Below are 288,358 nucleotides of genomic sequence, written 5' to 3'. Positions count from 1 at the left end.
GGCCCTACAAAACCGACTGGGAAAACAGAGAAAAATTTTCTACAGCAACCAGTTCCTTTTGTGCTAGATGAACTAACGTCTCTCCATATGCTCAGTTCTGAGAGATAATTGTGTGTGAAAGCCGTACTTCACCTAGTTTGTTGGGAACACAAAGTTTCTTTTCAGTTACAAACTCCTTCCCAGAAATATATATGGGGAGGTACTAGCTCCTAATCGGTTTTACAGTTTAAACTGCAGGAACTTCACAACGGAACTAGGAAACAGACTGAGAAACCAGTGTAAAATTTTCTTCTGCAACCTGTTCCCTTTGTGCTAGATGAAAGACCGTCTCTCCACATGCTCAGTTCTGAAAGAAAAATGTGTGTGAATGTTGTCCTTCAACTAGCTTGTTGGGAACACAAAGTTTCTTTTAAGTTGCAAACTCCACTCAACACATATATATGGGAAGGTACTAGCTCCAACTCGGTTTTACAGTGAAAACTGCAGGAACTTCATACCGGCACTAGGAAACAGACTGAGAAACCAGAGTAAAAGTTTCTCCTGCATCCCGTTCCATTTATGCTAAATGAACGAAAGTGTCTCCACATGCTCAGTTCTGAGGGATAATTGTGTGTGAAAGCCGACCTTCACATAGCTTGTTGGGTACACAAAGATTCTTTTCAGTTGTAAACCCCAATCTATACATATATATAGGGAGGTACTAACTCCAAATCTATTTTACAGTGAAATATGCAGGAACTTCAAAACGGCACTTGGAAACAGACTTAGAAACAAGAGTGAAAGTTTCTCCTGCAACCCGTTCCTTTGTGCTAGATGAACGAACGTCTATCCACATGCTCAGTTTTAAGAGATTAGTGTGTGTGAAAGCCGTCCTTCACTTGCTTGTTGTGAACAAAAAGTTTCTTTCAGTTGCAAACCCCAATCCATACATATATATGTCTAGGTAATAGCTCTAAATCGATTTTACAGTGAAAATTGCAGGAACATCAAACCGGCACTAGGAAACAGACTGAGAACCCAGAGCAAAAGTTTCTCCTGCAACCCGTTCCATTTTTCTAGGTGAATGAAATTCTCTCCACATGCTCATTTGTGAGAGATAATTCAGTGTGAAAGCCGTCCTTCAGCTAGCTTGTTGGGATCACAAAGTTTCTTTTCAGTTGCCAACAAAACTCCTTATACTTATATGGTGAGGTACTAGCTGCAACTTGATTTTACACTGAAAAGTGTAGGAAATTCAAATCGGCACTAGGAAACAGACTGAGAAACAGACTAAAACATTCTCCTGCAAACCGTTCCCTTTGTGCTCGATGAACGTACGTCTCTCCACATACTCAGTTGTGAGAGATAATTGTGTGTGAAAGCCGTCCTTAATATAACTTGTTGTGAACACAAAGTTTCTTTTCAGTTGCAAACTCCACTCCATACATATATTTGGGGAGGTACTAGCTCCAACTCGGTTTTACAGTGAAAATTGCAAGAACTTGAAACCGGCACTAGGAAACAGACTGAGAAACGAGAGTAATTGTTTCTCTTACAAACCGTTTCCTTTGTGCTAGATAAACGAAAATCTCTCCACATGCTCAGATCTGAAATATAAGTGTGAGTGAATGCCGTTTTTCACATAGCTTGTTGGGAACACAAAGTTTCTTTTCAGTTGCAAACTCCAGACCATACATATATATAGGGATGTACAAGACCCAAATCCGTTTTATATTTAAAAGTGCAGGAATTTCAAACAGGCACTAGGAAACACACAAAGAAACCAGAGTAAAAGTTTCTCCTGAAACCCGTTCCGTTTTTGCTAGATGAACGAAAGTCTCTCCACATGCTCAGTTCTGAGAGATATTTGTGTGTGAAGACGTACTTCACGTAGCTTGTTGGGTACACAAAGATTCTTTTCAGTTGCTATCTCCACTCTATACATATATATGGGGATGTACTAGCTCCAACCCAATTTTACAGTGAAAACTGCAGGAAATTCTTACCGGCACAAGGAAAAAGACTGAGAAACCAGAGTAAAAGTTACTCCTGCAATCCGTTCCCTTTGTGCTAGATGAACGAACGTCTCTCCACATGCTCAGTTGTGAGAGATAAGCTTGTGTGAATGCCGTCCTTCATCTAGCTTGCTGGGAACACAAAATTTGTTTTAAGTTGCAAACTGCAATCTATACATATATATAGGAAGGTACTAGCTCCAAAATTATTTTACAGTGAAAAATGCAGGAACTTCAAACCGGCACTAGGAAACAGACTGAGAAACCAGAGTAAAAGTATCTCCTGCATCCAGTTCCCTTTGTGCTAGATGAACGAACGTCTCTCCACATGCTCAGTTCTAAGAGATAAGTGTGTGTGAAAGCCTTCCTTCACCTAGCTTGTTGGGAACAAAAAGTTTCTTTTAAGTTGCAAACATCAATCCATACATATATATGTCTAGGTAAAAGCTCCAAATCGATTTTACAGTGAAAACTGCAGGAACTTCAAACCGGCACTTGGAACCAGACTGAGAAACCAGAGTAAAAGTTTTCCTGCACACCGTTCCATTTTTGCTAGATGAACGATCGTTTCTCCACATGATCAGATGTGAGAGACAAGTGTGTGTTAAAGCCGTACTTCACCTAACTTGTTGGGAACACAAAGTCCCTTTTCAGTTGCAAAACCCATTCCATACATATATATGGGTATATACTAGCTCCAATCCGGTTTTACAGTGAAAACTGCAGGAAATTCAAACCGGCACTAGGAAACAGACTGAGAAACCAGAGTAAAAGTTTCTTCTGCAACCCGTTCCCATTGTGCTAGATGAACGAACATATCCCCACATGCTCAGTTCTAAGAGATAAATGTGTGTGAAAGCCGTCCTTCACCTAGCTTGTTGGGAACAAAAAGTTTCTTTAGAGTTGCAAACTCCAATCCATATATTTATATGTCTAGGTATTAGCTCCAAATCGATTTAACAGTGAAAAATGCAGGAACTTCAAACCAGCACTAGGAAACAGACTGAGAAACCAGAGAAAAAGTTTCCCCTGCAAACCATTCCCGTTGTGCTAGGCGAACGAACGTCTCTCCACATGCTCAGACGTGAGAGATAAGTGTGTGTGAAAGCCATTCTTCACATAGCTTGTTGGGAACACAAAGTTTCTTTTAAGTTGAAAATTCCACTCAATACTTATATATGGGGAGGTACAAGCTCCAACTCGGTTTTACAGTGAAAACTGCAGGAACTTCAAACCGGCATTATGAAACAGACTCACAAAAAAGAGTAAACGTTTTTCCGGGAAACCGTTCCCTTTGTGCTAGATGAACGAACGTCTCTCCACATGCTCAGTTCTGAGAGATAATTGTGTGTGAAAGCCGTCCTTCATCTAGCTTGTTGGGAATACAAAGTTTCTTTTCAGTTGCAAATTCCACTCCATACATATATATAGGGTGGTACTAGCTCCAACCAGGTTTTACAGTGAAAACTGCAGGAACATCAAATCGGCAGTAGGAAACAGACTGAGAAACCAGAGTAAAATTTTCTCATGCAACCCGTTCCCTTTGTGCTAGTTGAACGAACGTCTCTCCACATGCTCATTTGTGAGTGATAAGCGTGTGTGAAAGCCGTCCTTCATCTAGCTTGCTGGGAACACAAAGTTTCTTTTCAGTTGCAAACACCACTCCATACATACATAAGGGGAGGTACTACCTCCAACACAGTTTTACAGTTTAAACTGCAGGAACTTCAAACCGGCACCAGGACAGACTGAGAAACCAGAGTAAAAGTTTGGCCTGCAACCCGTTCCTTTTGTGCTATATGAACGAAAGTTTATCCACATACTCAGTTCTGAGAAATAAGTGTGTGTGAAAGCCTTACTTCATATAGCTTGTTGGGAACACAAAGTTTCTTTTCAGTTGAATTCTCCACTCCAAACATATATATGGGGAGGTACTAGCTCCAACTCTGTTTTATAGTGAAAACTGCAGGAAATTCCAACCCAAACTTGGAAACAGACTGAGAAACAAGAGTAAAATTTTCCCTAGCAACACGTTCCATTTTGCTAGATGAAAGACCGTCTATCCAAATGCTCATTTCTGACAGATAAATGTGTTTGAAAGCCGTACTTCCCCTATCTTGTTGTGAACACAATGTTTCTTATCAGTAGCAAACTCCGCACGATACATGTATATGGGGTGTTAAAAACTCCAACCCGGTTTGAGTGTGAAAACTGCAGGAACATCAAACCGGCACTAGGAAACAGACTGAGAAACGAGAGTAAAAGTTTCTACTGCAACCTGTTCCCTTTTTGCTAGGTGAACTAATGTCTCTCCACATGCTCAGTTCTGAGAGAAAAGTGTGTCTGAAAGCCATTCTTCACTTAGCTTGTTGGGAACACAAAGTTTATTTTCAGTTGCAAACTCCAATCCATATATATATTAGGGGAGTTACTAGCTCCAAACCAGTATTACATTGAAACTGTAGGAAATTCAAACCATCACTAGGAAACAGACTGAGAAACCAGAATAAAAGTTTCTCCTGCATCCAGTTCCCTTTGTGCTAGATGAACGAACGTCTCTCCACATGCTCAGTTCTAAGAGATAAGTGTGTGTGAAAGCCTTCCTTCACCTAGCTTGTTGGGAACAAAAAGTTTCTTTTCAGTTGCAAACATCAATCCATACATATATATGTCTAAGTAAAAGCTCCAAATCAATTTTACAGTGAAAATTGCAGGAACTTCAAACCGGCACTTGGAAACAGACTGAGAAACCAGAATAAAAGTTTCTCCTGCATCCAGTTCCCTTTGTGCTAGATGAACGAACGTCTCTCCACATGCTCAGTTCTGAGTGATAAGTGTGTGTGAAAGCCGTCCTTCACCTAGCTTGTTGGGAACACAAAGTTTCTTTTCAGTTGCAAAATCCACTCAATACATATATATGGGGAGGTACAAGCTCCAACTCGGTTTTACAGTGAAAACTGCAGGAACTTCAAACCGGCACTATGAAACAGACTCAGAAACAAGGGTAAATGTTTCTCCGGCAAACCATTCCCTTTGTGCTAGAAGAATGAACGTCTCTCCATATGCTCAGTTCTAAGAGATAATTGTGTGTGAAAGCCGTCCTTCACATAGTTTGTTGGGTACAAAAAGTTTCTTTTCAGTTGCTATCTCCACTCTATATATATATATAGGGATGTAATAGCTCCAACCAGGTTTTACAGTGAAAACTGCAGGAACTTCAAACCGGCACAAGGAAACAGACTGAGAAAACAGAGTAAAATTTCTTATGCAACCCGATCAATTTGTGCTACATGAATGAAAGTCTCTCCACATACTCAGTTCTGAGAGATAATTGTGTGTTAAAGCCGCCCTTCACTTAGGTTGTTGGGAACACAAAGTTTCTTTTCAGTTACAAATTCCACTCCATACATATATATAAGGGGAGTTACTAGCTCCAACTAGGATTTACAGTGAAAACTGCAGGAATTTCAAGCCAGCACTCGGAAACAGACTGAGAAACCAGAGTAAAAGTTAACCTGCAACGCGTTCCCTTTGTGCTAGATGAAAGAAAGTATCTCCACATGCTCAGTTGTGAGAGATAAGCGTGTGTGAAAGACGTCCTTCATCTATCTTGCTGGGAACACAAAGTTTCTTTTCAGTTGCAAACTCCAATCTCTACATATATATAGGGAGGGACTAGGTCCAAAACTATTTTACAGTGAAAAATGCAGGAACATCAAACCGGCACTAGGAAACAGACAGAGAAACCAGAGTAAAAGTATCTCCAGCAACCCGTTCCCTTTGTGCTAGATGAACGAAAGTCTCTCCACATGCTCAGTTCTGAGAGATAAGTGTGTTTGAAAGCCATTCTTCACATAGCTTTTGGGGAACACAAAGTTTCTTTTCAGTTGCAAACTCCACTCAATACATATATATGGGGAGGTAAAAGCTCCAACTCGGTTTTACAGTGATAACTGCAGGAAATTCAAACCGGCACTATGAAAGAGACTGAGAAACAAGAGTAAATCTTTCTCCAGCAAACCATTCCCTTTGTGCTAGATGAATGAACGTCTGTCCACATGCTCAGTTCTGAGAGATAATTGTGTGTGAAAGCCGTCCTTCACATAGCTTGTTGGGTACACAAAGTTTCTTTTCAGTTGCTATCTCCACTCTATACATATATATGGGGATGTACTAGTTCCAACTCGGTTTTACAGTGAAAACTGCAGGAACTTCAAACCGGCACAAGTATACAGACTGAGAAACCAGAGTAAAGTTTCTTATGCAACCCGATCCCTTTGTGCTATATGAATGAATGTCTCTCCACATGCTCAGTTCTGAGAGATATTTGTGTGTTAAAGCCGTCCTTCACCTAGGTTGTTGGGAACACAAAGTTTCTTTTCAGTTACTGATTCCACTCCATACATATATATAAGGGGATGTACTAGCTCCAACTAGGTTTTACAGTGAAAACTGCAGGAACTTCAAACCGGCACTAGGAAACAGACTGAGAAACCAGAGTAAAAGTTTTCCTGCAAACAGTTCCCTGTTTGCTAGGTGAACGAATGTCTCTCCATATGCTCAGTTCTGAGAGATAAGTTTGTCTGAAAGCCATTCTTCACCTAGCTTTTTGTGAACACATAGTTTCTTTTCAGTTGCAAACTCCAATCCATATATATATTAGGGGAGTTACTAGCTCCAAACCAGTATTACATTGAAACTGTAGGAAATTCAAACCGTCACTAGGAAACAGACTGAGAAACCAGAATAAATGTTTCTCCTGCAAACCGTTCCCTATTTGCTAGATGAACGAAAGTCTCTCCATATGCTCAGTTCTGAGAGATTAGTGTGTGTGAAAGCCGCACTTCAATTAGCTTGTTGGGAACACAAAGTTTCTTTTCAGTTGCAAACTTCACTCAATACATATATATGGGGATGTACAAGCTCCAGCTAGGTTTTACAGTGAAAATTGCAGGAACTACAAACAGGCACTAAGAAAAAGACTGAGAAACAAGAGTAAATGTTTCGCAGGCAAACCGTTCCTTTGTGTTAGATGAATGAACGTTTCTATACATGCTCAGTTGTGAGACATAATTGTGTTTGAAAGCCGTACTTCACATAGCTTGTTGGGTACACAAAGTTTCTTTTCAGTTGCTATCTCCACTCTATACATATATATGGGGATGTACTAGCTCCAACCCGGTTTTACAGTGAAAACTGCAGGAACTTCAAACCGGCACTAGGTAACAGACTGAAAAACCAGAGTAAAAGTTTCTCCTGTAATCCGTTCCCTTTGTGCTAGGCGAACGAACTTCTCTCCACATGCTCAGTTCTGAGAGATAAGTGTGTGTGAAAGCCGTACTTCACCTAGCTTGTTGTGAACACAAAGTTTCTTATCAGTAGCAAACTCCATTCCATACATATATAAGGGTAGTTACTAGCTCCAACCAGGTTTTACTGTGAAATCTGCAGGAACATCAAACCGGCACAAGGAAAAAAAACTGAGAAACCAGGGAAAATTTTCTCCTGCAACACGTTTCCTTTGCGCTGGATGAACGAAATTCTTTCCACATGCTCAATTCTAAGAGATAAGGGTGTGTGAAAGCCGTCCTTCACCTAGCTTGTTGGAAACACAAAGTTTCGTTTCAGTGGCAACCGGCAATCCATACATATACATGTCTAGGTATTAGCTCCAAATCGATTTTACAGTGAAAACTGCAGGAACTTCAAACCGGCACTGGAAACAGACTGAGAAACCAGAGTAACATTTTTCCTGGAATCCGTTCCACTTTTGCTAGATGAACGAACGTCCCTCCACATGCACATATGTGAGAGATAAGTGTGTGTGAAAGCCGAACTTCACCTAGCTTGTTGGGAACACAAATTTTTTTTTCAGTTGCAAACTCCACTCTATAGATATATATGGGGACGTAGTAACTCCTACCCGGTTATAAAGTTTAACTGCAGGACCTTCAAACCGGCACTAGGAAACACACTGAGAAAACAGAGTAAAAGTTTCTCCTGCAACCCGTTCCCTTTTTGCTAGGTGAACGAATGTCTCTCCAAATGCTCAGTTCTGAGAGATAAGTGTGTGTGAAAGCCGTCCTTCACAATGCTTGTTGGGAACACAAAGTTTCTTTTCAGTTGCAAACACCACTCCTTATATTTATATGGTGAGGTACTAGCTCCAAATTGGTTTTACACTGAAAAGTGAAGGAACTTCAAACCGGCACTAGGAAACAGAGTGAGAAAGCAGACTAAATCTTTCCCCTGCAACCCGTTCCCTTTGTGCTTGATGAATGAACGTCTCTCCACATGCTCAGTTGTGAGAGATATTTGTGTGTCAAAGCCGTCCTTCATCTAACTTGTTGTGAACACAAAGCTCCTTTTCAGTTGAAAATTCCACTCCATACATATATATGGGGAGGTACTAGCTCCAACCCTGTTTTACAGTGAAAAGTGCAAGAACTTGAAACCGGCACTAGGAAACAGACTGAGAAAAGAGAGTAAAAGTTTCTCCTGCAAACCGTTCCCTTTGTGCTAGATGAACGAACGTCTCTCCACATGCTCAGTTCTGAGAAATAAGTGTGAGTGAATGCCGTCCTTAATATAGCTTGTTGGGAACACAAAGTTTCTTTTCAGTTGCAAACTCCACTACATACATATATATAGGGATGTACTAGACCCAAATCGGTTTTATAGTGAAAAGTGCAGGAACTTCAAACACGCACTAGGAAACACACAGAGAAACCAGAGAAAAGTTTCCCCTGAAACCCGTTCCCTTTTTGCTAGATGAACGAAAATCTCAACAAATGCTCATTTGTGAGAGATAAGTGTGTGTGAAAGCCGTCCTTCACCTATCTTGTTGGGAACCTAAAGTTTCTTTTCAGTTGCAAACTCCACTCCATACATCTATATGCGGAGGTACTAGCTCGAAATCGGTTTTACAGTGAAAACTGCAGGATCATCAAACTGGCACTAGGAAACAGACTGACAAACCAGAGTAAAAGTTTCTCCTGCATCCCGTTCCATTTGTGCTTGATGAACGAATATTTCTCCACATGCTCAGTTCTGAGAGATTAGTGTCTGTGAAAGCCACCATTCAATTAGCTTGTTGGGAACGCAAATTTTATTTTCAGTTTCAAACTCCACTCCATACATATATATGGGGAGGTACTAAATCCAACTCGGTTTTACAGTGAAAAATGCAGGAACATCAAACCGGCACTACGAAACCGACTGGGAAAACAGAGAAAAATTTTCTACAGCAAACAGTTCCCTTTGTGCTAGATGAACTAACTTCTCTCCATATGCTCAGTTCTGAGAGATAAGTGTGTGTGAAAGCCGTACTTCACCTAGTTTGTTGGGAACACAAAGTTTCTTTTCAGTTACAAACTCCTTCCCAGAAATATATATGGGGAGGTAGTAGCTCCAAATCGGTTTTACAGTTTAAACTGCAGGAACTTCACAACGGAACTAGGAAACAGACTGAGAAACCAGAGTAAAAGTTTCTCCTGCATCCCGTTCCATTTATGCTACATGAACGAAAGTCCACATGCTCAGTTCTGAGGGATAATTGTGAGTGAATGCCATCCTTAATATAGTTGTTGGGAACACAAAGTTTCTTTTCAGTTGCAAACTCCACTACATACATATATATAGGGATGTACTAGACCCAAATCTGTTTTACAGTGAAAAGTGCAGGAACTTCAAACACGCCCTCGGAAACACACAGAGAAACCAGAGAAAAGTTTCCCCTGAAACCCGTTCCCTTTGTGCTAGATGAACGAAAATCTCAACAAATGCTCATTTGTGAGAGATAAGTGTCTGTGAAAGCCGTCCTTCACCTAGCTTGTTGGGAACCTAAAGTTTCTTTTCAGTTGCAAACTCCACTCCATACATCTATATGCGGAGGTACAAGCTCGAAATATGTTTTACAGTGAAAACTGCAGGATCATCAAACCGGCACTAGGAAACAGACTGACAAACCAGAGTAAAAGTTTCTCCTGCATCCCGTTCCATTTGTGCTTGATGAACGAATATTTCTCCACATGCTCAGTTCTGAGAGATTAGTGTCTGTGAAAGCCACCATTCAATTAGCTTGTTGGGAACACAAATTTTATTTTCAGTTGCAAACTCCACTCCATACATATATATGGGGAGGTACTAAATCCAACTCGGTTTTACAGTGAAAAATGCAGGAACATCAAAACTGCACTACGAAACCGACTGGGAAAACAGAAAAATTTTCTACAGCAAACAGTTCCCTGTGTGCTAGATGAACTAACGTCTCTCCATATGCTCAGTTCTGAGAGATAAGTGTGTGTGAAAGCCGTAATTCACCTAGTTTGTTGGGAACACAGTTTATTTTCAGTTACAAACTCCTTCCCAGAAATATATATGGGGAGGTACAAGCTCCAAATCGGTTTTACAGTTTAAACTGCAGGAACTTCACAATGGAACTAGGAAACAGACTGAGAAACCAGAGTAAAAGTTTCTCCTGCATCCCGTTCCATTTATGCTACATGAACGAAAGTCTCTCCACATGCTCAGTTCTGAGGGATACTTGTGTGTGAAAGCCGAACTTCACATAGCTTGTTGGGTACACAAAGATTCTTTTCAGTTGCAAACTCCAATCTATACATATATATAGGGAGGTACTAGCTCCAAATCTATTTCACAGTGAAATATGCAGGAACTTCAAAACGGCACTTGGAAAGAGACTGAGAAACCAGAGTGAAAGTTTCTCCTGCAACCCGTTCCATTGTGCTAGATGAACGAACGTCTACCCACATGCTCAGTTTTAAGAGATTAGTGTGTGTGAAAGCCGTCCTTCACCTAGCTTGTTGTGAACAAAAAGTTTCTTTTCAGTTGCAAACCCCAATCCATACATATATATGTCTAGGTAATAGCTCCAAATCGATTTTACAGTGAAAATTGCAGGAACTTCAAACCGGCACTAGGAAACAGACTGAGAACCCAGAGCAAAAGTTTCTCCTGCAACCCGTTCCCTTTTTACTAGGTGAATGAAATTCTCTCCACATGCTCATTTGTGAGAGATAATTCAGTGTGAAAGCCGTCCTTCAGCTAGCTTGTTGGGATCACAAAGTTTCTTTTCAGTTGCCAACACCACTCATACTTATATGGTGAGGTACTAGCTCCAACTTGGTTTTACACTGAAAAGTGAAGGAACATCAAATCGGCACTAGGAAACAGACTGAGAAACAGACTAAAACATTCTCCCGCAACCCGTTCCCTTTGTGCTCGATGAACGTACGTCTCTCCACATGCTCAGTTGTGAGAGATAATTGTGTGTGAAAGACGTCATTCATATAACTTGTTGTGAACACAAAGTTTCTTTTCAGTTGCAAACTCCACTCCGTACATATATTTGGGGAGGTACTAGCTCCAACTCGGTTTTACAGTGAAAATTGCAAGAACTTGAAACCGGCAATAGGAAACAGACTAAGAAACGAGAGTAATAGTTTCTCCTACAAACCGTTTCCTTTGTGCTAGATGAACGAAAATCTCTCCACATGCTCAGTTCTGAGATATAAGTGTGAGTGAATGCCGTTCTTCACATAGCTTGTTGGGAACACAAAGTTTGTTTTCAGTTGCAAACTCCACTCCATACATATATATAGGGATGTACTAGACCCAAATCGGTTTTATATTTAAAAGTGCAGGAACTTCAAACAGGCACTAGGAAACACACAGAGAAACCAGAGTAAAAGTTTCTCCTGAAACCCGTTCCGTTTGTGCTAGATGAACGAAAGTCTCGATACATGCTCAGTTCCGAGAGATATTTGTGTGTGAAAGCCGTACTTCACGTAGCTTGTTGGGTACACAAAGATTCTTTTCAGTTGCTATCTCCACTCTATACATATATATGGAATGTACTAGCTCCAACCCAATTTTACAGTGAAAACTGCAGGAAATTCATACCGGCACAAGGAAAAAGACTGAGAAACCAGAGTAAAAGTTACTCCTGCAATCCGTTCCCTTTGTGCTAGATGAACGAACGTCTCTCCACATGCTCAGTTGTGAGAGATAAGCGTGTGTGAAAGCCGTCCTTCATCTAGCTTGCTGGGAACACAAAATTTCTTTTCAGTTGCAAACTAGGATTTATACATATATATAGGAATGTACTAGCTCCAAATCTATTTTACAGTGAAAAATGCAGGAACTTCAAACCGGCACTAGGAAACAGACTGTGAAACCAGAGTAAAAGTTTCTCCTGCATCCAGTTCCCTTTGTGCTAGATGAACGAACGTCTCTCCACATGCTCTGTTCTAAGAGATAATTGTGTGTGAAAGCCTTCCTTCACCTAGCTTGTTGGGAACAAAAAGTTTCTTTTCAGTTGCAAACATCAATCCATACATATATATGCTTGGTAAAAGCTCCAAATCGATTTTACAGTGAAAACTGCAGGAACTTCTAACCGGCACTTGGAAACAGACTGAGAAACCAGAGTAAAAGTTTTCCTGCATACCGTTCCCATTTTGCTAGATGAACGATCGTCTCTCCACATGATCAGATGTGAGAGACAAGTGTGTGTTAAAGCCGTACTTCACCTAACTTGTTGGGAACACAAAGTCCCTTTTCAGTTGCAAAATCCATTCCATGCATATATATGGGGATATACTAGCTCCAAACCGGTTTTACAGTGAAAACTGCAGGAAATTCAAACCGGCACTAGGAAACAGACTGAGAAACCAGAGTAAAAGTTTCTCCTGCAACCCTTTCCCTTTGTGCTAGGCGAACGAACGTCTCTCCACATGCTCAGTTCTGAGAGATATGTCTGTGTGAAAGCCGTAATTCAACTATCTTGTTGGGAACACAAAGTCTCTTTTCAGTTGCAAACTCCACTTATTACATTTATATTTTGAGGTACTTGCTCCAACTCGGTTTTACATTGTAAACTGCAGGAACTTCATACCGGCACTAGGAAACAGACTGAAATACCAGAATAGTAGTTTCTCATGAAACACGTTCCCTTTGTGCTAGATGAACGAACGTCTATCAACAAGCTCAGTTCTGAGAGATAATTGTGTGTTAAAGCAGTCCATCACTTAGTTTGTTGGGAACACAAAGTTTCTATTCAGTTTGCAAACTCCACTCCATATATATATATGAGGAGGTACTAGTTCCAACCAGGTTTTACAGTGAAAACTGCAGGAACTTCAAACCGGCACTAGGAAACAGACTGAGAAACCAGTGTAAAAGTTACTCCTGCAACAAGTTCCCTTTGTGCTAGATGAACGAACGTCTCTCCACATTCTCAGTTGTGAGAGATATGCGTGTGTGAAAGCTGTCCTTCACATAGCTTGCTGGGAACACAAAGTTTTTTTTCAGTTGCAAACTCCACTCTATACATATATATAGGGAGGTACTAGCTCCAAATCTATTTTACAGTGAAAACTGCAGGAACATCTAACCGGCACTATGAAACAGACTGAGAAACCAGAGTAAAAGTTTCTCCTGCAACCCTTTCCCTTTGTGCTAGATGAACGAAAGTTTCTCCACATGCTCAGTTATGAGAGATAATTGTGTGTGAAAGCCATCCTTCACCTAGCTTGTTGGGAACACAAAGTTTCTTTTCAGTTGCAAACTCCACTCCATACATATATATGAGGAGGTACTACCTCAAAAACAGTTTTACAGTTTAAACTGCAGGAACTTCAAACCGGCATTTGGAAACGGACTGAGAAACCACAGTAAAAGTTTCTCATGCAATCCGTTCCCTTTTTGATAGGTGAACGAACTTCTCTCCACATGCTCAGTTCTGAGAGATAAGTGTGAGTGAATGCCGTCCTTCAACTATCTTGTTAAGAAAACAAAGTTTCTTTTCAGTTGCAAACTCCACTCCATACAACTATAACGGGAGGTACTAACTCCAACTCGGTTTTACAGTGAAAACTTCAGGAATTTCATACCGGCATTAGGAAACAGACTGAGAAACCAGAGTAAAAATTTCACCTGTAAACCGTTCCCATTTTGCCAGATGAACGAATCTCTCTCAACATTCTAAGTTCTGAGAGAAAAATATGTGTGAAAGTCGTACTTCATTTAGCTTGTTGGGAACACAAAGATTCTTTTCATTTGCAAACTCCATTCCATACATATATATGGGGAGGTACTAGCTCCAACAAGGTTTTACAGTGAAAACTGCAGGAACTTCAAACCGGCACTAGGAAACTGACTAAGAAACCAGAGAAAACGGTTCCCCTGCAACCCGTTCCCTTTGTGCTAGATGAACGAACGTCTCTCCACATGCTCAGTTGTGGGAGAAAAATGTTTGTGAAAGCCATTTTTCACCTATCTTGTTGGGAACAAAAAGTTTCTTTTCAGTTGCAAACTCCACTCCATAAATATATTTGGGGAGGTACTAGCTCCAACTCGGTTTTACAGTGAAAATTGCAAGAACTTGAAACCGGAACTAGGAAACAGACGGAGAAATGAGAGTAATAGTTTCTCCTACAAACCGTTTCCTTTGTGCTAGATGAACGAAAATCTCTCCACATGATCAGTTCTGAGATATAAGTGTGAGTGAATGCCGTTCTTCACATAGCTTGTTGGGAACACAAAGTTTTTTTCAGTTGCAAACTCCACTCAATATATATATTAGGGGAGATTCAAGCTCCAACCCATTATTACATTGAAACTGCAGGAACATCAAAAGGTCACTAGGAAACAGACTGTGAAACCAGAGTAAAATTTCTCCTGCAACAATTTCCCTTTGTGCTAGATGAACGAACGTCTCTCCACATGCTCAGTTGTGGGAGATAAATGTATGTGAAATCCATCCTTCACCTACCTTGTTGAGAACAAAAAGTTTCTTTTAAGTTGCCAACTCTACTCCATACAACTGAAATGGGAGTTACTAACTCCAACTCGGTTTTACAGTGAAAACTGCAGGAACTTCAAACCGGCATTAGGAAACATACTGAGAAACCAGAGTAAAAATTTCTCCTGCAACCCGATCTCATTGTGCTAGATGAACGAAATTCTCTCCACATGCTCATTTGTGAGATAAGTGTGTGTAAATGCCGCCCTTCATCTAGCTTGTTGGGAACCAAAGTTTCTTTTCAGTTGCAAACTCCAATCCATACATATATATGGGGAGGTAATAGCTCCAACTAGGTTTTACAGTGAAAACTGCAGGAACTTCAAATCAGCACTAGGGAACAGACTGAGAAACCAGAGTAAAAGTTTCTCCTGCAAACCGTTAACATTGTGCTAGATGAACGAACGTCTCTTCATATGCTCAGTTGTGAGAGATAAGTGTGTGTGAAAGCCGTCTTTAATATAGCTTGTTTGGAACACAAAGTTTCTTTTCAGTTGCAAACTCCAATCTATAAATATATATGGGGATGTACTAGCTCCAACTCGTTTTTACAGTGAAAACTGCAGGAACTTCAAACCGGCCTTTGGAAACAGACTGAGAAACCATAGAAAAATATTCCCCTGCAACCCGATCCCTTTGTGCTAGAAGAACGAACGTCTCTCCACATGCTAAATTCTGAGAGATAAGTGTGCGTGAAAGCCGTCCTTCAACTATCTTGTTGGGAACACAAAGTTTCTTTTCAGTTGCAAACTCCACTCCATACAACTATAACGGGAGCTACTAGCTCCAACTAGGTTTTAGAGTGAAAACTGCAGGAAATTCTTACCGGCACTAAGAAACAGGCTGAGAATCCAGAGTAAAAATTTCACCTGCAACCCGTTCCCATTGTGCTAGATGAACGAAAGTTTCTCCACATGCTCAGTTCTGAGAGAAAATTGTGTGTGAATGCCGTCCTTCATCTTGCTTGTTGGGAAAACAAAGTTTATTTTCAGTTGCAAACTCCATTCCATACATATATATGTGGAGGTACTAGCTCCAACAAGGTTTTACAGTGAAAACTGCAGGAACTTCAACCCGGCCGTTGGAAACAGACTGAGAAACCAGAGTAAAAGTTTCTCCTGCAACCAGTACCCTTTGTGCTAGATGAACGAACGTCTCTACACATGCTCAGTTCTGAGAGAAAATTGTGTGTGAAAGCCTTCCTTCATCTAGCTTGTTGGGAACACAAAGTTTCTTTTCAGTTGCAAACTCCACTTCATACATATATATGGGGAAGTACTAGCTCCAACACTTTTTTACAGTGAAAACTGCAGGAACTTCAAACCGGCACTAGGAAACAGACTGAGAAACCATAGAAAATATTCCACTGCAACCCGTTCCCTTTGTGCTAGATGAACGAACATCTCTACACATGCTTAGTTCTGTGAGATAAGTGTGTGTGAAAGCCGTCCTTCAACTATCTTGTTGGGAACACAAAGTTTCTTTTCAGTTGCAAACTCCACTCCATAAATATATATGGGGAGATACTAGCTCCAAACAATATTTACAGTGAAAACGGCAGGAACTTCAAACCGGCACTAGGAAACTGACTAAGAAACCAGAGAAAACGGTTCCCCTGCAACCCGTTCCCTTTGTGCTAGATTAACGAACGTCTCTCCACATGCTCAGTTCTGAGAGAAAAGTGTGTGTGAAGCCGTCATTCACCAAGCTTTTTGGGAACATAAAGTTTCTTTTCAGTTGCAAACTCCACTCCATATATATATTAGGGGAGTTTCAAGCTCCAACCCAGTATTACATTGAAACTGCAGGAACATCAAACGGTCACTAGGAAACAGACTGTGAAACCAGAGTAAAATTTCTCCTGCAAACCGTTCCCTTTGTGCTAGATGAACGAACGTCTCTCCACATGCTCAGTTGTGGGAGATAAATGTTTGTGAAAGCCATCCTTCACCTACCTTGTTGGGAACAAAAAGTTTCTTTTCAGTTGCAAACTCCACTCCATACATATATATGGTTAGGTACTAACTCCAAAACGTTTTTACAGTGAAAACTGCAGGAATTTCAAACCGGCCTTTGGAAACAGTCTGAGAAACCAGAGTAAAATTTCTCCTGCAACCAGCTCCCTTTGTGCTAGATGAACGAACGTCTCTCCACATGCTCAGTTCTGAGAGATTAGTGTGTGTGAATGCCGTCCTTAACATAGCTTGTTGGGAACACAAAGATGCTTTCCATTTGCAAACTCCACTCCAAACGTATATATGGTGAGTTTCTAGCTCCAACAAGGTTTTACAGTGAAAACTTCTAGTACTTCAAACCAGAACTTGGAAACAGACTGAGAAAACAGAGTAAAATTTTTCCAAAACCCGATCCCTTTGTGCTAGATGAACGAACGTCTCTCCACATGCTCAGTTGTGAGAGATAAGTGTGTGTGAAAGCGGTCCTTCAAATATCTTGTTGGCAACAGAACGTTTCTTTTAAGTTGCAAACTCCAATCCATATATATATATGGGGAGGTACTAGCTCCAACACGGTTATACAGAGAAAACTGTAGGAACTTGAAATCGGCACTAGGAAACAGACTGAGATTCCAGAGAAAATGTTTCTCCTGCAACCCGTTCCATTTTTGCTAGATGAACGAACGTCTCTACACATGCTCAGTTGTGAGAAATAACTGTGTGTGAAAGCCGTACTTCACCTAGCTTGTTGGGAACACAAAGATCCTTTTCAGTTGCAAACTCCACTCCAAAAATATATGTGGTGATTTTCTTGATCCAACCCGGTTTTACAGTGAAAACGGCAGGAAATTCCAACAAAAACTAGGAAAGAGGCTGAGAACCAGTGTAAAATTTTCTCCTGCAACCCATTCCCTTTGTGCTAGATGAACTAGCGTCTATCCACATGCTCACTTCTGAGAGATAAGTGTGTGTTAAAGCCGTCCTTCACGTAGCTTTTGGGAACAAAAGGTTTCTTTCAAGTTGCAATCTGCAATCTATATATTTATATGGGGATGTACAAGCTCCAACCCGGTTTTACAGTGACAACTGCAGGAACTTCAAACCGGCACTAGGAAACAGACTGAGAATACAGAGAAAATGTTTCTCCTGCAACTCGTTCCATTTGTGCTAGATGAACGAACGTCTGTACACATGCTCAGTTGTGAGAGATAATTGTGTGTTAAAGCCGTCCTTCACTTAGCTTGTTGGGAATACAAAGTTTATTTCAGTTGCAAACTCCACTCTGTACATATATATGGCGAGGTAATAGCTGCAACTCGATTTTACAGTGAAAACTGCAGGAAGTTCAAACCGGCACTAGGAAACAGACTGAGAAACCAGAGTAAAAGTTTACCCTTCAACTCGTTCCGATTTTGTTAGATGAATGAACGTCTCTTCACATGCTCAGTTCTGAATGATAACGGTGTGTGAAAGCCGTCCTTCACCTAGGTTGTTGGGAACACAAACTTTATTTTCAGTTGCAAACTCCAATCAATATATATATATGGGGAGGTACAAGCTCCAACACGGTTATACCGAGAAAACTGCAGAAACATCAAATCGGCAATAGGAAACAGACTGAGAAACAAGAGAAAATGTTTCTCCTGGAAACCGTTCCATTTTTGCTAGATGAACGAACGTGTCTACACATGCTCAGTTGTGAGAGATAATTGTGTGTGAAAGCCGCCCTTCACCTAGCTTGTTGGGAACACAAAGATTCTTTTCAGTTGCAAACTCCAATCCAAACATATATATGGTGAGTTTCTAGATCCAACCAGGTTTTACAGTGAAAAATGCAGGAAATTCCAACAAAATCTAGGAAAGAGCCTGAGAACCAGAGTAAAAGTTTCTCCTAAAACCCGTCCCCTTTGTGCTAGATGAACGAAAGTTTATCCTCATGCTCAGTTCTGAGAGATAAGTGTGTGTGAAAGCCGTCCTTTACCTAACTTGTTGTGAACACAAAGTTTCTTATAAGAGGCAAACTGCACACCATACATATATATGGTGAGTTACTACTTCCGACTCGGTTTTACAGTGAAAACTGCAGGAAATTCAAACCGGCACTAGGAAACAGACTGAGAGAGCAGAGTAAAAGTTTCTCCAACAACCCGTTCCCTTTGAGCCATATGAATGTACGTCTCTACATATGCTCATTTCTGAGAGGTAATTGTGTGTGAAAGCCGTCCTTCACCTAGATTTTTGGGAACACAAAGTCTCTTTTCAGTTGCAAAACCCACTCCATACATATATATGGGGAGGTACTAGATCCAACTCGGTTTTACAGTGAAAACTGCAGGAACTTCAAATCGGCACTAGGAAACAGACTGAAAAACCAGAGAAAATATTTCTCCTGCAACCCGTTCCATTTGTGCTAGATGAACGAACGTCTCTACACATGCTCAGTTGTGAGAGATAATTGTGTGTGAAAGCCGTACTTCACCTAGCTTTTTGGGAACACAAAGATACTTTTCAGTTGCAAACTCCACTCCAAACATATATATGGTGAGTTTCTATATCCAACCGGGTTTTATAGTGAAAACTGCAGGAAATTCCAACAAAAACTGGGAAAGAGTCTGAAAACCAGTGTAAAATTTTCCCTGCAACCCGTTCCCTTTGTGCTAGATGAACGAACGTCTATCCACATGCCCACTTCTGAGAGATAAGTGTGTGTGAAAGCCGGCCTTCAACTAGATTGTTGGGAACACAAAGTCTCCTTTCATTTGCAAAATCCAATCCATATATGTATATGGGGAGGTACTAGATCCAACTCGGTTTTACAGTGAAAACTGCAGGTACCTCAACCCGACACTAGGAAACAGACTGAGAATCCAGAGTAAAAGTTTCTCCTGCAACCCGTTCCATTTGTGCTAGATGAACGACCATCTCTCCACATTGTCAGTTCTGAGAGATAAGTGTGTGTGAAAGCCGTATTTCACCTAGCTTGTTGGGAACACAAAGATTCTTTTCAGTTGCAAACTCCACTCCATACATATATATGGGGAGGTACTAGCTCCAAATCTCTATTACAGTGAAAACTCCAGGAACTTCAAACCAGCACTAGGAAACAGACTGAGAAACCAGAGTAATAATTTCCCCTGCAACCCGTTCCCTTTGTGCTAGATGAACGAACGTCTCTCCACATGCTAAATTCTGAGAGGTAATTGTCTGTCAAAGCCGTCCTCCATCTAGCTTGTTTTGAATACAAAGTTTATTTCAGTTGAAAAGTCCACTACATACATATATATGGCGAGGTACTAGCTAAACTCGATTTTACAGTGAAAACCAGGAACTTCAAACCGGCACTTGGAAACGGACTGAGAAAACAGAGTAAAATTTTCCTGCAACCCGATTCCTTTGTGCTAGATGAACGAACGTCTCTCCACATGCTCAGTTGTGAGAGATTAGTTGTGTGAAAGCGGTCCTTCACATAGCTTTTTGGCAACAGATCGTTTCTTTTAAATTGCCAACTCCTATCCATATATATATATGAGGAGGTACAAGCTCCAACACGGTTATACAGAGAAAACTGCAGGAACTTCAAATCGGCACTGGGAAACAGACTGAGAAACCAGAGTAAATGTTTCCCCTGCAACCCGTTCCATTTGTGCTAGATGAACGAACGTTTCTACACATGCTCATTTGTGAGAGATAAGTGTGTGTGAAAGCCGTCCTGCACCTAGCTTGTTGGGAACACAAAGATTCTTTTCAGTTGCAAACTCCACACCAAACTTATATATGGTTAATTTCTAGCTCCAACACGATTTTACAGTGAAAACTGCAGGAACTTAAAACCGGCACTTGTAAACAGACTGAGAAAACAGAGTAAAATATTCCTGCATCCCTTTCCCTTTGTTCTAGATGAACGAACGTCACTCCACATGCTCAGTTTTGAGAGAAAAGTGTGTGAGAAATCCGTACTTCAAATAGCTTGTTGGGAACACAAAGTTTCTTTTCAGTTGCAAACTCCACTCCATACTTATATATGGGGAGGTACTAGCTCCAAATCGGTTTTACAGTGAAAATTGCAGGAACATCAAACCGGCACTAGGAAACAGACTGAGAAACCTGAGTAAAAGTTTCTCCTGCAACCCGTTACCTTGGTTCTAGATGAACGAACGTCTCTCCACATTCTCAGTTCTGAGAGATAAGTGAGTGTGAAAGCCGTCCTTCACCTAGCTTGTTGGGAACACAAAGTTTCTTTTCAGATGCAAACTCCAATCCATACATATACATGGGGAGGTACTAGCTCCAAATCGGTTTTACAGTGAAAACTGCAGGAACTTCAAACCGGCACTAGGAAACACACTGAGAAATCAGGGAAAACGTTTCTCCTGCAAACACTTCCCTTTGTGCTAGGTGAACCAAAGTCTCTCCACATGCTCAGTTCTGAGATATAAGTGTGTTTGAATGCTACCATTCAGCTATCTTGTTGGGAACACAAAGTTTCTTTTCAGTTGCTAATTCCACTCCATAGATATATATTGGGATGTACTAGCCCCAACTCGGTTTTACAGTGTAAACTGCAGGAACTTCAAACCAGCACTAGGAAACAGACTGAGAAACCAGAGTAAAAGTTTCTCCTGCAAAAAATTGCCTTTGTGCTACATGAACGAAAGTCTTTACACATGCTCATTAGTGAGAGATAAGTGTGTGGGAAAGCCGAATTTCACCTAGATTGTTGGGAACACAAAGATTCTTTTCAGTTGCAAACTCAACTCCAAACTTATATATGGTTAGTTTCTAGCTCCAACACGATTTTACAGTGAAAACTTCAGGGATTTAAAACCGGCACTTGTAAACAGACTGAGAAACCAGAGTAAAAGTTTCTCCTGAAACCAGTTAACATTGTGCTAGATGAACGAATGTCTCTCCAATTGCTCAATGTGAGAGATAAGTGTGTGTGAAAGCCGTCCTTCAATTAGCTTGTTGGGAACACAAAGTTTCTTCTCAGTTGCAAACTTCACTCCATACATTTATATGGTGAGGTACTAGCTCCAACTCGGTTTTACACTCAAAAGTGCAGGAACATCAAAACGGCACTTGTAAACAGACTGAGAAACCAGAGTAAAAGTTTCTCCTGCAAACCTTTCCCTTTGTGCTAGATGAACGAACGTCAATCCACATGCTCAGTTGTGAGAGAAGAGTGTGAGAGAAATCCGTACTTCACCTAGCTTGTTGGGAACACAAAGTATCTTCTCAGTTGCAAACTCCACTCCATATTTATATATGGGGAGGTACTAGCTCCAAATCGGTTTTACAGTGAAAACTGCAGGAACTTCAAACCGGCACTAGGAAACACATTGAGAAAAAAGAGAAAAAATTTCTCCTGCAAACAATTCCCTTTGTTCTAGGTGAACGAAAGTCTGTCCACATGCTCAGTTCTGAGAGATATTTGTGAGTGAATGCCGCCCATCACCTAGCTTGTTGGGAACACAAAGTTTCTTTTCAGTTGCAAAGTCCACTCCATACATATATATTGGGATGTACTAGCCCCAACTCGTTTTTACAGTGTAAACTGCAGGAACTTCAAACCGGCACTAGGAAACAGACTGAAAAACCAGAGAAAATATTTCTCCTGCAACCCGTTCCATTTGTGCTAGATGAACGAACGTCTCTACACATGCTCAGTTGTGAGAGATAATTGTGTGTGAAAGCCGTACTTCACCTAGCTTGTTGGGAACACAAAGATACTTTTCAGTTGCAAACTCCACTCCAAACATATATATGGTGAGTTTCTATATCCAACCGGGTTTTATAGTGAAAACTGCAGGAAATTCCAACAAAAACTGGGAAAGAGTCTGAAAACCAGTGTAAAATTTTCCCTGCAACCCGTTCCCTTTGTGCTAGATGAACGAACGTCTATCCACATGCCCACTTCTGAGAGATAAGTGTGTGTGAAAGCCGGCCTTCAACTAGATTGTTGGGAACACAAAGTCTCCTTTCATTTGCAAAATCCAATCCATATATGTATATGGGGAGGTACTAGATCCAACTCGGTTTTACAGTGAAAACTGCAGGTACCTCAACCCGACACTAGGAAACAGACTGAGAATCCAGAGTAAAAGTTTCTCCTGCAACCCGTTCCATTTGTGCTAGATGAACGACCATCTCTCCACATTGTCAGTTCTGAGAGATAAGTGTGTGTGAAAGCCGTATTTCACCTAGCTTGTTGGGAACACAAAGATTCTTTTCAGTTGCAAACTCCACTCCATACATATATATGGGGAGGTACTAGCTCCAAATCTCTATTACAGTGAAAACTCCAGGAACTTCAAACCGGCACTAGGAAACAGACTGAGAAACCAGAGTAATAATTTCCCCTGCAACCCGTTCCCTTTGTGCTAGATGAACGAACGTCTCTCCACATGCTAAATTCTGAGAGGTAATTGTCTGTCAAAGCCGTCCTCCATCTAGCTTGTTTTGAATACAAAGTTTATTTCAGTTGAAAAGTCCACTACATACATATATATGGCGAGGTACTAGCTAAACTCGATTTTACAGTGAAAACCAGGAACTTCAAACCGGCACTTGGAAACGGACTGAGAAAACAGAGTAAAATTTTCCTGCAACCCGATTCCTTTGTGCTAGATGAACGAACGTCTCTCCACATGCTCAGTTGTGAGAGATTAGTTGTGTGAAAGCGGTCCTTCACATAGCTTTTTGGCAACAGATCGTTTCTTTTAAATTGCCAACTCCTATCCATATATATATATGAGGAGGTACAAGCTCCAACACGGTTATACAGAGAAAACTGCAGGAACTTCAAATCGGCACTGGGAAACAGACTGAGAAACCAGAGTAAATGTTTCCCCTGCAACCCGTTCCATTTGTGCTAGATGAACGAACGTTTCTACACATGCTCATTTGTGAGAGATAAGTGTGTGTGAAAGCCGTCCTGCACCTAGCTTGTTGGGAACACAAAGATTCTTTTCAGTTGCAAACTCCACACCAAACTTATATATGGTTAATTTCTAGCTCCAACACGATTTTACAGTGAAAACTGCAGGAACTTAAAACCGGAACTTGTAAACAGACTGAGAAAACAGAGTAAAACATTCCTGCATCCCTTTCCCTTTGTTCTAGATGAACGAACGTCACTCCACATTCTCAGTTCTGAGAGATAAGTGAGTGTGAAAGCCGTCCTTCACCTAGCTTGTTGGGAACACAAAGTTTCTTTTCAGTTGCAAACTCCACTCCATACTTATATATGGGGAGGTACTAGCTCCAAATCGGTTTTACAGTGAAAATTGCAGGAACATCAAACCGGCACTAGGAAACAGACTGAGAAACCTGAGTAAAAGTTTCTCCTGCAACCCGTTACCTTGGTTCTAGATGAACGAACGTCTCTCCACATTCTCAGTTCTGAGAGATAAGTGAGTGTGAAAGCCGTCCTTCACCTAGCTTGTTGGGAACACAAAGTTTCTTTTCAGATGCAAACTCCAATCCATACATATACATGGGGAGGTACTAGCTCCAAATCGGTTTTACAGTGAAAACTGCAGGAACTTCAAACCGGCACTAGGAAACACACTGAGAAATCAGGGAAAACGTTTCTCCTGCAAACACTTCCCTTTGTGCTAGGTGAACCAAAGTCTCTCCACATGCTCAGTTCTGAGATATAAGTGTGTTTGAATGCTACCATTCAGCTATCTTGTTGGGAACACAAAGTTTCTTTTCAGTTGCTAATTCCACTCCATACATATATATTGGGATGTACTAGCCCCAACTCGGTTTTACAGTGTAAACTGCAGGAACTTCAAACCGGCACTAGGAAACAGACTGAGAAACCAGAGTAAAAGTTTCTCCTGCAAACAATTGCCTTTGTGCTACATGAACGAAAGTCTTTACACATGCTCATTAGTGAGAGATAAGTGTGTGGGAAAGACGAATTTCACATAGATTGTTGGGAACACAAAGATTCTTTTCAGTTGCAAACTCGACTCCAAACTTATATATGGTTAGTTTCTAGCTCCAACACGATTTTACAGTGAAAACTTCAGGGATTTAAAACCGGCACTTGTAAACAGACTGAGAAACCAGAGTAAAAGTTTCTCCTGAAACCCGTTAACATTGTGCTAGATGAACGAATGTCTCTCCAATTGCTCAATGTGAGAGATAAGTGTGTGTGAAAGCCGTCCTTCAATTAGCTTGTTGGGAACACAAAGTTTCTTCTCAGTTGCAAACTTCACTCCATACATTTATATGGTGAGGTACTAGCTCCAACTCGGTTTTACACTCAAAAGTGCAGGAACATCAAAACGGCACTTGTAAACAGACTGAGAAACCAGAGTAAAAGTTTCTCCTGCAAACCTTTCCCTTTGTGCTAGATGAACGAACGTCAATCCACATGCTCAGTTGTGAGAGAAGAGTGTGAGAGAAATCCGTACTTCACCTAGCTTGTTGGGAACACAAAGTATCTTCTCAGTTGCAAACTCCACTCCATATTTATATATGGGGAGGTACTAGCTCCAAATCGGTTTTACAGTGAAAACTGCAGGAACTTCAAACCGGCACTAGGAAACACATTGAGAAAAAAGAGAAAAAATTTCTCCTGCAAACAATTCCCTTTGTTCTAGGTGAACGAAAGTCTGTCCACATGCTCAGTTCTGAGAGATATTTGTGAGTGAATGCCGCCCATCACCTAGCTTGTTGGGAACACAAAGTTTCTTTTCAGTTGCAAAGTCCACTCCATACATATATATTGGGATGTACTAGCCCCAACTCGTTTTTACAGTGTAAACTGCAGGAACTTCAAACCGGCACTAGGAAACAGACTGAGAAACCAGAGTAAAAATTTCCCCTGAAAACCGTTCACTTTATGCTAGTTGAACGAGTTTCTATCCAAATGCTCATATATGAGAGATAAGTGTGTGTGAAAGCCGTCCTTCACCTAGCTTGTTGGGAACTCAAAGTTTATTTTCAGTTGCAAACTCCAAGCCTTACATTTATATGGTGAGGTACAAGATCCAACTCTGTTTTACACTCAAAAGTGCAGGAACATCAAAACAGCACTTGGAAACATTCTGAGAAACCGTAGCAAAGTTTCTCCTGCAACCCGTTCCCTTTGTGCTAGATGAACGAACTTCTCTCCACATGCTCATTTCTGAGAGGTAAGTGTGTCTGAAAGCCGTCCTTCACATAGATTTTTGGGAACACAAAGTCTCTTTTCAGTTGCAAAATCCACTCCATACATATATATGGGAAGGTAATAGATCCAACTCGGTTTTACAGTGAAAACTGCAGGAACCTCAACCCGGCCCTAGGAAACAGACTGAGAATCCAGAGTAAAAGTTTCTCCTACAACCCGTTCCATTTGTGCTAGATGAACGAACTTCTCTCCACATTCTCATTTCTGAGAGATAAGTGTGTGTGAAAGCCGTATTTCACCTAGCTTGTTGGGAACACAAAGATTCTTTTCAGTTGCAAGCTCCACTCCATACATATATATGGGGAGGTACAAGCTCCAAATCTCAATTACAGTGAAAACTCCACGAACTTTAAACCGGCACTAGGAAGCAGACTGAGAAACCAGAGTAATAATTTCCCCTGCAAACCGTTCCCTTTGTGCTAGATGAACGAACGTCTCTCCACATGCTAAATTCTGAGAGGTAAGTGTCTGTCAAAGCCGTCCTTCATCTAGCTTGTTTTGAATACAAAGTTTATTTCAGTTGAAAAGTCCACTACATACATATATATGGCGAGGTACTAGCTAAACTCGATTTTACAGTGAAAACTGCAGGAACTTCAAACCGGCACTTGGAAACGGACTGAGAAAACAGAGTAAAATTTTCCTGCAACCCGATCCCTTTGTGCTAGATGAACGAACGTCTCTCCACATGATCAGTTGTGAGAGATAAGTGTGTGTGAAAGCGGTCCTTCACAGAGCTTTTTGGCAACAGATCGTTTCTTTTAAATTGCCAACTCCAATCCTTATATATATATATGAGGAGGTACAAGCTCCAACACGGTTATACAGAGAAAACTGCAGGAACTTCAAATCGGCACTGGGAAACAGACTGAGAAACCAGAGTAAATGTTTCCCCTGCAACCCGTTCCATTTGTGCTAGATGAACGAACGTTTCTACACATGGTCATTTGTGAGAGATATGAGTTTGAAAGCCGTCCTGCACCTAGCTTGTTGGGAACACAAAGATCCTTTTCAGTTGCAAACTCCACTCCAAACATATATGTATAATTTCTAGCTCCAAAACGATTTTACAGTGAAAACTGCAGGGACTTAAAACTGGCACTTGGAAGCAGACTGAGAAAACAGTAAAATTTTCCTGCAAACTTTTCCCTTTGTGCTAGATGAACGAACGTCACTCCACATGCTCAGTTTTGAGAGAAAAGTGTGTGAGAAATCCGTACTTCACATAGCTTGTTGGGAACACAAAGATTCTTTTCAGTTGCAAACCCCACTCCATACTTATATATGGGGAGGTACTAGCTCCAAATCGGTTTTACAGTGAAAACTGCAGGAACTTCAAACCGGCATTAGGAAACACACTGAGAAATCAGAGAAAACGTTTCTCCTGCAAACACTTCCCTTTGTGCTAGGTGAACGAAAGTTTCTCCACATTCTCAGTTCTGAGAGATAAATGTGTGTGAATGCTGCCCTTCACCTATCTTGTTGGGAACACAAAGTTTCTTTTCAGTTGCAAATTGCACTCCATACATATATATTGGGATGTACTAGCCCCAACTCGGTTTTACAGTGTAAACTGCAGGAACTTCAAACCGGCACTAGGAAACGGACTGAGATACCAGTGTAAAAGTTTCTCCTGCAAACAGTTGCCTTTGTGCTACATGAACGAAAGTTTTTACGCATGCTCATTAGTGAGAGATAAGTGTGTGTGAAAGCCGTCTTTCACCTAGAATGTTGGGAATACAAAGATTCTTTTCAGTTGCAAACTCCACTCCAAACTTATATATGGTTACTTTCTAGCTCCAACACGATTTTACAGTGAAAACTTCAGGGACTTAAAACCGGGACTTGAAAACAGACTGAGAAACCAGAGTAAAAGTTTCTCCTGAAACCCGTTCCCATTGTGCTAGATGAACGAATATCTCTCCAGTTGCTCAATGTGAGAGATAAGTGTGTGTGAAAGCCGTCCTTCAATTAGCTTGTTGGGAACACAAAGTTTCTTTTCAGTTGCAAACTTCACTCCATAATTTTATATGGTAAGGTACTAGCTCCAACTCGGTTTTACAATCAAAAGTGCAGGAACATCAAAACGGCACTTGTAAACAGACTGAGAAACCAGAGTAAAAGTTCCTCCTGCAACCCTTTCCCTTTGTGCTAGATGAACGAACGTCAATCCACATGCTCAGTTGTGAGAGAAGATTGTGTGAGAAATCCGTATTTCACCTAGCATGTTGGGAACAGAAATTTTCTTTTCAGTTGCAAACTCCACTCCATACTTATATATGAGGAGGTACTAGCTCCAAATCGGTTTTACAGTGAAAACTGCAGGAACTTCAAACCGGCACTAGGAAACACACTGAGAAAACAGAGTAAAATTTGCTCCTGCAACCCGTTCCCTTTGTGCAAGATGAACGAACGTCACTCCACATGCTAATTTGTGAGAGGTAAGTGTGTGAGAAAGCCGTAATTCAACTAGCTTGTTGGGAACACAAAGTTTATTTTCAGTTGCAAACTCCACTCCATTCTTATATACCGGGAGGTACTAGCTCCAAATCGGTTTTACAGTGAAAACTGCAGGAAATTAAAACCGGCACTAGGAAACAGACTGAGAAAGCAGAGTAAAAGTTTCTCCACCAACCCGTTCCCTTTGAGCTAGATGAACGAACGTCTCTCCACATGCTCATTTCTGAGAGGTAAGTGTGTGTGAAATCCGTCCTTCACCTAGATTTTTGGGAACACAAAGTCTCTTTACAGTTGCAAAATCCACTCCATACATATATATGGGAAGGTACTAGATCCGACACGGTTTTACAGTGAAAACTGCAGGAACCTCAACCCGGCACTAGGAAACAGACTGAGAATCCAGAGTAAAATTTCTCCTGCAACCCGTTCCATTTGTGCTAGATGAACGAAATTCTCTCCACATGATCAGATGTGAGAGATAAGTGTGTGTGAAAGCCGTATTTCACCTAGCTTGTTGGGAACACAAAGATTCTTTTTAGTTGCAAACTCCACTCCATACATATATATGGGGAGGAAATAGCTCTAAATCTCTATTACAGTGAAAACTCCAGGAACTTTAAACCGGCACTAGGAAACAGACTGAGAAACCAAAGTAATAATTTCCCCTGCAAACCGTTCCCTTTGTGCTAGATGAACGAACGTCTCTCCACATGCTAAATTCTGAGAGGTAAGTGTCTGTCAAAGCCGTCCTTCATCTAGCTTGTTTTGAATACAAAGTTTATTTCAGTTGAAAAGTCCACTACATACATATATATGGCGAGGTACTAGCTAAACTCGATTTTACAGTGAAAACTGCAGGAACTTCAAACCGGCACTTGGAAACGGACTGAGAAAACAGAGTAAAATTTTCCTGCAACCCGATCCCTTTGTGCTAGATGAACGAACGTCTCTCCACATGATCAGTTGTGAGAGATAAGTGTGTGTGAAAGCGGTCCTTCACAGAGCTTTTTGGCAACAGATCGTTTCTTTTAAATTGCCAACTCCAATCCTTATATATATATATGAGGAGGTACAAGCTCCAACACGGTTATACAGAGAAAACAGCAGGAACTTCATATCGGCACTGGGAAACAGACTGAGAAACCAGAGTAAATGTTTCCCCTGCAACCCGTTCCATTTGTGCTAGATGAACGAACGTTTCTACACATGGTCATTTGTGAGAGATAAGTGTGTGTGAAAGCCGTACTGCACCTAGCTTGTTGGGAACACAAAGATACTTTTCAGTTGCAAACCCCACTCCAAACTTATATATGGTTAATTTCTAGCTCCAATACGATTTTACAGTGAAAACTGCAGGGACTTAAAACCGGGACTTGGAATCAGACTGAGAAAACAGTGTAAAATTTTCCTGCAACAATTTCCCTTTGTGCTAGATGAACGAACGTCACTCCACATGCTCAGTTTTGAGAGAAAAGTGTGTGAGAAATCCGTACTTCACATAGCTTGTTGGGAACACAAAGTTTCTTTTCAGTTGCATACTCCACTCCATACTTATATATGGGGAGGTACTAGCTCCAAATCGATTTTACAGTGAAAACTGCAGGAAATTCAAACCGGCACTAGGAAACACACTGAGAAATCAGAGAAAACGTTTCTCCTGCAAACACTTCCCTTTGTGCTAGGTGAACGAATGTCTCTCCACATGATCAGTTCTGAGAGATAAGTGTGTTTGAATGCTACACTTCACCTATCTTGTTAGGAACACAAAGTTTCTTTTCAGTTGCAAATTCCACTCCATACATATATATTGGGATGTACTAGCCCAAACTCGGTTTTACAGTGTAAACTGCAGGAACTTCAAACCGGCACTAGGAAACAGACTGAGAAACCAGAGTAAAAATTTCCTCTGAAAACCGTTCTCTTTATGCTAGATGAACGAGTGTCTATCCAAATGCTCATATGTGAGAGATAAGTGTGTGTGAAAGCCGTCCTTCACCTAGCTTGTTGGTAACTCAAAGTTTATTTTTAGTTGCAAGCTCCACTCCTTATATTTATATGGTGAGGTACAAGATCCAACTCTGTTTTACACTCAAAAGTGCAGGAACATCAAAATGGCACTTGGAAACATTCTGAGAAACCGTAGTAAAAGTTTCTCCTGCAACCCGTTCCCTTTGTGCTAGATGAACGAACGTCACTCCACATGCTCATTTTTGAGAGATAAGTGTGTGAGAAAGCCGTAATTCACCTAGCTTGTTGGGAACACAAAGTTTCTTTTCAGTTGCAAACTCCACTCCATACTTATATACCGGGAGGTACTAGCTCCAAATCGGTTTTACAGTGAAAACTGCAGGAAATTCAAACCGGCACTAAGAAACAGACTGAGAAAGCAGAGTAAAAGTTTCTCCACCAACCCGTTCCCTTTGAGCTAGATGAACGAACGTCTCTCCACACGCTCAGTTCTGAGAGGTAAGTGTGTGTGAAAGCCGTCCTTCACCTAGATTTTTGGGAACACAAAGTCTCTTTTCAGTTGCAAAATCCACTCCATACATATATATGGGAAGGTACTAGATCCAACTCGGTTTTACAGTGAAACCTGCAGGAAACTCAACCCGGCCCTAGGAAACAGACTGTGAATCCAGAGTAAAATTTTCTCCTGCAACCCGTTCAATTTGTGCTAGATGAACGAACTTCTCTCAACATTCTCAGTTCTGAGAGATATGTGTGTGTGAAAGCCGTATTTCACCTAGCTTGTTGGGAACACAAAGTTTCTTTTTAGTTGCAAACTCCACTGCATACATATATATGGGGAGGTACTAGCTACAAATCTCTATTACAGTGAAAATTCCAGGAACTTCAAACCGGCACTAGGAAACAGACTGAGAAACCAGAGTAATAATTTCCCCTACAACCCGTTCCCTTTGTTCTAGATGAAAGAACGTCTCTCCACATGCTAAATTCTGAGAGGTAAGTGTCTGTCAAAGCCGTCCTTCATCTAGCTTGTTTTGAATACAAAGTTTATTTCAGTTGAAAAGTCCACTACATATATATATATGGCGAGGTACAAGCTAAACTCGATTTTACAGTAAAAACTGCAGGAACTTCAAACCGGTATTTGGAAACGGACTGAGAAAACAGAGTAAAATTTTCCTGCAACTCGATCCCTTTGTGCTAGATGAACGAACGTCTCTCCACATGATCAGTTGTGAGAGATAAGTGTGTGTGAAAGCGGTACTTCACAGAGCTTTTTGGCAACAGATCGTTTCTTTTAAATTGCCAACTCCAATCCTTATATATATATATATGAGGAGGTACAAGCTCCAACACGGTTATACAGAGAAAACAGCAGGAACTTCATATCGGCACTGGGAAACGGACTGAGAAACCAGAGTAAATGTTTCCCCTGCAACCCGTTCCATTTGTGCTAGATGAACGAACGTTTCTACACATGGTCATTTGTGAGAGATATGTGTTTGAAAGCCGTCCTGCACCTAGCTTGTTGTGAACACAAAGATCCTTTTCAGTTGCAAACTCCACTCCAAACATATATGTTTAATTTCTAGCTCCAAAACGATTTTACAGTGAAAACTGCAGGGACTTAAAACTGGAACTTGGAAGCAGACTGAGAAAACAGTAAAATTTTCCTGCAAACTTTTCCCTTTGTGCTAGATGAACGAACGTCACTCCACATGCTCAGTTTTGAGAGAAAAGTGTGTGAGAAATCCGTACTTCACATAGCTTGTTGGGAACACAAAGATTCTTTTCAGTTGCAAACCCCACTCCATACTTATATATGGGGAGGTACTAGCTCCAAATCGGTTTTACAGTGAAAACTGCAGGAAATTCAAACCGGCACTAGGAAACACACTGAGAAATCAGAGAAAACGTTTCTCCTGCAAACACTTCCCTTTGTGCTAGGTGAACGAATGTCTCTCCACATGATCAGTTCTGAGAGATAAGTGTGTTTGAATGCTACACTTCACCTATCTTGTTAGGAACACAAAGTTTCTTTTCAGTTGCAAATTCCACTCCATACATATATATTGGGATGTACTAGCCCAAACTCGGTTTTACAGTGTAAACTGCAGGAACTTCAAACCGGCACTAGGAAACAGACTGAGAAACCAGAGTAAAAATTTCCTCTGAAAACCGTTCCCTTTATGCTAGATGAACGAGTGTCTATCCAAATGCTCATATGTGAGAGATAAGTGTGTGTGAAAGCCGTCCTTCACCTAGCTTGTTGGTAACTCAAAGTTTATTTTTAGTTGCAAGCTCCACTCCTTATATTTATATGGTGAGGTACAAGATCCAACTCTGTTTTACACTCAAAAGTGCAGGAACATCAAAATGGCACTTGGAAACATTCTGAGAAACCGTAGTAAAAGTTTCTCCTGCAACCCGTTCCCTTTGTGCTAGATGAACGAACGTCACTCCACATGCTAATTTGTGAGAGATAAGTGTGTGAGAAAGCCGTAATTCACCTAGCTTGTTGGGAACACAAAGTTTCTTTTCAGTTGCAAACTCCACTCCATACTTATATACCGGGAGGTACTAGCTCCAAATCGGTTTTACAGTGAAAACTGCAGGAAATTCAAACCGGCACTAAGAAACAGACTGAGAAAGCAGAGTAAAAGTTTCTCCACCAACCTGTTCCCTTTGAGCTAGATGAACGAACGTCTCTCCACACGCTCAGTTCTGAGAGGTAAGTGTGTGTGAAAGCCGTCCTTCACCTAGATTTTTGGGAACACAAAGTCTCTTTTCAGTTGCAAAATCCACTCCATACATATATATGGGAAGGTACTAGATCCAACTCGGTTTTACAGTGAAACCTGCAGGAAACTCAACCCGGCCCTAGGAAACAGACTGTGAATCCAGAGTAAAATTTTCTCCTGCAACCCGTTCCATTTGTGCTAGATGAACGAACTTCTCTCAACATTCTCAGTTCTGAGAGATATGTGTGTGTGAAAGCCGTATTTCACCTAGCTTGTTGGGAACACAAAGATTCTTTTTAGTTGCAAACTCCACTGCATACATATATATGGGGAGGTACTAGCTACAAATCTCTATTACAGTGAAAATTCCAGGAACTTCAAACCGGCACTAGGAAACAGACTGAGAAACCAGAGTAATAATTTCCCCTACAACCCGTTCCCTTTGTTCTAGATGAAAGAACGTCTCTCCACATGCTAAATTCTGAGAGGTAAGTGTCTGTCAAAGCCGTCCTTCATCTAGCTTGTTTTGAATACAAAGTTTATTTCAGTTGAAAAGTCCACTACATATATATATATGGCGAGGTACTAGCTAAACTCGATTTTACAGTAAAAACTGCAGGAACTTCAAACCGGTATTTGGAAACGGACTGAGAAAACAGAGTAAAATTTTCCTGCAACCCGATCCCTTTGTGCTAGATGAACGAACGTCTCTCCACATGATCAGTTGTGAGAGATAAGTGTGTGTGAAAGCGGTCCTTCACAGAGCTTTTTGGCAACAGATCGTTTCTTTTAAATTGCCAACTCCAATCCTTACATATATATATATGAGGAGGTACAAGCTCCAACACTGTTATACAGGGAAAACAGCAGGAACTTCATATCGGCACTGGGAAACGGACTGAGAAACCAGAGTAAATGTTTCCCCTGCAACCCGTTCCATTTGTGCTAGATGAACGAACGTTTCTACACATGGTCATTTGTGAGAGATATGTGTTTGAAGCCGTCATGCACCTAGCTTGTTGGGAACACAAAGATCCTTTTCAGTTGCAAACTCCACTCCAAACATATATGTTTAATTTCTAGCTCCAAAACGATTTTACAGTGAAAACTGCAGGGACTTAAAACTGGCACTTGGAAGCAGACTGAGAAAACAGTAAAATTTTCCTGCAAACTTTTCCCTTTGTGCTAGATGAACGAACGTCACTCCACATGCTCAGTTTTGAGAGAAAAGTGTGTGAGAAATCCGTACTTCACATAGCTTGTTGGGAACACAAAGATTCTTTTCAGTTGCAAACCCCACTCCATACTTATATATGGGGAGGTACTAGCTCCAAATCGGTTTTACAGTGAAAACTGCAGGAACTTCAAACCGGCATTAGGAAACACACTGAGAAATCAGAGAAAACGTTTCTCCTGCAAACACTTCCCTTTGTGCTAGGTGAACGAAAGTTTCTCCACATGCTCAGTTCTGAGAGATAAATGTGTGTGAATGCTGCCCTTCACCTATCTTGTTGGGAACACAAAGTTTCTTTTCAGTTGCAAATTCCACTCCATACATATATATAGGGATGTACTAGCCCCAACTCGGTTTTACAGTGTAAACTGCAGGAACTTCAAACCGGCACTAGGAAACGGACTGAGATACCAGTGTAAAAGTTTCTCCTGCAAACAGTTGCCTTTGTGCTACATGAACGAAAGTTTTTACGCATGCTCATTAGTGAGAGATAAGTGTGTGTGAAAGCCGTCTTTCACCTAGAATGTTGGGAATACAAAGATTCTTTTCAGTTGCAAACTCCACTCCAAACTTATATATGGTTACTTTCTAGCTCCAACACGATTTTACAGTGAAAACTTCAGGGACTTAAAACCGGGACTTGTAAACAGACTGAGAAACCAGAGTAAAAGTTTCTCCTGAAACCCATTCCCATTGTGCTAGATGAACGAATATCTCTCCAGTTGCTCAATGTGAGAGATAAGTGTGTGTGAAAGCCGTCCTTCAATTAGCTTGTTGGGAACACAAAGTTTCTTTTCAGTTGCAAACTTCACTCCATAATTTTATATGGTGAGGTACTAGCTCCAACTCGGTTTTACAATCAAAAGTGCAGGAACATCAAAACGGCACTTGTAAACAGACTGAGAAACCAGAGTAAAAGTTCCTCCTGCAACCCTTTCCCTTTGTGCTAGATGAACGAACGTCAATCCACATGCTCAGTTGTGAGAGAAGATTGTGTGAGAAATCCGTATTTCACCTAGCTTGTTGGGAACAGAAATTTTCTTTTCAGTTGCAAACTCCACTCCATACTTATATATGAGGAGGTACTAGCTCCAAATCGGTTTTACAGTGAAAACTGCAGGAACTTCAAACCGGCACTAGGAAACACACTGAGAAAACAGAGTAAAATTTGCTCCTGCAACCCGTTCCCTTTGTGCAAGATGAACGAACGTCACTCCACATGCTAATTTGTGAGAGATAAGTGTGTGAGAAAGCCGTAATTCAACTAGCTTGTTGGGAACACAAAGTTTATTTTCAGTTGCAAACTCCACTCCATACTTATATACCGGGAGGTACTAGCTCCAAATCGGTTTTACAGTGAAAACTGCAGGAAATTAAAACCGGCACTAGGAAACAGACTGAGAAAGCAGAGTAAAAGTTTCTCCACCAACCCGTTCCCTTTGAGCTAGATGAACGAACGTCTCTCCACATGCTCATTTCTGAGAGGTAAGTGTGTGTGAAATCCGTCCTTCACCTAGATTTTTGGGAACACAAAGTCTCTTTTCAGTTGCAAAATCCACTCCATACATATATATGGGAAGGTACTAGATCCGACACGGTTTTACAGTGAAAACTGCAGGAACCTCAACCCGGCACTAGGAAACAGACTGAGAATCCAGAGTAAAATTTCTCCTGCAACCCATTCCATTTGTGCTAGATGAACGAAATTCTCTCCACATGATCAGATGTGAGAGATAAGTGTGTGTGAAAGCCGTATTTCACCTAGCTTGTTGGGAACACAAAGATTCTTTTCAGTTGCAAACTCCACTCCATACATATATATGGGGAGGTAATAGCTCCAAATCTCTATTACAGTGAAAACTCCAGGAACTTTAAACCGGCACTAGGAAACAGACTGAGAAACCAGAGTAATAATTTCCCCTGCAAACCGTTCCCTTTGTGCTAGATGAACGAACGTCTCTCCACATGCTAAATTCTGAGAGGTAAGTGTCTGTCAAAGCCGTCCTTCATCTAGCTTGTTTTGAATACAAAGTTTATTTCAGTTGAAAAGTCCACTACATACATATATATGGCGAGGTACTAGCTAAACTCGATTGTACAGTGAAAACTGCAGGAACTTCAAACCGGCACTTGGAAACGGACTGAGAAAACAGAGTAAAATTTTCCTGCAACCCGATCCCTTTGTGCTAGATGAACGAACGTCTCTCCACATGATCAGTTGTGAGAGATAAGTGTGTGTGAAAGCGGTCCTTCACAGAGCTTTTTGGCAACAGATCGTTTCTTTTAAATTTCCAACTCCAATCCTTATATATATATATGAGGAGGTACAAGCTCCAACACGGTTATACAGAGAAAACAGCAGGAACTTCATATCGGCACTGGGAAACAGACTGAGAAATCAGAGTAAATGTTTCCCCTGCAACCCGTTCCATTTGTGCTAGATGAACGAACGTTTCTACACATGCTCATTTGTGAGAGATAAGTGTGTGTGAAAGCCGTACTGCACCTAGCTTGTTGGGAACACAAAGATACTTTTCAGTTGCAAACCCCACTCCAAACTTATATATGGTTAATTTCTAGCTCCAATACGATTTTACAGTGAAAACTGCAGGGACTTAAAACCGGCACTTGGAATCAGACTGAGAAAACAGTGTAAAATTTTCCTGCAACAATTTCCCTTTGTGCTAGATGAACGAACGTCACTCCACATGCTCAGTTTTGAGAGAAAAGAGTGTGAGAAATCCGTACTTCACATAGATTGTTGGGAACACAAAGTTTCTTTTCAGTTGCAAACTCCACTCCATACTTATATATGGGGAGGTACTAGCTCCAAATCGATTTTACAGTGAAAACTGCAGGAAATTCAAACCGGCACTAGGAAACACACTGAGAAATCAGAGAAAACGTTTCTCCTGCAAACACTTCCCTTTGTGCTAGGTGAACGAAAGTCTCTCCACATGATCAGTTCTGAGAGATAAGTGTGTTTGAATGCTACACTTCACCTATCTTGTTAGGAACACAAAGTTTCTTTTCAGTTGCAAATTCCACTCCATACATATATATTGGGATGTACTAGCCCAAACTCGGTTTTACAGTGTAAACTGCAGGAACTTCAAACCGGCACTAGGAAACAGACTGAGAAACCAGAGTAAAAATTTCCTCTGAAAACCGTTCCCTTTATGCTAGATGAACGAGTGTCTATCCAAATGCTCATATGTGAGAGATAAGTGTGTGTGAAAGCCGTCCTTCACCTAGCTTGTTGGTAACTCAAAGTTTATTTTTAGTTGCAAGCTCCACTCCTTATATTTATATGGTGAGGTACAAGATCCAACTCTGTTTTACACTCAAAAGTGCAGGAAATTCAAACCGGCACTAAGAAACAGACTGAGAAAGCAGAGTAAAAGTTTCTCCACCAACCCGTTCCCTTTGAGCTAGATGAACGAACGTCTCTCCACACGCTCAGTTCTGAGAGGTAAGTGTGTGTGAAAGCCGTCCTTCACCTAGATTTTTGGGAACACAAAGTCTCTTTTCAGTTGCAAAATCCACTCCATACATATATATGGGAAGGTACTAGATCCAACTCGGTTTTACAGTGAAACCTGCAGGAAACTCAACCCGGCCCTAGGAAACAGACTGTGAATCCAGAGTAAAATTTTCTCCTGCAACCCGTTCCATTTGTGCTAGATGAACGAACTTCTCTCAACATTCTCAGTTCTGAGAGATATGTGTGTGTGAAAGCCGTATTTCACCTAGCTTGTTGGGAACACAAAGTTTCTTTTTAGTTGCAAACTCCACTGCATACATATATATGGGGAGGTACTAGCTACAAATCTCTATTACAGTGAAAATTCCAGGAACTTCAAACCGGCACTAGGAAACTGACTGAGAAACCAGAGTAATAATTTCCCCTACAACCCGTTCCCTTTGTTCTAGATGAAAGAACGTCTCTCCACATGCTAAATTCTGAGAGGTAAGTGTCTGTCAAAGCCGTCCTTCATCTAGCTTGTTTTGAATACAAAGTTTATTTCAGTTGAAAAGTCCACTACATATATGTATATATGGCGAGGTACTAGCTAAACTCGATTTTACAGTAAAAACTGCAGGAACTTCAAACCGGTATTTGGAAATGGACTGAGAAAACAGAGTAAAATTTTCCTGCAACCCGATCCCTTTGTGCTAGATGAACGAACGTCTCTCCACATGATCAGTTGTGAGAGATAAGTATGTGTGAATGCGGTCCTTCACATATCTTTTTGGCAACAGATCGTTTCTTTTCAATTGCCAACTCCAATCCATATATATATATGAGGAGGTACAAGCTCCAACACGGTTATACAGAGAAAACAGCAGGAACTTCAAATCGGCACTGGGAAACAGACTGAGAAACCAGAGTAAATGTTTCCCCTGCAACCCGTTCCATTTGTGCTAGATGAACGAACGTTTCTACACATGCTCATTTGTGAGAGATAAGTGTGTGTGAAAGCCGTCCTGCACCTAGCTTGTTGGGAACACAAAGATCCTTTTCAGTTGTAAACTCCACTCCAAACATATATGTTTAATTTCTAGCTCCAAAACGATTTTACAGTGAAAACTGCAGGGACTTAAAACCGGCACTTGGAAGCAGACTGAGAAAACAGTAAAATTTTCCTGCAAACTTTTCCCTTTGTGCTAGATGAACGAACGTCACTCCACATGCTCAGTTTTGAGAGAAAAGTGTGTGAGAAATCCGTACTTCACATAGCTTGTTGGGAACACAAAGATTCTTTTCAGTTGCAAACCCCACTCCATACTTATATATGGGGAGGTACTAGCTCCAAATCGGTTTTACAGTGAAAACTGCAGGAACTTCAAACCGGCATTAGGAAACACACTGAGAAATCAGAGAAAACTTTTCTCCTGCAAACACTTCCCTTTGTGCTAGGTGAACGAAAGTTTCTCCACATGCTCAGTTCTGAGAGATAAATGTGTGTGAATGCTGCCCTTCACCTATCTTGTTGGGACACAAAGTTTCTTTTCATTTGCAAAGTCCACTCCATAAATATATATTGGGATGTACTAGCCCCAACTCGGTTTTACAGAGTAAACTGCAGGAATTTCAAACCGGCACTAGGAAACAGACTGAGAAACCAGAGTAAAAATTTTCTGCATACCGAACCCTTTGTGCTAGATGAACGAACGTCTCTCCACATGCTCAGATGTGAGAGAAAATATTGTGTGAATGCGGTCCTTCACCTAGCTTGTTAGGAACACAAAGTTTCTTTTCCGTTGCAATCTGCACTCCATACATATATATGGGGAGGTACTAGCTCCAGATCGGTTTCACAGTGAAAACTGCAGGAACTTCAAACCGGCACTAGGAAATAGACAGAGAAACCAGAGTAAAAGTTTCTACTGCAACCCGTTCCGATTGTGCTAGATGAACGAACGTCTCTTCACATGCTCAGTTCTGAGTGATAACTGTGTGTGAAAGCCGCCCTTAACCTAGCTTGTTGGGAACACAAAGTTTCTTTTCAGTTGAAAACTCCAATCCAAACATATATATGGTGAGTTTCTAGATCCAACCCGGTTTTATAGTGAAAAATGCAGGAAAATCCTACAAAATCTAGGAAAGAGGCTGAGAACCATATTAAAAGTTTCTCCTGCTACCCATTCCCTTTGTGCTAGATGAACGAACGTCTATCCTCATGCTCAGTTCTGAGAGATAAGTGTGTGTGAAAGCCGTCCTTCACCTAGCTTGTTGTGAACACAAAGTTTCTTATAAGCAGCAAACTCCACACCATATATATATATGGTGAGTTACTATCTCCGACTCGGTTTTACAGTGAAAACTGCAGGAACTTCAAACCGGCACTAGGAAACAGACTGAGAAACCAGAGTAAAAGTTTCTCCTGCAACCCGTTCCATTTGTGCTAGATGAACGAACTACTCTCCACATTCTCAGTTCTGAGAGATAATTGTGTGTGAAAGCCGTAGTTCACCTAGCTTGTTGGGAACACAAAGATTCTTTTCAGTTGCAAACTCCACTCCATACATATATATGGGGAGGTACTAGCTCCAAATCTGTATTACAGTGAAAACTCCAGGGACTTCAAACCGGCACTAGGAAACACACTGAGAAACCAGAGTAATAGTTTCCCCTGCAACCCGTTCCCTTTGTGCTAGATGAAAGAACGTCTCTCCACATGCTAAATTCTGAGAGATAAGTGTGTGTCAAAGCCGTCCTTCATCTAGCTTGTTTTGAATACAAAGTTTATTTCAGTTGAAAAGTCCACTACATACATATATATGGCGAGGTACTAGCTAAACTCGATTTTACAGTGAAAACTGCAGGAACATCAAACCGGCACTTGGAAACGGACTGAGAAAACAGAGTAAAATTTTCCTGCAACCCGATCCCTTTGTGCTAGATGAACGAACGTCTCTCCACATGCTCAGTTTTGAGAGATAAGTGTGTGTGAAAGTGGTCCTTCACATTGCTTTTTGGCAACAGAACGTTTCTTTTAAATTGCCAACTCCAATCCCTATATACATATGGGGAGGTACTAGCTCCAACACGGTTATACAGAGAAAACAGCAGGAACTTCAAATCGGCACTGGGAAACAGACTGAGAAACCAGAGTAAATGTTTCCCCTGCAACACGTTCCATTTGTGCTAGATGAACGAACGTTTCTACACATGCTCTCTTGTGGGAGATAAGTGTGTGAGAAAGACGTACTTCACCTAGCTTGTTGGGAACACAAAGATTTTTTTCAGTTGCAAAATCCACTCCAAACATATATATGGTGAGTTTCTAGATCCAACCCGGTTTTACAGTGAAAACTGCAGGAAATTCCAACAAATACTAGGAAAGAGGCTGAGAACCAGTGTAAAATTTTCTCCTGCAAACCGTTCCCTTTGTGCTAGATGAACGAACGTCTTTCCACATGCTCACTTCTGAGAGATAAGTGTGTGTTAAAGCTGTCCTTCACCTAGCTTGTTGGGAACACAAGGTTTCTTTTCAGTTGCAATCTGCACTCTATACATATATATGGGGATGTAGAACCTCCAACCCGGTTTTACAGTTTAAACTGCAGGAACATCCAATCGGCACTAGGAATCAGACTGAGAAACCAGAGTAAAATTTCTCCTGCAAACAGTTGCCTTTGTGCTAGATGAACGAAAGTCTCTACACATGCTCATTTGTGAGAGATAATTGTGTGAGAAATCCGTACTTCACCTAGCTTGTTCGGAGCAAAAAGTTTCTTTTCAGTTGCAAACTCCTCTCCATAATTATATATGGGGAGGTACTAGCTCCAAATCGGTTTTACAGTGAAAACTGCAGGAACTTCAAACCGGAACTAGGAAACACACTGAGAAAACAGAGAAAACGTTTCCCTGCAAACACTTCCCTTTGTGCTAGGTGAACGAAAGTCTCTCCACATGCTCAGTTCTGAGAGATAAGTGTGTGTGAATGCCGCCCTTCACCTAGCTTGTTGGGAACACAAAGTTCGTTTTCAGTTGCAAAGTCCACTCCATACATATATATTGGGATGTACTAGCCCCAAATCGGTTTTACAGTGTAAACTGCAGGAACTTCAAACCGGCACTAGGAAACAGACTGAGAAACCAGAGTAAAAATTTCCCCTGAAATCCGTTCCCTTTATGCTAGATGAACGAGTGTCTATCCAAATGCTCATATGTGAGAGATAAGTGTGTGTGAAAGCCGTCCTTCACCTAGCTTGTTGGTAACTCAAAGTTTATTTTCAGTTGCAAACTCCACTCTTTACATTTATATGGTGAGGTACAAGATCCAACTCGGTTTTACACTCAAAAGTGCAGGAACATCAAAACAGCACTTGGAAAAAGTCTGAGAAACCGTAGTAAAAGTTTCTCCTGCAAACCGTTCCCTTTGTGCAAGATGAACGAACGTCACTCCACATGCTCATTTGTGAGAGATAAGTGTGTGAGAAAGCCGTAATTCACCTAGCTTCTTGGGAACACAAAGTTTCTTTTCAGTTGCAAACTCCACTCCATACTTATATACCGGGAGGTACTAGCTCCAAATCCGTTTTACAGTGAAAACTGCAGGAACTTCAAACCGGCACTAGGAAACAGACTGAGAAAGCAGAGTAAAAGTTTTTCCACCAACCCGTTCCCTTTGAGCTAGATGAAAGAATGTCTCTCCACATGCTCATTTCTGAGAGATAAGTGTGTGTGAAAGCCGTCCTTCACCTAGATTTTTGGGAACACAAAGCCTCTTTTCAGATGCAAAATCCACTCCATACATATATATGGGAAGGTACTAGATCCAACTCGGTTTTACAGTGAAAACTGCAGGAACCTCAACCCGGCACTAGGAAACAGACTGAGAATCCAGAGTAAAAGTTTCTCCTGCAACCCGTTCCATTTGTGCTAGATGAACGAACTACTCTCCACATTCTCAGTTCTGAGAGATATGGGTGTGTGAAAGCCGTATTTCACCTAGCTTGTTGGGAACACAAAGTTTCTTTTTAGTTGCAAACTCCACTGCATACATATATATGGGGAGGTACTAGCTCCAAATCTCTATTACAGTGAAAATTTCAGGAACTTCAAACCGGCACTAGGAAACAGACTGAGAAACCAGAGTAATAATTTCCCCTGCAAACCGTTCCCTTTGTGCTAGATGAACGAACATCTCTCCACATGCTAAATTCTGAGAGGTAAGTGTCTGTCAAAGCCGTCCTTCATCTAGCTTGTTTTGAATACAAAGTTTATTTCAGTTGAAAAGTCCACTACATATATATATATGGCGAGGTACTAGCTAAACTCGATTTTACAGTAAAAACTGCAGGAACTTCAAACCGGTATTTGGAAATGGACTGAGAAAACAGAGTAAAATTTCCCTGCAACCCGATCCCTTTGTGCTAGATGAACGAACGTCTCTCCACATGATCAGTTGTGAGAGATAAGTGTGTGTGAAAGCGGTCCTTCACATAGCTTTTTGGCAACAGATCGTTTCTTTTCAATTGCCAACTCCAATCCATATATATATATGAGGAGGTACAAGCTCCAACACGGTTATACAGAGAAAACAGCAGGAATTTCAAATCGGCACTGGGAAACAGACTGAGAAACCAGAGTAAATGTTTCCCCTGCAACCCGTTCCATTTGTGCTAGATGAACGAACGTTTCTACACATGCTCATTTGTGAGAGATAAGTGTGTGTGAAAGCCGTCCTGCACCTAGCTTGTTGGGAACACAAAGATCCTTTTCAGTTGCAAACTCCACTCCAAACATATATGTTTAATTTCTAGCTCCAAAACGATTTTACAGTGAAAACTGCAGGGACTTAAAACCGGCACTTGGAAACAGACTGAGAAAACAGTAAAATTTTCCTGCAAACTTTTCCCTTTGTGCTAGATGAACGAACGTCACTCCACATGCTCAGTTTTGAGAGAAAAGTGTGTGAGAAATCCGTACTTCACATAGCTTGTTGGGAACACAAAGATTCTTTTCAGTTGCAAACCCAACTCCATACTTATATATGGGGAGGTACTAGCTCCAAATCGGTTTTACAGTGAAAACTGCAGGAACTTCAAACCGGCATTAGGAAACACACTGAGAAATTAGAGAAAACGTTTCTCCTGCAAACACTTCCCTTTGTGCTAGGTGAACGAAAGTTTCTCCACATGCTCAGTTCTGAGAGATAAATGTGTGTGAATGCTGCCCTTCACCTATCTTGTTGGGAACACAAAGTTTCTTTTCAGTTGCAAATTCCACTCCATACATATATATTGGGATGTATTAGCCCCAACTAGGTTTTACAGTGTAAACTGCAGGAACTTCAAACCGGCACTAGGAAACGGACTGAGATACCAGTGTAAAAGTTTCTCCTGCAAACAGTTGCCTTTGTGCTACATGAACGAAAGTTTTTACACATGCTCATTAGTGAGAGATAAGTGTGTGTGAAAGCCGTCTTTCACCTAGAATGTTGGGAATACAAAGATTCTTTTCAGTTGCAAACTCCACTCCAAACTTATATATGGTTACTTTCTAGCTCCAACACGATTTTACAGTGAAAACTTCAGGGACTTAAAACTGGGACTTGTAAACAGACTGAGAAACCAGAGTAAAAGTTTCTCCTGAAACCCGTTCCCATTGTGCTAGATGAACGAATGTCTCTCCAATTGCTCAATGTGAGAGATAAGTGTGTGTGAAAGCCGTCCTTCAATTAGCTTGTTGGGAACACAAAGTTTCTTTTCAGTTGCAAACTTCACTCCATATATTTATATGGAGAGGTACTAGCTCCAACTCGGTTTTACAATCAAAAGTGCAGGAACATCAAAACGGCACTTGTAAACAGACTGAGAAACCAGAGTAAAAGTTCCTCCTGCAAACCTTTCCCTTTGTGCTAGATGAACGAACGTCAATCCACATGCTCAGTTGTGAGAGAAGATTGTGTGAGAAATCCGTACTTCACCTAGCTTGTTGGGAACAGAAATTTTCTTTTCAGTTGCAAACTCCACTCCATACTTATATATGAGGAGGTACTAGCTCCAAATCGGTTTTACAGTGAAAACTGCAGGAACTTCAAACCGGCACTAGGAAACACACTGAGAAAACAGAGGAAACGTTTCTCCTGCAAACACTTCCCTTTGTTCTAGGTGAACGAAAGTCTCTCCAAATGCACAGTTCTGAGAGATAAGTGTGTGTGAATGCCGCCCTTCACCTAGCTTGTTGGGACACAATGTTTCTTTTCAGTTGCAAAGTCCACTCCATACATATATTTTTGGATGTACTAGCCCCAACTCGGTTTTACAGTGTAAACTGCAGGAACTTCAAACCGGCACTAGGAAACAGACTGAGAAACCAGAGTAAAAATTTCCCCTGAAAACCGTTCCCTTTATGCTAGATGAACGAGTGTCTATCCAAATGCTCATATGTGAGAGATAACTGTGTGTGAAAGCCGTCCTTCACCTAGCTTGTTGGTAACTCAAAGTTTATTTTCAGTTGCAAACTCCACTCCTTACATTTATATGGTGAGGTACAAGATCCAACTCGGTTTTACACTCAAAAGTGCAGGAACATCAAAACGGCACTTGGAAAATGTCTGAGAAACCGTAGTAAAAGTTTCTCCTGCAAACCGTTCCCTTTGTGCAAGATGAACGAACGTCACTCCACATGCTCATTTGTGAGAGATAAGTGTGTGAGAAAGCCGTAATTCACCTAGCTTCTTGGGAACACAAAGTTTCTTTTCAGTTGCAAACTCCACTCCATACTTATATACCGGGAGGTACTAGCTCCAAATCCGTTTTACAGTGAAAACTGCAGGAACTTCAAACCGGCACTAGGAAACAGACTGAGAAAGCAGAGGAAAAGTTTCTCCACCAACCCGTTCCCTTTGAGCTAGATGAAAGAAAGTCTCTCCACATGCTCATTTCTGAGAGGTAAGTGTGTGTGAAAGCCGTCCTTCACCTAGATTTTTGGGAACACAAAGTCTCTTTTCAGATGCAAAATCCACTCCATACATATATATGGGGAGGTACTAGATTCAACTAGGTTTTACAGTGAAAACTGCAGGAACTTCAACACGGCACTAGGAAACAGACTTAGAATCCAGAGTAAAAGTTTCTACTGCAACCCGTTCCAATAATGCTAGATGAAGGAAATTCTCTCCACATGCTAAGTTCTGAGAGATAAGAGTGTGTTAAAGCCGTCCTTCAGCTAGCTTTTTGGGAACAGAAAGTTTCTTTTCAGTTGCAAAATCCACTCCATATATATAGATGGGGAGGTACTAGCTCCAAACAGTTTTTACAGTGAAAACTCCAGGAACTTCAAACCGGCACTAGGAAACAGACTGAGAAACCTGAGTAATAGTTTCCCCTGCAACCCGTTCCCTTGGTGCTAGATGAACGAACGTCTCTACACATACTCAATTCTGAGAGATAAGTGTGTGTTAAAGCCGTCCTTCACCTAACTTGTTGGGAATACAAAGTTTATTTCAGTTGCAAACTCCACTCCATACATATATATGGCGAGGTAATAGCTGCAATTCGATTTTACAGTGAAAACTGCAGGAACTTCAAACCGGCACTAGGAAACATACTGAGAAACCAGAGTAAAATTTTTCTGCATACCGAACCCTTTGTGCTAGATGAATGAACGTCTCTCCACATGCTCAGATGTGAGAGAAAAGATTGTGTGAATGCGGTCCTTCACCTAGCTTGTTAGGAACACAAAGTTTCTTTTCCGTTGCAATCTGCACTCCATACATATATATGGGGAGGTACTAGCTCCAGATCGGTTTCACAGTGAAAACTGCAGGAACTTCAAACCGGCACTAGGAAATAGACAGAGAAACCAGAGTAAAAGTTTCTACTGCAACCCGTTCCGATTGTGCTAGATGAACGAACGTCTCTTCACATGCTCAGTTCTGAGTGATAACTGTGTGTGAAAGCCGCACTTAACCTAGCTTGTTGGGAACACAAAGTTTCTTTTCAGTTGAAAACTCCAATCCAAACATATATATGGTGAGTTTCTAGATCCAACCCGGTTTTATAGTGAAAAATGCAGGAAATTCCTACAAAATCTAGGAAAGAGTCTGAGAACCAGAGTAAAAGTTTCTCCTGCAACCCATTCCCTTTGTGCTAGATGAACGAACGTCATTCCTCATGCCCAGTTCTGAGAGATAAGTGTGTGTGAAAGCCGTCCTTCACCTAGCATGTTGTGAAAACAAAGTTTCTTATAAGCAGCAAACTCCACACCATACATATAAATGGTGAGTTACTATCTCCGACTCGGTTTTACAGTGAAAACTGCAGGAACTTCAAATCGGCACTAGGAAACAGACTGAGAAACCAGAGTAAAAGTTTCTCCTGCAACCCGTTCCATTTGTGCTAGATGAACGAACTACTCTCCACATTCTCAGTTCTGAGAGATAATTGTGTGTGAAGCCGTACTTCACCTAGCTTGTTGGGAACACAAAGATTCCTTTCAGTTGCAAACTCCACTCCATACATATATATGGGGAGGTACTAGCTCCAAATCTGTATTACAGTGAAAACTCCAGGGACTTCAAACCGGCACTAGGAAACACACTGAGAAACCAGAGTAATAGTTTCCCCTGCAACCCGTTCCCTTTGTGCTAGATGAAAGAACGTCTCTCCACATGCTAAATTCTGAGAGATAAGTGTGTGTCAAAGCCGTCCTTCATCTAGCTTGTTTTGAATACAAAGTTTATTTCAGTTGAAAAGTCCACTACATACATATATATGGCGAGGTACTAACTAAACACGATTTTACAGTGAAAACTGCAGGAACATCAAACCGGCACTTGGAAACGGACTGAGAAAACAGAGTAAAATTTTCCTGCAACCCGATCCCTTTGTGCTAGATGAACGAACGTCTCTCCACATGCTCAGTTTTGAGAGATAAGTGTGTGTGAAAGTGGTCCTTCACATTGCTTTTTGGCAACAGAACGTTTCTTTTAAATTGCCAACTCCAATCCCTATATACATATGGGGAGGTACTAGCTCCAACACGGTTATACAGAGAAAACAGCAGGAACTTCAAATCGGCACTGGGAAACAGACTGAGAAACCAGAGTAAAAGTTTCCCCTGCAACACGTTCCATTTGTGCTAGATGAACGAACGTTTCTACACATGCTCTCTTGTGGGAGATAAGTGTGTGAGAAAGACGTACTTCACCTAGCTTGTTGGGAACACAAAGATTTTTTTCAGTTGCAAAATCCACTCCAAACATATATATGGTGAGTTTCTAGATCCAACCCGGTTTTACAGTGAAAACTGCAGGAAATTCCAACAAATACTAGGAAAGAGGCTGAGAACAAGTGTAAAATTTTCTCCTGCAAACCGTTCCCTTTGTGCTAGATGAACGAACGTCTTTCCACATGCACACTTCTGAGAGATAAGTGTGTGTTAAAGCTGTCCTTCACCTAGCTTGTTGGGAACACAAGGTTTCTTTTCAGTTGCAATCTGCACTCTATACATATATATGGGGATGTAGAACCTCCAACCCGGTTTTACAGTTTAAACTGCAGGAACATCCAATCGGCACTAGGAATCAGACTGAGAAACCAGAGTAAAAGTTTCTCCTGCAAACAGTTGCCTTTGTGCTAGATGAACGAAAGTCTCTACACATGCTCATTTGTGAGAGATAATTGTGTGAGAAATCCGTACTTCACCTAGCTTGTTCGGAGCAAAAAGTTTCTTTTCAGTTGCAAACTCCTCTCCATAATTATATATGGGGAGGTACTAGCTCCAAATCGGTTTTACAGTGAAAACTGCAGGAACTTCAAACCGGCACTAGGAAACACACTGAGAAAACAGAGAAAACGTTTCCCTGCAAACACTTCCCTTTGTTCTAGGTGAACGAAAGTCTCTCCACATGCTCAGTTCTGAGAGATAAGTGTGTGTGAATGCCGCCCTTCACCTAGCTTGTTGGGAACACAAAGTTCGTTTTCAGTTGCAAAGTCCACTCCATACATATATATTGGGATGTACTAGCCCCAAATCGGTTTTACAGTGTAAACTGCAGGAACTTCAAACCGGCACTAGGAAACAGACTGAGAAACCAGAGTAAAAATTTCCCCTGAAATCCGTTCCCTTTATGCTAGATGAACGAGTGTCTATCCAAATGCTCATATGTGAGAGATAAGTGTGTGTGAAAGCCGTCCTTCACCTAGCTTGTTGGTAACTCAAAGTTTATTTTCAGTTGCAAACTCCACTCTTTACATTTATATGGTGAGGTACAAGATCCAAATCGGTTTTACACTCAAAAGTGCAGGAACATCAAAACAGCACTTGGAAAAAGTCTGAGAAACCGTAGTAAAAGTTTCTCCTGCAAACCGTTCCCTTTGTGCAAGATGAACGAACGTCACTCCACATGCTCATTTGTGAGAGATAAGTGTGTGAGAAAGCCGTAATTCACCTAGCTTCTTGGGAACACAAAGTTTCTTTTCAGTTGCAAACTCCACTCCATACTTATATACCGGGAGGTACTAGCTCCAAATCCGTTTTACAGTGAAAACTGCAGGAACTTCAAACCGGCACTAGGAAACAGACTGAGAAAGCAGAGTAAAAGTTTTTCCACCAACCCGTTCCCTTTGAGCTAGATGAAAGAAAGTCTCTCCACATGCTCATTTCTGAGAGATAAGTGTGTGTGAAAGCCGTCCTTCACCTAGATTTTTGGGAACACAAAGTCTCTTTTCAGATGCAAAATCCACTCCAAACATATATATGGGAAGGTACTAGATCCAACTCGGTTTTACAGTGAAAACTGCAGGAACCTCAACCCGGCACTAGGAAACAGACTGAGAATCCAGAGTAAAAGTTGCTCCTGCAACCCGTTCCCTTTGTGCTAGATGAACGAACGTCTCTCCACATTCTCAGTTCTGAGAGATATGGGTGTGTGAAAGCCGTATTTCACCTAGCTTGTTGGGAACACAAAGTTTCTTTTTAGTTCAAACTCCACTCCATACATATATATGGGGAGGTACTAGCTCCAAATCTCTATTACAGTGAAAATTTCAGGAACTTCAAACCGGCACTAGGAAACAGACTGAGAAACCAGAGTAATAATTTCCCCTGCAAACCGTTCCCTTTGTTCTAGATGAACGAACATCTCTCCACATGCTAAATTCTGAGAGGTAAGTGTCTGTCAAAGCCGTCCTTCATCTAGCTTGTTTTGAATACAAAGTTTATTTCAGTTGAAATGTCCACTACATATATATATATGGCGAGGTACTAGCTAAACTCGATTTTACAGTAAAAACTGCAGGAACTTCAAACCGGTATTTGGAAACGGACTGAGAAAACAGAGTAAAATTTCCCTGCAACCCGATCCCTTTGTGCTAGATGAACGAACGTCTCTCCACATGATCAGTTGTGAGAGATAAGTGTGTGTGAAAGCGGTCCTTCACATAGCTTTTTGGCAACAGATCGTTTCTTTTAAATTGCCAACTCCAATCCATATATATATATGAGGAGGTACAAGCTCCAACACGGTTATACAGAGAAAACAGCAGGAATTTCAAATCGGCACTGGGAAACAGACTGAGAAACCAGAGTAAATGTTTCCCCTGCAACCCGTTCCATTTGTGGTAGATGAACGAACGTTTCTACACATGCTCATTTGTGAGAGATAAGTGTGTGTGAAAGCCGTCCTGCACCTAGCTTGTTGGGAACACAAAGATCCTTTTCAGTTGCAAACTCCACTCCAAACATATATGTTTAATTTCTAGCTCCAAAACGATTTTACAGTGAAAACTGCAGGGACTTAAAACCGGCACTTGGAAACAGACTGAGAAAACAGTAAAATTTTCCTGCAAACATTTCCCTTTGTGCTAGATGAACGAACGTCACTCCACATGCTCAGTTTTGAGAGAAAAGTGTGTGAGAAATCCGTACTTCACATAGCTTGTTGGGACACAAAATTCTTTTCAGTTGCAAACCCAACTCCATACTTATATATGGGGAGGTACTAGCTCCAAATCGGTTTTACAGTGAAAACTGCAGGAACTTCAAACCGGCATTAGGAAACACACTGAGAAATTAGAGAAAACGTTTCTCCTGCAAACACTTCCCTTTGTGCTAGGTGAACGAAAGTTTCTCCACATGCTCAGTTCTGAGAGATAAATGTGTGTGAATGCTGCCCTTCACCTATCTTGTTGGGAACACAAAGTTTCTTTTCAGTTGCAAATTCCACTCCATACATATATATTGGGATGTACTAGCCCCAACTTGGTTTTACAGTGTAAACTGCAGGAACTTCAAACCGGCACTAGGAAACGGACTGAGATACCAGTGTAAAAGTTTCTCCTGCAAACAGTTGCCTTTGTGCTACATGAACGAAAGTTTTTACACATGCTCATTAGTGAGAGATAAGTGTGTGTGAAAGCCGTCTTTCACCTAGAATGTTGGGAATACAAAGATTCTTTTCAGTTGCAAACTCCACTCCAAACTTATATATGGTTACTTTCTAGCTCCAACACGATTTTACAGTGAAAACTTCAGGGACTTAAAACCGGGACTTGTAAACAGACTGAGAAACCAGAGTAAAAGTTTCTCCTGAAACCCGTTCCCATTGTGCTAGATGAACGAATGTCTCTCCAATTGCTCAATGTGAGAGATAAGTGTGTGTGAAAGCCGTCCTTCAATTAGCTTGTTGGGAACACAAAGTTTCTTTTCAGTTGCAAACTTCACTCCATAATTTTATATGGTGAGGTACTAGCTCCAACTCGGTTTTACAATCAAAAGTGCAGGAACATCAAAACGGCACTTGTAAACAGACTGAGAAACCAGAGTAAAAGTTCCTCCTGCAAACCTTTCCCTTTGTGCTAGATGAACGAACGTCAATCCACATGCTCAGTTGTGAGAGAAGATTGTGTGAGAAATCCGTACTTCACCTAGCTTGTTGGGAACAGAAATTTTCTTTTCAGTTGCAAACTCCACTCCATACTTATATATGAGGAGGTACTAGCTCCAAATCGGTTTTACAGTGAAAACTGCAGGAACTTCAAACCGGCACTAGGAAACACACTGAGAAAACAGAGGAAACGTTTCTCCTGCAAACACTTCCCTTTGTTCTAGGTGAACGAAAGTCTCTCCAAATGCACAGTTCTGAGAGATAAGTGTGTGTGAATCCCGCCCTTCACCTAGCTTGTTGGGACACAATGTTTCTTTTCAGTTGCAAAGTCCACTCCATACATATATTTTTGGATGTACTAGCCCCAACTCGGTTTTACAGTGTAAACTGCAGGAACTTCAAACCGGCACTAGGAAACAGACTGAGAAACCAGAGTAAAAATTTCCCCTGAAAACCGTTCCCTTTATGCTAGATGAACGAGTGTCTATCCAAATGCTCATATGTGAGAGATAACTGTGTGTGAAAGCCGTCCTTCACCTAGCTTGTTGGTAACTCAAAGTTTATTTTCAGTTGCAAACTCCACTCCTTACATTTATATGGTGAGGTACAAGATCCAACTCGGTTTTACACTCAAAAGTGCAGGAACATCAAAACGGCACTTGGAAAATGTCTGAGAAACCGTAGTAAAAGTTTCTCCTGCAAACCGTTCCCTTTGTGCAAGATGAACGAACGTCACTCCACATGCTCATTTGTGAGAGATAAGTGTGTGAGAAAGCCGTAATTCACCTAGCTTCTTGGGAACACAAAGTTTCTTTTCAGTTGCAAACTCCACTCCATACTTATATACCGGGAGGTACTAGCTCCAAATCCGTTTTACAGTGAAAACTGCAGGAACTTCAAACCGGCACTAGGAAACAGACTGAGAAAGCAGAGTAAAAGTTTTTCCACCAACCCGTTCCCTTTGAGCTAGATGAAAGAAAGTCTCTCCACATGCTCATTTCTGAGAGATAAGTGTGTGTGAAAGCCGTCCTTCACCTAGATTTTTGGGAACACAAAGTCTCTTTTCAGATGCAAAATCCACTCCATACATATATATGGGAAGGTACTAGATCCAACTCGGTTTTACAGTGAAAACTGCAGGAACCTCAACCGGGCACTAGGAAACAGACTGAGAATCCAGAGTAAAAGTTTCTCCTGCAACCCGTTCCATTTGTGCTAGATGAACGAACTTCTCTCAACATTCTCAGTTCTGAGAGATATGGGTGTGTGAAAGCCGTATTTCACCTAGCTTGTTGGGAACACAAAGTTTCTTTTTAGTTGCAAACTCCACTGCATACATATATATGGGGAGGTACTAGCTCCAAATCTCTATTACAGTGAATATTTCAGGAACTTCATACCGGCACTAGGAAACAGACTGAGAAACCAGAGTAATAATTTCCCCTGCAAACCGTTCCCTTTGTTCTAGATGAACGAACGTCTCTCCACATGCTAAATTCTGAGAGGTAAGTGTCTGTCAAAGCCGTCCTTCATCTAGCTTGTTTTGAATACAAAGTTTATTTCAGTTGAAAAGTCCACTACATATATATATATGGCGAGGTACTAGCTAAACTCGATTTTACAGTAAAAACTGCAGGAACTTCAAACCGGTATTTGGAAATGGACTGAGAAAACAGAGTAAAATTTCCCTGCAACCCGATCCCTTTGTGCTAGATGAACGAACGTCTCTCCACATGATCAGTTGTGAGAGATAAGTGTGTGTGAAAGCGGTCCTTCACATAACTTTTTGGCAACAGATCGTTTCTTTTAAATTGCCAACTCCAATCCATATATATATATGAGGAGGTACAAGCTCCAACACGGTTATACAGAGAAAACAGCAGGAATTTCAAATCGGCACTGGGAAACAGACTGAGAAACCAGAGTAAATGTTTCCCCTGCAACCCGTTCCATTTGTGCTAGATGAACGAACGTTTCTACACATGCTCATTTGTGAGAGATAAGTGTGTGTGAAAGCCGTCCTGCACCTAGCTTGTTGGGAACACAAAGATCCTTTTCAGTTGCAAACTCCACTCCAAACATATATGTTTAATTTCTAGCTCCAAAACGATTTTACAGTGAAAACTGCAGGGACTTAAAACCGGCACTTGGAAACAGACTGAGAAAACAGTAAAATTTTCCTGCAAACATTTCCCTTTGTGCTAGATGAACGAACGTCACTCCACATGCTCAGTTTTGAGAGAAAAGTGTGTGAGAAATCCGTACTTCACATAGCTTGTTGGGAACACAAAGATTCTTTTCAGTTGCAAACCCAACTCCATACTTATATATGGGGAGGTACTAGCTCCAAATCGGTTTTACAGTGAAAACTGCAGGAACTTCAAACCGGCATTAGGAAACACACTGAGAAATTAGAGAAAACGTTTCTCCTGCAAACACTTCCCTTTGTGCTAGGTGAACGAAAGTTTCTCCACATGCTCAGTTCTGAGAGATAAATGTGTGTGAATGCTGCCCTTCACCTATCTTGTTGGGAACACAAAGTTTCTTTTCAGTTGCAAATTCCACTCCATACATATATATTGGGATGTATTAGCCCCAACTAGGTTTTACAGTGTAAACTGCAGGAACTTCAAACCGGCACTAGGAAACGGACTGAGATACCAGTGTAAAAGTTTCTCCTGCAAACAGTTGCCTTTGTGCTACATGAACGAAAGTTTTTACACATGCTCATTAGTGAGAGATAAGTGTGTGTGAAAGCCGTCTTTCACCTAGAATGTTGGGAATACAAAGATTCTTTTCAGTTGCAAACTCCACTCCAAACTTATATATGGTTACTTTCTAGCTCCAACACGATTTTACAGTGAAAACTTCAGGGACTTAAAACCGGGACTTGTAAACAGACTGAGAAACCAGAGTAAAAGTTTCTCCTGAAACCCGTTCCCATTGTGCTAGATGAACGAATGTCTCTCCAATTGCTCAATGTGAGAGATAAGTGTGTGTGAAAGCCGTCCTTCAATTAGCTTGTTGGGAACACAAAGTTTCTTTTCAGTTGCAAACTTCACTCCATATATTTATATGGAGAGGTACTAGCTCCAACTCGGTTTTACAATCAAAAGTGCAGGAACATCAAAACGGCACTTGTAAACAGACTGAGAAACCAGAGTAAAAGTTCCTCCTGCAAACCTTTCCCTTTGTGCTAGATGAACGAACGTCAATCCACATGCTCAGTTGTGAGAGAAGATTGTGTGAGAAATCCGTACTTCACCTAGCTTGTTGGGAACAGAAATTTTCTTTTCAGTTGCAAACTCCACTCCATACTTATATATGAGGAGGTACTAGCTCCAAATCGGTTTTACAGTGAAAACTGCAGGAACTTCAAACCGGCACTAGGAAACACACTGAGAAAACAGAGGAAACGTTTCTCCTGCAAACACTTCCCTTTGTTCTAGGTGAACGAAAGTCTCTCCAAATGCACAGTTCTGAGAGATAAGTGTGTGTGAATGCCGCCCTTCACCTAGCTTGTTGGGACACAATGTTTCTTTTCAGTTGCAAAGTCCACTCCATACATATATTTTTGGATGTACTAGCCCCAACTCGGTTTTACAGTGTAAACTGCAGGAACTTCAAACCGGCACTAGGAAACAGACTGAGAAACCAGAGTAAAAATTTCCCCTGAAAACCGTTCCCTTTATGCTAGATGAACGAGTGTCTATCCAAATGCTCATATGTGAGAGATAACTGTGTGTGAAAGCCGTCCTTCACCTAGCTTGTTGGTAACTCAAAGTTTATTTTCAGTTGCAAACTCCACTCCTTACATTTATATGGTGAGGTACAAGATCCAACTCGGTTTTACACTCAAAAGTGCAGGAACATCAAAACGGCACTTGGAAAATGTCTGAGAAACCGTAGTAAAAGTTTCTCCTGCAAACCGTTCCCTTTGTGCAAGATGAACGAACGTCACTCCACATGCTCATTTGTGAGAGATAAGTGTGTGAGAAAGCCGTAATTCACCTAGCTTCTTGGGAACACAAAGTTTCTTTTCAGTTGCAAACTCCACTCCATACTTATATACCGGGAGGTACTAGCTCCAAATCCGTTTTACAGTGAAAACTGCAGGAACTTCAAACCGGCACTAGGAAACAGACTGAGAAAGCAGAGTAAAAGTTTTTCCACCAACCCGTTCCCTTTGAGCTAGATGAAAGAAAGTCTCTCCACATGCTCATTTCTGAGAGGTAAGTGTGTGTGAAAGCCGTCCTTCACCTAGATTTTTGGGAACACAAAGTCTCTTTTCAGATGCAAAATCCACTCCATACATATATATGGGGAGGTACTAGATTCAACTAGGTTTTACAGTGAAAACTGCAGGAACTTCAACACGGCACTAGGAAACAGACTTAGAATCCAGAGTAAATGTTTCTACTGCAACCCGTTCCAATAATGCTAGATGAACGAAATTCTCTCCACATTCTAAGTTCTGAGAGATAAGAGTGTGTTAAAGCCGTCCTTCAGCTAGCTTTTTGGGAACAGAAAGTTTCTTTTCAGTTGCAAAATCCACTCCATATATATAGATGGGGAGGTACTAGCTCCAAACAGTTTTTACAGTGAAAACTCCAGGAACTTCAAACCGGCACTAGGAAACAGACTGAGAAACCTGAGTAATAGTTTCCCCTGCAACCCGTTCCCTTGGTGCTAGATGAACGAACGTCTCTACACATACTCAATTCTGAGAGATAAGTGTGTGTTAAAGCCGTCCTTCACCTAACTTGTTGGGAATACAAAGTTTATTTCAGTTGCAAACTCCACTCCATACATATATATGGCGAGGTAATAGCTGCAATTCGATTTTACAGTGAAAACTGCAGGAACTTCAAACCGGCACTAGGAAACATACTGAGAAACCAGAGTAAAATTTTTCTGCATACCGAACCCTTTGTGCTAGATGAACGAACGTCTCTCCACATGCTCAGATGTGAGAGAAAAGATTGTGTGAATGCGGTCCTTCACCTAGCTTGTTAGGAACACAAAGTTTCTTTTCCGTTGCAATCTGCACTCCATACATATATATGGGGAGGTACTAGCTCCAGATCGGTTTCACAGTGAAAACTGCAGGAACTTCAAACCTGCACTAGGAAATAGACAGAGAAACCAGAGTAAAAGTTTCTACTGCAACCCGTTCCGATTGTGCTAGATGAACGAACGTCTCTTCACATGCTCAGTTCTGAGTGATAACTGTGTGTGAAAGCCGCACTTAACCTAGCTTGTTGGGAACACAAAGTTTCTTTTCAGTTGAAAACTCCAATCCAAACATATATATGGTGAGTTTCTAGATCCAACCCGGTTTTATAGTGAAAAATGCAGGAAATTCCTACAAAATCTAGGAAAGAGTCTGAGAACCAGAGTAAAAGTTTCTCCTGCAACCCATTCCCTTTGTGCTAGATGAACGAACATCATTCCTCATGCTCAGTTCTGAGAGATAAGTGTGTGTGAAAGCCGTCCTTCACCTAGCATGTTGTGAAAACAAAGTTTCTTATAAGCAGCAAACTCCACACCATACATATAAATGGTGAGTTACTATCTCTGACTCGGTTTTACAGTGAAAACTGCAGGAACTTCAAATCGGCACTAGGAAACAGACTGAGAAACCAGAGTAAAAGTTTCTCCTGCAACCCGTTCCATTTGTGCTAGATGAACGAACTACTCTCCACATTCTCAGTTCTGAGAGATAATTGTGTGTGAAAGCCGTACTTCACCTAGCTTGTTGGGAACACAAAGATTCCTTTCAGTTGCAAACTCCACTCCATACATATATATGGGGAGGTACTAGCTCCAAATCTGTATTACAGTGAAAACTCCAGGGACTTCAAACCGGCACTAGGAAACACACTGAGAAACCAGAGTAATAGTTTCCCCTGCAACCCGTTCCCTTTGTGCTAGATGAAATAACGTCTCTCCACATGCTAAATTCTGAGAGATAAGTGTGTGTCAAAGCCGTCCTTCATCTAGCTTGTTTTGAATACAAAGTTTATTTCAGTTGAAAAGTCCACTACATACATATATATGGCGAGGTACTAACTAAACACGATTTTACAGTGAAAACTGCAGGAACATCAAACCGGCACTTGGAAACGGACTGAGAAAACAGAGTAAAATTTTCCTGCAACCCGATCCCTTTGTGCTAGATGAACGAACGTCTCTCCACATGCTCAGTTTTGAGAGATAAGTGTGTGTGAAAGTGGTCCTTCACATTGTTTTTTGGCAACAGAACGTTTCTTTTAAATTGCCAACTCCAATCCCTATATACATATGGGGAGGTACTAGCTCCAACACGGTTATACAGAGAAAACAGCAGGAACTTCAAATCGGCACTGGGAAACAGACTGAGAAACCAGAGTAAATGTTTCCCCTGCAACACGTTCCATTTGTGCTAGATGAACGAACGTTTCTACACATGCTCTCTTGTGGGAGATAAGTGTGTGAGAAAGACGTACTTCACCTAGCTTGTTGGGAACACAAAGATTTTTTTCAGTTGCAAAATCCACTCCAAACATATATATGGTGAGTTTCTAGATCCAACCCGGTTTTACAGTGAAAACTGCAGGAAATTCCAACAAATACTAGGAAAGAGGCTGAGAACCAGTGTAAAATTTTCTCCTGCAAACCGTTCCCTTTGTGCTAGATGAACGAACGTCTTTCCACATGCACACTTCTGAGAGATAAGTGTGTGTTAAAGCTGTCCTTCACCTAGCTTGTTGGGAACACAAGGTTTCTTTTCAGTTGCAATCTGCACTCTATACATATATATGGGGATGTAGAACCTCCAACCCGGTTTTACAGTTTAAACTGCAGGAATATCCAATCGGCACTAGGAATCAGACTGAGAAACCAGAGTAAAAGTTTCTCCTGCAAACAGTTGCCTTTGTGCTAGATGAACGAAAGTCTCTACACATGCTCACTTGTGAGAGATAATTGTGTGAGAAATCCGTAATTCACCTAGCTTGTTCGGAGCAAAAAGTTTCTTTTCAGTTGCAAACTCCTCTCCATAATTATATATGGGGAGGTACTAGCTCCAAATCGGTTTTACAGTGAAAACTGCAGGAACTTCAAACCGGCACTAGGAAACACACTGAGAAAACAGAGAAAACGTTTCCCTGCAAACACTTCCCTTTGTTCTAGGTGAACGAAATTCTCTCCACATGCTCAGTTCTGAGAGATAAGTGTGTGTGAATGCCGCCCTTCACCTAGCTTGTTGGGAACACAAAGTTCCTTTTCAGTTGCAAAGTCAACTCCATACATATATATTGGGATGTACTAGCCCCAACTCGGTTTTACAGTGAAAACTGCAGGAACTTCAAACCGGCACTAGGAAACAGACTGAGAAAGCAGAGTAAAAGTTTCTCCACCAACCCGTTCCCTTTGAGCTAGATGAACGAACTTCTCTCCACATGCTCAATTCTGAGAGGTAAGTGTGTGTGAAAGCCGTAATTCACCTAGATTTTTGGGAACACAAAGTCTCTTTTCAGTTGCAAAATCCACTTCATAAATATATATGGGGAGGTAGTAGATCCAACTCGGTTTTACAATGAAATCTGCAGGAACTTCAACACGGCACTAGGAAACACTCTGAGAAACCAGAGTAAAAGTTTCTACTGCAACCCGTCCCATTTGTGCTTGATGAACGAACTTCTCTCCACATGCTCTGTTCTGAGAGATAATTGTGTGTTAAAGCTGTACTTCATCTAGCTTGCTGGGAACACAAAGTTTCTTTTCAGTTTCAAACTCCACTCTATGCATATATATATATGGAGGTACAAGCTCTAACTCTACTTTACAGTGTAAAATACAGGAACTTCAAACAGGCACTAGAAACAGACTGAGTAACCAGAGTAAATGTTTCTCCTACAACCCGTTCCATTTGTGCTAAATGAACGATGTTCTCTCCACATGCTAAGTTCTGAGAGATAAGAGTGTGTTAAAGCCGTCCTTCACATAGCTTGTTGGTAACACAAAGTTTCTTTTCAGTTGCAAACTCCTCTCTATATATATATTGATGGGGAGGTACTTGCTCCAAACTGTTTTTACAGTGAAAACTCCACGAACTTCAAACCGGCACTAGGAAACAGACTGAGAAACCAGAGAAAAAATTTCTCCTGCAACCGGTTCCCATTGTGCTATATGAACAAACGTCTCTCCACATGGTCAGTTTAGACAGATAAGTGTGTGTGGAATCCGTCCTTCATCTAGCTTGTTGGGAACACAAAGATTATTTTCAGTTTCGAAATCCACTCCAAACATATATATGGTGAGTTTCTAGATCCAAACCGGTTTTACAGTGAAAAATGCAGGAAATTCCAACAAAAACTAGGAATGAGGCTGAGAACCAGTGTAAAATTTTCTCCTGCAACCTGTTCCCTTTGTGCTAGATGAACGAACGTCTATCCACATGCTCATTTCTGAGAGATAATTGTGTGTAAAAGCCGTCCTTCACCTAGCTTGTTGGGAACACAAGGTTTCTTTTCAGTAGCCATCTGCACTCTATACATATATATGGGGATGTACAAGCTCCAACACGGTTTTACAGTGACAAATGCAGGAACTTCAAACCGGCACTAGGAAACAGACTGAGAAACCAGAGAAAATGTTTCTCCTGCAACCCGTTCCATTTGTGCTAGATGAATGAACGTCTCTACACATGCTCATTTGTGAGAGATAAGTGTGTGTGAAAGCCGTCCTTCACTTAGCTTGTTGTGAACACAAAGTTTTTATAAGCAGCAAACTCCACACCATACATATATATGGTGAGTTACTATCTCCAACTCGGTTTTACAGTGTAAACTGCAGGAACTTCAAACCGGCACTAGGAAACAGACTGAGAAACCAGAGTAAAAATTTCCCCTGAAAACCGTTCCCTTTATGCTAGATGAACGAGTGTCTATCCAAATGCTCATATGTGAGAGATAACTGTGTGTGAAAGCCGTCCTTCACCTAGCTTGTTGGTAACTCAAAGTTTATTTTCAGTTGCAAACTCCACTCCTTACATTTATATGGTGAGGTACAAGATCCAACTCGGTTTTACACTCAAAAGTGCAGGAACATCAAAACGGCACTTGGAAAATGTCTGAGAAACCGTAGTAAAAGTTTCTCCTGCAAACCGTTCCCTTTGTGCAAGATGAACAAACGTCACTCCACATGCTCATTTGTGAGAGATAAGTGTGTGAGAAAGCCGTAATTCACCTAGCTTCTTGGGAACACAAAGTTTCTTTTCAGTTGCAAACTCCACTCCATACTTATATACCGGGAGGTACTAGCTCCAAATCCGTTTTACAGTGAAAACTGCAGGAACTTCAAACCGGCACTAGGAAACAGACTGAGAAAGCAGAGTAAAAGTTTCTCCACCAACCCGTTCCCTTTGAGCTAGATGAAAGAAAGTCTCTCCACATGCTCATTTCTGAGAGGTAAGTGTGTGTGAAAGCCGTCCTTCACCTAGATTTTTGGGAACACAAAGTCTCTTTTCAGATGCAAAATCCACTCCATACATATATATGGGGAGGTACTAGATTCAACTAGGTTTTACAGTGAAAACTGCAGGAACTTCAACACGGCACTAGGAAACAGACTTAGAATCCAGAGTAAAAGTTTCTACTGCAACCCGTTCCAATAATGCTAGATGAACGAAATTCTCTCCACATGCTAAGTTCCGAGAGATAAGAGTGTGTTAAAGCCGTCCTTCAGCTAGCTTTTTGGGAACAGAAAGTTTCTTTTCAGTTGCAAACTCCACTCCATATATATAGATGGGGAGGTACTAGCTCCAAACAGTTTTTACAGTGAAAACTCCAGGAACTTCAAACCGGCACTAGGAAACAGACTGAGAAACCTGAGTAATAGTTTCCCCTGCAACCCGTTCCCTTGGTGCTAGATGAACGAACGTCTCTACACATACTCAATTCTGAGAGATAAGTGTGTGTTAAAGCCGTCCTTCACCTAACTTGTTGGGAATACAAAGTTTATTTCAGTTGCAAACTCCACTCCATACATATATATGGCGAGGTAATAGCTGCAATTCGATTTTACAGTGAAAACTGCAGGAACTTCAAACCGGCACTAGGAAACATACTGAGAAACCAGAGTAAAATTTTTCTGCATACCGAACCCTTTGTGCTAGATGAACGAACGTCTCTCCACATGCTCAGATGTGAGAGAAAAGATTGTGTGAATGCGGTCCTTCACCTAGCTTGTTAGGAACACAAAGTTTCTTTTCCGTTGCAATCTGCACTCCATACATATATATGGGGAGGTACTAGCTCCAGATCGGTTTCACAGTGAAAACTGCAGGAACTTCAAACCGGCACTAGGAAATAGACAGAGAAACCAGAGTAAAAGTTTCTACTGCAACCCTTTCCGATTGTGCTAGATGAACGAACGTCTCTTCACATGCTCAGTTCTGAGTGATAACTGTGTGTGAAAGCCGCACTTAACCTAGCTTGTTGGGAACACAAAGTTTCTTTTCAGTTGAAAACTCCAATCCAAACATATATATGGTGAGTTTCTAGATCCAACCCGGTTTTATAGTGAAAAATGCAGGAAATTCCTACAAAATCTAGGAAAGAGTCTGAGAACCAGAGTAAAAGTTTCTCCTGCAACCCATTCCCTTTGTGCTAGATGAACGAACGTCATTCCTCATGCTCAGTTCTGAGAGATAAGTGTGTGTGAAAGCCGTCCTTCACCTAGCATGTTGTGAAAACAAAGTTTCTTATAAGCAGCAAACTCCACACCATACATATAAATGGTGAGTTACTATCTCCGACTCGGTTTTACAGTGAAAACTGCAGGAACTTCAAATCGGCACTAGGAAACAGACTGAGAAACCAGAGTAAAAGTTTCTCCTGCAACCCGTTCCATTTGTGCTAGATGAACGAACTACTCTCCACATTCTCAGTTCTGAGAGATAATTGTGTGTGAAAGCCGTACTTCACCTAGCTTGTTGGGAACACAAAGATTCCTTTCAGTTGCAAACTACACTCCATACATATATATGGGGAGGTACTAGCTCCAAATCTGTATTACAGTGAAAACTCCAGGGACTTCAAACCGGCACTAGGAAACACACTGAGAAACCAGAGTAATAGTTTCCCCTGCAACCCGTTCCCTTTGTGCTAGATGAAAGAACGTCTCTCCACATGCTAAATTCTGAGAGATAAGTGTGTGTCAAAGCCGTCCTTCATCTAGCTTGTTTTGAATACAAAGTTTATTTCAGTTGAAAAGTCCACTACATACATATATATGGCGAGGTACTAACTAAACACGATTTTACAGTGAAAACTGCAGGAACATCAAACCGGCACTTGGAAACGGACTGAGAAAACAGAGTAAAATTTTCCTGCAACCCGATCCCTTTGTGCTAGATGAACGAACGTCTCTCCACATGCTCAGTTTTGAGAGATAAGTGTGTGTGAAAGTGGTCCTTCACATTGCTTTTTGGCAACAGAACGTTTCTTTTAAATTGCCAACTCCAATCCCTATATACATATGGGGAGGTACTAGCTCCAACACGGTTATACAGAGAAAACAGCAGGAACTTCAAATCGGCACAGGGAAACAGACTGAGAAACCAGAGTAAATGTTTCCCCTGCAACACGTTCCATTTGTGCTAGATGAACGAACGTTTCTACACATGCTCTCTTGTGGGAGATAAGTGTGTGAGAAAGACGTACTTCACCTAGCTTGTTGGGAACACAAAGATTTTTTTCAGTTGCAAAATCCACTCCAAACATATATATGGTGAGTTTCTAGATCCAACCCGGTTTTACAGTGAAAACTGCAGGAAATTCCAACAAATACTAGGAAAGAGGCTGAGAACCAGTGTAAAATTTTCTCCTGCAAACCGTTCCCTTTGTGCTAGATGAACGAACGTCTTTCCACATGCACACTTCTGAGAGATAAGTGTGTGTTAAAGCTGTCCTTCACCTAGCTTGTTGGGAACACAAGGTTTCTTTTCAGTTGCAATCTGCACTCTATACATATATATGGGGATGTAGAACCTCCAACCCGGTTTTACAGTTTAAACTGCAGGAACATCCAATCGGCACTAGGAATCAGACTGAGAAACCAGAGTAAAAGTTTCTCCTGTAAACAGTTGCCTTTGTGCTAGATGAACGAAAGTCTCTACACATGCTCACTTGTGAGAGATAATTGTGTGAGAAATCCGTAATTCACCTAGCTTGTTCGGAGCAAAAAGTTTCTTTTAAGTTGCAAACTCCTATCCATAATTATATATGGGGAGGTACTAGCTCCAAATCGGTTTTACAGTGAAAACTGCAGGAACTTCAAACCGGCACTAGGAAACACACTGAGAAAACAGAGAAAACGTTTCCCTGCAAACACTTCCCTTTGTTCTAGGTGAACGAAATTCTCTCCACATGCTCAGTTCTGAGAGATAAGTGTGTGTGAATGCCGCCCTTCACCTAGCTTGTTGGGAACACAAAGTTCCTTTTCAGTTGCAAAGTCAACTCCATACATATATATTGGGATGTACTAGCCCCAACTCGGTTTTACAGTGAAAACTGCAGGAACTTCAAACCGGCACTAGGAAACAGACTGAGAAAGCAGAGTAAAAGTTTCTCCACCAACCCGTTCCCTTTGAGCTAGATGAACGAACTTCTCTCCACATGCTCAATTCTGAGAGGTAAGTGTGTGTGAAAGCCGTAATTCACCTAGATTTTTGGGAACACAAAGTCTCTTTTCAGTTGCAAAATCCACTTCATAAATATATATGGGGAGGTAGTAGATCCAACTCGGTTTTACAATGAAATCTGCAGGAACTTCAACACGGCACTAGGAAACACTCTGAGAAACCAGAGTAAAAGTTTCTACTGCAACCCGTCCCATTTGTGCTTGATGAACGAACTTCTCTCCACATGCTCTGTTCTGAGAGATAATTGTGTGTTAAAGCTGTACTTCATCTAGCTTGCTGGGAACACAAAGTTTCTTTTCAGTTTCAAACTCCACTCTATGCATATATATATATGGAGGTACAAGCTCTAACTCTACTTTACAGTGTAAAATACAGGAACTTCAAACAGGCACTAGAAACAGACTGAGTAACCAGAGTAAATGTTTCTCCTACAACCCGTTCCATTTGTGCTAAATGAACGATGTTCTCTCCACATGCTAAGTTCTGAGAGATAAGAGTGTGTTAAAGCCGTCCTTCACATAGCTTGTTGGTAACACAAAGTTTCTTTTCAGTTGCAAACTCCTCTCTATATATATATTGATGGGGAGGTACTTGCTCCAAACTGTTTTTACAGTGAAAACTCCACGAACTTCAAACCGGCACTAGGAAACAGACTGAGAAACCAGAGAAAAAATTTCTCCTGCAACCGGTTCCCATTGTGCTATATGAACAAACGTCTCTCCACATGGTCAGTTTAGACAGATAAGTGTGTGTGGAATCCGTCCTTCATCTAGCTTGTTGGGAACACAAAGATTATTTTCAGTTTCGAAATCCACTCCAAACATATATATGGTGAGTTTCTAGATCCAAACCGGTTTTACAGTGAAAAATGCAGGAAATTCCAACAAAAACTAGGAATGAGGCTGAGAACCAGTGTAAAATTTTCTCCTGCAACCTGTTCCCTTTGTGCTAGATGAACGAACGTCTATCCACATGCTAATTTCTGAGAGATAATTGTGTGTAAAAGCCGTCCTTCACCTAGCTTGTTGGGAACACAAGGTTTCTTTTCAGTAGCCATCTGCACTCTATACATATATATGGGGATGTACAAGCTCCAACACGGTTTTACAGTGACAAATGCAGGAACTTCAAACCGGCACTAGGAAACAGACTGAGAAACCAGAGAAAATGTTTCTCCTGCAACCCGTTCCATTTGTGCTAGATGAATGAACGTCTCTACACATGCTCATTTGTGAGAGATAAGTGTGTGTGAAAGCCGTCCTTCACTTAGCTTGTTGTGAACACAAAGTTTTTATAAGCAGCAAACTCCACACCATACATATATATGGTGAGTTACTATCTCCAACTCGGTTTTACAGTGTAAACTGCAGGAACTTCAAACCGGCACTAGGAAACAGACTGAGAAACCAGAGTAAAAGTTTCTCCTGCAACCCGTTCCATTTGTGCTAGATGAACGAACTACTCTCCACATTCTCAGTTCTGAGAGATAATTGTGTGTGAAAGCCGTACTTCACCTAGCTTGTTGGGAACACAAAGATTCCTTTCAGTTGCAAACTCCACTCCATACATATATATGGGGAGGTACTAGCTCCAAATCTGTATTACAGTGAAAACTCCAGGGACTTCAAACCGGCACTAGGAAACACACTGAGAAACCAGAGTAATAGTTTCCCCTGCAACCCGTTCCCTTTGTGCTAGATGAAAGAACGTCTCTCCACATGCTAAATTCTGAGAGATAAGTGTGTGTCAAAGCCGTCCTTCATCTAGCTTGTTTTGAATACAAAGTTTATTTCAGTTGAAAAGTCCACTACATACATATATATGGCGAGGTACTAACTAAACACGATTTTACAGTGAAAACTGCAGGAACATCAAACCGGCACTTGGAAACGGACTGAGAAAACAGAGTAAAATTTTCCTGCAACCCGATCCCTTTGTGCTAGATGAACGAACGTCTCTCCACATGCTCAGTTTTGAGAGATAAGTGTGTGTGAAAGTGGTCCTTCACATTGCTTTTTGGCAACAGAACGTTTCTTTTAAATTGCCAACTCCAATCCCTATATACATATGGGGAGGTACTAGCTCCAACACGGTTATACAGAGAAAACAGCAGGAACTTCAAATCGGCACAGGGAAACAGACTGAGAAACCAGAGTAAATGTTTCCCCTGCAACACGTTCCATTTGTGCTAGATGAACGAACGTTTCTACACATGCTCTCTTGTGGGAGATAAGTGTGTGAGAAAGACGTACTTCACCTAGCTTGTTGGGAACACAAAGATTTTTTTCAGTTGCAAAATCCACTCCAAACATATATATGGTGAGTTTCTAGATCCAACCCGGTTTTACAGTGAAAACTGCAGGAAATTCCAACAAATACTAGGAAAGAGGCTGAGAACCAGTGTAAAATTTTCTCCTGCAAACCGTTCCCTTTGTGCTAGATGAACGAACGTCTTTCCACATGCACACTTCTGAGAGATAAGTGTGTGTTAAAGCTGTCCTTCACCTAGCTTGTTGGGAACACAAGGTTTCTTTTCAGTTGCAATCTGCACTCTATACATATATATGGGGATGTAGAACCTCCAACCCGGTTTTACAGTTTAAACTGCAGGAACATCCAATCGGCACTAGGAATCAGACTGAGAAACCAGAGTAAAAGTTTCTCCTGTAAACAGTTGCCTTTGTGCTAGATGAACGAAAGTCTCTACACATGCTCATTTGTGAGAGATAATTGTGTGAGAAATCCGTAATTCACCTAGCTTGTTCGGAGCAAAAAGTTTCTTTTAAGTTGCAAACTCCTATCCATAATTATATATGGGGAGGTACTAGCTCCAAATCGGTTTTACAGTGAAAACTGCAGGAACTTCAAACCGGCACTAGGAAACACACTGAGAAAACAGAGAAAACGTTTCCCTGCAAACACTTCCCTTTGTTCTAGGTGAACGAAATTCTCTCCACATGCTCAGTTCTGAGAGATAAGTGTGTGTGAATGCCGCCCTTCACCTAGCTTGTTGGGAACACAAAGTTCCTTTTCAGTTGCAAAGTCAACTCCATACATATATATTGGGATGTACTAGCCCCAACTCGGTTTTACAGTGAAAACTGCAGGAACTTCAAACCGGCACTAGGAAACAGACTGAGAAAGCAGAGTAAAAGTTTCTCCACCAACCCGTTCCCTTTGAGCTAGATGAACGAACTTCTCTCCACATGCTCAATTCTGAGAGGTAAGTGTGTGTGAAAGCCGTAATTCACCTAGATTTTTGGGAACACAAAGTCTCTTTTCAGTTGCAAAATCCACTTCATAAATATATATGGGGAGGTAGTAGATCCAACTCGGTTTTACAATGAAATCTGCAGGAACTTCAACACGGCACTAGGAAACACTCTGAGAAACCAGAGTAAAAGTTTCTACTGCAACCCGTCCCATTTGTGCTTGATGAACGAACTTCTCTCCACATGCTCTGTTCTGAGAGATAATTGTGTGTTAAAGCTGTACTTCATCTAGCTTGCTGGGAACACAAAGTTTCTTTTCAGTTTCAAACTCCACTCTATGCATATATATATATGGAGGTACAAGCTCTAACTCTACTTTACAGTGTAAAATACAGGAACTTCAAACAGGCACTAGAAACAGACTGAGTAACCAGAGTAAATGTTTCTCCTACAACCCGTTCCATTTGTGCTAAATGAACGATGTTCTCTCCACATGCTAAGTTCTGAGAGATAAGAGTGTGTTAAAGCCGTCCTTCACATAGCTTGTTGGTAACACAAAGATTCTTTTCAGTTGCAAACTCCTCTCTATATATATATTGATGGGGAGGTACTTGCTCCAAACTGTTTTTACAGTGAAAACTCCACGAACTTCAAACCGGCACTAGGAAACAGACTGAGAAACCAGAGAAAAAATTTCTCCTGCAACCGGTTCCCATTGTGCTATATGAACAAACGTCTCTCCACATGGTCAGTTTAGACAGATAAGTGTGTGTGGAATCCGTCCTTCATCTAGCTTGTTGGGAACACAAAGATTATTTTCAGTTTCGAAATCCACTCCAAACATATGTATGGTGAGTTTCTAGATCCAAACCGGTTTTACAGTGAAAAATGCAGGAAATTCCAACAAAAACTAGGAATGAGGCTGAGAACCAGTGTAAAATTTTCTCCTGCAACCTGTTCCCTTTGTGCTAGATGAACGAACGTCTATCCACATGCTAATTTCTGAGAGATAATTGTGTGTAAAAGCCGTCCTTCACCTAGCTTGTTGGGAACACAAGGTTTCTTTTCAGTAGCCATCTGCACTCTATACATATATATGGGGATGTACAAGCTCCAACACGGTTTTACAGTGACAAATGCAGGAACTTCAAACCGGCACTAGGAAACAGACTGAGAAACCAGAGAAAATGTTTCTCCTGCAACCCGTTCCATTTGTGCTAGATAAATGAACGTCTCTACACATGCTCATTTGTGAGAGATAAGTGTGTGTGAAAGCCGTCCTTCACTTAGCTTGTTGTGAACACAAAGTTTTTATAAGCAGCAAACTCCACACCATACATATATATGGTGAGTTACTATCTCCAACTCGGTTTTACAGTGTAAACTGCAGGAACTTCAAACCGGCACTAGGAAACAGACTGAGAAACCAGAGTAAAAATTTCCCCTGAAAACCGTTCCCTTTATGCTAGATGAACGAGTGTCTATCCAAATGCTCATATGTGAGAGATAACTGTGTGTGAAAGCCGTCCTTCACCTAGCTTGTTGGTAACTCAAAGTTTATTTTCAGTTGCAAACTCCACTCCTTACATTTATATGGTGAGGTACAAGATCCAACTCGGTTTTACACTCAAAAGTGCAGGAACATCAAAACGGCACTTGGAAAATGTCTGAGAAACCGTAGTAAAAGTTTCTCCTGCAAACCGTTCCCTTTGTGCAAGATGAACGAACGTCACTCCACATGCTCATTTGTGAGAGATAAGTGTGTGAGAAAGCCGTAATTCACCTAGCTTCTTGGGAACACAAAGTTTCTTTTCAGTTGCAAACTCCACTCCATACTTATATACCGGGAGGTACTAGCTCCAAATCCGTTTTACAGTGAAAACTGCAGGAACTTCAAACCGGCACTAGGAAACAGACTGAGAAAGCAGAGTAAAAGTTTTTCCACCAACCCGTTCTCTTTGAGCTAGATGAAAGAAAGTCTCTCCACATGCTCATTTCTGAGAGGTAAGTGTGTGTGAAAGCCGTCCTTCACCTAGATTTTTGGGAACACAAAGTCTCTTTTCAGAGGCAAAATCCACTCCATACATATATATGGGGAGGTACTAGATTCAACTAGGTTTTACAGTGAAAACTGCAGGAACTTCAACACGGCACTAGGAAACAGACTTAGAATCCAGAGTAAATGTTTCTACTGCAACCCGTTCCAATAATGCTAGATGAACGAAATTCTCTCCACATGCTAAGTTCTGAGAGATAAGAGTGTGTTAAAGCCGTCCTTCAGCTAGCTTTTTGGGAACAGAAAGTTTCTTTTCAGTTGCAAACTCCACTCCATATATATAGATGGGGAGGTACTAGCTCCAAACAGTTTTTACAGTGAAAACTCCAGGAACTTCAAACCGGCACTAGGAAACACTCTGAGAAACCAGAGTAAAAGTTTCTACTGCAACCCGTCCCATTTGTGCTTGATGAACGAACTTCTCTCCACATGCTCTGTTCTGAGAGATAACTGTGTGTTAAAGCTGTACTTCATCTAGCTTGCTGGGAACACAAAGTTTCTTTTCAGTTGCAAACTCCACTCTATGCATATATATAGGGAGGTACAAGCTCTAACTCTACTTTACAGTGTAAAATATAGGAACTTCAAACAGGCACTAGAAACAGACTGAGAAACCAGAGTAAAAGTTTCTCCTGCAACCCGTTCCATTTGTGCTAGATGAACGAAGTTCTCTCCACATGCTAAGTTCTGAGAGATAGGAGTGTGTTAAAGCCGTCCTTCACCTAGCTTGTTGGTAACACAAAGTTTCTTTTCAGTTGCAAACTCCTCTCTATATATATATTGATGGGGAGGTACATGCTCCAAACAGTTTTTACAGTGAAAACTCCAGGAACTTCATACCGGCACTAGGAAACAGACTGAGAAACCAGAGAAAAAATTTCTCCTGCAACCGGTTCCCATAGTGCTATATGAACAAACTTCTCTCCAAATGGTCAGTTTAGACAGATAAGTGTGTGTGGAATCCGTCCTTCATCTAGCTTGTTGGGAACACAAAGATTATTTTCAGTTTCAAAATCCACTCCAAAGATATATATGGTGATTTTCTAGATCCAAACCGGTTTTACAGTGAAAAATGCAGCAAATTCCAACAAAAACTAGGAATGAGGCTGAGAACCAGTGTAAAATTTTCTCTTGCAACCCGTTTCCTTTGTGCTAGATGAACGAAAGTCTCTCCACATGCTCAGTTCTGAGAGATAAGTGTGTGTGAAAGCCGTCCTTCACCTATCTTGCTGGGAACACAAAGTTTCTTTTCAGTTGCAAACTCCACTCCATACAACTATAACAGGAGGTACTAACTACAACTCGCTTTTACAGAGAAATCTGCAGGAATTTCATACAGGCACTAGGAAACAGACTGAGAAACCAGAGTAAAAATTTCACCTGCAACACGTTCCCATTGTGTTAGTTGAACAAAACTCTCTCCACATGCTCAGTTCTGAGAGAAAATTGTTTGTGAAAGCCGTCCTTCATGTAGCTTGTTGGGAACACAAAGTTTCTTTTCAGTTGCAAACTCCATTCCATACATATATATGGGGAGGTACTAGCTCCAACTCGGTTTTACAGTGAAAACTGCAGGAACTTCAAACCGGCACTGAGAAACAGACTGAGAAACCAGAGTTGAAGTTTCTACTGCAACGCGTTCCCTTTGTGATATTTGAATGAACTTCTCTCCACATGCTCAGGTCTGAGAGATTAGTGTGTGTGAATGCCGTCCTTCACATAGCTTGTTGGGAACACAAAGTTTCTTTTCAGTTGCAAACTCCTCTCCATACATATATATTGGGATGTACTAGCCCCAACTCGGTTTTTCAGTGAAAACTGCAGGAACTTCAAACCGGCACTAGGAAACAGAGTGAGAAACCAGAGTAAAAGTTTCTAATGCAACCCGTTACCTTTGTGCTAGATGAACGAACGTCTCTCCAAATGCTCAGTTCTGAGAGATAAGTGTGTGTGAAAGCCGTCCTTCACCTAGCTTGTTGGGAACACAAAGTTTCTTTTCATTTGCACACTTCACTCCATACATATATATGGGGAGGTACTAGCTCCAAATCGGTTTTACAGAGAAAACTGCAGGAACATGAAACCGGCACTAGGAAACAGACTGAGAAAACAGAGTAAAAGTTTCTCCTGCAATTCATTCCATTTGTGCTAGATGAATGAACGTCTCTGCGCATGCTAATTTTGAGAAATAATTTTGTGTGAAACCCGTCCTTCACCTAGCTTTTTGGGAACACAAAGTTTCTTTTCAGTTTCTATATCCACTCCATAAATATATACGGTGAGTTACTAGCTGCAACTCGGTTTTAAACTCAAAAGTGAACTAACATCAAACAAGCACTAGGAAACAGACTTAAATACCAGAGAAAAATTTTCTCCTGCAACCCGTTACCGTTGTGCTAGATGAACGAACGTCCATCCAAATGCTCAGTTCTGAGAGATAAGTGTGTGTGAAAGCTGTCTTTCATCTAGCTTGTTGGGAACACAAAGTTTCTTTTCAGTTGCAAACTCCATTCCTTACATATATATGGGGAGTTACTAGATCCAACACGTGTTTACAGTGAAAACTGCAGGAACTTCAAACTGGCACTAGGAAACAGACTGAGAAACCATAGTAAAATATTCCCCTGCAACCCGATCCCTTTGTGCTAGATGAACGAATGTCTCTCGACATGCTCACTTCTGAGAGATAAGTGTGTGTGAAAGCCGCCCATCACATATCTTGCTGGGAACACAAAGTTTCTTTTCAGTTGCAAACTCCACTCCATACAACTATAACGGGAGGTACTAACTCCAACTCGGTTTTACCGTGAAAACTGCAGGAATTTCATACCGGCACTAGGAGACAGACTGAGAAACCAGAGTAAAAATTTCACCTGCAAGCCGTTCCCATTGTGCTAGAAGAACGAAACTCTCTCCACATGCTCAGTTCTGAGAGAAAATTGTGTGAGAAAGCCGTCTTTCATCTAGCTTGTTGGGAACAAAATTTTCTTTTCAGTTGCAAACTCCATTCCATACATATTTATGGGGAGGAACTAGCTTCAGCAAGGTTTTACAGTGAAAACTGCAGGAACTTCAAACCGGCCTTTGGAAACAGTCTGAGAAACCAGAGTAATAGTTAATCCTGGAAACATTTCCCTTTGTGCTAGATGAACGAACGTCTCTCCACATGCTCAGTTGTGAGAGATAAGTGTGTGTGAAAGTCGTACTTCATCTAGCTTGTTGGGAATACAAAGTTTCTTTTCAGTTGCAAACTCCACTCCATATATATATACGGGGAGGTACTAGCTCCAACACGTGTTTACAGTGAAAACTGCAGGAAATTCAAACAGGCACTAGGAAACAGACTGAGAAACCATAGTAAAATATTCCCCTGCAAACCGTTCCCTTTGTGCTAGATGAACGAAAATCTCTCCACATGCTATGTTCTGACAGATAAGTGTGTGTGAAAGCCGTCCTTCACATAGCTTGTTGGGAACACAAAGTTTCTTTTCAGTTGCATAATCCACTCCAAACATCTATAAGGGGAGGTGCTAACTTCAACTCGATTTTACAGTGAAAACTGCAGGAACTTCAACACGGAACTAGGAAACAGACTGAGAAACCAGAGTAAAAGTTTCTCCTGCAACACTTTCCCTTTGTGCTAGATGAAAGAACGTCTATCCACATGCAAAATTCTGAGAGAAATGTGTGTGTGAAGCCGTCCTTCACCAAGCTTTTTTGGGAACACAAACTTTCTTTTCAGTTGCAAACTCCACTCAAAATATATATTAGGGGAATTTCTAGCTCCAACCCAGTATTATATTGAAACTGCAGGAACATCAAACGGTCACTAGGAAACAGACTGAGAAACCAAAGTAAAAGTTTCACCTGCAACCGGTTCCCCTAGTGATAGATGAACGAACGTCACTCCACATGCTCAGTTGCGAGAGATAAGTGTGTGAGAAAGCCGTACTTCACCTAGATTGTTGGGAAAACAAAGTTTCTTTTCAGTTGAAAATTCCTCTCCATATTTATATATATGGGTAAGTACTAGCTCCAAATCTGTTTAACTGTGAAAAATGCAGGAAATTCAATCCGGCACTATGAAACACACTGAGAAAACTGAGAAATTGTTTCCCCTGCAACCAGTTCCCTTTGGCTAGATGAACGAACGTCTCTCCACATGCTCTGTTCTGAGAGATAATTGTGTGTGAAAGCCGTCCTTCAACTAGCTTGTTGGGAACACAAAGTTCTTTTCAGTTGCAAACTCCACTCCATACATATATATGGGGAGGTACTAGCTCCAAATCGGTTTTAGAGTGAAAACTGCAGGAACTTCAAACCGGCACTAGGAAACAGACTGAGAAACCAGAGTAAAAGTTTTTGAAAACCTTTCCCTTTTTGCTAGATGAACGAACGTCTCTCCACACGACCAGTTGTGAGAGATAACTGTGTGTGAATGCCGTCCTTAACCTAGCTTGTTGGGAACACAAAGTTTTTTGTCAGCTGCCAAATCCACTCCACATATTTATATGGGGAGGTACTAACTCCAAACCGGTTTTAAACTTTAAACTGAAGGAACATCCAAACGGAACTAGGAAACAGACTTAAATACCAGAGTAAATGTTTCTCCTGCCACCAGTTCCCTTTGTGCTAGATGAAAGAACGTCCCTCCATATGCTCAGTTGTGAGAGATAAGTTTGTGTGAAAGCCGACCTTCATTTAGCTTGTTGGGAACACAAAGTTTCTTTTCAGTTGCAAACTCCACTCCATACATATATATGGGGAGGTACTAGTTCCAACACGTGTTTACAGTGAAAACTCCAGGAACTTCAAAACGGCACTAGGAAACACACTGAGAAACCAAAGTAAAATATTCCCCTGCAACCCGTTCCCTTTGTGCTAGATGAACGAACGTATCTCCACATGCTCACTTCTGAGAGATAAGTGTGTGTGAAGCCGTCCTTCACATATCTTGCTGGGAACACAAAGATTCTTTTCAGTTGCAAACTCCACTCCATACAACTATAACGGGAGGTACTAACTCCAACTCGGTTTTAAAGTGAAAACTGCAGGAATTTCATACCGGCACTAGGAAACAGACTGAGAAACCAGAGTAAAAATTTCGCCTTAAACCTGTTCCAATTGTGCTAGAAGAACGAAACTCTCTCCAAATGCTCAGTTCTGAGAGAAAATTGTGTGTGAAAGCCGTCCTTCATCTAGCTTGTTGAGAACACATAGATTCTTTTCTGTTGCAAACTAAATTCCATACATATATATGGGGAGGAATAGCTCCAACAAATATTTACAGTGAAAACTGCAGGAACTTAAAACAGGCCTTTGGAAACAGTCTGAGAAACCAGAGTAAAAGTTAATTCTGCAACCAGTTCCCTTTGTGCTAAATGAGCGAAAGTCTCTCCACATGCTCAATTGTGAGAGTTAAGTGTGTGTGAAAGTCGTACTTCATCTAGCTTGTTGGGAATACAAAGTTTCTTTTCAGTTGCAAAATCCACTCCATACATATATATGGGGAGGTACAAGTTCCAACACGTGTTTACAGTGAAAACTGCAGGAAATTCAAACAGGCACTAGGAAAAAGACTGAGAAACCATAGTAAAATATTCCCCTGCAAACCTTTCCCTTTGTGCTAGATGAACGAAACTCTCTCAACATGCTCAGTTCTGAGAGAAAAGTGTGTGTAAAGCCGTCCTTCACTAAGCTTTTTGGGAACACAAAGTTTCTTTTCAGTTGCAATCTTCACTCAAAATATATATTAGGGGAGTTTCTAGCTCCAACCCAGTATTATATTGAAACTGCAGGAACATCAAATGGTCACTAGGAAACAGGCTGAGAAACCAGAGTAAAATTTCACCTGCAAAAGTTCCATTTGTGCTAGATGAACGAACGTCTCTCCACATGCTCAGTTGTGAGAGATAAGTGTTTGTGAAAGCCGCCCTTCACCTAGCTTTTTGGGAACACAAAGTTACTTTTCAGTTGCAAACTCCACTCCTTACATCTATAAGGGGAGGTACTAATTCCAACTAGGTTTAACAGGGAAAACTGCAGGATCTTCAAACCGGCACTAGGAAACATACTGAAAAACCAGAGTAAAAATTTCCCCTGCAACCAGTTCCCTTTGTGCTAGATGAACGAACGTCTCTCCACATGCTAAGTTCTGAGAGATAAGTGTTTGTGACAGCGTTCCTTCACCTATCTTGCTGGGAACACAAAGTTTCTTTTCAGTTGCAAACTCCACTCCATACAAATATAACGGGAGGTACTAAATCCTACTCGGTTTTACAGAGAAAAATGCAGGAATTTCATACTGGCTCTAGGAAACAGACTGAGAAATCAGAGAAAAATTTCACCTGCAACCCTTTCCCATTGTGTTAGTTGAACGAAACTCTCTCCACATGTTCAGTTCTGAGAGAAAATTGTGTGTGAAAGCCGTACTTCATCCAGCTTGTTGGGAACACAAAGTTTCTTTTCAGTTGCAAACTCCATTCCATACATATATATGGGGGGGAACTAGCTCTAACAAATTTTTACAGTGAAAACTGCAGGAACTTTAAACAGGCCTTTGGGAATAGTCTGAGAAACCAGAGTAAAAGTTTATCCTGCAACCAGTTCCCTTTGTGCTAGATGAAAAAACGTCTCTCCACATGCTCAGTTGTGAGAGATAAGTGTGTGTGAAAGCCGTCCTTCATCTAGCTTGTTGGGAATACAAAGTTTCTTTTCAGTTGCAAACTCCAATCCATACATATATATGGGGAGGTACTAGCTCCAACACGTGTTTACAGTGAAAACTGCAGGAACTTCAAACAGGCACTAGGAAACAGACTGAGAACCATAGTAAAAGATTCCCCTGCAACCAATTCCCTTTGTGCTAGATGAACGAAACTTTCTCCACATTCTCTGTTCTGAGAGATACGTGTGTGTGAAAGCTGTCCTTCATCTAGCTTGATGGGAACACAAAGTTTCCTTTCAGTTGCATACTCCACTCCAAACATCTATAAGGGGCGGTACAAACTTCAACTCCGTATTACAGTGAAATGCAGGAACTTCACCCGGCACTAGGAAACAGGCTGAGAAACCAGAGTAAAAGTTTCTCCTGCAACCCGTTCCCATTGTGCTAGATGAACGAAAGTCACTCCTCATGCTCAGTTGTGAGAGATAAATATGTGTGAAAGCCGTCTTTCAACTAGATTGTTGGGAACACAAAGTTTCTTTTCAGTTGCAAATTCCACTCCATACATATATAAGGGGAGTTACTTACTCCAACTCGGTTTTACAGGGAAAACTGCAGGAACTTCAAAACGTCACTAGGAAACAGACTGAGAAACCAGAGGATAAGTTTCTACTGCAACCCGTTCCCATTTTGCTAGACGAACGAACGTCTCTCCACATGCTCACATCTGAGGGATAAGTGTGTGTGAAGCCGTACTTCATCTATCTTGCTGGGAACACAAAGATTCTTTTCAGTTGCAAACTCCACTCCATACAACTATAACGGGAGGTCCTAACTCCAACTCGGTTTTACAGTGAAAACTGCAGCAATTTCATACCGGCACTAGGAAACAGACTGAGAAACCAGAGTAAAAATTTCAACTGCAAACCGTTCTCATTGAGCTAGAAGAACGAAACTCTCTCCAAATGCTCAGTTCTGAGAGAAAATTGTGTGTGAAAGCCGTCCTTCATCTAGCTTGTTATGAACACAAAGTTTCTTTTCTGTTGAAAACTCCATTCCATACATATATATGGAGAGGAACTAGCTCCAACAAGGTTTTACAATGAAACCTGCAGGAACTTCAAACCGGCCTTTGGAAACAGTCTGGGAAACCAGAGTAAAAGTTAATCCTGCAACCAGTTCCCTTTGTGCTAGATGAACGAAAGTCTCTCCACATGCTCAGCTGTGAGAGATAACTGTGTATGAATGTCGTACTTCATCTAGCTTGTTGGGAATACAAAGTTTCTTTTCAGTTGCAAACTCCAATCCATACATATATATGGGGAGGTACTAGCTCCAACACGTGTTTACAGTGAAAACTGCAGGAAATTCAAACAGGCACTAGGAAACAGACTGAGAAACCATAGTAAAATATTCCCCTGCAAACATTTCCCTTTGTGCTAGATGAACGAAACTCTTTCCACATTCTCAGTTCTGAGAGATAAGTGTTTGTGAAAGCCTTCCTTCAACTATATTGCTGGGAACACAAAGTTTCTTTTCAGTTGCAAACTCCACTCCATACATATATATGGGGACATACTAGCTCCAACATCTTTTTACAGTGAAAACTGCAGGAACTTCAAACCGTCACTATGAAACAGTCTGAGAAATCAGAGTAAAAGTTTCTCCTGTAACCCGTTCCATTTGTGCTAGATGAACGAACGTCTCTCCACATGCTCAGTTGTGGGAGATAAATGTTTGTGAAAGCCGTCCTTCACCTAGCTTGTTGGGAGCAAAAAGTTTCATTTCAGTTGCAAACCCCACTCCATACCTATATATGGTTAGGTACTAACTCCAACACGTTTTTACAGTGAAAACTGCAGGAAATACTAACTGGCGCTAGGAAACAGACTGAGAATTCAGAGTAAAATTTTCTCAAGCAAACCGTTCCCTTTGTGCTAGATGAACGAACGTCTCTCCACATACTAAGTTGTGAGAGATAATTGTTTCTGAAAGCCGTCCTTCACCTAGCTTGTTGGGAACACAAATTTCTTTTCAGTTGCAATCTCCACTCCATATATATATTAGGGGAGTTTCTAGCTCCAACCCAGTATTACATTTAAACTGCAAGAATATCAATCAGTCACTAGGAAACAGACTGAGAAACCAGAGTAAAATTTCTCCTGCAACCAGTTCCCTTAGTGCTAAATGAACGAACGTCTCTCCACATGCACATTTCTGAGAGATAAGTGTGTTTGAAAGCCGTCCTTCACCTAGCATGTTTGGGAACACAAAGTTTCTTTTCAGTTGCAAACTCAACTCCATACATCTATAAGGGGTGTTACTAACTCCAACACGGTTTTACAGGAAAAAATGCAGGAACTTCAAACCGGCACTAGGAAACAGACTGAGAAACCTGAGGAAAAGTTTCTACTGCATCCCGTTCCCATTTTGCTAGATGAACGAAAGTCTCTCCACATGCTCAGTTGTGAAAGATAATTGTGTGTGAAAGCCGTCCTTCAACTAGCTTGTTGGGAACACAAAGTTTCTTTTCAGTTGCAAACTCCATTCCATACATATATATGGGGTGGAACTAGATCCAACAATGTTTTACAGTGAAAACTGCAGGAACATCAAACCGGCCTTTGGAACCAACTGTGAAACCAGAGTAAAATTTCTCCTGCAACCAGTTCCATTTGTGCTAGATGAACGAACGTCTCTCCACATGCTCAGTTGTGAAAGATAAGTGTGTGTGAAAGCCGTCCTTCATTTAGCTTGTTGGGAACACAAAGTTTCTTTTCAGTAGCTAACTACACTCCATAAAAACTTATGAGGAGGTACTAGCTCCAACACGTGTTTAAAGTGAAAACTGCAGGAACATCAAGCCGGCACTAGGAAACAGAGTGAGAAACCATAATAAAATATTGCCCTGCAAACCGTTCCCTTGTGCTAGATGAACGAAACTCTCTCCACATGCTCAGTTCTGAGAGATAAATGTGGGTGAAAGACGTACTTCATCTAGCTTGATGGGAACACAATGTTTCTTTTCAGATGTCTACTCCATTCCAAACATCTATAAGGGGACGTACTAACTTCAACTCGGTTTTACAGTGAAAACTGCAGGAACTTCATCCCGGCACTGGGAAACAGACTGAGAAACCAGAGTGAAAGTTTCTCCTGCATCCAGTTCCATTTTTGCTAGATGAACGAAACTTTCTCCACATGCTCAGTTGTGAGAGATAAGTGTGTGTGAAAGCAGTCCTTCACCTAGCTTGTTGGGAACACAAAGTTTCTTTTAAGTTGCAAACTTCACTACATACATATATATTGGGAGGTACTAGCTCCAACAGGTGTTTACAGTGAAAACTGCAGGAACTTCAAACCGGCACTAGGAAACAGACTGAGATACCATAATAAAATATTCCCCTGCAACTATTTCCCTTTGATCTAGATGAACGAAACTCTCTCCACATGCTAGGTTCTGAGAGAAAATTGTGTGTGAAACACGTCCTTCACCTAGCTTTTGGGAACACAAAGTTTTTCAGTTGCAAACTCCATTCCATACATATATATGGGGAGGAACTAGCTCCAACAAGGTTTTACAGTGAAAACTGCAGGAAATTCAAACCGGCCTTTGGAAACAGTCTGAGAAACCAGAGTAAAAGTTTCTCCTGCAACCAGTTCCCTTTGTTCTAGATGAACAAACGTCTCTCCACATGCTCAGTTGTGAGAGAAAAGTGTTTGTGAAAGCAGTACTTCATCTAGCTTGTTGGGAACACAAAGTTTCTTTTCAGTAGCAAACTACACTCCATAAATATATATGGGGAGGTACTAGCCCCAACACGTGTTTACAGTGAGAACTGCAGGAACTTCAAAACGGCACTAGGAAACAGACTGAGAAACCATAGTAAAATATTCCCCTGCAACCCGTTCCCTTTGTGCTAGATGAACGAACGTCCCTCCACATGCTCAGTTCTGAGAGATAAGTGTGAGTGAAAGACGTCCTTCACCTATCTTGTTGGGAACACAAAGTTTCTTTTCAGTTGCATACTCCACTCCATACAACTATAACGGGAGGTACTAACTCAAACTCGGTTTTACACTGAAAACTACAGGAATTTCATAAAGGCACTAGGAAACAGACTGAGAAACCAGAGTAAAAATTTGACCTGCAAACCGTTCCCATTGTGCTAGATGAACAAAATTCTCTCCACATGCTCTGTTCTGATAGAAAATTGTGTGTGAAAGCCGTCCTTCATCTAGCTTGTTGGGAACACAAAGTTTCTTTTCATTTGCAAACCCCATTCCATACATATATATGGGGAGGTACTAGCTCCAACAAGCTTTTACAGTGAAAACTGCAGGAAATTCAAACCGGCCTTGGGAAACAGTCTTAGAAACCAGAGTAAATGTTTCCCCTGCAACCAGTTCCCTTTGTGCTACATGAACGAACGTCTCTCCACATGCTCAGTTGTGAGAGATAAGTGTGTGTGAAAGTCGTACTTCATCTAGCTTGTGGGGAACACAAATTTTCTTTTCAGTTGCAAACTCCACTCCATACATATATATGGAGAGATACTAGCTCCAACACGTATTTACAGAGAAAACTTCAGGAACTTCAAACCGGCACGAGGAAACAGACTGAGAAACCATAGTAAAATATTCCCCTGCAACCCGTTCCTTTTGTGCTAGTTGAACAAAACTCCACATGCTCAGTTCTGAGAGATAAATGTGTGTGAAAGCCGTTCTTCATCTAACTTGATGGGAACACAAAGTTTCTTTTCAGTTGCATACTCCACTCCAAAAATCTATAAGTGTAGGTACTAACTTCAACTCGGTTTTACAGTGAAAACTGCAGGAAATTCAACCCGGCACTAGGAAACAGACTGAGAAACCAGAGTAAAAGTTCCTGCTGTAAACCGTTCCTTTGTGCTAGATGAACGAACGTCTCTCCACTTTCTCAGTTGTGGGAGATAAATGTTTGTGAAAGCCTTACTTCACCTAGCTTGTTGGGAACAAAAAGTTTCATTTCCGTTGCAAACTCCACTCCATACATATATATGGTTTGGTACTAACTCCAACACGTTTTTACAGTGAAAACTGCAGGAAATTCAAATTGGCACTACGAAACAGACTGAGAAGCCAGAGAAAAAGTTTCACATGCAAACCGTTCCCTCTGTGGTAGATGAACGAACGTCTCTCCACATGCTCTGTTGTGAGAGATAATTGTGTGTGAAACCGTCCTTCACATAGCTGGTTGGGAACACAAAGTTTCTTTTCAGTTGCAAACTCCACTCCATACATTTATATGGGGAGGTACTAGCTCCAACTAGGTTTTACAGTGAAAAGTGCAGGAAATTCAAACCGGCACTAGGAAACACACAGAGAAACCAGGGTAAAAGTTTCTACTGCAAACCGTTCCCTTTGTGCTAGATGAACAAACGTCTCTCCACATGCTCAGATCTGAGATATATGTGTGTGTGAAAGCCGTCCTTCACATAGCTTGTTGGGAACACAAAGTTTCTTTTCAGTTGCATACTCCACTCCATACAACTATAACGGGAAGTACTAACTCCAACTCGGTTTTACACTGAAAACTACAGGAATTTCATAAAGGCACTAGGAAACAGACTGAGAAACCAGAGTAAAAATTATACCTGCAACCGGTTCCCATTGTGCTAGATGAACAAAACTCTCTCCACATGCTCAGTTCTGAGAGAAAATTGTGTGTTAGCCGTCCTTCATCTAGCTTGTTGGGAACACAAAGTTTCTTTTCAGTTGGAAACTCCATTCCATAAATATATATGGGGAGGAACTAGCTCCAACAAGGTTTTACAGTGAAAACTGCAGGAACTTCAAACCGGCCTTTGGAAACAGTCTGAGAAACGAGAGTAAATGTTTATCCTGCAACCAGTTCCATTTGTGCTAGATGAACGAACGTCTCTCCACATGCTCAGTTGTGAGAGATAAGTGTGTGTGAAAGCCGTCCTTCATCTAGCTTGTTGGGAATACAAAGTTTCTTTTCAGTTGCAAACTCCACTCCATACATATATATAGAGAGGTACTAGCTCCAACACTTGTTTACAGTGAAAACTGCAGGAATTTCAAACAGGCACTAGGAAAAAGACTGAGAAACCATAGTAAAATATTCCCTTGCAACCCGTTCCCATTGTGCCAAAAGAACGAAACTCCCTCCACGTGATCAGTTCTGAGAGATACGTGTGTGTGAAAGCCGTTCTTCATCTAGCTTGATGGGAACACAAAGTTTCTTTTCAGTTGCATACTCCACTCCAAAAATCCATAAGTGGAGCTACTAACTTCAACTCGGTTTTACAGTGAAAACTGCAGGAAATTCAACCCGGCACTGGGAAACAGCCTTAGAAACCAGAGTAAAATTTCTCTTGCAAACCGTTCCCATTGTGCTAGATGAACGAAAGTCTCTCCTCATGCTCAGTTGTGAGAGATAAATGTGTGTGAAAGCCGTCCTTCACCTAGCTTGTTGGGAACACAAAGTTTCTTTTCAGTTGCAAACACCACTCCATACATATATATGGGGATGTATTAGTTCCAACTCGGTTTTTCTGTGAAAACTGCAGAAACTTCAAACAAGCACTAGGAAACAGACAGAGAACCAGAGTAAAAGTTTCTCCTGCAAACCAATCCCTTTGTGCTAGATGAACCAACCTCTCTCCACATGCTCAGATGTGAGAGATAAGTGTGTGTGTAGCCGTCCTTCACATATCTTGTTGAGAACACAAAGTTTCTTTTCAGTTGCCATCTCCACTCCATATATATATATGGGGAGGTACTAGCTCCAACACCTTTTTACAGTGAAAACTGCAGGAACTTCATACCGGCACTAGGAAACAGACTGAGAAACCAGAGTAAAAGTTCCTGTTGTAACCCGTTCTTTGTGCTAGATGAACGAACGTCTCTCCACTTGCTCAGTTGTGGGAGATAAATGTTTGTGAAAGCCTTACTTCACCTAGCTTGTTGGGAACAAAAAGGTTCTTTTCACTTGCAAATTCCACTCCATACATATATATGGTTAGGTACTAACTCCAACACGTTTTTACAGTGAAAATTGCAGGAAATTCAAATTGGCAGTAGGAAACAGACTGAGAAGCCAGAGCAAAAGTTTCACATGCAAACCGTTCCCTTTGTTGTAGATGAACGAACGTCTTTCCACGTGCTCAGTTGTGAGAGATAATTGTGTGTGAAAGCCGTCCTTCATATAGCTGGTTGGGAACACAAAGTTTCTTTTCAGATGCAAACTCCACTCCATACATTTATATGGGGAGGTACTAGCTCCAACTTTGTTTTACAGTGAAAAGTGCAGGAACTTCAAACCGGCACTAGGAAACACACAGACAAACCAGGCTAAACGTTTCTACCGCAAACAGTTCCCTTTGTGCTAGATGAACGAACGTCTCTCCACATGCTCAGTTCTGAGAGAATAGTGTGTGTGAAGCCGTCCTTCACCAAGCTTTTTGGGAACACAAAGTTTCTTTTCAGTTGCAAACTACATTCCATACATATATATGGGGAGGAACTAGCTCCAACAAGGTTTTACAGTGAAAACAGCAGGAAATTCAAACCGGCCTTTGGAATCAGAATTAGAAACCAGTGTAAAAATTTCCCCTGCAAACATTTCCATTTGTGCTAGATGAACGAATGTCTCTCCACATGATCAGTTGTGAGAGATATTTGTGTGTGAAAATCGTCCTTCACCTAGCTTGTTGGGAACACAAAGTTTCTTTTCAGTTGCAAACTCCACTCCATACATCTACAAGGGGAGGCACTAACTCCAACTCGTTTTTACAGGGAAAACTGCAGGAACTTCAAAGCGGCACTAGGAAACAGACTGAGAAACAAGAGGAAAAATTTCTCCTGCAACCCGTTCCCATTTTGCTAGATGAAGGAGTCTATCCACATGCTCAGTTGTGAGAGATTATTGTGTGTGAAAGCTGAAATTCATTTAGTTTGTTGGGAACACAAAATTTCTTTTCAGTTGCAAACTCCACTCCTTATATATATATGGGGAGGTACTAGCTCCAACAAGTGTTTACAGTGAAAACTGCAGGAACTTCAATCCGGCACTACGAAACAGTCTGAGAATCCATAGTAAAATATCCCCCTGCAAACCGTTCCCTTTGTGCTAGATGAACGAACGTTTCTCCCCATGCTCAGTTCTGAGAGATAAGTGTGCGTGAAAGCCGTCCTTCACTTTTCTTGTTGGGAACACAAATTTTATTTCCAGTTGCAAACTCCACTCCATACAACTATAACGGGAGGTAGTATCTCCAACTCGGTTTTACAGTGAAAACTGCAGGAATTTCATACCGGCACTAGGAAACAGACTGAGAAACCAGAGTAAAAATTTCACATGCAACCAGTTCCCATTGAGCTAGATGAACGAAACTCTCTCCAAGTGCTCAGTTCTGAGAGAAAATTGTGTGTGAAAGCCGCCCTTCAACTAGCTTGTTGGGAACACAAAGTTTCTTTTAAGCTGCAAACTTCACTACATACATATATATTGGGAGTTACTAGCTCCAACAGGTGTTTACACTGAAAACTGCAGGAACTTCAAACCGGCACTAGGAAACAGACTGAGAAACCATAGTAAAATATTCCCCTGCAACTCGTTCACTTTGATCTAGATGAACGAAAATCTCTCCACATGCTCGGTTCTGAGAGAAAATTGTGTGTGAAAGCCGTCCTTCACCTAGCTTGTTCGGAACACAAAGTTTTTTCAGTTGCAAACTCCATTCCATACATATATATGGGAAGGAACTAGCTCCAACAAGGTTTTACAGTGAAAACTGCAGGAAATTCAAACCGGCCTTTGGAAACAGCCTGAGAAAGCAGAGTAAAAGTTTCTCCTGCAACCAGTTCCCTTTGTTCTAGATGAACAAACGTCTCTCCACATGCTCAGTTGTAAGAGATAAGTGTGTGTGAAAGCAGTACTTCATCTAGCTTGTTGGGAACACAGAGTTTCTTTTCAGTAGCAAACTACACTCCATAAATATATATGGGGAGGTAGTAGCCCCAACACGTGTTTACAGTGAAAACTGCAGGATCTTCAAAACGGCACTAGGAAACAGACTGAGAAACCATAGTAAAATATTCCCCTGCAACCCGTTCCCTTTGTGCTAGATGAACGAACGTCTCTCCACATGCTCAGTTCTGAGAGATAAGTGTGTGTGAAAGACGTCCTTCACCTATCTTTTTGGGAACACAAAGTTTCTTTTCAGTTGCATACTCCACACCATACAACTATAACGGGAGCTACTAACTCCAACTCGGTTTTACACTGAAAACGAACGGAATTTCATACCGTCACTAGGAAACAGACTGAGAAACCAGAGTAAAAATTTGACCGGCAATCTGTTCCCATTTTGCTAGATGAACAAAACTCTCTCCACATGCTCTGTTCTGAGAGAAAATTGTGTGTGAAAGCCGTCCTTCATCTAGCTTGTTGGGAACACAAAGTTTCTTTTCATTTGCAAACACCATTCCATACATATATATGGGGAGGAAATAGCTCCAACAAGGTTTTACAGAGAAACCTGCAGGAACTTCAAACCGGCCCTTGGAAACAGTCTGAGAAACTAGAGTAAATGTTTCCCCTGCAACCAGTTCCCTTTGTGCTAAATGAACGAAACTCTCTCCACATGCTCAGTTCTGAGAGATAAATGTGTGTGAAAGCCGTTCTTCATCTAGCTTGATGGGAACACAAAGATTCTTTTCAGTTGCATACTCCACTCCAAAAATCTATAAGTGGAGGTACTAACTTCAACTCGGTTTTACAGTGAAAACTGCAGGAACTTCAACCCGGCACTGAGAAACAGACTTAGAAACCAGAGTAAAAGTTTCTCCTGCAAACCGTTCCCATTGTGCTAGATGAACGAAAGTCTCTCCTCATGCTCAGTTGTGAGAGATAAATGTGTGTGAAAGCCGTCCTTCATCTAGCTTGTTGGGATCACAAAGTTTCTTTTCAATTGCAAACACCACTCCATACATATACATGGGGAGGAATTAGTTCCAACTCGGTTTTTCAGTGAAAACTGCAGAAACTTCAAACCAGCACTAGGAAACAGACAGAGAATCAGTGTTAAAGTTTCCCTGCAAACCATTCCCTTTGTGCAAGATGAACGAACCTCTCTCCACATGCTCATATGTGAGAGATAAGTGTGTGTGAATGCCGTCCTTCACATATCTTCTTGAGAACACAAAGTTTCTTTTTAGTTGCAATCTCCACTCCATATATATATATGGGGAGGTACTAGCTCCAACACCTTTTTACAGTGAAAACTGCAGGAACTTCAACCCGGCACTAGGAATCAGACTGAGAAACCAGAGTAAAAGTTCCTGCTGTAACCCGTTCCTTTGTGCTAGATGAACGAACGTCTCTCCACTTGCTCAGTTGTGGGAGATAAATGTTTGTGAAAGCCTTACTTCACCTAGCTTGTTGGGAACAAAAAGTTTCATTTCAGTTGCAAACTCCACTCCATACATATATATGGTTAGGTACTAACTCCAACAAGTTTTTACAGTGAAAACTGCAGGAAATTCAAATTGGCACTACGAAACAGACTGAGAAGCCAGAGAAAAAGTTTCACATGCAAACCGTTCCCTATGTGGTAGATGAACGAACGTCTCTCCACATGCTCATTTGTGAGAGATAATTGTGTGTGAAACCGTCCTTCACATAGCTGGTTGGGAACACAAAGTTTCTTTTCAGTTGCAAACTCCACTCCATACATTTATATGGGGAGGTACTAGCTCCAAATAGGTTTTACAGTGAAAAGTGCAGGAACTTCAAACCGGCCCTAGGAAACACACAGAGAAACCAGGGTAAAAGTTTTTACTGCAAACCGTTCCCTTTGTGCTAGATGAACAAACGTCTCTCCACATGCTCAGATCTGAGAGATATGTGTGTGTGAAAGCCGTCCTTCACATAGCTTGTTGGGAACACAAAGTTTCTTTTCAGTTGCATACTCCACTCCATACAACTATAACGGGAAGTACTAACTCCAACTCGGTTTTACACTGAAAACTACAGGAATTTCATAAAGGCACTAGGAAACAGACTGAGAAACCAGAGTAAAAATTATACCTGCAACCCGTTCCCATTGTGCTAGATGAACAAAACTCTCTCCACATGCTCAGTTCTGAGAGAAAATTGTGTGTGAAAGCCGTCCTTCATCTAGCTTCTTGGGAACACAAAGTTTCTTTTCAGTTGCAAACTCCATTCCATACATATATTTGGGGAGGAACTAGCTCCAACAAGGTTTTACAGTGAAAACTGCAGGAACTTCAAACCGGCCTTTGGAAACAGTCTGAGAAACCAGAGTAAAAGTTTATCCTGCAACCAGTTCCCTTTGTGCTAGATGAACGAACGTCTCTCCACATGCTCAGTTGTGAGAGATAAGTGTGTGTGAAAGCCGTCCTTCATCTAGCTTGTTGGGAATTCAAAGTTTCTTTTCAGTTGCAAAATCCACTCCATACATAAATATACAGAGTTACTAGCTCCAACACTTGTTTAAAGTGAAAACTGCAGGAATTTCAAACAGGCACTTGGAAAAAGACTGAGAAACCATAGTAAAATATTCCCTTGCAAACCGTTCCCTTTGTGCCAAATGAACGAAAATCCCTCCACATGCTCAGTTCTGAGAGATACGTGTGTGTGAAAGCCGTTCTTCATCTAGCTTGATGGGAAGACAAAGTTTCTTTTCAGTTGCATACTCCACTCCAAAAATCTATAAGTGGAGGTACTAACTTCAACTCGGTTTTACAGTGAAAACTGCAGGAACTTCAACCCGGCACTGGGAAAAAGACTTAGAAACCAGAGTAATAGTTTCTCCTGCAAACCGTTCCCATTGTGCTAGATGAACGAAAGTCTCTCCTCATGCTCAGTTGTGAGAGATAAATGTGTGTGAAAGCCGTCCTTCATCTAGCTTGTTGGGAACACAAAGTTTCTTTTCAGTTGCAAACACCACTCCATACATATATATGGGGAGGTATTAGTTCCAACTCGGTTTTTCAGTGAAAACTGCAGAAACTTCAAACCAGCACTAGGAAACAGACAGAGAACCAGTGTAAAAGTTTCCCTGCAAACCATTCCCTTTGTGCTAGATGAACGAACCTCTCTCCACATGCTCATATGTGAGAGATAAGTGTGTGTGAAAGCCGTCCTTCACATATCTTCTTGAGAACACAAAGTTTCTTTTCAGTTGCAAACTCCACTCCATATATATATATGGGGAGGTACTAGCTCCAACACCTTTTTACAGTGAAAACTGCAGGAACTTCAACCCGGCACTAGGAAACAGACTGAGAAACCAGAGTAAAAGTTCCTGCTGTAACCCGTTCCTTTGTGCTAGATGAACGAACGTCTCTCCACTTGCTCAGTTGTGGGAGATAAATGTTTGTGAAAGCCTTACTTCACCTAGCTTGTTGGGAACAAAAAGTTTCATTTCAGTTGCAAACTCCACTCCATACATATATATGGTTAGGTACTAACTCCAACAAGTTTTTACAGTGAAAACTGCAGGAAATTCAAATTGGCACTACGAAACAGACTGAGAAGCCAGAGAAAAAGTTTCACATGCAAACCGTTCCCTTTGTGGTAGATGAACGAACGTCTCTCCACATGCTCAGTTGTGAGAGATAATTGTGTGTGAAACCGTCCTTCACATAGCTGGTTGGGAACACAAAGTTTCTTTTCAGTTGCAAACTCCACTCCATACATTTATATGGGGAGGTACTAGCTCCAAATAGGTTTTACAGTGAAAAGTGCAGGAACTTCCAACCGGCCCTAGGAAACACACAGAGAAACCAGGGTAAAAGTTTTTACTGCAAACCGTTCCTTTGTGCTAGATGAACAAACGTCTCTCCACATGCTCAGATCTGAGAGATATGTGTGTGTGAAAGCCGTCCTTCACATAGCTTGTTGGGAACACAAAGTTTCTTTTCAGTTGCATAATCCACTCCATACAACTATAACGGGAAGTACTAACTCCAACTCGGTTTTACACTGAAAACTACAGGAATTTCATAAAGGCACTAGGAAAAAGACTGAGAAACCAGAGTAAAAATTATACCTGCAACCCGTTCCCATTGTGCTAGATGAACAAAACTCTCTCCACATGCTCAGTTCTGAGAGAAAATTGTGTGTGAAAGCCGTCCTTCATCTAGCTTCTTGGGAACACAAAGTTTCTTTTCAGTTGCAAACTCCATTCCATACATATATTTGGGGAGGAACTAGCTCCAACAAGGTTTTACAGTGAAAACTGCAGGAACTTCAAACCGGCCTTTGGAAACAGTCTGAGAAACCAGAGTAAAAGTTTATCCTGCAACCAGTTTCCTTTGTGCTAGATGAACGAACGTCTCTCCACATGCTCAGTTGTGAGAGATAAGTGTGTGTGAAAGCCGTCCTTCATCTAGCTTGTTGGGAACACAAAGTTTTTTTTCAGTTGCAAACTCCATTCAATACATATATATGGGGAGGAACTAGCTCCAACAAGGTTTTACAATGAAAACTGCAGGAAATTCAAACCGGCCTTTGGAAACAGTCTGGGAAACCAGAGTAAAAGTTTCTCCTGCAACCAGTTCCCTTGGTTCTAGATGAACAAACTTCTCTCCACATGCTCAGTTGTAAGAGATAAGTGTGTGTGAAAGCAGTACTTCATCTAGCTTGTTGGGAACACACAGTTTCTTTTCAGTAGCAAACTACACTCCATAAATATATATGGGGAGGTAGTAGCCCCAACACGTGTTTACAGTGAAAACTGCAGGAACTTCAAAACGGCACTAGGAAACAGACTGAGAAACCATAGTAAAATATTCCCCTGCAACCCGTTCCCTTTGTGCTAGATGAACGAACGTGTCTCCACATGCTCAGTTCTGAGAGATAAGTGTGTGTGAAAGCCGTCCTTCACCTATCTTGTTGGGAACACAAAGTTTCTTTTCAATTGCAAACACCACTCCTTACATATACATGGGGAGGAATTAGTTCCAACTCGGTTTTTCAGTGAAAACTGCAGAAACTTCAAACCAGCACTAGTAAACAGACAGAGAACCAGAGTAAAAGTTTCCCTGCAAACCATTCCCTTTGTGCAAGATGAACGAAACTCTCTCCACATGCTCATATGTGAGAGATAAGTGTGTGTGAAAGCCATACTTCACATATCTTCTTGAGAACACAAAGTTTCTTTTCAGTTGCAATCTCCACTCCATATATATATATGGGGAGGTACTAGCTCCAACACCTTTTTACAGTGAAAACTGAAGGAACTTCAACCCGGCACTAGGAAACAGACTGAGAAACCACAGTAAAATTTCCTGCTGTAACCCGTTCCTGTGTGCTAGATGAACGAACGTCTCTCCACTTGCTCAGTTGTGGGAGATAAATGTTTGTGAAAGCCTTACTTCACCTAGCTTGTTGGGAACAAAAAGTATCATTTCAGTTGCAAACTCCACTCCATACATATATATGGTTAGGTACTAACTCCAACAAGTTTTTACAGTGAAAACTGCAGGAAATTCAAATTGGCACTACGAAACAGACTGAGAAGCCAGAGAAAAAGTTTCACATGCAAACCGTTCCCTATGTGGTAGATGAACGAACGTCTCTCCACATGCTCATATGTGAGAGATAAGTGTGTGTGAAAGCCATCCTTCACATATCTTCTTGAGAACACAAAGTTTCTTTTCAGTTGCAAACTCCACTCCATACATTTATATGGGGAGGTACTAGCTCCAAATAGGTTTTACAGTGAAAAGTGCAGGAACTTCAAACCGGCCCTAGGAAACACACAGAGAAACCAGGGTAAAAGTTTTTACTGCAAACCGTTCCCTTTGTGCTAGATGAACAAACGTCTCTCCACATGCTCAGATCTGAGAGATATGTGTGTGTGAAAGCCGTCCTTCACATAGCTTGTTGGGAACACAAAGTTTCTTTTCAGTTGCATACTCCACTCCATACAACTATAACGGGAAGTACTAACTCCAACTCGGTTTTACACTGAAAACTACAGGAATTTCATAAAGGCACTAGGAAACAGACTGAGAAACCAGAGTAAAAATTATACCTGCAACCCGTTCCCATTGTGCTAGATGAACAAAACTCTCTCCACATGCTCAGTTCTGAGAGAAAATTGTGTGTGAAAGCCGTCCTTCATCTAGCTTGTTGGGAACACAAAGTTTCTTTTCAGTTGCAAACTCCATTCCATACATATATTTGGGGAGGAACTAGCTCCAACAAGGTTTTACAGTGAAAACTGCAGGAACTTCAAACCGGCCTTTGGAAACAGTCTGAGAAACCAGAGTAAAAGTTTATCCTGCAACCAGTTCCCTTTGTGCTAGATGAACGAACGTCTCTCCACATGCTCAGTTGTGAGAGATAAGTGTGTGTGAAAGCCGTCCTTCATCTAGCTTGTTGGGAATTCAAAGTTTCTTTTCAGTTGCAAACTCCACTCCATACATAAATATACAGAGGTACTAGCTCCAACACTTGTTTAAAGTGAAAACTGCAGGAATTTCCAACAGGCACTTGGAAAAAGACTGAGAAACCATAGTAAAATATTCCCTTGCAAACCGTTCCCTTTGTGCCAAATGAACGAAACTCCCTCCACATGCTCAGTTCTGAGAGATAAGTGTGTGTGAAAGCCGTCCTTCACCTATCTTGTTGGGAACACAAAGTTTCTTTTCAATTGCAAACACCACTCCTTACATATACATGGGGAGGAATTAGTTCCAACTCGGTTTTTCAGTGAAAACTGCAGAAACTTCAAACCAGCACTAGTAAACAGACAGAGAACCAGAGTAAAAGTTTCCCTGCAAACCATTCCCTTTGTGCAAGATGAACGAAACTCTCTCCACATGCTCATATGTGAGAGATAAGTGTGTGTGAAAGCCATCCTTCACATATCTTCTTGAGAACACAAAGTTTCTTTTCAGTTGCAATCTCCACTCCATATATATATATGGGGAGGTACTAGCTCCAACACCTTTTTACAGTGAAAACTGCAGGAACTTCAACCCGGCACTAGGAAACAGACTGAGAAACCAGAGTAAAAGTTCCTGCTGTAACCCGTTCCTTTGTGCTAGATGAACGAACGTCTCTCCACTTGCTCAGTTGTGGGAGATAAATGTTTGTGAAAGCCTTACTTCACCTAGCTTGTTGGGAACAAAAAGTATCATTTCAGTTGCAAACTCCACTCCATACATATATATGGTTAGGTACTAACTCCAACAAGTTTTTACAGTGAAAACTGCAGGAAATTCAAATTGGCACTACGAAACAGACTGAGAAGCCAGAGAAAAGTTTCACATGCAAACCGTTCCCTATGTGGTAGATGAACGAACGTCTCTCCACATGCTCATATGTGAGAGATAAGTGTGTGTGAAAGCCATCCTTCACATATCTTCTTGAGAACACAAAGTTTCTTTTCAGTTGCAAACTCCACTCCATACATTTATATGGGGAGGTACTAGCTCCAAATAGGTTTTACAGTGAAAAGTGCAGGAACTTCAAACCGGCCCTAGGAAACACACAGAGAAACCAGGGTAAAAGTTTTTACTGCAAACCGTTCCCTTTGTGCTAGATGAACAAACGTCTCTCCACATGCTCAGATCTGAGAGATATGTGTGTGTGAAAGCCGTCCTTCACATAGCTTGTTGGGAACACAAAGTTTCTTTTCAGTTGCATACTCCACTCCATACAACTATAACGGGAAGTACTAACTCCAACTCGGTTTTACACTGAAAACTACAGGAATTTCATAAAGGCACTAGGAAACAGACTGAGAAACCAGAGTAAAAATTATACCTGCAACCCGTTCCCATTGTGCTAGATGAACAAAACTCTCTCCACATGCTCAGTTCTGAGAGAAAATTGTGTGTGAAAGCCGTCCTTCATCTAGCTTGTTGGGAACACAAAGTTTCTTTTCAGTTGCAAACTCCATTCCATACATATATTTGGGGAGGAACTAGCTCCAACAAGGTTTTACAGTGAAAACTGCAGGAACTTCAAACCGGCCTTTGGAAACAGTCTGAGAAACCAGAGTAAAAGTTTATCCTGCAACCAGTTCCCCTTTGTGCTAGATGAACGAACGTCTCTCCACATGCTCAGTTGTGAGAGATAAGTGTGTGTGAAAGCCGTCCTTCATCTAGCTTGTTGGGAATTCAAAGTTTCTTTTCAGTTGCAAACTCCACTCCATACATAAATATACAGAGGTACTAGCTCCAACACTTGTTTAAAGTGAAAACTGCAGGAATTTCCAACAGGCACTTGGAAAAAGACTGAGAAACCATAGTAAAATATTCCCTTGCAAACCGTTCCCTTTGTGCCAAATGAACGAAACTCCCTCCACATGCTCAGTTCTGAGAGATAAGTGTGTGTGAAAGCCGTCCTTCACCTATCTTGTTGGGAACACAAAGTTTCTTTTCAATTGCAAACACCACTCCTTACATATACATGGGGAAGGAATTAGTTCCAACTCGGTTTTTCAGTGAAAACTGCAGAAACTTCAAACCAGCACTAGTAAACAGACAGAGAACCAGAGTAAAAGTTTCCCTGCAAACCATTCCCTTTGTGCAAGATGAACGAAACTCTCTCCACATGCTCATATGTGAGAGATAAGTGTGTGTGAAAGCCATCCTTCACATATCTTCTTGAGAACACAAAGTTTCTTTTCAGTTGCAATCTCCACTCCATATATATATGGGGAGGGTACTAGCTCCAACACCTTTTTACAGTGAAAACTGCAGGAACTTCAACCCGGGCACTAGGAAACAGACTGAGAAACCAGAGTAAAAGTTCCTGCTGTAACCCGTTCCTTTGTGCTAGATGAACGAACGTCTCTCCACTTGCTCAGTTGTGGGAGATAAATGTTTGTGAAAGCCTTACTTCACCTAGCTTGTTGGGAACAAAAAGTATCATTTCAGTTGCAAACTCCACTCCATACATATATATGGTTAGGTACTAACTCCAACAAGTTTTTACAGTGAAAACTGCAGGAAATTCAAATTGGCACTACGAAACAGACTGAGAAGCCAGAGAAAAAGTTTCACATGCAAACCGTTCCCTTTGTGGTAGATGAACGAACGTCTCTCCACATGCTCATATGTGAGAGATAAGTGTGTGTGAAAGCCATCCTTCACATATCTTCTTGAGAACACAAAGTTTCTTTTCAGTTGCAAACTCCACTCCATACATTTATATGGGGAGGGTACTAGCTCCAAATAGGTTTTACAGTGAAAAGTGCAGGAACTTCAAACCGGCCCTAGGAAACACACAGAGAAACCAGGGTAAAAGTTTTTACTGCAAACCGTTCCCTTTGTGCTAGATGAACAAACGTCTCTCCACATGCTCAGATCTGAGAGATATGTGTGTGTGAAAGCCGTCCTTCACATAGCTTGTTGGGAACACAAAGTTTCTTTTCAGTTGCATACTCCACTCCATACAACTATAACGGGAAGTACTAACTCCAACTCGGTTTTACACTGAAAACTACAGGAATTTCATAAAGGCACTAGGAAACAGACTGAGAAACCAGAGTAAAAATTATACCTGCAACCCGTTCCCATTGTGCTAGATGAACAAAACTCTCTCCACATGCTCAGTTCTGAGAGAAAATTGTGTGTGAAAGCCGTCCTTCATCTAGCTTGTTGGGAACACAAAGTTTCTTTTCAGTTGCAAACTCCATTCCATACATATATTTGGGGAGGAACTAGCTCCAACAAGGTTTTACAGTGAAACTGCAGGAACTTCAAACCGGCCTTTGGAAACAGTCTGAGAAACCAGAGTAAAAGTTTATCCTGCAACCAGTTTCCTTTGTGCTAGATGAACGAACGTCTCTCCACATGCTCAGTTGTGAGAGATAAGTGTGTGTGAAAGCCGTCCTTCATCTAGCTTGTTGGGAATTCAAAGTTTCTTTTCAGTTGCAAACTCCACTCAATACATAAATATAGAGAGGTACTAGCTCCAACATTTGTTTAAAGTGAAAACTGCAGGAATTTCAAACAGGCACTAGGAAAAAGACTGAGAAACCATAGTAAAATATTCCCTTGCAAACCGTTCCCTTTGTGCCAAATGAACGAAACTCCCTCCACATGCTCAGTTCTGAGAGATACGTGTGTGTGAAAGCCGTTCTTCATCTAGCTTGATGGGAACACAAAATTTCTTTTCAGTTGCATACTCCAATCCAAAAATCTATAAGTGGAGGTACTAACTTCAACTCGGTTTTACAGTGAATACTTCAGGAACTTCAAACCGGCACTGGGAAACAGACTTAGAAACCAGAGTAATAGTTTCTCCTGCAAACCGTTCCCATTGTGCTAGATGAACGAAAGTCTCTCCTCATGCTCAGTTCTGAGAGATAAATGTGTGTGAAAGCCGTCCTTCATCTAGCTTGTTGGGAAAACAAAGTTTCTTTTCAGTTGCAAACACCACTCCATACATATATATGGGGAGGTATTAGTTCCAACTCGGTTTTTCAGTGAAAACTGCAGAAACTTCAAACCAGCACTAGGAAACAGACAGAGAACCAGTGTAAAAGTTTCCCTGCAAAACATTCCCTTTGTGATAGATGAACGAAACTCTCTCCACATGCTCATATGTGAGAGATAAGTGTGTGTGAAAGACGTCCTTCATATTTCTTCTTGAGAACACAAAGTTTCTTTTCAGTTGCAATCTCCACTCCATATATATATATGGGGAGGTACTAGCTCCAACACCTTTTTACAATGAAAACTGCAGGAACTTCAAACCGGCACTAGGAAACAGACTGAGAAACCAGAGTAAAAGTTCCTGCTGTAACCCGTTCCTTTGTGCTAGATGAACGAACGTCTCTCCACTTGCTCAGTTGTGGGAGATAAATGTTTGTGAAAGCCTTACTTCACCTAGCTTGTTGGGAACAAAAAGTTTCATTTCAGTTGCAAACCTCCACTCCATACATATATATGGTTAGGTACTAACTCCAACAAGTTTTTACAGTGAAAACTGCAGGAAATTCAAATTGGCACTACGAAACAGACTGAGAAGCCAGAGAAAAAGTTTCACATGCAAACCGTTCCCTTTGTGGTAGATGAACGAACGTCTCTCCACATGCTCAGTTGTGAGAGATAATTGTGTGTGAAACCGTCCTTCACATAGCTGGTTGGGAACAAAAAATTTCTTTTCAGTTGCAAACTCCACTCCATACATTTATATGGGGAGGTACTAGCTCCAACTATGTTTTACAGTGAAAAGTGCAGGAACTTCCAACCGGCCCTAGGAAACACACAGAGAAACCAGGGTAAAAGTTTTTACTGCAAACCGTTCCTTTGTGCTAGATGAACAAACGTCTCTCCACATGCTCAGATCTGAGAGATATGTGTGTGTGAAAGCCGTCCTTCACATAGCTTGTTGGGAACACAAAGTTTCTTTTCAGTTGCATACTCCACTCCATACAACTATAACGGGAAGTACTAACTCCAACTCGGTTTTACACTGAAAACTACAGGAATTTCATAAAGGCACTAGGAAACAGACTGAGAAACCAGAGTAAAAATTATACCTGCAACCCGTTCCCATTGTGCTAGATGAACAAAACTCTCTCCACATGCTCAGTTCTGAGAGAAAATTGTGTGTGAAAGCCGTCCTTCATCTAGCTTGTTGGGAACACAAAGTTTCTTTTCAGTTGCAAACTCCATTCCATACATATATTTGGGGAGGAACTAGCTCCAACAAGGTTTTACAGTGAAAACTGCAGGAACTTCAAACCAGCCTTTGGAAACAGTCGGAGAAACCAGAGTAAAAGTTTATCCTGCAACCAGTTTCCTTTGTGCTAGATGAACGAACGCCTCTCCACATGCTCAGTTGTGAGAGATAAGTGTGTGTGAAAGCCGTCCTTCATCTAGCTTGTTGGGAACACAAAGATTTTTTTCAGTTGCAAACTCCATTCAATACATATATATGGGGAGGAACTAGCTCCAACAAGGTTTTACAATGAAAACTGCAGGAAATTCAAACCGGCCTTTGGAAACAGTCTGGGAAACCAGAGTAAAAGTTTCTCCTGCAACCAGTTCCCTTGGTTCTAGATGAACAAACTTCTCTCCACATGCTCAGTTGTAAGAGATAAGTGTGTGTGAAAGCAGTACTTCATCTAGCTTGTTGGGAACACACAGTTTCTTTTCAGTAGCAAACTACACTCCATAAATATATATGGGGAGGTAGTAGCCCCAACACGTGTTTACAGTGAAAACTGCAGGAACTTCAAAACGGCACTAGGAAACAGACTGAGAAACCATAGTAAAATATTTCCCTGCAACCCGTTCCCTTTGTGCTAGATGAACGAACGTGTCTCCACATGCTCAGTTCTGAGAGATAAGTGTGTGTGAAAGCCGTCCTTCACCTATCTTGTTGGGAACACAAAGTTTCTTTTCAATTGCAAACACCACTCCTTACATATACATGGGGAGGAATTAGTTCCAACTCGGTTTTTCAGTGAAAACTGCAGAAACTTCAAACCAGCACTAGTAAACAGACAGAGAACCAGAGTAAAAGTTTCCCTGCAAACCATTCCCTTTGTGCAAGATGAACGAAACTCTCTCCACATGCTCATATGTGAGAGATAAGTGTGTGTGAAAGCCATACTTCACATATCTTCTTGAGAACACAAAGTTTCTTTTCAGTTGCAATCTCCACTCCATATATATATATGGGGAGGTACTAGCTCCAACACCTTTTTACAGTGAAAACTGCAGGAACTTCAACCCGGCACTAGGAAACAGACTGAGAAACCACAGTAAAAGTTCCTGCTGTAACCCGTTCCTGTGTGCTAGATGAACGAACGTCTCTCCACTTGCTCAGTTGTGGGAGATAAATGTTTGTGAAAGCCTTACTTCACCTAGCTTGTTGGGAACAAAAAGTATCATTTCAGTTGCAAACTCCACTCCATACATATATATGGTTAGGTACTAACTCCAACAAGTTTTTACAGTGAAAACTGCAGGAAATTCAAATTGGCACTACGAAACAGACTGAGAAGCCAGAGAAAAAGTTTCACATGCAAACCGTTCCCTATGTGGTAGATGAACGAACGTCTCTCCACATGCTCATATGTGAGAGATAAGTGTGTGTGAAAGCCATCCTTCACATATCTTCTTGAGAACACAAAGTTTCTTTTCAGTTGCAAACTCCACTCCATACATTTATATGGGGAGGTACTAGCTCCAAATAGGTTTTACAGTGAAAAGTGCAGGAACTTCAAACCGGCCCTAGGAAACACACAGAGAAACCAGGGTAAAAGTTTTTACTGCAAACCGTTCCCTTTGTGCTAGATGAACAAACGTCTCTCCACATGCTCAGATCTGAGAGATATGTGTGTGTGAAAGCCGTCCTTCACATAGCTTGTTGGGAACACAAAGTTTCTTTTCAGTTGCATACTCCACTCCATACAACTATAACGGGAAGTACTAACTCCAACTCGGTTTTACACTGAAAACTACAGGAATTTCATAAAGGCACTAGGAAACAGACTGAGAAACCAGAGTAAAAATTATACCTGCAACCCGTTCCCATTGTGCTAGATGAACAAAACTCTCTCCACATGCTCAGTTCTGAGAGAAAATTGTGTGTGAAAGCCGTCCTTCATCTAGCTTGTTGGGAACACAAAGTTTCTTTTCAGTTGCAAACTCCATTCCATACATATATTTGGGGAGGAACTAGCTCCAACAAGGTTTTACAGTGAAAACTGCAGGAACTTCAAACCGGCCTTTGGAAACAGTCTGAGAAACCAGAGTAAAAGTTTATCCTGCAACCAGTTTCCTTTGTGCTAGATGAACGAACGTCTCTCCACATGCTCAGTTGTGAGAGATAAGTGTGTGTGAAAGCCGTCCTTCATCTAGCTTGTTGGGAATTCAAAGTTTCTTTTCAGTTGCAAACTCCACTCCATACATAAATATACAGAGGTACTAGCTCCAACACTTGTTTAAAGTGAAAACTGCAGGAATTTCCAACAGGCACTTGGAAAAAGACTGAGAAACCATAGTAAAATATTCCCTTGCAAACCGTTCCCTTTGTGCCAAATGAACGAAACTCCCTCCACATGCTCAGTTCTGAGAGATAAGTGTGTGTGAAAGCCGTCCTTCACCTATCTTGTTGGGAACACAAAGTTTCTTTTCAATTGCAAACACCACTCCTTACATATACATGGGGAGGAATTAGTTCCAACTCGGTTTTTCAGTGAAAACTGCAGAAACTTCAAACCAGCACTAGTAAACAGACAGAGAACCAGAGTAAAAGTTTCCCTGCAAACCAATCCCTTTGTGCTAGATGAACCAACCTCTCTCCACATGCTCAGATGTGAGAGATAAGTGTGTGTGTAGCCGTCCTTCACATATCTTGTTGAGAACACAAAGTTTCTTTTCAGTTGCCATCTCCACTCCATATATATATATGGGGAGGTACTAGCTCCAACACCTTTTTACAGTGAAAACTGCAGGAACTTCATACCGGCACTAGGAAACAGACTGAGAAACCAGAGTAAAAGTTCCTGTTGTAACCCGTTCTTTGTGCTAGATGAACGAACGTCTCTCCACTTGCTCAGTTGTGGGAGATAAATGTTTGTGAAAGCCTTACTTCACCTAGCTTGTTGGGAACAAAAAGGTTCTTTTCACTTGCAAATTCCACTCCATACATATATATGGTTAGGTACTAACTCCAACACGTTTTTACAGTGAAAATTGCAGGAAATTCAAATTGGCAGTAGGAAACAGACTGAGAAGCCAGAGCAAAAGTTTCACATGCAAACCGTTCCCTTTGTTGTAGATGAACGAACGTCTTTCCACGTGCTCAGTTGTGAGAGATAATTGTGTGTGAAAGCCGTCCTTCATATAGCTGGTTGGGAACACAAAGTTTCTTTTCAGATGCAAACTCCACTCCATACATTTATATGGGGAGGTACTAGCTCCAACTTTGTTTTACAGTGAAAAGTGCAGGAACTTCAAACCGGCACTAGGAAACACACAGACAAACCAGGCTAAACGTTTCTACCGCAAACAGTTCCCTTTGTGCTAGATGAACGAACGTCTCTCCACATGCTCAGTTCTGAGAGAATAGTGTGTGTGAAGCCGTCCTTCACCAAGCTTTTTGGGAACACAAAGTTTCTTTTCAGTTGCAAACTACATTCCATACATATATATGGGGAGGAACTAGCTCCAACAAGGTTTTACAGTGAAAACAGCAGGAAATTCAAACCGGCCTTTGGAATCAGAATTAGAAACCAGTGTAAAAATTTCCCCTGCAAACATTTCCATTTGTGCTAGATGAACGAATGTCTCTCCACATGATCAGTTGTGAGAGATATTTGTGTGTGAAAATCGTCCTTCACCTAGCTTGTTGGGAACACAAAGTTTCTTTTCAGTTGCAAACTCCACTCCATACATCTACAAGGGGAGGCACTAACTCCAACTCGTTTTTACAGGGAAAACTGCAGGAACTTCAAAGCGGCACTAGGAAACAGACTGAGAAACAAGAGGAAAAATTTCTCCTGCAACCCGTTCCCATTTTGCTAGATGAAGGAGTCTATCCACATGCTCAGTTGTGAGAGATTATTGTGTGTGAAAGCTGAAATTCATTTAGTTTGTTGGGAACACAAAATTTCTTTTCAGTTGCAAACTCCACTCCTTATATATATATGGGGAGGTACTAGCTCCAACAAGTGTTTACAGTGAAAACTGCAGGAACTTCAATCCGGCACTACGAAACAGTCTGAGAATCCATAGTAAAATATCCCCCTGCAAACCGTTCCCTTTGTGCTAGATGAACGAACGTTTCTCCCCATGCTCAGTTCTGAGAGATAAGTGTGCGTGAAAGCCGTCCTTCACTTTTCTTGTTGGGAACACAAATTTTATTTCCAGTTGCAAACTCCACTCCATACAACTATAACGGGAGGTAGTATCTCCAACTCGGTTTTACAGTGAAAACTGCAGGAATTTCATACCGGCACTAGGAAACAGACTGAGAAACCAGAGTAAAAATTTCACATGCAACCAGTTCCCATTGAGCTAGATGAACGAAACTCTCTCCAAGTGCTCAGTTCTGAGAGAAAATTGTGTGTGAAAGCCGCCCTTCAACTAGCTTGTTGGGAACACAAAGTTTCTTTTAAGCTGCAAACTTCACTACATACATATATATTGGGAGTTACTAGCTCCAACAGGTGTTTACACTGAAAACTGCAGGAACTTCAAACCGGCACTAGGAAACAGACTGAGAAACCATAGTAAAATATTCCCCTGCAACTCGTTCACTTTGATCTAGATGAACGAAAATCTCTCCACATGCTCGGTTCTGAGAGAAAATTGTGTGTGAAAGCCGTCCTTCACCTAGCTTGTTCGGAACACAAAGTTTTTTTCAGTTGCAAACTCCATTCCATACATATATATGGGAAGGAACTAGCTCCAACAAGGTTTTACAGTGAAAACTGCAGGAAATTCAAACCGGCCTTTGGAAACAGCCTGAGAAAGCAGAGTAAAAGTTTCTCCTGCAACCAGTTCCCTTTGTTCTAGATGAACAAACGTCTCTCCACATGCTCAGTTGTAAGAGATAAGTGTGTGTGAAAGCAGTACTTCATCTAGCTTGTTGGGAACACAGAGTTTCTTTTCAGTAGCAAACTACACTCCATAAATATATATGGGGAGGTAGTAGCCCCAACACGTGTTTACAGTGAAAACTGCAGGATCTTCAAAACGGCACTAGGAAACAGACTGAGAAACCATAGTAAAATATTCCCCTGCAACCCGTTCCCTTTGTGCTAGATGAACGAACGTCTCTCCACATGCTCAGTTCTGAGAGATAAGTGTGTGTGAAAGACGTCCTTCACCTATCTTTTTGGGAACACAAAGTTTCTTTTCAGTTGCATACTCCACACCATACAACTATAACGGGAGCTACTAACTCCAACTCGGTTTTACACTGAAAACGAACGGAATTTCATACCGTCACTAGGAAACAGACTGAGAAACCAGAGTAAAAATTTGACCGGCAATCTGTTCCCATTTTGCTAGATGAACAAAACTCTCTCCACATGCTCTGTTCTGAGAGAAAATTGTGTGTGAAAGCCGTCCTTCATCTAGCTTGTTGGGAACACAAAGTTTCTTTTCATTTGCAAACACCATTCCATACATATATATGGGGAGGAAATAGCTCCAACAAGGTTTTACAGAGAAACCTGCAGGAACTTCAAACCGGCCCTTGGAAACAGTCTGAGAAACTAGAGTAAATGTTTCCCCTGCAACCAGTTCCCTTTGTGCTAAATGAACGAAACTCTCTCCACATGCTCAGTTCTGAGAGATAAATGTGTGTGAAAGCCGTTCTTCATCTAGCTTGATGGGAACACAAAGATTCTTTTCAGTTGCATACTCCACTCCAAAAATCTATAAGTGGAGGTACTAACTTCAACTCGGTTTTACAGTGAAAACTGCAGGAACTTCAACCCGGCACTGAGAAACAGACTTAGAAACCAGAGTAAAAGTTTCTCCTGCAAACCGTTCCCATTGTGCTAGATGAACGAAAGTCTCTCCTCATGCTCAGTTGTGAGAGATAAATGTGTGTGAAAGCCGTCCTTCATCTAGCTTGTTGGGATCACAAAGTTTCTTTTCAATTGCAAACACCACTCCATACATATACATGGGGAGGAATTAGTTCCAACTCGGTTTTTCAGTGAAAACTGCAGAAACTTCAAACCAGCACTAGGAAACAGACAGAGAATCAGTGTTAAAGTTTCCCTGCAAACCATTCCCTTTGTGCAAGATGAACGAACCTCTCTCCACATGCTCATATGTGAGAGATAAGTGTGTGTGAATGCCGTCCTTCACATATCTTCTTGAGAACACAAAGTTTCTTTTTAGTTGCAATCTCCACTCCATATATATATATGGGGAGGTACTAGCTCCAACACCTTTTTACAGTGAAAACTGCAGGAACTTCAACCCGGCACTAGGAATCAGACTGAGAAACCAGAGTAAAAGTTCCTGCTGTAACCCGTTCCTTTGTGCTAGATGAACGAACGTCTCTCCACTTGCTCAGTTGTGGGAGATAAATGTTTGTGAAAGCCTTACTTCACCTAGCTTGTTGGGAACAAAAAGTTTCATTTCAGTTGCAAACTCCACTCCATACATATATATGGTTAGGTACTAACTCCAACAAGTTTTTACAGTGAAAACTGCAGGAAATTCAAATTGGCACTACGAAACAGACTGAGAAGCCAGAGAAAAAGTTTCACATGCAAACCGTTCCCTATGTGGTAGATGAACGAACGTCTCTCCACATGCTCATTTGTGAGAGATAATTGTGTGTGAAACCGTCCTTCACATAGCTGGTTGGGAACACAAAGTTTCTTTTCAGTTGCAAACTCCACTCCATACATTTATATGGGGAGGTACTAGCTCCAAATAGGTTTTACAGTGAAAAGTGCAGGAACTTCAAACCGGCCCTAGGAAACACACAGAGAAACCAGGGTAAAAGTTTTTACTGCAAACCGTTCCCTTTGTGCTAGATGAACAAACGTCTCTCCACATGCTCAGATCTGAGAGATATGTGTGTGTGAAAGCCGTCCTTCACATAGCTTGTTGGGAACACAAAGTTTCTTTTCAGTTGCATACTCCACTCCATACAACTATAACGGGAAGTACTAACTCCAACTCGGTTTTACACTGAAAACTACAGGAATTTCATAAAGGCACTAGGAAACAGACTGAGAAACCAGAGTAAAAATTATACCTGCAACCCGTTCCCATTGTGCTAGATGAACAAAACTCTCTCCACATGCTCAGTTCTGAGAGAAAATTGTGTGTGAAAGCCGTCCTTCATCTAGCTTCTTGGGAACACAAAGTTTCTTTTCAGTTGCAAACTCCATTCCATACATATATTTGGGGAGGAACTAGCTCCAACAAGGTTTTACAGTGAAAACTGCAGGAACTTCAAACCGGCCTTTGGAAACAGTCTGAGAAACCAGAGTAAAAGTTTATCCTGCAACCAGTTCCCTTTGTGCTAGATGAACGAACGTCTCTCCACATGCTCAGTTGTGAGAGATAAGTGTGTGTGAAAGCCGTCCTTCATCTAGCTTGTTGGGAATTCAAAGTTTCTTTTCAGTTGCAAAATCCACTCCATACATAAATATACAGAGTTACTAGCTCCAACACTTGTTTAAAGTGAAAACTGCAGGAATTTCAAACAGGCACTTGGAAAAAGACTGAGAAACCATAGTAAAATATTCCCTTGCAAACCGTTCCCTTTGTGCCAAATGAACGAAACTCCCTCCACATGCTCAGTTCTGAGAGATACGTGTGTGTGAAAGCCGTTCTTCATCTAGCTTGATGGGAAGACAAAGTTTCTTTTCAGTTGCATACTCCACTCCAAAAATCTATAAGTGGAGGTACTAACTTCAACTCGGTTTTACAGTGAAAACTGCAGGAACTTCAACCCGGCACTGGGAAAAAGACTTAGAAACCAGAGTAATAGTTTCTCCTGCAAACCGTTCCCATTGTGCTAGATGAACGAAAGTCTCTCCTCATGCTCAGTTGTGAGAGATAAATGTGTGTGAAAGCCGTCCTTCATCTAGCTTGTTGGGAACACAAAGTTTCTTTTCAGTTGCAAACACCACTCCATACATATATATGGGGAGGTATTAGTTCCAACTCGGTTTTTCAGTGAAAACTGCAGAAACTTCAAACCAGCACTAGGAAACAGACAGAGAACCAGTGTAAAAGTTTCCCTGCAAACCATTCCCTTTGTGCTAGATGAACGAACCTCTCTCCACATGCTCATATGTGAGAGATAAGTGTGTGTGAAAGCCGTCCTTCACATATCTTCTTGAGAACACAAAGTTTCTTTTCAGTTGCAAACTCCACTCCATATATATATATGGGGAGGTACTAGCTCCAACACCTTTTTACAGTGAAAACTGCAGGAACTTCAACCCGGCACTAGGAAACAGACTGAGAAACCAGAGTAAAAGTTCCTGCTGTAACCCGTTCCTTTGTGCTAGATGAACGAACGTCTCTCCACCTGCTCAGTTGTGGGAGATAAATGTTTGTGAAAGCCTTACTTCACCTAGCTTGTTGGGAACAAAAAGTTTCATTTCAGTTGCAAACTCCACTCCATACATATATATGGTTAGGTACTAACTCCAACAAGTTTTTACAGTGAAAACTGCAGGAAATTCAAATTGGCACTACGAAACAGACTGAGAAGCCAGAGAAAAAGTTTCACATGCAAACCGTTCCCTTTGTGGTAGATGAACGAACGTCTCTCCACATGCTCAGTTGTGAGAGATAATTGTGTGTGAAACCGTCCTTCACATAGCTGGTTGGGAACACAAAGTTTCTTTTCAGTTGCAAACTCCACTCCATACATTTATATGGGGAGGTACTAGCTCCAAATAGGTTTTACAGTGAAAAGTGCAGGAACTTCCAACCGGCCCTAGGAAACACACAGAGAAACCAGGGTAAAAGTTTTTACTGCAAACCGTTCCTTTGTGCTAGATGAACAAACGTCTCTCCACATGCTCAGATCTGAGAGATATGTGTGTGTGAAAGCCGTCCTTCACATAGCTTGTTGGGAACACAAAGTTTCTTTTCAGTTGCATAATCCACTCCATACAACTATAACGGGAAGTACTAACTCCAACTCGGTTTTACACTGAAAACTACAGGAATTTCATAAAGGCACTAGGAAAAAGACTGAGAAACCAGAGTAAAAATTATACCTGCAACCCGTTCCCATTGTGCTAGATGAACAAAACTCTCTCCACATGCTCAGTTCTGAGAGAAAATTGTGTGTGAAAGCCGTCCTTCATCTAGCTTCTTGGGAACACAAAGTTTCTTTTCAGTTGCAAACTCCATTCCATACATATATTTGGGGAGGAACTAGCTCCAACAAGGTTTTACAGTGAAAACTGCAGGAACTTCAAACCGGCCTTTGGAAACAGTCTGAGAAACCAGAGTAAAAGTTTATCCTGCAACCAGTTTCCTTTGTGCTAGATGAACGAACGTCTCTCCACATGCTCAGTTGTGAGAGATAAGTGTGTGTGAAAGCCGTCCTTCATCTAGCTTGTTGGGAACACAAAGTTTTTTTCAGTTGCAAACTCCATTCAATACATATATATGGGGAGGAACTAGCTCCAACAAGGTTTTACAATGAAAACTGCAGGAAATTCAAACCGGCCTTTGGAAACAGTCTGGGAAACCAGAGTAAAAGTTTCTCCTGCAACCAGTTCCCTTGGTTCTAGATGAACAAACTTCTCTCCACATGCTCAGTTGTAAGAGATAAGTGTGTGTGAAAGCAGTACTTCATCTAGCTTGTTGGGAACACACAGTTTCTTTTCAGTAGCAAACTACACTCCATAAATATATATGGGGAGGTAGTAGCCCCAACACGTGTTTACAGTGAAAACTGCAGGAACTTCAAAACGGCACTAGGAAACAGACTGAGAAACCATAGTAAAATATTCCCCTGCAACCCGTTCCCTTTGTGCTAGATGAACGAACGTGTCTCCACATGCTCAGTTCTGAGAGATAAGTGTGTGTGAAAGCCGTCCTTCACCTATCTTGTTGGGAACACAAAGTTTCTTTTCAATTGCAAACACCACTCCTTACATATACATGGGGAGGAATTAGTTCCAACTCGGTTTTTCAGTGAAAACTGCAGAAACTTCAAACCAGCACTAGTAAACAGACAGAGAACCAGAGTAAAAGTTTCCCTGCAAACCATTCCCTTTGTGCAAGATGAACGAAACTCTCTCCACATGCTCATATGTGAGAGATAAGTGTGTGTGAAAGCCATACTTCACATATCTTCTTGAGAACACAAAGTTTCTTTTCAGTTGCAATCTCCACTCCATATATATATATGGGGAGGTACTAGCTCCAACACCTTTTTACAGTGAAAACTGAAGGAACTTCAACCCGGCACTAGGAAACAGACTGAGAAACCACAGTAAAATTTCCTGCTGTAACCCGTTCCTGTGTGCTAGATGAACGAACGTCTCTCCACTTGCTCAGTTGTGGGAGATAAATGTTTGTGAAAGCCTTACTTCACCTAGCTTGTTGGGAACAAAAAGTATCATTTCAGTTGCAAACTCCACTCCATACATATATATGGTTAGGTACTAACTCCAACAAGTTTTTACAGTGAAAACTGCAGGAAATTCAAATTGGCACTACGAAACAGACTGAGAAGCCAGAGAAAAAGTTTCACATGCAAACCGTTCCCTATGTGGTAGATGAACGAACGTCTCTCCACATGCTCATATGTGAGAGATAAGTGTGTGTGAAAGCCATCCTTCACATATCTTCTTGAGAACACAAAGTTTCTTTTCAGTTGCAAACTCCACTCCATACATTTATATGGGGAGGTACTAGCTCCAAATAGGTTTTACAGTGAAAAGTGCAGGAACTTCAAACCGGCCCTAGGAAACACACAGAGAAACCAGGGTAAAAGTTTTTACTGCAAACCGTTCCCTTTGTGCTAGATGAACAAACGTCTCTCCACATGCTCAGATCTGAGAGATATGTGTGTGTGAAAGCCGTCCTTCACATAGCTTGTTGGGAACACAAAGTTTCTTTTCAGTTGCATACTCCACTCCATACAACTATAACGGGAAGTACTAACTCCAACTCGGTTTTACACTGAAAACTACAGGAATTTCATAAAGGCACTAGGAAACAGACTGAGAAACCAGAGTAAAAATTATACCTGCAACCCGTTCCCATTGTGCTAGATGAACAAAACTCTCTCCACATGCTCAGTTCTGAGAGAAAATTGTGTGTGAAAGCCGTCCTTCATCTAGCTTGTTGGGAACACAAAGTTTCTTTTCAGTTGCAAACTCCATTCCATACATATATTTGGGGAGGAACTAGCTCCAACAAGGTTTTACAGTGAAAACTGCAGGAACTTCAAACCGGCCTTTGGAAACAGTCTGAGAAACCAGAGTAAAAGTTTATCCTGCAACCAGTTCCCTTTGTGCTAGATGAACGAACGTCTCTCCACATGCTCAGTTGTGAGAGATAAGTGTGTGTGAAAGCCGTCCTTCATCTAGCTTGTTGGGAATTCAAAGTTTCTTTTCAGTTGCAAACTCCACTCCATACATAAATATACAGAGGTACTAGCTCCAAAACTTGTTTAAAGTGAAAACTGCAGGAATTTCCAACAGGCACTTGGAAAAAGACTGAGAAACCATAGTAAAATATTCCCTTGCAAACCGTTCCCTTTGTGCCAAATGAACGAAACTCCCTCCACATGCTCAGTTCTGAGAGATAAGTGTGTGTGAAAGCCGTCCTTCACCTATCTTGTTGGGAACACAAAGTTTCTTTTCAATTGCAAACACCACTCCTTACATATACATGGGGAGGAATTAGTTCCAACTCGGTTTTTCAGTGAAAACTGCAGAAACTTCAAACCAGCACTAGTAAACAGACAGAGAACCAGAGTAAAAGTTTCCCTGCAAACCATTCCCTTTGTGCAAGATGAACGAAACTCTCTCCACATGCTCATATGTGAGAGATAAGTGTGTGTGAAAGCCATCCTTCACATATCTTCTTGAGAACACAAAGTTTCTTTTCAGTTGCAATCTCCACTCCATATATATATATGGGGAGGTACTAGCTCCAACACCTTTTTACAGTGAAAACTGCAGGAACTTCAACCCGGCACTAGGAAACAGACTGAGAAACCAGAGTAAAAGTTCCTGCTGTAACCCGTTCCTTTGTGCTAGATGAACGAACGTCTCTCCACTTGCTCAGTTGTGGGAGATAAATGTTTGTGAAAGCCTTACTTCACCTAGCTTGTTGGGAACAAAAAGTATCATTTCAGTTGCAAACTCCACTCCATACATATATATGGTTAGGTACTAACTCCAACAAGTTTTTACAGTGAAAACTGCAGGAAATTCAAATTGGCACTACGAAACAGACTGAGAAGCCAGAGAAAAAGTTTCACATGCAAACCGTTCCCTATGTGGTAGATGAACGAACGTCTCTCCACATGCTCATATGTGAGAGATAAGTGTGTGTGAAAGCCATCCTTCACATATCTTCTTGAGAACACAAAGTTTCTTTTCAGTTGCAAACTCCACTCCATACATTTATATGGGGAGGTACTAGCTCCAAATAGGTTTTACAGTGAAAAGTGCAGGAACTTCAAACCGGCCCTAGGAAACACACAGAGAAACCAGGGTAAAAGTTTTTACTGCAAACCGTTCCCTTTGTGCTAGATGAACAAACGTCTCTCCACATGCTCAGATCTGAGAGATATGTGTGTGTGAAAGCCGTCCTTCACATAGCTTGTTGGGAACACAAAGTTTCTTTTCAGTTGCATACTCCACTCCATACAACTATAACGGGAAGTACTAACTCCAACTCGGTTTTACACTGAAAACTACAGGAATTTCATAAAGGCACTAGGAAACAGACTGAGAAACCAGAGTAAAAATTATACCTGCAACCCGTTCCCATTGTGCTAGATGAACAAAACTCTCTCCACATGCTCAGTTCTGAGAGAAAATTGTGTGTGAAAGCCGTCCTTCATCTAGCTTGTTGGGAACACAAAGTTTCTTTTCAGTTGCAAACTCCATTCCATACATATATTTGGGGAGGAACTAGCTCCAACAAGGTTTTACAGTGAAAACTGCAGGAACTTCAAACCGGCCTTTGGAAACAGTCTGAGAAACCAGAGTAAAAGTTTATCCTGCAACCAGTTCCCTTTGTGCTAGATGAACGAACGTCTCTCCACATGCTCAGTTGTGAGAGATAAGTGTGTGTGAAAGCCGTCCTTCATCTAGCTTGTTGGGAATTCAAAGTTTCTTTTCAGTTGCAAACTCCACTCCATACATAAATATACAGAGGTACTAGCTCCAACACTTGTTTAAAGTGAAAACTGCAGGAATTTCCAACAGGCACTTGGAAAAAGACTGAGAAACCATAGTAAAATATTCCCTTGCAAACCGTTCCCTTTGTGCCAAATGAACGAAACTCCCTCCACATGCTCAGTTCTGAGAGATAAGTGTGTGTGAAAGCCGTCCTTCACCTATCTTGTTGGGAACACAAAGTTTCTTTTCAATTGCAAACACCACTCCTTACATATACATGGGGAGGAATTAGTTCCAACTCGGTTTTTCAGTGAAAACTGCAGAAACTTCAAACCAGCACTAGTAAACAGACAGAGAACCAGAGTAAAAGTTTCCCTGCAAACCATTCCCTTTGTGCAAGATGAACGAAACTCTCTCCACATGCTCATATGTGAGAGATAAGTGTGTGTGAAAGCCATCCTTCACATATCTTCTTGAGAACACAAAGTTTCTTTTCAGTTGCAATCTCCACTCCATATATATATATGGGGAGGTACTAGCTCCAACACCTTTTTACAGTGAAAACTGCAGGAACTTCAACCCGGCACTAGGAAACAGACTGAGAAACCAGAGTAAAAGTTCCTGCTGTAACCCGTTCCTTTGTGCTAGATGAACGAACGTCTCTCCACTTGCTCAGTTGTGGGAGATAAATGTTTGTGAAAGCCTTACTTCACCTAGCTTGTTGGGAACAAAAAGTATCATTTCAGTTGCAAACTCCACTCCATACATATATATGGTTAGGTACTAACTCCAACAAGTTTTTACAGTGAAAACTGCAGGAAATTCAAATTGGCACTACGAAACAGACTGAGAAGCCAGAGAAAAAGTTTCACATGCAAACCGTTCCCTTTGTGGTAGATGAACGAACGTCTCTCCACATGCTCATATGTGAGAGATAAGTGTGTGTGAAAGCCATCCTTCACATATCTTCTTGAGAACACAAAGTTTCTTTTCAGTTGCAAACTCCACTCCATACATTTATATGGGGAGGTACTAGCTCCAAATAGGTTTTACAGTGAAAAGTGCAGGAACTTCAAACCGGCCCTAGGAAACACACAGAGAAACCAGGGTAAAAGTTTTTACTGCAAACCGTTCACTTTGTGCTAGATGAACAAACGTCTCTCCACATGCTCAGATCTGAGAGATATGTGTGTGTGAAAGCCGTCCTTCACATAGCTTGTTGGGAACACAAAGTTTCTTTTCAGTTGCATACTCCACTCCATACAACTATAACGGGAAGTACTAACTCCAACTCGGTTTTACACTGAAAACTACAGGAATTTCATAAAGGCACTAGGAAACAGACTGAGAAACCAGAGTAAAAATTATACCTGCAACCCGTTCCCATTGTGCTAGATGAACAAAACTCTCTCCACATGCTCAGTTCTGAGAGAAAATTGTGTGTGAAAGCCGTCCTTCATCTAGCTTGTTGGGAACACAAAGTTTCTTTTCAGTTGCAAACTCCATTCCATACATATATTTGGGGAGGAACTAGCTCCAACAAGGTTTTACAGTGAAAACTGCAGGAACTTCAAACCGGCCTTTGGAAACAGTCTGAGAAACCAGAGTAAAAGTTTATCCTGCAACCAGTTTCCTTTGTGCTAGATGAACGAACGTCTCTCCACATGCTCAGTTGTGAGAGATAAGTGTGTGTGAAAGCCGTCCTTCATCTAGCTTGTTGGGAATTCAAAGTTTCTTTTCAGTTGCAAACTCCACTCAATACATAAATATAGAGAGGTACTAGCTCCAACATTTGTTTAAAGTGAAAACTGCAGGAATTTCAAACAGGCACTAGGAAAAAGACTGAGAAACCATAGTAAAATATTCCCTTGCAAACCGTTCCCTTTGTGCCAAATGAACGAAACTCCCTCCACATGCTCAGTTCTGAGAGATACGTGTGTGTGAAAGCCGTTCTTCATCTAGCTTGATGGGAACACAAAATTTCTTTTCAGTTGCATACTCCAATCCAAAAATCTATAAGTGGAGGTACTAACTTCAACTCGGTTTTACAGTGAATACTTCAGGAACTTCAAACCGGCACTGGGAAACAGACTTAGAAACCAGAGTAATAGTTTCTCCTGCAAACCGTTCCCATTGTGCTAGATGAACGAAAGTCTCTCCTCATGCTCAGTTCTGAGAGATATATGTGTGTGAAAGCCGTCCTTCATCTAGCTTGTTGGGAAAACAAAGTTTCTTTTCAGTTGCAAACACCACTCCATACATATATATGGGGAGGTATTAGTTCCAACTCGGTTTTTCAGTGAAAACTGCAGAAACTTCAAACCAGCACTAGGAAACAGACAGAGAACCAGTGTAAAAGTTTCCCTGCAAAACATTCCCTTTGTGATAGATGAACGAAACTCTCTCCACATGCTCATATGTGAGAGATAAGTGTGTGTGAAAGACGTCCTTCATATTTCTTCTTGAGAACACAAAGTTTCTTTTCAGTTGCAATCTCCACTCCATATATATATATGGGGAGGTACTAGCTCCAACACCTTTTTACAATGAAAACTGCAGGAACTTCAAACCGGCACTAGGAAACAGACTGAGAAACCAGAGTAAAAGTTCCTGCTGTAACCCGTTCCTTTGTGCTAGATGAACGAACGTCTCTCCACTTGCTCAGTTGTGGGAGATAAATGTTTGTGAAAGCCTTACTTCACCTAGCTTGTTGGGAACAAAAAGTTTCATTTCAGTTGCAAACTCCACTCCATACATATATATGGTTAGGTACTAACTCCAACAAGTTTTTACAGTGAAAACTGCAGGAAATTCAAATTGGCACTACGAAACAGACTGAGAAGCCAGAGAAAAAGTTTCACATGCAAACCGTTCCCTTTGTGGTAGATGAACGAACGTCTCTCCACATGCTCAGTTGTGAGAGATAATTGTGTGTGAAACCGTCCTTCACATAGCTGGTTGGGAACAAAAAATTTCTTTTCAGTTGCAAACTCCACTCCATACATTTATATGGGGAGGTACTAGCTCCAAATAGGTTTTACAGTGAAAAGTGCAGGAACTTCCAACCGGCCCTAGGAAACACACAGAGAAACCAGGGTAAAAGTTTTTACTGCAAACCGTTCCTTTGTGCTAGATGAACAAACGTCTCTCCACATGCTCAGATCTGAGAGATATGTGTGTGTGAAAGCCGTCCTTCACATAGCTTGTTGGGAACACAAAGTTTCTTTTCAGTTGCATACTCCACTCCATACAACTATAACGGGAAGTACTAACTCCAACTCGGTTTTACACTGAAAACTACAGGAATTTCATAAAGGCACTAGGAAACAGACTGAGAAACCAGAGTAAAAATTATACCTGCAACCCGTTCCCATTGTGCTAGATGAACAAAACTCTCTCCACATGCTCAGTTCTGAGAGAAAATTGTGTGTGAAAGCCGTCCTTCATCTAGCTTGTTGGGAACACAAAGTTTCTTTTCAGTTGCAAACTCCATTCCATACATATATTTGGGGAGGAACTAGCTCCAACAAGGTTTTACAGTGAAAACTGCAGGAACTTCAAACCAGCCTTTGGAAACAGTCGGAGAAACCAGAGTAAAAGTTTATCCTGCAACCAGTTTCCTTTGTGCTAGATGAACGAACGCCTCTCCACATGCTCAGTTGTGAGAGATAAGTGTGTGTGAAAGCCGTCCTTCATCTAGCTTGTTGGGAACACAAAGATTTTTTCAGTTGCAAACTCCATTCAATACATATATATGGGGAGGAACTAGCTCCAACAAGGTTTTACAATGAAAACTGCAGGAAATTCAAACCGGCCTTTGGAAACAGTCTGGGAAACCAGAGTAAAAGTTTCTCCTGCAACCAGTTCCCTTGGTTCTAGATGAACAAACTTCTCTCCACATGCTCAGTTGTAAGAGATAAGTGTGTGTGAAAGCAGTACTTCATCTAGCTTGTTGGGAACACACAGTTTCTTTTCAGTAGCAAACTACACTCCATAAATATATATGGGGAGGTAGTAGCCCCAACACGTGTTTACAGTGAAAACTGCAGGAACTTCAAAACGGCACTAGGAAACAGACTGAGAAACCATAGTAAAATATTTCCCTGCAACCCGTTCCCTTTGTGCTAGATGAACGAACGTGTCTCCACATGCTCAGTTCTGAGAGATAAGTGTGTGTGAAAGCCGTCCTTCACCTATCTTGTTGGGAACACAAAGTTTCTTTTCAATTGCAAACACCACTCCTTACATATACATGGGGAGGAATTAGTTCCAACTCGGTTTTTCAGTGAAAACTGCAGAAACTTCAAACCAGCACTAGTAAACAGACAGAGAACCAGAGTAAAAGTTTCCCTGCAAACCATTCCCTTTGTGCAAGATGAACGAAACTCTCTCCACATGCTCATATGTGAGAGATAAGTGTGTGTGAAAGCCATACTTCACATATCTTCTTGAGAACACAAAGTTTCTTTTCAGTTGCAATCTCCACTCCATATATATATATGGGGAGGTACTAGCTCCAACACCTTTTTACAGTGAAAACTGCAGGAACTTCAACCCGGCACTAGGAAACAGACTGAGAAACCACAGTAAAAGTTCCTGCTGTAACCCGTTCCTGTGTGCTAGATGAACGAACGTCTCTCCACTTGCTCAGTTGTGGGAGATAAATGTTTGTGAAAGCCTTACTTCACCTAGCTTGTTGGGAACAAAAAGTATCATTTCAGTTGCAAACTCCACTCCATACATATATATGGTTAGGTACTAACTCCAACAAGTTTTTACAGTGAAACTGCAGGAAATTCAAATTGGCACTACGAAACAGACTGAGAAGCCAGAGAAAAAGTTTCACATGCAAACCGTTCCCTATGTGGTAGATGAACGAACGTCTCTCCACATGCTCATATGTGAGAGATAAGTGTGTGTGAAAGCCATCCTTCACATATCTTCTTGAGAACACAAAGTTTCTTTTCAGTTGCAAACTCCACTCCATACATTTATATGGGGAGGTACTAGCTCCAAATAGGTTTTACAGTGAAAAGTGCAGGAACTTCAAACCGGCCCTAGGAAACACACAGAGAAACCAGGGTAAAAGTTTTTACTGCAAACCGTTCCCTTTGTGCTAGATGAACAAACGTCTCTCCACATGCTCAGATCTGAGAGATATGTGTGTGTGAAAGCCGTCCTTCACATAGCTTGTTGGGAACACAAAGTTTCTTTTCAGTTGCATACTCCACTCCATACAACTATAACGGGAAGTACTAACTCCAACTCGGTTTTACACTGAAAACTACAGGAATTTCATAAAGGCACTAGGAAACAGACTGAGAAACCAGAGTAAAAATTATACCTGCAACCCGTTCCCATTGTGCTAGATGAACAAAACTCTCTCCACATGCTCAGTTCTGAGAGAAAATTGTGTGTGAAAGCCGTCCTTCATCTAGCTTGTTGGGAACACAAAGTTTCTTTTCAGTTGCAAACTCCATTCCATACATATATTTGGGGAGGAACTAGCTCCAACAAGGTTTTACAGTGAAAACTGCAGGAACTTCAAACCGGCCTTTGGAAACAGTCTGAGAAACCAGAGTAAAAGTTTATCCTGCAACCAGTTTCCTTTGTGCTAGATGAACGAACGTCTCTCCACATGCTCAGTTGTGAGAGATAAGTGTGTGTGAAAGCCGTCCTTCATCTAGCTTGTTGGGAATTCAAAGTTTCTTTTCAGTTGCAAACTCCACTCCATACATAAATATACAGAGGTACTAGCTCCAACACTTGTTTAAAGTGAAAACTGCAGGAATTTCCAACAGGCACTTGGAAAAAGACTGAGAAACCATAGTAAAATATTCCCTTGCAAACCGTTCCCTTTGTGCCAAATGAACGAAACTCCCTCCACATGCTCAGTTCTGAGAGATAAGTGTGTGTGAAAGCCGTCCTTCACCTATCTTGTTGGGAACACAAAGTTTCTTTTCAATTGCAAACACCACTCCTTACATATACATGGGGAGGAATTAGTTCCAACTCGGTTTTTCAGTGAAAACTGCAGAAACTTCAAACCAGCACTAGTAAACAGACAGAGAACCAGAGTAAAAGTTTCCCTGCAAACCATTCCCTTTGTGCAAGATGAACGAAACTCTCTCCACATGCTCATATGTGAGAGATAAGTGTGTGTGAAAGCCATCCTTCACATATCTTCTTGAGAACACAAAGTTTCTTTTCAGTTGCAATCTCCACTCCATATATATATATGGGAAGGTACTAGCTCCAACACCTTTTTACAGTGAAAACTGCAGGAACTTCAACCCGGCACTAGGAAACAGACTGAGAAACCACAGTAAAAGTTCCTGCTGTAACCCGTTCCTTTGTGCTAGATGAACGAACGTCTCTCCACTTGCTCAGTTGTGGGAGATAAATGTTTGTGAAAGCCTTACTTCACCTAGCTTGTTGGGAACAAAAAGTATCATTTCAGTTGCAAACTCCACTCCATACATATATATGGTTAGGTACTAACTCCAACAAGTTTTTACAGTGAAAACTGCAGGAAATTCAAATTGGCACTACGAAACAGACTGAGAAGCCAGAGAAAAAGTTTCACATGCAAACCGTTCCCTATGTGGTAGATGAACGAACGTCTCTCCACATGCTCATATGTGAGAGATAAGTGTGTGTGAAAGCCATCCTTCACATATCTTCTTGAGAACACAAAGTTTCTTTTCAGTTGCAAACTCCACTCCATACATTTATATGGGGAGGTACTAGCTCCAAATAGGTTTTACAGTGAAAAGTGCAGGAACTTCAAACCGGCCCTAGGAAACACACAGAGAAACCAGGGTAAAAGTTTTTACTGCAAACCGTTCCCTTTGTGCTAGATGAACAATCGTCTCTCCACATGCTCAGATCTGAGAGATATGTGTGTGTGAAAGCCGTCCTTCACATAGCTTGTTGGGAACACAAAGTTTCTTTTCAGTTGCATACTCCACTCCATACAACTATAACGGGAAGTACTAACTCCAACTCGGTTTTACACTGAAAACTACAGGAATTTCATAAAGGCACTAGGAAACAGACTGAGAAACCAGAGTAAAAATTATACCTGCAACCCGTTCCCATTGTGCTAGATGAACAAAACTCTCTCCACATGCTCAGTTCTGAGAGAAAATTGTGTGTGAAAGCCGTCCTTCATCTAGCTTGTTGGGAACACAAAGTTTCTTTTCAGTTGCAAACTCCATTCCATACATATATTTGGGGAGGAACTAGCTCCAACAAGGTTTTACAGTGAAAACTGCAGGAACTTCAAACCGGCCTTTGGAAACAGTCTGAGAAACCAGAGTAAAAGTTTATCCTGCAACCAGTTCCCTTTGTGCTAGATGAACGAACGTCTCTCCACATGCTCAGTTGTGAGAGATAAGTGTGTGTGAAAGCCGTCCTTCATCTAGCTTGTTGGGAATTCAAAGTTTCTTTTCAGTTGCAAACTCCACTCCATACATAAATATACAGAGGTACTAGCTCCAACACTTGTTTAAAGTGAAAACTGCAGGAATTTCCAACAGGCACTTGGAAAAAGACTGAGAAACCATAGTAAAATATTCCCTTGCAAACCGTTCCCTTTGTGCCAAATGAACGAAACTCCCTCCACATGCTCAGTTCTGAGAGATAAGTGTGTGTGAAAGCCGTCCTTCACCTATCTTGCTGGGAACACAAAGTTTCTTTTCAATTGCAAACACCACTCCTTACATATACATGGGGAGGAATTAGTTCCAACTCGGTTTTTCAGTGAAAACTGCAGAAACTTCAAACCAGCACTAGTAAACAGACAGAGAACCAGAGTAAAAGTTTCCCTGCAAACCGTTCCCTTTGTGCCAAATGAACGAAACTCCCTCCACATGCTCAGTTCTGAGAGATACGTGTGTGTGAAAGCCGTTCTTCATCTAGCTTGATGGGAACACAAAGTTTCTTTTCAGTTGCATACTCCAATCCAAAAATCTATAAGTGGAGGTACTAACTTCAACTCGGTTTTACAGTGAATACTTCAGGAACTTCAAACCGGCACTGGGAAACAGACTTAGAAACCAGAGTAATAGTTTCTCCTGCAAACCGTTCCCATTGTGCTAGATGAACGAAAGTCTCTCCTCATGCTCAGTTCTGAGAGATAAATGTGTGTGAAAGCCGTCCTTCATCTAGCTTGTTGGGAAAACAAAGATTCTTTTCAGTTGCAAACACCACTCCATACATATATATGGGGAGGTATTAGTTCCAACTCGGTTTTTCAGTGAAAACTGCAGAAACTTCAAACCAGCACTAGGAAACAGACAGAGAACCAGTGTAAAAGTTTCCCTGCAAAACATTCCCTTTGTGATAGATGAACGAAACTCTCTCCACATGCTCATATGTGAGAGATAAGTGTGTGTGAAAGCCGTCCTTCACATTTCTTCTTGAGAACACAAAGTTTCTTTTCAGTTGCAATCTCCACTCCATATATATATATGGGGAGGTACTAGCTCCAACACCTTTTTACAGTGAAAACTGCAGGAACTTCAAACCGGCACTAGGAAACAGACTGAGAAACCAGAGTAAAAGTTCCTGCTGTAACCCGTTCCTTTGTGCTAGATGAACGAACGTCTCTCCACTTGCTCAGTTGTGGGAGATAAATGTTTGTGAAAGCCTTACTTCACCTAGCTTGTTGGGAACAAAAAGTTTCATTTCAGTTGCAAACTCCACTCCATACATATATATGGTTAGGTACTAACTCCAAAACGTTTTTACACTGAAAACTGCAGGAAATTCAAATTGGCACTACGAAACAGACTGAGAAGCCAGAGAAAAAGTTTCACATGCAAACCGTTCCCTTTGTGGTAGATGAACGAACGTCTCTCCACATGCTCAGTTGTGAGAGATAATTGTGTGTGAAACCGTCCTTCACATAGCTGGTTGGGAACAAAAAATTTCTTTTCAGTTGCAAACTCAACTCCATACATTTATATGGGGAGGTACTAGCTCCAAATAGGTTTTACAGTGAAACGTGCAGGAACTTCAAACCGGCCCTAGGAAACACACAGAGAAACCAGGGTAAAAGTTTTTACTGCAAACCGTTCCCTTTGTGCTAGATGAACAAACGTCTCTCCACATGCTCAGATCTGAGAGATATGTGTGTGTGAAAGCCGTCCTTCATATAGCTTGTTGGGAACACAAAGTTTCTTTTCAGTTGCAAACTCCATTCCATACATATATTTGGGGAGGAACTAGCTCCAACAAGGTTTTACAGTGAAAACTGCAGGAACTTCAAACCGGCCTTTGTAAACAGTCTGAGAAACCAGAGTAAAAGTTTATCCTGCAACCAGTTCCCTTTCTGCTAGATGAACGAACGTCTCTCCACATGCTCAGTTGTGAGAGATAAGTGTGTGTGAAAGCCGTCCTTCACATATCTTCTTGAGAACACAAAGTTTCTTTTCAGTTGCAATCTCCACTCCATATATATATATGGGGAGGTACTAGCTCCAACACCTTTTTACAGTGAAAACTGCAGGAACTTCAAACCGGCACTAGGAAACAGACTGAGAAACCAGAGTAAAAGTTCCTGCTGTAACCCGTTCCTTTGTGCTAGATGAACGAACGTCTCTCCACTTGCTCAGTTGTGGGAGATAAATGTTTGTGAAAGCCTTACTTCACCTAGCTTGTTGGGAACAAAAAGTTTCATTTCAGTTGCAAACTCCACTCCATACATATATATGGTTAGGTACTAACTCCAACAAGTTTTTACAGTGAAAACTGCAGGAAATTCAAATTGGCACTACGAAACAGACTGAGAAGCCAGAGAAAAAGTTTCACATGCAAACCGTTCCCTTTGTGGTAGATGAACGAACGTGTCTCCACATGCTCAGTTGTGAGAGATAATTGTGTGTGAAACCGTCCTTCACATAGCTGGTTGGGAACACAAAGTTTCTTTTCAGTTGCAAACTCCACTCCATACATTTATATGGGGAGGTACTAGCTCCAACTATGTTTTACAGTGAAAAGTGCAGGAACTTCAAACCGGCACTAGGAAACACACAGAGAAACCAGGGTAAAAGTTTCTACTGCAAACCGTTCCCTTTGTGCTGGATGAACAATCGACTCTCCACATGCTGAGATCTGAGAGATATGTGTGTGTGAAAGCCGTCCTTCACATAGCTTGTTGGGAACACAAATTTTATTTCCAGATGCAAACACCACTCCATACAACTATAACGGTAGGTACTATTTCCAACTCGGTTTTACAGTGAAATCTGCAGGAATTTCATACCGGCACTAGGAAACAGACTGAGAAACCAGAGTAAAAATTTCACCTGCAACCAGTTCCCATTGAGCTAGATGAACGAAACTCTCTCCAAATGCTCAGTTCTGAGAGAAAATTGTGTGTGAAAGCCGCCCTTCACCTATCTTGTTGGGAACACAAAGTTTCTTTTAAGTTGCAAACTTCACTACATACATATATATTGAGAGGTACTAGCTCCAACAGGTGTTTACAGTGAACACTGCAGGAACTTCAAACCGGCACTAGGAAACAGACAGAGAAATCATAGTAAAATATTCCCCTGCAACCCGTTCCCTTTAATCTAGATGAACGAAACTCTCTCCACATGCTCAGTTCTGAGAGAAAATTGTGTGTGAAAGCCGTCCTTCACCTAGCTTGTTGGGAACACAAAGTTTCTTTACAGTAGCAAACTACAATCCATAAATATATATGGGGAGGTACTAGCCCCAACTCGGTTTTACAGTGAAAACTGCAGGAACTTCAAAAACGGCACTAGGAAACAGACTGAGAAACCATAGTAAAATATTAACCTGCAACCCGTTCCCTTTGTGCTAGATGAACGAACGTCTCTCCACATGCTCAGTTCTGAGAGATAAGTGTGGGTGAAAGACGTCCTTCACCTATCTTTTTGGAAACACAAAGTTTCTTTTCAGTTGCATATTACACTCCATACAACTATAACGGGAGGTACTAACTCCAACTCGGTTTTACACTGAAAACTACAGGAATTTCATAAAGGCACTAGGAAACAGACTGAGAAACCATAGTAAAAATTTGACCTGCCACACTTTCCCATTTTGCTAGATGAACAAAACTCTCTCCACATGCTCTGTTCTGAGAGAAAATTGTGTGTGAAAGCCGTCCTTCATCTAGCTTGTTGGGAACACAAAGTTTCTTTTCATTTGCAAACTCCATTCCATACATATATATGGGGAGGAACTAGCTCCAACAAGGTTTTACAGTGAAAACTGCAGGAACTTCAAACCGGCCTTTGGAAACAGTCTGAGAAACCAGAGTAAAATTTTATCCTGCAACCAGTTCCCTTTGTGCTAGATGAACGAACGTCTCTCCACATGCTCTGTTGTGAGAGATATGTGTGTGTGAAAGCCGTCATTCATCTAGCTTGTGGGGAAAACAAATTTTCTTTTCAGTTGCAAACTCCACTCCATACATATATATGGGGAGGTACAAGCTCCAACACGTATTTACAGAGAAAACTTCAGGAACTTCAAACCGGTACGAGGAAACAGACTGAGAAACCATAGTAAAATATTCCCCTGCAAACCGTTCCCTTTGTTCTAGATGAACGAAACTCTCTCCACATGCTCAATTCTGAGAGATAAATGTGTGTGAAAGCCGTTCTTCATCTAGCTTGATGGGAACACAAAGTTTGTTTTCAGTTGCATACTCCACTCCAAAAATCTATAAGTGGAGGTACTAACTTCAACTCAGTTTTACAGTGAAAACTGCAGGAACTTCAACCCGGAACTGGGAAACAGACTTAGAAACCAGAGTAAAAGTTTCTCCTGCAAACAGTTCCCATTTTGCTAGATGAACGAAAGTCTCTCCTCATGCTCAGTTGTGAGAGATAAATGTGTGTGAAAGCCGTCCTTCATCTAGCTTGTTGGGAACACAAAGTTTCTTTTCAGTTGCAAACACCACTCCATACATATATATATGGGGAGGTATTATTTCCAACTCGGTTTTTCAGTGAAAACTGCAGAAACTTCAAACCAGCACTAGGAAACAGACAGAGAACCAGAGTAAATGTTTCCCTGCAACCCATTCCCTTTGTGCTAGATGAACGAACCTCTCTCCACATGCTCATATCTGAGAGATAAGTGTGTGTGAAAGCCGTCCTTCACATATCTTCTTGAGAACACAAAGTTTCTTTTCAGTTGCAATCTCCACTCCATATATATATATGGGGAGGTACTAGCTCCAACACCTTTTTACAGTGAAAACTGCAGGAACTTCAACCCGGCACTAGGAAACAGACTGAGAAACCAGAGTAAAAGTTCCTGCTGTAACCCGTTCCTTTGTGCTAGATGAACGAACGTCTCTCCACTTGCTCATTTATGGGAGATAAATGTTTGTGAAAGCCTTACTTCAACTAGCTTGTTGGGAACAAAAAGTATCATTTCAGTTGCAAACTCCACTCCATACATATATATGGTTAGGTACTAACTCCAACACGTTTTTACAGTGAAAACTGCAGGAAATTCTAATTGGCACTACGAAACAGACTGAGAAGCCAGAGAAAAATTTCACATGCAAACCGTTCCCTTGTGGTAGATGAACGAACGTCTCTCCACATGCTCAGTTGTGAGAGATAATTGTGTGTGAAACCGACCTTCACATAGCTGGTTGGGAACACAAAGATTCTTTTCATTTGCAAACTCCACTCCATACATTTATATGGGGAGGTACTAGCTCCAAATAGGTTTTACAGTGAAAAGTACAGGAATTTCAAACCGGCATTAGGAAACACACAGAGAAACCAGGGTAAAAGTTTCTATTGCAAACCGTTCCCTTTGTGCTAGATGAACAAACGTCTCTCCACATGCTCAGATCTGAGAGATATGTGTGTGTGAAAGCCGTCCTTCACATAGCTTGTTGGGAACACAAAGTTTCTTTTCAGTTGCAAACTCCATTCCATAAATATTTATGGGGAGGAACTAGCTCCAACAAGGTTTTACAGTGAATACTGCAGGAACTTCAAACCAGCCTTTGGAAACAGTCTGAGAAACCAGAGTAAAAGTTTATCCTGCAACCAGTTCCTTTTTGGTAGATGAACAAAACTCTCTCCACATGCTCTGTTCTGAGAGAAAATTGTGTGTGAAAGCCGTCCTTCATCTAGCTTGTTGGGAACAGAAAGTTTCTTTTCATTTCAAACTCCATTCCATACATATATATGGGGAGGAACTAGCTCCAACAAGGTTTTACAGAGAAAACTTCAGGAACTTCAAACCGGCACGAGGAAACAGACTGAGAAACCATAGCAAAATATTCCCTTGCAAACCGTTCCCTTTGTGCCAAATGAACGAAACTCCCTCCACATGCTCAGTTCTGAGAGATACATGTGTGTGAAAGCCGTTCTTCATCTAGCTTGATGGGAACACAAAGTTTCTTTTCATTTGCATACTCCACTCCAAAAATCTATAAGTGGAGGTACTAACTTCAACTCGGTTTTACAGTGAAAACTGCAGGAACTTCAAACCGGCACTGGGAAACAGACTTAGAAACCAGAGTAAAAGTTTCTCCTGCAAACCATTCCCATTGTGCTAGGTGAACGAAAGTCTCTCCTCATGCTCAGTTGTGAGAGATAAATGTGTGTGAAAGCCGTCCTTCACCTAGCTTGTTGGGAACACAAAGATTCTTTTCAGTTGCAAACACCACTCCATACATATATATGGGGAGGTATTAGTTCCAACTCGGTTTTTCAGTGAAAACTGCAGAAACTTCAAACCAGCACTAGGAAACAGACAGAAAACCAGAATAAATGTTTCCCTGCAACCCATTCCCTTGTGCTAGATGAACGAACCTCTCTCCACATGATCATATGTGAGAGATAAGTGTGTGTGAAAGCCGTCCTTCACATATCTTCTTGAGAACACAAAGTTTCTTTTCAGTTGCAATCTCCACTCCATATATATATATGGGGAGGTACTAGCTCCAACACCTTTTTACAGTGAAAACTGCAGGAACTTCAAACCGGCACTAGGAAACAGACTGAGAAACCAGAGTAATAGTTCCTGCTGTAACCCGTTCCTTTGTGCTAGATGAACGAACGTCTCTCCACTTGCTCAGTTGTGGGAGATAAATGTTTGTGAAAGCCTTACTTCACCTAGCTTGTTGGGAACAAAAAGTTTCATTTCAGTTGCAAACTCCACTCCATACATATATATGGTTAGGTACTAACTCCAAAACGTTTTTACACTGAAAACTGCAGGAAATTCAAATTGGCACTACGAAACAGACTGAGAAGCCAGAGAAAAAGTTTCACATGCAAACCGTTCCCTTTGTGGTAGATGAACGAACGTCTCTCCACATGCTCAGTTGTGAGAGATAATTGTGTGTGAAACCGTCCTTCACATAGCTGGTTGGGAACACAAAGTTTCTTTTCAGTTGCAAACTCCACTCCATACATTTATATGGGGAGGTACTATCTCCAACTAGGTTTTACACTGAAAAGTGCAGGAACTTCAATCCAGCACTAGGAAACACACAGAGAAACCAGGGTAAAAATTTCTACTGAAAACCGTTCCCTATGTGCTAGATGAATAAACGACTCTCCACATGCTCAGATCTGAGAGATATGAGTGTGTGAAAGCCGTCCTTCACATAGCTTGTTGGGAACACAAAGTTACTTTTCAGTTGCATACTCCACTCCATACAACTATAACGGGAGTTACTAACTCCAACTCGGTATTACACTGAAAACTACAGGAATTTCTTAAAGGCACTAGGAAACAGACTGAGAAACCAGAGTAAAAATTATACCTGCAACCCTTTCCCATTGTGCTAGATGAACAAAACTCTCTCCACATGCTCAGTTCTGAGAGAAAATTGTGTGTTAAAGCCGTCCTTCATCTAGCTTGCTGGGAACACAAAGTTTCTTTTCAGTTGCAAACTCCATTCCATACATATATATGGGGAGGAACTTGCTCCAACAAGGTTTTACAGTGAAAACTGCAGGAAATTCAAACCGGCCTTTGGAAACAGTCTGAGAAACCAGAGTAAAAGTTTCTCCTGCAACCAGTTCCTTTATTCTAGATGAACAAACGTCTCTCCACATGCTCAGTTTTGAGAGATAAGTGTGTGTGAAAGCAGTACTTCAGCTAGCTTGTTGGGAACACAAAGTTTCTTTTCAGTAGCAAATTACACTCCATAAATATATATGGGGAGTTATTAGCCCCAACAAGTGTTTACAGGGAAAACTGCAGGAACTTCAAAACGGCACTAGGAAACAGACTGAGAAACCATAGTAAAATATTCCCCTGCAACCCGTTCCCTTTGTGCTAGATGAACGAACGTCTCTCCACATGCTCAGTTCTGAGAGATAAGTGTGTGTGAAAGACGTCCTACACCTATCTTGTTGGGAACACAAAGTTTCTTTTCAGTTGCATACTCCACTCCATACAACTATAACGGGAGTTATTAACTCCAACTCGGTATTACACTGAAAACTACAGGAATTTCATAAAGGCACTAGGAAACAGACTGAGAAACCAGAGTAAAAATTATACCTGCAACCCTTTCCCATTGTGCTAGATGAACAAATCTCTCTCCACATGCTCAGTTCTGAGAGAAAATTGTGTGTTAAAGCCGTCCTTCATCTAGCTTGCTGGGAACACAAGGTTTCTTTTCAGTTGCAAACTCCATTCCATACATATATATGGGGAGGAACTTGCTCCAACAAGGTTTTACAGTGAAAACTGCAGGAAATTCAAACCGGCCTTTGGAAACAGTCTGAGAAACCAGAGTAAAAATTTCCCCTGCAATCAGTTCCCTTTGTGCTAGATGAACGAACGTCTCTCCACATGCTCAGTTGTGAGAGATAATTGTGTGTGAAAGTCGTACTTCATCTAGCTTGTGGGGAAAACAAATTTTCTTTTCAGTTGCAAAATCCACTCCATAAATATATATATGGGGAGGTACAAGCTCCAACACGTATTTACAGAGAAAATTTCTGGAACTTCAAACCGGCACGAGGAAACAGACTGAGAAACCAGAGTAAAATATTCCCCTGCAATCCGTTCCCTTTGTTCTAGATGAACGAAACTCTCTCCAATTGCTCAGTTGTGGGAGTTAAATGTTTGTGAAAGCCTTACTTCACCTAGCTTGTTGGGAACAAAAAGTTCCATTTCAGTTGCAAACTCCACTCCATACATATATATGGTTAGGTACTAACTCCAACACGTTTTTACAGTGAAAACTGCAGGAAATTCAAATTCGCACTACGAAACAGACTGAGAAGCCAGAGAAAAAGTTTCACATGCAAACCGTTCCCTTTGTGGTAGATGAACGAACGTCTCTCCACATGCTCAGTTGTGAGAGATAATTGTGTGTGAAACCGTCCTTCACATAGCTGGTTGGGAACACAAAGTTTCTTTTCAGTTGCAAACTCCACTCCATACATTTATATGGGGAGGTACTAGCTCCAAATAGGTTTTACAGTGAAAAGTGCAGGAAATTCAAACAGGCACTAGGAAACACACAGAGAAACCAGGGTAAAGTTTCTACTGCAAACCGTTCCCTTTGTGCTAGATGAACAAACGTCTCTCCACATGCTCAGATCTGAGATATATGTGTGTGTGAAAGCCGTCCTTCACATAGCTTGTTGGGAACACAAAGTTTCTTTCAGTTGCATACTCCACTCCATAAAACTATAACGGGAAGTACTAACTCCAACTCGGTTTACACTGAAAATTACAGGAATTTCATAAAGGCACTAGGAAACAGACTGAGAAACGAGAGTAACAATTATACCTGCAACCCGTTCCCATTGTGCTAGATGAACAAAACTCTCTCCACATGCTCAGTTCTGAGAGAAAATTGTGTGTGAAAGCCGTCCTTCATCTAGCTTGTTGGGAACACAAAGTTTCTTTTCATTTGCAAACTCCATTCCATACATATATATGGGGAGGAACTAGTTCCAACAAGGTTTTACAGTGAAAACTGCAGGAACTTCAAACCGGCCTTTGGAAACAGTCTGAGAAACGAGAGTAAATGTTTATCCTGCAACCAGTTCCCTTTGTGCTAGATGAACGAACGTCTCTCCACATGCTCAGTTGTGAGAGATAAGTGTGTGTGAAACCGTCCTTCACATAGCTGGTTGGGAACACAAAGTTTCTTTTCAGTTGCAAACACCACTCCATACATTTATATGGGGAGGTACTAGCTCCAAATAGGTTTTACAGTGAAAAGTGCACGAACTGCAAACAGGCACTAGGAAACACACAGAGAAACCAGGGTAAAAGTTTCTACTGCAAACCGTTCCCTTTGTGCTAGATGAACAAACGTCTCTCCACATGCTCAGATCTGAGATATATGTGTGTGTGAAAGCCGTCCTTCACATAGCTTGTTGGGAACACAAAGTTTCTTTTCAGTTGCATACTCCACTCCATAAAACTATAACGGGAGGTACTAACTCCAACTCGGTTTACACTGAAAATTACAGGAATTTCATAAAGGCACTAGGAAACAGACTGAGAAACGAGAGTAACAATTATACCTGCAACCCGTTCCCATTGTGCTAGATGAACAAAACTCTCTCCACATGCTCAGTTCTGAGAGAAAATTGTGTGTGAAAGCCGTCCTTCATCTAGCTTGTTGGGAACACAAAGTTTCTTTTCATTTGCAAACTCCATTCCATACATATATATGGGGAGGAACTAGTTCCAACAAGGTTTTACAGTGAAAACTGCAGGAACTTCAAACCGGCCTTTGGAAACAGTCTGAGAAACGAGAGTAAATGTTTATCCTGCAACCAGTTCCCTTTGTGCTAGATGAACGAACGTCTCTCCACATGCTCAGTTGTGAGAGATAAGTGTGTGTGAAACCGTCCTTCACATAGCTGGTTGGGAACACAAAGTTTCTTTTCAGTTGCAAACTCCAATCCATACATTTATATGGGGAGGTACTAGCTCCAACTAGGTTTTACAGTGAAAAGTGCAGGAACTTCAAACCGGCACTAGTAAACACACAGAGAAACCAGGGTAAAAGTTTCTACTGCAAACCGTTCCGTTTGTGCTAGATTATCGAACGTCTCTCCACATGCTCAGTTGTGAGAGATAAGTGTGTGTGAAAGCCGTCCTTCATCTAGCTTTTGGGAATACAAAGTTTCTTTTCAGTTGCAAACTCCACTCCATACATAAATATAGAGATGGTACTAGCTCCAACACTTTTTTAAAGTGAAAACTGCAGGAATTTCAAACAGGCACTAGGAAAAAGACTGAGAAACCATAGTAAAATATTCCCTTGCAAACCGTTCCCTTTGTGCCAAATGAACGAAACTCCCTCCACATGCTCAGTTCTGAGAGATTCGTGTGTGTGAAAGCCGTTCTTCATCTAGCTGGATGGGAACACAAGTTTCTTTTCAGTTGCATACTCCACTCCAAAATCTATAAGTGGAGGTACTAACTTCAACTCGGTTTTACAGTGAAAACTGCAGGAACTTCAAAAACGGCACTAGGAAACAGACTGAGAAACCATAGTAAAATATTAACCTGCAACCCGTTCCCTTTGTGCTAGATGAACGAACGTCTCTCCACATGCTCAGTTCTGAGAGATAAGTGTGGGTGAAAGACGTCCTTCAACTATCTTTTGGAAAACACAAAGTTTCTTTTCAGTTGCATACTCCATTCCATACAACTATAACGGGAGGTACTAACTCCAACTCGGATTTACACTGAAAACTACAGGAATTTCATAAAGGCACTAGGAAACAGACTGAGAAACCATAGTAAAAATTTGACCTGCCACACTTTCCCATTTTGCTAGATGAACAAAACTCTCTCCACATGCTCTGTTCTGAGAGAAAATTGTGTGTGAAAGCCGTCCTTCATCTAGCTTGTTGGAACACAAATTTCTTTTCATTTGCAAACTCCATCCATACATATATATGGGGAGGAACTAGTTCCAACAAGGTTTTACAGTGAAAACTGCAGGAAATTCAAACCGGCCTTTGGAACTGTCTGAGAAACCAGAGTAAAAGTTTCTCCTGCAACCAGTTCCTTTATTCTAGATGAACAAACGTCTCTCCACATGCTCAGTTGTGAGAGATAATTGTGTGTGAACCGTCCTTCACATAGCTGGTTGGGAACACAAAGTTTCTTTTCAGTTGCAAACTCCACTCCATACATTTATATGGGGAGGTACTAGCTCCAAATAGGTTTTACAGTGAAAAGTGCAGGAACTTCAAACAGGCACTAGGAAACACACAGAGAAACCAGGGTAAAGTTTCTACTGCAAACCGTTCCCTTTGTGCTAGATGAACAAACGTCTCTCCACATGCTCAGATCTGAGATATATGGTGTGTGAAAGCCGTCCTTCACATAGCTTGTTGGGAACACAAAGTTTCTTTTCAGTTGCATACTCCACTCCATAAAACTATAACGGGAGGTACTAACTCCAACTCGGTTTACACTGAAAATTACAGGAATTTCATAAAGGCACTAGGAAACAGACTGAGAAACGAGAGTAACAATTATACCTGCAACCACGTTCCATTGTGCTAGATGAACAAAACTCTCTCCACATGCTCAGTTCTGAGAGAAAATTGGTGTGAAAGCCGTCCTTCATCTAGCTTGTTGGGAACACAAAGTTTCTTTTCATTTGCAAACTCCATTCATACAATATATGGGGAGGAACTAGTTCCAACAAGGTTTTACAGTGAAAACTGCAGAACTTCAAACCGGCCTTTGGAAACAGTCTGAGAAACGAGAGTAAATCTTTATCCTACAACCAGTTCCCTTTGTGCTAGATGAACGAACGTTCTCCACATGCTCAGTTGTGAGAGATAAGTGTGTGTGAAACCGTCCTTCACATAGCTGGTTGGGAACACAAAGTTTCTTTTCAGTTGCAAACTCCACTCCATACATTTATATGGGGAGGTACTAGCTCCAACTAGGTTTTACAGTGAAAAGTGCAGGAACTTCAAACAGGCACTAGGAAACACACAGAGAAACCAGGGTAAAAGTTTCTACTGCAAACCGTTCCCTTTGTGCTAGATGAACAAACGTCTCTCCACATGCTCAGATCTGAGATATATGTGTGTGTGAAAGCCGTCCTTCACATAGCTTGTTGGGAACACAAAGTTTCTTTACAGTTGCATACTCCACTCCATAAAACTATAACGGGAGGTACTAACTCCAACTCGGTTTACACTGAAAATTACAGGAATTTCATAAAGGCACTAGGAAACAGACTGAGAAACGAGAGTAACAATTATACCTGCAACCCGTTCCCATTGTGCTAGATGAACAAAACTCTCTCCACATGCTCAGTTCTGAGAGAAAATTGTGTGTGAAAGCCGTCCTTCATCTAGCTTGTTGGGAACACAAGTTCTTTTCATTTGCAAACTCCATTCCATACATATATATGGGGAGGATCTAGCTCCAACAAGGTTTTACAGTGAAAACTGCAGGAAATTCAAACCGGCCTTTGGAAACTGTCTGAGAACCAGAGTAAAAGTTTCTCCTGCAACCAGTTCCTTTATTCTAGATGAACAAACGTCTCTCCACATGCTCAGTTGTGAGAGATAATTGTGTGTGAAACCGTCCTTCACATAGCTGGTTGGGAACACAAAGTTTCTTTTCAGTTGCAAACTCCACTCCATACATTTATATGGGGAGGTACTAGCTCCAAATAGGTTTTACAGTGAAAAGTGCAGGAACTTCAAACAGGCACTAGGAAACACACAGAGAAACCAGGGTAAAAGTTTCTACTGCAAACCGTTCCCTTTGTGCTAGATGAACAAACGTCTCTCCACATGCTCAGATCTGAGATATATGTGTGTGTGAAAGCCGTCCTTCACATAGCTTGTTGGGAACACAAAGTTTCTTTTCAGTTGCATACTCCACTCCATAAAACTATAACGGGAGGTACTAACTCCAACTCGGTTTACACTGAAATTACAGGAATTTCATAAAGGCACTAGGAAACAGACTGAGAAACGAGAGTAACAATTATACCATGCAAACCCGTTCCCATTGTGCTAGATGAACAAAACTCTCTCCACATGCTCAGTTCTGAGAGAAAATTGTGTGTGAAAGCCGTCCTTCATCTAGCTTGTTGGGAAACACAAAGTTTCTTTTCATTTGCAAACTCCATTCCATACATATATATGGGAGGAACTAGTTCCAACAAGGTTTTACAGTGAAAACTGCAGGAACTTCAAACCGGCCTTTGGAAACAGTCTGAGAAACGAGAGTAAATGTTTATCCTGCAACCAGTTCCCTTTGTGCTAGATGAACGAACGTCTCTCCACATGCTCAGTTGTGAGAGATAAGTGTGTGTGAAACCGTCCTTCACATAGCTGGTTGGGAACACAAAGTTTCTTTTCAGTTGCAACTCCACTCCATACATTTATATGGGGAGGTACTAGCTCCAACTAGGTTTTACAGTGAAAAGTGCACGAACTGCAAACAGGCACTAGGAAACACACAGAGAAACCAGGGTAAAAGTTTCTACTGCAAACCGTTCCCTTTGTGCTAGATGAACAAACGTCTCTCCACATGCTCAGATCTGAGATATATGTGTGTTGTGAAAGCCGTCCTTCACATAGCTTGTTGGGAACACAAAGTTTCTTTTCAGTTGCATACTCCACTCCATAAAAACTATAACGGGAGGTACTAACTCCAACTCGGTTTACACTGAAAATTACAGGAATTTCATAAGGCACTAGGAAACAGACTGAGAAACGAGAGTAACATTATACCTGCAACCCGTTTCCCATTGTGCTAGATGAACAAAACTCTCTCCACATGCTCAGTTCTGAGAGAAAATTGTGTGTGAAAGCCGTCCTTCATCTAGCTTGTTTGGGAACACAAAGTTTCTTTTCATTTGCAAAACTCCATTCCATACATTATATGGGGAGGAACTAGTATCCAACAAGGTTTTACAGTGAAAACTGCAGGAACTTCAAACCGGCCTTTGGAAAACAGTCTGAGAAACGAGAGTAAATGTTTATCCTGCAACCAGTTCCCTTTGTGCTAGATGAACGAACGTCTCTCCACATGCTCAGTGTGAGAGATAAGTGTGTGTGAAACCGTCCTTCACATAGCTGGTTGGGAACACAAAGTTTCTTTTCAGTGCAAACTCCACTCCATACATTATATGGGGAGGTACTAGCTCCAACTAGGTTTTACAGTGAAAAGTGCACGAACTGCAAACAGGCACTAGGAAACACACAGAGAAACCAGGGTAAAAGTTTCTACTGCAAACCTGTTCCCTTTGTGCTAGATGAACAAACGTCTCTCCACATGCTCAGATCTGAGATATATGTGTGTGTGAAAGCCCTCCTTCACATAGCTTGTTGGGAACACAAAGTTTCTTTTCAGTTGCATACTCCACTCCATAAAACTATAACGGGAGGTACTAACTCCAACTCGGTTTACACTGAAAATTACAGGAATTTCATAAAGGCACTAGGAAACAGACTGAGAAACGAGAGTAACAATTATACCTGCAACCCGTTCCCATTGTGCTAGATGAACAAAACTCTCTCCACATGCTCAGTTCTGAGAGAAAATTGTGTGTGAAAGCCGTCCTTAATCTAGCTTGTTGGGAACACAAAGTTTCTTTTCATTTGCAAACTCCATTCCATACATATATATGGGGAGGAACTAGTTCCAACAAGGTTTTACAGTGAAAACTGCAGGAACTTCAAACCGGCCTTTGGAAACAGTCTGAGAAACGAGAGTAAATGTTTATCCTGCAACCAGTTCCCTTTGTGCTAGATGAACGAACGTCTCTCCACATGCTCAGTTGTGAGAGATAAGTGTGTGTGAAACCGTCCTTCACATAGCTGGTTGGGAACACAAAGTTTCTTTTCAGTTGCAAACTCCACTCCATACATTTATATGGGGAGGTACTAGCTCCAACTAGGTTTTACAGTGAAAAGTGCAGGAACTTCAAACCGGCACTAGTAAACACCAGAGAAACCAGGGTAAAAGTTTCTACTGCAAACCGTTCCGTTTGTGCTAGATGATCGAACGTCTCTCCACATGCTCAGTTGTGAGAGATAAGTGTGTGTGAAAGCCGTCCTTCATCTACTTGTTGGGAATACAAAGTTTCTTTCAGTTGCAAACTCCACTCCATACATAATATAGAGAGGTACTAGCTCCAACACTTTTTTAAAGTGAAAACTGCAGGAATTTCAAACAGGCACTAGGAAAAAGACTGAGAAACCATAGTAAAATATTCCCTTGCAAACCGTTCCCTTTGTGCCAAATGAACGAAACTCCCTCCACATGCTCAGTTCTGAGAGATTCGTGTGTGTGAAAGCCGTTCTTCATTTAGCTGGATGGGAACACAAAGTTTCTTTTCAGTTGCATACTCCACTCCAAAATCTATAAGTGGAGGTACTAACTTCAACTCGGTTTTACAGTGAAAACTGCAGGAACTTCAAAAACTGCACTAGGAAACAGACTGAGAAACCATAGTAAAATATTAACCTGCAACCCGTTCCCTTTGTGCTAGATGAACGAACGTCTCTCCACATGCTCAGTTCTGAGAGATAAGTGTGGGTGAAAGACGTCCTTCACCTATCTTTTTGGAAACACAAAGTTTTTTCAGTTGCATACTCCACTCCATACAACTATAACGGGAGGTACTAACTCCAACTCGGTTTTACACTGAAACTACAGGAATTTCATAAAGGCACTAGGAAACAGGCTGAGAAACCATAGTAAAAATTTGACCTGCCACACTTTCCCATTTTGCTAGATGAACAAAACTCTTTCCACATGCTCTGTTCTGAGAGAAAATTGTGTGTGAAAGCCGTCCTTCATCTAGCTTGTTGGGAACACAAAGTTTCTTTTCATTTGCAAACTCCATTCCATACATATATATGGGAGGAACTAGCTCCAACAAGGTTTTACAGTGAAAACTGCAGGAACTTCAAACCGGCCTTTGGAAACAGTCTGAGAAACCAGAGTAAAATTTTATCCTGCAACCAGTTCCCTTTGTGCTAGATGAACGAACGTCTCTCCACATGCTCAGTTGTGAGAGATATGTGTGTGTGAATGCCGTCATTCATCTAGCTTGTGGGGAAAACAATTTTCTTTTCAGTTGCAAACTCCACTCCATACATATATATGGGGAGGTACAAGCTCCAACACGTATTTACAGAGAAAACTTCAGGAACTTCAAACCGGTACGATGAAACAGACTGAGAAACCATAGTAAATATTCCCCTGCAAACCGTTCCCTTTGTTCTAGATGAACGAAACTCTCTCCACATGCTCAATTCTGAGAGATAAATGTGTGTGAATGCCGTTCTTCATCTAGCTTGATGGGAACACAAAGTTTGTTTTCAGTTGCATACACAACTCCAAAAATCTATAAGTGGAGGTACTAACTTCAACTCAGTTTACCGTGAAAACGCAGGAACTTCAACCGGAACTGGGAAACAGACTTAGAAACCAGAGTAAAAGTTTCTCCTGCAAACAGTTCCCATTTTGCTAGATGAACGAAAGTCTCTCCTCATGCTCAGTTGTGAGAGATAAATGTGTGTGAAAGCCGTCCTTCATCTAGCTTGTTGGGAACACAAAGTTTCTTTCAGTTGCAAACACCACTCCATACATATATATATGGGGAGGTATTATTTCCAACTCGGTTTTTCAGTGAAAACTGCAGAAACTTCAAACCAGCACTAGGAAACAGACAGAGAACCAGAGTAAATGTTTCCCTGCAACCCATTCCCTTTGTGCTAGATGAACGAACCTCTCTCCACATGCTCATATCTGAGAGATAAGTGTGTGTGAAAGCCGTCCTTCACATATCTTCTTGAGAACACAAAGTTTCTTTTCAGTTGCAATCTCCACTCCATATATATATAGGGGGTACTAGCTCCAACACCTTTTACAGTGAAAACTGCAGGAACTTCAACCCGGCACTAGGAAACAGACTGAGAAACCAGAGTAAAAGTTCCTGCTGTAACCCGTTCCTTTGTGCTAGATGAACGAACGTCTCTCCACTTGCTCATTTATGGGAGATAAATGTTTGTGAAAGCCTTACTTCAACTAGCTTGTTGGGAACAAAATTATCATTTCAGTTGCAAACTCCACTCCATACATATATATGGTTAGGTACTAACTCCAACACGTTTTTACAGTGAAAAACTGCAGGAAATTCTAAATTGGCACTACGAAACAGACTGAGAAGCCAGAGAAAAATTTCACATGCAAACCGTTCCTTGTGGTAGATGAACGAACGTCTCTCCACATGCTCAGTTGTGAGAGATAATTGTGTGTGAAACCGACCTTCACATAGCTGGTTGGGAACACAAAGATTCTTTTCATTTGCAAACTCCACTCCATACTTTATATGGGGAGGTAACTAGCTCCAAATAGGTTTTACAGTGAAAAGTACAGGAATTTCAAACCGGCATTAGGAAACACACAGAGAAACCAGGGTAAAGTTTCTATTGCAAACCGTTCCCTTGTGCTAGATGAACAAACGTCTCTCCACATGCTCAGATCTGAGAGATATGTGTGTGTGAAAGCCGTCCTTCACATAGCTTTGGGAACACACAAGTTTCTTTTCAGTTGCAAACTCCATTCCATAAATATTTATGGGGAGGAACTAGCTCCAACAAGGTTTTACAGTGAATACTGCAGGAACTTCAAACCAGCCTTTGGAAACAGTCTGAGAAACCAGAGTAAAAGTTTATCCTGCAACCAGTTCCTTTTTGGTAGATGAACAAAAACTCTCTCCACATGCTCTGTTCTGAGAGAAAATTGTGTGTGAAAGCCGTCCTTCATCTAGCTTGTTGGGAACAGAAAGTTTCTTTTCATTTCAAACTCCATTCCATACATATATATGGGGGAGGAACTAGCTCCAACAAGGTTTACAGAGAAAACTTCAGGAACTTCAAACCGGCACGAGGAAACAGACTGAGAAACCATAGCAAAATATTCCCTTGCAACCGTTCCCTTTGTGCCAAATGAACGAAACTCCCTCCACATGCTCAGTTCTGAGAGATACATGTGTGTGAAAGCCGTTCTTCATCTAGCTTGATGGGAACACAAAGTTTCTTTTCATTTGCATACTCCACTCCAAAAATCTATAAGTGGAGGTACTAACTTCAACTCGGTTTTACAGTGAAAACTGCAGGAACTTCAAACCGGCACTGGGAAACAGACTTAGAAACCAGAGTAAAAGTTTCTCCTGCAAACCATTCCCATTGTGCTAGGTGAACGAAAGTCTCTCCTCATGCTCAGTTGTGAGAGATAAATGTGTGTGAAAGCCGTCCTTCACCTAGCTTGTTGGGAACACAAAGATTCTTTTCAGTTGCAAACACCACTCCATACATATATATGGGGAGGTATTAGTTCCAACTCGGTTTTTCAGTGAAAACTGCAGAAACTTCAAACCAGCACTAGGAAACAGACAGAAAACCAGAATAAATGTTTCCCTGCAACCCATTCCCTTGTGCTAGATGAACGAACCTCTCTCCACATGATCATATGTGAGAGATAAGTGTGTGTGAAAGCCGTCCTTCACATATCTTCTTGAGAACACAAAGTTTCTTTTCAGTTGCAATCTCCACTCCATATATATATATGGGGAGGTACATAGCTCCAACACCTTTTTACAGTGAAAACTGCAGGAACTTCAAACCGGCACTAGGAAACAGACTGAGAAACCAGAGTAATAGTTCCTGCTGTAACCCGTTCCTTTGTGCTAGATGAACGAACGTCTCTCCACTTGCTCAGTTGTTGGGAGATAAATGTTTGTGAAAGCCTTACTTCACCTAGCTTGTTGGGAACAAAAAGTTTTCATTTCAGTTGCAAACTCCACTCCATACATATATATGGTTAGGTACTAACTCCAAAACGTTTTTTACACTGAAACTGCAGGAAATTCAAATTGGCACTACGAAACAGACTGAGAAGCCAGAGAAAAAGTTTCACATGCAAACCGTTCCCTTTGTGGTAGATGAACGAACGTCTCTCCACATGCTCAGTTGTGAGAGATAATTGTGTGTGAAACCGTCCTTCACATAGCTGGTTGGGAACACAAAGTTTCTTTCAGTTGCAAACTCCACTCCATACATTTATATGGGGAGGTACTATCTCCAACTAGGTTTTACACTGAAAAGTGCAGGAACTTCAATCCAGCACTAGGAAACACACAGAGAAACCAGGGTAAAAATTTCTACTGAAAACCGTTCCCTATGTGCTAGATGAATAAACGACTCTCCACATGCTCAGATCTGAGAGATATGAGTGTGTGAAAGCCGTCCTTCACATAGCTTGTTGGGAACACAAAGTTACTTTTCAGTTGCATACTCCACTCCATACAACTATAACGGGAGTTACTAACTCCAACTCGGTATTACACTGAAAACTACAGGAATTTCTTAAAGGCACTAGGAAACAGACTGAGAAACCAGAGTAAAAATTATACCTGCAAACCCTTTCCCATTGTGCTAGATGAACAAAAACTCTCTCCACATGCTCAGTTCTGAGAGAAAATTGTGTGTTAAAGCCGTCCTTCATCTAGCTTGCTGGGAACACAAAGTTTCTTTTCAGTTGCAAACTCCATTCCATACATATATATGGGGAGGAACTTGCTCCAACAAGGTTTTACAGTGAAAACTGCAGGAAATTCAAACCGGCCTTTGGAAACAGTCTGAGAAACCAGAGTAAAAGTTTCTCCTGCAACCAGTTCCTTTATTCTAGATGAACAAACGTCTCTCCACATGCTCAGTTTTGAGAGATAAGTGTGTGTGAAAGCAGTACTTCAGCTAGCTTGTTGGGAACACAAAGTTTCTTTTCAGTAGCAAATTACACTCCATAAATATATATGGGGAGTTATTAGCCCCAACAAGTGTTTACAGGGAAAACTGCAGGAACTTCAAAACGGCACTAGGAAACAGACTGAGAAACCATAGTAAAATATTCCCCTGCAACCCGTTCCCTTTGTGCTAGATGAACGAACGTCTCTCCACATGCTCAGTTCTGAGAGATAAGTGTGTGTGAAAGACGTCCTACACCTATCTTGTTGGGAACACAAAGTTTCTTTTCAGTTGCATACTCCACTCCATACAACTATAACGGGAGTTATTAACTCCAACTCGGTATTACACTGAAAACTACAGGAATTTCATAAAGGCACTAGGAAACAGACTGAGAAACCAGAGTAAAAATTATACCTGCAACCCTTTCCCATTGTGCTAGATGAACAAATCTCTCTCCACATGCTCAGTTCTGAGAGAAAATTGTGTGTTAAAGCCGTCCTTCATCTAGCTTGCTGGGAACACAAGGTTTCTTTTCAGTTGCAAACTCCATTCCATACATATATATGGGGAGGAACTTGCTCCAACAAGGTTTTACAGTGAAAACTGCAGGAAATTCAAACCGGCCTTTGGAAACAGTCTGAGAAACCAGAGTAAAAATTTCCCCTGCAATCAGTTCCCTTTGTGCTAGATGAACGAACGTCTCTCCACATGCTCAGTTGTGAGAGATAATTGTGTGTGAAAGTCGTACTTCATCTAGCTTGTGGGGAAAACAAATTTTCTTTTCAGTTGCAAAATCCACTCCATAAATATATATATGGGGAGGTACAAGCTCCAACACGTATTTACAGAGAAAATTTCTGGAACTTCAAACCGGCACGAGGAAACAGACTGAGAAACCAGAGTAAAATATTCCCCTGCAATCCGTTCCCTTTGTTCTAGATGAACGAAACTCTCTCCAATTGCTCAGTTGTGGGAGTTAAATGTTTGTGAAAGCCTTACTTCACCTAGCTTGTTGGGAACAAAAAGTTCCATTTCAGTTGCAAACTCCACTCCATACATATATATGGTTAGGTACTAACTCCAACACGTTTTTACAGTGAAAACTGCAGGAAATTCAAATTCGCACTACGAAACAGACTGAGAAGCCAGAGAAAAAGTTTCACATGCAAACCGTTCCCTTTGTGGTAGATGAACGAACGTCTCTCCACATGCTCAGTTGTGAGAGATAATTGTGTGTGAAACCGTCCTTCACATAGCTGGTTGGGAACACAAAGTTTCTTTTCAGTTGCAAACTCCACTCCATACATTTATATGGGGAGGGTACTAGCTCCAAATAGGTTTTACAGTGAAAAGTGCAGGAAATTCAAACAGGCACTAGGAAACACACAGAGAAACCAGGGTAAAAGTTTCTACTGCAAACCGTTCCCTTTGTGCTAGATGAACAAACGTCTCTCCACATGCTCAGATCTGAGATATATGTGTGTGTGAAAGCCGTCCTTCACATAGCTTGTTGGGAACACAAAGTTTCTTTTCAGTTGCATACTCCACTCCATAAAACTATAACGGGAAGTACTAACTCCAACTCGGTTTACACTGAAAATTACAGGAATTTCATAAAGGCACTAGGAAACAGACTGAGAAACGAGAGTAACAATTATACCTGCAACCCGTTCCCATTGTGCTAGATGAACAAAACTCTCTCCACATGCTCAGTTCTGAGAGAAAATTGTGTGTGAAAGCCGTCCTTCATCTAGCTTGTTGGGAACACAAAGTTTCTTTTCATTTGCAAACTCCATTCCATACATATATATGGGGAGGAACTAGTTCCAACAAGGTTTTACAGTGAAAACTGCAGGAACTTCAAACCGGCCTTTGGAAACAGTCTGAGAAACGAGAGTAAATGTTTATCCTGCAACCAGTTCCCTTTGTGCTAGATGAACGAACGTCTCTCCACATGCTCAGTTGTGAGAGATAAGTGTGTGTGAAACCGTCCTTCACATAGCTGGTTGGGAACACAAAGTTTCTTTTCAGTTGCAAACACCACTCCATACATTTATATGGGGAGGTACTAGCTCCAAATAGGTTTTACAGTGAAAAGTGCACGAACTGCAAACAGGCACTAGGAAACACACAGAGAAACCAGGGTAAAAGTTTCTACTGCAAACCGTTCCCTTTGTGCTAGATGAACAAACGTCTCTCCACATGCTCAGATCTGAGATATATGTGTGTGTGAAAGCCGTCCTTCACATAGCTTGTTGGGAACACAAAGTTTCTTTTCAGTTGCATACTCCACTCCATAAAACTATAACGGGAGGGTACTAACTCCAACTCGGTTTACACTGAAAATTACAGGAATTTCATAAAGGCACTAGGAAACAGACTGAGAAACGAGAGTAACAATTATACCTGCAACCCGTTCCCATTGTGCTAGATGAACAAAACTCTCTCCACATGCTCAGTTCTGAGAGAAAATTGTGTGTGAAAGCCGTCCTTCATCTAGCTTGTTGGGAACACAAAGTTTCTTTTCATTTGCAAACTCCATTCCATACATATATATGGGGAGGAACTAGTTCCAACAAGGTTTTACAGTGAAAACTGCAGGAACTTCAAACCGGCCTTTGGAAACAGTCTGAGAAACGAGAGTAAATGTTTATCCTGCAACCAGTTCCCTTTGTGCTAGATGAACGAACGTCTCTCCACATGCTCAGTTGTGAGAGATAAGTGTGTGTGAAACCGTCCTTCACATAGCTGGTTGGGAACACAAAGTTTCTTTTCAGTTGCAAACTCCAATCCATACATTTATATGGGGAGGTACTAGCTCCAACTAGGTTTTACAGTGAAAAGTGCAGGAACTTCAAACCGGCACTAGTAAACACACAGAGAAACCAGGGTAAAAGTTTCTACTGCAAACCGTTCCGTTTGTGCTAGATTATCGAACGTCTCTCCACATGCTCAGTTGTGAGAGATAAGTGTGTGTGAAAGCCGTCCTTCATCTAGCTTGTTGGGAATACAAAGTTTCTTTTCAGTTGCAAACTCCACTCCATACATAAATATAGAGAGGTACTAGCTCCAACACTTTTTTAAAGTGAAAACTGCAGGAATTTCAAACAGGCACTAGGAAAAAGACTGAGAAACCATAGTAAAATATTCCCTTGCAAACCGTTCCCTTTGTGCCAAATGAACGAAACTCCCTCCACATGCTCAGTTCTGAGAGATTCGTGTGTGTGAAAGCCGTTCTTCATCTAGCTGGATGGGAACACAAAGTTTCTTTTCAGTTGCATACTCCACTCCAAAATCTATAAGTGGAGGTACTAACTTCAACTCGGTTTTACAGTGAAAACTGCAGGAACTTCAAAAACGGCACTAGGAAACAGACTGAGAAACCATAGTAAAATATTAACCTGCAACCCGTTCCCTTTGTGCTAGATGAACGAACGTCTCTCCACATGCTCAGTTCTGAGAGATAAGTGTGGGTGAAAGACGTCCTTCAACTATCTTTTTGGAAACACAAAGTTTCTTTTCAGTTGCATACTCCATTCCATACAACTATAACGGGAGGTACTAACTCCAACTCGGATTTACACTGAAAACTACAGGAATTTCATAAAGGCACTAGGAAACAGACTGAGAAACCATAGTAAAAATTTGACCTGCCACACTTTCCCATTTTGCTAGATGAACAAAACTCTCTCCACATGCTCTGTTCTGAGAGAAAATTGTGTGTGAAAGCCGTCCTTCATCTAGCTTGTTGGGAACACAAAATTTCTTTTCATTTGCAAACTCCATTCCATACATATATATGGGGAGGAACTAGTTCCAACAAGGTTTTACAGTGAAAACTGCAGGAAATTCAAACCGGCCTTTGGAAACTGTCTGAGAAACCAGAGTAAAAGTTTCTCCTGCAACCAGTTCCTTTATTCTAGATGAACAAACGTCTCTCCACATGCTCAGTTGTGAGAGATAATTGTGTGTGAAACCGTCCTTCACATAGCTGGTTGGGAACACAAAGTTTCTTTTCAGTTGCAAACTCCACTCCATACATTTATATGGGGAGGTACTAGCTCCAAATAGGTTTTACAGTGAAAAGTGCAGGAACTTCAAACAGGCACTAGGAAACACACAGAGAAACCAGGGTAAAAGTTTCTACTGCAAACCGTTCCCTTTGTGCTAGATGAACAAACGTCTCTCCACATGCTCAGATCTGAGATATATGTGTGTGTGAAAGCCGTCCTTCACATAGCTTGTTGGGAACACAAAGTTTCTTTTCAGTTGCATACTCCACTCCATAAAACTATAACGGGAGGTACTAACTCCAACTCGGTTTACACTGAAAATTACAGGAATTTCATAAAGGCACTAGGAAACAGACTGAGAAACGAGAGTAACAATTATACCTGCAACCCGTTCCCATTGTGCTAGATGAACAAAACTCTCTCCACATGCTCAGTTCTGAGAGAAAATTGTGTGTGAAAGCCGTCCTTCATCTAGCTTGTTGGGAACACAAAGTTTCTTTTCATTTGCAAACTCCATTCCATACATATATATGGGGAGGAACTAGTTCCAACAAGGTTTTACAGTGAAAACTGCAGGAACTTCAAACCGGCCTTTGGAAACAGTCTGAGAAACGAGAGTAAATCTTTATCCTACAACCAGTTCCCTTTGTGCTAGATGAACGAACGTCTCTCCACATGCTCAGTTGTGAGAGATAAGTGTGTGTGAAACCGTCCTTCACATAGCTGGTTGGGAACACAAAGTTTCTTTTCAGTTGCAAACTCCACTCCATACATTTATATGGGGAGGTACTAGCTCCAACTAGGTTTTACAGTGAAAAGTGCAGGAACTTCAAACAGGCACTAGGAAACACACAGAGAAACCAGGGTAAAAGTTTCTACTGCAAACCGTTCCCTTTGTGCTAGATGAACAAACGTCTCTCCACATGCTCAGATCTGAGATATATGTGTGTGTGAAAGCCGTCCTTCACATAGCTTGTTGGGAACACAAAGTTTCTTTACAGTTGCATACTCCACTCCATAAAACTATAACGGGAGGTACTAACTCCAACTCGGTTTACACTGAAAATTACAGGAATTTCATAAAGGCACTAGGAAACAGACTGAGAAACGAGAGTAACAATTATACCTGCAACCCGTTCCCATTGTGCTAGATGAACAAAACTCTCTCCACATGCTCAGTTCTGAGAGAAAATTGTGTGTGAAAGCCGTCCTTCATCTAGCTTGTTGGGAACACAAAGTTTCTTTTCATTTGCAAACTCCATTCCATACATATATATGGGGAGGATCTAGCTCCAACAAGGTTTTACAGTGAAAACTGCAGGAAATTCAAACCGGCCTTTGGAAACTGTCTGAGAAACCAGAGTAAAAGTTTCTCCTGCAACCAGTTCCTTTATTCTAGATGAACAAACGTCTCTCCACATGCTCAGTTGTGAGAGATAATTGTGTGTGAAACCGTCCTTCACATAGCTGGTTGGGAACACAAAGTTTCTTTTCAGTTGCAAACTCCACTCCATACATTTATATGGGGAGGTACTAGCTCCAAATAGGTTTTACAGTGAAAAGTGCAGGAACTTCAAACAGGCACTAGGAAACACACAGAGAAACCAGGGTAAAAGTTTCTACTGCAAACCGTTCCCTTTGTGCTAGATGAACAAACGTCTCTCCACATGCTCAGATCTGAGATATATGTGTGTGTGAAAGCCGTCCTTCACATAGCTTGTTGGGAACACAAAGTTTCTTTTCAGTTGCATACTCCACTCCATAAAACTATAACGGGAGGTACTAACTCCAACTCGGTTTACACTGAAAATTACAGGAATTTCATAAAGGCACTAGGAAACAGACTGAGAAACGAGAGTAACAATTATACCTGCAACCCGTTCCCATTGTGCTAGATGAACAAAACTCTCTCCACATGCTCAGTTCTGAGAGAAAATTGTGTGTGAAAGCCGTCCTTCATCTAGCTTGTTGGGAACACAAAGTTTCTTTTCATTTGCAAACTCCATTCCATACATATATATGGGGAGGAACTAGTTCCAACAAGGTTTTACAGTGAAAACTGCAGGAACTTCAAACCGGCCTTTGGAAACAGTCTGAGAAACGAGAGTAAATGTTTATCCTGCAACCAGTTCCCTTTGTGCTAGATGAACGAACGTCTCTCCACATGCTCAGTTGTGAGAGATAAGTGTGTGTGAAACCGTCCTTCACATAGCTGGTTGGGAACACAAAGTTTCTTTTCAGTTGCAAACTCCACTCCATACATTTATATGGGGAGGTACTAGCTCCAACTAGGTTTTACAGTGAAAAGTGCACGAACTGCAAACAGGCACTAGGAAACACACAGAGAAACCAGGGTAAAAGTTTCTACTGCAAACCGTTCCCTTTGTGCTAGATGAACAAACGTCTCTCCACATGCTCAGATCTGAGATATATGTGTGTGTGAAAGCCGTCCTTCACATAGCTTGTTGGGAACACAAAGTTTCTTTTCAGTTGCATACTCCACTCCATAAAACTATAACGGGAGGTACTAACTCCAACTCGGTTTACACTGAAAATTACAGGAATTTCATAAAGGCACTAGGAAACAGACTGAGAAACGAGAGTAACAATTATACCTGCAACCCGTTCCCATTGTGCTAGATGAACAAAACTCTCTCCACATGCTCAGTTCTGAGAGAAAATTGTGTGTGAAAGCCGTCCTTCATCTAGCTTGTTGGGAACACAAAGTTTCTTTTCATTTGCAAACTCCATTCCATACATATATATGGGGAGGAACTAGTTCCAACAAGGTTTTACAGTGAAAACTGCAGGAACTTCAAACCGGCCTTTGGAAACAGTCTGAGAAACGAGAGTAAATGTTTATCCTGCAACCAGTTCCCTTTGTGCTAGATGAACGAACGTCTCTCCACATGCTCAGTTGTGAGAGATAAGTGTGTGTGAAACCGTCCTTCACATAGCTGGTTGGGAACACAAAGTTTCTTTTCAGTTGCAAACTCCACTCCATACATTTATATGGGGAGGTACTAGCTCCAACTAGGTTTTACAGTGAAAAGTGCACGAACTGCAAACAGGCACTAGGAAACACACAGAGAAACCAGGGTAAAAGTTTCTACTGCAAACCGTTCCCTTTGTGCTAGATGAACAAACGTCTCTCCACATGCTCAGATCTGAGATATATGTGTGTGTGAAAGCCCTCCTTCACATAGCTTGTTGGGAACACAAAGTTTCTTTTCAGTTGCATACTCCACTCCATAAAACTATAACGGGAGGTACTAACTCCAACTCGGTTTACACTGAAAATTACAGGAATTTCATAAAGGCACTAGGAAACAGACTGAGAAACGAGAGTAACAATTATACCTGCAACCCGTTCCCATTGTGCTAGATGAACAAAACTCTCTCCACATGCTCAGTTCTGAGAGAAAATTGTGTGTGAAAGCCGTCCTTAATCTAGCTTGTTGGGAACACAAAGTTTCTTTTCATTTGCAAACTCCATTCCATACATATATATGGGGAGGAACTAGTTCCAACAAGGTTTTACAGTGAAAACTGCAGGAACTTCAAACCGGCCTTTGGAAACAGTCTGAGAAACGAGAGTAAATGTTTATCCTGCAACCAGTTCCCTTTGTGCTAGATGAACGAACGTCTCTCCACATGCTCAGTTGTGAGAGATAAGTGTGTGTGAAACCGTCCTTCACATAGCTGGTTGGGAACACAAAGTTTCTTTTCAGTTGCAAACTCCACTCCATACATTTATATGGGGAGGTACTAGCTCCAACTAGGTTTTACAGTGAAAAGTGCAGGAACTTCAAACCGGCACTAGTAAACACACAGAGAAACCAGGGTAAAAGTTTCTACTGCAAACCGTTCCGTTTGTGCTAGATGATCGAACGTCTCTCCACATGCTCAGTTGTGAGAGATAAGTGTGTGTGAAAGCCGTCCTTCATCTAGCTTGTTGGGAATACAAAGTTTCTTTTCAGTTGCAAACTCCACTCCATACATAAATATAGAGAGGTACTAGCTCCAACACTTTTTTAAAGTGAAAACTGCAGGAATTTCAAACAGGCACTAGGAAAAAGACTGAGAAACCATAGTAAAATATTCCCTTGCAAACCGTTCCCTTTGTGCCAAATGAACGAAACTCCCTCCACATGCTCAGTTCTGAGAGATTCGTGTGTGTGAAAGCCGTTCTTCATTTAGCTGGATGGGAACACAAAGTTTCTTTTCAGTTGCATACTCCACTCCAAAATCTATAAGTGGAGGTACTAACTTCAACTCGGTTTTACAGTGAAAACTGCAGGAACTTCAAAAACTGCACTAGGAAACAGACTGAGAAACCATAGTAAAATATTAACCTGCAACCCGTTCCCTTTGTGCTAGATGAACGAACGTCTCTCCACATGCTCAGTTCTGAGAGATAAGTGTGGGTGAAAGACGTCCTTCACCTATCTTTTTGGAAACACAAAGTTTCTTTTCAGTTGCATACTCCACTCCATACAACTATAACGGGAGGTACTAACTCCAACTCGGTTTTACACTGAAAACTACAGGAATTTCATAAAGGCACTAGGAAACAGGCTGAGAAACCATAGTAAAAATTTGACCTGCCACACTTTCCCATTTTGCTAGATGAACAAAACTCTTTCCACATGCTCTGTTCTGAGAGAAAATTGTGTGTGAAAGCCGTCCTTCATCTAGCTTGTTGGGAACACAAAGTTTCTTTTCATTTGCAAACTCCATTCCATACATATATATGGGGAGGAACTAGCTCCAACAAGGTTTTACAGTGAAAACTGCAGGAACTTCAAACCGGCCTTTGGAAACAGTCTGAGAAACCAGAGTAAAATTTTATCCTGCAACCAGTTCCCTTTGTGCTAGATGAACGAACGTCTCTCCACATGCTCAGTTGTGAGAGATATGTGTGTGTGAATGCCGTCATTCATCTAGCTTGTGGGGAAAACAAATTTTCTTTTCAGTTGCAAACTCCACTCCATACATATATATGGGGAGGTACAAGCTCCAACACGTATTTACAGAGAAAACTTCAGGAACTTCAAACCGGTACGATGAAACAGACTGAGAAACCATAGTAAAATATTCCCCTGCAAACCGTTCCCTTTGTTCTAGATGAACGAAACTCTCTCCACATGCTCAATTCTGAGAGATAAATGTGTGTGAATGCCGTTCTTCATCTAGCTTGATGGGAACACAAAGTTTGTTTTCAGTTGCATACACAACTCCAAAAATCTATAAGTGGAGGTACTAACTTCAACTCAGTTTTACAGTGAAAACTGCAGGAACTTCAACCCGGAACTGGGAAACAGACTTAGAAACCAGAGTAAAAGTTTCTCCTGCAAACAGTTCCCATTTTGCTAGATGAACGAAAGTCTCTCCTCATGCTCAGTTGTGAGAGATAAATGTGTGTGAAAGCCGTCCTTCAACTAGCTTGTTGGGAACACAAAGTTTCTTTTCAGTTGCAAACACCACTCCATACATATATATGGGGAGGTATTATTTCCAACTCGGTTTTTCAGTGAAAACTGCAGAAACTTCAAACCAGCACTAGGAAACAGACAGAGAACCAGAGTAAATGTTTCCCTGCAACCCATTCCCTTTGTGCTAGATGAACGAACCTCTCTCCACATGCTCATATCTGAGAGATAAGTGTGTGTGAAAGCCGTCCTTCACATATCTTCTTGAGAACACAAAGTTTCTTTTCAGTTGCAATCTCCACTCCATATATATATATGGGGAGGTACTAGCTCCAACACCTTTTTACAGTGAAAACTGCAGGAACTTCAACCCGGCACTAGGAAACAGACTGAGAAACCAGAGTAAAAGTTCCTGCTGTAACCCGTTCCTTTGTGCTAGATGAACGAACGTCTCTCCACTTGCTCATTTATGGGAGATAAATGTTTGTGAAAGCCTTACTTCAACTAGCTTGTTGGGAACAAAAATTTTCATTTCAGTTGCAAACTCCACTCCATACATATATATGGTTAGGTACTAACTCCAACACGTTTTTACAGTGAAAACTGCAGGAAATTCAAATTGGCACTACGAAACAGACTGAGTAGCCAGAGAAAAATTTCACATGCAAACCGTTCCCTTGTGGTAGATGAACGAACGTCTCTCCACATGCTCAGTTGTGAGAGATAATTGTGTGTGAAACCGACCTTCACATAGCTGGTTGGGAACACAAAGATTCTTTTCATTTGCAAACTCCACTCCATACATTTATATGGGGAGGTACTAGCTCCAAATAGGTTTTACAGTGAAAAGTGCAGGAATTTCAAACCGGCATTAGGAAACACACAGAGAAACCAGGGTAAAAGTTTCTATTGCAAACCGTTCCCTTTGTGCTAGATGAACAAACGTCTCTCCACATGCTCAGATCTGAGAGATATGTGTGTGTGAAAGCCGCCTTCACATAGCTTGTTGGGAACACAAAGTTTCTTTTCAGTTGCAAACTCCATTCCATAAATATTTATGGGGAGGAACTAGCTCCAACAAGGTTTTACAGTGAATACTGCAGGAACTTCAAACCGGCCTTTGGAAACAGTCTGAGAAACCAGAGTAAAAGTTTATCCTGCAACCAGTTCCTTTTTGGTAGATGAACAAAACTCTCTCCACATGCTCTTTTCTGAGAGAAAATTGTGTGTGAAAGCCGTCCTTCATCTAGCTTGTTGGGAACAGAAAGTTTCTTTTCATTTGCAAACTCCATTCCATACATATATATGGGGAGGAACTAGCTCCAACAAGGTTTTACAGAGAAAACTTCAGGAACTTCAAACCGGCACGAGGAAACAGACTGAGAAACCATAGCAAAATATTCCCTTGCAAACCGTTCCCTTTGTGCCAAATGAACGAAACTCCCTCCACATGCTCAGTTCTGAGAGATACATGTGTGTGAAAGCCGTTCTTCATCTAGCTTGATGGGAACACAAAGTTTCTTTTCATTTGCATACTCCACTCCAAAAATCTATAAGTGGAGGTACTAACTTCAACTCGGTTTTACAGTGAAAACTGCAGGAACTTCAACCCGGCACTGGGAAACAGACTTAGAAACCAGAGTAAAAGTTTCTCCTGCAAACCGTTCCCATTGTGCTAGGTGAACGAAAGTCTCTCCTCATGCTCAGTTGTGAGAGATAAATGTGTGTGAAAGCCGTCCTTCACCTAGCTTGTTGGGAACACAAAGTTTCTTTTCAGTTGCAAACACCACTCCATACATATATATGGGGAGGTATTAGTTCCAACTCGGTTTTTCAGTGAAAACTGCAGAAACTTCAAACCAGCACTAGGAAACAGACAGAAAACCAGAGTAAATGTTTCCCTGCAACCCATTCCCTTTGTGCTAGATGAACGAACCTCTCTCCACATGATCATATGTGAGAGATAAGTGTGTGTGAAAGCCGTCCTTCACATATCTTCTTGAGAACACAAAGTTTCTTTTCAGTTGCAATCTCCACTCCATATATATATATGGGGAGGTACTAGCTCCAACACCTTTTTACAGTGAAAACTGCAGGAACTTCAAACCGGCACTAGGAAACAGACTGAGAAACCAGAGTAAAAGTTCCTGCTGTAACCCGTTCCTTTGTGCTAGATGAACGAACGTCTCTCCACTTGCTCAGTTGTGGGAGATAAATGTTTGTGAAAGCCTTACTTCACCTAGCTTGTTGGGAACAAAAAGTTTCATTTCAGTTGCAAACTCCACTCCATACATATATATGGTTAGGTACTAACTCCAACACGTTTTTACACTGAAAACTGCAGGAAATTCAAATTGGCACTACGAAACAGACTGAGAAACCAGAGAAAAAGTTTCACATGCAAACCGTTCCCTTTGTGGTAGATGAACGAACGTCTCTCCACATGCTCAGTTGTGAGAGATAATTGTGTGTGAAACCGTCCTTCACATAGCTGGTTGGGAACACAAAGTTTCTTTTCAGTTGCAAACTCCACTCCATACATTTATATGGGGAGGTACTAGGTCCAACTAGGTTTTACACTGAAAAGTGCAGGAACTTCAATCCAGCACTAGGAAACACACAGAGAAACCAGGGTAAAAATTTCTACTGAAAACCGTTCCCTATGTGCTAGATGAATAAACGACTCTCCACATGCTCAGATCTGAGAGATATGAGTGTGTGAAAGCCGTCCTTCACATAGCTTGTTGGGAACACAAAGTTACTTTTCAGTTGCATACTCCACTCCATACAACTATAACGGGAGTTACTAACTCCAACTCGGTATTACACTGAAATCTACAGGAATTTCTTAAAGGCACTAGGAAACAGACTGAGAAACCAGAGTAAAAATTATACCTGCAACCCTTTCCCATTGTGCTAGATGAACAAAACTCTCTCCACATGCTCAGTTCTGAGAGAAAATTGTGTGTTAAAGCCGTCCTTCATCTAGCTTGCTGGGAACACAAAGTTTCTTTTCAGTTGCAAACTCCATTCCATACATATATATGGGGAGGAACTTGCTCCAACAAGGTTTTACAGTGAAAACTGCAGGAAATTCAAACCGGCCTTTGGAAACAGTCTGAGAAACCAGAGTAAAAGTTTCTCCTGCAACCAGTTCCTTTATTCTAGATGAACAAACGTCTCTCCACATGCTCAGTTTTGAGAGATAAGTGTGTGTGAAAGCAGTACTTCAGCTAGCTTGTTGGGAACACAAAGTTTCTTTTCAGTAGCAAATTACACTCCATAAATATATATGGGGAGTTATTAGCCCCAACAAGTGTTTACAGGGAAAACTGCAGGAACTTCAAAACGGCACTAGGAATCAGACTGAGAAACCATAGTAAAATATTCCCCTGCAACCCGTTCCCTTTGTGCTAGATGAACGAACGTCTCTCCACATGCTCAGTTCTGAGAGATAATTGTGTGTGAAAGACGTCCTACACCTATCTTGTTGGGAACACAAAGTTTCTTTTCAGTTGCATACTCCACTCCATACAACTATAACGGGAGTTACTAACTCCAACTCGGTATTACACTGAAAACTACAGGAATTTCATAAAGGCACTAGGAAACAGACTGAGAAACCAGAGTAAAAATTATACCTGCAACCCTTTCCCATTGTGCTAGATGAACAAATCTCTCTCCACATGCTCAGTTCTGAGAGAAAATTGTGTGTTAAAGCAGTTCTTCATCTAGCTTGCTGGGAACACAAGGTTTCTTTTCAGTTGCAAACTCCATTCCATACATATATATGGGGAGGAACTTGCTCCAACAAGGTTTTACAGTGAAAACTGCAGGAAATTCAAACCGGCCTTTGGAAACAGTCTGAGAAACCAGAGTAAAAATTTCCCCTGCAATCAGTTCCCTTTGTGCTAGATGAACGAAAGTCTCTCCACATGCTCAGTTGTGAGAGATAATTGTGTGTGAAAGTCGTACTTCATCTAGCTTGTGGGGAAAACAAATTTTCTTTTCAGTTGCAAAATCCACTCCATAAATATATATATGGGGAGGTACAAGCTCCAACACGTATTTACAGAGAAAATTTCTGGAACTTCAAACCGGCACGAGGAAACAGACTGAGAAACCAGAGTAAAATATTCCCCTGCAATCCGTTCCCTTTGTTCTAGATGAACGACACTCTCTCCAATTGCTCAGTTGTGGGAGTTAAATGTTTGTGAAAGCCTTACTTCACCTAGCTTGTTGGGAACAAAAAGTTTCATTTCAGTTGCAAACTCCACTCCATACATATATGGTTAGGTACTAACTCCAACACGTTTTTACAGTGAAAACTGCAGGAAATTCAAATTCGCACTACGAAACAGACTGAGAAGCCAGAGAAAAAGTTTCACATGCAAACCGTTCCCTTTGTGGTAGATGAACGAACGTCTCTCCACATGCTCAGTTGTGAGAGATAATTGTGTGTGAAACCGTCCTTCACATAGCTGGTTGGGAACACAAAGTTTCTTTTCAGTTGCAAACTCCACTCCATACATTTATATGGGGAGGTACTAGCTCCAAATAGGTTTTACAGTGAAAAGTGCAGGAACTTCAAACAGGCACTAGGAAACACACAGAGAAACCAGGGTAAAAGTTTCTACTGCAAACCGTTCCCTTTGTGCTAGATGAACAAACGTCTCTCCACATGCTCAGATCTGAGATATATGTGTGTGTGAAAGCCGTCCTTCACATAGCTTGTTGGGAACACAAAGTTTCTTTTCAGTTGCATACTACACTCCATAAAACTATAACGGGAGGTACTAACTCCAACTCGGTTTACACTGAAAATTACAGGAATTTCATAAAGGCACTAGGAAACAGACTGAGAAACGAGAGTAACAATTATACCTGCAACCCGTTCCCATTGTGCTAGATGAACAAAACTCTCTCCACATGCTCAGTTCTGAGAGAAAATTGTGTGTGAAAGCCGTCCTTCATCTAGCTTGTTGGGAACACAAAGTTTCTTTTCATTTGCAAACTCCATTCCATACATATATATGGGGAGGAACTAGTTCCAACAAGGTTTTACAGTGAAAACTGCAGGAACTTCAAACCGGCCTTTGGAAACAGTCTGAGAAACGAGAGTAAATGTTTATCCTGCAACCAGTTCCCTTTGTGCTAGATGAACGAACGTCTCTCCACATGCTCAGTTGTGAGAGATAAGTGTGTGTGAAACCGTCCTTCACATAGCTGGTTGGGAACACAAAGTTTCTTTTCAGTTGCAAACACCACTCCATACATTTATATGGGGAGGTACTAGCTCCAACTAGGTTTTACAGTGAAAAGTGCAGGAACTTCAAACCGGCACTAGTAAACACACAGAGAAACCAGGGTAAAAGTTTCTACTGCAAACCGTTCCGTTTGTGCTAGATGATCGAACGTCTCTCCACATGCTCAGTTGTGAGAGATAAGTGTGTGTGAAAGCCGTCCTTCATCTAGCTTGTTGGGAATACAAAGTTTCTTTTCAGTTGCAAACTCCACTCCATACATAAATATAGAGAGGTACTAGCTCCAACACTTTTTTAAAGTGAAAACTGCAGGAATTTCAAACAGGCACTAGGAAAAAGACTGAGAAACCATAGTAAAATATTCCCTTGCAAACCGTTCCCTTTGTGCCAAATGAACGAAACTCCCTCCACATGCTCAGTTCTGAGAGATTCGTGTGTGTGAAAGCCGTTCTTCATCTAGCTGGATGGGAACACAAAGTTTCTTTTCAGTTGCATACTCCAATCCAAAATCTATAAGTGGAGGTACTAACTTCAACTCGGTTTTACAGTGAAAACTGCAGGAACTTCAACCCGGCACTGGGAAACAGACTTAGAAACCAGAGTAAAAGTTTCTCCTGCAAACCGTTCCCATTGTGCTAGGTGAACGAAAGTCTCTCCTCATGCTCAGTTGTGAGAGATAAATGTGTGTGAAAGCCGCCTTCACCTAGCTTGATGGGAACACAAAGTTTCTTTTAAGTTGCAAACACCACTCCATACATATATATGGGGAGGTGTTAGTTCCAACTCGGTTTTTCAGTGAAAACTGCAGATACTTCAAACCAGCACTAGGAAACAGACAGAGAACCAGAGTAAAAGTTTCTCCTGCAACCCATTCCCTTTGTGCTAGATGAACGAACCTCTCTCCACATGCTCAGATGTGAGAGATAAGTGTGTGTGAAAGCCGTCCTTCACATATCTTCTTGAGAACACAAAGTTTCTTTTCAGTAGCAATCTCCACTCCATATATATATATGGGGAGGTACTAGCTCCAACACCTTTTTACAGTGAAAACTGCAGGAACTTCATACTGACACTAGGAAACAGACTGAGAAACCACAGTAAAAGTTCCTGTTGTAACCCGTTCTTTTGTGATAGATGAACGAACGTCTCTCCACTTGCTCAGTTGTGGGAGATAAATGTTTGTGAAAGCCTTACTTCACCTAGCTTGTTGGGAACAAAAAGGTTCTTTTCAGTTGCAAATTCCACTCCATACATATATATGCTTAGGTACTAACTCCAACACGTTTTTACAGTGAAAACTGCAGGAAATTCAAATTGGCACTAGGAAATAGACTGAGAAGCCAGAACAAAATTTTCACATGCAAACCGTTCCCTTTGTGGAAGATGAACGAACGTCTCTCCACATGCTCAGTTGTGAGAGTTAATTGTGTGTGAAAGCCGTCCTTCACATAGCTGGTTGGGAACACAAAGTTTCTTTTCAGTTTCAAACTCCACTCCATATATTTGTATGGGGAGGTACTAGCTCCAACTAGGTTTTACAGTGTAAAGTGCAGGAACTTCAAACCGGCACTAGGAAACACACAGAGAAACCAGGGTAAACGTTTCTACCGCAAACGGTTCCCTTTGTGCTCGATGAACGAACGTCTCTCCACATGCTCAGTTCTGAGAGAATAGTGTGTGTGAAGCCGTCCTTCACAAAGCTTTTTGGGAACACAAAGTTTCTTTTCAGTTGCAAACTACATTCCATACATATATATGGGGAGGAACTAGCTCCAACAAGGTTTTACAGTGAAAACAGCAGGAAATTCAAACCGGCCTTTGGAATCAGAGTTAGAAACCAGTGTAAAAATTTCCCCTGCAAACATTTCCATTTGTGCTAGATGAACGAACGTCTCTCCACATGATCAGTTGTGAGAGATATTTGTGTGTGAAAATCGTCCTTCACCTAGCTTGTTGGGAACACAAAGTTTCTTTTCAGTTGCAAACTGCACTCCATACATCTATAAGGGGAGGTACAAACTCCAAATCGTTTTTACAAGGAAAACTGCAGGAACTTCAAAGCGGCACTAGGAAACAGACGGAGAAACAAGAGGAAAAATTTCTCGTGAATCCCGTTCCCATTTTGCTAGATGAAGGAGTCTCTCCACATGCTCAGATGTGAGAGATTATTGTGTGTGAAAGCCGAAATTCATTTAGTTTGTTGGGAACACAAAATTTCTTTTCAGTTGCAAACTCCACTCCTTATATATATATGGGGAGGTACTAGCTCCAACACGTGTTTACAGTGAAAACTGCAGGAACATCAAACCGGCACTACGAAACAGACTGAGAAACCATAGTAAAATATTCCCCTGCAACCCGTTCCCTTTGTGCTAGATGAATGAACGTCTCTCCACATGCTCAGTTCTGAGAGATAAGTGTGTGTGAATGCCGTCCTTCACCTATTTGTTGGGAACACAAATTTTATTTCCAGTTGCAAACTCCACTCCATACAACTATAACGGGAGGTACTAACTCCAACTCGGTTTTACAGTGAAACTGCAGGAATTTCATACCGGCACTAGGAAACAGACTGAGAAACCATAGTAAAATATTCCCCTGCAACCCGTTCCCTTTGATCTAGATGAACGAAACTCTCTCCACATGCTCAGTTCTGAGAGAAAATTGTGTGTGAAAGCCGTCCTTCACCTAGCTTGTTGGGAACACAAAGTTTTTTTCAGTTGCAAAATCCATTCCATACATATATATGGGGAGGAACTAGCTCCAACAAGGTTTTACAGTGAAAACTGCAGGAAATTCAAACCGGCCTTTGGAAACAGTCTGAGAAACCAGAGTAAAAGTTTCTCCTGCAACCAGTTCCCTTTGTTCTAGATGAACAAAGCTCTCTCCACATGCTCAGTTGTGAGAGATAAGTGTGTGTGAAAGCAGTACTTCATCTAGCTTATTGGGAACAAAAAGTTTCTTTTCAGTAGCAAACTACACTCCATAAATATATATGGGGAGGTACTAGCCCCAACACGTGTTTACAGTGAAAACTGCAGGAACTTCAAAACGGCACTAGGAATCAGACTGAGAAACCAGAGAAAAATATTCCCCTGCAACCCGTTCCTTTTGTGCTAGATGAACGAACGTCTCTCCACATGCTCAGTTCTGAGAGATAAGTGTGTGTGAAAGACGTCCTTCACCTATCTTGTTGGGAACACAAAGTTTCTTTTCAGTTGCATACTCCACTCCATAAAACTATAACGGGAGGTACTAACTCCAACTCGGTTTTACACTGAAAACTACAGGAATTTCATACCGGCACTAGGAAACAGACTGAGAAACCAGAGTAAAAATTTGACCTGCAACCAGTTCCCATTGTGCTAGATGAACAAAACTCTCTCCACATGCTCTGTTCTGAGAGAAAATTGTGTGTGAAAGCCGTCCTTCATCTAGCTTGTTGGGAACACAAAGTTTCTTTTCATTTGCAAACTCCATTCCATACATATATATGGGGAGGAACTAGCTCCAAAAAGGTTTTACAGTGAAAACTGCAGGAACTTCAAACCGGCCTTTGGAAACAGTCTGAGAAACCAGAGAAAAAGTTTCCCCTGCAACCAGTTCCCTTTGTGCTAGATGAACGAACGTCTCTCCACATGCTCAGTTGTGAGAGATAAGTATGTGTGAAAGTCATACTTCATCTAGCTTGTTGAGAACACAAATTTTCTTTTCAGTTGCCAACTCCACTCCATACATATATATGGGGAGGTACTAGCTCCAACACTTGTTTAAAGTGAAAACTGCAGGAACATCAAACCGGCACTAGGAAACAGAGTGAGAAACCATAGTAAAATATTCGCCTGCAAATCGTTCCCTTGTGCTAGATGAACGAAACTCTCTCCACATGCTCAGTTCTGAGAGATAAATGTGTGTGAAAGGCATCCTTCATCTAGCTTGATGGGAACACAATGTTTCTTTTCAGTTGCCTACTCCATTCGAAACATCTATAAGGGGAGGTACTAACTTCAACTCGTTTTCACAGTGAAAAATGCAGGAACTTCAACCCGGCACTGGGAAACAGACTAAGAACCCAGAGTAAAAGTATCCCCTGCAACCCGTTCCCATTGTGCTAGATGAACGAAAGTCTCTCCTCATGCTCAGTTGTGAGAGATAATTGTGTGTAAAAGCCGTCTTTCACCTAGCTTGTTGGGAACACAAAGATTCTTTTCAGTTGCAAACTCCACTCCATACATATATATGGGGAGGTAGTAGCTCCAACTCGGTTTTACAGTGAAAACTGCAGGAACTTCAAACTGGCACTAGGAAACAGACTGAGAAGCCAGAGTAAATGTTCCTGCTGTAACCCGTTTCTTTGTGCTAGATGAACGAACCTATCTCCACTTGCTCAGTTGTGGGAGATAAATGTTTGTGAAAGGCTTCCTTCACCTAGCTTGTTGGGAACAAAAAGTTTCTTTTCAGTTGCAAACTCCACTCCATACATATATATGGGAAGGAACTAGCTCCAAAAAGGTTTTACAGTGAAAACATCAGGAAATTCAAACCGGCCTTTGGAATCAGACTTAGAATCCAGTGTAAAAATTTCCCCTGCAAACATTTCCGTTTGAGCTAGATGAACGAACGTCTCTCCACATGCTCAGTTGTGAGAGATAATTGTGTGTGAAAACCGTCCTTCACCTAGCTTGTTGGGAACACAAAGTTTCTTTTCAGTTGCAAACTCCACTCCATACATCTATAAGGGGAGGTACTAACTCCAACTCGGTTTTACAGGGAAAACTGCAGGAACTTCAAAGCGGCACTAGGAAACAGACTGAGAAACAAGAGGTAAATTTCTCCTGCAACCCGATCCGATTTTGCTAGATGAACGAGTCTCTCCACATGCTCAGTTGTGAGAGATAATTGTGTGTGAAAGCCGAAATTCATTTAGCTTGTTGGGAACACAAAATTTCTTTTCAGTTGCAAACTCCAATCCATATATATATATGGGGAGGTACTAGCTCCAAAACGTGTTTACAGTGAAAACTGCAGGAACTTCAAACCGGCACTACGAAACAGACTGAGAAACCTTAGTAAAATATTCCCCTGCAACCCGTTCTATTTTTGCAAGATGAACGAACGTTTCTCCACATGCTCAGTTCTGAGAGAGAAGTGTGTGTGAAAGCCGCCCTTCAACTATTTTGTTGGGAACACAAATATTATTTTCATTTGCAAACTGCACTCCATACAACTATAAAGGGAGGGACTAACTCCAACTCGGTTTTGCAGTGAAACCTGCAGGAATTTCATACCGGCACTAGGAAACCGACTGAGAAACCAGAGTAAAAATTTCACCTGCAACCAGTTCCCATTTTGCTAGATGAACGAAACTCTCTCTAAATGCTTAGTTGTGAGAGATAAGTGTGTGTGAATGCCGTCCTTCATCTAGCTTGTTGGGAACACAAAGTTTCTTTTAAGTTGCAAACTCCATTTCATACATATATATGGGGAGGTACTAACTCCAACAAGGTTTTACAGTGAAAAGTGCAGGAACTTCAAACCGGCCTCTGGAAAGAGACTGAGAAACCAGAGTAAAATTTTCTCCTGCAACCAGTTCCCTTTGTGCTAGATGAACGAACGTCTCTCCACAAGCTATGTTGTGAGAGATAAGTGTGTGTGAAAGCCGAATTTCACCTAGCTTGTTGGGAACTCAAAGTTTCTTTTCAGTTGCAAACTCCACTCCATACATATAAATGGGGAGGTACTAGATCCAACACGTATTTACAGTGAAAACTGCAGGAACTTCAAACCGGTACTAGGAAACAGACTGGGAAACCATAGTAAAATATTCCCCTGCAACCCGTTCCCTTTGTGCTAGATGAACGAACGACTCTCCACATGCTCATTTCTGAGAGACAAGTGTGTGTGAAAGCCGTCCTTCACATTTCTTTTTGGGAACACAAAGTTTCTTTTCAGTTGCAAACTCCACTCCATACATATAAATGTGGAGGTACTAAATCCAACTCGGAATTACAGTGAAAAATGCAAGAATTACATACCGGCTCTAGGAAACAGACTGAGAACAAGAGTAAAAATTGCACCTGCGACCCGTTCCCATTGTGCTAGATGAACGAAACTCTGTCCACATGCTCAGTTCTGAGAGAAAATTGTGTGTGAAAGCCGTCCTTCATCTAGCTTTTTGGAAACACAAAGATTCTTTTCAGTTGCAAAATCCATTCCATACATATATATGGGGAGGAACTAGCTACAACAAAGTTTTACAGTGAAAACTGCAGGAACTTCAAACCGTCCTTTGGAAACTGTCTGAGAAAAAAGAGTAAAATTTCTCCTGCAACAAGTTCCCTTTGTTCTAGATGAATGAACGTCTCTCCACATGCTCAGTTGTGAGAGATAAGTGTGTGTGAAAGCAGTACTTCATCTAGCTTGTTGGGAACACAAAGTTTCTTTTCAGTTGCAATCTCCACTCCATAAATATATATGGGGATGTACTAGCTCCAACACGTGTTTACAGTGAAAACTGAAGGAACTTAAACCGGCACTAGGAAACAGACTGAGAAACCATAGTAAAATATTCCCCTACAACCCGTTCCCTTTGTTCTAGATGAACGAAACCCTCTCCACATGCTCAGTTCTGACAGACAATAGTGTGTGAAAGCCGTCCTTAATCTAGCTTGATGGGAACACAAATTTTCTTTTCAGTTGCATACTCCACTCCAAACATCTATAAGGGGAGGTTCTAATTTCAACTCGGTTTTACAGTGAAAACTGCAGGAAATTCAACCCGGCACTAGGAAACAGACTGAGAAACCAGAGTAAAAGTTTCTCCTGCATCCCATTCCCATTGTGCTAGATGAACGAAAGTCTCTCCTCATGCTAAGTTGTGAGAGATAAATGTGTGTGAAAGCCGCAATTCACCTTGCTTGTTGGGAACACAAAGATTATTTTCAGTTGCAATCTCCACTCCATACATATATATGGGGAGGTAGTAGCTCCAAATCGGTTTTACAGTGAAAACTGCAGGAACTTTCAAACGGCACTAGGAAAGAGACAGAGAACCAGAGTAAAAGTTTCTCCTGCAACACGTTCCCTTACTGCTAGATGAACAAACGTCTCTCCACATGCTCAGATCTGAGAGATATGAGTGTGTGAAAGCCGTCCTTCACATAGCTAGTTGGGAACACAAAGTATCTTTTCAGTTGCATAATCCACTCCATACAACTATAACGGGAGGTACTAACTCCAACTCGGTTTTACACTGAAAACTACAGGAATTTCATAAAGGCACTAGGAAACAGACTGAGAAACCAGAGTAAAAATTATACCGGCAACCCGTTCCCATTGTGCTAGATGAAAAAAACTCTCTCCACATGCTCAGTTCTGAGAGAAAATTGTGTGTGAAAGCCGTTCTTCATCTAGCTTGTTGGGAACACAAATTTTCTTTTCAGTTGCAAACTCCATTCCATACATATATATGGGGAGGAACTAGCTCCAACAAGGTTTTACAGTGAAAACTGCAGGAAATTCAAACCGGCCTTTGGAAACTGTCTGAGAAACCAGAGTAAAATTTTCTCCTGCAACCAGTTCATTTGTTCTAGATGAACAAACGTCTCTCCACATGCTCAGTTGTGATAGATTAGTGTGTGTGAAAGCAGTACTTCATCTAGCTTGTTGGGAACACAAATTTTCTTTTCAGTAGCAAACTACACTCCATAAATATACATGGGGAGGTACTAGCCCCAACACGTGTTTACAGTGAAAACTGCAGGAACTTCAAAACGGCACTAGGAAACAGACTGAGAAACCATAGTAAAATATTCCCCTGCAACCCGTTCCCTTTGTGCTAGATGAACGAAAGTCTCTCCACATGCTCAGTTCTGAGAGATAAGTGTGTGTGAAAGATGTCCTTCACCTATCTTGTTGGGAACACAAAGATTCTTTTCAGTTGCATACCCCACTCCATACAACTATAACGGGAGGTACTAACTCCAACTCGGTTTTACACTGAAAACTACAGGAATTTCATAAAGGCACTAGGAAACAGACTGAGAAACCAGAGTAAAAATTTGACCTGCAACCCGTTCACATTTTGCTAGATGAACAAAACTCTCTCCACATGCTCTGTTCTGAGAGAAAATTGTGTGTGAAAGCCGTATTTCATCTAGCTTGTTGGGAACACAAAGTTTCTTTTCATTTGCAAACTCCATTCCATACATATATATGGGGAGGAACTAGCTCCAACAAGGTTTTACAGTGAAAACTGCAGGAACTTCAAACCGGCCTTTGGAAACAGTCTGAGAAACCAGAGTAAAAGTTTATCCTGCAACCAGTTCCTTTTTTCTAGATGAACGAAAGTCTCTCCACATGCTCAGTTGTGAGAGATAAGTGTGTGTGAAAGTCGTACTTCATCTAGCTTGTGGGGAAAACAAATTTTCTTTTCAGTAACAAACTCCACTTCATAAAAATATATGGGGAGGTACAAGCTCCAACACGTATTTACAGAGAAAACTTCAGGAACTTCAAACCGGCACGAGGAAACAGACTGAGAAACCATAGTAAAATATTCACCTGCAACCCGTTCCCTTTGTTCTAGATGAACGAAACTCTCTCCACATGCTCAGTTCTGAGAGATAAATGTGTGTGAAAGCCGTTCTTCATCTAGCTTGATGGGAACACAAAGTTTCTTTTCAGTTGCATACTCCACTCCAAAAATCTATAAGTGGAGGTATTAACTTCAACTGTTTTTTACAGTGAAAACTGCAGGAACTTCAACCCGGCACTGGGAAACAGACTTAGAAACCAGAGTAAAAGTTTCTCCTGCAAACCGTTCCCATTGTGCTAGATGAACGAAAGTCTCTCCTCATGCTAATTTGTGAGAGATAAATGTGTGTGAAAGCCGTCCTTCACCTAGCTTGTTGGGAACACAAAGTTTCTTTTCAGTTGCAAACACCACTCCATACATATATATGGGGAGGTATTAGTTCCAAATCGGTTTTTCAGTGAATACTGCAGAAACTTCAAACCAGCACTAGGAAACAGACAACCAGAGTAAATGTTTCCCTGCAACCCATTCCCTTTGTGCTAGATGAACGAACCTCTCTCCACATGCTCATATCTGAGATATAAGTGTGTGTGAAAGCCGTCCTTCACATATCTTCTTGAGAACACAAAGTTTCTTTTCAGTTGCAATCTCCACTCCATATATATATATGGGGAGGTACAAGCTCCAACACCTTTTTACAGTGAAAACTGCAGGAACTTCAAACCAGCACTAGGAAACAGACTGAGAAACCAGAGTAAAAGTTCCTGCTGTAACCCGTTATTTGTGCTAGATGAACGAACGTCTCTCCACTTGCTCAGTTGTGGGAGATAAATGTTTGTGAAAGCCTTACTTCACCTAGCTTGTTGGGAACAAAAAGTTTCATTTCAGTTGCGAACTCCACTCCATACATATATATGGTTAGGTACTAACTCCAACACGTTTTTACAGTGAAAACGGCAGGAAATTCAAATTGGCACTACGAAACAGACTGAGAAGCCAGAGAAAAAGTTTCACATGCAAACCGTTCCCTTTGTGGTAGATGAACGAACGTCTCTCCACATGCTCAGTTGTGAGAGATAATTGTGTGTGAAACCGAACTTCACCTATCTTGTTGGGAACACAAAGTTTCTTTTCAGTTGCATACTCCACTCCATAAAATTATAACGGGAGGTACTACCTCCAACTCGGTTTTACACTGAAAACTACAGGAATTTCATAAAGGCACTAGGAAAAAGACTGAGAAACCATAGTAAAATATTCCCTTGCAAACCGTTCCCTTTCTGCCAAATGAACGAAAATCCCTCCACATGCTCAGTTCTGAGAGATACGTGTGTGTGAAAGCCGTTCTTCATCTAGCTTGATGGGAACACAAAGTTTCTTTTCAGTTGCATACTCCACTCCAAAAATCTATAAGTGGAGGTACTAACTTCAACTCGGTTTTACAGTGAAAACTGCAGGAATTTCAACCAGGCACTGGGAAACAGACTTAGAAACCAGAGTAAAAGTTTCTCTTGCAAACCGTTCCCATTGTGCTAGATGAACGAAAGTCTCTCCTCATGCTCAGTTGTGAGAGATAAATGTGTGTGAAAGCCGTCCTTCACCTAGCTTGTTGGGAACAAAAAGTTTCTTTTCAGTTGCAAACACCACTCCATACATATATATGGGGAGGTGTTAGTTCCAACTCGGTTTTTCAGTGAAAACTGCAGATACTTCAAACCAGCACTAGGAAACATACAGAGAACCAGAGAAAAAGTTTCTCCTGCAACCCATTCCCTTTGTGCTAGATGAACTAACCTCTCTCCACATGCTCAGATGTGAGAGATAAGTGTGTGTGAAAGCCGTCCTTCACCTAGCTTGTTGGGAACACAAAGTTTCTTTTAAGTTGCAAACTTCACTACATACATATATATTGGGAGGTACTAGCTCCAACAGGTGTTTACAGTGAAAACTGCAGGAACTTCCAACAGGCACTAGGAAACAGACTGAGAAACCATAGTAAAATATTCCCCTGCAACCCGTTCCCTTTGATCTAGATGAACGAAACTCTCTCCACATGCTCAGTTGTGAGAGATAAGTGTGTGTGGAAGCAGTACTTCATCTAGCTTGTTGGGAACACAAAGTTTCTTTTCAGTAGCAAACTACACTCCATAAATATATATGCGGAGGTACTAGCCCCAACACGTGTTTACAGTGAAAACTGCAGGAACTTCAAAACGGCACTAGGAATCAGACTGAGAAACCAGAGTAAAATATTCCCCTGCAACCCGTTCCTTTTGTGCTAGATGAACGAACGTCCCTCCACATGCTCAGTTCTGAGAGATAAGTGTGTGTGAAAGACGTCCTTTACCTATCTTGTTGGGAACACAAAGTTTCTTTTCAGTTGCATACTCCACTCCATACAACTATAACGGGAGGTACTAACTCCAACTCGGTTTTACACTGAAAACTACAGGAATTTCATACCGGCACTAGGAAACAGACTGAGAAACCAGAGTAAAAATTTGACCTGCAAACAGTTCCCATTGTGCTAGATGAACAAAACTCTCTCCACATGCTCTGTTCTGAGAGAAAATTGTGTGTGAATGCCGTCTTTCATCTAGCTTGTTGGGAACACAAAGTTTCTTTTCATTTGCAAACTCCATTCCATACATTTATATGGGGAGGAACTAGCTCCAAAAAGGTTTTACAGTGAAAAATGCAGGAACTTCAAACCGGCCTTTGGAAACAGTCTGAGAAACCAGAGTAAAAGTTTCCCCTGCAACCAGTTCCCTTTGTGCTAGATGAACGAACGTCTCTCCACATGCTCAGTTGTGAGAGATAAGTGTGTGTGAAAGTCGTACTTCATCTAGCTTGTTGAGAACACAAATTTTCTTTTCAGTTGCAAACTCCACTCCATACATATATATGGGGAGGTAATAGCTCCAACACTTGTTTAAAGTGAAACCTGCAGGAACATCAAACCGGCACTAGGAAACAGAGTGAGAAACCATAGTAAAATATTCCCCTGCAAACCGTTCCCTTGTGCTAGATGAACGAAACTCTCTCCACATACTCAGATCTGAGAGATAAATGTGTGTGAAAGGCGTCCTTCATCTAGCTTGATGGGAACACAATGTTTCTTTTCACTTGCCTACTCTATTCGAAACATCTATAAGAGGAGGTACTAACTTCAACTCGTTTTCACAGTGAAAAATGCAGGAACTTCAACCCGGCACTGGGAAACAGACTAAGAACCCAGAGTAAAAGTATCCCCTGCAACCCGTTCCCATTGTGCTAGATGAACGGAAGTCTCTCCTCATGCTCAGTTGTGAGAGATAATTGTGTGTAAAAGCCGTCTTTCACCTAGCTTGTTGGGAACACAAAGATTCTTTTCAGTTGCAAACTCCACTCCATACATATATATGGGGAGGTAGTAGCTCCAACTCGGTTTTACAGTGAAAACTGCAGGAACTTCAAACCGGCACTAGGAAACAGACTGAGAAGCCAGAGTAAATGTTCCTGCTGTAACCCGTTTCTTTGTGCTAGATGAACGAACCTATCTCCACTTGCTCAGTTGTGGGAGATAAATGTTTGTGAAAGGCTTCCTTCACCTAGCTTGTTGGGAACAAAAAGTTTCTTTTCAGTTGCAAACTCCACTCCATACATATATATGTGGAGGAACTAGCTCCAAAAAGGTTTTACAGTGAAAACATCAGGAAATTCAAACCGGCCTTTGGAATCAGACTTAGAATCCAGTGTAAAAATTTCCCCTGCAAACATTTCCGTTTGAGCTAGATGAACGAACGTCTCTCCACATGCTCAGTTGTGAGAGATAATTGTGTGTGAAAACCGTCCTTCACCTAGCTTGTTGGGAACACAAAGTTTCTTTTCAGTTGCAAACTCCACTCCATACATCTATAAGGGGAGGTACTAACTCCAACTCGGTTTTACAGGGAAAACTGCAGGAACTTCAAAGCGGCACTAGGAAACAGACTGAGAAACAAGAGGTAAATTTCTCCTGCAACCCGATCCGATTTTGCTAGATGAACGAGTCTCTCCACATGCTCAGTTGTGAGAGATAATTGTGTGTGAAAGCCGAAATTCATTTAGCTTGTTGGGAACACAAAATTTCTTTTCAGTTGCAAACTCCAATCCATATATATATATGGGGAGGTACTAGCTCCAAAACGTGTTTACACTGAAAACTGCAGGAACTTCAAACCGGCACTACGAAACAGACTGAGAAACCTTAGTAAAATATTCCCCTGCAACCCGTTCTATTTTTGCAAGATGAACGAACGTTTCTCCACATGCTCAGTTCTGAGAGAGAAGTGTGTGTGAAAGCCGCCCTTCAACTATTTTGTTGGGAACACAAATATTATTTTCATTTGCAAACTGCACTCCATACAACTATAAAGGGAGGGACTAACTCCAACTCGGTTTTGCAGTGAAACCTGCAGGAATTTCATACCGGCACTAGGAAACAGACTGAGAAACCAGAGTAAAAATTTCACCTGCAACCAGTTCCCATTTTGCTAGATGAACGAAACTCTCTCTAAATGCTTAGTTGTGAGAGATAATTGTGTGTGAATGCCGTCCTTCATCTAGCTTGTTGGGAACACAAAGTTTCTTTTAAGTTGCAAACTCCATTTCATACATATATATGGGGAGGTACTAACTCCAACAAGGTTTTACAGTGAAAAGTGCAGGAACTTCAAACCGGCCTCTGGAAAGAGACTGAGAAACCAGAGTAAAATTTTATCCTGCAACCAGTTCCCTTTGTGCTAGATGAACGAACGTCTCTCTACAAGCTATGTTGTGAGAGATAAGTGTGTGTGAAAGCCGAACTTCACCTAGCTTGTTGGGAACTCAAAGTTTCTTTTCAGTTGCAAACTCCACTCCATACATATAAATGGGGAGGTACTAGATCCAACACGTATTTACAGTGAAAACTGCAGGAACTTCAAACCGGTACTAGGAAACAGACTGGGAAACCATAGTAAAATATTCCCCTTCAACCCGTTCCCTTTGTGCTAGATGAACGAACGACTCTCCACATGCTCATTTCTGAGAGACAAGTGTGTGTGAAAGCCGTCCTTCACATTTCTTTTTGGGAACACAAAGTTTCTTTTCAGTTGCAAACTCCACTCCATACATATAAATGTGGAGGTACTAAATCCAACTCGGAATTACAGTGAAAACTGCAAGAATTACATACCGGCTCTAGGAAACAGACTGAGAACAAGAGTAAAAATTGCACCTGCGACCCGTTCCCATTGTGCTAGATGAACGAAACTCTGTCCACATGCTCAGTTCTGAGAGAAAATTGTGTGTGAAAGCCGTCCTTCATCTAGCTTTTTGGAAACACAAAGATTCTTTTCAGTTGCAAAATCCATTCCATACATATATATGGGGAGGAACTAGCTACAACAAAGTTTTACAGTGAAAACTGCAGGAACTTCAAACCGTCCTTTGGAAACTGTCTGAGAAAAAAGAGTAAAATTTCTCCTGCAACAAGTTCCCTTTGTTCTAGATGAATGAACGTCTCTCCACATGCTCAGTTGTGAGAGATAAGTGTGTGTGAAAGCAGTACTTCATCTAGCTTGTTGGGAACACAAAGTTTCTTTTCAGTTGCAATCTCCACTCCATAAATATATATGGGGATGTACTAGCTCCAACACGTGTTTACAGTGAAAACTGAAGGAACTTAAACCGGAACTAGGAAACAGACTGAGAAACCATAGTAAAATATTCCCCTACAACCCGTTCCCTTTGTTCTAGATGAACGAAACTCTCTCCACATGCTCAGTTCTGACAGACAATAGTGTGTGAAAGCCGTCCTTAATCTAGCTTGATGGGAACACAAATTTTCTTTTCAGTTGCATACTCCACTCCAAACATCTATAAGGGGAGGTTCTAATTTCAACTCGGTTTTACAGTGAAAACTGCAGGAAATTCAACCCGGCAATAGGAAACAGACTGAGAAACCAGAGTAAAAGTTTCTCCTGCATCCCGTTCCCATTGTGCTAGATGAACGAAAGTCTCTCTTCATGCTATGTTGTGAGAGATAAATGTGTGTGAAAGCCGCAATTCACCTTGCTTGTTGGGAACACAAAGATTATTTTCAGTTGCAAACTCCACTCCATACATATATATGGGGAGTTAGTAGCTCCAAATCGGTTTTACAGTGAAAACTGCAGGAACTTTCAAACGGCACTAGGAAACAGACAGAGAACCAGAGTAAAAGTTTCTCCTGCAACACGTTCCCTTACTGCTAGATGAACAAACGTCTCTCCACATGCTCAGATCTGAGAGATATGAGTGTGTGAAAGCCGTCCTTCACATAGCTAGTTGGGAACACAAAGTATCTTTTCAGTTGCATAATCCACTCCATACAACTATAACGGGAGGTACTAACTCCAACTCGGTTTTACACTGAAAACTACAGGAATTTCATAAAGGCACTAGGAAACAGACTGAGAAACCAGAGTAAAAATTATACCTGCAACCCGTTCCCATTGTGCTAGATGAAAAAAACTCTCTCCACATGCTCAGTTCTGAGAGAAAATTGTGTGTGAAAGCCGTTCTTCATCTAGCTTGTTGGGAACACAAAGTTTCTTTTCAGTTGCAAACTCCATTCCATACATATATATGGGGAGGAACTAGCTCCAACAAGGTTTTACAGTGAAAACTGCAGGAAATTCAAACCGGCCTTTGGAAACAGTCTGAGAAACCAGAGTAAAATTTTCTCCTGCAACCATTTCATTTGTTCTAGATGAACAAACGTCTCTCCACATGCTCAGTTGTGATAGATTAGTGTGTGTGAAAGCAGTACTTCATCTAGCTTGTTGGGAACACAAATTTTCTTTTCAGTAGCAAACTACACTCCATAAATATATATGGGGAGGTACTAGCCCCAACACGTGTTTACAGTGAAAACTGCAGGAACTTCAAAACGGCACTAGGAAACAGACTGAGAAACCATAGTAAAATATTCCCCTGCAACCCGTTCCCTTTGTGCTAGATGAACGAAAGTCTCTCCACATGCTCAGTTCTGAGAGATAAGTGTGTGTGAAAGATGTCCTTCACCTATCTTGTTGGGAACACAAAGATTCTTTTCAGTTGCATACCCCACTCCATACAACTATAACGGGAGGTACTAACTCCAACTCGGTTTTACACTGAAAACTACAGGAATTTCATAAAGGCACTAGGAAACAGACTGAGAAACCAGAGTAAAAATTTGACCTGCAACCCGTTCACATTTTGCTAGATGAACAAAACTCTCTCCACATGCTCTGTTCTGAGAGAAAATTGTGTGTGAAAGCCGTATTTCATCTAGCTTGTTGGGAACACAAAGTTTCTTTTCATTTGCAAACTCCATTCCATACATATATATGGGGAGGAACTAGCTCCAACAAGGTTTTACAGTGAAAACTGCAGGAACTTCAAACCGGCCTTTGGAAACAGTCTGAGAAACCAGAGTAAAAGTTTATCCTGCAACCAGTTCCTTTTTTCTAGATGAACGAAAGTCTCTCCACATGCTCAGTTGTGAGAGATAAGTGTGTGTGAAAGTCGTACTTCATCTAGCTTGTGGGGAAAACAAATTTTCTTTTCAGTAACAAACTCCACTTCATAAAAATATATGGGGAGGTACAAGCTCCAACACGTATTTACAGAGAAAACTTCAGGAACTTCAAACCGGCACGAGGAAACAGACTGAGAAACCATAGTAAAATATTCACCTGCAACCCGTTCCCTTTGTTCTAGATGAACGAAACTCTCTCCACATGCTCAGTTCTGAGAGATAAATGTGTGTGAAAGCCGTTCTTCATCTAGCTTGATGGGAACACAAAGTTTCTTTTCAGTTGCATACTCCACTCCAAAAATCTATAAGTGGAGGTATTAACTTCAACTGTTTTTTACAGTGAAAACTGCAGGAACTTCAACCCGGCACTGGGAAACAGACTTAGAAACCAGAGTAAAAGTTTCTCCTGCAAACCGTTCCCATTGTGCTAGATGAACGAAAGTCTCTCCTCATGCTAATTTGTGAGAGATAAATGTGTGTGAAAGCCGTCCTTCACCTAGCTTGTTGGGAACACAAAGTTTCTTTTCAGTTGCAAACACCACTCCATACATATATATGGGGAGGTATTAGTTCCAACTCGGTTTTTCAGTGAATACTGCAGAAACTTCAAACCAGCACTAGGAAACAGACAACCAGAGTAAATGTTTCCCTGCAACCCATTCCCTTTGTGCTAGATGAACGAACCTCTCTCCACATGCTCATATCTGAGAGATAAGTGTGTGTGAAAGCCGTCCTTCACATATCTTCTTGAGAACACAAAGTTTCTTTTCAGTTGCAATCTCCACTCCATATATATATATGGGGAGGTACAAGCTCCAACACCTTTTTACAGTGAAAACTGCAGGAACTTCAAACCAGCACTAGGAAACAGACTGAGAAACCAGAGTAAAAGTTCCTGCTGTAACCCGTTATTTGTGCTAGATGAACGAACGTCTCTCCACTTGCTCAGTTGTGGGAGATAAATGTTTGTGAAAGCCTTACTTCACCTAGCTTGTTGGGAACAAAAAGTTTCATTTCAGTTGCAAACTCCACTCCATACATATATATGGTTAGGTACTAACTCCAACACGTTTTTACAGTGAAAACGGCAGGAAATTCAAATTGGCACTACGAAACAGACTGAGAAGCCAGAGAAAAAGTTTCACATGCAAACCGTTCCCTTTGTGGTAGATGAACGAACGTCTCTCCACATGCTCAGTTGTGAGAGATAATTGTGTGTGAAACCGACCTTCACCTATCTTGTTGGGAACACAAAGTTTCTTTTCAGTTGCATACTCCACTCCATACAATTATAACGGGAGGTACTAACTCCAACTCGATTTTACACTGAAAACTACAGGAATTTCATAAAGGCACTAGGAAAAAGACTGAGAAACCATAGTAAAATATTCCCTTGCAAACCGTTCCCTTTGTGCCAAATGAACGAAAATCCCTCCACATGCTCAGTTCTGAGAGATACGTGTGTGTGAAAGCCGTTCTTCATCTAGCTTGATGGGAACACAAAGTTTCTTTTCAGTTGCATACTCCACTCCAAAAATCTATAAGTGGAGGTACTAACTTCAACTCGGTTTTACAGTGAAAACTGCAGGAATTTCAACCAGGCACTGGGAAACAGACTTAGAAACCAGAGTAAAATTTTCTCTTGCAAACCGTTCCCATTGTGCTAGATGAACGAAAGTCTCTCCTCATGCTCAGTTGTGAGAGATAAATGTGTGTGAAAGCCGTCCTTCACCTAGCTTGTAGGGAACAAAAAGTTTCTTTTCAGTTGCAAACACCACTCCATACATATATATGGGGAGGTGTTAGTTCCAACTCGGTTTTTCAGTGAAAACTGCAGATACTTCAAACCAGCACTAGGAAACATACAGAGAACCAGAGAAAAAGTTTCTCCTGCAACCCATTCCCTTTGTGCTAGATGAACTAACCTCTCTCCACATGCTCAGATGTGAGAGATAAGTGTGTGTGAAAGCCGTCCTTCACCTAGCTTGTTGGGAACACAAAGTTTCTTTTAAGTTGCAAACTTCACTACATACATATATATTGGGAGGTACTAGCTCCAACAGGTGTTTACAGTGAAAACTGCAGGAACTTCCAACAGGCACTAGGAAACAGACTGAGAAACCATAGTAAAATATTCCCCTGCAACCCGTTCCCTTTGATCTAGATGAACGAAACTCTCTCCACATGCTCAGTTGTGAGAGATAAGTGTGTGTGGAAGCAGTACTTCATCTAGCTTGTTGGGAACACAAAGTTTCTTTTCAGTAGCAAACTACACTCCATAAATATATATGCGGAGGTACTAGCCCCAACACGTGTTTACAGTGAAAACTGCAGGAACTTCAAAACGGCACTAGGAATCAGACTGAGAAACCAGAGTAAAATATTCCCCTGCAACCCGTTCCTTTTGTGCTAGATGAACGAACGTCCCTCCACATGCTCAGTTCTGAGAGATAAGTGTGTGTGAAAGACGTCCTTTACCTATCTTGTTGGGAACACAAAGTTTCTTTTCAGTTGCATACTCCACTCCATACAACTATAACGGGAGGTACTAACTCCAACTCGGTTTTACACTGAAAACTACAGGAATTTCATACCGGCACTAGGAAACAGACTGAGAAACCAGAGTAAAAATTTGACCTGCAACCAGTTCCCATTGTGCTAGATGAACAAAACTCTCTCCACATGCTCTGTTCTGAGAGAAAATTGTGTGTGAATGCCGTCTTTCATCTAGCTTGTTGGGAACACAAAGTTTCTTTTCATTTGCAAACTCCATTCCATACATTTATATGGGGAGGAACTAGCTCCAAAAAGGTTTTACAGTGAAAAATGCAGGAACTTCAAACCGGCCTTTGGAAACAGTCTGAGAAACCAGAGTAAAAGTTTCCCCTGCAACCAGTTCCCTTTGTGCTAGATGAACGAACGTCTCTCCACATGCTCAGTTGTGAGAGATAAGTGTGTGTGAAAGTCGTACTTCATCTAGCTTGTTGAGAACACAAATTTTCTTTTCAGTTGCAAACTCCACTCCATACATATATATGGGGAGGTAATAGCTCCAACACTTGTTTAAAGTGAAACCTGCAGGAACATCAAACCGGCACTAGGAAACAGAGTGAGAAACCATAGTAAAATATTCCCCTGCAAACCGTTCCCTTGTGCTAGATGAACGAAACTCTCTCCACATGCTCAGATCTGAGAGATAAATGTGTGTGAAAGGCGTCCTTCATCTAGCTTGATGGGAACACAATGTTTCTTTTCAGTTGCCTACACTATTCGAAACATCTATAAGAGGAGGTACTAACTTCAACTCGGTTTCATAGTGAAAAATGCAGGAACTTCAACCCGGCACTGGGAAACAGACTAAGAAACCAGAGTAAAAGTATCCCCTGCAACCCGTTCCCATTGTGCTAGATGAAAGAAAGTCTCTCCTCATGCTCAGTTGTGAGAGATAATTGTGTGTAAAAGCCGTCTTTCACCTAGCTGGTTGGGAACACAAAGTTTCTTTTCAGTTGCAAACTCCACTCAATACATATATATGGGGAGGTAGTAGCTCCAACTCGGTTTTACAGTGAAAACTGCAGAAACTTCAAACCGGCACTAGGAAACAGACTGAGAAGCCAGAGTAAATGTTCCTGCTGTAACCCGTTTCTTTGTGCTAGATGAACGAACCTATCTCCACTTGCTCAGTTGTGGGAGATAAATGTTTGTGAAAGGCTTCCTTCACCTAGCTTGTTGGGAACAAAAAGTTCTTTTAAGTTGCAAACTCCACTCCATACATATATATGGGGAGGAACTAGCTCCAACAAGGTTTTACAGTGAAAACATCAGGAAATTCAAACCGGCCTTTGGAATCAGACTTAGAATCCAGTGTAAAAATATCCCCTGCCAATATTTCCCTTTGAGCTAGATGAACGAACGTCTCTCCACATGCTCAGTTGTGAGAGGTAATTGTGTGTGAAAACCGTCCTTCACCTAGCTTGTTGGGAACACAAAGTTTCTTTTCAGTTGCAAACACCACTCCATACCTCTATAAGGGGAGGTACTAACTCCAAATCGGTTTTACAGGGAAAACTGCAGAAACTTCAAAGCGGCACTAGGAAACAGACTGAGAAACAAGAGGAAAATTTCTCCTGCAACCCGATCCGATTTTGCTAGATGAACGAGTCTCTCCTCATGCTCAGTTGTGAGAGATAATTGTGTGTGAAAGCCGAAATTCATTTAGCTTGTTGGGAACACAAAATTTCTTTTCAGTTGCAAACTCCAATCCATATATATATATGGGGAGGTACTAGCTCCAAAACGTGTTTACAGTGAAAACTGCAGGAACTTCAAACCGGCACTACGAAACAGACTGAGAAACCTTAGTAAAATATTCCCCTGCAACCCGTTCCCTTTTTGCAAGATGAACGAACGTTTCTCCACATGCTCAGTTCTGAGAGAGAAGTGTGTGTGAAAGCCGCCCTTCAACTATTTTGTTGGGAACACAAATATTATTTTCAGTTGCAAACTGCACTCCATACAACTATAAAGGGAGGGACTAACTCCAACTCGGTTTTGCAGTGAAACCTGCAGGAATTTCATACCGGCGCTAGGAAACAGACTGAGAAACCAGAGTAAAAATTTCACCTGCAAACCGTTCCCATTTTGCTAGATGAACGAAACTCTCTCTAAATGCTCAGTTGTGAGAGATAATTGTGTGTGAATGCCGTCCTTCATCTAGCTTGTTGGGAACACAAAGTTTCTTTTAAGTTGCAAACTCCATTTCATACATATATATGGGGAGGTACTAACTCCAACAAGGTTTTACAATGAAAAGTGCAGGAACTTCAAACCGGCCTCTGGAAAGAGACTGAGAAACCACAGTAAAATTTTCTCCTGCAACCAGTTCCCTTTGTGCTAGATGAACGAACATCTCTCCACAAGCTATGTTGTGAGAGATAAGTGTGTGTGAAAGCCGAACTTCATCTAGCTTGTTGGGAACTCAAAGTTTCTTTTCAGTTGCAAACTCCACTCCATACATATAAATGGGGAGGTACTAAATCCAACTCGGAATTACAGTGAATAATGCAAGAATTACATACCGGCTCTAGGAAACAGACTGAGAAACAAGAGTAAAAATTGCACCTGCGACCCGTTCCCATTGTGCTAGATGAACGAAACTCTCTCCAAATGCCCAGTTCTGAGAGAAAATTGTGTGTGAAAGCCGTCCTTCATCTAGCTTTTTGGGAACACAAAGATTCTTTTCAGTTGCAAAATCCATTCCATACATATATATGGGGAGGAACTAGCTCCAAAAAGGTTTTACAGTGAAAACTGCAGAAACTTCAAACCGTCTTTGGAAACTGTCTGAGAAAAAAGAGTAAAATTTCTCCTGCAACAAGTTCCCTTTGTTCTAGATGAATGAACGTCTCTCCACATGCTCAGTTGTGAGAGATAAGTGTGTGTGAAACAGTACTTCATCTAGCTTGTTGGGAACACAAAGTTTCTTTTCAGTTGCAATCTCCACTCCATAAATATATATGGGGATGTACTAGCTCCAACACGTGTTTACAGTGAAAACTGAAGGAACTTAAACCGGCACTGGGAAACAGACTGAGAAACCATAGTAAAATATTCCCCTACAACCCGTTCCCTTTGTTCTAGATGAACGAAACTCTCTCCACATGCTCAGTTCTGAGAGACAATAGTGTGTGAAAGCCGTCCTTAATCTAGCTTGATGGGAACACAAATTTTCTTTTCAGTTGCATACTCCACTCCAAACATCTATAAGGGGAGGTTCTAATTTCAACTCGGTTTTACAGTGAAAACTGCAGGAAATTCAACCCGGCACTAGGAAACAGACTGAGAAACCAGAGTAAAAGTTTCTCCTGCAGCCCGTTCCCATTGTGCTAGATGAACGAAAGTCTCTCCTCATGCTAAGTTGTGAGAGAAATATGTGTGTGAAAGCCGCAATTTACCTTCCTTGTTGGGAACACAAAGATTATTTTCAGTTGCAAACTCCACTCCATACATATATATGGGGAGGTAGTAGCTCCAAATCGGTTTTACAGTGAAAACTGCAGGAACTTTCAAACGGCACTAGGAAAGAGACAGAGAACCAGAGTAAAAGTTTCTCCTGCAACACGTTCCCTTACTGCTAGATGAACGAACCTCTCTCCACATGCTCAGTTGTGAGAAATAAGTGTGTGTGAAAGCCGTCCTTCATATATCTTGTTGAGAACACAATGTTTCTTTTAGTTTGCAAACTCCAATCCATATATATATATGGGGAGGTACAAGCTCCAACACCATTTTACAGTGAAAACTGCAGGAACTTCAAACCGGCACTAGGAAACACACAGAGAAACCAGGTTAAATGTTTCTACTGCAAACCGTTCCCTTTGTGCTAGATGAACGAAATTCTCTCCACATGCTCATTTCTGAGAGGAAAGTGTGTGTGAAGCCGTCCTTCACCAAGCTTTTTTGGAACACAAAGTTTCTTTTCAGTTGCAAACTCCACTCCATATATATATTAGGGGAGTTTCTAGCTCCAACCCAGTATTACATTGAAACTGCAGGAACATCAATAGGACACTATGAAACAGACTGTGAAACCAGAGTAAAATTTCTCCTGCAAACCGTTCCCGTTGTGCTAGATGAATGAACGTCTCTCCACATGCTCAGTTTTGAGAGATGTGTGTGTGTGAAAGCCGTCCTTTACCTAGCATGTTGGGATCACTGATTTTCTTTTCAGTTGCAAACTCTATTCTATAAATCTATAAGGGGAGGTACTAACTACAACTCGGTTTTACAGGGAAAACTGCAGGAACTTCAAACCGGCACTAGGAATCAGACTGAGATACCAGAGTAATAGTTTCTCCTGCAACACGTTCCCATTGTGCTAGATGAACGAACGTCTCTCCACATGCTCAGTTGTGAGAGATAAGTGTGTGTGAAAACCGTCCTTCACCTAGCTTGTTGGGAACACAAAGATTCTTTTCAGTTGCAAACTCCACTCCATACATCTATAAGGGGAGGTACTAACACCAACTCGGTTTTACAGGGAAAACTGCAGGTACTTCAAACCGGCACTAGGAAACAGACTGAGAAACAAGAGGAAAAGTTTCTCCTGCAACCCGTTCCAATTTTGCTAGATGAACGAACGTCTATCCACATGCTCAGTTGTGAGAGATAAGTGTGTGTGAAAGTCGTCCTTCATCTAGCTTGTTGGGAACACAAAGATCATTTTCAGTTGCAAACTCCATTCCATACATATATATGGGGAGGAACTAGCTCCAACAAAGTTTTACAGTGAAAACTGCAGGAACTTGAACCCGGCCTTTGGAAACAGACTGAGAAAGCAGAGTAAAAGTTTCTCCTGCAACCAGTTCGTTTGTGCTAGATGAACGAAAGTTTCTCCACATGCTCATTTGTGAGAGATAAGTGTGTGTGAATGCCAATCTTCAGCAAGCTTGTTGGGAACACAAAGTTTCTTTTCAGTTGCAAACTCCACTCCATACATATATATGGGGAGGTACTAGCTCCAACACATGTTTACAGTGAAAACTGCAGGAACTTCAAACCGGCACCAGGAAACAGACTGAGAATCCATAATAAAATATTCCCCTGCAACCCGTTCCCTTTGTGCTAGATGAACGAACGTCTCTCCACATGCTCACTTCTGAGAGATATGTGTGTGTGAAAGCCGTCCTTCACCTATCTTGTTGGGAACACAAAGTTTCTTTTCAGTTGCAAACTCCACTCCATACAACTATAACGGGAGGTACTAACTCCAACTCGGTTTTACAGTGAAAACTGCAGGAATTTCATACCGGCACTAGGAAACAGACTGAGAAACCAGAGTAAAAATTTCACCTGCAAACCGTTCCAATTGTGCTAGATGAACGAAACTCTCTCCACATACTCAGTTGTGAGAGATAAATGTGTGTGAAAGCCGTCCTTCATCTAGCTTGTTGGGAACACAAAGTTTCTTTCAGTTGCATACTCCACTCCAAACATCTATAAGGGGAGGTAGTAACTCCAACAAGTTTTTCAGTGAAAACTGCAGGAAATTCCAACTGGCACTCGGAAACAGACTGAGAAGCCAGAGAAAAATATTCTGATGCAAACCTTTCCCTTTGTGCTATATGAACGAACGTCTCTCCACATGCTCAGTTGTCAGAGATAAGTGTGTGTGAAAGCCGTCCTTCACATAGCTTGTTGGGAACACAAAGTTTCTTTTCAGTTGCAAATTCCACTCCATGCATCTATAAGGGGAGGTACTAACTCCAACTCGGTTTTACAGGGAAAACTGCAGGAACTTCAAAACGGCACTAAGAAACAGACTGAGAAACCAGAGTAAAAGTTTCTCCTGCAACCCGTATCCATTTTGCTAGATGAATGAAAGTCTCTCCACATGCTCAGTTGTGAGAGATAAGTTTGTGTGAAAGCCGTCCTTCATCTAGCTTGTTGGGAACACAGTTCCTTTTCAGTTGCAATCTTCATTCCATACATATATATGGGGAGGAACTAGCTCCAAGATGGTTTTACAGTGAAAACTGCCGGAACTTAAAACCGGCCTTTGGAAACAGACTGAGAAACCAGAGTAAAAATTTCTCCTGGAAACATTTCCCTCTGTGCTAGATGAACGAACGTCTCTCCACATGCTCAGTTCTGAGAGGAAATTGTGTGTGAAGCCGTCCTTCACCAAGCTTTTTTGGAACACACAGTTCCTTTTCAGTTGCAAACTCCACTCCATATATATATTAGGGGAGTTTCTAGCTCCAACCCAGTATTACATTGAAACTGCAGGAACATCAATAGGACACTAGGAAACAGACTGTGAAACCAGAGTAAAATTTCTCCTGCAAACCGTTCCATTTTGCTAGATGAACGAACGTCTCTCCACATGCTCATTTTTGAGAGATGTGTGTGTGTGAAAGCCGTTCTTTACCTAGCATGTTGGGAACACAAAATTGCTTTTCAGTTGCAAACTCTACTCCATAAATCTATAAGGGGAGGTAATAACTACAACTCGGTTTTACAGGGAAAACTGCAGGAACTTCAAACCGGCACTAGGAATCAGAATGAGAAACCAGAGTAAAAGTTTCTCCTGCAACCCGTTCCCATTGTGCTAGATGAACGAAACTCTCTCCACATGCTCAGGTGTGAGAGATAAGTGTGTGTGAAAACCGTCCTTCATCTAGCTTGTTGGGAACACAAAGTTTCTTTTCAGTTGGAAATTCCATTCCATACATATATGGGGAGGAACAAGCTCCAACACGTGTTTACAGTGAAAACTGCAGGAAAATTCCAACAAAATCTAGGAAAGGGTCTGAGAACAAGTGTAAAATTTTCCCTGCATCCCGTTCCCTTTGTGCTAGATGAACGAACGTCTATCCACATGCTCACTTCTGAGAGATAAATGTGTGTTAAAGCCGTCCTTCACCTAGCTTTTTGGGAACACAAGGTTTCTTTTGAGTTGCAATCTGCACTCTATACATATATATGGGGATGTACAAGCTCCAAACCGGTTTTACAGTGACAAAAGCAGGAACTTCAAAACGGAACTAGGAAACAGACTGAGAAACCAGTGTAAAAGTTTCTACTGCAACCCGTTCCCTTTGTGCTAGATGAACGAACGTCTCTACACATGCTCAGTTGTGAGAGTTAAGTGTGTGTGAAAGTCGCCCTTCACCTATCTTGTTGGGAACACAAAGTTTCTTTTCAGTTGCAAACTCCATTCCATACATATATATGGGGAGGAACTAGCTCCAACAAGGTTTTACAGTGAAAACTGCAGGAAATTCAAACCGGCCTTTGGAAACAGTCTGAGAAACCAGAGTAAAATTTTCTCCTGCAACCAGTTCATTTGTTCTAGATGAACAAACGTCTCTCCACATGCTCAGTTGTGATAGATTAGTGTGTGTGAAAGCAGTACTTCATCTAGCTTGTTGGGAACACAAATTTTCTTTTCAGTAGCAAACTACACTCCATAAATATATATGGGGAGGTACTAGCCCCAACACGTGTTTACAGTGAAAACTGCAGGAACTTCAAAACGGCACTAGGAAACAGACTGAGAAACCATAGTAAAATATTCCCCTGCAACCCGTTCCCTTTGTGCTAGATGAACGAAAGTCTCGCCACATGCTCAGTTCTGAGAGATAAGTGTGTGTGAAAGATGTCCTTCACCTATCTTGTTGGGAACACAAAGATTCTTTTCAGTTGCATACCCCACTCCATACAACTATAACGGGAGGTACTAACTCCAACTCGGTTTTACACTGAAATCTACAGGAATTTCATAAAGGCACTAGGAAACAGACTGAGAAACCAGAGTAAAAATTTGACCTGCAACCCGTTCACATTTTGCTAGATGAACAAAACTCTCTCCACATGCTCTGTTCTGAGAGAAAATTGTGTGTGAAAGCCGTATTTCATCTAGCTTGTTGGGAACACAAAGTTTCTTTTCATTTGCAAACTCCATTCCATACATATATATGGGGAGGAACTAGCTCCAACAAGGTTTTACAGTGAAAACTGCAGGAACTTCAAACCGGCCTTTGGAAACAGTCTGAGAAACCAGAGTAAAAGTTTATCCTGCAACCAGTTCCTTTTTTCTAGATGAACGAAAGTCTCTCCACATGCTCAGTTGTGAGAGATAAGTGTGTGTGAAAGTCGTACTTCATCTAGCTTGTGGGGAAAACAAATTTTCTTTTCAGTAACAAACTCCACTTCATAAAAATATATGGGGAGGTACAAGCTCCAACACGTATTTACAGAGAAAACTTCAGGAACTTCAAACCGGCACGAGGAAACAGACTGAGAAACCATAGTAAAATATTCACCTGCAACCCGTTCCCTTTGTTCTAGATGAACGAAACTCTCTCCACATGCTCAGTTCTGAGAGATAAATGTGTGTGAAAGCCGTTCTTCATCTAGCTTGATGGGAACACAAAGTTTCTTTTCAGTTGCATACTCCACTCCAAAAATCTATAAGTGGAGGTATTAACTTCAACTGTTTTTTACAGTGAAAACTGCAGGAACTTCAACCCGGCACTGGGAAACAGACTTAGAAACCAGAGTAAAAGTTTCTCCTGCAAACCGTTCCCATTGTGCTAGATGAACGAAAGTCTCTCCTCATGCTAATTTGTGAGAGATAAATGTGTGTGAAAGCCGTCCTTCACCTAGCTTGTTGGGAACACAAAGTTTCTTTTCAGTTGCAAACACCACTCCATACATATATATGGGGAGGTATAAGTTCCAACTCGGTTTTTCAGTGAATACTGCAGAAACTTCAAACCAGCACTAGGAAACAGACAACCAGAGTAAATGTTTCCCTGCAACCCATTCCCTTTGTGCTAGATGAACGAACCTCTCTCCACATGCTCATATCTGAGAGATAAGTGTGTGTGAAAGCCGTCCTTCACATACCTTCTTGAGAACACAAAGTTTCTTTTCAGTTGCAATCTCCACTCCATATATATATATGGGGAGGTACAAGCTCCAACACCTTTTTACAGTGAAAACTGCAGGAACTTCAAACCAGCACTAGGAAACAGACTGAGAAACCAGAGTAAAAGTTCCTGCTGTAACCCGTTATTTGTGCTAGATGAACGAACGTCTCTCCACTTGCTCAGTTGTGGGAGATAAATGTTTGTGAAAGCCTTACTTCACCTAGCTTGTTGGGAACAAAAAGTTTCATTTCAGTTGCAAACTCCACTCCATACATATATATGGTTAGGTACTAACTCCAACACGTTTTTACAGTGAAAACGGCAGGAAATTCAAATTGGCACTACGAAACAGACTGAGAAGCCAGAGAAAAAGTTTCACATGCAAACCGTTCCCTTTGTGGTAGATGAACGAACGTCTCTCCACATGCTCAGTTGTGAGAGATAATTGTGTGTGAAACCGACCTTCACCTATCTTGTTGGGAACACAAAGTTTCTTTTCAGTTGCATACTCCACTCCATACAATTATAACGGGAGGTACTACCTCCAACTCGGTTTTACACTGAAAACTACAGGAATTTCATAAAGGCACTAGGAAAAAGACTGAGAAACCATAGTAAAATATTCCCTTGCAAACCGTTCCCTTTGTGCCAAATGAACGAAAATCCCTCCACATGCTCAGTTCTGAGAGATACGTGTGTGTGAAAGCCGTACTTCATCTAGCTTGATGGGAACACAAAGTTTCTTTTCAGTTGCATACTCCACTCCAAAAATCTATAAGTGGAGGTACTAACTTCAACTCGGTTTTACAGTGAAAACTGCAGGAATTTCAACCAGGCACTGGGAAACAGACTTAGAAACCAGAGTAAAAGTTTCTCTTGCAAACCGTTCCCATTGTGCTAGATGAACGAAAGTCTCTCCTCATGCTCAGTTGTGAGAGATAAATGTGTGTGAAAGCCGTCCTTCACCTATCTTGTTGGGAACAAAAAGTTTCTTTTCAGTTGCAAACACCACTCCATACATATATATGGGGAGGTGTTAGTTCCAACTCGGTTTTTCAGTGAAAACTGCAGATACTTCAAACCAGCACTAGGAAACATACAGAGAACCAGAGAAAAAGTTTCTCCTGCAACCCATTCCCTTTGTGCTAGATGAACTAACCTCTCTCCACATGCTCAGATGTGAGAGATAAGTGTGTGTGAAAGCCGTCCTTCACCTAGCTTGTTGGGAACACAAAGTTTCTTTTAAGTTGCAAACTTCACTACATACATATATATTGGGAGGTACTAGCTCCAACAGGTGTTTACAGTGAAAACTGCAGGAACTTCCAACAGGCACTAGGAAACAGACTGAGAAACCATAGTAAAATATTCCCCTGCAACCCATTCCCTTTGATCTAGATGAACGAAACTCTCACCACATGCTCAGTTGTGAGAGATAAGTGTGTGTGGAAGCAGTACTTCATCTAGCTTGTTGGGAACACAAAGTTTCTTTTCAGTAGCAAACTACACTCCATAAATATATATGCGGAGGTACTAGCCCCAACACGTGTTTACAGTGAAAACTGCAGGAACTTCAAAACGGCACTAGGAATCAGACTGAGAAACCAGAGTAAAATATTCCCCTGCAACCCGTTCCTTTTGTGCTAGATGAACGAACGTCCCTCCACATGCTCAGTTCTGAGAGATAAGTGTGTGTGAAAGACGTCCTTTACCTATCTTGTTGGGAACACAAAGTTTCTTTTCAGTTGCATACTCCACTCCATACAACTATAACGGGAGGTACTAACTCCAACTCGGTTTTACACTGAAAACTACAGGAATTTCATACCGGCACTAGGAAACAGACTGAGAAACCAGAGTAAAAATTTGACCTGCAACCAGTTCCCATTGTGCTAGATGAACAAAACTCTCTCCACATGCTCTGTTCTGAGAGAAAATTGTGTGTGAATGCCGTCTTTCATCTAGCTTGTTGGGAACACAAAGTTTCTTTTCATTTGCAAACTCCATTCCATACATTTATATGGGGAGGAACTAGCTCCAAAAAGGTTTTACAGTGAAAAATGCAGGAACTTCAAACCGGCCTTTGGAAACAGTCTGAGAAACCAGAGTAAAAGTTTCCCCTGCAACCAGTTCCCTTTGTGCTAGATGAACGAACGTCTCTCCACATGCTCAGTTGTGAGAGATAAGTGTGTGTGAAAGTCGTACTTCATCTAGCTTGTTGAGAACACAAATTTTCTTTTCAGTTGCAAACTCCACTCCATACATATATATGGGGAGGTAATAGCTCCAACACTTGTTTAAAGTGAAACCTGCAGGAACATCAAACCGGCACTAGGAAACAGAGTGAGAAACCATAGTAAAATATTCCCCTGCAAACCGTTCCCTTGTGCTAGATGAACGAAACTCTCTCCACATGCTCAGATCTGAGAGATAAATGTGTGTGAAAGGCGTCCTTCATCTAGCTTGATGGGAACACAATGTTTCTTTTCAGTTGCCTACTCTATTCGAAACATCTATAAGAGGAGGTACTAACTTCAACTCGGTTTCATAGTGAAAAATGCAGGAACTTCAACCCGGCACTGGGAAACAGACTAAGAAACCAGAGTAAAAGTATCCCCTGCAACCCGTTCCCATTGTGCTAGATGAAAGAAAGTCTCTCCTCATGCTCAGTTGTGAGAGATAATTGTGTGTAAAAGCCGTCTTTCACCTAGCTGGTTGGGAACACAAAGTTTCTTTTCAGTTGCAAACTCCACTCAATACATATATATGGGGAGGTAGTAGCTCCAAGTCGGTTTTACAGTGAAAACTGCAGAAACTTCAAACCGGCACTAGGAAACAGACTGAGAAGCCAGAGTAAATGTTCCTGCTGTAACCCGTTTCTTTGTGCTAGATGAACGAACCTATCTCCACTTGTTCAGTTGTGGGAGATAAATGTTTGTGAAAGGCTTCCTTCACCTAGCTTGTTGGGAACAAAAAGTTCTTTTAAGTTGCAAACTCCACTCCATACATATATATGGGGAGGAACTAGCTCCAACAAGGTTTTACAGTGAAAACATCAGGAAATTCAAACCGGCCTTTGGAATGAGACTTAGAATCCAGTGTAAAAATTTCCCCTGCCAATATTTCCCTTTGAGCTAGATGAACGAACGTCTCTCCACATGCTCAGTTGTGAGAGATAATTGTGTGTGAAAACCGTCCTTCACCTAGCTTGTTGGGAACACAAAGTTTCTTTTCAGTTGCAAACTCCACTCCATACCTCTATAAGGGGAGGTACTAACTCCAAATCGGTTTTACAGGGAAAACTGCAGAAACTTCAAAGCGGCACTAGGAAACAGACTGAGAAACAAGAGGAAAATTTCTCCTGCAACCCGATCCGATTTTGCTAGATGAACGAGTCTCTCCACATGCTCAGTTGTGAGAGATAATTGTGTGTGAAAGCCGAAATTCATTTAGCTTGTTGGGAACACAAAATTTCTTTTCAGTTGCAAACTCCAATCCATATATATATATGGGGAGGTACTAGCTCCAAAACGTGTTTACAGTGAAAACTGCAGGAACTTCAAACCGGCACTACGAAACAGACTGAGAAACCTTAGTAAAATATTCCCCTGCAACCCGTTCCCTTTTTGCAAGATGAACGAACGTTTCTCCACATGCTCAGTTCTGAGAGAGAAGTGTGTGTGAAAGCCGCCCTTCAACTATTTTGTTGGGAACACAAATATTATTTTCAGTTGCAAACTGCACTCCATACAACTATAAAGGGAGGGACTAACTCCAACTCGGTTTTGCAGTGAAACCTGCAGGAATTTCATACCGGCACTAGGAAACAGACTGAGAAACCAGAGTAAAAATTTCACCTGCAAACCGTTCCCATTTTGCTAGATGAACGAAACTCTCTCTAAATGCTCAGTTGTGAGAGATAATTGTGTGTGAATGCCGTCCTTCATCTAGCTTGTTGGGAACACAAAGTTTCTTTTAAGTTGCAAACTCCATTTCATACATATATATGGGGAGGTACTAACTCCAACAAGGTTTTACAATGAAAAGTGCAGGAACTTCAAACCGGCCTCTGGAAAGAGACTGAGAAACCACAGTAAAATTTTCTCCTGCAACCAGTTCCCTTTGTGCTAGATGAACGAACGTCTCTCCACAAGCTATGTTGTGAGAGATAAGTGTGTGTGAAAGCCGAACTTCATCTAGCTTGTTGGGAACTCAAAGTTTCTTTTCAGTTGCAAACTCCACTCCATACATATAAATGGGGAGGTACTAGATCCAACACGTATTTACAGTGAAAACTGCAGGAACTTCAAACCGGTACTAGGAAACAGACTGAGAAACCATAGTAAAATATTCCCCTGCAACCCGTTCCCTTTGTGCTAGATGAACGAACGACTCTCCACATGCTCAGTTCTGAGAGACAAGTGTGTGTGAAAGCCGTCCTTCACATTTCTTTTTGGGAACACAAAGTTTCTTTTCAGTTGCAAACTCCACTCCATACATATAAATGGGGAGGTACTAAATCCAACTCGGAATTACAGTGAAAAATGCAAGAATTACATACCGGCTCTAGGAAACAGACTGAGAAACAAGAGTAAAAATTGCACCTGTGACCCGTTCCCATTGTGCTAGATGAACGAAACTCTCTCCAAATGCCCAGTTCTGAGAGAAAATTGTGTGTGAAAGCCGTCCTTCATCTAGCTTTTTGGGAACACAAAGATTCTTTTCAGTTGCAAAATCCATTCCATACATATATATGGGGAGGAACTAGCTCCAACAAAGTTTTACAGTGAAAAGTGCAGAAACTTCAAACCGTCCTTTGGAAACTGTCTGAGAAAAAAGAGTAAAATTTCTCCTGCAACAAGTTCCCTTTGTTCTAGATGAATGAACGTCTCTCCACATGCTCAGTTGTGAGAGATAAGTGTGTGTGAAAGCAGTACTTCATCTAGCTTGTTGGGAACACAAAGTTTCTTTTCAGTTGCAATCTCCACTCCATAAATATATATGGGGATGTACTAGTTCCAACACGTGTTTACAGTGAAAACTGAAGGAACTTAAACCGGAACTAGGAAACAGACTGAGAAACCATAGTAAAATATTCCCCTACAACCCGTTCCCTTTGTTCTAGATGAACGAAACTCTCTCCACATGCTCAGTTCTGACAGAAAATAGTGTGTGAAAGCCGTCCTTAATCTAGCTTGATGGGAACACAAATTTTCTTTTCAGTTGCATACTCCACTCCAAACATCTATAAGGGGAGGTTCTAATTTCAACTCGGTTTTACAGTGAAAACTGCAGGAAATTCAACCCGGCACTAGGAAACAGACTGAGAAACCAGAGTAAAAGTTTCTCCTGCAGCCCGTTCCCATTGTGCTAGATGAACGAAAGTCTCTCCTCATGCTAAGTTGTGAGAGAAATATGTGTGTGAAAGCCGCAATTTACCTTCCTTGTTGGGAACACAAAAATTATTTTCAGTTGCAAACTCCACTCCATACATATATATGGGGAGGTAGTAGCTCCAAATCGGTTTTACAGTGAAAACTGCAGGAACTTTCAAACGGCACTAGGAAAGAGACAGAGAACCAGAGTAAAAGTTTCTCCTGCAACACGTTCCCTTACTGCTAGATGAACGAACCTCTCTCCACATGCTCAGTTGTGAGAAATAAGTGTGTGTGAAAGCCGTCCTTCATACATCTTGTTGAGAACACAATGTTTCTTTTAGTTTGCAAAATCCAATCCATATATATATATGGGGAGGTACAAGCTCCAACACCATTTTACAGTGAAAACTGCAGGAACTTCAAACCGGCACTAGGAAACACACAGAGAAACCAGGTTAAATGTTTCTACTGCAAACCGTTCCCTTTGTGCTAGATGAACGAAATTCTCTCCACATGCTCATTTCTGAGAGGAAAGTGTGTGTGAAGCCGTCCTTCACCAAGCTTTTTTGGAACACAAAGTTTCTTTTCAGTTGCAAACTCCACTCCATATATATATTAGGGGAGTTTCTAGCTCCAACCCAGTATTACATTGAAACTGCAGGAACATCAATAGGACACTAGGAAACAGACTGTGAAACCAGAGTAAAATTTCTCCTGCAAACCGTTCCCGTTGTGCTAGATGAATGAACGTCTCTCCACATGCTCAGTTTTGAGAGATGTGTGTGTGTGAAAGCCGTCCTTTACCTAGCATGTTGGGATCACAGATTTTCTTTTCAGTTGCAAACTCTATTCTATAAATCTATAAGGGGAGGTACTAACTACAACTCGGTTTTACAGGGAAAACTGCAGGAACTTCAAACCGGCACTAGGAATCAGACTGAGATACCAGAGTAATAGTTTCTCCTGCAACACGTTCCCATTGTGCTAGATGAACGAACGTCTCTCCACATGCTCAGTTGTGAGAGATAAGTGTGTGTGAAAACCGTCCTTCACCTAGCTTGTTGGGAACACAAAGATTCTTTTCAGTTGCAAACTCCACTCCATACATCTATAAGGGGAGGTACTAACACCAACTCGGTTTTACAGGGTAAACTGCAGGTACTTCAAACCGGCACTAGGAAACAGACTGAGAAACAAGAGGAAAAGTTTCTCCTGCAACCCGTTCCAATTTTGCTAGATGAACGAACGTCTATCCACATGCTCAGTTGTGAGAGATAAGTGTGTGTGAAAGCCGTCCTTCATCTAGCTTGTTGGGAACACAAAGATCATTTTCAGTTGCAAACTCCATTCCATACATATATATGGGGAGGAACTAGCTCCAACAAAGTTTTACAGTGAAAACTGCAGGAACTTGAACCCGGCCTTTGGAAACAGACTGAGAAAGCAGAGTAAAAGTTTCTCCTGCAACCAGTTCGTTTGTGCTAGATGAACGAAAGTTTCTCCACATGCTCATTTGTGAGAGATAAGTGTGTGTGAATGCCAATCTTCAGCAAGCTTGTTGGGAACCCAAAGTTTCTTTTCAGTTGCAAACTCCACTCCATACATATATATGGGGAGGTACTAGCTCCAACACGTGTTTACAGTGAAAACTGCAGGAACTTCAAACCGGCACCAGGAAACAGACTGAGAATCCATAGTAAAATATTCCCCTGCAACCCGTTCCCTTTGTGCTAGATGAACGAACGTCTCTCCACATGCTCACTTCAGAGAGATATGTGTGTGTGAAAGCCGTCCTTCACCTATCTTGTTGGGAACACAAAGTTTCTTTTCAGTTGCAAACTCCACTCCATACAACTATAACGGGAGGTACTAACTCCAACTCGGTTTTACAGTGAAAACTGCAGGAATTTCATACCGGCACTAGGAAACAGACTGAGAAACCAGAGTAAAAATTTCACCTGCAAACCGTTCCAATTGTGCTAGATGAACGAAACTCTCTCCACATACTCAGTTGTGAGAGATAAATGTGTGTGAAAGCCGTCCTTAATCTAGCTTGTTGGGAACACAAAGTTTCTTTCAGTTGCATACTCCACTCCAAACATCTATGAGGGGAGGTAGTAACTCCAACAAGTTTTTCAGTGAAAACTGCAGGAAATTCAAACTGGCACTCGGAAACAGACTGAGAAGCCAGAGAAAAATATTCTGATGCAAACCTTTCCCTTTGTGCTATATGAACGAACGTCTCTCCACATGCTCAGTTGTCAGAGATAAGTGTGTGTGAAAGCCGTCCTTCACATAGCTTGTTGGGAACACAAAGTTTCTTTTCAGTTGCAAATTCCACTCCATGCATCTATAAGGGGAGGTACTAACTCCAACTCGGTTTTACAGGGAAAACTGCAGGAACTTCAAAACGGCACTAAGAAACAGACTGAGAAACCAGAGTAAAAGTTTCTCCTGCAACCCGTATCCATTTTGCTAGATGAATGAAAGTCTCTCCACATGCTCAGTTGTGAGAGATAAGTTTGTGTGAAAGCCGTTCTTCATCTAGCTTGTTGGGAACACAGTTCCTTTTCAGTTGCAAACTTCATTCCATACATATATATGGGGAGGAACTAGCTCCAAGATGGTTTTACAGTGAAAACTGCCGGAACTTAAAACCGGCCTTTGGAAACAGACTGAGAAACCAGAGTAAAAATTTCTCCTGGAAACATTTCCCTCTGTGCTAGATGAACGAACGTCTCTCCACATGCTCAGTTCTGAGAGGAAATTGTGTGTGAAGCCGTCCTTCACCAAGCTTTTTTGGAACACACAGTTCCTTTTCAGTTGCAAACTCCACTCCATATATATATTAGGGGAGTTTCTAGCTCCAACCCAGTATTACATTGAAACTGCAGGAACATCAATAGGACACTAGGAAACAGACTGTGAAACCAGAGTAAAATTTCTCCTGCAAACCGTTCCATTTTGCTAGATGAACGAACGTCTCTCCACATGCTCATTTTTGAGAGATGTGTGTGTGTGAAAGCCGTTCTTTACCTAGCATGTTGGGAACACAAAATTGCTTTTCAGTTGCAAACTCTACTCCATAAATCTATAAGGGGAGGTAATAACTACAACTCGGTTTTACAGGGAAAACTGCAGGAACTTCAAACCGGCACTAGGAATCAGAATGAGAAACCAGAGTAAAAGTTTCTCCTGCAACCCGTTCCCATTGTGCTAGATGAACGAAACTCTCTCCACATGCTCAGGTGTGAGAGATAAGTGTGTGTGAAAACCGTCCTTCATCTAGCTTGTTGGGAACACAAAGTTTCTTTTCAGTTGCAAATTCCATTCCATACATATATATGGGGAGGAACAAGCTCCAACACGTGTTTACAGTGAAAACTGCAGGAAAATTCCAACAAAATCTAGGAAAGGGTCTGAGAACAAGTGTAAAATTTTCCCTGCATCCCGTTCCCTTTGTGCTAGATGAACGAACGTCTATCCACATGCTCACTTCTGAGAGATAAATGTGTGTTAAAGCCGTCCTTCACCTAGCTTTTTGGGAACACAAGGTTTCTTTTGAGTTGCAATCTGCACTCTATACATATATATGGGGATGTACAAGCTCCAAACCGGTTTTACAGTGACAAAAGCAGGAACTTCAAAACGGAACTAGGAAACAGACTGAGAAACCAGTGTAAAAGTTTCTACTGCAACCCGTTCCCTTTGTGCTAGATGAACGAACGTCTCTACACATGCTCAGTTGTGAGAGTTAAGTGTGTGTGAAAGTCGCCCTTCACCTATCTTGTTGGGAACACAAAGATTCTTATCAGTTGCAAACTCCTTTACAAACATATATAAGTTGAGTTTCTAGATCCAACCCGGTTTTACAGTGAAAAATGCAGGAAATTCCAAAAAAACTAGGAAAGACGCTGAGAAACAGTGTAAAATTTTCTCCTGCAACCCTTTCCCTTTGTACTAGATGAACGAACGTCTATCCACATGCTCACTTCTGACAGATAAGTTTGTGTTAAAGCCGTCCTTCACCTAGCTTGTTGGAAACACAAGGTTTCTTTTCAGTTGCAATCTGCACTCTATACATATATATGGGGATGTACAAGCTTCAAACATGTTTTACAGTGACAACTGCAGGAACTTCAAACTGGCACTAGGATACAGACTGAGAAACCAGAGAAAATGTTTTTCCTGCAACCCGTTCCATTTGTGTAGATGAACGAACGTCTCTACACATGCTCAGTTGTGAGCGATAAGTGTGTGTGAAAGCCCTCCTTCACCTAGATTGTTGTGAACACAAAGTTTATTATAAGCAGCCAACTCCACACCATACATATATATGGTGAGTTACTATCTCCGACTCGGTTTTATACTGAAAACTGCAGGAACTTCAAACTGTCACTAGGAAACAGACTGAGAAAGCAGAGTAAAAGTTTCTCCACCAACCCGTTCCCTTTGAGCTAGATGAACGAACGTCTTTCCACATGCTCATTTCTGAGAGGTAAGTGTGTGTGAATGCCTTCCTTCACCTAGATTTTTGGGAACACAGAGTCTCTTTTCAGTTGCAAAATCCACTCCATAGATATATATGGGGAGGTACAAGATCGAACTAGGTTTTACAGTGAAAACTGCAGGAACTTCAACCCGGCACTAGGAAACAGACTTAGAAACCAGAGTAAAAGTTTCTAATGCAACCCGTTCCATTTGTTCTTGATGAACGAACTTCTCTCCACATGCTAAGTTCTGAGAGATAATGTCTGTTAAAGCCGTACTTCATCTTGCTTGCTGGGAACACCAAGATTCTTTTCAGTTGCAAACTCCACTCTATACATATATATAGGGAGGTACTAGCTCCAACTCTATTTTACAGAGTAAAATACAGGAACTTCAAACCGGCACTAGGAAACAGACTGAGAAACCTGAGTAATAGTTTCCCCTGCAACCCGTTCCCCTTGTGCTAGATGAAAGAACGTCTCTACACATGATCAATTCTGAGAGATAAATGTGTGTTAATGCCGTCCTTCTACTAGCTTGTTGGGAATGCAAAGTTTATTTAAGTTGCAACTTCCACTCCATAAATATATATGGCAAGGTAATAGCTGCAACTCGATTTTACAGTGAAAACAGGAGGAACTTCAAACCGGCACTAGGAAACAGACTGAGTAACCAGAGTAAAATTTTCCTGCAACACGAACCCTTTGTGCAAGATGAACGAACGTCTCTCCACATGATAAGTTGTGAGAGAAAAGTGTGTGTGAAAGCGGTCCTTCACCTAGATTGTTAGGAACACAAAGATCCTTTTCTGTAGCAAACTGTACTCCATATATATATATGGGGAGGTACTAGTTCCAGATCGGTTTCACAGTGAAAATTTCAGGAAATTCAAACCGGCACTAGGAAAAAACAGAGAAACCAGAGTAAAATTTTCTCCTGCAAAGCGTTCAGATTGTGCTAGATGAACGAACGTCTCTTCACATGCTCAGTTCTGAGTGATAACGGTGTGTGAAAACCGTCCTTCACCTACCTTGTTGGGAACAGAAAGTTTCTTTTCAGTTGCAAACTCCAATGTATATATATATATTGGGAGATATAAGCTTCAACAAGTTTATACAGAGAAAACTGCAGAAACATCAAATCGGCACTAGGAAACAGACTGAGAAACCAGAGTAAATGTTTCTCCTGCAACCCGTTCCCTTTGTGCTAGATGAGCAAATGTCTCTCCACATGGTCAGTTGAGACAGATAAGTGTGTGTGGAATCCGTCCTTCATCTAGCTTGTTGGGAACACGAAGTTTCTTTTCAGTTGCCAAACCCACTCCATATATATATATAGTTAGGTACATGCACCAAATACGTTTTACAGTGAAAACTGCACGAAATTCATACCGGCACTAGGAAAAAGACAGAGAAATCAGAGTAAAAGTTTCTCATGCATACCATTCCGATTGTGCTAGATGAACGAACGTCTCTCCACATGCTAAGTTCGGAGTGATAACTGTGTGTGAAAGCCGTACTTCAACTTGCTTGTTGGGAACACAAAGTTTCTTTTCAGTTGCAAACTCCAATTTATATATATATATTGGAAGGTACTAGCTCAAAAACGGTTATACAGAGAAAACTGCAGAAACATCAAATCGGCACTAGGAAACAGACTGAGAAACCAGAGTAAATGTTTCTCCTGCAACTCGTTCCATTTGTGCTAGATGAACGAACGTCTCTACACATGCTCAGTTGTGAGAGATAATTGTGTGTGAAAGCCGCCCTTCACCTAGCTTGTTGGGAACACAAAGATTCTTTTCAGTTGCAAATTCCAATCCAAACATATATATGGTGAGTTTCTAGATCCAACCCGATTTTACAGTGAAAAATGCAGGAAATTCCAACAAAATCTAGGAAAGAGGCTGAGAACCAGAATAAAAGTTTCTCCTGCAACCCGTTCCCTTTGTGCTAGATGAACGAACGTCTATCCTCATGCTCAGTTCTGAGAGATAAGTGTGTGTGAAAGCCGTCCTTCACCTATCTTGTTGTGAACACAAAGTTTCTTATAAGCAGCAAACTCCACACCATACATATATATGGTAAGTTACTATCTCCGACTCGGTTTTACAGTGAAAACTGCAGGAACTTCAAACCGGCTCTAGGAAACAGACTGAGAAAGCAGAGTAAAAGTTTCTCCACCAACCCGTTCCCTTTGAGCTAGATGAACGAAAGTCTCTCCACATGCTCACTTCTGAGAGGTAAGTGTGTGTGAAAGCCGTCCTTCACCTAGCTTGCTGGGAACACAAAGTTTATTTCAGTTGCATACTCCACTCCATATATATAGATGTGGAGGTACTAGCTCCAAACTGTTTTTACAGTGAAAACTCCAGGAACTTCTAACCGGCACTAGGAAACAGACTGAGAAACCAGAGATATAGTTTCCCTGCAACCCGTTCCCTTTGTGCTAGATGAAAAAATCTCTCTCCACATGGTCAGTTGAGACAGATAAGTGTGTGTGGAATCCGTCCTTCATCTAGCTTGTAGGGAACACAAAGTTTCTTTTCAGTTGCCAAACCCACTCCATATATATATATAGTTAGGTACTTGCTCCAAATATATTTTACAGTGGAAAATGCAAGAAATTCAAACCGGCACTAGGAAACAGACAGAGAAATCAGAGTAAAAGTTTCTCATGCAAACCGTTCCGATTGTGCTAGATGAACGAACGTCTCTCCACATGCTCAGTTCTGAGTGATAACTGTGTGTGAAAGCCGTCCTTCACCTAGCTTGTTGGGAACACAAAGTTTCTTTACAGTTGCAAACTCCAATCCATATATATATATGGGGAGGTACTAGCTCACACTCTGTTATACTGTGAAAACTGCAGGAACTTCAAATCGGCACTAGGAAACAGACTGAGAAACCAGAGTAAATGTTTCTCCTGCAAACCGTTCCCTTTGTTCTAGATGAACAAACGACTCTACACATGCTCAGTTGTGAGAGATAATTGTGTGTGAAAGCCGTCTTTCACATAGTTTGTTGGGAACACAAAGATGCTTTTCAGTTACAAACTCCACTCCAAACATACATATGGTGAGTTTCTAGATCCAACCCGGTTTTACAGTGAAAATTGCAAGAACTTCAAACCAGCACTAAGAAACAGACTGATAAACCAGAGTAAAAGATTCTCCTGCAAACAGTTCCCTTTGTGCTAGGTGAACGAACGTCTCTCCACATTCTCAGTTCTGAGAGATATGTGTGTGGAAGCCGTCTTTCACCATGCTTGATGGGAACACAAAGATTCTTTTCAGTTGCAAACTCCAATCCATATATATATATGGGGAGGTACTAGCTCCAAATCTGTATTACAGTGAAAACTACCGGAGCTTCAATCCAGCACTAGGAAACAGACTGAGAGACCAGAGTAATAGTTTCCCCTGCAACCCGTTCCCTTTGTGCTAGATGAACGAACTTCTCTCCACATGCTCAGTTGTGAGAGATAAGTGTGTGTGAAAGCGGTCCTTCACATATCTTGTAGGCAACAGAACGTTTCTTTTAAGTTGCAAACTCCAATCCATATATATATATGGGGAGGTACTAGCTCCAACTCGGTTATACAGAGAAAACTGAAGGAACTTCAAATCGGCAGTAGGAAACAGACTGAGAAACCAGAGAAAATGTTTCTCCTGCAACCCTTTCCATTTGTGCTAGATGAACGAACGTCTCTACACATGCTCATTTATGACAGATAAGTGTGTGAGAAAGCCGCCCTTCACCTAGCTTGTTGGGAAGACAAAGATTCTTTTCAGTTGCCAACTGCACTCCAAACATATACATGTTGGGTTTCTAGATCCAACCTGTTTTTACAGTGAAAACTGCAGGAAAATTCCAACAAAAACTAGGAAAGAGTCTGAGAACAAGTGTAAAATTTTCCCTGCATCCCGTTCCCTTTGTGCTAGATGAACGAACGTCTATCCACATGCTCACTTCTGAGAGATAAATGTGTGTTAAAGCCGTCCTTCACCTAGCTTTTTGGGAACACAAGGTTTCTTTTGAGTTGCAATCTGCACTCTATACATATATATGGGGATGTACAAGCTCCAAACCGGTTTTACAGTGACAAAAGCAGGAACTTCAAAACGGAACTAGGAAACAGACTGAGAAACCAGTGTAAAAGTTTCTACTGCAACCCGTTCCCTTTGTGCTAGATGAACGAACGTCTCTACACATGCTCAGTTGTGAGAGTTAAGTGTGTGTGAAAGTCGCCCTTCACCTATCTTGTTGGGAACACAAAGATTCTTATCAGTTGCAAACTCCATTACAAACATATATATGTTGAGTTTCTAGATCCAACCCGGTTTTACAGTGAAAAATGCAGGAAATTCCAAAAAAACTAGGAAAGACGCTGAGAAACAGTGTAAAATTTTCTCCTGCAACCCGTTCCCTTTGTACTAGATGAACCAACGTCTATCCACATGCTCACTTCTGAGAGATAAGTTTGTGTTAAAGCCGTCCTTCACCTAGCTTGTTGGAAACACAAGGTTTCTTTTCAGTTGCAATCTGCACTCTATACATATATATGGGGATGTACAAGCTCCAAACAGGATTTACAGTGACAACTGCAGGAACTTCAAACCGGCACTAGGATACAGACTGAGAAACCAGAGAAAATGTTTTTCCTGCAACCCGTTCCATTTGTGTAGATGAACGAACGTCTCTACACATGCTCAGTTGTGAGAGATAAGTGTGTGTGAAAGCCGTCCTTCACCTAGCTTGTTGTGAACACAAAGTTTATTATAAGCAGCCAACTCCACACCATACATATATATGGTGAGTTACTATCTCCGACTCGGTTTTACAGTGAAAACTGCAGGAAATTCAAACTGTCACTAGGAAACAGACTGAGAAAGCAGAGTAAAAGTTTCTCCACCAACCCGTTCCCTTTGAGCTAGATGAACGAACGTCTCTCCACATGATCATTTCTGAGAGGTAAGTGTGTGTGAAAGCCTCCCTTCACATAGATTTTTGGGAAAACAGAGTCTCTTTTCAGTTGCAAAATCCACTCCATACTTATATATGGGGAGGTACAAAATCCAACTAGGTTTTACAGTGAAAACTGCAGGAACTTCAACCCGGCACTAGGAAACAGACTTAGAAACCAGAGTAAAAGTTTCTAATGCAACCCGTTCCATTTGTTCTTGATGAACGAACTTCTCTCCACATGCTAAGTTCTGAGAGATAAGTGCCTGTTAAAGCCGTACTTCATCTAGCTTGCTGGGAACACAAAGATTCTTTTCAGTTGCAAAATCCACTCTATACATATATATAGGGAGGTACTATCTACAACTCTAGTTTACAGTGTAAAATACAGGAATATCCAACTGGCACTAGGAAACAGACTGAGAAACCTGAGTAATAGTTTCCCCTGCAAACCTTTCCCTTTGTGCTACATGAACGAACGTCTCTACACATGCTCAATTCTGAGAGATAAGTGTGTGGTAAAGCCGTCCTTCACCTAGCTTGTTGGGAAAACAAAGTTTATTTCAGTTGCATCTTCCACTCCATAAATATATATGGCGAGGTAATAGCTGCAACTCGATTTTACAGTGAAAACAGGAGGAACTTCAAACCGGCACTAGGAAACAGAATGAGAAACCAGAGTAAAATTTTCCTGCAACACGAACCCTTTGTGCTAGATGAACGAACGTCTCTCCACATGCTAAGTTGTGAGAGAAAAGTGTGTGTGAAAGCGGAACTTCACCTAGATTGTTAGGAACACAAAGATTCTTTTCTGTAGCAAACTGTACTCCATATATATATATGGGGAGGTACTAGCTCCAGATCGGTTTCACAGTGAAAATTGCAGGAAGTTCAAACCGGCACTAGGAAAAAGACAGACAAACCAGAGAAAAATTTTCTCCTGCAAACCGTTCCTATTGTGCTAGATGAACGAACGTCTCTTCACATGCTCAGTTCTGAGTGATAACGGTGTGTGAAAACCGTCCTTCACCTAGCTTGTTGGGAACACAAAGTTTCTTTTCAGTTGCAAACTCTAATATATATATATATATATATTGTGAGGTACTAGCTCCAACACGGTTATACAGAGAAAACTGCAGAAACATCAAATCGGCACTAGGAAACAGACTGAGAAACCAGAGTAAATGTTTCTCCTGCAACCCGTTCCATTTGTGCTAGATGAACGAACGTCTCTACACATGCTCAGTTGTGAGAGATAATTGTGTGTGAAAGCCGCCCTTCACCTAGCTTGTTGGGAACACAAAGATTCTTTTCAGTTGCAAATTCCAATCCAAACATATATATGGTGAGTTTCTAGATCCAATCCGGTTTTACAGTGAAAAATGCAGGAAATTCCAACAAAATCTTGGAAAGATGCTGAGAACCAGATTAAAAGTTTCTCCTGCAACCCGTTCCCTTTGTGCTAGATGAAAAAATCTCTCTCCACATGGTCAGTTGAGACAGATAAGTGTGTGTGGAATCCGTCCTTCATCTAGCTTGTAGGGAACACAAAGTTTCTTTTCAGTTGCCAAACCCACTCCATATATATATATAGTTAGGTACTTGCTCCAAATATATTTTACAGTGGAAAATGCAAGAAATTCAAACCGGCACTAGGAAACAGACAGAGAAATCAGAGTAAAAGTTTCTCATGCAAACCGTTCCGATTGTGCTAGATGAACGAACGTCTCTCCACATGCTCAGTTCTGAGTGATAACTGTGTGTGAAAGCCGTCCTTCACCTAGCTTGTTGGGAACACAAAGTTTCTTTACAGTTGCAAACTCCAATCCATATATATATATGGGGAGGTACTAGCTCACACTCTGTTATACTGTGAAAACTGCAGGAACTTCAAATCGGCACTAGGAAACAGACTGAGAAACCAGAGTAAATGTTTCTCCTGCAAACCGTTCCCTTTGTTCTAGATGAACAAACGACTCTACACATGCTCAGTTGTGAGAGATAATTGTGTGTGAAAGCCGTCTTTCACATAGTTTGTTGGGAACACAAAGATGCTTTTCAGTTACAAACTCCACTCCAAACATACATATGGTGAGTTTCTAGATCCAACCCGGTTTTACAGTGAAAATTGCAAGAACTTCAAACCAGCACTAAGAAACAGACTGATAAACCAGAGTAAAAGATTCTCCTGCAAACAGTTCCCTTTGTGCTAGGTGAACGAACGTCTCTCCACATTCTCAGTTCTGAGAGATATGTGTGTGGAAGCCGTCTTTCACCATGCTTGATGGGAACACAAAGATTCTTTTCAGTTGCAAACTCCAATCCATATATATATATGGGGAGGTACTAGCTCCAAATCTGTATTACAGTGAAAACTACCGGAGCTTCAATCCAGCACTAGGAAACAGACTGAGAGACCAGAGTAATAGTTTCCCCTGCAACCCGTTCCCTTTGTGCTAGATGAACGAACTTCTCTCCACATGCTCAGTTGTGAGAGATAAGTGTGTGTGAAAGCGGTCCTTCACATATCTTGTAGGCAACAGAACGTTTCTTTTAAGTTGCAAACTCCAATCCATATATATATATGGGGAGGTACTAGCTCCAACTCGGTTATACAGAGAAAACTGAAGGAACTTCAAATCGGCAGTAGGAAACAGACTGAGAAACCAGAGAAAATGTTTCTCCTGCAACCCTTTCCATTTGTGCTAGATGAACGAACGTCTCTACACATGCTCATTTATGACAGATAAGTGTGTGAGAAAGCCGCCCTTCACCTAGCTTGTTGGGAAGACAAAGATTCTTTTCAGTTGCCAACTGCACTCCAAACATATACATGTTGGGTTTCTAGATCCAACCTGTTTTTACAGTGAAAACTGCAGGAAAATTCCAACAAAAACTAGGAAAGAGTCTGAGAACAAGTGTAAAATTTTCCCTGCATCCCGTTCCCTTTGTGCTAGATGAACGAACGTCTATCCACATGCTCACTTCTGAGAGATAAATGTGTGTTAAAGCCGTCCTTCACCTAGCTTTTTGGGAACACAAGGTTTCTTTTGAGTTGCAATCTGCACTCTATACATATATATGGGGATGTACAAGCTCCAAACCGGTTTTACAGTGACAAAAGCAGGAACTTCAAAACGGAACTAGGAAACAGACTGAGAAACCAGTGTAAAAGTTTCTACTGCAACCCGTTCCCTTTGTGCTAGATGAACGAACGTCTCTACACATGCTCAGTTGTGAGAGTTAAGTGTGTGTGAAAGTCGCCCTTCACCTATCTTGTTGGGAACACAAAGATTCTTATCAGTTGCAAACTCCATTACAAACATATATATGTTGAGTTTCTAGATCCAACCCGGTTTTACAGTGAAAAATGCAGGAAATTCCAAAAAAACTAGGAAAGACGCTGAGAAACAGTGTAAAATTTTCTCCTGCAACCCGTTCCCTTTGTACTAGATGAACCAACGTCTATCCACATGCTCACTTCTGAGAGATAAGTTTGTGTTAAAGCCGTCCTTCACCTAGCTTGTTGGAAACACAAGGTTTCTTTTCAGTTGCAATCTGCACTCTATACATATATATGGGGATGTACAAGCTCCAAACAGGATTTACAGTGACAACTGCAGGAACTTCAAACCGGCACTAGGATACAGACTGAGAAACCAGAGAAAATGTTTTTCCTGCAACCCGTTCCATTTGTGTAGATGAACGAACGTCTCTACACATGCTCAGTTGTGAGAGATAAGTGTGTGTGAAAGCCGTCCTTCACCTAGCTTGTTGTGAACACAAAGTTTATTATAAGCAGCCAACTCCACACCATACATATATATGGTGAGTTACTATCTCCGACTCGGTTTTACAGTGAAAACTGCAGGAAATTCAAACTGTCACTAGGAAACAGACTGAGAAAGCAGAGTAAAAGTTTCTCCACCAACCCGTTCCCTTTGAGCTAGATGAACGAACGTCTCTCCACATGATCATTTCTGAGAGGTAAGTGTGTGTGAAAGCCTCCCTTCACATAGATTTTTGGGAAAACAGAGTCTCTTTTCAGTTGCAAAATCCACTCCATACTTATATATGGGGAGGTACAAAATCCAACTAGGTTTTACAGTGAAAACTGCAGGAACTTCAACCCGGCACTAGGAAACAGACTTAGAAACCAGAGTAAAAGTTTCTAATGCAACCCGTTCCATTTGTTCTTGATGAACGAACTTCTCTCCACATGCTAAGTTCTGAGAGATAAGTGCCTGTTAAAGCCGTACTTCATCTAGCTTGCTGGGAACACAAAGATTCTTTTCAGTTGCAAAATCCACTCTATACATATATATAGGGAGGTACTATCTACAACTCTAGTTTACAGTGTAAAATACAGGAATATCCAACTGGCACTAGGAAACAGACTGAGAAACCTGAGTAATAGTTTCCCCTGCAAACCTTTCCCTTTGTGCTACATGAACGAACGTCTCTACACATGCTCAATTCTGAGAGATAAGTGTGTGGTAAAGCCGTCCTTCACCTAGCTTGTTGGGAAAACAAAGTTTATTTCAGTTGCATCTTCCACTCCATAAATATATATGGCGAGGTAATAGCTGCAACTCGATTTTACAGTGAAAACAGGAGGAACTTCAAACCGGCACTAGGAAACAGAATGAGAAACCAGAGTAAAATTTTCCTGCAACACGAACCCTTTGTGCTAGATGAACGAACGTCTCTCCACATGCTAAGTTGTGAGAGAAAAGTGTGTGTGAAAGCGGAACTTCACCTAGATTGTTAGGAACACAAAGATTCTTTTCTGTAGCAAACTGTACTCCATATATATATATGGGGAGGTACTAGCTCCAGATCGGTTTCACAGTGAAAATTGCAGGAAGTTCAAACCGGCACTAGGAAAAAGACAGACAAACCAGAGAAAAATTTTCTCCTGCAAACCGTTCCTATTGTGCTAGATGAACGAACGTCTCTTCACATGCTCAGTTCTGAGTGATAACGGTGTGTGAAAACCGTCCTTCACCTAGCTTGTTGGGAACACAAAGTTTCTTTTCAGTTGCAAACTCTAATATATATATATATATATATTGTGAGGTACTAGCTCCAACACGGTTATACAGAGAAAACTGCAGAAACATCAAATCGGCACTAGGAAACAGACTGAGAAACCAGAGTAAATGTTTCTCCTGCAACCCGTTCCATTTGTGCTAGATGAACGAACGTCTCTACACATGCTCAGTTGTGAGAGATAATTGTGTGTGAAAGCCGCCCTTCACCTAGCTTGTTGGGAACACAAAGATTCTTTTCAGTTGCAAATTCCAATCCAAACATATATATGGTGAGTTTCTAGATCCAATCCGGTTTTACAGTGAAAAATGCAGGAAATTCCAACAAAATCTTGGAAAGATGCTGAGAACCAGATTAAAAGTTTCTCCTGCAACCCGTTCCCTTTGTGCTAGATGAACGAACGTCTATCCTCATGCTCAGTTCTGAGAGATAAGTGTGTGTGAAAGCCGTCCTTCACATAGCATGTTGTGAACACAAAGTTTCTTATAAGCAGCAAACTCCACACCATACATATATATGGTTAGTTAATATCTCCGACTCGGTTTTACAGTTAAAACTGCAGGAACTTCAAACCGGCTCTTGGAAACAGACTGAGAAAGCAGAGAAAAAGGTTCTCCACCAACCCGTTCCCTTTGAGCTAGATGAACGAACGTCTCTCCACATGCTCATTTCTGAGAGGTAAGTGTGTGTGAAAGCCGACCTTCACCTAGCTTGTTGGGAACACAAAGTTTATTTCAGTTGCAAACTCCACACCATATATATAGATGGGAAGGTACTAGCTCCAAACAGTTTTTACAGTGAAAATTCCAGGAATTTCAAACCGGCACTAGGAAACAGACTGAGAAACCAGAGAAAAAGTTTCTCCTGCAACCCGTTCCCTTTGTGCTAGATGAACAAATGTCTCTCCACATGGTCAGTTGAGACAGATAAGTGTGTGTGGAATCCGTCCTTCATCTAGCTTGTTGGGAACACAAAGTTTCTTTTCAGTTGCCAAACCCACTCCATATATATATATAGTTAGGTACATGCTCCAAATATATTTTACAGTGAAAACTGCACGAAATTCAAACCGGCACTAGGAAACAGACAGAGAAATCAGAGTAAAAGTTTCTCATGCATACCGTTCCGATTGTGCTAGATGAACGAACGTCTCTCCACATGCTCAGTTCTGAGTGATAACTGTGTGTGAAAGCCGTCCTTCAACTTGCTTGTTGGGAACAAAAAAGTTTCTTTTCAGTTGGAAACTCCAATGTATATATATATATTGGAAGGTACTAGCTCCAACACGGTTATACAGAGAAAACTGCTGAAACATCAAATCGGCACTGGGAAACAGACTGACAAACCAGAGTAAATATTTCTCCTGCAACTCGTTCCATTTGTGGTAGATGAACGAACGTCTCTACACATGCTCATTTGTGAGAGATAATTGTGTGTGAAAGCCACCCTTCACCTAGCTTGTTGGGAACACAAAGATTCTTTTCAGTTGCAAATTCGAATCCAAACATATATATGGTGAGTTTCTAGATCCAACCCGTTTTTACAGTGAAAAATGCAGGAAATTCCAACAAAATCTAGGAAAGAAGCTGAGAACCAGAATAATAGTTTCTCCTGCAACCCGTTTCCTTTGTGCTAGATGAACGAACGTCTATCCTCATGCTCAGTTCTGAGAGATAAGTGTGTGTGAAAGCCGTCCTTCACCTATCTTGTTGTGAACACAAAGTATCTTTTCAGTTGCAAACTCCACTCCATACATATATATGTGGAGGTAGTACCTCCAACACGTTTTTACAGTTTAAACTGCAGGAACTTCAAACCGGAACTAGGAAACAGACTGAGAAACCAGAGTAAAAGTTTCACCTGTTACCCGTTCTCAGTGCTAGATTAACGATAGTCTGTCCACATGCTCAGTTGTGAGAGATATGTGTGTGTGAAAGCCGTACTTCACCTACCTTGTTGGGAACACAAAGTTTCTTTATAGTTGCCAACCCCACTCCATATATATATATTGATATGTACTAGCTCCAACTCTGTTTTACAGTGAAAACTGCAGGAACTTCAAACCGGCACTAGGAAACACACTGAGAATCCAGAGTAAAAGTTTCACCTGCAACCAGTTCCGATTGTGCTAGATGAACGAAAGTCTCTCCACATGCTAAGTTCTGAGTGATAATTGTGTGTGAAAGCCGTACTTCAAATAGCTTGTTGGAAACACAAACTTTCTTTTCAGTTGCAACTCCAATCCATAAATATATTTGCGGAGTTACTACCTCCAACTCGGTTTTACAGAGATAACTGCAGGAACTTCCTACCGGCACTAGGAAACAGACTGAGAAACCAGAGTAAAATTTCTCCTGCAACCCGTACATTTGTGCTACATGAACGAACATCTCTCCACATGCTCAGTTTTGAGAGATAAGTGTGTGTGAAAGCCGTCCTTCACCTAGCTTTTTGGGAATACAAAGTTTATTTCAGTTGCAAACTCCACTCCATACATTTATATGGGGAGGTACTATCTCCAACCAGGTTTTACAGTGAAAACTGCAGGAACTTCAAAACGGCACTAGGAAACAGACTGAGAAACCAGAGTAAAATTTCTCCTGCAACCCATTCCCTTTGTGCTAGATGAACGAATATTTCTCCACATGCTCAGATCTGAGAGATAAGTGTGTGTGAAATCCGAACTTCACCTAGATTTTTGGGAACACAAAGTTTCTTTTCAGTTGCAAACTCCACTCCATACATATATATGTTGTGGTACTAGATCCAAAGCTGTTTTACAGTGAAAGCTGCAGGAAATTCCAACCCAAACTAGGAAACAGTTGAGATACCAGAGTAAAAGTTTCCCATGCTAGACGTTCACTTTGTGCTAGATGAACGAACGTCTCTCCACATGCTAAGTGGTGAGAGAAAAGTGTGTGTGAAAGCGGTCCTTCATCTAGATTGTTAGGAACACAAAGATTCTTTTCTTTAGCAAACTGTACTCCATATATATATATGGGGCGGTACTAGCTCCAGATCGGTTTCACAGTGAAAATTGCAGGAACTTCAAACCGGCAATAGGAAAAAGACAGAGAAAACAGAGTAAAATTTTCTCCTGCAAACCGTTCCGATTGTGCTAGATGAACGAACGTCTCTTCACATGCTCAGTTCTGAGTGATAACGGTGTGTGAAAACCGTCCTTCACCTAGCTTGTTGGGAACACAAAGTTTCTTTTCAGTTGCAAACTCAAATATATATATATATATATATTGTGAGGTACTAGCTCCAACACGGTTATACAGAGAAAACTGCAGAAACATCAAATAGGCACTAGGAAACAGACTGAGAAACCAGAGTAAATGTTTCTCCTGCAACCCATTCCATTTGTGCTAGATGAACGAACGTCTCTACACATGCTCAGTTGTGAGAGATAATTGTGTGTGAAAGCCGTCCTTCAACTATCTTGTTGTGAACACAAAGTATCTTTTCAGTTGCAAACTCCACTCCATACATATATATGTGGAGGTAGTACCTCCAACCCGTTTTTACAGTTTAAACTGCAGGAAATTCAAACCGGAACTAGGAAACAGACTGAGAAACCAGAGTAAAAGTTTCACCTGCTACCCGTTCTCTTTGTGCTAGATGAACGAAAGTCTCTCCACATGCTCAGTTGTGAGAGATATGCGTGTGTGAAAGCCGTTCTTCACCTACCTTGTTGGGAACAAAAAGTTTCTTTATACTTACCAACCCCACTCCATATATATATATTGTTATGTACTAGCTCCAACTCTGTTTTACAGTGAAAACTGCAGGAACTTCAAACCGGCACTAGGAAACACACTGAGAAACCAGTGTAAAAGTTTCACCTGCAACCAGTTCCGATTGTGCTAGATGAACGAAAGTCTCTCCACATGCTAAGTTCTGAGTGATAAGTGTGTGTGAAAGCCGTACTTCAAATAGCTTGTTGGAAACACAAACTTTCTTTTCAGTTGCAACTCCAATACATAAATATATTTGCAGAGTTACTACATCCAACTCGGTTTTACAGAGATAACTGCAGGAACTTCATACCGGCACTAGGAAACAGACTGAGAAACCAGAGTAAAATTTCTCCTGCAACCCGTACATTTGTGCTACATGAACGAACATCTCTCCACATGCTCAGTTTTGAGAGATAAGTGTGTGTGAAAGCCGTCCTTCACCTAGCTTGTTGGGAACACCAAGTTTCTTTTCTGTTGCAAACACCAATCCATACATATATATGGCGAGGTACTAGCTCCAATCGATTTTAAAGTGAAAATTGCAGGAATATCAAACTGGCACTAGGAAACAGACTGAGAAACCAGAGTAAAATTTTCCACAGCAAACCTTTCCTTTTGTGCTAGATGAACGAACGTCTCTCCACATTCTCCGTTCTAAGTGATAAGTGTGTGTGAAAGCCGTCCTTCACCTAGCTTGTTGGCAACACAAAGTTTCTTTTCAGTAGCAAACTCCACTCCATACATTTATATGGGGATGTACTATCTCCAACCAGGTTTTACAGTGAAAACTGCAGGAACTTCAAACCGGCACTAGGAAACAGACTTAGAAACCAGAGTAAAATTTCTCCTGCAACCCATTCCCTTTGTGCTAGATGAACGAATATTTCTCCACATGCTCAGTTCTGAGGGATAATTGTGTGTGAAATTAGAACTTCACCTAGATTTTTGGGAACACAAAGTTTCTTTTCAGTTGCAAACTCCACTCCATAATTATATATGGGGTGGTACTAGATCCAAAGCTGTTTTACAGTGAAAGCTGCAGGAAATTCCAACCCAAACTAGGAAACAGTGTGAGAAACCAGAGTAAAAGTTTCCAATGCAAGAAGTTCACTTTGTGCTAGATGAACGAACGTCTCTCCACATGCTCAGTTCTAAGAGATAATTGTGTGTGAAAGCCGAACTTCACATATCTTGTTGGGAACACCAAGTTTCTTTTATGTTGCAAACTCCAATCCATACATATATATGGCGAGGTACCATCTCCAAATCGATTTTAAAGTGAAAATTGCAGGAATATCAAACCGGCACTAGGAAACATACTGAGAAACCAGAGTAAAATTTTCCCCAGCAATCCGTTCCTATTGTGCTAGATGAACGAACGTCTCTCCACATTCTCAGTTCTAAGGGATAAATGTGTGTGAAAGCCGTCCTTCACCTAGCTAGTTGGGAACACAAAGTTTCTTTTCAGTTGCAAAGTCCAATCCATACATATATATTGGGATGTACTTGCGCCAACTCGGTTTTACAGTGTAAACTGCAGGAATTTCAAACCGGCACAAGGAAAAAGACTGAGAACCCAGAGTAAAAGTTTCTCCTGCAACCCGTTCCCTTTGTGCTAGATGAACGAACGTCTCTCCACATGCTCAATTCTGAGAGATAATTGTGTGTGAAAGCCGTCCTTCAACTAGCTTGTTGGTAACACAAAGTTTCTTTTCAGTTGCAAACTCCACTCCATACATTTTTATGGGGAGGTACTATCTCCAACCAGGTTTTACAGTGAAAAATGCAGGAACTTCAAATCGGCACTAGGAAACAGACTGAGAAACCAGATAAAAAGTTTTTCCTGCAACCCGTTCCCTTTGTGCTAGGTGAACAAAGTCTCTCCACATGCTCAGTTCTGAGAGATATGTGTGTGTGAATGCCGTCCTTCAACTAGCTTGTTGGGAACACATAGTTTCTTTTCAGTTGCAAAGTCCACTCCATACATATATTTGGGATGTAATAGCCCCAAAACGGTTTTACAGTGTAAAATGCAGGAACTTCATCCCGGCACTAGGAAACAGACTGAGACACCAGAGTAATAGATTCTCCTGCAACCCGTTCCCTTTGTGCTAGATGAACGAACGTCTCTCCACATGCTCAGTTGTGAGAGATAATTGTGTGTGAAAGCCGTCATTCAACAAGCTTGTTGGGAACACAATGTTTCTTTTCAATTGCAAACTCCACTCCATACATTTATATGGGGAGGTACTATCTCCAACAATGTTTTACAGTGAAAACTGCAGGAACTTGAAACCGGCATTAGGAAACAGACTGAGAAAACAGAGTAATAGTTTCTCCTGCAAAGCATTCCATTTGTGCTAGATGAACGAACGTCTCTGCACAGGCTAATTTTGAGAAATAATTTTGTGTGAAACCCGTCCTTCACCTAGCTTTTTGGGAACACAAAGTTCCTATACAGTTTCAAAATCCACTCCATAAATATATATGGTGAGATACTAGCTCCAACACGGTTTTACACTCAAAAGTGCAGGAACATCAAACCGGCACTAGGAAACAGACTGAGAAATCAGAGTAAAACTTTCTCCTTCAAACCGTTCCCTTTGTGCTAGATGAACGAACGTCACTCTACATGCTCAGTTGTGAGAGATAAGTGTGTGAGAATGCCGTACGTCACCTAGCTTGTTGGGAACACAAAGATTCTTTTCAGTTGCAAATTCCTCTCCAAACTTTTATATGGGGAGGTACTAGCTCCATCATTCTTTTACAGTGAAAACTGCAGGAACTTCAAACCGGCACATGGAAACAGACTGAGAAACCAGAGTAAAAGTTTTCCTGAAAACCTTTCCCTTTTTGCTAGATACGAACGTCTCTCCACATTCTCAGTTCTGAGTGATAACTGTGTGTGAAAGCCGTCCTTCAACTTGCTTGTTGGGAACACAAATTTTCATTTCAGTTGCAAACTGCAATGTATATATATATATTGGAAGGTACTAGCTCAAACACGGTTATACAGAGAAAACTGCAGAAACATCAAATCGGCACTAGGAAACAGACTGACAAACCAGAGTATATGTTTCTCCTGCAACTCGTTCCATTTGTGCTAGATGAACGAACGTCTCTACACATGCCAGGTTGTGAGAGATAATTGTGTGTGAAAGCCGCCCTTCACCTAGCTTGTTGGGAACACAAAGATTCTTTTCAGTTGCAAATTCCAATCCAAACATATATATGGTGAGTTTCTAGATCCAACCCGGTTTTACAGTGAAAAATGCAGGAAATTCCAACAAAATCTAGGAAAGAGGCTGAGAACCAGAATAAAAGTTTCTCCTGCAACCCGTTCCCTTTGTGCTAGATGAACGAACGTCTATCCTCATGCTCAGTTCTGAGAGATAAGTGTGTGTGAAAGCCGTCCTTCACCTATCTTGTTGTGAACACAAAGTTTATTATAAGCAGCAAACACCACACCATACATATATATGGTGAGTTACAATCTCCGACTCGGTTTTACAGTGAAAACTGCAGGAACTTCAAACCGGCTCTAGGAAACAGACTGAGAAACCAGAGTAAAAGTTGCTCCACCAACCCGTTCCCTTTGAGCTAGATGAACGAACGTCTCTACACATGCTCATTTCTGAAGGGTAAGTGTGTGTGAAAGCCGTCCTTCACCTAGCTTGTTGGGAACACATAGTTTATTTCAGTTGCATACTCCACTCCATATATATAGATGTGGAGGTACTAGCTCCAAACTGTTTTTACAGTGAAAACTCCAGGAACTTCAAACCGGCACTAGGAAACAGACTGAGAAACCAGAGAAAAAGTTTCTCCTGCAACCCGTTCCCTTTGTGCTAGATGAAAAAATGTCTCTCCACATGGTCAGTTGAGACAGATAAATGTGTGTGGAATCCGTCCTTCATCTAGCTTGTGGGGAACGCAAAGTTTCTTTTCAGTTGCCAAACCCACTCCATATATATATATAGTTAGGTATTTGCTTCAAATATATTTTATAGTGGAAAATGCACGAAATTCAAACCGGCACTAGGAAACAGACAGAGAAATCAGAGTAAAAGTTTCTCATGCAATCCTTTCCGATTGTGCTAGATGAACGAACGTCTCTCCACATGCTCAGTTCTGAGTGATAACTGTGTGTGAAAGCCGTCCTTCACCTAGCTTGTTGGGAACACAAAGTTTCTTTACAGTTGCAAACTCCAATCCTGTATATATATATGGGGAGGTACTAGCTCCCACTCGGTTATACAGAGAAAACTGCAGGAACTTCAAATCAGCACTAGGAAACAGACTGAGAAACCAGAGTAAATGTTTCTCCTGCAAACCGTTCCCTTTGTTCTAGATGAAAGAACGACTGTACACATGCTCAGTTGTGAGAAATAATTGTGTGTCAAAGCCGTCTTTCACATAGCTTGTTGGGAACACAAAGATGCTTTTCAGTTACAAACTCCACTCCAAACATACATATGGTGAGTTTCTAGCTCCAACCCTGTTTTACAGTGAAAATTGCAGGACTTCAAACCAGCACTAAGAAACAGACTGATAAACCAGAATAAAAGATTCTCCTGCAAACAGTTCCCTTTGTGCTAGGTGAATGAACGTCTCTCCACATTCTCAGTTTTGAGAGATAAGTGTGTGTGAAAGCCGTCTTTCACCATGCTTGATGGGAACACAAAGATTCTTTTCAGTTGCAAATTCCAATCCATATATATATATGGGGAGGTACTAGCCCCAAAACTGTATTACAGTGAAAACTACGGGAACTTCAATCCGGCACTAGGAAACAGACTGAGAAACCAGAGTAATAGTTTCCCCTGAAACCCGTTCCCTTTTTGCTAGATGAACGAACGTCTCTCCACATGCTCAGTTGTGAGAGATAAGTGTGTGTGAAAGCGGTCCTTCACAAATCTTGTTGGCAACAGAACGTTTCTTTTAAGTTGCAAACTCCAATCCATATATATATATGGGGAGGTACTAGCTCCAACTCAGTTGTACAGAGAAAACTGAAGGAACTTCAAATCGGCAGTAGGAAACAGACTGAGAAACGAGAGAAAATGTTTCTCCTGCAAACCTTTCCATTTGTGCTAGATGAACGAACGTCTCTACACATGCTCATTTGTGACAGATAAGTGTGTGAGAAAGCCGCCCTTCACCTAGATTGTTGGGAAGACAAAGATTCTTTTCAGTTGCAAACTGCACTCCAAACATATACATGTTGAGTTTCTAGATCCAACCCGTTTTTACAGTGAAAACTGCAGGAAAATTCCAACAAAATCTAGGAAAGAGTCTGAGAACAAGTGTAAAATTTTCCCTGCATCCCGTTCCCTTTGTGCTAGATGAACGAACGTCTATCCACATGCTCACTTCTGAGAGATAAATGTGTGTTAAAGCCGTCCTTCACCTAGCTTTTTGGGAACACAAGGTTTCTTTTGAGTTGCAATCTGCACTCTATACATATATATGGGGATGTACAAGCTCCAAACCGGTTTTACAGTGACAAAAGCAGGAACTTCAAAACGGAACTAGGAAACAGACTGAGAAACCAGTGTAAAAGTTTCTACTGCAACCCGTTCCCTTTGTGCTAGATGAACGAACGTCTCTACACATGCTCAGTTGTGAGAGTTAAGTGTGTATGAAAGTCGCCCTTCACCTAGCTTGTTGGGAACACAAAGATTCTTTTCAGTTGCAAACTCCATTACAAACATATATATGTTGAGTTTCTAGATCCAACCCGGTTTTACAGTGAAAAATGCAGGAATTTCCAACAAAAACTAGGAAAGACGCTGAGAACCAGTGTAAAATTTTCTCCTGCAACCCGTTCCCTTTGTACTAGATGAACTAACGTCTATCCACATGCTCACTTCTGAGAGATAAGTTTGTGTTAAAGCCGTCCTTCACCTAGCTTGTTGGAAACACAAGGTTTCTTTTCAGTTGCAATCTGCACTCTATACATATATATGGGGATGTACAAGCTCCAAACAGGATTTACAGTGACAACTGCAGGAACTTCAAACCGGCACAAGGATACAGACTGAGAAACCAGAGAAAATGTTTTTCCTGCAAACCGTTCCATTTGTGTAGATGATCAAACGTCTCTACACATGCTGAGTTGTGAGAGATAAGTGTGTGTGAAAGCCGTCCTTCACCTAGCTTGTTGTGAACACAAAGTTTATTATAAGCAGCCAACTCCACACCATACATATATATGGTGAGTTACTATCTCCGACTCGGTTTTACGGATGAAAACTGCAGGAACTTCAAACTGTCACTAGGAAACAGACTGAGAAAGCAGAGTAAAAGTTTCTCCAACAACCCGTTCCCTTTGAGCTAGATGAACGAACGTCTCTCCACATGATCATTTCTGAGAGGTAAGTGTGTGTGAAAGCCTTCCTTCACCTAGATTTTTGGGAACACAGAGTCTCTTTTCAGTTGCAAAATCCACTCCATACTTATATATGGGGAGGTACAAAATCCAACTAGGTTTTACAGTGAAAACTGCAGGAACTTCAACCCGGCACTAGGAAACAGACTTAGAAACCAGAGTAAAAGTTTCTAATGCAAACCGTTCCATTTGTTCTTGATGAACGAACTTCTCTCCACATGCTAAGTTCTGAGAGATAAGTGCCTGTTAAAGCCGTACTTCATCTAGCTTGCTGGGAACACAAAGATTCTTTTCAGTTGCAAACTCCACTGTATACATATATATAGGGAGGTACTATCTCCAACTCTACTTTACAGTGTAAAATACAGGAACATTCAACTGGCACTAGGAAACAGACTGAGAAACCTGTGTAATAGTTTCCCCTGCAACCTTTTCCCTTTGTTCTAGATGAACGAAAGTCTCTACACATGCTCAATTCTGAGAGATAAGTGTGTGTTAAAGCCGTCCTTCATCTAGCTTGTTGGGAAAACAAAGTTTATTTCAGTTGCAACTTCCACTCCATAAATATATATGGCGAGGTAATAGCTGCAACTCGATTTTACAGTGAAAACAGGAGGAACTTCAAACCGGCACTAGGAAACAGAATGAGAAACCAGAGTAAAATTTTCCTGCAACACGAAACCTCTGTGCTAGATGAACGAACGTCTCTCCACATGCTAAGTTGTGAGAGAAAAGTGTGTGTGAAAACGGTCCTTCATCTAGATTGTTAGGAACACAAAGATTCTTTTCTGTAGCAAACTGTACTCCATATATATATAAGGGGAGGTACTAGCTCCAGATCGGTTTCACAGTGAAAATTGCAGGAACTTCAAACCGGCACTAGGAAAAAGACAGAGAAACCAGAGTAAAATTTTCTCCTGCAAACCGTTCCGATTGTGCTAGATGAACGAACGTCTCTTCACATGCTCAGTTCTGAGTGATAACGGTGTGTGAAAACCGTCCTTCACCTAGCTTGTTGGGAACACAAAGTTTCTTTTCAGTTGCAAACTCTAATATATATATATATATATTGTGAGGTACTAGCTCCAACACGGTTACACAGAGAAAACTGCAGAAACATCAAATCGGCACTAGGAAACACACTGAGAAACCAGAGTAAATGTTTCTCCTGCAACCCGTTCCATTTGTGCTAGATGAACGAACGTCTCTACACATGCCAGGTTGTGAGAGATAATTGTGTGTGAAAGCCGCCCTTCACCTAGCTTGTTGGGAACACAAAAATTCTTTTCAGTTGCAAATTCCAATCCAAACATATATATGGTGAGTTTCTAGATCCAATCCGGTTTTACAGTGAAAAATGCAGGAAATACCAACAAAATCTAGGAAAGATGCTGAGAACCAGATTAAAAGTTTCTCCTGCAACCCGTTCCCTTTGTGCTAGATGAACGAACGTCTATCCTCATGCTCAGTTCTGAGAGATAAGTGTGTGTGAAAGCCGTCCTTCACCTTTCATGTTGTGAACACAAAGTTCCTTATAAGCAGCAAACTCCACACCATAATTATATATGGTGAGTTACTATCTCCGACTCGGTTTTACAGTGAAAACTGCAGGAACTTCAAACAGGCTCTAGGAAACAGACTGAGAAAGCAGAGAAAAAGTTTCTCCACCAACCCGTTCCCTTTGAGCTAGATGAACGAACGTCTCTCCACATGCACATTTCTGAGAGGTAAGTGTGTGTGAAAGCCGACCTTCACCTAGCTTGTTGGGAACACAAAGTTTATTTCAGTTGCAAACTCCACACCATATATATAGATGGGAAGGTACTAGCTCCAAACAGTTTTTACAGTGAAAACTCCAGGAACTTCAAACCGGCACTAGGAAACAGACTGAGAAACCAGAGAAAAAGTTTCTCCTGCAATCCGTTCCCTTTGTGCTAGATGAACAAATGTCTCTCCACATGGTCAGTTGAGACAGATAAGTGTGTGTGGAATCCGTCCTTCATCTAGCTTGTTGGGAACACAAAGTTTCTTTTCAGTTGCCAAAACCACTCCATATATATATATAGTTAGGTACATGCTCCAAATATATTTTACAGTGAAAACTGCACGAAATTCAAACCGGCACTAGGAAACAGACAGAGAAATCAGAGTAAAAGTTTCTCATGCATACCGTTCCGATTGTGCTAGATGAACGAACGTCTCTCCACATGCTCAGTTCTGAGTGAAAACTGTGTGTGAAATCCGATCTTCAACATGCTTGTTGGGAACAAAAAAGTTTCTTTTCAGTTGCAAACTCCAATGTATATATATATATTGGAAGGTACTAGCTCCAACACGGTTATACAGAGAAAACTGCAGAAACATCAAATCGGCACTAGGAAACAGACTGACAAACCAGAGTAATTGTTTCTCCTGCAACTCGTTCCATTTGTGCTAGATGAACGAACGTCTCTACACATGCTCATTTGTGAGAGATAATTGTGTGTGAAAGCCGCCCTTCACCTAGCTTGTTGGGAACACAAAGATTCTTTTCAGTTGCAAATTCCAATCCAAACATATATATGGTGAGTTTCTAGATCCAACCCGTTTTTACAGTGAAAAATGCAGGAAATTCCAACAAAATCTAGGAAAGAAGCTGAGAACCAGAATAATAGTTTCTCCTGCAACCCGTTTCCTTTGTGCTAGATGAACGAACGTCTATCCTCATGCTCCGTTCTAAGAGATAATTGTGTGTGAAAGCCGTCCTTCAACTATCTTGTTGTGAACACAAAGTATCTTTTCAGTTGCAAACTCCACTCCATACATATATATGTGGAGGTAGTACCTCCAAAGCGCTTTTACAGTTTAAACTGCAGGAACATCAAACCGGAACTAGGAAACAGACTGATAAACCAGAGTAAAAGTTTCACCTGCTACCCGTTCTCTTTGTGCTAGATGAACGATAGTCTCTGCACATGCTTAGTTGTGAGAGTTATGTGTGTTTGAAAGCCGTTCTTCACCTACCTTGTTGGGAACACAAAGTTTCTTTATAGTTGCCAACCCCACTCCATATATATATATTGTTATGTACTAGCTCCAACTCTGTTTTACAGTGAAAACTGCAGGAACTTCAAACCGGCACTAGGAAACACACTGAGAAACCAGAGTAAAAGTTTCACCTGCAACCATTTCCGATTGTGCTAGATGAACGAAAGTCTCTCCACATGCTAAGTTCTGAGTGATAAGTGTGTGTGAAAGCCGTACTTCAAATAGCTTGTTGGAAACACAAACTTTCTTTTCAGTTGCAACTCCAATCCATAAATATATTTGCGGTGTTACTACCTCCAACTCGGTTTTACAGAGATAACTGCAGGAACTTCATACCGGCACTAGGAAACAGACTGAGAAACCAGAGTAAAATTTCTCCTGCAACCCGTACATTTGTGCTACATGAACGAACATCTCTCCACATGCTCAGTTTTGAGAGATAAGTGTGTGTGAAAGCCGTCCTTCACCTAGCTTTTTGGGAATACAAAGTTTATTTCAGTTGAAAACACCACTCCATACATATATATGGTGAGGTTCTAGCTCCAACTCAATTTTACAGTGAAAACTGCAGGAACTTCAAAACGGCACTAGGAAACATACTGAGAAACCAGAGTAAAATTTCTCCTGCAACCCATTCCCTTTGTGCTAGATGAACGAATATTTCTCCACATGCTCATTTCTGAGAGATAAGTGTGTGTGAAATCCGAACTTCACCTAGATTGTTGGGAACACAAAGTTTCTTTTCAGTTGCAAACTCCACTCCTTACATATATATGGGGTGGTACTAGATCCAAAGCTGTTTTACAGTGAAAACTGCAGGAAATTCCAACCCAATCTAGGAAACAGTGTGAAAAACCAGAGTAAAAGTCTCCCATGTAACCTGTTCACTTTGTGCTAGATGAAAGAACGTCTCTCCACATGCTCAGTTCTAAGACATAAGTGTGTGTAAAAGCCGAACTTCACATATCTTGTTGGGAACACCAAGTTTCTTTTCTGTTGCAAACTCCAATCCATAAATATATATGGCGAGGTACTAGCTCCAATCGATTTTAAAGTGAAAATTGCAGGAATATCAAACCGGCACTAGGAAACAGACTGAGAAACCAGAGAAAAATTTTCCACAGCAATCCTTTCCTTTTGTGCTGGATGAACGAACGTCTCTCCACATTCTCCGTTCTAAGATATAAGTGTGTGTGAAAGCCGTCCTTCACCTAGCTTGTTGAGAACACAAAGTTTCTTTTCAGTTGCAAACTCCACTCCATACATTTATATGGGGAGGTACTATCTCCAACCAGGTTTTACAGTGAAAACTGCAGGAACTTCAAACCGGCACTAGGAAACAGACTGAGAAACCAGAGTAAAATTTCTCCTGCAACCCATTCCCTTTGTGCTAGATGAACGAATATTTCTCCACATGCTCAGTTCTGAGAGATAAGTGTGTGTGAAATCCGAACTTCACCTAGATTTTTGGGAAGACAAAGTATCTTTTCAGTTGCAAACTCCACTCCATACATATATATGGGGTGGTACTAGATCCAAAGCTGTTTTGCAGTGAAAGCTGCAGGAAATTCCAACCCAAACTAGGAAACAGTGTGAGAAACCACAGTAAAAATTTCCCATGCAAGACGTTCACTTTGTGCTAGATGAACAAACGTCTCTCTACATGCTCAGTTTTAAGATATAATTGTGTGTGAAAGCCGAACTTCACATATCTTGTTGTGAACACAAAGTTTCTTTTCTGTTGCAAACTCCAATCCATACATATATATGGCGAGGTACTAGCTCCAAATCGATTTTAAAGTGAAAATTGCAGGAATATCAAACTGGCACTAGGAAACAGACTGAGAAACCAGAGTAAAATTTTCCCCGGCAATCCGTTCCTATTGTGCTAGAAGAACGAACGTCTCTCCACATTCTCAGTTCTAAGGGATAAGTGTGTGTGAAAGCCGTCCTTCACCTAGCTAGTTGGGAACACAAAGTTTCTTTTCAGTTGCAAAGTCCACTCCATACATATATATTGGGATGTACTAGCCCCAACTCGGTTTTACAGTTTAAACTGCAGGAACTTCAAACCGGCACAAGGAAAAAGACTGAGAACCCAGAGTAAAAGTTTCTCCTGCAACCCGTTCCCTTTGTGATAGATGAACGAACGTCTCTCCACATGCTCAGTTCTGAGAGATATGTGTGTGTGAATGCCGTACTTCACCTAGCTTGTTGGGAACACATAGTTTCTTTTCAGTTGCAAAGTCCACTCCGTACATATATTTTGGGATGTACTAGCTCCAACTCGGTTTTACAGTGTAAAATGCAGGAACTTCAAACTGGCACTAGGAAACAGCCTGAGACACCAGAGTAATAGATTCTCCTGCAACCCGTTCCCTTTGTGCTAGATGAACGAACGTCTCTCCACATGCTCAGTTGTGAGAGATAATTGTGTGTGAAAGCCGTCCTTCAACAAGCTTGTTGGGAACACAAAGTTTCTTTTCAGTTGCAAACTCCACTCCATACATTTATATGGGGAGGTACTATCTCCAACCATGTTTTACAGTGAAAACTGCAGGAACTTGAAACCGGCACTAGGAAACAGACTGAGAAAACAGAGTAATAGTTTCTCCTGCAACGCATTCCATTTGTGCTAGATGAACGAACGTCTCTGCACAGGCTAATTTTGAGAAATAGTTTTGTGTGAAACCCGTCCTTCACCTAGCTTTTTGGGAACACAAAGTTCCTATACAGTTTCAAAATCCACTCCATAAATATATATGGTGAGATACTAGCTCCAACACGGTTTTACACTCAAAAGTGCAGGAACATCAAACCGGCACTAGGAAACAGACTGAGGAATCCGAGTAAAACTTTCTCCTTCAAACGTTCCCTTTGTGCTAGATGAACGAACGTCACTCTACATGCTCATTTGTGAGAGATAAGTGTGTGAGAATGCCGTACGTCACCTAGCTTGTTGGGAACACAATGTTTCTTTTCAGTTGCAAATTCCTCTCCAAACTTATATATGGGGAGGTACTAGCTCCAACACTGTTTTACAGTGAAAACTGCAGGAACTTCCAACTGGCACATGGAAACAGACTGAGAAAACAGAGTAAAAGTTTTCCTGAAAACCTTTCCCTTTTTGCTAGATAGGAACGTCTCTCCACATGACCAGTTGTGAGGGATAAATGTGTGTGAATGCCGTCCTTTACCTAGCTTGTTGGGAGCACAAAATTTATTTACAGCTGCCAATTCCACTCCATATATATATATGGGGAGGTACTAACACCAACCCGGTTTTACATTTTAAATTGCAGGAACTACCAACCGGCACTAGGAAACAGACTGAAATACCAGAGAAAAAGTTTCTCCTGCAAACCGTTCCCTTTGTGCTAGATGAACGAACGTCTCTCCACATGCTCAGTTCTGAGAGATAAGTGTGTTTGAATGCCGTACTTCACCTAGCTTGTTGGGAAAACAAAGTTTCTTTTCAGTTGCAAACTCCAATCCATACATATATATTGGGATGTACTAGCCTCAACTCGGTTTTACAGTGAAAACTGTAGGAACTTCAAACCGGCACTAGGAAACAGACTGAGAAACCAGAGTAATAGTTTCTCCTGCAACCCTTTCCCTTTGTGCTAGATGAAGGAACGTCTCTCAACATGCTCAGTTGTGAGAGATAAGTGTGTGTGGAAGCTTTACTTCACCTAGCTTTTTGGTAACACAAAGTTTCTTTTCAGTTGCAAACACCACTCCATATATATATATGGGTAGGTACTAGCTCAAACACGGTTTTACAGTGAAAACTGCAGGAACTTGAAACCGGTACTAGGAAAAAGACTGAGAAAACAGAGTAAAAGTTTCACCAGCAACGCATTCAATTTGTGCTAAATGAACGAACGTCTCTGCACATGCTATGTTTGAGAAATAATTTTGTGTGAAACCCGTCCTTCACCTAGCTTTTTGGGAACACAAAGTTAATATACAGTTTCAAATTCCACTCCATAATTATATATGGTGAGCTACTAGCTCCAACTCGGTTTTACAATCAAAAGTGCAGGAACATCAAACTGGCATTAGGAAAAAGACTGAGAAACCAGAGTAAAATTTTCCCCAGCAATCCGTTCCTATTGTGCTAGATGAACGAACGTCTCTTCACATTCTCAGTTCTAAGGGATAAGTGTGTGTGAAAGCCGTCCTTCACCTAGCTTGTTGGGAACACATAGTATCTTTTCAGTTGCAAACTCCACTCCATACATATATATGTGGAGGTAGTACCTCCAACCCGTTTTTACAGTTTAAACTGCAGGAACTTCAAACCGGAACTAGGAAACAGACTGAGAAACCAGAGTAAAAGTTTCACCTGCTACCCGTTCTCTTTGTGCTAGATGAACGATAGTCTCTCCACATGCTCAGTTGTGAGAGATATATGTGTGTGAAAGCCATACTTCATCTAGCCTGTTGTGTACATAAAGGTTCTTTTCAGTTGCAATCTCCACTCTATACATATATATGGGTATGTACTAGCTCCAACTCTGTTTTACAGTGAAAACTGCAGGAACCTCAAACTGGCACTAGGAAACAGACTGAGAATCCAGAGAAAAAGTTTCTCCTGCAAATCGTTCCCTTTGTGCTAATGAACGAACCTCTCTCCACATGCTCAGTTCTGAGAGAAAATTGTGAGTGAATGCTTTCCTTCACCTTGCTTGTTGGGAACACAAATTTCTTTTCATTTGCAAACTCCACTCTATAGATATATAAGGGGAGGTACTAGCCCCAAATCGGTTTTACAGTGAAAACTGCAGAAACTTCAAAACGGCACTAGGAAACAGACTGAGAAACCAGAGTTAAAGTTTCTCCTGCAACACGTTCACTTTTTGTTAGATGAACGACGTCTCTCCACATGCTCAGTTCTGAGAGAAAATTGTGTGTGAAAGCCGACTTCAACTTGCTTGTTGGGAACAGAAAGTTTATTTTCAGTTACAATCTCCACTCCATACAAATATATGGGGGGGTACAAGCTCCCACCATCTTTTACAGTGAAATCTGCAGGAACTTCAAATCGGCATTAGGAAACAGACTGAGAAACAAGAGTAAATTTTCTCCTGCAAACCATTCCCTTTGTGCTAGATGAACGAACGTCTCTCCACATGCTCAGTTCTGAGAGATAATTGTGTGTGAAAGCCGTCCTTCAACTAGCTTCTTGGGAACACAAATTTTCTTTTCAGTTGCAAACTCCAATCCATACATTTATATGGGGAGGTACTATCTCCAATCAGGTTTTACAGTGAAAACTGCAGAAATTGAAATCGGCACTAGGAAACAGACTGAGAAACCAGAGTAAAATTTCTCCTGCAACCCATTCCCTTTGTGCTAGATGAACGAATATTTCTCCACATGCTCAGTTCTGAGAGATAAGTGTGTGTGAAATCCGAACTTCACCTAGATTGTTGGGAACACAAAGTTTCTTTTCAGTTGCAAACACCACTCCATACATATATATGGGGTGGTACTAGATCCAAAGCTGTTTTACAGTGAAAGCTGCAGGATATTCCAACCCAATCTAGGAAACAGTGTGAGAAAACAGAGTAAAAGTTTCCCATGCAACACATTCACTTTGTGCTAGATGAACGAACGTCTCTCCACATGCTCAGATCTAAGAGATATGTGTGTGTGAAAGCCGAATTTCACATATCTTGTTGGGAACACCAAGTTTCTTTTCTGTTGCAAACTGCAATCCATATATATATATGGCGAGGTACTAGCTCCAAATCGATTTTAAAGTGAAAATTGCAGGAATATCAAACCGGCACTAGGAAAAAGACTGAGAAACCAGAGTAAAATTTTCCCCAGCATTCCGTTACTTTTGTGCTAGATGAACGAACGTCTCTCCACATTCTCAGTTCTAAGAGATAAGTGTGTGTGAAAGCCGTCCTTCACCTAGCTTGTTGGGAACACAAAGTTTCTTTTCAGTTGCAAACTCCACTCCATACATATATATGTGGAGGTAGTACCTCCAACCCGTTTTTACAGTTTAAACTGCAGGAACTTCAAACCGGAACTAGGAAACAGACTGAGAAACCAGAGTAAATGTTTCACCTGCTCCCCGTTTTCTTTGTGCTAGATGAACGATAGTCTCTCCACATGCTCAGTTGTGAGAAATATTTGTGTGTGAAAGCCATTCTTCATTTAGCTTGTTGTGTACAAAAAGGTTCTTTTCAGTTGCAATCTCCACTCTATACATATATATGGGGATGTACTAGCTCCAACTCGGTTTTATAGTGAAAACTGCAGGAACTTCAAACCGGCACTAGGAAACAGACTGAGAAACCAGAGTAAAAGTTTCTCCTGCAAATCGTTCCCTTTGTGCTAGATGAACGAACGTCTCTCCACATACTCAGTTCTGAGAGAAAAGTGTGAGTGAATGCCGTCCTTCACCTTGCTTGTTGGGAACACAAAGTTTCTTTTCATTTGCAAACGCCACTCTATAGATATATATGGGGAGGTACTAGCCCCAAATCGGTTTTACAGTGAAAACTGCAGGAACTTCAAACCGGCACTAGGAAACAGACTGAGAAACCAGAGTAAAAGTTTCTCCTGCAACACGTTCCCTTTCTGCTAGATGAACGACGTCTCTCCACATGCTCAGTTCTGAGCGAAAATTGTGTGTGAAAGCCGACTTCAACTAGCTTGTTGGGAACACAAAGTTTATTTTCAGTTACAATCTCCACTCCATACATATATATGGGGGGTACAAGCTGCCACCATCTTTTACAGTGAATTCTGCAGGAACTTCAAATAGGCATTAGGAAACAGACTGAGAAACCAGAGTAAATTTTCTCCTGCAACCCATTCCCTTCGTGCTAGATGGACGAACGTTTCTCCACATGCTCACCTGTGAGAGATAAGAGGCTGTTAAAGCTGTCCTTCACCTAGCCTGTTGGGAACACAAAGTTTCTTTTCAGTTGCAAACTCCACTCAATACGTATATATGAGTGGTTCAAGCTCCAACTCGGTTTTACAGTGAAAACTGCAGGAACTTCAAACAGGAACTATGAAACAGACTGAGAAACCAGAGTAAATGTTTCTCCTGCAACCCGTTCCCTTTGTTCTAGATGAACGAACGTCTCTCCACATGCCTAGTTGTGAGAGATAATTGTGTGTGAAAGCTGTCCTTAAACTAGCTTGTTGAGAACACAAAGATGCTTTTAGGTTGCAAACTCCACTCCATACATATATATGGGGAGGTACAAGCTCCAGATCTTTTTCACACTGAAATCTGCAGGAACATCAAACCGGCCCTAGGAAACAGACTGAGAATCCAGAGTAATATTTTCCCCTTCTACCCGTTCCCTTTGTGCTAGATGAAGGAACGTCTATCCACATGCTAATTTCTGAGAGATAATTGTGTGTTAAAGCCGTCCTTCACTCAGCTTGTTGGGAACACAAAGATTCTTTTCAGTTGCAAATTCCAATCAATACATATATATATGGAGGTAATAGCTCCCAATTGGTTTTACAGTGAAAACTGCAGGAACTTCAAAACGGCACTATGAATCAGGCTGAGAAACCAGAGTAATTATTTCTCCTGCAAACTGTTTCATTTGTGCTAGATGAACGAACGTCTCTCCACATTCTCAGTTCTGAGTGATAATTGTGTGTGAAAGCGTTCCTTCATCTAGCTTGTTGGGAACACAAAGATTCTTCTCAGTTGCAAAATCCACTTCATATATATATATGGGGAGGTAATAGCTCCAGATCGGTTTCACAGTGAAAAATGCAGGAACATCAACCCGGCCCTAGGAATCAGACTGAGAATCCAGAGTAAAATTTTCTCCAGCTACCCGTTCCTTTGTGCTAGATGAACGAACGTCTCTCCACATGATCAGTTCTGAGAGATATGTGTGTGTAAAAGCCGTTCTTCAGCTAGCTTGCTGGGAACACAAAGATTCTTTTAGGTTGAAAATTCCAGTCCATACATATATAAGGGGTGGTACTAGCTCCCACAAGTTTTTACAGTGAAAACTGCAGGAACATCAAATCGGCACTAGGAAACAGACTGATAAACCAGAGTAAAAGTTTTTCCTGCAAACCGTTATATTTGTGCTCGGTGAACTAACGTCTCTACACATGCTCATTTCTGAGAGATAAGTGTGTGTGAAAGCCAGCCGTCAACTTGCTTGTTGGGAACACATATTTCTTTTCAGTTGCACACTCCACTCCATACAAATATAAGGGGAGTTACTAGCCCCCACCAGATTTTACAGTGAATACTGCAGGAAATTAAAACCGGCACTAGGAAACAGACTGAGAAACCAGAGTAATAGTTTCTCGTGCAACCCGTTCCCTTTGTGCTAGATGAACGAACGTATCTCCACATGCCCAGTTGTGAGATATAAATGTGTGTGAAAGCCGTCCTTCATCTAGCTTGTTGGGAACACAAAGTTTCTATTCAGTCGCAAACTCCACTCCATATATATATATGGGGATGTAAAACTTCCAACCCGGTTTTACATTTTAAACTGCAAGAAATAAAAACCGGCACTAGGAAACCGACTGAGAAACCAGAGAAAAAGTTTCTCCTGCAAACCGTTTCCTTTGTGCTAGATGAACGAACGTCTCTCCAAATGCTCATTTCTGAGAGTTTAGTGTGTGTTAAAGCCTCCCTTCACCTTGATTGCTGGGAACACAAAGTTTCTTTTCAGTTGCCAACTCCACTCTATACATATATATGGGGAGGTACAACCTCCAACTCAGTTTTAGAGGGAAAACTGCAGGAACTTCAAATCGGCACTAGGAAACAGACTGAGAAACCGGAGAAAATGTTTCTCCTGCAACCCGTTCCCTTTTTGCTAGGTGAAAGAACGTCTCTCCACATGCTCAGTTCTGAGAGATAATTGTGTGTGAAAGCTGTCCTTCAACTAGCTTGTTGGGAACACAAAGTTTCTTTTCAGTTGCAAACACCACTCCATACATATATAAGGAGAGGTACTAAATCCCACCAAGTTTTACAGTGAAAACTGCAGTATTTCAAACTGGCACTATGAAACAGACTGAGAAACAAGAGTAAATGTTTCTCCTGCAAACCGTTCCCTATGTGCTAGATGAACGAAAGTCTCTCCACATGCTCAGTTTTGAGAGATAAGTGTGTGTGATAGCCGTCCTTCAATTAACTTATTGTGCCATAAAGTTTCTTTTCAGTTGCAATCATCACTCCATATATATATAAGGATAGGTCCTAGCTCCCACCAAATTTTACAGTGAAAACTTCAAGAACTTCAAACCGGCACTAGGAAACAGGCTGAGGAACCAGAGTAAAAGTTTTTCCTGCAACCCGTTACTTTGTGCTAGATGACCGAACGTCTATCCACATGCTAATTTCTGAGAGATAACTGTGTGTTAAAGCCGTCCTTCACCTAGCTTGTTTGGAACACAAAGTTTCTTTTCAGTTGCCAACTCCACTCAAAACATATATATTGTGAGGTACTAGCTTCAACTTGGTATTACAGTGAAAACTGCAGGAACTTAAAACCGGCACTATGACACAGACTGAGAATCCAGAGTAAATGTTTCTCCTGCAAAACTTTCCCTTTGTGCTAGATTAACGAACATCTCTCCACATGCTCAGTTCTGAGAGATAAGTGTGTGTGAATGCCGACTTTCACCTTGCTTCTTTGGAACACAAAGTTTCTTTTCACTTGCAAAATCCACTCTTTACATATATATGGGTGGTACAAGCTCCAACTCGGTTTTACAGTGAAAACTGCAGGAATTTCAAAAAGGCAGTTGGAAACAGAATTAGAAATCAGAGTAATAGTTTCTCCTGCAACCCGTTCCCTTTGAGCTAGATGAACGAAATTCTTTCCACATGCTCAGTTCTGAGAGATAAATTTGTGTGAAAGCCAACCTTCAACTAGCTTGTTGGGAACACAAATTTCTTTTCAGTTGCAAACTCCACTCCATGCATATATAAGGGGAGGTACTAGCTTCCACCAGGTTTTACAGTGAAAACTGCAGGAACTTCAAACCGGCACTAGTAAACAGACTGAGAAACCAGAGTAAAAGTTCTCCTGCAAACCGCTCATTTTGTGCTGGATGAAGGAACGTCTCTCCACATGCTCAGTTATGAGAGATAAGTGTGTGTGATTGCCCTCCTTCACCTAGCTTGTTGGGAACACATGGTTTCTTTTAAGTTGCAAACTCTACTTAATACATATATATGGGATGTTCTAGCTCCAACTCGGTTTTACAGTGAAAACTGCAGGAACTTCACACCGGCACTATGAAACAGTCTGTGAAACCAGAGTAAAAGTTCCTCCTGCAACCCGTTCCCTTTGTGCTAGATGAACGTAAGTCTCTCCACATGCTCAGTCTTGAGAGATAAATGTGTGTTAAAGCCGTACTTCATATAGCCTGTTGGGAACACAAAGATCCTTTTCAGTTGCAAACTCGACTCAATACATATATATGGGTGATTCAAGCTCCAACTCGGTTTTACAGTGAAAACTGCAGGAACTTCAAACCGGCACTATGAAACAGACTGAGAAACCAAAGTAAATGTTTCTCCTGCAACCCGTTTCCTTTGTGCTAGATGAACGAATGTCTCTCCACATGCCCAGTTGTGAGATATATGTGTGTGTGATAGCCGTCCTTAAACTAGCTTGTTGGGAACACAAAGTTTCTTTTCAGTTGCAAACTCCACTCCATATATATATATGGGGATGTACTACATCCAACCCGGTTTTACACTTTAAACTGCAGAGAATACAAACAGGAACTAGGAAACAGACAGAGAAACCAGAGTAAAAGTTTCTCCTGCAAACCGTTTCCTTTGTGTTTGATGAACGAACGTCTATCCACATGCTCAGTTCTGAGAGTTAAGTGTGTGTGAAAGCCTTCTTTCACATTGCTTGCTGGGAACACAAAGTTTCTTTTCAGTTGCCAACCCCAATCTATACATATATATGGGGAGGTACTAGCTCCAAATCAGTTTTACAGTGAAAACTGCAGGAACTTCAAACCGGCACTAGGAAACAGACTGAGAAACCAGAGTAAAAGTTTCTCCTGCACAACGTTCCCTTTGTGCTAGATGAACGAACGTCTGTCCACATGCTCAGTTCTGAGGGAAATGTTTGTTTGAAAGCCGCACTTCACCTAGCTTGTTGAGAACACAAAATATCTTTTCAGTAACAAACACCACTCCATACATATATATGTGGAGGTACTAGATAAAACTCAGTATTATAGTGAAAACTGCAGGAAGTTCAAACCGGCACTACGAAACAGACTGTGAAACCAGAGTAAAAGTTTCTCCTGCAACCCGTTCCCTTTGTTCTAGATTAACGAACGTCTATCCACATGCTCATTTCTGAGAGAAAAGTGTGTGTGAAAGCCGTCCTTCACTTAACTTGTTGAGAACACAAAATTTTTTTTCAGTGGCAAACTCCAGTCCATATATATATATGCGGAGGTTGTAGCTCAAATTCGGTGTTACAGTGAAAACTGCAGGAACTTCCTACCGGCCCTGGAAACAGACTGTGATCCCAGAGCAAATGTTTCTCCTGCAACCCGTTCCCTTTGAGCTAGCTGAAGGAACGTCTGTCAACATGCTCAGTTCTGAGAGATAAGTGTGTGTGAAAGCCGTCCTTCACCTAGCTTCTTGGGAACACAAAATTTCTTTTAATTTGCAAACTCCTCTCCATATATCTATATGGGGAAGTACTATCTCCAACGCGGTTTTACAGTGAAAACTGCAGGAATTTCAAACCGGCACTAGGAAACAGAATGAGAAACCAGAGAAAAAGTTTCTCATACAACCCGTTCCTTTAGTACTAGATGAACGAACGTCTCTCCACATGCTCAGTTTTGAGAAGTATGTGTGTGTGAAAGCCGTCCTTCACATTGCTTGTTGGGAACACAAAGATTCTTTTCAGTTACAAACTCCACTCCATAAATCTATAAGGGGAGGTACTAGCTCCAACTCGTTTTTACAATAAATACTGTAGGAACTAAAACAATGCATTAGGAAACAGACTGAGAAAATATAGTAAAAGTTTCTCCTGCAACCCGTTCACTTTGTGCTAGATGAACGAACGTCTCTCCACCTGCTCAGATCAGAGAGAAAAGTGTTTTTAAAGCCGCACTTCACCTAGCTTGATGAGAACACAAAACTTCATTTCAGGAGCAAAATCCACTTCATACATATATATATTTGGAGGTAATTGATCCAACTCGGTTATATAGTGAAAACTGCAGGAACTTCAAACCGACACTAGGAAACATACTGAGAAACCAGAGTAAATGTTTCACCTGCTCCCCGTTTTCTTTGTGCTAGATGAACGATAGTCTCTCCACATGCTCAGTTGTGAGAAATATTTGTGTGTGAAAGCCATTCTTCATTTAGCTTGTTGTGTACAAAAAGGTTCTTTTCAGTTGCAATCTCCACTCTATACATATATATGGGGATGTACTAGCTCCAACTCGGTTTTATAGTGAAAACTGCAGGAACTTCAAACCGGCACTAGGAAACAGACTGAGAAACCAGAGTAAAAGTTTCTCCTGCAAATCGTTCCCTTTGTGCTAGATGAACGAACGTCTCTCCACATACTCAGTTCTGAGAGAAAAGTGTGAGTGAATGCCGTCCTTCACCTTGCTTGTTGGGAACACAAAGTTTCTTTTCATTTGCAAACGCCACTCTATAGATATATATGGGGAGGTACTAGCCCCAAATCGGTTTTACAGTGAAAACTGCAGGAACTTCAAACCGGCACTAGGAAACAGACTGAGAAACCAGAGTAAAAGTTTCTCCTGCAACACGTTCCCTTTCTGCTAGATGAACGACGTCTCTCCACATGCTCAGTTCTGAGCGAAAATTGTGTGTGAAAGCCGACTTCAACTAGCTTGTTGGGAACACAAAGTTTATTTTCAGTTACAATCTCCACTCCATACATATATGGGGGGTACAAGCTGCCACCATCTTTTACAGTGAATTCTGCAGGAACTTCAAATAGGCATTAGGAAACAGACTGAGAAACCAGAGTAAATTTTCTCCTGCAACCCATTCCCTTCGTGCTAGATGGACGAACGTTTCTCCACATGCTCACCTGTGAGAGATAAGAGGCTGTTAAAGCTGTCCTTCACCTAGCCTGTTGGGAACACAAAGTTTCTTTTCAGTTGCAAACTCCACTCAATACGTATATATGAGTGGTTCAAGCTCCAACTCGGTTTTACAGTGAAAACTGCAGGAACTTCAAACAGGAACTATGAAACAGACTGAGAAACCAGAGTAAATGTTTCTCCTGCAACCCGTTCCCTTTGTTCTAGATGAACGAACGTCTCTCCACATGCCTAGTTGTGAGAGATAATTGTGTGTGAAAGCTGTCCTTAAACTAGCTTGTTGAGAACACAAAGATGCTTTTAGGTTGCAAACTCCACTCCATACATATATATGGGGAGGTACAAGCTCCAGATCTTTTTCACACTGAAATCTGCAGGAACATCAAACCGGCCCTAGGAAACAGACTGAGAATCCAGAGTAATATTTTCCCCTTCTACCCGTTCCCTTTGTGCTAGATGAAGGAACGTCTATCCACATGCTAATTTCTGAGAGATAATTGTGTGTTAAAGCCGTCCTTCACTCAGCTTGTTGGGAACACAAAGATTCTTTTCAGTTGCAAATTCCAATCAATACATATATATATGGAGGTAATAGCTCCCAATTGGTTTTACAGTGAAAACTGCAGGAACTTCAAAACGGCACTATGAATCAGGCTGAGAAACCAGAGTAATTATTTCTCCTGCAAACTGTTTCATTTGTGCTAGATGAACGAACGTCTCTCCACATTCTCAGTTCTGAGTGATAATTGTGTGTGAAAGCGTTCCTTCATCTAGCTTGTTGGGAACACAAAGATTCTTCTCAGTTGCAAAATCCACTTCATATATATATATGGGGAGGTAATAGCTCCAGATCGGTTTCACAGTGAAAAATGCAGGAACATCAACCCGGCCCTAGGAATCAGACTGAGAATCCAGAGTAAAATTTTCTCCAGCTACCCGTTCCTTTGTGCTAGATGAACGAACGTCTCTCCACATGATCAGTTCTGAGAGATATGTGTGTGTAAAAGCCGTTCTTCAGCTAGCTTGCTGGGAACACAAAGATTCTTTTAGGTTGAAAATTCCAGTCCATACATATATAAGGGGTGGTACTAGCTCCCACAAGTTTTTACAGTGAAAACTGCAGGAACATCAAATCGGCACTAGGAAACAGACTGATAAACCAGAGTAAAAGTTTTTCCTGCAAACCGTTATATTTGTGCTCGGTGAACTAACGTCTCTACACATGCTCATTTCTGAGAGATAAGTGTGTGTGAAAGCCAGCCGTCAACTTGCTTGTTGGGAACACATATTTCTTTTCAGTTGCACACTCCACTCCATACAAATATAAGGGGAGTTACTAGCCCCCACCAGATTTTACAGTGAATACTGCAGGAAATTAAAACCGGCACTAGGAAACAGACTGAGAAACCAGAGTAATAGTTTCTCGTGCAACCCGTTCCCTTTGTGCTAGATGAACGAACGTATCTCCACATGCCCAGTTGTGAGATATAAATGTGTGTGAAAGCCGTCCTTCATCTAGCTTGTTGGGAACACAAAGTTTCTATTCAGTCGCAAACTCCACTCCATATATATATATGGGGATGTAAAACTTCCAACCCGGTTTTACATTTTAAACTGCAAGAAATAAAAACCGGCACTAGGAAACCGACTGAGAAACCAGAGAAAAAGTTTCTCCTGCAAACCGTTTCCTTTGTGCTAGATGAACGAACGTCTCTCCAAATGCTCATTTCTGAGAGTTTAGTGTGTGTTAAAGCCTCCCTTCACCTTGATTGCTGGGAACACAAAGTTTCTTTTCAGTTGCCAACTCCACTCTATACATATATATGGGGAGGTACAACCTCCAACTCAGTTTTAGAGGGAAAACTGCAGGAACTTCAAATCGGCACTAGGAAACAGACTGAGAAACCGGAGAAAATGTTTCTCCTGCAACCCGTTCCCTTTTTGCTAGGTGAAAGAACGTCTCTCCACATGCTCAGTTCTGAGAGATAATTGTGTGTGAAAGCTGTCCTTCAACTAGCTTGTTGGGAACACAAAGTTTCTTTTCAGTTGCAAACACCACTCCATACATATATAAGGAGAGGTACTAAATCCCACCAAGTTTTACAGTGAAAACTGCAGTATTTCAAACTGGCACTATGAAACAGACTGAGAAACAAGAGTAAATGTTTCTCCTGCAAACCGTTCCCTATGTGCTAGATGAACGAAAGTCTCTCCACATGCTCAGTTTTGAGAGATAAGTGTGTGTGATAGCCGTCCTTCAATTAACTTATTGTGCCATAAAGTTTCTTTTCAGTTGCAATCATCACTCCATATATATATAAGGATAGGTCCTAGCTCCCACCAAATTTTACAGTGAAAACTTCAAGAACTTCAAACCGGCACTAGGAAACAGGCTGAGGAACCAGAGTAAAAGTTTTTCCTGCAACCCGTTACTTTGTGCTAGATGACCGAACGTCTATCCACATGCTAATTTCTGAGAGATAACTGTGTGTTAAAGCCGTCCTTCACCTAGCTTGTTTGGAACACAAAGTTTCTTTTCAGTTGCCAACTCCACTCAAAACATATATATTGTGAGGTACTAGCTTCAACTTGGTATTACAGTGAAAACTGCAGGAACTTAAAACCGGCACTATGACACAGACTGAGAATCCAGAGTAAATGTTTCTCCTGCAAAACTTTCCCTTTGTGCTAGATTAACGAACATCTCTCCACATGCTCAGTTCTGAGAGATAAGTGTGTGTGAATGCCGACTTTCACCTTGCTTCTTTGGAACACAAAGTTTCTTTTCACTTGCAAAATCCACTCTTTACATATATATGGGTGGTACAAGCTCCAACTCGGTTTTACAGTGAAAACTGCAGGAATTTCAAAAAGGCAGTTGGAAACAGAATTAGAAATCAGAGTAATAGTTTCTCCTGCAACCCGTTCCCTTTGAGCTAGATGAACGAAATTCTTTCCACATGCTCAGTTCTGAGAGATAAATTTGTGTGAAAGCCAACCTTCAACTAGCTTGTTGGGAACACAAATTTCTTTTCAGTTGCAAACTCCACTCCATGCATATATAAGGGGAGGTACTAGCTTCCACCAGGTTTTACAGTGAAAACTGCAGGAACTTCAAACCGGCACTAGTAAACAGACTGAGAAACCAGAGTAAAAGTTCTCCTGCAAACCGCTCATTTTGTGCTGGATGAAGGAACGTCTCTCCACATGCTCAGTTATGAGAGATAAGTGTGTGTGATTGCCCTCCTTCACCTAGCTTGTTGGGAACACATGGTTTCTTTTAAGTTGCAAACTCTACTTAATACATATATATGGGATGTTCTAGCTCCAACTCGGTTTTACAGTGAAAACTGCAGGAACTTCACACCGGCACTATGAAACAGTCTGTGAAACCAGAGTAAAAGTTCCTCCTGCAACCCGTTCCCTTTGTGCTAGATGAACGTAAGTCTCTCCACATGCTCAGTCTTGAGAGATAAATGTGTGTTAAAGCCGTACTTCATATAGCCTGTTGGGAACACAAAGATCCTTTTCAGTTGCAAACTCGACTCAATACATATATATGGGTGATTCAAGCTCCAACTCGGTTTTACAGTGAAAACTGCAGGAACTTCAAACCGGCACTATGAAACAGACTGAGAAACCAAAGTAAATGTTTCTCCTGCAACCCGTTTCCTTTGTGCTAGATGAACGAATGTCTCTCCACATGCCCAGTTGTGAGATATATGTGTGTGTGATAGCCGTCCTTAAACTAGCTTGTTGGGAACACAAAGTTTCTTTTCAGTTGCAAACTCCACTCCATATATATATATGGGGATGTACTACATCCAACCCGGTTTTACACTTTAAACTGCAGAGAATACAAACAGGAACTAGGAAACAGACAGAGAAACCAGAGTAAAAGTTTCTCCTGCAAACCGTTTCCTTTGTGTTTGATGAACGAACGTCTATCCACATGCTCAGTTCTGAGAGTTAAGTGTGTGTGAAAGCCTTCTTTCACATTGCTTGCTGGGAACACAAAGTTTCTTTTCAGTTGCCAACCCCAATCTATACATATATATGGGGAGGTACTAGCTCCAAATCAGTTTTACAGTGAAAACTGCAGGAACTTCAAACCGGCACTAGGAAACAGACTGAGAAACCAGAGTAAAAGTTTCTCCTGCACAACGTTCCCTTTGTGCTAGATGAACGAACGTCTGTCCACATGCTCAGTTCTGAGGGAAATGTTTGTTTGAAAGCCGCACTTCACCTAGCTTGTTGAGAACACAAAATATCTTTTCAGTAACAAACACCACTCCATACATATATATGTGGAGGTACTAGATAAAACTCAGTATTATAGTGAAAACTGCAGGAAGTTCAAACCGGCACTACGAAACAGACTGTGAAACCAGAGTAAAAGTTTCTCCTGCAACCCGTTCCCTTTGTTCTAGATTAACGAACGTCTATCCACATGCTCATTTCTGAGAGAAAAGTGTGTGTGAAAGCCGTCCTTCACTTAACTTGTTGAGAACACAAAATTTTTTTTCAGTGGCAAACTCCAGTCCATATATATATATGCGGAGGTTGTAGCTCAAATTCGGTGTTACAGTGAAAACTGCAGGAACTTCCTACCGGCCCTGGAAACAGACTGTGATCCCAGAGCAAATGTTTCTCCTGCAACCCGTTCCCTTTGAGCTAGCTGAAGGAACGTCTGTCAACATGCTCAGTTCTGAGAGATAAGTGTGTGTGAAAGCCGTCCTTCACCTAGCTTCTTGGGAACACAAAATTTCTTTTAATTTGCAAACTCCTCTCCATATATCTATATGGGGAAGTACTATCTCCAACGCGGTTTTACAGTGAAAACTGCAGGAATTTCAAACCGGCACTAGGAAACAGAATGAGAAACCAGAGAAAAAGTTTCTCATACAACCCGTTCCTTTAGTACTAGATGAACGAACGTCTCTCCACATGCTCAGTTTTGAGAAGTATGTGTGTGTGAAAGCCGTCCTTCACATTGCTTGTTGGGAACACAAAGATTCTTTTCAGTTACAAACTCCACTCCATAAATCTATAAGGGGAGGTACTAGCTCCAACTCGTTTTTACAATAAATACTGTAGGAACTAAAACAATGCATTAGGAAACAGACTGAGAAAATATAGTAAAAGTTTCTCCTGCAACCCGTTCACTTTGTGCTAGATGAACGAACGTCTCTCCACCTGCTCAGATCAGAGAGAAAAGTGTTTTTAAAGCCGCACTTCACCTAGCTTGATGAGAACACAAAACTTCATTTCAGGAGCAAAATCCACTTCATACATATATATATTTGGAGGTAATTGATCCAACTCGGTTATATAGTGAAAACTGCAGGAACTTCAAACCGACACTAGGAAACATACTGAGAAACCAGAGTAAAAGTTTCTGCTGCAACCCGTTCCCTTTGTGCTAGTTGAAAGAACGTGTGTCCACATGCTCAGATCAGAGAGATAAGTGTGTTTGAAAGCCGCACTTCACCTAGTTTTTTGAGAACACAAAATTTCTTTTCAGTAGCAAACTCCTTTCCATACATATATATGTGGAAGTACTAGATCCACTCGGTTTTAAAGTGAAAACTGCAGGAACTTCAAACCGGCACTTGGAAAAAAACTGAGAAACCAGATTAAAAGTTTCTCCTGCAACACTTTCAATTTGTGATAGATTAACGAAAGTCTCTCCACATGCTCATTTCTGAGAGATAAGTGTGTGTGTAAGCCGTACTTCACCTAGCTTGTTGGGGACACAAAGTTTCTTATCATGGCAAACCCCACTCCATAAATATATTTGGGGAGGTACAAGCTCCAACTCGGTTTTACAGTGAAAACTGTTGGAAAGTCAAACAGGCACTAGGAAACAGACTGAGAAAACAGAGTAAAAGTTTCTCCTGCATACCGTTCCCTTTGTGCTAGATGAACGAACGTCTCTCTGCATGATCAGATCTGAGAGATAAGTGTGTGTTTAAGCTGTACTTCATCTAGCATGTTGGGAACACAAAGTTCCTTTTCATTAGCAAATTCCACTCCATACATATATAAGTGGAGATACTACATCCAACTCGGTTTTACAGTGAAAACTGCAGGAAAGTCAAACAGGCACTAGGAAACAGACTGAGAAAACAGAGTAAAAGTTTCTCATGCAACCCGTTCCCTTTGTGCTAGATGAACGAACGTCTCTCAAAATGCTCAGTTCTGAGAGATAAATGTGTGTAAAGGCCGTCCTAAATCTACCTTGCTGGGAACACAAAGTTTCTTTTCAGTAGCAAAATCCACTCCATACATTTATATGGGGTGGTACAAGCTCCAACTCGGTTTGACAGTGAAAACTGCAGGAACTTCAAACCGGCCCTAGGAAACAGACTGAGATACCGGAGTAAAAGTTTTTCCTGCAAACCGATAACTTTGTGCTACATGAACGAACGTCTCTCCACATGCTCAGTTCTGATAGATATGTGTGTGTGAAAGCCGTCCTTCACATAGCTTCTTGAGAACACAAAATTTCTTTTCAGTAGCAAGCCCCTCTCCATACATATATATGTGGATGTACTAGATCCAACTCGGTTTTATACTGAAAACTGCAGGAACTTCAAACCGGTACTAGGAAACAGACTGAGAAACCAGAGAAAGGTTTCTCCTGCAACCCATTCCCTTTGAGCTAGATGAAGGAAAGTCTCTCCACCTACTCAGTTGTGAGAAATAAGTGTATGTGAAAGCCGTCCTTCACCTAGCTTGTTGGGAACACAAAGATACTTTTCAGTTACAAACTCCACTCCATAACACTGTAAGGGGAGGTACTATCTCCAACTCTTTTTTACAATGAAATCATTATTATCTAAAACACTGCATTAGGAAACAGACTGAGAAACCACAGTAAAAGTTTCTCCTGCAACCCGTTCACTTTGTGCTAGATTAACGAACATCTCTCCACATGCTCATTTCTGAGAGATAATTGTGTGTGTAAGCCGTCCTTCACCTAGCTTGTTGGGGACAAAAAGTTTCTTATCATGGCAAACCCCACTCCATACAAATACTTGGGGAGGTACTAGCTCCAACTCGGTTTTAAGAGAAAACTGCTGGAAAGTCAAACAGGCACTAGGAAAAAGACTTAGAAAACAGAGTAAAAGTTTCTCCTGCATACCGTTCCCTATTTTCTAGATGAACGAACGTCTCTCTGCATGATCTGATCTGAGAGATAAGTGTGTGTGAAAGCCGTACTTCATCTAGCATGTTGGGAACACAAAGTTCCTTTTCATTAGCAAATTCCACTCCATACATATATAAGTGGAGATACTACATCCAACTCGGTTTTACAGTGAAAACTGCAGGAACTTCATAAAGGCACTAGGAAACAGGCTGAATATCCAGAGTAAAAGTTTCTCCTGCAACCCCTTCCATTTGTACTAGATGAACGAATGTCTCTCCACATGCTCTGTTCTGAGAGATAAGTGTGTGTGAAAGCCGTCCTTCACTTAGCTTGTTGGGAACACAAAGTTTCTTTTCAGTTGAAATCTCCTCTCCATACATATATATGGGGAAGTTATACCTCCAACCCGGTTTTACAGTTTAAACTGCAGGAACTTCAAACCGGCATGAGGAAACAGACTGAGAAACCAGAGTAAAAGTTTCTCCTGCAACCCATTCCCTTTGTACTTGATGAACGAAGGTCTCTCCACATGCTCATTTCTGAGAGATTAGTGTGTGTGAAAGCCGTTCTTCACCTAGCTTGTTGGCATCACAAAGTTTCTTCTCAATTGCAAACTCCAGTCCATACATATATATGGAGAGGTACAAGGTCCAACTCGGTTTTACAGTGAAAACTGCAGGAACTTCAAACCGGCAATAGTAAATAGACTGAGAAATCAGAGTAAAGTATGACCAGCAAACCGTTCCCTTTGTGCTGGATGAACGAACGTCTCTCCACATGCTCAGTTCTGAGAGATAATTGTGTGTGAAAGCCATCATTCACATAGCTGGTTGGGAACACAAAGTTTCTTTTCTGCTGCAAACTCCACTTCAAACATATATATGGGTAGGTACTAGCTCCAACACGGTTTTACAGTGAAAACTGCAGGAAATTCAAAGCAGCACAAGGAAACAGATTGAGAAACCAGAGTAAAAGTTTCTCCTGCAACCCGTTCCCTTTGTGCTTGATGAACTAACGTATATCCACATGCTCAGTTCTGAGAGATAAGCGTGTGTAAAAGCCGTACTTCACCTAGCTTGTTTGGAACACAAAGTTTCTTTTCAGTTGCAATCTCCACTCAATACATATATTTGGGTAGATTTTAGCTGCAACTCTGTTTTACAGGGTAAACTGCAGGAACTTCAAGCCGGCACTAGGAAACACAGTGAGGAAACAGAATAAAATTTTTCTTGCTACACGTTCCTTTGTGCTAGATGAACGAAAGTCTCTCCACATGATCAGTTGTGAGAGAGAAGTGTGTGTGTAAGCCGTGATTCATCTAGCTTGTTGGGAATACAAAATTTCTTTTCAGTGGCAAACCACACTCCATACATGTATATGGGGAGTTAATACCTCCAACACGATTTTACAGTTTAAACTGCAGGAACTTCTAACAGGCACTAGGAAACAGACTGAAAAACCAGAGTAATAGTTTCTCCTGCAACACTTACACTTGTTCTAGATGAACGAACGTCTCTCCACATGCTCAGTTCTGAGAGATAATTGTGTGTGAAAGCCGTTCTTCACCTAGCTTGTTGGAAACACAAAGATCCTTTTCTGTTGCAATCTCCTCTTCAAACATATATATGGGTAGGTAATAGCTCCAACACGGTTTTACAGTGAAAACTGCAGGAAATTCAAACCGGCACTAGCAAACAGACTGAGAAACCAGAGTAAATATTTCTCAAGCAATCTGATCCCTTTGTGCTAGATGAACGAACGTCTCTCCACATGCTAAGTTGTGAGAGATAAGTGTGTGTGAATGCCGTCCTTCACATATCTTGTTGGTAACATAAAGTTTCTTTTCAGTTGCAAACTCCACTCCATTCATATATATGTGGAGTTTCTAGCTCCAACCCGATTTTAAAGTGAAAACTGCAGGAACGTCAAACCGGCACTCGGTATCAGACTGAAAAACCAGAGTAAAGTTTCTCCTGCAAACCGTTCCCTTTGTGCTTGATGTACGAACGTGTCTCCACATGCTCAGTTCTGAGAGAAATGTGTGTGTGAAAGCCGTCCTTCAAATTGCATGAGGGGAACACAAAGTTTCTTTTCAGTTGCAAACTCCACTCCATACATATATATGGGGAGGTACTAGCTCCAACTCGTTAACATTGAAAACTGCAGGAACTTCAAACCAGCACTAGGAAACAGACTGAGAACCCAGAGTAAAAGTTTCTCCTGCAAACCGTACCCTTTGTGCTAGATGAAAGAAACTCTCTCCACATGCTCAGATGTGAGATATAAGAGTGTGTGAAAACCGTCCTTCACCTAGCTTGTTGGGAACACAAAGATTCTATTCAGTTGCAAACTCCACTCCATACATATATATGGGGAGGTACTAGCTCCAACTCGGTATTACAGTGAAAACTGCAGGAACTTCAAAACGGCACTACAAAACAGACTGAGAAACCAGAGTAAAATTTTCTCCTGTAACCCGTTCCCTTTGTGCTTGATGAACTAACGTATATCCACATGCTCAGTTCTGAGAGATAAGCGTGTGTAAAAGCCGTACTTCACCTAGCTTGTTGGGAACACAAAGTTTCTTTTCAGTTGCAATCTCCACTCAATACATATATTTGGGTAGATTTTAGCTGCAACTCTGTTTTACAGGGTAAACTGCAGGAACTTCAAGCCGGCACTAGGAAACACAGTGAGGAAACAGAATAAAATTTTTCTTGCTACACGTTCCTTTGTGCTAGATGAACGAAAGTCTCTCCACATGATCAGTTGTGAGAGAGAAGTGTGTGTGTAAGCCGTGATTCATCTAGCTTGTTGGGAATACAAAATTTCTTTTCAGTGGCAAACCACACTCCATACATGTATATGGGGAGTTAATACCTCCAACACGATTTTACAGTTTAAACTGCAGGAACTTCTAACAGGCACTAGGAAACAGACTGAAAAACCAGAGTAATTGTTTCTCCTGCAACACTTACACTTGTTCTAGATGAACGAACGTCTCTCCACATGCTCAGTTCTGAGAGATAATTGTGTGTGAAAGCCGTTCTTCACCTAGCTTGTTGGAAACACAAAGATCCTTTTCTGTTGCAATCTCCTCTTCAAACATATATATGGGTAGGTAATAGCTCCAACACGGTTTTACAGTGAAAACTGCAGGAAATTCAAACCGGCACTAGCAAACAGACTGAGAAACCAGAGTAAATATTTCTCAAGCAATCTGATCCCTTTGTGCTAGATGAACGAACGTCTCTCCACATGCTAAGTTGTGAGAGATAAGTGTGTGTGAATGCCGTCCTTCACATATCTTGTTGGTAACATAAAGTTTCTTTTCAGTTGCAAACTCCACTCCATTCATATATATGTGGAGTTTCTAGCTCCAACCCGATTTTAAAGTGAAAACTGCAGGAACGTCAAACCGGCACTCGGTATCAGACTGAAAAACCAGAGTAAAGTTTCTCCTGCAAACCGTTCCCTTTGTGCTTGATGTACGAACGTGTCTCCACATGCTCAGTTCTGAGAGAAATGTGTGTGTGAAAGCCGTCCTTCAAATTGCATGAGGGGAACACAAAGTTTCTTTTCAGTTGCAAACTCCACTCCATACATATATGTGGGGAGGTACTAGCTCCAACTCGTTAACATTGAAAACTGCAGGAACTTCAAACCAGCACTAGGAAACAGACTGAGAACCCAGAGTAAAAGTTTCTCCTGCAAACCGTACCCTTTGTGCTAGATGAAAGAAAATCTCTCCACATGCTCAGATGTGAGATATAAGAGTGTGTGAAAACCGTCCTTCACCTAGCTTGTTGGGAACACAAAGATTCTATTCAGTTGCAAACTCCACTCCATACATATATATGGGGAGGTACTAGCTCCAACTCGGTATTACAGTGAAAACTGCAGGAACTTCAAAACGGCACTACAAAACAGACTGAGAAACCAGAGTAAAATTTTCTCCTGTAACCCGTTCCCTTTGTGCTAGATGAACGAACTTACCACATGCTCAGTTCTGAGAGATAAGTGTGTGTTAAAGCTGTACTTCAACTAGCTTGTTGGGAACACAAAGTTTCTTTTCAGTTGCAAATCCCACTTAATACATATATTTGGGTAGGTTCTAGGTCCAAATCTTTTTTACGGTGTAAACTGCAGGAACTTCAAAACGGCACTAGGAAACACAGTGAGGAAACAGAATAAAAGTTTTCTTGCAACACTTTCACTTTGTGCTAGATGAACGAACGTCTCTCCACATGATCAGTTGTGAGAGATATGTGTGTGTGAAAGATGTCCTTCATCTAGCTTCTTGGGAACACAAAATTTCTTTTCAGTGGCAAAACACACTCCATACATATATATGGGGAGGTACTACCTCCAACACGATTTTACATTTTAAACTGCATGAACTTCAAACAGGCACTAGGAAACAGACTGAGAAACCAGAGTAAAAGTTTCTCCTGCAACCCGTACACTTGTTCTAGATGAACGAAAGTCTCTCCACATGCTTAGTTCTGAGAGATAATTGTGTGTGAAAGCCGTCCTTCACCTAGCTTGTTGGGAACACAAAGTTTCTTTTTTGTTACAAACTCCACTTCAAACATATATATGGGTAGGTACTAGCTCCAACACGGTTTTACAGTGAAAACTGCAGGAAATTCAAACCGGCACTAGCAAACAGACTGAGAAACCAGAGTAAATTTTACTCCGGCAAACCGTTCCCTTTGTGCTAGATGAACGAACGTCTCTCCACATGCTCAGTTGTGAGGGATAAGTGTATGTGAAAGCCGTACTTCACCTAGCTTGTTGGGAACACAAAGTTTCTTTTCAGTTGCATTCTCCTCTCCATACATATATATGGGGAAGTTATACCTCCAACCCGGTTTTACAGTTTAAACTGCAGGAACTTCATACCGGCACGAGGAAACAGACTGAGAAACCAGAGTAAAAGCTTCTCCTGCAACCCATTCCCTTTCTACTAGATGAACGAAGGTCTCTCCACATGCTCATTTCTGATAGATTAGTGTGTGTGAAAGCCGTCCTTCACCTAGCTTGTTGGCATCACAAAGTTTCTTCTCAATTGCAAACTCCAGTCCATACATATATATGGAGGGGTACAAGGTCCAAGTCGGTTTTACAGTGAAAACTGCAGGAACTTCAAACCGGCAATAGTAAATATACTGAGAAATCAGAGTAAAGTATGACCAGCAAACCGTTCCCTTTGTGCTGGATGAACGAACGTCTTTCCACATGCTCAGTTCTGAGAGATAAGTGTGTTTGAAAGCCGTCCTTCACCTAGCTATTTGGGAACACAGTGATCCTTTTGAGTTGCAAATACCACTCCATACATATATATTGGGATGTCCTAGCTGCAAACTGGGTTTACAATGAAAAATGCGGTAACTTCAAACCGGCACTAGGAAACAGACTGAAAATCCAGAGTAAAGTTTCTCCTGCAAACCGTTCCCTTTGTGCTAGATGAAAGAAACTCTCCACATGCTCAGATGTGAGAGATATGAGTGTGTGAAATCCGTCCTTCAACTAGCTTGTTGGGAACTCAAATTTTCTTTTCAGTTGCAAACTCACTCCATACATATATATGGGGAGGTACTAACTCCAACTCGCTTTTACAGTGAAATCTTCAGGAAATTCCAACCGGCACTAGGAAACAGACTGAGAAACCAGAGTAAAATTTTCTCCTGCAACCCGTTCCCTTTGTGCTAGTTGAACGAACGTCTACCTCATGCTCAGTTCTGAGAGATAAGTGTGTGTGAAAGCCGTCCTTCATCTAGCTTGTTGGGAACACAAAGTTTCTTTTCAGTTGCAAACTCCACTTAATACATATATTTGGGTAGGTTCTAGCTCCAACACTGTTTTACGGTGTAAACTGCAGGAATTTAAAACCGGCACTAGGAAACAGAGTGAGGAAACAGATTAAAAGTTTTCTTGCAACACGTTCCCTTTGTGTTAGATGAACGAACGTCTCTCCACATGATAAGTTGTGAGAGATAAGTGTGTGTGAAAGACGTCCTTCACCTAGCTTGTTGGCATCACAAAGTTTCTTTTCAGTGGCAAACCCCACTCCATATATATATCTGGGGAGATACTAACTCCAACACGATTTTACAGTATAAACTGCAGGAATTTCAAACAGGCACTAGGAAACAGACTGAGAACCCAGAGTAAAAGTTTCTCCTGCAACCCGTACACTTGTTCTAGATGAACGAAAGTCTCTCCACATGCTCAGTTCTGAGAGATAATTGAGTGTTAAAGCCGTCCTTCACATAGCTTGTTGGGAACACAAAGTTTCTTTTCTGCTGCAAACTCCACTTCAAACATATATATGGGTAGGTACTAGCTCCAACACGGTTTTACTGTGAAAACTGCAGGAAATTCAAAGCAGCACTAGGAAACAGATTGAGAAACCAGAGTAAAAGTTTCTCCTGTAACCCGTTCCCTTTGTGCTTGATGAACTAAAGTCTATCCACATGCTCAGTTCTGAGAGATAAGTGTGTCTTAAAGCCGTACTTCACCTAGCTTGTTTGGAACACAAAGTTTCTTTTCAGTTGCTATCTCCACTCAATACATATATTTGGGTAGATTCTAGCTGCAACTCTGTTTTACAGTGTAAACTGCAGGAACTTCAAGCCGGCACTAGGAAACACAGTGAGGAAACAGAATAAAAGTTTTCTGGCAACAAGTTCCTTTGTGCTAGATGAACGAAAGTCTCTCCACATGATCAGTTGTGAGAGATAAGTGTGTGTGTAAGCCGTCCTTCATCTAGCTTGTTGGGAATACAAAATTTCTTTTCAGAGGCAAACCAAACTCCATAGATTTATATGGGGAGTTAATACCTCCAACACGATTTTACAGTTTAAACTGCAGGAACTTCAAACAGGCACTAGGAAACAGACTGAAAAACCAGAGTAATAGTTTCTCTTGCAACCCTTACACTTGTTCTAGATGAACGAACGTCTCTCCACATGCTCAGTTGTGAGAGATAAGTGTGTGTGAAAGCCGTCCTTCAACTAGCTTTTTGGAAACACAAAGTTTTTTTCAGTTCCAAACTCCACTCCGTACATATATATGGGGAGATACTAGCTCCAACTCGGTTTTAAAATGAAAACTGCAGGAACTTCAAACCGGCACTAGGAAACACAGGGAGGAAACAAAATAAAAGTTTTCTTGCAACACGTTACATTTGTGCTAGATGAACGAAAGTCTCTTCACATGATCAGTTGTGAGAGATAAGTGTGTGTGAAAGCAGTCCTTCACCCAGCTTGTTGGGAACAAAGTTTTTTTCAGTTGCAAACTCCACTCCATACATATATTTGGGGAGGTACTAGATCCAACTCGGTTTTACAGTGAAATCTTCAGGAAATTCAAACCGGCACTAGGAAACAGACTGAGACACGAGTGTAAAAGTTTCTCCTGAAAGCCGTTCCCTTTGTGCTAGACAAACGAATGTCTCTCCACATGATCAGTTGTGAGAGATAAGTGTGTGTGAAAGCCGTACTTCACCTAGCTTGTTGGGAACACAAAGTTTCTTTACAGTTGAAAACTCCACTCCACACATATATATGGGGAGGTCCTAGATCCAACTCGGTTTTACAGTGAAAACTGAAGGAAATTCAAACCGGCACTAGCAAAAAGACAGAGAAACCTGAGTAAATGTTTCTCCTGCAACCGGTTCCCTTTGTGCTAGATGAACGAACGTCTCTCCACATGCTCAGTTGTGAGAGAAAAGTGTATGTGAAAGCCGTCCTTCACCTAGCTTGTTGTGATCACAAAGTTTCTTTTCAATTGCAAACTCCAGTCCAAACTTATATATGGAGAGGTACTAGCTCCAACTCGATTTTACAGTGAAAACTGCAGGAACTTCAAACCGGCACTAGGAAACAGACTGTGAAACCAGAGAAAAAGTTGCTCCTCAAACCCGTTTCTTTTGTGCTAGATGAACGAATGTCTCTCCACATGCTCAGTTCTGAGAGATAAGTGTGTGTGAAACCGTCCTTCACTTAGCTAGTTGGGAACACAATGATCCTTTTCAGTTGCAAACACCACTCCATACATATATATTGGGATGTACTAGCTGAAACCCGGTTTTACAATGAAAACTGCATGAAATTCAAACCGGCAATAGGAAACAGACAGAGACACGAGAGTAAAAGTTTCTCCTGGGACACGTTCCATTTTGCTATATAAACGAACGTCTGTCCACATGCTCAGTTGTGAGAGATAAGTGTGTGTGAAAGCCGTCCTTCACCTTGCTTGTTGGGAACACAAAGTTTATTTTTATTTGCAAACTCCAATCCACACATATATATGGGGAGGTAATAGATCCAACTCGGTTTTACAGTGAAATCTTCAGGAAATTCCAATCAGCACTAGGAAACAGACTGAGAAACCAGAGTAAAATTTCCTGCAATCCGTTCTCTTTGTGCTAGATGAACGAACGTCTCTCCACATGATCAGTTGTGAGAGATAAGTGTGTGTGAAAGCCGTACTTCACCTAGCTTGTTGGGAACACAAAGATTCTTTTCTGTTGCAAACTCCACTCCAAACATTTATATGGGTATGTACTAGCTCAAACAAGGTTTTGCAGTGAAAACTGCAAGAAATTCAAACAGGCACTTGCAAACAGACTGAGAAACCAGAGTAAATGATTCTCCTGCAACCCGTTCCCTTTGTTCTAGATGAAAGAACGTATCTCCACATACTCAGTTGTGAGAGATAAGTGTGTGTGAAAGCCGTAATTCAACTAGCTTGTTGGGAACACAAAGTTTCTTTTAATTTGCCAATTCCACTCCACACATATATATGGGGAAGTACTAGATCCAACTCGATTTTACAGAGAAAACTTCAGGAAATTCCAACCAGCACTAGGAAACAGACTGAGAAACCAGAGTAAATGTTTTCCTGCAATCCGTTCCCATTGTGCTAGATGAACGAACGTCCCTCCACATGCTCAGTTGTGAGAGATAAGTGTATGTGAAAGCCGTCCTTCACCTAGCTTGTTGTGATCACAAAGTTTCTTTTCAATTGCCAACTCCACTGCATACATATATATGCGGAGGTACTAGCTCCAACTCTGTTTTACAGTGAAAACTGCAGGAAATTCAAACCGGCACTAGGAAACAGACTGTGAAACCAGAGAAAAATTTGCTCCTCTAACCCGTTCCTTTTGTGCTAGATGAACGAATGTCTCTCCACATGCTCAGTTCTGAGAGAAAAGTGTGTGTGAATCTGTCCTTCACCTAGCTAGTTGGGAACACAATGATCCTTTTCAGTTGCAAACACCACTCCATATATATATATTGGGATGTACTAGCTGAAACCCGGTTTTACAATGAAAACTGCATGAAATTCAAACCGGCAATAGGAAACAGACTGAGACACGAGAGTAAAAGTTTCTCCTGACACCCGTTCCTTTTTGCTATATAAACGAACGTCTGTCCACATGCTCAGTTGTGAGAGATAAGTGTGTGTGAAAGCCGTCCTTCACCTTGCTTGTTGGGAACACAAAGTTTATTTTTATTTGAAAACTCCACTCCACACATATATACGGGGAGGTAATAGATCCAACTCGGTTTTACAGTGAAATCTTCAGGAAATTCCAATCGGCACTAGGAAACAGACTGAGAAACCAGAGTAAAAGTTTCCTGCAATCTGTTCCCTTTTTGCTAGATGAACGAACGTCTCTCCACATGATCAGTTGTGAGAGTTAAGTGTGTGTGAAAGCCGTACTTCACCTAGCTTGTTGGGAACACAAAGATTCTTTTCTGTTGCAAACTCCACTCCAAACATATATATGGGTATGTACTAGCTCAAACAAGGTTTTACAGTGAAAACTGCAAGAAATTCAAACCGGCACTTGCAAACAGACTGAGAATCAGAGTAAATGATTCTCCTGCAAACCGTTCCCTTTGTTCTAGATGAAAGAACGTATCTCCATATAGTCAGTTGTGAGAGATAAGTGTGTGTGAAAGCCGTAATTCAGCTAGCTTGTTGGGAACACAAAGTTTCTTTAAATTTGCCAATTCCACTCCACACATATATATGGGGAAGTACTAGATCCAACTCGGTTTTACAGAGAAAACTTCAGGAAATTCCAACCAGCACTAGGAAACAGACTGAGAAAACAGAGTAAATGTTTTCCTGCAATCCTTTCCCATTGTGCTAGATGAACGAACGTCTCTCCACATGCTCAGTTGTGAGAGATAAGTGTATGTGAAAGCCGTCCTTCACCTAGCTTGTTGTGATCACAAAGTTTCTTTTCAATTGCCAACTCCACTGCATACATATGTATGCGGAGGTACTAGCTCCAACTCTGTTTTACAGTGAAAACTGCAGGAAATTCAAACCGGCACTAGGAAACAGACTGTGAAACCAGAGTAAATGTTTCTCCTCCAACCCATTCTTTTTGTGCTAGATGAACGAATGTCTCTCCACATGATCAGTTCTGAGAGATATGTGTGTGTGAAAGCCGACCTTCAACTTGCTAGTTGGGAACACAATGATCCTTTTCAGTTGCAAACACCACTCCATACATATATATTGGGATGTACAAGCTGCAACGCGGTTTTACAATGAAAACTGCAGGAAATTCCAACCGGCACTAGGAATCATACTGAGACACGAGAGTAAGTTTTTCCTGAAACCAGTTCCGTTTGTGCTAGATAAACGAACGTCTCTCCACATGCTCAGTTGTGAGGGATAAGTGTATGTGAAAGCCGTACTTCACCTAGCTTGTTGGGAACACAAAGTTTCTTTTCAGTTGCAATCTCCTCTCCATACATATATATGGGGAGGTTATACCTCCAAACCGGTTTTACAGTTTAAACTGCAGGAACTTCAAACCGGCACGAGGAAACAGACTGAGAAACCAGAGTAAAAGTTTCTCCTGCAACCCGTTCCCTTTTTGCTAGATGAACGAAGGTCTCTCCACATGCTCAGTTCTGAGAGATAAGTGTGTGTGAAAACCGTCCTTCAACTAGCTTGTTGGTATCACAAAGTTTCTTCTCAATTGCAAACTCCACTCCATACATATATATGGGGAGGTACAAGCTCCAACTCGGTTTTACAGTGAAAACTGCAGTAAATTCAAACAGGCAATAGTAAACAGACTGAGAAACCAGAGTAAATTATGTCCAGCAAACCTTTCTTTTGAGCTGGATTAACGAAAGTCTATCCACATGCTCAGTTCTGAGAAATAAATGTGTTTGAAAGCCGTCCTTCACCTAGCTATTTGGGAACACAATGATACTTTTCAGTCGCATACACCACTCCATACATATATATTGGGATGTCCTAACTGCAACCTGGGTTTACAAGGAAAAATGCAGTTACTTCATACTGGCACTAGGAAACAGACTGAGAAACCAGAGGAAAAGTTTCCCTGCAACATGTTCCCTTTGTGCTAGATGAACGAAAGTCTCTCCACATGCTCATTTGTGAGAGATAAGTGTGTGTGAAAGCCGTCCATCACCTAGCTTGTTGGGAACCGAAAGTTTCTTTTAAGTTGCAAACTCCACTCCATACTTAAATATGGGGAGGTACTATCCCCAAAACTGTTTTACAGTGAAAACTACAGGAACTTTAAACCTGCACAAGGAAACAGACTGAGAAACCAGAGTAAAAATTACACCTGCAACCGGTTCGCTTTTTGCTAGATGAACGAAATTCTCTACAAATCTAAGTTCTGAGAGAAAAATGTTTGTGAAAGCCGTAATTCACCTAGTTTGTTGGGAACATAAAGTTTCATTTCAGTTGCAAAATCCACTCCATACATATATATGGTGATGTACTAACTCCAACACGATTTTACAGTGAAAATTGCAGGAACTTCAACCGGCACTAGGAAACAGACTGAGAAACCAGAGTAAAAGTTTCTCCTACAATCCGTTCCATTTGTGCTAGATGAACGAACGTATCTCCACATACTCAGTTGTGAGAGATAAGTGTGTATGAAAGACGTCCTTCACCTAACTTGTTAGGAACACAATGTTTCTTTTCATTTGCCCAACCCACTTCATATATATATGGGAAGATACCATCTCCAACTCTGCTTTACAGTGAAAACTGCAGGAACTTCAAACAGGCACTAGGAAACAGACTGAGAAACCAGAGTAAATGTTTCTCCTCCATCCCGTTCCATTTGTGCTAGATGAATGGACGTCTCCCACATGCTCAGATGTGAGAGATAAGAGTGTGTGAAAGCCGTCCTTCACCTACCTTGTTGGGAACAGAAAGATTCTTTTCAGTTGCAAACTCCACTCCTTTCATATATATGGGGAGTTTCTAGTTCCAACACCTTTTTACAGTTAAAACTGCAGGAAATTCAAACCGGCACTAGGAAACAGACTGAAAAACCAGAGTAAAAGTTTCTCCTGCAAACAGTTCCGTTTGTGCTAGATGAACGGACGTCTCTCCACATGCTCCGTTCTGTGAGATAAGTGTGGGTAAAAGCCATACTTCATATATCTTGTTGGGAACACAAAGATTCTTTTCAAATGCAAACTCCACTAAATGCATATTTATGGGGAGGTACAAGCACCAACTCGGTTTTACAGTGAAAACTGCAGGAACTTCAAACTGGCACTAGGAAACAGACTGTGAAACCAGAGTAAAAGTTTCTCCTCCAACCCATTCCTTTTGTTCTAGATGAACGAATGTCTCTCCACATGCTCAGTTCTGAGAGATAAGTGTGTGTGAAATCCGTCCTTCACCTAGCTAGTTGGGAACACAATGATCCTTTTCAGTTGCAAACACCACTCCATACATATATATTGGGATGTACAAGATGCAAACCGGTTTTACAATGAAAATTGCAGGAAATTCAAACCGGCACTAGGAAACAGACTGAGACACGAGAGTAAAAGTTTCCCCTAAAACCCGTTCCCTTTGTGCTAGATAAACGAACGTTTCTCCACATGCTCAGTTGTGAGAGATAAGTGTGTGTGAAAGCCGTCCTTCAACTAGCTTTTTGGAAACACAAAGTTTTTTTCAGTTCCAAACTCCACTCCTTACATATATATGGGGAGATACTAGCTCCAACTCGGTTTTAAAATGAAAACTGCAGGAACTTCAAACCGGAACTAGGAAACACAGGGAGGAAACAAAATAAAAGTTTTCTTGCAACACTTTACATTTGTGCTAGATGAACGAAAGTCTCTCCACATGATCAGATGTGAGAGATAAGTGTGTGTGAAAGCCGTCCTTCACCCAGCTTGTTGGGAACACAAAGTTTTTTTCAGTTGCAAACTCCACTCCATACATATATTTGGGGAGGTACTAGATCCAACTAGGTTTTACAGTGAAATCTTCAGGAAATTCAAACCGGCACTAGGAAACAGACTGAGAAACCAGAGTAAAAGTTTTCCTGCAATCCGTTCCCTTTGTGCTAGATAAACGAACGTCTCTCCACATGATCAGGTGTGAGAGACAAGTGTGTGTGAAAGCCGTACTTCACCTAGCTTGTTGGGAACACAAATTTTCTTTTCAGTTGCAATCTACACTCCATAGATATATATGGGGAGGTTATACATCCAACACGGTTTTACAGTATATACTGGAGGAACTTCAAACCGGCACTAGGAAACATACTGAGAAAACAGAGTAAATGTTTCTCCTACAACCCGATCACTTTATGCTAGGTGAACATACGACTATCTACATGCGCAGTTCTGAGAGATTAGTGTGTGTGAAAGCCGTCCTTCACTTAGCTTGTTGGGAACACAAACTTTCTTTTCTGTTGCAAACTCCACTTCAAACATATATATGTGTAGGTACTAGCTCCAACACTGTTTTACAGTGAACACTGCAGGAAATTCAAACCGGCACTAGCAAACAGACTGAGAAACCAGAGTAAATGTTTCTCAAGCAACCCGTTCAATTTTTGCTAGATGAACGAACGTCTCTCCACATGCTCCGTTCTGAGAGATAAGTGTGGGTAAAAGCCGCCCTTCATATATATTGTTGAGAACACAAATAATTTTTTCACTTGAAAACTCCACTCCATACATATATAGGGGGTGGTACTAGCTCCCAACAGGTTTTATAGTAAAAACTGCAGGATCTTCAAACCTGCACTAGAAAACAGACTGAGACACGAGTGTAAAAGTTTCTCCTGAAAGCCGTTCCCTTTGTGCTAGACAAACGAATGTCTCTCCACATGATCAGTTGTGAGAGATAAGTGTGTGTGAAAGCCGTACTTCACCTAGCTTGTTGGGAACACAAAGTTTCTTTACAGTTGAAAACTCCACTCCACACATATATATGGGGAGGTTCTAGATCCAACTCGGTTTTACAGTGAAATCTGAAGGAAAATCAAACCGGCACTAGCAAAAAGACAGAGAAACCTGAGTAAATGTTTCTCCTGCAACCGGTTCCCTTTGTGCTAGATGAACGAACGTCTCTCCACATGCTCAGTTGTGAGAGAAAAGTGTATGTGAAAGCCGTCCTTCACCTAGCTTGTTGTGATCACAAAGTTTCTTTTCAATTGCAAACTCCAGTCCATACATATATATGGGGAGGTACTAGCTCCAACTCGATTTTACAGTAAAAACTGCAGGAAATTCAAACCGGCATTAGGAAACAGACTGTGAAACCAGAGAAAAAGTTGCTCCTCTAACCCGTTCCTTTTGTGCTAGATGAACGAATGTCTCTCCACATGCTCAGTTCTGAGAGATAAGTGTGTGTGAAACCGTCCTTCACCTAGCTAGTTGGGAACACAATGATCCTTTTCAGTTGCAAACACCACTCCATACATATATATTGGGATGTACTAGCTGAAACCCGGTTTTACAATGAAAACTGCAGGAAATTCAAACCGGCAATAGGAAACAAACTGAGACACGAGAGTAAAAGTTTCTCCTGAGACCCGTTCCTTTTTGCTATATAAACGAACGTCTGTCCACATGCTCAGTTGTGAGAGATAAGTGTGTGTGAAAGCCGTCCTTCACCTTGCTTGTTGGGAACACAAAGTTTATTTTTATTTGCAAACTCCACTCCACACATACATATGGGGAGGTAATAGATCCAACTCGGTTTTACAGTGAAATCTTCAGGAAATTCCAATCGGCACTAGGAAACAGACTGAGAAACCAGAGTAAAAGTTTCCTGCAAACCATTCCCTTTGTGCTAGATGAACGAACGTCTCTCCACATGATCAGTTGTGAGAGATAAGTGTGTGTGAAAGCCGTACTTCACCTAGCTTATTGGGAACACAAAGATTCTTTTCTGTTGCAAACTCAACTCCAAACATATATATGGGTATTTACTAGCTCAAACAAGGTTTTACAGTGAAAACTGCAAGAAATTCAAACCGGCACTTGCAAACAGACTGAGAAACCAGAGTAAATGATTCTCCTGCAACCCGTTCCCTTTGTTCTAGATGAAAGAACGTATCGCCACATACTCAGTTGTGAGAGATAAGTGTGTGTGAAAGCCGTAATTCACCTAGCTTGTTGGGAACACAAAGTTTCTTTTAATTTGCCAATTCCACTCCACACATATATATGGGGAAGTACTAGATCCAACTCGGTTTTACAGAGAAAACTTCAGGAAATTCCAACCAGCACTAGGAAACAGACTGAGAAACCAGAGTAAATGTTTTCCTGCAATCCGTTCCCATTGTGCTAGATGAACGAACGTCTCTCCACATGCTCAGTTGTGAGAGATAAGTGTATGTGAAAGCCGTCCTTCACCTAGCTTGTTGTGATCACAAAGTTTCTTTTCAATTGCCAACTCCACTGCATACATATATATGCGGAGGTACTAGCTCCAACTCTGTTTTACAGTGAAAACTGCAGGAAATTCAAACCGGCACTAGGAAACAGACTGTGAAACCAGAGTAAATGTTTCTCCTCCAACCCATTCCTTTTGTGCTAGATGAACGAATGTCTCTCCACATGATAAGTTCTGAGAGATATGTGTGTGTGAAAGCCGACCTTCAACTTGCTAGTTGGGAACACAATGATCCTTTTCAGTTGCAAACACCACTCCATACATATATATTGGTATGTACAAGCTGCAACCCGGTTTTACAATGAAAACTGCAGGAAATTCCAACCGGCACTAGGAATCATACTGAGACACGAGAGTAAGTTTCTCCTGAAACCAGTTCCGTTTGTGCTAGATAGACGAACGTCCTTCCACATGCTCAGTTGTGAGAGATACGTGTGTCTTAAAGCTATGCTTTACCTAGCTTGTTGGGAACACAAAGTTTCTTTTCATTTGCAAACTCCACTCCACACATATATATGGGTAGGTACAAAATCCAACTCGGTTTTACAGTGAAATCTTCAGGAAATTCAAACTGGCACTAGGAAACAGACTGAGAAACCAGAGTAAAAGTTTTCCTGCAATCCGTTCCCTTTGTGCTAGATAAACGAACGTCTCTCCACATGATCAGGTGTGAGAGAGAAGTGTGTGTGAAAGCCGTACTTCACCTAGCTTGTTGGGAACACAAATTTTCTTTTCAGTTGCAATCTACACTCCATAGATATATATGGGGAGGTTATACATCCAACACGGTTTTACAGTATATACTGGAGGAACTTCAAACCGGCACTAGGAAACATACTGAGAAAACAGAGTAAATGTTTCTCCTACAACCCGATCACTTTATGCTAGGTGAACATACGACTATCTACATGCTCAGTTCTGAGAGATTAGTGTGTGTGAAAGCCGTCCTTCACTTAGCTTGTTGGGAACACAAACTTTCTTTTCTGTTGCAAACTCCACTTCAAACATATATATGTGTAGGTACTAGCTCCAACACTGTTTTACAGTGAACACTGCAGGAAATTCAAACCGGCACTAGCAAACAGACTGAGAAACCAGAGTAAATGTTTCTCAAGCAACCCGTTCAATTTTTGCTAGATGAACGAACGTCTCTCCACATGCTCCGTTCTGAGAGATAAGTGTGGGTAAAAGCCGTACTTCACATATCTTGTTGAGAACACAAATTATTTTTTCACTTGAAAACTCCACTCCATACATATATAGGGGGTGGTACTAGCTCCCAACAGGTTTTATAGTAAAAACTGCAGGATCTTCAAACCTGCACTAGAAAACAGACTGAGACACGAGAGTAAAAGTTTCTCCTGAAAGCCGTTCCCTTTGTGCTAGACAAACGAATGTCTCTCCACATGATCAGTTGTGAGAGATAAGTGTGTGTGAAAGCCGTACTTCACCTAGCTTGTTGGGAACACAAAGTTTCTTTACAGTTGAAAATTCCAATCCACACATATATATGGGGAGGTTCTAGATCCAACTCGGTTTTACAGTGAAAACTGAAGGAAATTCAAACCGGCACTAGCAAAAAGACAGAAAAACCTGAGTAAATGTTTCTCCTGCAACCGGTTCCCTTTGTGCTAGATGAACGAACGTCTCTCCACATGCTCAGTTGTGAGAGAAAAGTGTATGTGAAAGCCGTCCTTCACCTAGCTTGTTGTGATCACAAAGTTTCTTTACAATTGCAAACTCCAGTCCATACATATATATGGGGAAGTACTAGTTCCAACTCGATTTTACGGTGAAAACTGCAGGAAATTCAAACTGGCACTAGGAAAAAAACTGTGAAACCAGATTAAAAGTTTCTCCTCCAACCCATTCCTTTTGTGCTAGATGAACGAATGTCTCTACACATGCTCAGTTCTGAGAGATATGTGTGTGTGAAATCCGTCCTTCAACTAGCTAGTTGGGAACACAATGATCCTTTTCAGTTGCAAACACCACTCCATACATATATAATGGGATGTACTAGATGCAAACCGGTTTACAATGAAAATTTCAGGAAATTCAAACCGGCACTAGGAAACAGACTGAGACACGAGAGTAAAAGTTTCCCCTAAAACCCGTTCCCTTTGTGCTACATAAACGAAAGTTTCTCCACATGCTCAGTTGTGAGAGATAAGTGTGTGTGAAAGCCGTAATTCACATAGCTTTTTGGGATCACAAAGTTTCTTTTCAATTGCAAACTCCAGTCCATACATATATATGGGGAGGTACTAGCTCCAACTCAATTTTACAGTGAAAACTGCAGGAACTTCAAAACGGCACTAGGAAACAGACTGTGAAACCAGAGAAAAAGTTGCTCCTCAAACCCGTTCCTTTTGTGCTAGATGAACGAATGTCTCTGCACATGCTCAATTCTGAGAGATAAGTGTGTGTGAAAGCCGTCCTTCACCTTGCTTGTTGGGAACACAAAGTTTATTTTTATTTGCAAACTCCACTCCACACATATATATGGGGATGTAATAGATCCAACTCGGTTTACAGTGAAATCTTCAGGAAATTCCAATCGGCACTAGGAAACAGACTGAGAACCCTGAGTAAAAGTTTCCTGCAATCCGTTCCCTTTGTGCTAGATGAACGAACGTTTCTCCTCATGATCAGTTATGAGAGATAAATGTGTGTGAAAGCCGTATTTCACCTAGCTTGTTGGGAACACAAAGATTCTTTTCTGTTACAAACTCCACTCCAGACATTTATATGGGTATGTACTAGCTCAAACAAGGTTTTACAGTGAAAACTGCAAGAAATTCAAACTGGCACTTGCAAACAGACTGAGAAACCAGAGTAAATGATTCTCCTGCAACCCGTTCCCTTTGTTCTAGATGAAAGAACGTATCTCCACATACTCAGTTGTGAGAGATAAATGTGTGTGAAAGCCGTAATTCACCTAGCTTGTTGGGAACACAAAGTTTCTTTTAATTTGCCAATTCCACTCCACACATATATATGGGGAAGTACTAGATCCAACTCGGTTTTACAGAGAAAACTTCAGGAAATTCCAACCAGCACTAGGAAACAGACTGAGAAACCAGAGTAAATGTTTTCCTGCAATCCGTTCCCATTGTGCTAGATGAACGAACGTCTCTCCACATGCTCAGTTGTGAGAGATAAGTGTATGTGAAAGCCTTCCTTCACCTAGCTTGTTGTGATCACAAAGTTTCTTTTCAATTGCCAACTCCACTGCATACATATATATGCGGAGGTACTAGCTCCAACTCTGTTTTACAGTGAAAACTGCATGAAATTCAAACCGGCACTAGGAAACAGACTGTGAAACCAGAGTAAATGTTTCTCCTCCAACCCATTCCTTTTGTGCTAGATGAACGAATGTCTCTCCACATGATCAGTTCTGAGAGATATGTGTGTGTGAAAGCCGACCTTCAACTTGCTAGTTGGGAACACAATGATCCTTTTCAGTTGCAAACACCACTCCATACATATATATTGGTATGTACAAGCTGCAACCCTTTTTTACAATGAAAACTGCAGGAAATTCCAACCGGCACTACGAATCATACTGAGACACGAGAGTAAAAGTTTCTCCTGAAACCAGATCCGTTTGTGCTAGATAAACGAACGTCTCTCCACATGCTCAGTTGTGAGAGATACGTGTGTGTTAAAGCTATGCTTCACCTAGCTTGTTGGGAACACAAAGTTTCTTTTCAGTTGCAAACTCCACTCCACACATATATATGGGGAGGTACTATATCCAACTCGGTTTTACAGTGAAATCTTCAGGAAACTCAAACCGGCACTAGGAAACAGACTGAGAAACCAGAGTAAAAGTTTTCCTGCAATCCGTTCCCTTTGTGCTAGATAAACGAACGTCTCTCCACATGATCAGGTGTGAGAGAGAAGTGTGTGTGAAAGCCGTACTTCACCTAGCTTGTTGGGAACACAAATTTTCTTTTCAGTTGCAATCTACACTCCATAGATATATATGGGGAGGTTATACATCCAACATGGTTTTACAGTATATACTGGAGGAACTTCAAACCGGCACTAGGAAACATACTGAGAAAACAGAGTAAATGTTTCTCCTACAAACCGATCACTTTATGCTAGGTGAACATACGACTATCTACATGCTCAGTTCTGAGAGATTAGTGTGTGTGAAAGCCGTCCTTCACTTAGCTTGTAGGGAACTCAAACTTTCTTTTCTGTTGCAAACTCCACTTCAAACATATATATGTTTAGGTACTAGCTCCAACACTGTTTTACAGTGAAAACTGCAGGAAATTCAAACCGGCACTAGCAAACAGACTGAGAAACCAGAGTAAATGTTTCTCAAGCAACCCATTCAATTTTTGCTAGATGAACGAACCTCTCTCCGCATGCTCCGTTCTGAGAGATAAGTGTGGGTAAAAGCCATCCTTCACATATCTTGTTGAGAACACAAATTATTTTTTCACTTGAAAACTCCACTCCATACATATATAGGGGGTGGTACTAGCTCCCAACAGGTTTTATAGTAAAAACTGCAGGATCTTCAAATCTGCACTAGAAAACAGACTGAGACACGAGTGTAAAAGTTTCTCCTGAAAGCCTTTCCCTTTGTGCTAGACAAACGAATGTCTCTCCACATGATCAGTTGTGAGAGATAAGTGTGTGTGAAAGCCGTACTTCACCTAGCTTGTTGGGAACACAAAGTTTCTTTACAGTTAAAAACTCCTCTCCACACATATATATGGGGAGGTTCTAGATCCAACTCGGTTTTACAGTGAAAACTGAAGGAAATTCAAACCGGCACTAGCAAAAAGACAGAGAAACCTGAGTAAATGTTTCTCCTGCAACCGGTTCCCTTTGTGCTAGATGAACGAACGTCTCTCCACATGCTCAGTTGTGAAAGAAAAGTGTATGTGAAAGCCGTCCTTCACCTAGCTTGTTGTGATCACAAAGTTTCTTTTCAATTGCAAACTCCAGTCCATACATATATATGGGGAGGTACTAGCTCCAACTCAATTTTACAGTGAAAACTGCAGGAACTTCAAACCGGCACTAGGAAACAGACTGTGAAACCAGAGAAAAAGTTGCTTCTCAAACCCGTTCCTTTTGTGCTAGATGAACGAATGTCTCTCCACATGCTCAGTTCTGAGAGATAAGTGTGTGTGAAACCGTCCTTCACCTAGCTCGTTGGGAACACAATGGTCCTTTTCAATTGCAAACACCACTCCATACATATATATTGGGATGTACTAGCTGAAACCCGGTTTTACAATGGAAACTGCATGAAATTCAAACCGGCAATAGGAAACAGACTGAGACACGAGAGTAAATGTTTCTCCTGAGACCCGTACCTTTTTGCTATATAAACGAACGTCTGTCCACATGCTCAGTTGTGAGAGATAAGTGCGTGTGAAAGCCGTCCTTCACCTTGCTTGTTGGGAACACAAAGTTTATTTTTATTTGCAAACTCCACTCCACATATATATATGGGGAGGTAATAGATCCAACTCGGTTTTACAGTGAAATCTTCAGGAAATTCCAATCGGCACTAGGAAACAGACTGAGAAACCAGAGTAAAAGTTTCCTGCAATCCGTTCCCTTTGTGCTCGATGAACGAACGTCTCTCCACATGATCAGTTGTGAGAGATAAGTGTGTGTGAAAGCCGTAATTCACATAGCTTGTTGGGATCACAAAGTTTCTTTTCAATTGCAAACTCCACTCCATGCATATTTATGGGGAGCTACAAGCTCCAACTCGGTTTTACAGTGAAAACTGCAGGAACATCAAATCGGCACTAGAAAACAGACTGAGAAACCAGAGTAAAGGATTCTCCTGCAACCCGTTCCCTTTCTGCTAGATGAATGAACGTCTCTCCACATGTTCAGTTCTGAGAGATAATTGTGTGTTAAACCCGTACTTCACCAAGCATTTTGGGAACACAAAGTTTCTTTTCAGTTGCAAACTCCACTCAATACATATATATGGGGAGGTTCTAGCTCCAACTTTGTTTTACAGTGTAAACTACAGGAACTTCAAACCGGCACCAGGAATCACAGTGAGAAAACAGAATAAAAGTTTTATTGCAACACGTTCCCTTTGTGCTAGATGAACGAACGTCTCTCCACATGACCAGTTGTGAGAGATAATTGTGTGTGAAAGCCGTACTTCACCTAGCTTGTTGGGAACACAAAGATTCTTTTCTGTTGCAAACTCCACTCCAAACATATATATGGGTATGTACTAGCTCAAACAAGATTTTACAGTGAAAACTGCAAGAAATTCAAACCGTCACTTGCAAACAGACTGAGAAACCAGAGTAAATGATTCTCCTGCAACCCGTTCCCTTTGTTCTAGATGAAAGAACGTATCTCCACATACTCAGTTGTGAGAGATAAGTGTGTGTGAAAGCCGTAATTAACCTAGCTAGGTGGGAACACAAAGTTTCTTTTAATTTGCCAATTCCACTCCACACATATATATGGGGAAGTACTAGATCCAACTCGGTTTTACAGAGATAACTTCAGGAAATTCTAACCAGCACTAGGAAACAGACTGATAAACCAGAGTAAATGATTTCCTGCAATCCGTTCCCATTGTGCTAGATGAACGAACGTCTCTCCACATGCTCAGTTGTGAGAGATAAGTGTATGTGAAAGCCGTCCTTCACCTAGCTTGTTGTGATCACAAAGTTTCTTTTCAATTGCCAACTCCACTGCATACATATATATGCGGAGGTACTAGCTCCAACTCTGTTTTACAGTGAAAACTGCAGGAAATTCAAACCTGCACTAGGAAGCAGACTGTGAAACCAGAGTAAATGTTTCTCCTCCAACCCATTCCTTTTGTGCTAGATGAACGAATGTCTCTCCACATGATCAGTTCTGAGAGATATGTGTGTGTGAAAGCCGACCTTCAACTTGCTAGTTGGGAACACAATGATCCTTTTCAGTTGCAAACACCAGTCCATACACATATATTGGGATGTACAAGCTGCAACCCGTTTTTACAATGAAAACTGCAGGAAATTCCAACCGGCACTAGGAATCATACTGAGACACGAGACTAAAAGTTTCTCCTGAAACCAGTTCCGTTTGTGCTAGATAAACGAACGTCTCTCCACATGCTCAGATGTGAGAGATACGTGTGTGTTAAAGCTTTGCTTCACCTAGCTTGTTGGGAACACAAAGATTCTTTTCAGTTGCAAACTCCACTCCACACATATATATGGGGAGGTACTAGATCCAAATCCGTTTTACAGTGAAATCTTCAGGAAATTCAAACCGGCACTAGGAAACAGACTGAGAAACCAGAGTAAAAGTTTTCCTGCAATCCATTCTCTTTGTGCTAGATAAACGAACGTCTCTCCACATGATCAGGTTTGAGAGACAAGTGTGTGTGAAAGCCGTACATCACCTAGCTTGTTGGGAACACAAATTTTCTTTTCAGTTGCAATCTACTCTCCATAGATATATATGGGGAGGGTACATATCCAACACGGTTTTACAGTATATACTGGAGGAACTTCAAACCGGCACTAGGAAACATACTGAGAAAACAGAGTAAATGTTTCTCCTACAAAATAATCACTTTATGATAGGTGAATATACGACTATCTACATGCTCAGTTTTGAGAGTTTAGTGAGTGTGAAAGCCGTCCTTCACTTAGCTTGTTGGGAACACAAAGTTTCTTTTAAATTGCAAACTCCAATCCATACATATATATGGGGTGGTACTAGCTCCAACTCGGTTTTACAGTGAAAACTGCAGGAACTTCAAACCGGCACTAGGAAACAGTCTGAGAATCCAAAGTAAATGTTTCTCCTGCAAACCGTTCCCTTTGTGCTAGATGAACGAACGTCTCTCCACATGACCAGTTTTGAGAGATAATTGTGTGTGAAAGCCGTCCTTCACCTAGCTTGTTGGGAACACAAAGATCCTTTTCTGTTGCAAACTTCACTCCAAACATATATATGGGTATATGCTAGCTCAAACTCGGTTTTACAGTGAAAACTGCAGGAACTTCAAACCGGCACTAGGAAACAGTCTGAGAATCCAAAGTAAATGTTTCTCCTGCAACCCGTTCCCTTTGTTCTAGGTGAACGAACGTCTCTCCACATGCTCTGTTGTGAGAGATAAGAGTGTGTGAAAGCCGTACTTCACCTAGCTTGTTGGGAACACAAAGTTTCTTTTCAGTTGCAATCTCCAATCCATATATATATATGGGGAAGTTATACCTCCAACACTTTTTTACAGTTTAAATTGCAGGAACTTCAAACCGGCACTAGGAAACAGACTGAGAAACCAGAGTAAATGTTTCTCTTACAACACGTTCACTTTGTGCTAGATGAACGAACGTCTCTCCACATGCTCAGTTGTGAGAGATAATTGTGTGTGAAAGCCGTTCTTAACCTAGCTTGTTGGGACCACAAAGTTTCTTTTAAATTGCAAACTCCACTCCATACATATATATGGGGAGGTACAAACTCCAACTCGTGTTACAGTGAAAACTGCAGGAACTTCAAACCTGCACTAGGAAACAGACTGCGGAACCAGAGTAAAAGTTTCTCCTCCAACCCATTCCTTTTGTGGTAGATGAATGAATGTCTCTGCACATGATCAGTTCTGAGAGATAAGTGTGTGTTAAAGACTTTCTTCTCCTAGGTTGTTGGGAACACAAAGTTTCTTTTCATTTGCAAACTCCACTCCACACATATATATGGGGAGGTAGTAGATCCAACTCGGTTTTACAGTGAATTCTTCAGGAAATTCAAACCGGCACTAGGAAACAGACTGAGAAACCAGAGTAAAAGTTTTCCTGCAATCCGTTCCCTTTGTGCTAGATGAAAGAACGTCTCTCCACATGCTCAGTTCTGAGAGAAAAGTGTGTGTGAAAGCCGTACTTCACCTAGCTTGTTGGGAACACAAATTTTCTTTTCAGTTGCAATCTACACTCCTTAGATATATATGGGGAGGATATATTTCCAACCCGGTTTTACAGTTTATTCTGGAGGAACTTCCAACCGGCACTAGGAAAAATAATGAGAAACCAGAATAAATGTTTCACCTACAACGCGATCACTTTAAGTTGGGGATTGTAAGTCTCTCCACATGCTCAGTTCTGCGAGATTAGTGTGTGTGGAAGCAGTCCTTCACCTAGCTTGTTGGGATCACAAAGTTTCTTTTCATTTGCAAACTCCACTCCATACATATTTATGGGGATGTTCAAGCTCCAACTCGGTTTTACAGTGAAAACTACAGGAACTTCAAACCGGCACTAGGAAACAGACTGAGAAACCAGAGTATAAGTTTCCCCTGCAAACCGTTCCCTTTCTGCTGGGTGAACAAACGTCTCCCCACATGCATTGTTGTGAGATATATGTGTGTGTGAAAGCCGTCCTTCACCTACCTTGTTGGGAACACAAAGTTCCTTTTCAGTTGCCAACTCCACTACAAATATCTATATGGGTAAGTAATATATCCAACACGTTTTTACAGTGAAAACTGCAGGAACTTCAAACCGGCACAAGGAAACAGACTGAGAAACCAGAGTAAAAGTTTCTCATGCAAACCGTTCCCTTTGTGCTAGGTGAAAGAAAGTCTCTACACTTGCACAGTTGTGAGAGATAAGTGTGTGTGAAAGCCGTCCTTCACATAGCTTGTTGGGAACTCAAAGTTTATTTTCAATTGCAAAATCCACTCCATACTTATATATGGGGCGGTACTAGCTCCAAATCTGTTTTACAGTAAAAACTGCAGGAACATCAAACCGGCACTAGGAAACAGACTGTGAAACCAGAGTAATATTTTCTCCTCCATTCCGTTCCTTATTTTGCTAGATGAACGAAAGTCTCTCCACATGCTCAGTTCTGAGAGATAACTGTGTGTGAAAGCCGTAATTCACCTAGCTAGTTGGGAACACAATGATCCTTTTCAGTTGCAAACACCACTCCATATATATATATTGTGATGTACTAGCTGCGACCCGGTTTTACAATGAAAATTGCAGGAAATTCTAACCGGCACTAGGAAACAGACTGAGAAACCAGAGTAAATGTCTCTCCTACAATCCGTTCCGTTTGTGCTAGATGAACGAAAGTCTCTCCACATGCTCTGTTGTGAGAGATAATTGTGATTGAAAGCAGTCCTTCACCTAGCTTCTTGGGAACACAAAGTTTCTTTTCAGTTGCATACTCTTGTCCATAAATATATAAGGGTAGGTTAAAGGTCCAAATCGGTTTTACAGTGAAAACTGCAGGAACTTCAAACCGGCACTAGGAAACAGAATGAGAAACCAGGGAAAAGTTTCTCCTGCAAACCGTTCACTTTGTGCTAGATGAATGAACGTCTATCCACATGGTCAGTTCTGAGAGACATGTGTGTGTGAAAGCCGTTCTTCAACTAGCTTTTTGGAACAGAAAGTTTCTTTTCAGTTGTGAACTCCACTCCATACATATATATGGGGAAGTACTAGCCCCAACTCGTTTTTACAGTGAAAACTGCAGGAAATTCAAACCAGCACTAGGAAACAGACTGTGAAAACAGAGTAAAAGTTTCTCCTGCAACCCGTTACTTTTGTGCTAGATGAACGAACGTCTCTCCACATGCTCAGTTCTAAGAGATAAGTGTGTGTGAAAGCCGTCCTTCACCTAGCATGTTGGGAACACAATGATCCTTTTCATTTGCAAACACCACTCCATACTTTTATATTGGGATGTACTAGCTCCAACCCTGTTTTACAGTGAAAACTGCAGGAACTTCATACCGGCACTAGGAAACAGACTGAGAAACCAGAGAAAATGTTTCCCCTGCAAACCGTTCCCTTTGTGCTAGGTGAACGAACGTCTCTCCACATGCTCTGTTGTGAGAGATAAGTGTGTGTGAAAGCCGTTCTTCACCTAGCTTGTTGGGAACACAGTTTCTTTTCAGTTGCATACCCTAATCGATACGTCTATAAGGGCAGTTATAATGACGAAATTGCTTTTAAAGTGAAAATTGCAGGAACTTCAAAAAGGCACTAGGAATCAGACTGTGAAACCAGAGTAAAAGTTTCTACTGCAACCCGTTCCCTTTGTGCTAGATGAACGAACGTGTCTTCACATGCTCATTTCTTAGAGATATGTGTGTGTGAATGCCGTCCTTCACCTATCTTGTTGGGAACACAAAGTTTCTTTTCAGTTGCAAACTCCACTAATTACATTTATATGGGGAGGCACTAGCTCCAACACTGTTTTACAGTGAAAACTGAAGGAAATTCAAACCGGCACAAGGAAACAGACTGAGAAACCAGAGTAAAAGTTTCTCCTGCAACCCGTTATTTTTCTGCTAGACGAACGAACGTCTTTCCACATGCTCAGTACTGAGAGATAAGTGTGTGTGAAATCCGTACTTCACTTAGATTGTTGGGAACATATAGTTTCTTTTCAGTTGCAAACTCCACTACAAACATCTATATGGGGAATTAGTATATCCAACACTGTTTTACACTGAAAACTGCAGGAACTTCAAACCGGCACTAGGAAACAGACTGAGAAACAAGAGTAAAAGTCTCTCCTGCAACCCGTTTCCTTTGTGCTAGATGAATGAACGCCTCTCCACATGCTCATTTGTGAGGGAAAATAGTGATTGAAAGCCGTCCTTCACCTCGTTTGTTGGGAACACAATGATTATTTTCAGTTGCATACTCCACTCCATATATCTATAAGGGAAAGTACAAGCTCCAAATCGGTTTTGCGGTGATATCAGCAGGAAATTCATTCCGGCACTAGGAAACAAACTGAGAAACCAGAGTAAAATTTTGTCCTGCAACCCGTTCCTTTGTGCTAGAAGAACGAATGTCTCTCCACATGCTCAGTTCTGAGAGATATGTGTGTGTGAAAACTGTCCTTCAACTAGCTTGATGGGAACACAAAGTTTCTTTTCAGTTGCAAATTCCACACCTTACATATATATAGGGAGGTATTAGCTCCAACTCGATTTTACAGTGAAAGCTGCAGGAACTTCAAACCGGCACTAGGAAACACACTGTGATACCAGAGTAAAAGTTTCACCTGCAACCCGTTCCTTTTGTGCTAGATGAAAGAAAGTCTTTCCAAATGCTCAGATCTCTGAGTTAATTGTGTGTGAAAGCCGTATTTCATATAGCTTTTTGGTAATACATAGTTTCTTTTAAGTTGCATACTCAAATAATAACATTTATATGGCGAGGTAATAGCTCTTAATCGATTTTAAAGTGAAAACTGCAGGAACTTCATACCGGCACTTGGAATTAGACTGAGAAACCAGAGTAAAAGTTTTCCTGCAAACCGTTCCCTTTGTGCAAAATGAACGAACGTCTCTCCACATCCTCAGTTGTGAGAGATAACTGTGTGTGAAAGCCGCCCTTCAACAAGCTTGTTGGGAACACAAAGTTTCTTTTCAGTTGAAAACTCCACTCCATACATATATATGGGGAGGTACTAGCTCTAACTCGGTTTTACAGTGAAAACTGCAGGAACATCAAACCGGCACTAGGAAACAGACTGTGAAACCAGAGTAAAAGTTTCCCAACAAACCATTACTTTTTTGCTAGATGAATGAACGTCTCTTCACATGCTCTGTTCTGAGTGATAAGTGTGTGTGAAAGTAGTCCTTCACCTAGCTACTTGGGAACACAAAGATTGTTTTAAGTTGCAAACAACACTCCATACATCTATAAGGGCAGTTACAAGATCCAAATCGCTTTTACAGTGAAAATTGCAGGAACTTCAAAACGGCACTAGGAAACAGACTGAGAAACCAGAGTAAAAGTTTCCCCTTCAACCCGTTCCATTTCTGCTTTGTGAATGAAAATCACTCCAACTGCTCTGTTGTGAGAGGTAATTGTGTGAGAAAGCCGTCCTTCACCTATCTTGTTGGGAACACAAAGTTTCTTTTCAGTTACAAACTCCAATATTTAAAATTATATGGGGAAGTTCTAGCCCCAACATGGTTTTACAGTGAAAACTGCAGGAACTTCAAACCGGCACTAGGAAACAGACTGAGAAACCAGAGTAAATGTCTCTCCTGAAATCCGTTCCCTTTGTGCTAGATGAACGAACGTCTCTCAACATGCTAATTTGTGAGAGATAATTGTGATTGAAAGACGCCTTCACCTAGCATGTTCGGAACACAAAATTTCTTTTCAGTTGCATACCCTTTTCCATACATCTATAAGGGTAAGTTCAAGCTCCAAATCGGTTTTACAGTGAAAACTGCAGGAACTTCAAACCGGCACTAGGAAACCGACTGAGAAACCAGGGAAAAGTTTCTCCTGCAAACTGTTCCCTTTGTGCTCGATGAACGAACGTCACTAAACATGATCGGTTCTGAGAGATATGTGTGTGTGAAAGACGTACTTCACCTAGCTTGTTGGGAACACAAAGTTTCTTTTCAGTTGCAAACTCCACTCCATACATATATATGGGGAGGTACTAGCTCCAACTCGGTTTTACAGTGAAAACTGCAGGAACTTCAAACCGGCACAAGGAAACAGACTGAGAAACCAGAGTAAAAGTTTCTCATGAAACACGTTCCCTTTGTGTTAGGTGAAAGAAGGACTCTACACATGCTCAGTTGTGAGAGAAAAGTGTGTGTGAAAGCCGTCCTTCACCTAGCTTGTTGGGAACACAAAGTTTCTCTTCAGTTGCAATCTCCACTAATTAAATTTATATGGGTAGGTAATAGCTCCAACTCTGTTTTACCGTGAAAACAGCAGGAACTTCAAACCGGCACTAGGAAACAGACTGAGAAACCAGAGTAAAAGTTTCTCATGCAACACATTCAGTTTGTGCTAGGTGAAAGAATGTCTCTACACATGCTCAGTTGTGAGAGATAAGTGTGTGTGAAAGCCGTCCTTCACCTAGCTAGTTGGGAACACAAAGTTTCTTTTCAGTTGCAAACACCACTCCATACATATATATTGTGATGTACTAGCTGCAACCGGGGATTACAATGAAAACTGCTGGAACTTCAAAACGGCACTAGGAAACAGACTGAGAAACCAGAGTAAATGTCTCTCCTGCAATCCGTTCCATTTTTGCTAGATGAACGAACGTCTCTCCACATGCTCAGTTGTGAGAGATAATTGTGATTGGAAGCCGCCTTCACCTAGCATGTAGGGAACCCAAAATTTCTTTTCAGTTGCATACTCTACTCCATACATATATAAGGGAATTTTCATACTCCAAATCGGTTTTACAGTGAAAACTGCAGGATCTTCATACCGGCACTAGGGAACAGACTAAGAAACCAGGGAAAAGTTTCTCCTGAAAACTGTTCAATTTCTGCTCGATGAACAAACGTCTCTACTCATGAACAGTTCTGAGAGATATGTGTGTGTGAAAGACTTCCTGCACCTAGCTTGTTGGGAACACAAAGTTTCTTTTCAGTTGTAAACTCCACTCCATACATATATATGGGGAGGTACTATCTCCAACTCGGTTTTACAGTGAAAACTGCAGGAATTTCAAACCGGCACAAGGAAACAGACTGAGAAACCAGAGTAAAAGTTTCTCATGCAAACCGTTCCCTTTGTGCTAGGTGAAAGAAAGTCTCTACACATGCTCTGTTGTGAGGGAAAAGTGTGTTTGAAAGCCGTACTTCACCTAGCTTGTTGGGAACACAAAGCTTCTTTTCAGTTGCAAACTCCACTAATTAAATTTATATGGGTAGGTAAAAGCTCCAACTCGGTTTTACAGTGAAAACTGAAGGAATTTCAAACCGGCACTAGGAAACAGACTGAGAAACCAGAGGAAAAGTCTCTCCTGCAACCCATTCCCTTTGTGCTAGATGAATGAAAGCCTCTCCACATGCTCATTTGTGAGGGAAAATAGTGATTGAAAGCCGTCCTTCACCTCGCTTGTTGGGACCTCAATGATTCTTTTCAGTTGCATACTCCACTCCATATATCTATAAGGGAATGTACAAGCTCCAAAGCGGTTTTGCAGTGATATCTGCAGGAACTTCAATCCGGCACTAGGAAACAAACTGAGAAACCAGAATATAATTTCCTCCTGCAACTCGTTCTTTTGTGCTAGATGAACGAACGTCTATCCACATGCTCAGTTCTGAGAGATATGTGTGTGTGAAATCCGTCCTTCACCTAGCTTGATGGGAACACAATGTTTCTTTTCAGTTGCAAACTCCACTTCATACGTATATATGGGAGGTACTAGCTCCAACTCAGTTTTACAGTGAAAACTGCAGGAACTTCAAACCGGCACTAGGAAACAGACTGAGAAACCAGAGTAAAATTCTCTCCTGAAACCCGTTCCCTTTGTGCTAGATGAACGAACGTCTCTCCACATGCTCAGATGTGAGAGATAAGTGCGTGTGAAAGCCGTCCTTCACCTTGCTTGTTGGGAACACAAAGTTTATTTTTATTTGCAAACTCCACTCCACACATATATATGGGGAGGTAATAGATCCAACTCGGTTTTACAGTGAAATCTTCAGGAAATTCCAATCGGCACTAGGAAACAGACTGAGAAACCAGAGTAAAAGTTTCCTGCAATCCGTTCCCTTTGTGCTCGATGAACGAACGTCTCTCCACATGATCAGTTGTGAGAGATAAGTGTGTGTGAAAGCCGTAATTGACATAGCTTGTTGGGATCACAAAGTTTCTTTTCAATTGCAAACTCCACTCCATGCATATTTATGGGGAGCTACAAGCTCCAACTCGGTTTTACAGTGAAAACTGCAGGAACATCAAATCGGCACTAGAAAACAGACTGAGAAACCAGAGTAAAAGATTCTCCTGCAACCCGTTCCCTTTGTGCTAGATGAATGAACGTCTCTCCACATGTTCAGTTCTGAGAGATAATTGTGTGTTAAAGCCGTACTTCACCAAGCATTTTGGGAACACAGAGTTTCTTTTCAGTTGCAAACTCCACTCAATACATATATATGGGGAGGTTCTAGCTCCAACTTTGTTTTACAGTGTAAACTACAGGAACTTCAAACCGGCACCAGGAATCACAGTGAGAAAACAGAATAAAAGTTTTATTGCAACACGTTCCCTTTGTGCTAGATGAAAGAACGTATCTCCACATACTCAGTTTTGAGAGATAAGTGTGTGTGAAAGCCGTAATTCACCTAGCTTGGTGGGAACACAAAGTTTCTTTTAATTTGCCAATTCCACTCCACACATATATATGGGGAAGTACTAGATCCAACTCGGTTTTACAGAGATAACTTCAGGAAATTCTAACCAGCACTATGAAACAGACTGAGAAACCAGAGTAAATGATTTCCTGCAATCCGTTCCCATTGTGCTAGATGAACGAACGTCTCTCCACATGCTCAGTTGTGAGAGATAAGTGTATGTGAAAGCCGTCCTTCACCTAGCTTGTTGTGATCACAAAGTTTCTTTTCAATTGCCAACACCACTGTATACATATATATGCGGAGGTACTAGCTCCAACTCTGTTTTACAGTGAAAACTGCAGGAAATTCAAACCTGCACTAGGAAGCAGACTGTGAAACCAGAGTAAATGTTTCTCCTCCAACCCATTCCTTTTGTGCTAGATGAACGAATGTCTCTCCACATGATCAGTTCTGAGAGATATGTGTGTGTGAAAGCCGACCTTCAACTTGCTAGTTGGGAACACAATGATCCTTTTCAGTTGCAAACACCAGTCCATACACATATATTGGGATGTACAAGCTGCAACCCGTTTTTACAATGAAAACTGCAGGAAATTCCAACCGGCACTAGGAATCATACTGAGACACGAGAGTAAAAGTTTCTCCTGAAACCAGTTCCGTTTGTGCTAGATAAACGAACGTCTCTCCACATGCTCAGTTGTGAGAGATACGTGTGTGTTAAAGCTGTGCTTCACCTAGCTTGTTGGGAACACAAAGATTCTTTTCAGTTGCAAACTCCACTCCACACATACATATGGGGAGGTACTAGATCCAAATCTGTTTTACAGTGAAATCTTCAGGAAATTCAAACCGGCGCTAGGAAACAGACTGAGAAACAAGAGTAAAAGTTTTCCTGCAATCCATTCTCTTTGTGCTAGATAAACGAACGTCTCTCCACATGATCAGGTTTGAGAGACAAGTGTGTGTGAAAGCCGTAGATCACCTAGCTTGTTGGGAACACAAATTTTCTTTTCAGTTGCAATCTACACTCCATAGATATATATGGGGAGGGTACATATCCAACACGGTTTTACAGTATATACTGGAGGAACTTCAAACCGGCACTAGGAAACATACTGAGAAAACAGAGTAAATGTTTCTCCTACAAAATAATCACTTTATGATAGGTGAATATACGACTATCTACATGCTCAGTTTTGAGAGTTTAGTGAGTGTGAAAGCCGTCCTTCACTTAGCTTGTTGGGAACACAAAGTTTCTTTTAAATTGCAAACTCCAATCCATACATATATATGGGGTGGTACTAGCTCCAACTCGGTTTTACAGTGAAAACTGCAGGAACTTCAAACCGGCACTAGGAAACAGTCTGAGAATCCAAAGTAAATGTTTCTCCTGCAACCCGTTCCCTTTGTGCTAGATGAACGAACGTCTCTCCACATGACCAGTTTTGAGAGATAATTGTGTGTGAAAGCCGTCCTTCACCTAGCTTGTTGGGAACACAAAGATCCTTTTCTGTTGCAAACTCCACTCCAAACATATATATGGGCATATACTAGCTCAAACTCGGTTTTACATTGAAAACTGCAGGAACTTCAAACCGGCACTAGGAAACAGTCTGAGAATCCAAAGTAAATGTTTCTCCTGCAACCCGTTCCCTTTGTTCTAGGTGAACGAACGTCTCTCCACATGCTCTGTTGTGAGAGATAAGAGTGTGTGAAAGCCGTACTTCACCTAGCTTGTTGGGAACACAAAGTTTCTTTTCAGTTGCAATCTCCAATCCATATATATATATGGGGAAGTTATACCTCCAACACTTTTTTACAGTTTAAATTGCAGGAACTTCAAACCGGCACTAGGAAACAGACTGAGAAACCAGAGTAAATGTTTCTCTTACAACACGTTCACTTTTTGCTAGATGAACGAACGACTCTCCACATGCTCAGTTGTGAGAGATAATTGTGTGTGAAAGCCGTTCTTAACCTAGCTTGTTGGGACCACAAAGTTTCTTTTAAATTGCAAACTCCACTCCATACATATATATGGGGAGGTTCAAGCTCCAACTCGTGTTACAGTGAAAACTGCAGGAACTTCAAACCGGCACTAGGAAACAGACTGCGGAACCAGAGTAAAAGTTTCTCCTCCAACCCATTCCTTTTGTGGTAGATGAACGAATGTCTCTGCACATGATCAGTTCTGAGAGATAAGTGTGTGTTAAAGACTTTCTTCTCCTAGGTTGTTGGGAACACAAAGTTTCTTTTCATTTGCAAACTCCACTCCACACATATATATGGGGAGGTAGTAGATCCAACTCGGTTTTACAGTGAATTCTTCAGGAAATTCAAACCGGCACTAGGAAACAGACTGAGAAAACAGAGTAAAAGTTTTCCTGCAATCCGTTCCCTTTGTGCTAGATGAAAGAACGTCTCTCCACATGCTCAGTTCTGAGAGAAAAGTGTGTGTGAAAGCCGTACTTCACCTAGCTTGTTGGGAACACAAATTTTCTTTTCAGTTGCAATCTACACTCTCTAGATATATATGGGGAGGATATATTTCCAACCCGGTTTTACAGTTTATTCTGGAGGAACTTCCAACCGGCACTAGGAAAAATAATGAGAAATCAGAATAAATGTTTCACCTACAACGCGATCACTTTATGCTAGGTGAATGTAAGTCTCTCTACATGCTCAGGTCTGCGAGATTAGTGTGTGTGGAAGCAGTCCTTCACCTAGCTTGTTGGGATCACAAAGTTTTTTTCATTTGCAAACTCCACTCCATACATATTTATGGGGAGGTACAAGCTCCAACTCGGTTTTACAGTGAAAACTACAGGAACTTCAAACCGGCACTAGGAAACAGACTGAGAAACCAGAGTATAAGTTTCCCCTGCAAACCGTTCCCTTTCTGCTAGGTGAACAAACGTCTCCCCACATGCACTGTTGTGAGATATAAGTGTGTGTGAAAGCCGTCCTTCACCTACCTTGTTGGGAACACAAAGTTCCTTTTCAGTTGCCAACTCCACTACAAATATCTATATGGGTAAGTAATATATCCAACACGTTTTTACAGTGAAAACTGCAGGAACTTCAAACCGGCACAAGGAAACAGACTGAGAAACCAGAGTAAAAGTTTCTCATGCAAACCGTTCCCTTTGTGCTAGGTGAAAGAAAGTCTCTACACTTGCACAGTTGTGAGAGATAAGTGTGTGTGAAAGCCGTCCTTCACATAGCTTGTTGGGAACTCAAAGTTTATTTTCAATTGCAAAATCCACTCCATACTTATATACGGGGAGGTACTAGCTCCAAATCTGTTTTACAGTAAAAACTGCAGGAACATCAAACCGGCACTAGGAAACAGACTGTGAAACCAGAGTAATATTTTCTCCTCCAATCCGTTCCTTTTTTTGCTAGATGAACGAACGTCTCTCCACATGCTCAGTTCTGAGAGTTAACTGTGTGTGAAAGCCGTTCTTCAACTAGCTTTTTGGAACAGAAAGTTTCTTTTCAGTTGTGAACTCCACTCCATACATATATATGGGGAAGTACTAGCCCCAACTCGTTTTTACAGTGAAAACTGCAGGAAATTCAAACCGGCACTAGGAAACAGACTGTGAAAACAGAGTAAAAGTTTCTCTTGCAACCCGTTACTTTTGTGCTAGATGAACGAACGTCTCTCCACATGCTCAGTTCTAAGAGATAAGTGTGTGTGAAAGCCGTCCTTCACCTAGCATGTTGGGAACACAATGATCCTTTTCATTTGCAAACAGCACTCCATACTTTTATATTGGGATGTACTAGCTCCAACCCTGTTTTACAGTGAAAACTGCAGGAACTTCATACCGGCACTAGGAAACAGACTGAGAAACCAGAGAAAATGTTTCCCCTGCAAACCGTTCCCTTTGTGCTAGGTGAACGAACGTCTCTCCACATGCTCTGTTGTGAGAGATAAGTGTGTGTGAAAGCCGTTCTTCACCTAGCTTGTTGGGAACACAGTTTCTTTTCAGTTGCATACCCTAATCGATACGTCTATAAGGGCAGTTATAATGACGAAATTGCTTTTAAAGTGAAAATTGCAGGAACTTCAAAAACGCACTAGGAATCAGACTGTGAAACCAGAGTAAAAGTTTCTACTGCAACCCGTTCCCTTTGTGCTAGATGAACGAACGTGTCTTCACATGCTCATTTCTTAGAGATATGTGTGTGTGAATGCCGTCCTTCACCTATCTTGTTGGGAACACAAAGTTTCTTTTCAGTTGCAAACTCCACTAATTACATTTGTATGGGGAGGCACTAGCTCCAACACTGTTTTACAGTGAAAACTGAAGGAAATTCAAACCGGCACAAGGAAACAGACTGAGAAACCAGAGTAAAAGTTTCTCATGCAACCCGTTACCTTTGTTCTTGGTGAAAGAAAGTCTCTACACATGCACAGTTATGAAAGGTAAGTGTGTGTGAAAGCCGTCCTTCACCTAGCTTGTTGGGAACTCAAAGTTTATTTTCAGTTGCAAAATCCACTCCATACTTATATATGGGGAGGTACTAGCTCCAAACCTGTTTTACAGTGAAACCTGCAGGAACATCAAACCGGCACTAGGAAACAGACTGTGAAACCAGAGTAATATTTTCTCCTCCAAACCGTTCCTTTTTTTGTTAGATGAACGAACGTCTCTCCACATGCTCAGTTCTGAGAGATAACTGTGTGTGAAAGCCGTAATTCACCTAGCTAGTTGGGAACACAATGATCCTTTTCAGTTGCAAACACCACTCCATATATATATATTGTGATGTACTAGCTGCAACCCGGTTTTACAATGAAAACTGCAGGAAATTCAAACCGGCACTAGGAAACAGACTGAGAAACCAGAGTAAATGTCTCTCCTGCAATCCATTCCGTTTGTGCTAGATGAACGAACGTCTCTCCACATGCTCTGTTGTGAGAGATAATTGTGATTGAAAGCAGTCCTTCACCTAGCTTGTTGGGAACACAAAGTTTCTTTTCAGTTGCATACTCTTCTCCATAAATATATAAGGGTAGGTTCAAGTTCCAAATCGGTTTTACAGTGAAAACTGCAGGAACTTCAAACCGGCACTAGGAAACAGACTGAGAAACCAGGGAAAAGTTTCTCCTGCAAACCGTTCCTTTGTGCTAGATGAATGAACGTCTATCCACATGGTCAGTTCTGAGAGATATGTGTGTGTGAAAGCCGTTCTTCACCTAGCTTTTTGGAACACAAAATTTCTTTTCAGTTGCGAACTCCACTCCATACATATATACGGGGAAGTAATAGCCCCAACTCGTTTTTACAGTGAAAACTGCAGGAAATTCAAACCGGCAATAGGAAACAGACTGAGAAACCAGAGTAAAAGTTCCTCCTGGAACCCGTTCAATTTGTGATAAATGAACGAACGTTTCTCCACATGCTCATTTGTAAGAGGTATGTGTGTGTGAAAGTCGTGCTTCACCTAGCTTCTTGGGAACACAAAGTTTCTTTTCAGTTGCAAACTCCACTAATTAAATTTATATGGGTAGGTAATAGCTCCAACTCGGTTTTACAGTGAAAACTGCAGGAACTTCAAACCGGCACTAGGAAACAGACTGAGAAACTAGAGTAAAAGTCTCTCCTGAAAACCTTTCCCTTTGTGCTAGATGAACGAACGTCTCTCCACATGCTCAGTTGTGAGAGATAATTGTGAATGAAAGCCATTCTTCACCTAGCTTGTTGGGAACACAAAGTTTATTTTCAATTGCAAACTCCAATCCATACATATATATGGTGTGGTATTAGCACCAAATCGGTTTTACAGTGAAAACTGCAGGAAATTCAAAACGGCCCTAGGAAACAGACTGAGAATCCAGAGGAAAAGTCTCTCCTGCATCCCGTTCCCTTTGTGCTAGATGAACGAACGTCTATCCACATGCTCAGTTGTGAGAGATAATTGTGATTGAATGCATACTTTCACCTATCTTGTTGGGAAAACGGTTTCTTTTCAGTTGCATACTCTACTCCATACATCTATAACGGCAGTTACAAGGTCCAAATCACTTTTACAGTGAAAATTCCAGGAACTTCAAAAAGGCACTAGGAAACAGACTGAGAAACCACAGTAAATGTTTCTCCTGCAACCCGTTCCTTTTGTGCTAGATGAACGAACGTGTCTACACATGCTCAGTTCTGAGAGATATGTGAGTTTGAAAGCAGTCCTTCACCTAACTTGTTGGGAACACAATGTTTCTTTTCAGTTGCAAACTCCACTTCATACGTATATATGGCACGTACTAGCTCCAACTCAGTTTTACAGAGAATACTGCAGGAAATTCAAACCGGCACTAGGAAACACACTGTTAAAACAGAGTAAGTTTCTCCTGCAACCCGTTATTTTTCTGCTAGTCGAACGAACGCCTCTCCACATGCTCAGTACTGAGAGATAAGTGTGTGTGAAATCCGTACTTCAATTAGCTTGTTAGGAACACAATGATCCTTTTCAGTTGCAAACACCACTCCGTATATATATATTGTGATGTACTAGCTGCAACCCGGTTTTACAATGAAAACTGCAGGAAATTCAAACCGGCACTAGGAAACAGACTGAGAAACCAGAGTAAAATTTCTCCTGCAATCCGTTCCATTTGTGCTAGATGAAAGAACGTCTCTCCACATGCTCAGTTGTGAGAGATAATTGTGATTGAAAGCAGTCCTTCACATAGCATGTTGGGAACACAAAGTTTCTTTTTTGTTGCATACTCTTTTCCATAAATATATAAGGGAAGTTTCAAGCTCCAAATCGGTTTTACAGTGAAAACTGCAGGAACTTCAATCCGGCACTAGGAAACAGACTGAGAAAACACAGAAAAGTTTTTCCTGCAAACCGTTCCCTTTGTGCTAGATGAACGAACGTCTATCCACATGGTCAGTTCTGAGAGATATGTGTGTGTGAAAGCCGTTCTTCACCTAGCTTTTGGGAATACAAAGATTTATTTCAGTTGCGATCTCCACTCCATACATATATAAGGGGGAGTACTAGCTCCAACTCGTTTTTACAGTGAAAACTGCAGGAAATTCAAACCGACACTAGGAAACAGACTGTGAAACCAGAGTAAAAGTTTCTCCTGCAATCCGTAACTTTTGTGCTAGATCAACGAACGTCTCTCCACTTGCTCAGTTCTGAGAGATAAGTGTGTGTGAAAGCCGTTCTTCACCTAGATTGTTGGGAACACAATGATCCTTTTCATTTGCAAACACCAGTCCATACATATATATTGGGATGTACTAGCTCCAACCCTTTTTTACAGAGAAAACTGCAGGAACTTCATACCGGCACTAGGAAACAGACTGAGATACCAGAGTAAATGTTTCCCCTGCAAACCGTTCCCTTTGTGCTAGGTGAACGAACGTCTCTCCACATGCTCTGTTGTGAGAGATAAATGTGTGTGAAAGCCGTACTTCACCTATCTTGTTGGGAACACAAAGTTTCTTTTCAGTTGCAAACTCCACTCCATACTTATATATGGGGAGGTACTAGCTACAACTCGGTTTTACAGTGAAAAATGGAGGAACTTCAAACCGGCACTAGGATACAGACTGTGAAATCAGAGTAAAAATTTCTCCAGCAATCCGCTAAATTTGTGCTAGATGAACGAACATCTCTTCACTTGCTCAGTTCTGAAAGATATGTTTGAATGAAAGCCGTCCTTCACCTAGCTTATTGTTAACACAAAGTTTCTTTTCAGTTGCAAACTCCACTACAAACATCTATATGGGGAATTAGTATATCCAACATGGTTTTACACTGAAAACTGCAGGAACTTCAAACCGGCACTAGGAAACAGACTGAGAAACAAGAGTAAAAGTCTCTCCTGCTACCCGTTCCCTTTGTGCTAGATGAACGAACGCCTCTCCAGATGCTCATTTGTGAGGGAAAATAGTGATTGAAATCCGTACTTCACCTCGCTTGTTGGGAACACAATGATTCTTTTAAGTTGCATACTCCACTCCATATAACTATAAGGGAAAGTACTAGCTCCAAATCGGTTTTGAAGTGATATCTGCAGGAAATTCAATCCGGCACTAGGAAACAAACTGAGAAACCAGAGTAAAAGTTTCTCCTGCAACCCGTTCCTTTGTGCTAGATGAACGAACGTCTCTCCACATGCTAAGTTCTGAGAGATATGTGTGTGTGAAATCCGTCCTTCACCTAGCTTGATGGGAACACAAAGTTTCTTTTCATTTGCAAACTCCACACCATACATATATATGGGGAGGAATTAGCTGCAACTCGGTTTTACAGTGAAAGCTACAGGAACTTCAAACCAGCACTAGGAAACACACTGTGAATCCAAAGTAAAAGTTTCACCTGCAACCCGTTCCTTTTGTGCTAGATGAAAGAACGTCTCTCCACATGCTCAGATCTCAGAGATAATTGTGTGTGAAAGCCGTATTTCATATAGCTTGTTGGCAATACAAAGTTTCTTTTAAGTTGCAATCTCAAATATTTACACTTATATGGCGAGGTAATAGCTCCTAATCGATTTTAAAGTGAAAACTGCAGGAACTTCATACCGGCACTGGGAAAAACACTGAGAAACCAGAGTAAAAGTTTTCCTGCAAACCGTTCCCTTTGTGCAAAATGAACGAACGTCTCTCCACATCCTCAGTTGTGAGAGATATGTGTGTTTGAAAGCCGCACTTCAACAAACTTGTTGGGAACACAAAGTTCCTTTTCAGTTGCAAACTCCACTCCATACATATATATGGGGAGCTACTAGCTCCAACTCGGTTTTACAGTGAAAACTGCAGGAACTTCAAACCTGCACAAGGAAACATACTGAGAATCCAGGGTAAAATTTTCTCATGCAACCCATTCAGTTTGTGCTAGGTGAAAGAAAGTCTCTACACATGCTCAGTTGTGAGAGATAAGTGTGTGTGAAAGCCGTCCTTCATCTAGCTAGTTGGGAACACAAAGATTGTTTTAAATTGCAAACAACACTCCATACATATATATTGGGAAATACTAGCTGCAACACGGTTTTACAATGAAAAATGCAGGAACTTCAAACCGGCACTAGGAAACAGACTGAGAACCCAGAGTAAAAGTTTCCCCTTCAAACCGTTCCCTTTTTGCTATGTGAACGAACATCTCTCCACCTGCTCTGTTGTGAGAGATAAGTGTGTGAGAAAGCCGTCCTTCACCTATCTTTTAGGGAACACAAAGATTCTTTTCAGTTGCAAACTCCAATAATTAAAATTATATGGGGAGGTTCTAGCCCCAACACGGTTTTACAGTGAAAACTGCAGGAACTTCAAACCTGCATAAGGAAACAGTCTGAGAAACCAGAGTAAAAGTTTCTCATGCAAACCATTCAGTTTGTGCTAGGTGAAAGAAAGTCTCTACACATGCTCAGTTGTGAGAAATAAGTGTGTGTGAAAGCCGTTCTTCACCTAGCTAGTTGGGAACACAAAGTTTCTTTTCAGTTGCAAACACCACTCCATACATATATATTGTGATATACTAGCTGCAACCCGGGTTTAAAATGAAAACTGCAGGAACTTCAAAACGGCACTAGGAAACAGACTGAGAAACCAGAGTAAATGTCTCTCCTGCAATCCGTTCCCTTTGTGCTAGATGAACGAACATCTCTCCACATGCTCTGTTGTGAGAGATAATTGTGATTGAAAGCTGACTTCACCTAGCATGTTGGGAAAACATAATTTCTTTTCAGTTGCATACTCTACTCCATAAATCTATAAGGGAAAGTTCAAGCTCCAAATCGGTTTTACAGTGAAAACAGCAGGAACTTCAAACCGGCACTAGGAAACAGACTGAAAACGAGGGAAAAATTTCTCCTGCAAACTGTTCTCTTTGTGCTCGATGAACGAACGTCTCTACACATGATCAGTTCTGAGAGATATGTGTGTGTGAAAATCGTCCTTCACCTAGCTTGTTGGGAACACAAAGTTTCTTTTCAGTTGCAAACTCCACTCCATACATATATATGGGGAGGTACTAGCTCCAACACTGTTTTACAGTGAAAACTGCAGGAATTTCAAACAGGCACAAGGAAACAGACTGAGAAATCAGATTAAATGTTACTCATGCAAACCGTTCCCTTTGTGCTAGGTGAAACAAAGTCCCTACACATGCTCAGTTGTGAGAGAAAAGTGTGTGTGAAAGCCGTCCTTCACCTAGCTTGTTGGGAAAACAAAGATTCTTTTCAGTTGCAAACTCCACTAGTTAAATTTATATGGGTACGTAATAACTCCAACTTGGTTTTACAGTGAAAACTGCAGGAACTTCAAACCGGCACTAGGAAACAGACTGAGAAACCAGAGAAAAAGTCTCTCCTGAAACCCGTTCCCTTTGTGCTAGATGAACGAACGATTCTCCACATGCTCAGTTGTGAGAGATAATAGTGAATGAAAGCCGTCCTTCTCCTAGCTTGTTGGGAACTCAAAGTATCTTTTCAGTTGCAGACTCCACTTCATACGTATATATGGGAGGTACTAGCTCCAACTCAGTTTTACAGTGAAAACTGCAGGAAATTCAAACCGGCACTAGGAAACAGACTGTGAAACCAGAGTAAAAGTTTCTCCAGCAACCCGTTATTTTTCTGCTAGACGAACGAACGTCTCTCCACATGCTCAGTACTGGGAGATAAGTGTGTTTGAAATCCGTACTTCACTTAGCTTGTTAGGAACACAAAGTTTCTTTTCAGTTGCAAACTACAATACAAACATCTATATGGGGAATTAGTATATCCAACACGGTTTTACACTGAAAACTGCAGGAACTTCAAACCGGCACTAGGAAACAGACTGAGAAACAAGAGTAAAAGTCTCTCCTGCAACCCGTTCCCTTTGTACTAGATGAACGAACGCATCTCCACATGCTCATTTGTGAGGGAAAATACTGATTGAAAGCCGTCCTTCACCTCGCTTGTTGGGAACACAATGATTCTTTTCAGTTGCATATTCCACTCCATATATCTATAAGGGAAAGTACAAGCTCCAAATCGGTTTTGCAGTTATATCTGCAGGAACTTCAATCCGGCACAAGGAAACAAATTGAGAAACCAGAGTAAAAGTTTCTCCTGCAACAAGTTCCTTTGTGCTAGATGAACGAACGTCTCTCCACATGCTCAGTTCTGAGAGATATGTGTGTGTGAATTCCGTCCTTCACCTAGCTTGATCGGAACACAATGTTTCTTTTCAGTTGCAAACTCCACTTCATACGTATATATGGGAGGTACTAGCTCCAACTCAGTTTTACAGTGAAAACTGCAGGAAATTCAAACCGGCACTAGGAAACAGACTGTGAAACCAGAGTAAAAGTTTCTCCTGCAACCCGTTATTTTTCTGCTAGACGAACGAACGTCTTTCCACATGCTCAGTACTGAGAGATAAGTGTGTGTGAAATCCGTACTTCACTTAGATTGTTGGGAACATATAGTTTCTTTTCAGTTGCAAACTCCACTACAAACATCTATATGGGGAATTAGTATATCCAACACGGTTTTACACTGAAAACTGCAGGAACTTCAAACCGGCACTAGGAAACAGACTGAGAAACAAGAGTAAAAGTCTCTCCTGCAACCCGTTTCCTTTGTGCTAGATGAATGAACGCCTCTCCACATGCTCATTTGTGAGGGAAAATAGTGATTGAAAGCCGTCCTTCACCTCGTTTGTTGGGAACACAATGATTATTTTCAGTTGCATACTCCACTCCATATATCTATAAGGGAAAGTACAAGCTCCAAATCGGTTTTGCGGTGATATCAGCAGGAAATTCATTCCGGCACTAGGAAACAAACTGAGAAACCAGAGTAAAATTTTGTCCTGCAACCCGTTCCTTTGTGCTAGAAGAACGAATGTCTCTCCACATGCTCAGTTCTGAGAGATATGTGTGTGTGAAATCTGTCCTTCAACTAGCTTGATGGGAACACAAAGTTTCTTTTCAGTTGCAAATTCCACACCTTACATATATATAGGGAGGTATTAGCTCCAACTCGATTTTACAGTGAAAGCTGCAGGAACTTCAAACCGGCACTAGGAAACACACTGTGAAACCAGAGTAAAAGTTTCACCTGCAACCCGTTCCTTTTGTGCTAGATGAAAGAAAGTCTTTCCACATGCTCAGATCTCTGAGTTAATTGTGTGTGAAAGCCGTATTTCATATAGCTTTTTGGTAATACATAGTTTCTTTTAAGTTGCATACTCAAATAATTACATTTATATGGCGAGGTAATAGCTCTTAATCGATTTTAAAGTGAAAACTGCAGGAACTTCATATCGGCACTTGGAATTAGACTGAGAAACCAGAGTAAAAGTTTTCCTGCAAACCGTTCCCTTTGTGCAAAATGAACGAACGTCTCTCCACATCCTCAGTTGTGAGAGATAATTGTGTGTGAAAGCCGCCCTTCAACAAGCTTGTTGGGAACACAAAGTTTCTTTTCAGTTGCAAACTCCACTCCATACATATATATGGGGGGGTACTAAGTCTAACTCGGTTTTACAGTGAAAACTGCAGGAACATCAAACCGGCACTAGGAAACAGACTGTGAAACCAGAGTAAAATTTTCCCAACAAACCATTACTTTTTTGCTAGATGAATGAACGTCTCTTCACATGCTCTGTTCTGAGTGATAAGTGTGTGTGAAAGTAGTCCTTCACCTAGCTACTTGGGAACACAAAGATTGTTTTAAGTTGCAAACAACACTCCATTCATCTATAAGGGCAGTTACAAGATCCAAATCGCTTTTACAGTGAAAATTGCAGGAAATTCAAAACGGCACTAGGAAACAGACTGAGAAACCAGAGTAAAAGTTTCCCCTTCAAACCGTTCCATTTCTGCTATGTGAATGAAAATCACTCCACCTGCTCTGTTGTGAGAGGTAATTGTGTGAGAAAGCCGTCCTTCACCTATCTTGTTGGGAACACAAAGTTTCTTTTCAGTTGCAAACTCCAATATTTAAAATTATATGGGGAGGCTCTAGCCCCAACACGGTTTTACAGTGAAAACTGCAGGAACTTCAAACCGGCACTAGGAAACAGACTGAGAAACCAGAGTAAATGTCTCTCCTGAAATCCGTTCCCTTTGTGCTAGATGAACGAACGTCTCTCAACATGCTAATTTGTGAGAGATAATTGTGATTGAAAGACGCCTTCACCTAGCATGTTCGGAACACAAAATTTCTTTTCAGGTGCATACCCTTTTCCGTACATCTATAAGGGTAAGTTCAAGCTCCAAATCGGTTTTACAGTGAAAACTGCAGGAACTTCAAACCGGCACTAGGAAACCGACTGAGAAACCAGGGAAAAGTTTCTCCTGCAAACTGTTCCCTTTGTGCTCGATGAACGAACGTCACTACACATGATCGGTTCTGAGAGATATGTGTGTGTGAAAGACGTACTTCACCTAGCTTGTTGGGAACACAAAGTTTCTTTTCAGTTGCAAACTCCACTCCATACATATATATGGGGAGGTACTAGATCCAACTCGGTTTTACAGTGAAAACTGCAGGAACTTCAAACCGGCACAAGGAAACAGACTGAGAAACCAGAGTAAAAGTTTCTCATGAAACACGTTCCCTTTGTGCTAGGTGAAAGAAGGACTCTCCACATGCTAAGTTGTGAGAGAAAATTGTGTGTGAAAGCCGTCCTTCACCTAGCTTGTTGGGAACACAAAGTTTCTTTTCAGTTGCAATCTCCACTAATTAAATTTATATTGGTAGGTAATAGCTCCAACTCTGTTTTACCGTGAAAACAGCAGGAACTTCAAACCGGCACTAGGAAACAGACTGAGAAACCAGAGGAAAAGTCTCTCCTGAAACCCGTTCCCTTTGTGCTAGATGAACGAACGTCTCTCCACATGCTCAGTTGTGAGAGATAATTGTGATTGAATGCCTTCTTTCATCTAGCTTGTTGGGAAAACAGTTTCTTTTCAGTTGCATACTCTACTCCATACATCTATAAGGGCAGTTACAAGGTCCAAATCGCTTTTACAGTGAATATTGCAGGAACTTAAAAAAGGCACTAGGAAACAGACTTTGAATCCAGAGTAAAAGTTTCTCCTGCAACATGTTATTTTTCTGCTAGACGAACGAACGTCTCTCCACATGCTCAGTACTGAGAGATAACTGTGTGTGAAATCCGTACTTCACTTAGCTTGTTGGGAACACAAAGTTTCTTTTCAGTTGCAAACTCCAATACAAACATCTATATGGGGAATTAGTATATCCAACACGGTTTTACACTGAAAACTGCAGGAACTTCAAACCGGCACTAGGAAACAGACTGAGAAACCAGAGTAAAAATTTCTCCTGCAACGCGTTCCTTTGTGCTAGATGAACGAACGTCTCTCCACATGCTCACTTCTGAGAGATATGTGTGTGTGAAAGCCGTCCTTCACCTAGCTTGTTGGGAATACAATGTTTCTTTTCATTTGCAAACTCCACTTCATACGTACATATGGGAGGTACTAACCCCAACTCAGTTTTACAGTGAAAACTGCAGGTAATTCCAACCGGCACTAGGATACAGACTCTGAAACCAGAGTAAAAGTTTCACCTGCAACCCGTTCCTATTGTGCTACATGAAAGAGCGTCTCTACACATGCTCAGATCTCAGAGATAATTGTGTGTGAAAGCCGTATTTCATATAGCGTGTTGGGAATACAAAGTTTCTTTTAAGTTGCAAACTCAAATATTTACATATATATGGCGAGGTAATAGCTCCTAATCGATTTTAAAATGAAAACTGCAGGAACTTCATACCGGCACTAGGAAACAGACTGAGAAACCATAGTAAAACTTTTCCTGCAAACCGTTCCCTCTGTGCAAAATGAACGAACGTCTCTCCACATCCTCAGTTGTGAGAGATAAGTGTGTGTGAAAGCCGCCATTCAACTAGCTTGTTGGGAACACAAAGATTCTTTTCAGTTGCAAGCTCCACTCCATACATATATATGGGGAGGTACAAGCTCCAACTCGGTTTTACAGTGAAAACTGCAGGAACATCACACTGGCACTAGGAAACAGACTGTGAAACCAGAGGAAAAGTCTCTCCTGCAAACCGTTCCCTTTGTGCTAGATGAACGAACGTCTCTCCACATGCTCAGTTGTGAGAGATAATTGTGATTGAATGCCTTCTTTCACCTTGCTTGTTGGGAAAACAGTTTCTTTTCAGTTGCATACACTACTCCATACATCTATAAGGGCAGTTACAAGTTCCAAATCGCTTTTACAGTGAAAATTGCAGGAACTTCAAAATGGCACTAGGAAACAGACTGAGAAACCAGAGTAAATGTTTCTCCTGCAACCCGTTCCTTTTGTGCTAGATGAACGAACGTGTCTTCACATGCACAGTTCTGAGAGATATGTGTGTGTGAAAGCCGTCCTTCACCTAGCTTGTTGGGAACACAATGTTTCTTTTCATTTGCAAACTCTACTTCATACGTATATATGGGATGTACTAGCTCCAACTCAGTTTAACTGTGAAAACTGCAGGAAATTCAAACCGGCACTAGGAAACAGACTGTGAAACCAGAGAAAAGTTTCTCCTGCAACCCGTTATTTTTCTGCTAGACGAACGAACGTCTCTCCACATGCAATGTACTGAGAGATAAGTGTGTGTGAAATCCGTACTTCACTAAGCTTGTTGGGAACACAAAGTTTCTTTTCAGTTGCAAACTCCACTACAAACATCTATATGGGGAATTAGTATATCCAACACGGTTTTACACTGAAAACTGCAGGAACTTCAAACCGGCACTAGGAAACAGACTGAGAAACAAGAGTAAAAGTCTCTCCTGCAAACCGTTCCCTTTGTGCTAGATGAACGAACGCCTCTCCACATGCTCATTTGTGAGGGAAAATAGTGATTTAAAGCCGTCCTTCACCTCACTTGTTGGGAACACAATGATTCTTTTCAGTTGCATACTCCACTCCATATATCTATAAGGGAAAGTAGAAGCCCCTAATCGGTTTTGCAGTGATATCTGCAGGAACTTCAATCCGGCACTGGGAAACAGACTGAGAAACCAGAGTAAAAGTTCCTTTTCTAACCCGTTCCTTTTGTGCTAGATGAACGAACTTTTCTCCACATGCTCATTTGTGAGAGGAATGTGTGTGTGAAAGCCGTACTTCAACTAGCTTGTTGGGAACACAAAGTTTCTTTTCAGTTGAATCCTCCACTACAAACATCTATATGGGGAAGTAATAGATCCAAAACCGTTTTACAGTGAAAACTTCAGGAACTTCAAACCGGCACAAGGAAACAGACTGAGAAACCAGAGTAAAAGTTTCTCATGTAATCCATTCAGTTTGTGCTAGGTGAAAGAAAGTCTCTACACATGCTCAGTTGTGAGAGATAACTGTGTGTGAAAGCCGTCCTTCACCTAGCTAGTTGGGAACACAAAGTTTCTTTTCAGTTGCAAACACCACTCCATACATATATATTGTGATGTACTAGCTGCAACCCGGGATTACAATGAAAACTGCAGGAACTTCAAAACGGCACTAGGAAAAAGACTGAGAAACCAGAATAAATGTCTCTCCTGCAATCCGTTTCATTTTTGCTGGATGAAAGAACGTCTCTCCACATTCTCAGTTGTGAGAGATAATTGTGATTGGAAGCCGGCTTCACCTAGCATGTTGGGAACACAAAACTTCTTTTCAGTTGCATACTCTACTCCATACATCTATAAGGGAAAGTTCAAGCTCCAAATCGGTTTTACAGTGAAAACTGAAGGAACTTCATACCGGCACTAAGGAACAGACTGAGAAACAAGGGAAAACTTTCTCCTGAAAACTGTTCACTTTGTGCTCGATGAACGAACGTCTCTACACATGATCAGTTCTGAGAGATATGTGTGTGTGAAAGACGTCCTTCACCTAACTTGTTGGGAACACAAAGTTTCTTTTCAGTTGCAAACTCCACTCCATACATATATATGGGTAGGTACTATCTCCAACTCGGTTTTACAGTGAAAACTGCAGGAATTTCAAACCGGCACAAGGAAACAGACTGAAAAACCAGAGTAAAAGTTTCTCCTGCAACGCGTTCCTTTGTGCTAGATGAACGAACGTCTCTCCACATGCTCAGTTCTGAGAGATATGTGTGTGTGAAAGTCGTCCTTCACCTAGCTGGTTGGGAACACAATGATCCTTTTCAGTTGCAAACACCACTCCATACTTATATATACGAATGTACTAGCTGCAACCCGGTTTTACAATGAAAACTGCAGGAACTTCAAACCGGCACTAGGAAACACACTGTGAATCCAGAGTAAAATTTTCACCTGCAACCCGTTCCTTTTGTGCTAGATGAAAAAACGTCTCTCCACATGCTAAAATCTCAGAGATAATTGTGTGTGAAAGCCGTATTTCATATAGCGTGTTGGGAATACAAAGTTTCTTTTAAGATGCAAACTCAAATATTTACATTTATATGGCGAGGTAATAGCTCCTAATCGATTTTAAAGTGAAAACTGCAGGAACTTCATACCGGCACTAGGAAACAGACTGAGAAACCACAGTAAAAGTTTTCCTGCAAACCGTTTCCTTTTTTGCAAAATGAACGAACGTCTCTCCACATCCTCAGTTGTGAGAGATAAGGTTGTGTGAAAGCCACACTTCAACTAGCTTGTTGGGAACCCAAAGTTTCTTTTCAGTTCCAAACCCCATTCCATACATATATATGGGGAGGTACTAGCTCCAATTCGGTTTTACATTGAAAACTGCTGGAACATCACACCGGCACTAGGAAACAGACTGTGAACCCAGAGGAAAAGTCTCTCCTGCAACCCGTTCCATTTGTGCTAGATGAACGAACGTCTCTAAAATGTTCAGTTGTGAGAGATAATTGTCATTGAATGCATTCTTTCACCTAGCTTGTTGGGAAAACAGTTTCTTTTCAGTTGCATACTCTACTCCATACAACTTTAAGGGCAGTTACAAGTTCCAAATCGCTTTTACAGTGAAAATTGCAGGAACTTCAAAAAGGCACTAGGAAACAGACTGAGAAACCAGAGTAAAAGTTTCTCCTGCAAACCGTTCATATTCTGCTAAATGAAAGAACGTGTCTTCACATGCTAAGTTCTGAGAGATATGTGTGTGTGAAAGCCGTCCTTCACCCAGCTTGTTGGGAACACAATGTTTCTTTTCAGTTGCAAACTCCACTTCATACGTATATATGGGAGGTACTAGCTCCAACTCAGTTTTACAGTGAAAATTGCAGGAAATTCAAGCCGGCACTAGGAAACAGACTGTGAAACCAGAGTAAAAGTTTCACCTGCAAACCGTTCCTTTTGTGCTAGATGAAAGAACGTCTCTACACATGCTCAGATCTCAGAGATACTTGTGTGTGAAAGCCGTATTTCATATAGCGTGTTGGGAATACAAAGTTTCTTTTAAGTTGCAAACTCAAATATTTACATTTATATGGCGAGGTAATAGCTCTTAATCGATTTTAAAGTGAAAACTGCAGGAACTTCATACCGGCACTAGGAAACAGACTGAGAAACCATAGTAAAACTTTTCCTGCAAACCGTTCCCTCTGTGCAAAATGAACGAACGTCTCTCCACATCTTCAGTTGTGAGAGAAAATTGTGTGTGAAAGCCGCCCGTCAACAAGCTTGTTGGGAACACAAAGTTTCTTTTCAGTTGCAAACTACACTCCATACATATATATGGGGAGGTACTAGCTCCAACTCGGTTTTACAGTGAATACTGCAGGAACATCACTCCGGCACTAGGAAACAGACTGTGAAAAAGGAGGAAAAGTCTCTCCTGCAAACCGTTCCCTTTGTGCTAGATGAACGAAAGTCTCTCCACATGCTCAGTTGTGAGAAATAATTGTGATTGAATGCCTTATTTCACCTAGCTTGTTGGGAAAACAGTTTCTTTTCAGTTGCATACTCTACTCCATACATCTATAAGGTCAGTTACAAGTTCCAAATCGCTTTTACAGTGAAAATTGCAGGAAATTCAAAAAGGCACTACGAAACAGATTGAGAAACCAGAGTAAATGTTTCTCCTGCAACCCGTTCCTTTTGTGCTAGATGAACGAACGTGTCTTCACATGCACAGTTCTGAGAGATATGTGTGTGTGAAAGCCGTCCTTCACCTAGCTTGTTGGGAACACAATGTTTCTTTTCATTTGCATAATCCAATTCATACGTATATATGGGAGGTACTAGCTCCAACTCAGTTTAACAGTGAAAACTGCAGGAAATTCAAACCGGCACTAGGAAACAGACTGTGAAACCAGAGGAAAAGTTTCTCCTGCAACCCGTTATTTTTCTGCTAGACGAACGAACGTCTCTCCACATGCAAAGTACTGAGAGATAAGTGTGTGTGAAATCCGTACTTCACTAAGCTTGTTGGGAACACAAAGTTTCTTTTCAGTTGCAAACTCCACTACAAACATCTATATGGGGAATTAGTATATCCAACACGGTTTTACACTGAAAACTGCTGGAACTTCAAACCGGCACTAGGAAACACACTGAGAAACAAGAGTAAAATTCTCTCCTGCAACCCGTTCCCTTTGTGCTAGATGAACGAACGCCTCTCCACATGCTCATTTGTGAGGGAAAATAGTGATTGAAAGCCGTCCTTCATCTCGCTTTTTGGGAACACAATGATTCTTTTCAGTTGCATACTCCACTCCATATATCTATAAGGGAAAGTAGAAGCCCCAAATCGGTTTTGCAGTGATATCTGCAGGAACTTCAATTCGGCACTAGGAAACAAACTGAGAAACCAGAGTAAAAGTTCCTCCTGCAACCCGTTCCTTTGTGCTAGATGAACGAGAGTCTCTCCAAATGCTCAGTTCTGAGAGATATGTGTGTGTGAAATCCGTCCTTCAACTTCCTTGATGGGAACACAATGTTTCTTTTTAGTTGAAAACTCCACTTCATACGTATATATGGGAGGTACTAGCTCCAACTCAGTTTTACAGTGAAAATTGCAGGAAATTCAAACCGGCACTAGGAAACAGACTGTGAAACCAGAGAAAAAGTTTCTCCAACAAACCATTACTTTTGTGCTAGATGAATGAACGTCTCTTAACATGCTCTGTTCTGAGTGATAAATGTGTGTGAAAGCCGTCCTTCAACTAGCTAGTTGGGAAAACTAAGATTGTTTTAATTTGCAAACAACACTCCATACATATACATTGGGAAGTACTAGCTGCAACACGGTTTTACAATGAAAAATGCAGGAACTTCAAACCGGCACTAGGAAACAGACTGAGAAACCAGAGTAAAAGTTTCCCCTTCAAACCGTTCCCTTTCTGCCATGTGAACGAACATCTCTCCACCTGTTCTGTTGTGAGAGATAATTTTGTGAGAAAGCCGTCCTTCACTTATCTTGTTGGGAACACAAAGTTTCTTTTCAGCTGCAAACTCCAATAATTAAAATTATATGAGGAGGTTCTAGCCCCAACACGGTTTTACAGTGAAAACTGCAGGAACTTCAAACCGGCAATAGGAAACTGACTGAGAAACCAGAGTAAAAGTTCCTCTTGCAACCCGTTCATTTTGTGCTAGATGAACGAACGTTTCTCCACATGCTCATTTGTGAAAGGTATGTGTGTTTGAAAGCCGTACTTCAACTAGCTTGTTGGGAACACAAAGTTTCTTTTCAGTTGAATCCTCCACTACAAACATCTATATGGGGAAGTAATAGATCCAACACCGTTTTACAGTGAAAACTGCAGGAACTTCAAACCGGCACAAGGAAACAGACTGAGAAACCAGAGTAAAAGTTTCTCATGCAAACCATTCAGTTTGTGCTAGGTGAAAGAAAATCTCTACACATGCTCAGTTGTGAGAGATAAGTGTGTGTGAAAGCCATCCTTCACCTAGCTAGTTGGGAACACAAAGTATCTTTTCAGTTGCAAACACAACTCCATACATATATATTGTGATGTACTATCTCCAAATCGGGTTTACAGTGAAAACTGCAGGAACTTCCAACAGGCACTAGGAAAGAGACTGAGAAACCAGAGAAAATGTTTCTCCTGCAAACCATTCCATTTGTGCTAGATGAACGAACGTCTGTCCACATGATCATTTGTGAGAGATAAGTGTGTGTGCAAGCCGTCCTTCACCTAGCTTGTTGGGAACACAAAGGTTCTTGTCAGTTGCAAAATCTATTCCAAAATTATATAAGAGGAGGTACTTGCTCCAACTCGGTTTTACAGTGAAACCTGCAGGAACTTCAAACCGGCACTAGGAAACAGACTGAGAAACCAGAGAAAAAGTTGCACCAGCAACTCGTACAATTTGTGCTAGATGAACGAACGTCTCTCCACATGCTAAGTTCTGAGAGATAAGTGTGTGTGAAAGCCGTCCTTCACCGAGCTAGTTGGGACTACAAAGTTACTTTTAAGTTGCAAAATCCAATCAATACATATATATGGAAAGGTACAAGCTTCAACTCTTTTTTACAGTGAAAACTGCAGGAACTTCAAACTGGCACTAGGAAACAGACTGAGAAACCAGAGTAAAAGTTTCTCCTGCAACACGTTCCCTTTGTGCTAGATGAAAGAACGTCTTTCCACATGCTCAGTTGTGAGAGATAATTGTGTTTGAAAGCCGTCCTTCACCTATCTAGTTGGGAACACAAAGTTACTTTTAAGTTGCTATCTCCAATCCATACATACATATGGGGAATTACTAGTTCCAACTCGGTTTTTGCAGTGAAAACTGCAGGAATTTCAAACCGGCACTAGGAATCATACAGAGAAACCAAAGTAAAGTTTCTCCCGCAACCCGTTCCCTATGTGCTAGATGAAAGAACGTCACTCCAAATGCTCAGTTTTGGGAGATAAGTGTGTGTGAAAGCCGTCTTTCACCTAGGTAGTTGGGAACACAAAGTTTCTTTTCAGTTGCAACCTCTATTCCTTACATATATATGGAGGTACTAGCTCCAACTCGGATTTATAGTGAAAACTGCAGGAACTTCAAACCGGCACTATGAAACAGAGTGAGAAACCAGAGAATAAGTTTCTCCTGCAACACTTTCCCTTTGTCCTAGATGAACGAACGTCTCTCCACATGCTCAGTTCTGAGATATAATTGTGTGGGAAGCCGTCCTTCAACTAACTTGTTCGGAACACAAAGTTTCTTTACAGTTGCAAACTCCATTCCATAAATATATATGCGGTGGTACTATCTCCAACTCGGGTTTACAGTGAAAACGGCAGGAATTTCAAACCGGCACTAGGGAACAGACTGAGAAACCATAGTAAAAGTTTTCCTGCAAACCGTTCCCTTTGTGCAAAATGAACGAACGTCTCTCCACATCTTCAGTTGTGAGAGAAAAGTGTGTTTGAAAGCCGCCCTTCAACTAGCTTGTTGCGAACACAAAGTTTCTTTTCAGTTGCAAACTACACTCCATACATATATATGGGGAGGTACTAGCTCCAAATTGGTTTTAAAGTGAAAACTGCAGGAACATCACTCCGGCACTAGGAAACAGACTGTGAAAAAAGAGGAAAAGTCTCTCCTGCAAACCGTTCCCTTTGTGCTAGTTGAACGAACGTCTCTCCACATGCTCAGTTGTGAGATATAATTGTGATTGAATGCCTTCTTTCACCTAGCTTGTTGGGAAAACAGTTTCTTTTCAGTTGCATTCTCTACTCCATACATCTATAAGGGCAGTTACAAGGTCCAAGTCACTTTTACAGTGAAAATTGCAGGAACTTCAAAAAGGCACTAGGAAACAGACTGAGAAACCACAGTAAATGTTTCTACTGCAACCCGTTCCTTTTGTGCTAGATGAACGAACGTGTCTTCACATGCACAGTTCTGAGAGATATGTGTGTGTGAAAGCCGTCCTTCAACTAGCTTGTTGGGAACACAATGTTTCTTTTCATTTGCATAATCCAATTCATACGTATATATGGGAGGTACTAGCTCCAACTCAGTTTAACAGTGAAAACTGCAGGAAATTCAAACCGGCACTAGGAAACAGACTGTGAAACCAGAGGAAAAGTTTCTCCTGCAACCCGTTATTTTTCTGCTAGAC

The sequence above is a fragment of the Camelus ferus genome, chromosome 9 (assembly GCF_009834535.1).
Source record: "Camelus ferus isolate YT-003-E chromosome 9, BCGSAC_Cfer_1.0, whole genome shotgun sequence".
In the NCBI taxonomy this organism is placed as follows: Eukaryota; Metazoa; Chordata; class Mammalia; order Artiodactyla; family Camelidae; genus Camelus; species Camelus ferus.
The sequence above is the reverse complement of the archived record's forward strand: the minus strand, read 5'-3'. Positions refer to the sequence as shown.